Source organism: Sebastes umbrosus, chromosome 1, assembly GCF_015220745.1.
Source record: "Sebastes umbrosus isolate fSebUmb1 chromosome 1, fSebUmb1.pri, whole genome shotgun sequence".
NCBI classification, from domain to species: domain Eukaryota; kingdom Metazoa; phylum Chordata; class Actinopteri; order Perciformes; family Sebastidae; genus Sebastes; species Sebastes umbrosus.
In genome coordinates, this window is record NC_051269.1 from 22,895,768 (window position 1) to 23,148,166 (window position 252,399).

At 40.2% G+C, this 252,399-nt stretch overlaps 12 protein-coding genes and 1 long non-coding RNA gene across 15 annotated transcripts; 11 read left to right on the forward strand and 2 right to left on the reverse strand.

Annotated features, from left to right (window-relative positions):
• The first annotated feature begins 3,592 nt into the window (after positions 1-3,592).
• Positions 3,593-15,144, forward strand: LOC119491312. The gene is made up of 3 exons (XR_005207589.1): positions 3,593-3,727; positions 11,907-12,048; positions 14,092-15,144. It is a non-coding gene; the product is annotated as an uncharacterized LOC119491312 (long non-coding RNA).
• A 2,420-nt stretch (positions 15,145-17,564) lies between these two features.
• Positions 17,565-19,978, forward strand: LOC119491291 (zinc-binding protein A33-like). The gene is given in 3 exon segments (XM_037775172.1): positions 17,565-17,971; positions 18,080-19,175; positions 19,177-19,978. Coding segments are annotated over 2 exon segments (1,311 nt in total). The 5' UTR covers positions 17,565-17,971; positions 18,080-18,096; the 3' UTR covers positions 19,409-19,978.
• A 2,631-nt stretch (positions 19,979-22,609) lies between these two features.
• On the forward strand, positions 22,610-28,017 carry LOC119491286 (nuclear factor 7, brain-like). The gene is made up of 3 exons (XM_037775145.1): positions 22,610-22,818; positions 24,171-25,158; positions 27,284-28,017. Exons 2-3 carry the CDS (start codon positions 24,188-24,190, stop codon positions 27,705-27,707), a joined length of 1,395 nt encoding a protein of 464 aa, XP_037631073.1. The 5' UTR covers positions 22,610-22,818; positions 24,171-24,187; the 3' UTR covers positions 27,708-28,017.
• A 738-nt stretch (positions 28,018-28,755) lies between these two features.
• LOC119491230 (nuclear factor 7, brain-like) lies at positions 28,756-31,170 on the forward strand. The gene is given in 3 exon segments (XM_037775020.1): positions 28,756-29,059; positions 29,169-30,161; positions 30,164-31,170. Coding segments are annotated over 2 exon segments (1,389 nt in total). The 5' UTR covers positions 28,756-29,059; positions 29,169-29,185; the 3' UTR covers positions 30,577-31,170.
• Positions 31,171-34,563: 3,393 nt separating this feature from the next.
• On the forward strand, positions 34,564-36,915 carry LOC119487994 (nuclear factor 7, brain-like). Its single transcript, XM_037769110.1, has 2 exons — positions 34,564-34,742; positions 34,852-36,915. The coding sequence occupies exon 2, from the start codon at positions 34,869-34,871 to the stop codon at positions 36,255-36,257; it is 1,389 nt and encodes a 462-aa protein (XP_037625038.1). The 5' UTR covers positions 34,564-34,742; positions 34,852-34,868; the 3' UTR covers positions 36,258-36,915.
• A 4,521-nt stretch (positions 36,916-41,436) lies between these two features.
• Positions 41,437-44,723, forward strand: LOC119488019 (E3 ubiquitin-protein ligase TRIM39-like). Its single transcript, XM_037769171.1, has 2 exons — positions 41,437-41,598; positions 42,719-44,723. Exon 2 carries the CDS (start codon positions 42,736-42,738, stop codon positions 44,119-44,121), a length of 1,386 nt encoding a protein of 461 aa, XP_037625099.1. The 5' UTR covers positions 41,437-41,598; positions 42,719-42,735; the 3' UTR covers positions 44,122-44,723.
• Positions 44,724-51,657: 6,934 nt separating this feature from the next.
• Positions 51,658-70,639, forward strand: LOC119488000 (nuclear factor 7, brain-like). 2 transcript variants are annotated; one of them, XM_037769133.1, is made up of 3 exons: positions 51,658-51,986; positions 52,096-53,253; positions 70,150-70,639. In XM_037769133.1, the coding sequence occupies exons 2-3, from the start codon at positions 52,113-52,115 to the stop codon at positions 70,395-70,397; spliced, it is 1,389 nt and encodes a 462-aa protein (XP_037625061.1). In that variant the 5' UTR covers positions 51,658-51,986; positions 52,096-52,112; the 3' UTR covers positions 70,398-70,639. The 2 variants fall into 2 exon arrangements, with proteins under 2 accessions (XP_037625061.1, XP_037625052.1); XM_037769124.1 differs by lacking the exon at positions 70,150-70,639 and having other exon boundaries at positions 52,096-53,635.
• LOC119488011 (nuclear factor 7, ovary-like) lies at positions 56,352-60,447 on the forward strand. Its single transcript, XM_037769144.1, has 2 exons — positions 56,352-56,995; positions 58,449-60,447. Exon 2 carries the CDS (start codon positions 58,466-58,468, stop codon positions 59,852-59,854), a length of 1,389 nt encoding a protein of 462 aa, XP_037625072.1. The 5' UTR covers positions 56,352-56,995; positions 58,449-58,465; the 3' UTR covers positions 59,855-60,447.
• On the forward strand, positions 63,965-66,689 carry LOC119488029 (nuclear factor 7, brain-like). Its single transcript, XM_037769183.1, has 2 exons — positions 63,965-64,026; positions 65,145-66,689. Exon 2 carries the CDS (start codon positions 65,162-65,164, stop codon positions 66,545-66,547), a length of 1,386 nt encoding a protein of 461 aa, XP_037625111.1. The 5' UTR covers positions 63,965-64,026; positions 65,145-65,161; the 3' UTR covers positions 66,548-66,689.
• A 12,309-nt stretch (positions 70,640-82,948) lies between the features above and the next one.
• mmp24 (matrix metallopeptidase 24) lies at positions 82,949-174,040 on the reverse strand. Its single transcript, XM_037769087.1, has 10 exons — positions 173,575-174,040; positions 133,722-133,870; positions 131,685-131,801; positions 120,900-120,999; positions 118,822-119,026; positions 109,885-110,046; positions 105,705-105,919; positions 96,724-96,862; positions 90,100-90,366; positions 82,949-84,700 (listed from the first exon to the last, which is right to left on the reverse strand). Exons 1-10 carry the CDS (start codon positions 173,743-173,745, stop codon positions 84,336-84,338), a joined length of 1,890 nt encoding a protein of 629 aa, XP_037625015.1. The 5' UTR covers positions 173,746-174,040; the 3' UTR covers positions 82,949-84,335.
• On the forward strand, positions 147,128-149,410 carry LOC119488014 (nuclear factor 7, brain-like). The gene is made up of 2 exons (XM_037769158.1): positions 147,128-147,295; positions 147,405-149,410. The coding sequence occupies exon 2, from the start codon at positions 147,422-147,424 to the stop codon at positions 148,805-148,807; it is 1,386 nt and encodes a 461-aa protein (XP_037625086.1). The 5' UTR covers positions 147,128-147,295; positions 147,405-147,421; the 3' UTR covers positions 148,808-149,410.
• On the forward strand, positions 150,975-153,151 carry LOC119487987 (nuclear factor 7, brain-like). The gene is made up of 2 exons (XM_037769097.1): positions 150,975-151,167; positions 151,257-153,151. Exon 2 carries the CDS (start codon positions 151,274-151,276, stop codon positions 152,660-152,662), a length of 1,389 nt encoding a protein of 462 aa, XP_037625025.1. The 5' UTR covers positions 150,975-151,167; positions 151,257-151,273; the 3' UTR covers positions 152,663-153,151.
• A 35,420-nt stretch (positions 174,041-209,460) lies between the features above and the next one.
• Positions 209,461-235,332, reverse strand: fam83c (family with sequence similarity 83 member C). Of its 2 annotated transcripts, none has more exons than XM_037781566.1 (5): positions 234,274-235,332; positions 227,386-227,553; positions 223,617-223,741; positions 214,888-215,124; positions 209,461-213,839 (listed from the first exon to the last, which is right to left on the reverse strand). In XM_037781566.1, exons 1-5 carry the CDS (start codon positions 234,784-234,786, stop codon positions 213,002-213,004), a joined length of 1,881 nt encoding a protein of 626 aa, XP_037637494.1. In that variant the 5' UTR covers positions 234,787-235,332; the 3' UTR covers positions 209,461-213,001. The 2 variants fall into 2 exon arrangements, with proteins under 2 accessions (XP_037637494.1, XP_037637485.1); XM_037781557.1 differs by having other exon boundaries at positions 209,461-213,842; positions 234,274-235,330.
• Positions 235,333-252,399: the final 17,067 nt, after the last annotated feature.

Below are 252,399 nucleotides of genomic sequence, written 5' to 3' on the forward strand. Positions count from 1 at the left end.
GGTAGCTAATGTAATGATTCAGGGAGTTTTTTAAGAAATTTCAAAGAAGTTATTGGAGCGTTGGAATAAATATTATAATTTAATAAGGCTTCCATATACAAACAGTAGGTGGTTAATCAGAATCAGGTTTATTGGTTTTGACACAGCCAACAAGGGTCACACCCGATGTGACCGTTATCAGGCCATTAAATAAGCATTATCAGTCGCTATAAGCACCACAGATGTGGGTCATTAGGGGCCTTCTACACCTACTACGTTGTAAAAGTGAAAGTGAAACTTAAAAGCAACACATTCTAACATGTTGTAAAACTGAATGAAACGTCATGTTTTGAACACAAACAAAACGGCTTCTTTAGGTATAGGCAACGAAACTACAACTTCTTTGGGTTTAGGCAACAAAAAAAAATTAGGTTTAGGCAACAAAACTACACTTCTTTAGGTTTAGGCAAAAACCACTTAGTTTAGGGAAAAACATTGTGTTTTGGGTTAAAATAACTATGAACACAAAGACAACTACACATTGTTGGTTTCACAAGGGATGCAAACTCTGGTCTCCCATCCACCGTCCCCAACCTCCACCCCCTTATGGAGTTTCACACTGTCTATACTACAACGCCCGACTTCACTTCTGCTCCTGTCATGATTACTACGGTCACTAGAGGTCGCTGTCGTGTTTCTTATATACCTTCTTTCTGTGATCTACCATGTGAATAGATGATAAAAACCTACTAGTGGGTGTAGTAGGCCCCTATTGACCCACATCTACGAGGCTTATAGCGACTGATAACGCTTATTTAATGGCCTGACAACAGTCTAATCAGCTGAGGAATTTGCCTTTTGGTGCATACCAATAAACATAGAAAAATAAAAGCAAGTACTGCAACAGAAAATGTGCAAAATATTGTCCAAGGAATGTGCAGAAGTTCACAGTATGAAGTATAAAGAATATGTGCAGAGATGATAATCCAAAAGATGTCCAATGGACCATATGGTACGTGTCCACAGGATCGCGAGGGGACGCAACGCTTCCCAACATTGGACGCTTGGTGGGCTGTCACTACACACAGGCTGTCCCCACCTGATTGGACGATAGCTTTCCCTCCATTGGCTGCTGCTCTTAGCTTTTAAACCGGAAACAGTATGGAGGCTCGTTTGGAAACTTTCTTCTCTTATTTCACGAAAATAGTTCACCGAAATGTGTTTCTGAAAACATTTGAGGCGAGAAATAAGCCGTACAATTGTTGAATCTGTCTTTATTTTGGATCGACAGCGTTTATTTTAAAAGATTCTCCGAAGTTTCGAGAGGCGGCGAGTCGCGTCAGACGCCCGTGATTTGCATAAAGTAGACTAGACCTCAACTTTATGCTAATGATGAGCGGGCGTCATGACGCTCCGTTTCTCGAATCGCGACGCCACGCTACCAGAATGCATTGTGCGGCTGCTTACATAGACATTGAATGGGAAGCGTGGAAAGCGTGGAGCCTGTGGACACGTACCATAAGCCCATAGTGCACGTGTACAAGTCTATGTATAATATACAGCCTTCATAGTTTTAGGCTATATTTGACAATGATGGATATTAGAAACATGTTATTGTGTAATCTGTATAAACTGTAATATATATATTTTCTAGGTTCATTATATTATTCTAATGATATTCCTGCCTGCGTTTTAGGTGCCTCAGATTTGTCTCCACTAGATATTTCCATGCATGCCTCCTCACATCAGCTGCTCCACAACTGATGTTTTTTAGCCCAGATGTTCAGTGTGAGTGTGTGTGTGTGATCACGCATGGCTGCGTGCGTGCGCGTGCGTGAGCCATGCAATAGGACTTAAAAGAAGTCTCTGAAGTGTCTTCCCTCCTCAGTAACCTGCATAGCAACTGCAAGCGCTCTGAGCCAATCACGTCAGGCCACTCAGTGTGACGTCTTTGTTTGTTGACACTTCCATTAGCTCGCCACCTGTGTGACGTCACTAGGAGGCAAAGAGCATCCAAGCTCAGTAAGAGGTTTCACTCCTCCTTATTTTTGTCTGCTCTCAGTCAACTTCTGCTTTTCCTTATTACATGCTTACAAGTGAGTTTAAAAGACCAGTGTGTAACAATTAGGGGGGACCTATTAGCAGAAATGGAATATAATGTTAATAAGTACTTTAAATGTTTTCTTTAGTGTATAATCCCCTGATAATAAGAATCGTTGTGTTTTCGTTACCATAATTAGCCGTTTATATCTACATAAGGAGCGGGTCATCTTCACAGAGTCCGCCATGTTTCAACAGTAGCCCAGAACGGACAAACCAGACACTGTTAACTTTTCCTGCTTGGGCCGGAGTCGATAGTCGATTGTTTTTTTCATCACAAATCAAATTAAAAGCAAGGAGCTGGGAACCTTGCAGGGTCGAGGCTACAGGCTAGAATAAATAGCCTATAATTAATGAAAGAGTATGTAAACGTTTTCTGAATGATTTACAGAAAATGACTTTACATGACAAACGTTGCCAGAAGACTTAAATGTTCAGACGAAGGATATGATATGTGCAAATAATTAAATAATTATTATAGCAAGTTTTGTATAAGCTTTTTGGGCGTTATCTTTAGTAGTAAAGGGACTTCAAACAAGGCATTTCAGGCAGTTCATGAGCAAAGTTGCTGTGGGGGAAAGGAACTCCCTTTGGCGTGCACCAGGGGTCAGCAACCTTTACAATCAAAAGAGCCATTTTAGGCAAAAAAGAAAAGAAAAAATCTGTCTGGAGCCGCAAAACATTTGAGCGTTGTGATGAAAGTAACACAGTTTATAGTCTAAGCATATAGTGTATAAGTCTAATGCAGTGAGGGCCAAAGTGCAAATGTACTACGGAGTATTAGGGCCACATTGAGGGAAAAATAATTTGAGATTTCCAGAATAAAAGTCATAATATTAAGAGAAAAAAAGTCGTAATATTACGAGAAAAAAGTCATAACTTCATGAGAAAAAAGTCGTAATATTACGAAAATAAAGTCATAACTTTACGAGAAAAAAAGAAAATAACACATCAAATTACTACTTTATAATATGACTTTATTCTCGTAACACGACGACTATTTTTCTCTTAAACTTGTGACTTTATTCTCATAATATTACAACTTTTTTCTCGGAAACCATTGACTTCATTATCATAATATTACGACTTCTTTTTCTCTTAAACTTATGACTTTATTCTCGAAATCTCAGATACATTTTTTTCCCTCAATGTGGCCCTAATACTCTGTCATACCGTCGTACATTAGACCTACAACAATGATAAATAAAAATGAAAATATAAACAAAACAGTTATTCATTTCCATTTTTATAAATCCACAGAGAGCCACTGGAGAGGAGCTAAAGAGCCACATGTGGCCCGGGAGCTGCAGGTTGCTTAGAGACCCCTGACCTAGACTTTGGGCTTTGTAACTTTGCAGACCTTTTACATTCTCAAAAAACACACTTAAGGAAAGGGGAAAAAGCACAACAGCATAATAAGTCCCCTTTCATGCACTGGGAAGGGTTAGGGTTAATGCCAGTGTCATATTGTGGCTCATCTGACATAACGCGCGGAGTGATCCCTCCTCTCACGTATAAACGATCTTCGGAGTCAGCCGCTCCGCAGACACGTCGGTTTGGATACTCTGCCTGGAAACACCGAAAACTAACCGGAACCGACGGCCGACAGAGACGGACGGCTCTCGTAGGATACGAGGGGGTCGATTAGGTGGGGTAAAATTAATTTATGTTCCCGACAGAAGCTCTCTCTCTCTCTCTCTCTCTCTCTCTCTCTCTCTCTCTCTCTCTCTCTCTCTCTCTCTCTCTCTCTCTCTCTCTCTCCTATATATAGCCTGTATATCTCTGTCTGTCTGTAGGAGGAGCTCTCACTGTTGTAAACATGTCCAGCTCTGTTCTGTCACATTTAAACACATTTAATCACATTAATCACATGTAAACACATGTAAACACATGTAAACACATTAATCACATTAATCACATTAATCACATGTAAACACATGTAAACACATTAAACACATGTAAACACATGTAAACACATGTAAACACATTAATCACATTAATCACATTAATCACATGTAAACACATGTAAACACATGTAAACACATTAAACACATGTAAACACATTAAACACATTAATCACATGTAAACACATGTAAACACATGTAAACACATGTAAACACATTAAACACATTAATCACATGTAAACACATGTAAACACATGTAAACACATGTAAACACATTAACACATGTAAACACATGTAAACACATTAAACACATTAATCACATTAATCACATGTAAACACATGTAAACACATGTAATCACATTAAACACATGTAAACACATGTAAACACATTAAACACATGTAAACACATTAATCACATTAATCACATTAATCACATGTAAACACATGTAAACACATGTAAACACATTAAACACATGTAAACACATGTAAACACATTAATCACATTAATCACATTAATCACATTAATCACATGTAAACACATGTAAACACATTAAACACATGTAAACACATGTTAACACATTAATCACATTAATCACATTAATCACATGTAAACACATGTAAACACATTAAACACATGTAAACACATTAAACACATTAATCACATGTAAACACATGTAAACACATTAATCACATTAATCACATTAATCACATTAATCACATGTAAACACATGTAAACACATTAAACACATGTAAACACATGTTAACACATTAATCACATTAATCACATTAATCACATTAAACACATGTAAACACATTAAACACATTAATCACATGTAAACACATGTAAACACATGTAAACACATGTAAACACATTAAACACATTAATCACATGTAAACACATGTAAACACATGTAAACACATTAATCACATTAATCACATGTAAACACATGTAAACACATGTAAACACATTAAACACATTAATCACATGTAAACGCATGTAAACACATGTAAACACATTAAACACATGTAAACACATGTAAACACATTAATCACATTAATCACATGTAAACACATGTAAACACATGTAAACACATTAATCACATTAATCACATGTAAACACATGTAAACACATTAAACACATGTAAACACATTAAACACATTAATCACATGTAAACACATGTAAACACATGTAAACACATTAAACACATGTAAACACATGTAAACACATTAATCACATTAATCACATGTAAACACATGTAAACACATGTAAACACATTAAACACATGTAAACACATTAAACACATTAATCACATGTAAACACATGTAAACACATGTAAACACATGTAAACACATTAATCACATGTAAACACATGTAAACACATTAATCACATTAATCACATGTAAACACATTAAACACATGTAAACACATTAAACACATTAATCACATGTAATCACATGTAAACACATGTAAACACATGTAAACACATGTAAACACATTAATCACATGTAAACACATGTAAACACATGTAAACACATGTAAACACATGTAAACACATTAATCACATTAATCACATGTAAACACATGTAAACACATGTAAACACATTAATCACATTAATCACATGTAAACACATGTAAACACATGTAAACACATTAAACACATGTAAACACATTAAACACATTAATCACATGTAAACACATGTAAACACATGTAAACACATGTAAACACATTAATCACATTAATCACATGTAAACACATGTAAACACATGTAAACACATTAATCACATTAATCACATGTAAACACATTAAACACATGTAAACACATTAAACACATTAATCACATGTAAACACATGTAATCACATGTAAACACATGTAAACACATGTAAACACATGTAAACACATTAATCACATGTAAACACATGTAAACACATGTAAACACATGTAAACACATTAAACACATGTAAACACATTAAACACATGTAAACACATTAAACACATTAAACACATGTAAACACATGTAAACACATGTAAACACATGTAAACACATGTAAACGCAGAGGACTCAGTCTGTGGTCGAGGTAAGACCAACATGTGACATAAATATATAATCCAAGACACCATTTACAGAAGATTGTTAATCTGTATTGCCCTTAAAAGACCTTATCCTGATAAAACATGGAATAAACTGACAGCATTATATCATAAAGACTATAGCCTACATTAACCTTAAAAAGGGTAGTTTTGGTGGGGTTATCCTGTATTAAAGGCTCGGCTACATGTTTATAACTAGTCTGTATACCTGTAAATATGGTGCAGGTTTTTTGTGTCCTCAGCTTTAAAGCAGCAGTGGGTAGAAATGGAGCAAATATGATTAAAAAAAAGTTATTTTTATAAAACGGTCACTATATCCTGACAGTAGTGCAGGTGAAAGGTAATCTGAAAAAAAATCCTGACCTCAGGTGTCCTCCGGTGCTCCTAATGGCATCTACAATATTTCACAGACCGGAGGAAAACAACCAATCAGATCCGAGCTGGAGCTTTACCGCCTCTGAGCAGCTGTCAATCACTCGCAAACTCTGATCAAACGGTCAAACTAGGCAGCGCTGATCAAATATGAGACAATATTCTGTTACTGTACAGCTATTTCTCACATAAAATATTTTCAGAAGCATATTTTAGTGTACTGTTGAGCTGTAAAATTAGAAAGTTTGTGACCCATGATGAGCCATGTTGAGATCAGTTGAGGAAATACCAAGCACCGCCCACCAGCCGGAGCAAACTTTCTCATTTTACAGCTAAACAGTTCACTACAAGATGTTTCTGAAAACATTTGAGGAGAGAAATAGGCATTACAGTAACAGAATATTGATTCATATTTGATCAGCGCTGCCTAGTTTGACCGTTACGAGTGATTGACAGCTGCCTCCGTTGAATGAACAGCCAATAGGAACGCTCTCTCTCTGAAATGACCTGTGATTGGTCAAAGTCTCCCTAGATTCTCTAAAGCCTGAAAACAGAGTCATGATGAGGTGCAGAAGTCTGGTTTTCTCTCAGAACACTTGAATTACAATATGCTGAGAGGTTATTATGGGATTTTTGCCCAACGATGCCAAAAATATTCTGCCTACTGCAGGTTTAAATTAGGTGCAATTAAATGCAGTGCAGGTTTTCTTTCTCCTCAGCTTTAATGTGTCACCTTGTTGCCTCTATGATACATGCAGTCCTGATTTAGTGATACCCATTCCTTAAAGTGGAGGAATAAAGCCAAGGCAAACTCACTCTCGCTTTAATGCAATCAATAGTGCACATAGACTGTAATTAATCTGCTGAGGAGAGATTATTTATCTTAATTAGTTCCTAGTGGGTGAACTCCATTCAAGCCAAAAGTGTTTCATTCACTGAAGGAAAGAAGAAGAAAAATAAACACACCGTTTGGTTACAGTATGCTATGAATTCATATAGCCTGTTGCCAATGGGGTAGGAATCAAACTACCAACCCCTTGAGGTATAGCTGTCAAGTCACACAAGCAGCAAAGAGGAAAGATAAAGGAAGACGTGAATAATGGAGCAGCTGAAGTGAACCCTGCAGCTGCACACTGAGGGTCACAGTCCTCAGTCAGAGAGGAACGACAGATTCAGTTTATTTCCAACCGAAGAGGGCAGCACCGGAGATAAGAAGGCGCACGAGTCAAAACAAAACAATATCTCAAGAGAAAGAGAGGGGAGCTATATTTAGCCCGGCTTTCTCTTCGGCTCTGACTTGTGCTACACAGACAGCTGAGGAGGGGAAGTGAGGCGACTGCACTGAATGCTGATTGAGACGCTCTCTTTAAATTCACGAATGAAGCAGCTCAGATTAACTTGTTACACAGCTTGCTTGCTACATTTCTAACTGTTTGGGTCCAATGAAATGTGTTTTATTTGGACGGAATAAAAATAGTGCCCATGCAGCATAATAAAAAGTATTTTTAAGTGAGGTTGTAAATCGTTTAAAATACTTAAATCGCGATGAATCGCATGATTATCCATAGTACCGATACTGGATTGGACATCGGGCCGACACTGACTCAAATAGTTGGATCGGGTATCGGTGACAATGGGGCCGATCTATTAAATTCATATGTTTATATATACTGTATACATTATATACTGGAATTTTAATTCCTGTTTAAGTTTTGACCAATTTGTTGCTGCATAAAAAAGGTTTTCACTTGAATTGTAATTCCTTGTAATATTTAAGATTTTTTTACCAAGTTGCTGGTGCGCGATTTATTATTTTAATAATAAATAACAATTTGGTAAATTTATATTTTATTTTAGAAAGTTAAGAAAGCAATGTTTAAGTTAAGCCTGATGTTGCCTCACACATAAAAGAATGATGCCAGTCACTTCTACACAGTGAGGCATACAGCTTATTTATTAAACACTGGTATCGCATCGGTACTCGGTATCAGCCGATACCCAAAGTCCTGGTATCGGTATCAGAACTGGAAAAGTCGGATCGGTGCATCCCTAGTTCAAAATGTACCTTAAAGGGAGATTTGTCAATAAATACTATTAAATTGAATATTTAATTGCATGATTGTCCATAGTTAATAGTGATTAATCACAAATTAAATGCACATTTTTTATCTGTTCAAAATGTACCTTAAAGGGAGATTTGTCATGTATTTAATACTCTTATCAACATGGGAGTGGACAAATATGCTGCTTTATGCAAATGTATGTATATATTTATTATTGGAAATCAATTAACAACACAAAACAATGACATATATTGTCCAGAAATCCTCACAGGTACTGCATTTAGCATAAAAATATGCTCAAATCATAACATGGCAAACTGCAGCTCAACAGGCAACAACAGTTGTCAGTGTGTCAGTGTGCTGACTTGACTATGACTTGCCCCAAACTGCATGTGATTATCATAAAGTGGGCATGTCTGTAAAGGGGAGACTCGTGGGTACCCATAGAACCCATTTACATTCACATATCTGGAGGTCAGAGGTCAAGGGACCCCTTTGAAAATGACCATGCCAGTTTTTCCTCGCCAAGATTTAACATGACATTGGAGCGTTATTTAACCTCCTTTGCGACAAGCTAGTATGACGTTGTTGCGTTGTACGTTGGTACCAATGGATTCCTTAGGTTTTTTAGTTTTATATGATGCCAGTATCTTCGCTCTAGCTTTAAAACTGATCCCACTACAACCTAAAAATCGCAAGTTGTGTTAATGCGTTAAAGAAATTAGTGACGTTAAAACGAATTTGCGTTAACGCGTTAACTTTGACAGCCCTAATTTAATCTATAATATCAGTTGTGCTCCATAGATCCAATAGTCTCTCTTTATCTTCTACATTAATTTGACTCACTGCCTCTGCTGTGGTTACATTTTTATGCCCGTCCGGCAGAAGCTCCCCCTCTGATGTTATATTTAGGTCTGGAGTAAAGGTCAGGCCCATAATCAACTTTTATGTGGAAATGATCACAAGTTATTGCTTTGCAATTCGAACCAGAATCCCAAAGTCGTGACACATTTGTGAGGCAGTTAATCTCTCATTTTAAAAAGGCATGCTCCCTGTTTTACTGCCACCCATTATTTCCACTAGTGTATTGACACACTGGTTACTATCTCCATGTGTCACTGTGCTGTGAATACAATCAGTTTTGGGAGTGTGAAAATATTCAGAAGCATTTTGTTCCTGTTTGTTACAGAATCGGTGACAGAAACGTCCCAGCAGCCCACCAGCGTGTGGCTCATGTATCTTGGACCATAGACTGTATATACAGGGTTCTTGTGTACCATGCTTACACTGTGTGACTTTATGCCATCAGCATTTATAACCTTACAACCTTTGTGATGATATTATGACCGTGTGTTTCCAATTGTTTGGGAGTTCTACTGCATATGTTTTAAAAGTAGGCCTAGTATAAAGCCTTTAGTGTCTCTAGAGTGAAGGCTGATTTCAAGTGATTAAAAAAATCTGGATATGTTAAGTTAGCCCTGCTGCTCATCTGGGCTGCATGCAAGATCCTCCAGGCTACATTAGCTGCTACTAGCATAGCACACCACAATCTCCGTCTGAACGAAGTCCCCAGGAAGAGCGCCGGTCGTTGATCCCAATTTTCGTAGTGGCCAAACGTCGGTGCTACAACTTCCATGTCCGTCACGTGATGCCATTGGGCCCAAAAATACTTTTTCCCATAGATTTATATTGGGAAAGAGACGTCCGTAACTCAGCGAATATTTTTTTTGAGGTAAATCAACTCCCTAGTATGAACACTCTAATAGCCCTTATTTAAATCATTTGGTCCTAAAAGTTATAAAACGCACTAATAGCCGTATCCAAAGTTATTTCCCTTCCTCTGTTCATGTGAATGAGACCCAGACCGAGGCTGGAGCGAGGGCTGGGAGGCGGAGTTAGCAAGCTGTGACGACAGCCTGACGTTGGGACCCCGTGACTGAGCCATGTGACCGAGCGGACGCTACTGCGCATGTTACACGGGCCCAATGGATGCGGAAGATCGCTGGAAAATCCGGGTACTTTTCAAGTTAGAAGTCGAGCCATTTTGGCATCATGCGCCACTGAGCATCTTTCATAGGAATGAACGGGGCCCCGCCTCCAACGCTATATCCAGTTCTCTTAAAACATCCATGGTCTGAGTAAGGCTGTTTGCGGTTACATTGCATTGTGGGTAATGTAGGCACCAAGTTTTGAAAAGGAAGAAGAATGTGTGGAATAAAAAAGACAAAATTTCTGTTTCTGCTGCATCGATGTTTATCTTCTTTTATAGGAGTACAATGCTAAATCAGTGGAGCAGCTACTCATATAATCATTTTGTCAATAATACTTATGTAGGCTACTGTTACTTAAGTAATATATTCAATCAAGGTATTTCACCTGAAATTGAGTATCTTTACAGTGTGGTAGGCTATACTTAGGCTAAGTAAGGGATTGAATATGTCTTCTACCACTGAAAGCCAGAAAGGTTAGAAACCAACAGAAAGTCAATCAATGATCATTTTAATAATAAATGAATTAAGTAATCAAAAGGTCAAAGTCATTAGTGTCAGCCCTATACAGTGCTGCTGCTAGGCTGTTTTCATCTCGTTGTTTCTATTTGTCTGGAGTCTTGTGAAGAAAAACCTACAGACATCCAGTAACTTCCCCCCCGTCTTGTGTACTTTCCCAGCATGCATCACAGACCACCGGGAAGCGGTTCGCACAGCGATCGTGTAAAGTGTTAAACAGAGTAAAATGATCCCATCAGCTAAACTGATTGAGTTGTGTTTGATTGGATTGGCGTTGTGGACGGATCATTCTGGAAGGATTAGAGATGTCTGAGCTGATAACCTGTGATCTCTCGCCTCCTCCTCCTCCTCCTCCTCCTCTCTGTCTGCATCTCTCTCGCCCTCACTCTCGTCTTTCTATCTTTGTCCACTATCTTTGTCCACTCTCTGCTATCTATCTCAATGTCATCCCCACAAGACACTTCCCAATTGAAGCGAGTATCTCTCAGATCTCAATGCATTTGGTGTCTTTTTTTTTTTTTTAAAGGGGCAGTTCACACCAAATTCAAGAATACATATTTTTCCTCTTATCTGTAGTGTTGTTTATCAGTGTAGATTGTTTTGGTGTGAGTTGCCAAGTGTTGGAGATATCGGGCGTAGAGCCGTCTGCTTTCTCTGTTCTATATTATAGTACAAAGTCTTTCTTTGCTAAGTGTATTTACCAAAATGTTGAACTTTTGTTTTAAGTTTTCCTCTTGTCAGTAGATTTCCACTGTCACTGTTACTGAGGAGAACTTCAGAACAAATACAGCTAACTGTATGTGGGACTTTATTATTCAACTAGTGCCTATTTAAACTATTAAAACCAGTTAATATACAGTATGTACCCATACCTGTGTATTGTTGCTCAGGTGTGACCGGCTGTGTCGGTGACTGTGATGATGGGAGGAGAGCAGAGCTATGAGAGGAAGGCTGAGGAGAGAGAAGAGGAGGCTGAAGAACATCAAGAATCTGCCCATACTGACAGCTCCGGATCTGCTGCTGCTGCCGGAGGTATACACTCATATGTCACATCCTCAGTGATGGAAAGTAACCAAGTACATTAATTCTATGTACTGTACAAAATATAACTTTAAGGTATTTTACTTGATATTTCTATTTTACTACTTTATACTTCTACTCCACTACAGTTCAGGGGGAAATATTGTACTTTTTAACTCCACTTAAGGGATGCACCGATCCGACTTTTTCAATCCCAATCCCGATAGCGATACCTGGGCTTTGGGTATCAGCCGATACTGAGTACCGATCCGATACCAGTGTATAATTAATAATATGTATGCCTCACTGTGTGGAAGTGACTGGGATCATTCTTTTATGTGTAAGGCAACATCAGGCTTAACTTAAACATTGCTTTCTTAACTTTCTAAAATAAAATATAACAAATAAATACATTGATATAATTTTACCGAAGTGTTATTTATTATTAAAATAATAAATCACACACCAGCAACTTGGTAAAAAAATCTTAAATATTACAAGGAATTACAATTCAAGTGTAAACCTTTTTTATGCAGCAACACATTGGTCAAAACTTAAACAGGAATTAAAATTCCAGTATATAATGTATACAGTATAAACATATGAATTGAATAGATCGGCCCTATTGTCACCGATACCCGATCCAGCCAATTGAGTCGGCATCGGTGCATCCCTACACTGCATTTTTCTGACCGGTTACTTTTCAGATTAAGTTTTAACATAAAATATATAATAAGCTAATAAAATGCATGCCATTGCTAAAGATTAAACCAGTGGTTCAGAACCATTTTGGCTTGTGACCCCCATAGAACAGTGTCTAGTTTGGGCCCCTAGTTATGTTTCAGATATTTCAGATGTCTATGAGTTGATAGCAGTTCCACCAAAAATACATTTCCTAACTGTTCAAGGACCAAAGAGGTCAAATTATCCAATATTTCATTACAAAAAGCAAAGATTAGAGGTTATTCCGATTTTTTTTCATGGATGGCTATCTGAACCTCTAGGTTGGGGGCCACTGGACTAAATTAATAATGTCAGATAAATTAATATATCAGTATACAGTCACAGGTACGGAAGCCCTGAGAGGCAAGTGACATTAAAAAAAAATCTGGTGATCTATTTTCTAATTCTGATCTAAATTGTTTTCTCTCATGTGTTTATGACTTAAGAACAGATCAAAAAATGGTTTTGCAAAGATAATCTTTCTAAGCTCCTTACATTTTTCTTTTCATCTGGCAAACACGTGGAATTTTTTTTTTTGTCAGGATCATTTTTCTAAGTTACATTTTTTTCATACTAACCCATGTTCTAAGTAGGACTAAAAGTATTCATGTGTCTTCCAGGTGAGTTTTAATTTCTCCATGCACTTTAAACACAAAGTACGTACAGTATATTTTGTAACATAACTTGCTAACACACCTGGAAGAAAACTTGAATAATGATCTTGAGAAAAAAAGTTTTCACAGATTAAATAGTTTTAAATGAATTTAGAAAGATTATCCTGACAAAACCTTTTTTCACCTGTTCTTAAATCATAAACACAGGAGAGAAAACAATTTAGATCAGATTTAGAAAAAGGACCACCAGATTGTTTTTTCTCACCTGCACTCAGGGCTTCCGTACACAGGAGACATTTTTACTGCAGAATGAGTACTTTACTTTGTAATACTTAAAATACATTTTGCTGCTAATACCTCTGTACCTTTAAGTAGGATTTTGAATGCAGGACTTTTATTTGTAATTGAACATTTTTACATTTATGTATTGGTACTTTTACTTAAGTAAAGGATCTGAATATGTCTTCTATAAAATATTCATCCAACATATATACGTTTGCAAAGGTAAAGATATACATTCAGATTACTACTACTACAACTATACTACTAACCTTGTCTTATTTCCTTCAAAGTGATTTTACGAGGATGAAGCTTGGTTTCAGACGGGTCTTCTTCAACTGTTTACGATCCTAGAAATAAACGTCACAAAAAACAAAATGTCATTGCACACACTGAAATAGATAATGGTGCATTTTAGTAATGCATTTCACTCCCACAGACACCCCAGGAGAGCTGCCCCAGTGCCAGATGGGAAACAGGAAGGTGGACAACATGTGTTTCATGATCTCGTGCACCAACTGGTACTAAAGTGGTCCTGGTACAACAGGTTAATGAAACAGAAGGTGTTAATGTGACTTCTGGGCCAGACGCTGCATTCATGGACCCCTGAAAATCCCAAACGAAGCCGTCGCTGAAATCCCACATGCTTGCTGCATTGTTCCACCAAGCATGAAAATGACAAATCACAATTTTACAGGTTAAGCAAACAATATATAACATGTTCATTAGTGAGCTTTAGCGGTGCTGGTAGGTGGATGTTTCCCTCTATTTCTAGTCTTTATGCTAAGCTAAGCGGCTGCTGATGTTGGCTTCATTTACCGTACACAGACGAGAAAGGTATCGATCTTCTCATCAAACTCTTGGCACATTCCCTAAATGTAAAACTTTTCTTTTAAAGTGTGACAGGCTGTGTTCCCATTTCTAAGAAAAGGGAAGATGCCTGGCTTATTGTTAACTCTTGCAGACGCCGGCTCAGTGAAAGGAATAACCTGATGTCTCGTCCATAATGGGAATAATGTGGATAGAAAACCTGTTTTGAGTGTCAGCTCCCTCTGCTCTTCCAGTGAATTAACTGACCAGGTAAATACATGTAAAGGTAAAAGTTTGATCCCATACGGACTTTCTTTAAAATCCAGTTCAGTCATGAAAGAAGGTGTCACAAGCAGGGACGGAAAGGAGATAAAGATTCATAGACTGTATATAAGATGGCATTCCAGAAAACGAGCATATCCACTTAAGTAGTTTATCCTTTGCCATGCCAATAAAGACTGACTGTTCTAAACATAAAGTATTATTAGAAAAAGTCTTAACTGATTAAAACTGTGTATGAATGTGTTTCTCTTCATGCTTGGGAGGTTGAAGGTCACATTAGTAGACTAATATTTGGTTGGTCGCTGGTTGAAATCCCACCAATGTGTGAGGTGAGTTTTGAATGTGAGCCAAATCAATTATTTCAAAAGCAATGACAGAATAAAGAATACATTTTTTTTAACTTTTGTGTCTCATTACTTTTCAAGATTTCCAAATTTAGGTGTCACAATACATTCTTACTATTTATTCTTAACATTCAAAGACTCTCCAAAATACACTGACTGTAAGGACTAATAAACATGTTGACTATATTTCTACAAAGCCTTATTTACAAAAGCTTGTGTTAACATCTGCTTATGGTCCTCTTCATGATACATTACCACGATCTGTACTGCTTTCTGCACTTGGTAGATATAGTGCTGTCACCACATATTAAGTGCTGTAGATGTTGTATGGCATTGGGAAACTTTTTAAGGGAAACTCAAGTGGCAGGTTGGTAGGCAAGAGTTTGCGCAATATTCCAGGCTAACCCTAGCTGCAATATTCTGTTGTAGTAACTCTTACATACATTATTCCATGCGACCAATTCAGTGACAACTCTGATGGCCTTTACGCGACAATAAATGAAAATACAAAATCATGTTCAAACCTTTCACACCAAGTCCGACACTAATGTTCACATTTCACGCATACCACCACACAATCATTGCTTGACCTTGTGTATATACAACAGAAATGTTATCGCTTATCCTATATGGTCAGGTTTCATAGTATACCTTTGACAATGACATCATGTCATTTCTGTCACATATAATGTCCATAGCATAACTAATGCACTTGGAAATTAATGGTTCTCTACAGTATACGTTACCTTAGGATCTATTGCTGTGTGATAGTATGAATAAGGAAATTATGATGTTGACCACTATGACAACATCTGGCTTGTTTTCATCGGCATCCAAAATATGCAGAAATCAAACCAGCTGCAGAAAAAACATCCATCCATCCATCCCTGCTTATCCTGGGCCAGGTCGTGGGGGCACCAGGCTAAGCAGGGTATTCCAGACATCACTCTCCCTAGCAAAGTTTTCCAGCTCTTTGTAGGGGACCTTTGAGGCGTTTCCAGGCCAGATGAAATATGTAATCTCTCCAGCATGTTCTGGGTCTTCCCTGGGACCTCTTACCTGTTGGACATGTCCGAAAAACCTCTAAAGGGAGGAATTCTGATCAAATGAGCCAAGCCAGCTCATGAAAGAAGCTCATTTCGGCCGCTTGCATCTACAATCTCATTCACTATCCAAAGCTCATGACCATAGGTCAGGGCCGAAACGTAGACCACAACGGTCTGGTACAACGCCTGCATCACTGCTTATACCGTACCGCACCGCCTGTCCATCTCATGCTCACGGAGTGGCAGCAGCCCACATGGACAAAACCAAATATACACTTTTCTTGATGAATTTTATTTAGAAGAGATATTTTTAGACATGTTTTTACTGTTGATATACTCGTTTCTAGTTCACATTAACACGACTCGTTCTCAATGAGAATTATTAACGCAGTGAGCAACAAACAGGACAGAATGGGATGACCAGGTAGGTGGGTGGTTGAGGCGTGGCCCTGCTCCCAAACCAAAGGCCCAGTTCCAATCTGGACCCTACACCCTCCGGATTTCCGTTTGTAGTCACACTCACAGCTAAATGAGGCACCTTCAGAAATACTTTATTGATCCCCGGGGCGAGATTGAATCATGTTTTGCTCCCATTCTAGATACGTACAGTATATAGTATAACAAGAGTGCAAATAATGATGAAAAATAGGGTCTATCATTAGGTGTGTAAAAATGCAAGAATAGTATAAATAAATAAGAATGTTAGTTTAAATGTATGTATAAATAAATGCAGTGTTAATACCAGAGTAAACCAGATTATTGAATTATTGCACTAACTTATTGTACTGTTAAGTCAGTATTACACAGTTGAAGATATAATAAATTATGGGGTTAAAAATAATAAATATATGTTGCATATATATGCGTATACAGTATATACATATGTATAAATATACAACACTTTATAATCAAATGAACATGTCTCCCATTTTCTAGACTAGACAAGGATATATTTGATCCTAAATACAATATACAATATTTACTTTAAGTTGATAACGTCTGTATGACAATAAAGTAGAATAAATGAAATGTCTCTCTTAGTTTGAGCAGTTTAAGAGTAAATGTTTGTAACGGTAGTCACATGGAACTTACATTGGAGCATGTTCCATGACGGACAAAAAACAGCGTTGCACTTAGTCAGTAAGAGCAGCTGGTTAAGTCGTCATCCATGGAGACTTGCTATTGGAGGGTTTTATAACCCACTTCCACTCCCCGCTAATTGGTTTGAGGTGGCATTTAATATGGCGGACCCTCCACCTGAATGAAGTGGAAGTGGTTAAGGAGAGGGTGTAGGGGTTTGGAATTGGGCCTAAGTTAACTTGTTAACTTCATTAAGGGGTGCCATGAATATAAGAAAGGGGAACTATGGAACATTTTAGGAATATTTTTTTCCCTACCTTCGATTAAACCGAATAATCAACTCACCATGGATCCAGAACTGTAGATCCATCCTTCTGATTCAGGCGATGATCTGTTTGGAAGCGATTATTCTCATAAACATAACTGTTGCAACATCCTGCTGCACACTATCAGTCTACATGTCCTGCAATGAATCAGGACTTTGCATTGAGACACACCTCTGTGTGCAGCAACATTCAGCAGAGGAGGTGTGACTAAAGCTCCACCCCTCATCAGACTCACCTGATAAACCAGACAAACCAGGAAACAGTTTGTTATTCTTCCTCACTAAAGAGAGTCACACAGACTGAAAACCAGACGATCAGATTCACCTTCAGAACAAACTAACAACTTCATCTGAGTGAGTTCATCTACAGGAGAGAAAAGTGGAAAACTACAACACTGCTGCTTCAACCTGCTGACGCTCCACACACTGAAGGTGAGTTTACTAAAAACACGACTCAAAGTGAAAGTAAATGTCAGTGAAGCTAGTAGAGGAGGGAGGGGAGCCATGACTGACTGTACTTTCTGTCTGCTGTGTTTTCAGCTTCACTCAGAGACGAAATGGCTTCCAGATCAGAGGAGGATTTCTGCTGTCCGGTCTGTCATGACGTCTTTAGAGATCCTGTTGTTCTGTCATGTAGCCACAGCTTCTGTAAAGACTGTCTGAAGAACTGGTGGAGAGAGAAACTAACACGTGAGTGTCCAGTTTGTAAGAGAAGATCTTCAAAGGTTGACCCACCTTGTAACCTGGCCTTAAAGAACCTGTGTGAGGCCTTCTTACAGGAGAGAGATCAGAGAGCTTCAGAGGCTCTCTGCAGTCTGCACTCTGAGAAACTCAAACTCTTCTGTGTGGACCATCAGCAGCCAGTGTGTCACATCTGCAGAGATTCAGAAAAACACACCAACCACAGATTCAGACCCATCGATGAAGCTGCACGACAACACAAGAAGAAACTTCAGGAAACTCTGGAGCCCTTAAAGGAGAAGTTAAAGGTTTTTCAACAAGTTAAAGTGAAGTCTGATCAAACAGCAGAACACATGAAGGTCCAGGCCCGGAGCACAGAGAGGAAGATTAAGGAGCAGTTTAAGAAGCTTCACCAGTTTCTAGAAGAGGAAGAGGAGGCCAGGATCTCTGCTCTGAGGGAGGAAGAGGAGCAGAAGAACCAGATGATGAAGGAGAAGATGGAGGCTCTGAGCAGAGAGATAGCAGCTCTTTCAGACACATTCAGAGCCACAGAGGAGGAGCTGAGAGCTGAAGACGTCTCATTCCTGCACAACTACAAGGCTGCAGTGGAAAGAGTCCAGCAGCGCCCCCTGCTGGAGGATCCACAGCTGCTCTCAGGAGCTCTGATAGACGAGGCCAAACACCTGGGCAACCTGACCTTCAACATCTGGAACAAGATGAAGGAGATGGTCTCCTACACTCCTCTGATTCTGGATCCAAACACTGCTCATCCAGAACTCATCCTGTCTGAAGATCTGACCAGTGTGAGACCAGGAGAGAAACAGCAGCTTCCTGATAATCCAGAGAGGTTTGATAAAGACTGGTCTGTCCTGGGCTCTGAGGGCTTTAACTCTGGGACTCACAGCTGGGATGTCGAGGTTGGAGACAGTACATTCTGGTTTCTGGGTGTGTTAGCAGAGTCTGTCCAGTCTACCCACTGATCTCACAGTCCAGAAGAAGCTCCAGAGGATCAGAGTGAATCTGGACTGGAACAGAGGAAAGCTGTCGTTCTCTGATCTTGATACTAACACACACATACACACCTTCACACACACTTTCACTGAGAAGCTGTTTCCATTCATTTTCCCTGTTGGTAAACTGAATATATTACCACTGAAGGTCTGTGTGACAGTGGAACAGAGCAGTTAAAGATAAAGAGCATGATCATATTTATATTAATGATGTTTATTTCTTAAGGGGGAAACTCTCTGAATTTAAGCTGCACCTGTCCTCCTGCTGACTCATTATTCCAAAGATATGTTTATTTTTGTTTCAGGTATTGTTTTATTATGTTTTTATTTTATTTCTATTAACAATCTGCTTTTTTGTTTCTGTTGTCGACCTTTATTAAATTACATTACCTTCATTTAGCTGACCCTTTTATCCAAAGTGACTTACAATAAGTGCATTCAACCATATGGATACAACCCAAAAATTGCAATAATTATGCATTACATCATCTTAATTAAATATGCTAAACTGCTTCAAGTGCTACATTTAGAAACAATAAGAGAGAAAGAAAGAGGGTTTTGTTTTTGTAAAATAATTTCACTCAGTATCTCTGATCTTTCTGTTTGGTTCGTTTACACTTTTCTTTCTTTATTGATACTGTGTCATTTTACTGTAAATTGTTGTTCATTTTGATTATTTTGACTTGCGTGTGTGGAGCCATGAAGACCAGCAAAGACTTTGTAGAAGTTGATGAGATCCAAATAAAGAAAAAAGAATCAGTTCATCAATAACTGCATGTTTGAGCAGCCAATCATTGTTCACCAACAAACTTTATTTTAAATTGTAGTCCAGATTATTCCAGATTATTCAAAACATTAAAATCAATGTTTAATTACATGAAATGTTAACAATTTATACAATATATGTAATCATCCAATAATATATGTACAATTCTCTATTTGATGCAACAACCAGTTCAGGTGACATTTTCCAAACATAAGAAAGCCGGAGGAGCAGCAGCCCGCATGGACAAAACCACATATAGACTTTTCTTGATGAATTTCATTTAGAAGAGATATTTTTAGACATGTTTTTACTGTTGATATACTCGTTTCTAGTTCACTTTAACACGACTCGTTCTCAATGAGAACTCTTAACACAGTGAGCAACAAACAGGACAGAATGGGATGACCAGGTAGGTGGGTGGTTGAGGCGTGGCCCTGCTCCCAAACCAAAGGCCCAGTTCCAATCTGGACCCTACACCCTCCGGATCTCCGTCTGTAGTCAAACTCACAGCTAAATGAAGCACCTTCTTTAAGGTGGAGGATATAAATGCAGTGGCAAGCTTACTCAGACTTTAACACAAACTACACAAAGCACCAAAACCGCAAAGTTATATCTAGTGAAGCCTGTCTTGCAAAACAGTGTTGGCCGCGGTCGGAGGACGCGGGGGAGACCGTAGCTTTGGTCTCGAGGGCTGGAGTCTCTGCTGTACTCTGCTCCGCAGCGAGAAACGTTATCGTCTCCAACCGGGTGCCGGTGTCTCCCTGTTTCCACAGGCCGCGGTTGGGAGGCTGAAGCAGGAAAAGCCAACACTAGGATCAGCATTGATTCATGGAGAGACCTTCGTCTGGTCAGCTAACATTACTGCCAAGCAGGTGAAATATAGAGTGATATTGTGGTTTTAGCTGACGTGTGTCGCCTCACTGTTTTGAGCGATGCTCGTTCATGTCTATGTAGAGCGAGCACAACGACGCTGACCTTCATTGACTTAACGGCCACAGGTGTCGCCATTAACAAGCATTTCTGATTCTTACAAACAGTCCCTTTAAGGCAGTGGTTCCCAAACTTTTTCCGTCAAGCCCCCCTTTGATGATATAGGAACATTGTAGGCCCCCCCACCGCACCCGACCCCACCCACCCCAAATGGGTCCTACCTTCTTTGTTTTGAATTAATTGCATTATAATATATAAACTCTATAAAATATATATATTTTTTTCTAAAATAAGTACATATCACTTCACTTTTCCACTTCACAGTTTATTGTTCAGTTTGTTTTACTGAAAAAATCAATTTCCAAAAAGATTGGACTTTAGATTGCTTTCAGACATATTAATTGCATTACATTCTATTTATATTCTATATATATATTCTATCTATATATATATATAGTATTAATTGCTCTCAGTGAACCTCCCTCTGAATAAATAAAGGTAAAATAAATTAAAAATTAAAAATGAACTCCTCCACTATTGTGTGAGCCTTTTTGCATCGGGCGACTCTATAGGCTACTTTGTAGGAAGCGAGTTGTGCTTTCACAGGGACAGATGCAGCTTTTACAAAGTGACTCTGCTGGGCAGGACAGTTTTCCAATTTCTTTTTGAAAAACTCAAGGTGCTTGTTCACATGATCGGGGTGGTGGGTTTCCAAGTGTCTTTTCAATTTAGTGGGCTTCATACTGTCTGCCGCCAGTATTTTAAGACACACAACAGACTGGGGTCTCTCTTCTTGGTCGACCATGGTGCTTGTAAAGCCCAGGGACAGATATGCCTCGTTATATTTTCTTGCTTTTACCTTTTTTTGTGCCGTTGTTGTGGTGGCCGCATCGCCTGTTACAGCTGTAACAGACTTGCCATCTGATTTGCGCTTTTACCAGTCACAAATCTGTCCATCTTGGTACATCGCTTCCTTCCTATCTCTTATCTTTTTCTCTTTCTCTTTCTGTGTCGCTCTGTGTCTTTCTCGCTCTCTTTGTGTCGCTGTGTGTGTCTCTCTCTCTCTCTTTCTCTCTGGTTTTGCCGCTAGTCGGTCTGTAACATGAGCCGCTCTGGGGGGCGTGGTTGGAACACAGTGCATGTCACGTCGGTTGCGCTTGATTTCTTTTTATTTTATTTTTATTTCTTAGGTGCAACCATATGATATAGTGCCCTATCTTTACAACTTGTTTGCAATTGTATTCGTTATAATTTCATTTTATATTGTTTTACTGGTGTATGTGTGTGTGTGTGTGTGTGTGTGGGTTGGTAATGAAGCCGCGCCCCTCCCCTGTAGTTCCACTGCGCCCCCCTTAGGGGGCGCGCCCTCCACTTTGGGAACCACTGCTTTAAGGGGTGCCATGAATATAAGAAAGGGGGACTATGGAAAATATGAGGAATATTTTTTTCTCTACCTTCGATTAAACCGAATAATCAACTCACCATGGATCCAGAACTGTAGATCCATCCTTCTGATTCAGGAGATGATCTGTTTGGAAGCGATTCTTCTCATTAACATAACTGTTGCAACAGCCTGCTGCACACTATCAGTCTACATGTCCTGCAATGAATCAGGACTTTAGATGAGTCACTCCTCTGTGTGCAGAAACATTCAGCAGAGGAAGTGTGACTAAAGCTCCACCCTCACCAGACTCACCTGATAAACCAGACAAACCAGGAAACAGTTTGTTATTCTTCCTCACTAAAGAGAGTCACACAGACTGAAAACCAGACGATCAGATTCACCTTCAGAACAAACTAACAACTTCATCTGAGTGAGTTCATCTACAGGAGAGAAAAGTGGAAAACTACAACACTGCTGCTTCAACCTGCTGATGCTCCACACACTGAAGGTGAGTTTGACTAAAAACACGACTCAAAGTGAAGGTCAATGTCAGTGAAGCTAGTAGAGGAGGGAGCTGTGGTCAAGCCAGCCGCTACGTTGTTTTGCAGGTCCTTGTATATCCTAGGCATTATGGTAAGAGCGTGTAGGAACTGACTTCAAAATAAAAGCACCGTTGTGATGAACGTGATAGGACATTTCAGATTCATTGAAGAGGTCAGTCAGTCTGTCAATAACAAATAAATGAATGAATAAAATGATTAAACAACTAATACATAAATAAGTAAAAATTAAATGAAACAAAATGAATACATATGAAATACTAAATGAAATGAATGATAATTTCAAAAGAAAAACAACCACCTCCAAAATGTAGGTCAGAGAAAAATCTTACTCCAATTGTGTAAATACTTAGTCAAACTTAATATTAAATAATACATTTACAAAGAGTGATCTAACTTCTAAATTACAGTATACCACCTCACACAGTGCCTAATTTCACTTGAGATAGATAGAATTGATAAAAGGAAACTGTCCACTATCACAGACTAATTTCACCTCATAATAATAGTAGACCACCTCAGAGAGCCATTCAGAGAATATTAGGACTTTTTGATGTAGAATTTAAAAATTAAAGCCCTTTAAAATCTCATAAATGGGCAATATTCCCTCTAAATTCAGATTTGAATTATAAGGAAATTGAACACTATCATGGACCAATTTCACTTCAGGATGACAGTAGACCACCTCAGAGTGTCACTCAGAGAATATTAGTAGATTCTGATTTAGAAATTCATAATTAAAGCCCTTTAAAAATCTCATATATGAGCTATATTCCCTCTAAATTCAGGTTGGAATTCTACATCATAATGTCCCGATAGTGACAAAGTGGTACTCTAAGGTGGTCTACTATTATTCTGTTGTGAAATTAGTTTGTGATAGTTGGTCGTGTCTTTTTAATTCTGATCTGAATTTAGAGGGAAGATAGCCCACATATAAGATTTTTAAAGGGCTTTAATTTCGAAAGACAGTTTCTCTTTAATTATAATCTGAATTTATTTATTCATTCATTTATTTATTTATTATTGACAGACTGACTGACCACTTGAATGAATCTGAATGTCCCATCACGTTCATCAGAATGGTGCTTTTATTTTGAAGGTCTATCACGTTCATCAGAACGGTGCTTTTATTTTGAAATCAATTCCTACGCCCTCTTACCGTAATGCCTTGGATATACACGTACCGCAAAACAACGTGGGGGCTGGCTTGACTGTGTTTTTCGAAGTGGAGGCTGGCTTGACCGCAGTAGGAGTGAGGGGAGTCATGACTGACTGAACTTTCTGTCTGCTGTGTTTTCAGCTTCACTCAGAGACTAAATGGCTTCCAGATCAGAGGAGGATCTCTGCTGTCCGGTCTGTCATGACGTCTTTAGAGATCCTGTTTTCCTGTCATGTAGCCACAGCTTCTGTAAAGACTGTCTGAAGAGCTGGTGGAGAGAGAAAGTAACATGCGAGTGTCCAATTTGTAAGAGAAGATCTTCAAAAGATGAACCACCTTATAACCGGGCCTTAAAGAACCTGTGTGAGGCCTTCTTACAGGAGAGAGATCAGAGAGCTTCAGAGGCTCTCTGCAGTCTGCACTCTGAGAAACTCAAACTCTTCTGTCTGGACCATCAGCAGCCAGTGTGTCACATCTGCAGAGATTCAGAAAAACACACCAACCACAGATTCAGACCCATCGATGAAGCTGCACGACAACACAAGAAGAAACTTCAGGAAACTCTGGAGCCCTTAAAGGAGAAGTTAAAGGTTTTTGAACAAGTTAAAGTGAAGTCTGATCAAACAGCAGAACACATGAAGGTCCAGGCCCGGAGCACAGAGAGGAAGATTAAGGATCAGTTTAAGAAGCTCCACCAGTTTCTAGAAGAGGAAGAGGAGGCCAGGATCTCTGCTCTGAGGGAGGAAGAGGAGCAGAAGAGTCAGATGATGAAGGAGAAGATGGAGGCTCTGAGCAGAGAGATAGCAGCTCTTTCAGACACACTCAGAGCCACAGAGGAGGAGCTGAGAGCTGAAGACGTCTCATTCCTGCACAACTACAAGGCTGCAGTGGAAAGAGTCCAGCAGCGCCCCCTGCTGGAGGATCCACAGCTGCTCTCAGGAGCTCTGATAGACGAGGCCAAACACCTGGGCAACCTCACCTTCAACATCTGGAACAAGATGAAGGAGATGGTCTCCTACACTCCTCTGATTCTGGATCCAAACACTGCTCATCCAAAACTCATCCTGTCTGAAGATCTGACCAGTGTGAGACGAGGAGAGGAACAGCAGCTTCCTGATAATCCAGAGAGGTTTGCTACTGTAGGGACCTCACGAGACAAAGAGCCTTGGCCTACATGGGAAACCAGAGACCTGATCACAGCAGGAGACCTAACGGCCCAGCTCTTAAAATTTCGCATCTACATGTGAAATTTCATTTTGAACCCAAACAAGGACCCCCATTGGATGAGGCTAACAGGAAATGTGGGGTCTTTCCGGTGAAACGCCCACTATTCTCACAGGAGATATAGGCACGCTCACCTGAATCTCAGCCTTTTCCACTGCGACTCACGTTGCTACAGGAGGTACCCAACGCTGCGGCGTTCACCTAAAGACCGAGCCACATTTTCTGACCTCGCTGGACGAGTTAAGATAATGTTGTGTCCATCAGACTTTGATCCACATCCCTGCAGAAGGAAGACTACAGCCCGGCTTCACCAAGGAAGCCGAGGACAACCGTTCTTCATCAAAGGAAACGAGCGCACCGCCTTTTCCTTCATTTCTGGCTGCTTTCCCCTCCGCTGCCACACGGAGGTCCAGCCCGCCGTTCATCAGACGTCCAGACCACCATACCTATAGAAGGAAGACCCGGATCCGCGTCCTTCACCAAGGAAGAGACGATCGCCCCGCCGTCTTCACATCAGCTGCTTCCATCCGCTGCCACACGGAGAGCCAGCCCTGCCGTTCTTCCCCCGCTGACGAGCATCATAACGGCCCGTTATTGTCCGAGCCAGCGCGACGCCGCCGGACCAACTAACGACGATCTACTCCACTATCGCTCCGAAGAAGCGATTCAAGTAAGAGGCTTGTGTCTGGGCAGAGACTAGTGAGATTGTATATTCCAATAAGTTAATAACTATTGTTGATTTATACTGAACGTACGGACCGCCGAGTCCGTCTGTTGGTTTTGTTTATTTAACTTGCTTTGCTTTGCTTTGCTTGTTTATGTTGCTTTGTTTACTGTTGCTGACTGTCTGATTACTGTGTGCTCCTTGTGTTAGCTCCTGCCAAACGTGAAGATCTGTAGCTGTAGTTTATTATTAAAAGACCAGTGCACGGCTGACTAACGTGAGTTTGCCCGCCGAGCATCTGAGTAATAATAACCCAGCTAGTACATCTCTCGCGCGGCAGTTAGGATTCCTGCTGCTGCGGTGTTTACTGTTTTGACTGTGATACTGTTTTCAGGCGCTCCCCGCCTTTCTTTCCTCCACTTCTACCACACACAAACAAACACTTTGCCGACACGCGGGATCCCCGTCCCGTTCGTGCGTAGTCGGTAATTTCCGTGGCGCTTCCGCCACCAGAGCACCTCCTCCCTCGTGACGTAACCACTTACGTGGTGACGTCCACTGAGGGCGTCCTTTGCTCCTCCCACACCACACACACACACACACATAGACACGCCTCCTCACATAGGCTCACGCCATTACCTTACAGGACACGTGGGGGTCACACCCCCGTTCGTGCGTGATCTGTAACGTTCGAGCAACTCCTCCCTCACGTGACGTAGCCACTTACGTGGTGACGTCCACTGAGGGCGTCCTTTGCTCCTCCCACACCACACACACACATAGACACTCTTCCTTCACACCTCAACACGTACACATTTGCATTCACACACACATCTCTCTCTCTTACACACACATCTCTCTCTCTCCCGCACACACATTTTCTTTTGCTTTTGTGTTTTGTTTAATTCTAGTTTAGGGCTTAGAGCTGCATTGTAGGACATCCATTTGTTTATTAAAAGTGTTATTAATTAGTAATTACTGCTGTGATAAATATTGATTTAGATTAATGTTGTTAGAGTGTTTATTGTTGATTAAGATCACTGTATGTAAATAAATGGTCTTATTTTAAATAGCAGTTGTCTGTGTTTATTGTGCATTCATATTGTAATAACAGCTGGTTATGAGAGTTAGTGCTCGGATTCACCCTTCGCTATTCACCTCCTAAGTGTAAAGTAGTGTTAAAATACTGGCCTTTGGAGGGAATATATCCCCTTATGAGACTGGATTAACGTTTTGGTTATTGGTCCCTGATTCCAGGGTGGTGCCCCGTTCATTATTAATGTTGATTAATAATTCTTATTAATAATAATAATTCTATGAATATTATTTATTAAATTAGCTAATAACCAAACCTGTTCCATTTGTAAATCCCTTACACTACACACATCTTTGTCCTGGGCTCTGAGGGCTTTAACTCTGGGACTCACAGCTGGGATGTCGAGGTTGGAGACAGTACATACTGGTTACTGGGTGTGTTAGCAGAGTCTGTCCGGAGGAAGGAAAGGATACGGTGTCGAATGTGGAGAATACAGTTCTGTGGAGGTAAATACTCAGTACGGTCACTACCAGATCCATCCACTGATCTTGTAGTCCAGAAGAAGCTCCAGAGGATCAGAGTGAATCTGGACTGGAACAGAGGAAAGCTGTCGTTCTCTGATCCTGATACTAACACACACATACACACCTTCACACACACTTTCACTGAGAAGCTGTTTCCATTCATTAACACTGATGATAAACTGAATACATTACCACTGAAGGTCTGTGTGACAGTGGAACAGAGCAGTTAAAGATAAAGAGCATGATCATAGTCATGATGTTTATTTTTTAAAGGGGCAGTAGGCAGTATATTTTTGGCATCATTGGGCAAAAATTCCATAATAACCTTTCAGCATATTGTAATTCAAGTGTTCTGAGAGAAAACTAGACTGCAGCACCTCCTCATTACTCTTTTTTCAGGCTTTAAAATATCTGTCCTTTGACGGGAGATTTTGACCAACCCACAGGTCATTTCATGGAGAGAGTGTTCTTACTGGCTGTGCTCCGGTCATGTGACCGTAACTTGGCGTTCCTTCACCAGATTCCACAATGGTGGCTGCGTCACAAACTTTCTCATTTTACAGCTAAACAGTACACTACAAGATGATTCTGAAAACATTTGAGGCGAGAAATAGGCATTAACGTAACAGAATATTGATTCATATTTGATCAGCTCTTACTGCTTGTTTTCCTCCGGTCTGAAATCTTGCAGATCCCGTTATATACAGTACACACACATGTATAAATATACAACACTTTATAATCAAATGAACATGTCTACCATTTTCTAGACAAGGATATATTTGATCCTAAATACAATCTATTTACTTTAAGTTGATAACGTCCGCCTCAGAAAACAAATAGCAAGAGTTGGGTATGGAAGTACTTTGCTTTAGAGGCGGATTTACAAGGAGTATTAATAGATTCGCAAAAACCAGTATGCGGTACAGTAACGGTGCCGTCGTACTTTTCTTTCCAAAGGAGGATATACTTCCAATTTAGCAAAGCACCTCAAAGACAGACATCCAGACAATATTGTTTGTTTTAAATACTTGAAGGCTACATGCCACTGTTCTGTTTTGCAATGTTAATAGACGATTCTTATTGTTTATTACTTAAAGGCTACATGCCTCTGTTTTTTACAATGTTCAAATGTTTTAATAAAAGGAGTGCGTGTTGAATTACATGGGATTTATTGTTTTTTTTTACTGTGGTATCGAATTGGTATCGAGAATCGTGTAAATTCACTGGTATTGTTATTGACTACTAGATTTCTGGTACCGTGACATCCCTGCTGCACACTATCAGTCTACATATCCTGCAATGAATCAGGACTTTAGATGAGTCACTCCTCTGTGTGCAGCAACATTCAGCAGAAGAGATCTGACTAAAGCTCCACCCTCACCAGACTCACCCGAGACAAACCAGGAAACAGTTTGTTATTCTTCCTCATTAAAGAGAGTCACACAGACTGAAAACCAGACGATCAGATTCACCTTCAGAACAAACTAACAACTTCATCTGAGTGAGTTCATCTACAGGAGAGAAAAGTGGAAAACTACAACACTGCTGCTTCAACCTGCTGACGCTCCACACACTGAAGGTGAGTTTACTAAAAACACGACTCAAAGTGAAGGTCAATGTCAGTGAAGCTAAGTAGAGGAGGGAGGGGAGCCATGACTGACTGTACTTTCTGTCTGCTGTGTTTTCAGCTTCACTCAGAGACGAAATGGCTTCCAGATCAGAGGAGGATCTCAGCTGTCCGGTCTGTCATGACGTCTTTAGAGATCCTGTTCTTCTGTCATGTAGCCACAGTTTCTGTAAAGACTGTCTGGAGGGCTGGTGGAGAGAGAAACCAACATGCGAGTGTCCAGTTTGTAAGAGAAGATCTTCAAAAGAGGAACCACCTCGTAACCTGGCCTTAAAGAACCTGTGTGAGGCCTTCTTACTGGAGAGAGATCAGAGAGCTTCAGAGGCTCTCTGCAGTCTGCACTCTGAGAAACTCAAACTCTTCTGTCTGGACCATCAGCAGCCAGTGTGTCACATCTGTAGAGATTCAGAAAAACACACCAACCACAGATTCAGACCCATCGATGAAGCTGCACGACAACACAAGAAGAAACTTCAGGAAACTCTGGAGCCCTTAAAGGAGAAGTTAAAGGTTTTTGAACAAGTTAAAGTGAAGTCTGATCAAACAGCAGAATACATGAAGGTCCAGGCCCGACGCACAGAGAGGAAGATTAAGGAGCAGTTTAAGAAGCTTCATCAGTTTCTAGAAGAGGAAGAGGAGGCCAGGATCTCTGCTCTGAGGGAGGAAGAGGAGCAGAAGAGTCAGATGATGAAGGAGAAGATGGAGGCTCTGAGCAGAGAGATAGCAGCTCTTTCAGACACAATCAGAGCCACAGAGGAGGAGCTGAGAGCTGAAGACGTCTCATTCCTGCACAACTACAAGGCTGCAGTGGAAAGAGTCCAGCAGCGCCCCCTGCTGGAGGATCCACAACTGCCCTCAGGAGCTCTGATAGACGAGGCCAAACACCTGGGCAACCTGACCTTCAACATCTGGAACAAGATGAAGAAGATGGTCTCCTACACTCCTTTGATTCTGGATCCAAACACTGCTCATCCAAAACTCATCCTGTCTGAAGATCTGACCAGTGTGAGACCAGGAGAGAAACAGCAGCTTCCTGATAATCCAGAGAGGTTTGATGAATAGCATGCTCTGTCCTGGGCTCTGAGGGCTTTAACTCTGGGACTCACAGCTGGGATGTCGAGGTTGGAGACAGTAGAGGCTGGTTACTGGGTGTGTTAGCAGAGTCTGTCCAGAGGAAGGGATTCACAAAGTCTGGATTATGGAGAATACAGTTCTATAAAGGTGAATACTCAGCACGGTCACTACCAGCTCCACACTCTGATCTCAGAGTCCAGAAGAAGCTCCAGAGGATCAGAGTGAATCTGGACTGGAACAGAGGAAAGCTGTCGTTCTCTGATCCTGATACTAACACACACATACACACCTTCACACACACTTTCACTGAGAAGCTGTTTCCATTCATTGACACTGATGATAAACTGAATATATTACCACTGAAGGTCTGTGTGACAGTGGAACAGAGCAGTTAAAGATAAAGAGCATGATCATATTTATATTAATGATGTTTATTTCTTAAGGGGGAAACTCTCTGAATTTAAGCTGCACCTGTCCTCCTGCTGACTCATTATTACAAAGATATGTTTATTTTTGTTTCAGGTATTGTTTTATTATGTTTTTATTTTATTTCTATTAACAATCTGCTTTTTGTTTCTGTTGTCGACCTTTATTAAATTACATTACATTCATTTCGCTGACACTTTTATCCAAAGTGACTTACAATAAGTGCATTCAACCATATGGATACAACCCAAAAATTTCAATAATTATACAAGTACATCATCTTAATTAAATATGCTAAACTGCTTCAAGTGCTACATTTAGAAACAATAAGAGAGAAAGAAAGAGGGTTTTGTTTTTGTAAAATAATTTCACTCAGTATCTCTGATCTTTCTGTTTGGTTCGTTTACACTTTTCTTTTTTTATTGATACTTTGTCATTTTACTGTAAATTGTTGTTCATTTTGATTATTTTGACTTGTGTGTGTGGAGCCATGAAGACCAGCAAAGACTTTGTAGAAGTTGATGAGATCCAAATAAAGAAAAAAGAATCAGTTTATCAATAACTGCATGTTTGAGCAGCCAATCATTGTTCACCAACAAACTTTATTTTAAATTGTAGTCCAGATTATTCCAAATTATTCAAAACATTAATATCAATGTTTAATTACATGAAATGTTAACAACTTATACAATATATGTAATCATCCAAACATATATGTACAATTCTCTATTTGATGCAACAACCAGTTCAGGTGACATTTTCCAAACAAGGAGAAAGCCGGAGGAGCAGCAGCCCGCATGGACAAAACCACATATAGACTTTTCTTGATGAATTTCATTTAGAAGAGATATTTTTAGACATGTTTTTACTGTTGATATACTCGTTTCTAGTTCACTTTAACACGACTCGTTCTCAATGAGAACTCTTAACGCAGTGAGCAACAAACAGGACAGAATGGGATGACCAGGTAGGTGGGTGGTTGAGGCGTGGCCCTGCTCCCAAACCAAAGGCCCAGTTCCAATCTGGACCCTACACCCTCCAGATCTCCGTCTGTAGTCACACTCACAGCTAAATGAAGCACCTTCTTCAAGGTGGAGGATATAAATGCAGTGGCAAGCTTTGGGACTAACTTCCCTCTCTAAAGCAAGGAAATAAAATAAAAATATCAGAATCAGAAATACTTTATTGATCCCCGGGGCGAGATTGAGTTATGTTTTAATCCCATTCTAGATACATACAGTATATAGTATAACAAGAGTGCAAATAATGATGAAAAATAGGGTCTATCATTAGGTGCATATATATATATATATATATATATATATATATATACAGTATATACACTATACAATATACAACACTTTATAATTAAATGAACATGTCTACCATTTGCTAGACTAGACAAGGGTATATTTGATCCTAAATACAATATACAAATTTACTTTAAGTTTATAAAATCTGTATGACAATAAAGTAGAATAAATTAAATGTCTCTCTTAGTTGGAGCAGTTTAAGAGTAAATGTTTGTAACGGTAGTCACATGGAACTTACATTGGAGCATGTTCCATGACGGACAATAAACAGCGTTGCACTTAGTCAGTAAGAGCAGCTGGTTAAGTCGGCATCCATGTAGACTTGCTATTGGAGGGTTTATAACCCACTTCCACTCCCCGCTAATTGGTTTGGGGTGGCACTTAATACGGCGGACCCTCTACGTGAACGAAGTGGAAGTGGTTAAGGAGAGGGTGTAGGGGTTTGGAATTGGGCCTAAGTTAACTTGTTAACTTTATTAAAGGGACTGTTTGTATATTCTTACACATATAAATCACTGGGGTCGTCGTCCCATGCGCGCTCGTCGCATATGCGCGCTCGCGTGTGGCTACGCTGTTCAGACTCAGACTCTAACACAAACTACACGGAAGCACCAAAACCGCAAAGTTATATCTAGTGAAGCCCGTCTTGCAAAACAGTGTTGATCGCGGTCGGAGGACGCGGGGGAGACCGAAGCTTTGGTCTCCAGGGCCGGAGTTTCGGCTGTACTCTGCTCCGCAGCGAGAAACGTTATCGTCTCCAACCGGGTGCCGGTGTCTCCCTGTTTCCACAGGCCGCGGTCAGGAGGCTGAAGCAGGAAAAGCCAACACTAGGATCAGCAGTGATTCATGGAGAGACCTTCGTCTGGTCAGCTAACATTACTGCCAAGCAGGTGAAATATAGAGTGATATTGTGGTTTTAGCTGACGTGTGTCGCCTCACTGTTTTGAGCGATGCTCGTTCATGTCTATGTAGAGCGAGCACAAGCGTGAGCCCGACGCTGACCTTCATTGACTTAACGGTCACAGGTGTCGCTGTTAATAAGCATTTCTGATTCTTACAAACAGTCCCTTTAAGGCAGTGGTTCCCAAACTTTTTTCTGTCAAGCCCCCCTTTGATGATATAGGAACATTGTAAACCCCCCCACCGCACCCGACCCCACCCACCCCAAATGGGTCCTACCTTCTTTGTTTTGAATTAATTGCATTATAATATATGAACTCTATAAAATATTTATATTTTTTTCTAAAATAAGTACATATCACTTCACTTTTCCACTTCAAAGTTTATTGTTCAATTTGTTTTACTGAAAAAAAATAGCAATAATAAAATCAATTTCCAAAAAGATTGGACTTTAGATTGCTTTCAGACATATTAATTGCATTACATCCTATTTATATTCTATATATATAATTCTATCTATATATATATAGTATTAATTGCTCTCAGTGAACCTCCCCCTGAATAAATAAAGGTAAAAAAAAAATTAAAAACAATAAACTCCTCCGCTATTGTGTGAGCCTTTTTGCATCGGGCGACTCTATAGGCTACTTTGTAGGAAGCGAGTCGTGCTTTCACAGGGACAGATGCAGCTTTTACAAAGTGACTCTGCAGGGCATGACAGTTTTCCAAATTCTTTTTGAAAAACTCAAGGTGCTTGTTCACATGATCGGGGTGGTGGGTTTCCAAGTGTCTTTTCAATTTAGTGGGCTTCATACTGTCGGCCGCCAGTATTTTAAGATACACAACACACTGGGGTCTCTCTTCTTGGCCGACCATGGTGCTTGTAAAGCCCAGGGACAGATATGCCTCGTTATATTTTCTTGCTTTTACCTTTTTTTGTGCCGTTGTTGTGGTGGCTGCATCGCCTGTTACAGCTTTAACAGACTTGCCATCTGATTTGCGCTTTATACCAGTCACAAATCTGTCCATCTTGGTACATCGCTTCCTTCCTATCTCTTATCTTTTTCTCTTTCTCTTTCTGTGTCGCTCTGTGTCTTTCTCGCTCTCTTTGTGTCGCTGTGTGTGTCTCTCTCTCTCTCTCTCTCTGGTTTTGCCGCTAGTCGGTCTGTAACATGAGCCGCTCTGGGGGGCGTGGTTGGAACACAGTGCATGTCACGTCGGTTCCGCTTGATTTCTTTTTATTTTATTTTTATTTCTTAGCTGCAACCACATGATATAATGCCCTATCTTTACAACTTGTTTGCAATTGTATTCGTTATAATTTCATTTTATGTTGTTTTACTGGTGTATGTGTGTGTGTGTTGGTGATGAAGCTGCGCCCCTCCCCTGTAGTTCCACTGCGCCCCCCACTTTGGGAACCACTGCTTTAAGGGGTGCCATGAATATAAGAAAGGGGGACTATGGAACATTTTAGGAATATTTTTTTCTCTACCTTCGATTAAACCAAATAATCAACTCACCATGGATCCAGAACTGTAGATCCATCCTTCTGATTCAGGCGATGATCTTTTTGGAAGCGATTCATCTCATAAACATAACTGTTGCAACAGCCTGCTGCACACTATCAGTCTACATGTCCTGCAATGAATCAGGACTTTGGAATGAGTCACTCCTCTGTGTGCAGAAACATTCAGCAGAGGAGATCTGACTAAAGCTCCACCCTCACCAGACTCACCTGATAAACCAGGAAACAGTTTGTTATTCTTCCTCACTAAAGAGAGTCACACAGACTGAAAACCAGACGATCAGATTCACCTTCAGAACAAACTAACAACTTCATCTGAGTGAGTTCATCTACAGGAGAGAAAAGTGGAAAACTACAACACTGCTGCTTCAACCTGCTGACGCTCCACACACTGAAGGTGAGTTTGACTAAAAACACGACTCAAAGTGAAAGTAAATGTCAGTGAAGCTAGTAGAGGAGGGAGGGGAGCCATGACTGACTGTACTTTCTGTCTGCTGTGTTTTCAGCTTCACTCAGAGACGAAATGGCTTCAAGATTAGAGGAGGATTTCTGCTGTCCGGTCTGTCATGACATCTTTAGAGATCCTGTTGTCCTGTCATGTAGCCACAGCTTCTGTAAAGACTGTCTGAAGAGCTGGTGGAGAGAGAAACACACATGTGAGTGTCCAATTTGTAAGAGAAGATCTTCAAAGGCAGAACCACCTTGTAACCGGGTGTTAAAGAACCTGTGTGAGTCCTTCTTACAGGAGAGAGATCAGAGAGCTTCAGAGGCTCTCTGCAGTCTGCACTCTGAGAAACTCAAACTCTTCTGTCTGGACCATCAGCAGCCAGTGTGTGTCGTCTGCAGAGATTCAGAAAAACACACCAACCACAGATTCAGACCCATCGATGAAGCTGCACGACAACACAAGAAGAAACTTCAGGAAACTCTGGAGCCCTTAAAGGAGAAGTTAAAGGTTTTTGAACAAGTTAAAGTGAAGTCTGATCAAACAGCAGAACACATGAAGGTCCAGGCCCGACGCACAGAGAGGAAGATTAAGGAGCAGTTTAAGAAGCTTCACCAGTTTCTAGAAGAGGAAGAGGAGGACAGGATCTCTGCTCTGAGGGAGGAAGAGGAGGAGAAGAGTCAGATGATGAAGGAGAAGATGGAGGCTCTGAGCAGAGAGATAGCAGCTCTTTCAGACACATTCAGAGCCACAGAGGAGGAGCTGAGAGCTGAAGACGTCTCATTCCTGCACAACTACAAGGCTGCAGTGGAAAGAGTCCAGCAGCGCCCCCTGCTGGAGGATCCACAGCTGCTCTCAGGAGCTCTGATAGATGAGGCCAAACACCTGGGCAACCTGACCTTCAACATCTGGAACAAGATGAAGGAGATGGTCTCCTACACTCCTCTGATTCTGGATCCAAACACTGCTTATCCAGAACTCATCCTGTCTGAAGATCTGACCAGTGTGAGAGGAGGAAAGAAACAGCAGCTTCCTGATAATCCAGAGAGGTTTGATGCAGCCTGGTCTGTCCTGGGCTCTGAGGGCTTTAACTCTGGGACTCACAGCTGGGATGTCGACGTTGGAGACAATACATTATGGGAACTGGGTGTGTTAGCAGAGTCTATCCAGAGGAAGGGACTCATATGGTCTGGATTATGGAGAATACAGTTATATAAAGGTAAATACTCAGCAGAGACACCATCAGATCCACCCACTGATCTCAGAGTCCAGAAGAAGCTCCAGAGGATCAGAGTGAATCTGGACTGGAACAGAGGAAAGCTGTCGTTCTCTGATCCTGATACTAACACACACATACACACCTTCAAACACACTTTCACTGAGAAGCTGTTTCCATACATTGTCACTTTTGATAAAGTGAATATATTACCACTGAAGGTCTGTGTGACAGTGGAACAGAGCAGTTAAAGATAAAGAGCATGATCATATTTATATTAATGATGTTTATTTCTTAAAGGGAAAACTCTCTGAATTTAAGCTGCACCTGTCCTCCTGCTGACTCATTATTACAAAGATATGTTTATTTTTGTTTCAGGTATTGTTTTATTATGTTTTTATTTTATTTTTATTATTTAGTTTGACAATCTGCTTTTTGTTTCTGTTGTCGACCTTTATTAAATTACATTACATTCATTTCGCTGACACTTTTATCCAAAGTGACTTACAATAAGTGCATTCAACCATATGGATACAACCCAAAAATTACATTAATTATGCAATTACATCATCTTAATTAAATACGCTAAACTGCTTCAGGTGCTACATTTAGAAACAATAAGAGAGAAAGAAAGAGGGTTTTGTTTTTGTAAAATAATTTCACTCAGTATCTCTGATCTTTCTGTTTGGTTCGTTTACACTTTTCTTTTTTTATCGATACTGTGTCATTTTACTGTAAATTGTTGTTCATTTAGATTATTTTGACTTGTGTGTGTGGAGCCATGAAGACCAGCAAAGACTTTGTAGAAGTTGATGAGATCCAAATAAAGAAAAAAGAATCAGTTTATCAATAACTGCATGTTTGAGCAGCCAATCATTGTTCACCAACAAACTTTATTTTAAATTGTAGTCCAGATTATTTCAAATTATTCAAAACATTAAAATCAATGTTTAATTACATGAAATGTTAACAATTTATACAATATATGTAATCATCCAAAAATATATGTACAATTCTCTATTTGATGCAACAATCAGTTCAGGTGACATTTTCCAAACATGGAGAAAGCCGGAGGAGCAGCAGCCCGCATGGACAAAACCACATATAGACTTTTCTTTATGAATTTTATTTAGAAGAGATATTTTTAGACATGTTTTTACTGTTGATATACTCGTTTCTAGTTCACTTTAACACGACTCGTTCTCAATGAGAACTCTTAACGCAGTGAGCAACAAACAGGACAGAATGGGATGACCAGGTAGGTGGGTGGTTGAGGCGTGGCCCTGCTCCCAAACCAAAGGCCCTGTTCCAATCTGGACCCTACACCCTCCGGATCTCCGTCTGTAGTCACACTCACAGCTAAATGAAACACCTTCTTTAAGGTGGAGGATATAAATGCATTGGCAATCTTTGGGACTAACTTCCCTCTCTAAAGCAAGGAAATAAAAAATATATATCAGAATCAGAAATACTTTATTGATCCCCGGGGCGAGATTGAGTTATGTTTTGCTCCCATTCTAGATACCTACAGTATATAGTATAACAAGAGTGCAAATAATGATGAAAAATAGGGTCTATCATTAGGTGCATATATATATATATATATATATATATATATATACATATATACAATATACAACAATTTATAATCAAATGAACATGTCTACCATTTTCTAGACTAGACAAGGGTATATTTGATCCTAAATACAATATACAATATTTACTTGGGGCTGTTTGTGGTTACTGCTTTCGGCTCGGGGACTGTGACTAAGATTCTTCGATTTGGCTCTCAGGCGTTGTCTCTTGGAATTTAGTCTGCTGGTAGGATCATTGGCTTCCCCAGGCGGGCCTGGGTACTGACGGGGGGCGCGACGTGAACGCTGATCCATTGCCATCCCCAGACTTTGACTCTCTGGAACAGGTGCTCACGGAAGACCTCGCAAAGCTGGACCAGTACTGCAAAACCTGGCGCCTAAAACCAAGCCCCGCTAAAACAGTCTCCAGTGTATTCCACCTCAACAACGCAAAAGCTGCTTCAGAGCTAAATATCCAACTCAGCGGACTTAAGCTGAAGCATGCCCTCAACCCAACTTACCTGGGAGTGACGCTTGACAGGACCCTATCCTTCAAGGAACACCTGAAAGGAACGGCAGCTAAGGTGAAGACTAGAAACAACCTGCTCTGTAAGCTCGCTGGCTCAAAACGGGGGGCAGCAGCCCCCACATTGCGCACCTCGGCACTGGCCCTTGCTTACTCTGCAGCCGAATACTGTGCCCCTGTTTGGTCCAGGTCACCCCATACACACCATGTGGACACCCAGCTCAACACAACCATGCGAATCATAAGCGGGACTATTCGTTCAACACCACTCCCCTGGCTCCCTGTCCTATCCAATATAACCCCCCCACATATCCGGCGAGTAGCATCTACTCAAAGGATGCTTCAAAAGGTCGAAGACTCTCCCCATCTACCAATCCATGCAGACATCTTCAACCCACCCACTGCCCGTCTTCCATCTAGACGACCGATATGGAAGAATACCCCACCAGCCGACTTCACCACCCAATCAGCTTGGGAAAAGGAATGGGAGTCCAAGGATGTCCCAAACAAACATCTGGTGTCAGCCCCCACCCAACAGGTCCCTGGCACCAACCTGCCAAGGATACAGTGGTCAACTCTTAATAGATTCAGGTCCGGACATGGCCCCTGCTTGGCCAGCCTTCACAAATGGGGCAGCAGCCCAAGCCCATTGTGTGCCTGTGGAGAGGTGCAAACAACGGAACACATCACTGAAGCTTGCCCGCTCCACAGTCTAAAAGGAGGGTTAGTCACCCTCCATACAGCAGACCAGGAGGCAACTGCATGGCTCAAGGACTTTGCATTCGCTAAATAAAAAATAAAAAATATTTACTTTAAGTTGATAACGTCTGTATGACGATAAAGTAGAACAAATTAAATGTCTCTCTTAGTTTGAGCAGTTGAAGAGTAAATGTTTGTAACGGTAGTCACATGGAACTTACATTGGAGCATGTTCCATGACGGACAAAAAACAGCGTTGCACTTAGTCAGTAAGAGCAGTTGGTTAAGTCGTCATCCATGTAGACTTGCTATTGGAGGGTTTTATAACCCACTTCCACTCCCCACTAATTGGTTTGGGGTGGCACTTAATATGGCGGACCCTCCACCTGAACGAAGTGGAAGTGGTTAAGGAGAGGGTGTAGGGGTTTGGAATTGGGCCTAAGTTAACTTGTTAACTTTATTAAAGGGACTGTTTGTATCTTCTTACACATATAAATCACCGGGGTCGTCGTCCCATGCGCGCTCGTAGCATATGCGCGCTCGCGTGTGGCTACGCTGTTCAGACTCAGACTCTAACTCAAACTACACGGAAGCACCAAAACCGCAAAGTTATATCTAGTGAAGCCCGTCTTGCAAAACAGTGTTGGACGCGGTCGGAGGACGCGGGGGAGACCCTAGCTTTGATCTCCAGGGCCGGAGTCTCTGCTGTACTCTGCTCCGCAGCGAGAAACGTTATCGTCTCCAACCGGGTGCCGGTGTCTCCCTGTTTCCACAGGCCGCGGTCGGGAGGCTGAAGCAGGAAAAGCCAACACTAGGATCAGCATTGATTCATGGAGAGACCTTCGTCTGGTCAGCTAACATTACTGCCAAGCAGGTGAAATATAGAGTGATATTGTGCTTTTAGCTGACGTGTTTCGCCTCACTGTTTTGAGCGATCTCGTTCAAGCGTGAGCCTGACGCTGACCTTCATTGACTTAACGGCCACAGGTGTCGCTGTTAACAAGCATTTCTGATTCTTACAAACAGTCCCTTTAAGGCAGTGGTTCCCAAACTTTTTCCGTCAAGCCCCCCTTTGATGATATAGGAACATTGTAAACCCCCCCACCGCACCCGACCCCACCCACCCCAAATGGGTCCTACCTTCTTTGTTTTTAATTAATTGCATTATAATATATAAACTCTATAAAATATATATATTTTTTTCTAAAATAAGTACATATCACTTCGCTTTTCCACTTCACAGTTTATTGTTCAGTTTGTTTTACTGAAAAAAAAATAGCAATAATAAAATCAATTTCCAAAAAGATTGGACTTTAGATTGCTTTCAGACATATTAATTGCATTACATCCTATTTATATTCTATATATATATTCTATCTATCTATATATATATAGTATTAATTGCTCTCAGTGAACCTCCCCCTGAATAAATAAAGGTAAAAAAAAAATTAAAAACAATAAACTCCTCCGCTATTGTGTGATCCTTTTTGCATTGGGCGACTCTATAGGCTACTTTGTAGGAAGCGAGTTGTGCTTTCACAGGGACAGATGCAGCTTTTACAAAGTGACTCTGCTGGGCATGACAGTTTTCCAATTTCTTTTTGAAAAACTCAAGGTGCTTGTTCACATGATCGGGGTGGTGGGTTTCCAAGTGTCTTTTCAATTTAGTGGGCTTCATACTGTCTGCCGCCAGTATTTTAAGACACACAACATACTGGGGTCTCTCTTCTTGGCCGACCATGGTGCTTGTAAAGCCCAGGGACAGATATGCCTCGTTATATTTTCTTGCTTTTACCTTTTTTTGTGCCGTTGTTGTGGTGGTCGCATCGCCTGTTACAGCTGTAACAGACTTGCCATCTGATTTGCGCTTTATACCAGTCACAAATCTGTCCATCTTGGTACATCGCTTCCTTCCTATCTCTTATATTTTTCTCTTTCTCTTTCTGTGTCGCTCTGTGTCTTTCTCGCTCTCTTTGTGTCGCTGTGTGTGTCTCTCTCTCTCTCTCTCTGGTTTTGCCGCTAGTTGGTCTGTAACATGAGCCGCTCTGGGGGGCGTGGTTGGAACACAGTGCATGTCACGTCGGTTCCGCTTGATTTCTTTTTATTTTATTTTTATTTCTTAGGTGCAACCATATGATATAATGCCCTATCTTTACAACTTATTTGCAATTATATTCGTTATAATTTCATTTTACATTGTTTTACTGGTGTATGTGTGTGTGTGTGTGTGTGTTGGTGATGAAGCTGCGCCCCTCCCCTGTAGTTCCACTGCGCCCCCCACTTTGGGAACCACTGCTTTAAGGGGTGCCATGAATATAAGAAAGGGGGACTATGGAACATTTTAGGAATATTTTTTTTCTCTACCTTCGATTAAACCAAATAATCAACTCACCATGGATCCAGAACTGTAGATCCATCCTTCTGATTCAGGCGATGATCTGTTTGGAAGCGATTCTTCTCATTAACATAACTGTTGCAACAACCTGCTGCAAACTATCAGTCTACATGTCCTGCAATGAATCAGGACTTTAGATGAGTCACTCCTCTGTGTGCAGCAACATTCAGCAGAGGAGATCTGACTAAAGCTCCACCCTCACCAGACTCACCTGAGAAACCAGGAAACAGTTTGTTATTCTTCCTCACTAAAGAGAGTCACACAGACTGAAAACCAGACGATCAGATTCCCCTTCAGAACAAACTAACAACTTCATCTGAGTGAGTTCATCTACAGGAGAGAAAAGTGGAAAACTACAACACTGCTGCTTCAACCTGCTGACGCTCCACACACTGAAGGTGAGTTTGACTAAAAACATGACTCAAAGTGAAGGTCAATGTCAGTGAAGCTAGTAGAGGAGGGAGCTGTGGTCAAGCCAGCCGCTACATTGTTTTGCGGGTGCTTGTATATCCTAGGCGTTACGGTAAGAGCGTGTAGGAACTGACTAAAAAATAAAAGCACCGTTGTGATGAACGTGATAGGACATTTCAGATTCATTCAAGAGGTCAGTCAGTCTGTCAATAACAAATAAATTAATGAATAAAATGATTAAATAACTAATACATAAATAAGTAAAAAATAAATGAAACAAAATGAATACATATGAAATACTAAATGAAATGAATGATAATTTAAAAAGAAAAACAACCACCTCCAAAATATAGGTCAGTGAAAAATCTTATTCCAATTGAGTAAATACTTAGTCAAACTTAATATTAAATAATACATTTACAAAGAGTGATCTAACTTCTAAATTACAGTTTACCACCTCACACAGTGCCTAATTTCACTTGAGATAGATAGAATTGATTAAAGGAAACTGTCCACTATCACGGACCAATGTCACCTCGGGATGACAGTAGACCACCTCAGAGTGTCACTCAGAGAATATTAGTAGATTCTGATGTAGAATTTCAAAATTAAAGCCCTTTAAAAATCTCATATGTGGGCTATCTTCCCTCTAAGTTCAGATCAGAATTAAAAGAACCCGACCAACTATCACAAACTAATTTCACAACAGAATAATAGTAGACCACCTTAGAGTACCACTTTGTCACTATCAGGACATTATGATGTAGAATTCCAGTCTGAATTTAGAGGGAAGAAAACTCATATATGAGATTATAATGAATCTGAATGGCCCATCACGTTCATTAGAACGGTGCTTTTATTTTGAAGGCATATCACGTTCATCAGAACGGTGCTTTTATTTTGAAGGCATATCACGTTCATCAGAACGGTGCTTTTATTTTGAAATCAATTCCTACGCCCTCTTACCGTAATGCCTTGGATATACACGTACCGCAAAACAACTTGGGGGCTGGTTTGACTGTGTTTTTCGAAGTGGAGGCTGGCTTGACCGCAGTAGGAGGGAGGGGAGCCATGACTGACTGTACTTTCTGTCTGCTGTGTTTTCAGCTTCACTCAGAGACTAAATGGCTTCCAGATCAGAGGAGGATCTCTGCTGTCCGGTCTGTCATGACGTCTTTAGAGATCCTGTTCTTCTGTCATGTAGCCACAGCTTCTGTAAAGACTGTCTGAAGAGATGGTGGAGAGAGAAAGTAACATGCGAGTGTCCAATTTGTAAGAGAAGATCTTCAAAAGATAAACCACCTCGTAACCTGGCCTTAAAGAACCTGTGTGAGGCCTTCTTACTGGAGAGAGATCAGAGAGCTTCAGAGGCTCTCTGCAGTCTGCACTCTGAGAAACTCAAACTCTTCTGTCTGGACCATCAGCAGCCAGTGTGTCTCGTCTGCAGTGTTTCAGAAAAACACACCAACCACAGATTCAGACCCATCGATGAAGCTGCACGACAACACAAGAGGAAACTTCAGGAAACTCTGGAGCCCTTAAAGGAGAAGTTAAAGGTTTTTCAACAAGTTAAAGTGAAGTCTGATCAAACAGCAGAACACATGAAGGTCCAGGCTCGACGCACAGAGAGGAAGATTAAGGAGCAGTTCAAGAAGCTCCACCAGTTTCTAGAAGAGGAAGAGGAGGCCAGGATCTCTGCTCTGAGGGAGGAAGAGGAGCAGAAGAGCCAGATGATAAAGGAGAAGATGGAGGCTCTGAGCAGAGAGATAGCAGCTCTTTCAGACACAATCAGAGCCACAGAGGAGGAGCTGAGAGCTGAAGACGTCTCATTCCTGCACAACTACAAGGCTGCAGTGGAAAGAGTCCAGCAGCGCCCCCTGCTGGAGGATCCACAGCTGCTCTCAGGAGCTCTGATAGACGAGGCCAAACACCTGGGCAACCTGACCTTCAACATCTGGAACAAGATGAAGGAGATGGTCTCCTACACTCCTCTGATTCTGGATCCAAACACTGCTCATCCAAAACTCATCCTGTCTGAAGATCTGACCAGTGTGAGACGAGGAGAGGAACAGCAGCTTCCTGATAATCCAGAGAGGTTTGATGAATACTTCTCTGTCCTGTGCTCTGAGGGCTTTAACTCTGGGACTCACAGCTGGGATGTCGAGGTTGGAGACAGTACATGCTGGTTACTGGGTGTGTTCGCAGAGTCTGTCCAGAGGAAGGGATTCACACAGTCTGGATTATTGAGAATAGAGTTCTATGAAGGTAAATACTCAGCATGGTCACCAGCTGAACCCACTGATCTCAGAGTCCAGAAGAAGCTCCAGAGGATCAGAGTGAATCTGGACTGGAACAGAGGAAAGCTGTCGTTCTCTGATCTTGATACTAACACACACATACACACCTTCACACACACTTTCACTGAGAAGCTGTTTCCATACATTTACACTGCTGGTAAACTGAATATATTACCACTGAAGGTCTGTGTGACAGTGGAACAGGGCAGTTAAAGATAAAGAGCATGATCATATTTATATTAATGATGTTTATTTCTTAAGGGGAAAACTCTCTGAATTTAAGCTGCACCTGTCCTCCTGCTGACTCATTATTCCAAAGATATGTTTATTTTTGTTTCAGGTATTGTTTTATTATGTTTTTATTTTCTTTTTATTATTTAGTTTGACAATCTGCTTTTTGTTTCTGTTGTCGACCTTTATTAAATTACATTACATTCATTTAGCTGACACTTTTATCCAAAGTGACTTACAATAAATGCATTCAACCATATGGATACAACCCAAAAATTGCAATAATTATACAAGTACATCATCTTAATTAAATACGCTAAACTGCTTCAAGTGCTACATTTAGAAACAATAAGAGAGAAAGAAAGAGGGTTTTGTTTTTGTAAAATAATTTCACTCAGTATCTCTGATCTTTCTGTTTGGTTCGTTTACACTTTTCTGTTTTTATTGGTACTGTGTCATTTTACTGTAAATTGTTGTTAATTTTGATTATTTTGACTTGTGTGTGTGGAGCCATGAAGACCAGCAAAGACTTTGTAGAAGTTGATGAGATCCAAATAAAGAAAAAAGAATCAGTTTATCAATAACTGCATGTTTGAGCAGCCAATCATTGTTCACCAACAAACTTTATTTTAAATTGTAGTCCAGATTATTCCAGATTATTCAAAACATTAAAATCAATGTTTAATTACATGAAATGTTAACAATTTATACAATATATGTAATCATCCAAAAATATATGTACAATTCTCTATTTGATGCAACAACCAGTTCAGGTGACATTTTCCAAACAAGGAGAAAGCCGGAGGAGCAGCAGCCCGCATGGACAAAACCACATATAGACTTTTCTTGATGAATTTTATTTAGAAGAGATATTTTTAGACATGTTTTTACTGTTGATATACTCGTTTCTAGTTCACTTTAACACGACTCGTTCTCAATGAGAACTCTTAACACAGTGAGCAACAAACAGGACAGAATGGGATGACCAGGTAGGTGGGTGGTTGAGGCGTGGCCCTGCTCCCAAACCAAAGGCCCAGTTCCAATCTGGACCCTACACCCTCCAGATCTCCGTCTGTAGTCACACTCACAGCTAAATGAAGCACCTTCTTTAAGGTGGAGGATACAAATGCAGTGGCAAGCTTTGGGACTAACTTCCCTCTCTAAAGCAAGGAAATAAAAAAATATATCAGAATCAGAAATACTTTATTGATCCCCGGGACGAGATTGAGTTATGTTTTGCTCCCATTCTAGATACATACAGTATATAGTATAACAAGAGTGCAAATAATGATGAAAAATAGGGTATATCATTAGGTGCATATATATAAACACAGTATATACACTATACAATATACATCCATCCATCCATCCATCTTCAACCGCTTATCCGGGATCGGGTCGCGGGGGCAACAGCTCCAGCAGGGGACCCCAAACTTCCCTTTCCCGGGCCACATTAACCAGCTCTGACTGGGGGATCCCAAGGCGTTCCCAGGCCAGAGTAGAGATATAATCTCTCCACCTAGTCCTGGGTCTTCCCCGTGGTCTCCTCCCAGCTGGTCGTGCCTGGAACACCTCCCAAGGGAGGCGCCCAGGAGGCATCCGTGCTAGATGCCCGAACCACCTCAACTGGCTCCTTTCGACGCAAAGGAGCAAGGACTCTACTCCGAGTCCCTCACGGATGATTGAGCTTCTTACCCTATCTCTAAGGGAGACGCCAGCCACCCTCCTGAGGAAACCCATTTCGGCCGCTTGCACCCGCGACCTCGTTCTTTCGGTCATGACCCAACCCTCATGACCATAGGTGAGAGTAGGAACGAAGATTGAACGGTAGATCGAGAGCTTTGCCTTCCGGCTCAGCTCTCTTTTCGTCACAACGGTGCGGTAAAGCGAATGCAATACCGCCCCTGCTGCTCCGATTCTCCGACCAATCTCACGTTCCATCGTCCCCTCACTCGCGAACAAGACCCCGAGATACTTAAACTCCTTCACTTGGGGTAAGGACTCCTTCACTACCCGGAGTAGGCAATCCATCGGTTTCCTGCTGAGAACCATGGCCTCAGATTTAGAGGTGCTGATTCTCATCCCGACTGCATCACACTCGGCTGCGAACCGATCCAGTGAGTGCTGGAGGTCGCAGACCGATGATGCCAACAGGACCACATCATCTGCAAAAAGCAGCGATGTGATCCTCAGCACACCGAACTGCAAACCCTCCTCCCCCCGACTACGCCTCGATATCCTGTCCATGAATATCACGAACAGGATTGGTGACAAAGCGCAGCCCTGGCGGAGGCCAACCCCCACCGGAAACGAGTCCGACTTACTGCCGAGGATCCGAACACAGCTCTCGCTTTGGGCGTACAGGGATTGGATGGCCCTGAGAAGTGCCCCCCTCACCCCATACTCCCGCAGCACCCCCCACAGTATCTCCCGGGGGACCCGGTCATATGCCTTCTCCAAGTCCACAAAGCACATGTAGACTGGATGGGCATGCTCCCAGGCCCCCTCCAGGATCCTTGCGAGAGTGAAGAGCTGGTCCGTTGTTCCACGGCCAGGACGGAATCCGCATTGTTCCTCTTCGATCTGAGGTTCGACTATCGGCCGAACCCTCCTTTCCAGCACCTTGGAGTAGACTTTACCAGGGAGGCTGAGCAGTGTGATACCCCTGTAATTGGCACACACTCTCTGGTCCCCCTTTTCAAAAAGGGGGACCACCACCCCGGTCTGCCACTCTTTAGGCACTGTCACCGACTTCCACGCGGTGTTGAAGAGACGTGTCATCCAAGACAGCCCCTCCCCACCCAGAGCCTTCAGCATTTCTGGGCGGATCTCATCAATCCCCGGGGCTTTGCCACTGTGGAGTTGTTTGACTACCTCAGTGACTTCCACCAGGGTAATTGATGATGGTCCCCCATCAGCTTCCAGCTCTGCCTCTACCATAGAGGGCGTATTGGTCGGATTCAGAAGTTCCTCAAAGTGCTCCTTCCACCGCCCGATTACCTCCTCAGTTGAGGTCAACAGTGTCCCATCCTTACTGTACACAGCTTGGATGGTTCCCCGTTTCACCCTCCTGAGGTGCCGGATGGTTTTCCAGAAGCACTTTGGTGCCGACCGAAAGTCCTTCTCCATGGCTGCTCCGAACTCCTCCCACACCCGCTGCTTTGCCTCCGTCACGGCAGTGGCTGCTGCTCTTCGGGCCCGTCGGTACCCTGCAACTGCCTCCGGAGACCTCCGAGATAACATATCCCGGAAGGCCTCCTTCTTCAGTCGGACGGCTTCCCTGACCACCGATGTCCACCACGGTGTTCGAGGGTTGCCGCCCCTTGAGGCACCTAAGACCTTAAAACCACAGCTCACCGCCGCAGCTTCAGCAATGGAAGCTTTGAACATCGCCCACTCGGGTTCAATGCCCCCAACCTCCACAGGGATGCCAGAAAAGCTCCGCCGGAGGTGTGAGTTGAAGATCTCTCGGACAGGGGCCTCCTCCAGACGTTCCCAGTTCACCCTCACTACGCGTTTGGGCTTACCAGGTCTGTCCAGAGTCTTCCCCCACCCTCTGACCCAACTCACCACCAGATGGTGATCAGTTGACAGCTCCGCCCCTCTCTTCACCCGAGTGTCCAAAACATGCGGCCTCAGATCAGACGATACGATTACAAAATCGATCATCGACCTTCGGCCTAGGGTGCTCTGGTACCATGTACACTTATGAGCATCCTTATGTTCGAACATGGTGTTCGTTATGGACAGTCCATGACTAGCACAGAAGTCCAATAACAAACGACCACTCGGGTTTAGATCAGGGAGGCCGTTCCTCCCAATCACGCCACTCCAGGTGTCTCCATCGTTGCCCACGTGCGCGTTGAAGTCTCCCAGGAGAACTATGGAGTCCCCTACTGGAGCCCCATACAGGACTCCATTCAGGGTCTCCAAGAAGGCCGAATACTCCGAACTGCTGTTTGGTGCATACACACAAACAACAGTCAGAGTTTTCCCCCCCATAACCCTAAGGCGTAGGGAGGCGACCCTCTCGTCCACCGGGGTAAACTCCAACATAGCGGCACTCAGCCGGGGATTTGTGAGTTCCCGCAGGTGGTGAGCCCACAGGATGGAGAGGAGGGGGGGGTGCCACGTTGCCTCTTCGGGGTATCCCCGGCCGGGCTCCATGGCAAGCCCGGCCACCAGGCGCTCGCTGACGGGCCCTCCGTCTGGGCCTGGCTCCAGACGTGGGCCCCGGGCTTCCTCCGGGCCGGGTAACTCTTCCTCTGCCTCGTGTCGTCAATTGGGTTTTGTGAACCATTCTTAGTCCGGCCCCTCACCTGAGACCAATTTGCCATGGGAGACCCTACCAGGAGCACGAGGCTCCAGACAACACAGCCCTCAGGGTCATAGGGACACGCAAACCTCTCCACCACGTTAAGGTGATGGTTCCGGAGAGGTATACAATATACAACACTTTATTATTAAATTAACCTGTCTACCATTTTCTAGACTAGACAAGGGTATATTTGATCCTAAATACAATATACAATATTTACTTTAAGTTGATAACGTCTGTATGACAATAAAGTAGAATGAATTAAATGTCTCTCTTAGTTTGAGCAGTTTAAGAGTAAATGTTTGTAACGGTAGTCACATGGAACTTACATTGGAGCATGTTCCATGACGGACAATAAACAGCGTTGCACTCAGTCAGTAAGAGCAGCTGGTTAAGTCGTCATCCATGTAGACTTTCTATTGGAGGGTTTTATAACCCACTTCCACTCCCCGCTAATTGGTTTGGGGTGGCACTTAATATGGCGGACCCTCCACCTGAACGAAGTGGAAGTGGTTAAGGAGAGGGTGTAGGGGTTTGGAATTGGGCCTAAGTTAACTTGTTAACATTATTAAAGGGACTGTTTGTATCTTCTTACACATATAAATCACCGGGGTCGTCGTCCCATGCGCGCTCGTCGCATATGCGCGCTTGCGTGTGGCTACGCTGTTCAGACTCAGACTCTAACACAAACTACACGAAGTACCAAAACCACAAAGTTATATCTAGTGAAGCCCGTCTTGCAAAACAGTGTTGGCCGCGGTCGGAGGACGCGGGGGAGACCGTAGCTTTGGTCTCCAGGGCCGGAGTCTCTGCTGTACTCTGCTCCGCAGCGAGAAACGTTATCGTCTCCAACCGGGTGCCGGTGTCTCCCTGTTTCCACAGGCCGCGATGGGGAGGCTGAAGTAGGAAAAGCCAACACTAGGATCAGCATTGATTCATGGAGAGACCTTCGTCTGGTCAGCTAACATTACTGCCAAGCAGGTGAAATATAGAGTGATATTGTGGTTTTAGCTGACGTGTGTTGCCTCACTGTTTTGAGCGATGCTCGTTCATGTCTATGTAGAGCGAGCACAAGCGCGAGCCCGACGCTGACCTTCATTGACTTAACAGCCACAGGTGTCGCTGTTAACAAGCATTTCTGATTCTTACAAACAGTCCCTTTAAGGCAGTGGTTCCCAAACTTTTTCCGTCAAGCCCCCCTTTGATGATATAGGAACATTGTATGCCCCCCACCGCACCCGACCCCACCCACCCGACCCCACCCACCCCAAATGGGTCCTACCTTCTTTGTTTTTAATTAATTGCATTATAATATATAAACTCTATAAAATATATATATTTTTTTCTAAAATAAGTACATATCACTTCACTTTTCCACTTCAAAGTTTATTGTTCAGTTTGTTTTACTGAAAAAAAAATAGCAATAATAAAATCAATTTCCAAAAAGATTGGACTTTAGATTGCTTTCAGACATATTAATTGCATTACATTCTATTTATATTCTATATATATATTCTATCTATATATATAGTATTAATTGCTCTCAGTGAACCTCCCCCTGAATAAATAAAGGTAAAAAAAAAAAAAAATTAACTCCTTCGCTATTGTGTGAGCCTTTTTGCATCGGGCGACTCTATAGGCTACTTTGTAGGAAGCGAGTTGTGCTTTCACAGGGACAGATACAGATTTTACAAAGTGACTCTGCTGGGCATGACAGTTTTCCAATTTCTTTTTGAAAAACTCAAGGTGCTTGTTCACATGATCGGGGTGGTGGGTTTCCAAGTGTCTTTTCAATTTAGTGGGCTTCATACTGTCTGCCGCCAGTATTTGGAGACAGTACATACTGGTTACTGGGTGTGTTAGCAGAGTCGGTCCGGAGGAAGGGATACATACTGTCTGGATTATGGATAATACAGTTCTGTGGAGGTAAATACTCAGCACGGTCACTACCAGCTCCATCCACTGATCTCAGAGTCCAGAAGAAGCTCCAGAGGATCAGAGTGAATCTGGACTGGAACAGAGGAAAGCTTTCGTTCTCTGATCCTGATACTAACACACACATACACACCTTCACACACACTTTCACTGAGAAGCTGTTTCCATTCATTAACACTGATGATAAACTGAATATATCACCACTGAAGGTCTGTGTGACAGTGGAACAGAGCAGTTAAAGATAAAGAGCATGATTATATTCATGATGTTTATTTTTTCAAGTGGCAGTAGGCAGTATATTTTTGGCATCATTGGGCAAAAATTCCATAATAACCTTTCATTATATTGTAATTCAAGTGTTCTGAGAGAAAACTAGACTGCAGCACCTCCTCATGGCTCTGTTTTCAGGCTTTAAAATATCTGTCCCTTGACCGGAGTCTTTGACCAATCACAGGTCATTTCATGGAGAGAGCGATCCTATTGGCTGTGCTCCGGTCATGTGACCGGAACTTGGTGTTCCTTCACCAGATTTCACAATGGTGGCTGCGTTACAAAATTTTTCATTTTACAGCTAAACAGTACACTACAAGATGATTCTGAAAACATTTGAGGCGAGAAATAGGCATTAACGTAACAGAATATTGATTCATATTTGATCAGCTCTTAATGCTTGTTTTCCTCCGGTCTGAAATCTTTCAGATCCTGTAATATATATACAGTACACACACATGTATAAATATACAACACTTTATAATCAAATGAACATGTCTACCCTTTTCTAGACTAGGGTATATTTGATCCTAAATACAATCTATTTACTTTAAGTTGATAACGTCCGCCTCAGAAAACAAATAGCAAGAGTTGGGTATGGAAGTACTTTGCGTTCGAGGCGGAGTTACAAGGAGTATTAATAGATTCGCAAAAAAACAGTATGCGGTACAGTAACGGTGCCATCGTACTTTTCTTTCCAAAGGAGGATATACTTCCAATTTAGCAAAGCACCTCAAAGACAGACATCCAGACAATATTGTGTGTTTTAAATACTTGAAGGCTACATGCCACTGTTCTGCTTTGCAATGTTAATAGACGATTCTTATTGTTTATTACTTAAAGGCTACATGCCTCTGTTTTTTACAATATTCAAATGTTTTAATAAAAGGAGTGCGTGTTGAATTACATGGGATTTATTGTTTTTTTTACTGTGGTATCGAATTGGTATCGAGAATCGTGTAAATTCACTGGTATTGTTATTGACTACTAGATTTCTGGTACCGTGACATCCCTGCTGCACACTATCAGTCTACATATCCTACAATGAATCAGGACTTTAGATGAGACACTCCTCTGTGTGCAGCAACATTCAGCAGAGGAGATCTGACTAAAGCTCCACCCTCACCAGACTCACCCGAGACAAACCAGGAAACAGTTTGTTATTCTTCCTCATTAAAGAGAGTCACACAGACTGAAAACCAGACGATCAGATTCACCTTCAGAACAAATTAACAACTTCATCTGAGTGAGTTCATCTACAGGAGAGAAAAGTGGAAAACTACAACACTGCTGCTTCAACCTGCTGACGCTCCACACACTGAAGGTGAGTTTGACTAAAAACACGACTCAAAGTGAAAGTAAATGTCAGTGAAGCTAGTAGAGGAGGGAGGGGAGCCATGACTGACTGTACTTTCTGTCTGCTGTGTTTTCAGCTTCACTCAGAGACAAAATGGCTTCCAGATCAGAGGAGGATCTCTGCTGTCCGGTCTGTCATGACGTCTTTAGAGATCCTGTTGTCCTGTCATGTAGCCACAGCTTCTGTAAAGACTGTCTGAAGAGCTGGTGGAGAGAGAAACACACATGTGAGTGTCCAATTTGTAAGAGAAGATCTTCAAAGGCAGAACCACCTCGTAACCGGGTGTTAAAGAACCTGTGTGAGGCCTTCTTACAGGAGAGAGATCAGAGAGCTTCAGAGGCTCTCTGCAGTCTGCACTCTGAGAAACTCAAACTCTTCTGTCTGGACCATCAGCAGCCAGTGTGTCACATCTGCAGAGATTCAGAAAAACACACCAACCACAGTTTCAGACCCATCGATGAAGCTGCACGACAACACAAGAAGGAACTTCAGGAAACTCTGGAGCCCTTAAAGGAGAAGTTCAAGGTTTTTGAACAAGTTAAAGTGAAGTCTGATCAAACAGCAAAACACATGAAGGTCCAGGCCCGACGCACAGAGAGGAAGATTAAGGAGCAGTTTAAGAAGCTTCACCAGTTTCTAGAAGAGGAAGAGGAGGCCAGGATCTCTGCTCTGAGGGAGGAAGAGGAGCAGAAGAGTCAGATGATGAAGGAGAAGATGGAGGCTCTGAGCAGAGAGATAGCAGCTCTTTCAGACACCGTCAGAGCCACAGAGGAGGAGCTGAGAGCTGAAGACGTCTCATTCCTGCACAACTACAAGGCTGCAGTGGAAAGAGTCCAGCAGCGCCCCCTGCTGGAGGATCCACAGCTGCTCTCAGGAGCTCTGATAGATGAGGCCAAACACCTGGGCAACCTGACCTTCAACATCTGGAACAAGATGAAGGAGATGGTCTCCTACACTCCTCTGATTCTGGATCCAAACACTGCTTATCCAGAACTCATCCTGTCTGAAGATCTGACCAGTGTGAGAGGAGGAAAGAAACAGCAGCTTCCTGATAATCCAGAGAGGTTTGATGCAGCCTGGTCTGTCCTGGGCTCTGAGGGCTTTAACTCTGGGACTCACAGCTGGGATGTCGAGGTTGGAGACAGTACATGCTGGTTACTGGGTGTGTCAGCAGAGTCTGTCCAGAGGAAGGGACTCATGCAGTCTGGATTATGGAGAATACAGTTCTATGAAGGTAAATACTCAGCAGAGACAACATTAGATCCATCCACTGATCTCAGAGTCCAGAAGAAGCTCCAGAGGATCAGAGTGAATCTGGACTGGAACAGAGGAAAGCTGTCGTTCTCTGATCTTGATACTAACACACACATACACACCTTCACACACACTTTCACTGAGAAGCTGTTTCCATACATTTGGGCTGTGGATAAAGTGAATATATTACCACTGAAGGTCTGTGTGACAGTGGAACAGAGCAGTTAAAGATAAAGAGCATGATCATATTTATATTAATGATGTTTATTTCTTAAGGGGGAAACTCTCTGAATTTAAGCTGCACCTGTCCTCCTGCTGACTCATTATTCCAAAGATATGTTTATTTTTGTTTCAGGTATTGTTTTATTTTATTTTTATTATTTAGTTTGACAATCTGCTTTTTGTTTCTGTTGTCGACCTTTATTAAATTACATTACATTCATTTAGCTGACACTTTTATCCAAAGTGACTTACAATAAGTGCTTTCAACCATATGGATACAACCCAAAAATTGCAATAATTATTCATTACATCATCTTAATTAAATATGCTAAACTGCTTCAAGTGCTATATTTAAAAACAGTAAGAGAGAAAGAAAGAGTGTTTTGTTTTTGTAAAATAATTTCACTCAGTATCTCTGATTTTTCTGTTTGGTTCGTTTACACTTTTCTTTTTTTATTGATACTGTGTCATTTTACTGTAAATTGTTGTTCATTTTGATTATTTTGACTTGTGTGTGTGGAGCCATGAAGACCAGCAAAGACTTTGTAGAAGTTGATGAGATCCAAATAAAGAAAAAATAATCAGTTTATCAATAACTGCATGTTTGAGCAGCCAATCATTGTTCACCAACAAACTTTATTTTAAATTGTAGTCCAGATTATTCCAAATTATTCAAAACATTAAAATCAATGTTTAATTACATGAAATGTTAACAATTTATACAATATATGTAATCATCCAAAAATATATGTACAATTCTCTATTTGATGCAACAACCAGTTCAGGTGACATTTTCCAAACATAAGAAAGCCGGAGGAGCAGCAGCCCGCATGGACAAAACCACATATAGACTTTTCTTGATGAATTGTATTTAGAAGAGATATTTTTAGACATGTTTTTACTGTTGATATACTCGTTTCTAGTTCACTTTAACACGACTCGTTCTCAATGAGAACTCTTAACGCAGTGAGCAACAAACAGGACAGAATGGGATGACCAGGTAGGTGGGTGGTTGAGGCGTGGCCCTGCTCCCAAACCAAAGGCCCAGTTCCAATCTGGACCCTACACCCTCCGGATCTCCGTTTGTAGTCACACTCACAGCTAAATGAAGCACCTTCTTTAAGGTGGAGGATATAAATGCATTGGCAATCTTTGGGACTAACTTCCCTCTCTAAAGCAAGGAAATAAAAAAAAAATATCAGAATCAGAAATACTTTATTGATCCCCGGGGCGAGATTGAGTTATGTTTTGCTCCCATTCTAGATACATACAGTATATAGTATAACAAGAGTGCAAATAATGATTAAAAATATGGTCTATCATTAGGTGCATATATATATATATATATATATATACATATATACAATATACAACAATTTATAATCAAATGAACATGTCTACCATTTTCTAGACTAGACAAGGGTATATTTGATCCTAAATACAATATACAATATTTACTTGGGGCTGTTTGTGGTTACTGCTTTCGGCTCGGGGACTGTGACTAAGATTCTTCGATTTGGCTCTCAGGCGTTGTCTCTTGGAATTTAGTCTGCTGGTAGGATCATTGGCTTCCCCAGGCGGGCCTGGGTACTGACGGGCGGCGCGACGTGAACGCTGATCCATTGCCATCCCCAGACTTTGACTCTCTGGAACAGGTGCTCACGGAAGACCTCGCAAAGCTGGACCAGTACTGCAAAACCTGGTGCCTAAAACCAAGCCCCGCTAAAACAGTCTCCAGTGTATTCCACCTCAACAACGCAAAAGCTGCTTCAGAGCTAAATATCCCACTCAGCGGACTTAAGCTGAAGCACGCCCTCAACCCAACTTACCTGGGAGTGACGCTTGACAGGACCCTATCCTTCAAGGAACACCTGAAAGGAACGGCAGCTAAGGTGAAGACTAGAAACAACCTGCTCTGTAAGCTCGCTGGCTCAAAATGGGGGGCAGCAGCCCCCACATTGCGCACCTCGGCACTGGCCCTTGCTTACTCTGCAGCCGAATACTGTGCCCCTGTTTGGTCCAGGTCATCCCATACACACCATGTGGACACCCAGCTCAACACAACCATGCGAATCATAAGCGGGACTATTCGTTCAACACCACTCCTCTGGCTCCCTGTCCTATCCAATATAACCCCCCCACATATCCGGCGAGTAGCATCTACTCAAAGGATGCTTCAAAAGGTCGAAGACTCTCCCCATCTACCAATCCATGCAGACATCTTCAACCCACCCACTGCCCGTCTTCCATCTAGACGACCGATATGGAAGAATACCCCACCAGCCGACTTCACCACCCAATCAGCTTGGGAAAAGGAATGGGAGTCCAAGGATGTCCCAAACAAACATCTGGTGTCAGACCCCACCCAACAGGTCCCTGGCACCAACCTGCCAAGGATACAGTGGTCAACTCTTAATAGATTCAGGTCCGGACATGGCCCCTGCTTGGCCAGCCTTCACAAATGGGGCAGCAGCCCAAGCCCATTGTGTGCCTGTGTAGAGGTGCAAACAACGGAACACATCATTAAGGCTTGCCCGCTCCACAGTCTAAAAGGAGGGTTAGTCACCCTCCATACAGCAGACCAGGAGGCAACTGCATGGCTCAAGGACTTTGCATTCGCTAAATAAAAAATATACAATATTTACTTTAAGTTGATAACGTCTGTATGACGATAAAGTAGAACAAATTAAATGTCTCTCTTAGTTTGAGCAGTTTAAGAGTAAATGTTTGTAACGGTAGTCACATGGAACTTACATTGGAGCATGTTCCATGATGTACAAAAAACAGCGTTGCACTTAGTCAGTAAGAGCAGCTGGTTAAGTCATCATCCATGTAGACTTGCTATTGGAGGGTTTATAACCCACTTCCACTCCCCGCTAATTGGTTTGGGGTGGCACTTAATATGGCGGACCCTCCACCTGAACGAAGTGGAAGTGGTTAAGGAGAGGGTGTAAGAGATGTTTTGGAATTGGGCCTAAGTTAACTTGTTAACTTCATTAAGGGGTGCCATGAATATAAGAAAGGGGGACAATGGAACATTTTAGGATTATTTTTTTCTCTACCTTCGATTAAACCAAATAATCAACTCACCATGGATCCAGAACTGTAGATCCATCCTTCTGATTCAGGAGATGATCTGTTTGGAAGTGATTGTTCTCATAAACATAATTGTTGCAACATCCTGCTGCACACTATCAGTCTACATGTCCTGCAATGAATCAGGACTTTAGATGAGTCACTCCTCTGTGTGCAGCAACATTCAGCAGAGGAGATCTGACTAAAGCTCCACCCTCACCAGACTCACCTGATAAACCAGACAAACCAGGAAACAGTTTGTTATTCATCCTCACTAAAGAGAGTCACACAGACTGAAAACCAGACGATCAGATTCACCTTCAGAACAAACTAACAACTTCATCTGAGTGAGTTCATCTACAGGAGAGAAAAGTGGAAAACTACAACACTGCTGCTTCAACCTGCTGATGCTCCACACACTGAAGGTGAGTTTGACTAAAAACACGACTCAAAGTGAAAGTAAATGTCAGTGAAGCATGTAGAGGAGGGAGCTGTGGTCAAGCCAGCCGGTACGTTGTTTTGGGGGTGCTTGTATATCCTAGGCATTATGGTAAGAGCGTGTGAGAACTGATTTCAAAATAAAAGCACCGTTCTGATGAACGTGATAGGCCTTCAAAATAAAAGCACCGTTCTGATGAACGTGATAGGTCTTCAAAATAAAAGCACCGTTGTGATGAACGTGATAGGACATTTCAGATTCATTCAAGAGGTCAGCCAGTCTGTCAATAACAAATAAATGAATGAATAAAATGATTAAATAACTAATAAATAAATAAGTAAAAAATAAATGAAACAAAATGAATACATATGAAATACTAAATGAAATGAATGATAATTTAAAAAGAAAAACAACCACCTCCAAAATGTAGGTCAGAGAAAAATCGTATTCCAATTGTGTAAATACTTAGTCAAACTTAATAAAACATTTACAAAGACTGATCTAACCTCTAAATTACAGTATACAACCTCACACAGTGCCTAATTTAACTTGAGATAGATAGAATTGATAAAAGGAAACTGTCCACTATCACAGACTAATTTCACCTCATAATAATAGTAGACCACCTCAGGGAATATTATGACAATCTGATGTAGAATTTCAAAATTAAAGCCCTTTAAAATCCCATAAATGGGCAATATTCCCTCTAAATTCAGATTTGAATTATAAGGAAATTATACACTATCATGGACCAATTTCACTTCAGGATGACAGTAGACCACCTCAGAGTGTCACTCAGAGAACATTAGTAGATTCTGATGTAGAATTTCAAAATTAAAGCCCTTTAAAAATCTCATATATGATGTACATCTTCCCTCTAAATTCAGATTGGGAATTTTACATCATAATGTCCTGATAGTGACGGAGTGATACTCTAAGGTGGTCTACTATTATTCTGTTGTGAAATTAGTTTGTGATAGTTGGTCGTGTCCTTTTAATTCTGATCTGAACTTAGAGGGAAGATAGCCCACATATAAGATTTTTAAAGGGCTTTAATTTCGAAAGACAATTTCCCTTTAATTCTAATCTGAATTTATTTAATCATTAATTTATTTATTTATTATTGACAGACTGACTGACCACTTGAATGAATCTGAATGTCCCATCACGTTCATCAGAATGGTGCTTTTATTTTGAAGGTCTATCACGTTCATCAGAACAGTGCTTTTATTTTGAAGGCATATCACGTTCATCAGAACAGTGCTTTTATTTTGAAATCAATTCCTACGCCCTCTTACCGTAATGCCTTGGATATACACGTACCGCAAAACAACGTGGGGGCTGGTTTGACTGTGTTTTTCGAAGTGGAGGCTGGCTTGACCGCAGTAGGAGTGAGGGGAGCCATGACTGACTGAACTTTCTGTCTGCTGTGTTTTCAGCTTCACTCAGGGACAACATGGCTTCCAGATCAGAGGAGGATCTCTGCTGTCCGGTCTGTCATGACGTCTTTAGAGATCCTGTTCTTCTGTCATGTAGCCACAGCTTCTGTAAAGACTGTCTGAAGAGCTGGTGGAGAGAGAAACAAACATGCGAGTGTCCAGTTTGTAAGAGAAGATCTTCAAAGCCTGAACCACCTTCTATGCGGGTGTTAAAGAACCTGTGTGAGGCCTTCTTACAGAAGAGAGATCAGAGAGCTTCAGAGGCTCTCTGCAGTCTGCACTCTGAGAAACTCAAACTCTTCTGTCTGGACCATCAGCAGCCAGTGTGTGTCGTCTGCAGAGATTCAAACAAACACACCAACCACAGATTCAGACCCATCGATGAAGCTGCACGACAACACAAGAAGGAACTTCAGGAAACTCTGGAGCCCTTAAAGGAGAAGTTAAAGGTTTTTGAACAAGTTAAAGTGAAGTCTGATCAAACAGCAGAACACATGAAGGTCCAGGCCCGGAGCACAGAGAGGAAGATTAAGGAGCAGTTTAAGAAGCTTCACCAGTTTCTAGAAGAGGAAGAGGAGGCCAGGATCTCTGCTCTGAGGGAGGAAGAGGAGCAGAAGAGTCAGATGATGAAGGAGAAGATGGAGGCTCTGAGCAGAGAGATAGCAGCTCTTTCAGACACACTCAGAGCCACAGAGGAGGAGCTGAGAGCTGAAGACCTCTCATTCCTGCACAACTACAAGGCTGCAGTGGAAAGAGTCCAGCAGCGCCCCCTGCTGGAAGATCCACAGCTGCTCTCAGGAGCTCTGATAGACGAGGCCAAACACCTGGGCAACCTGACCTTCAACATCTGGAACAAGATGAAGGAGGTGGTCTCCTACACTCCTCTGATTCTGGATCCAAACACTGCTTATCCATCATTCATCCTGTCTGAAGATCTGACCAGTGTGAGAGGAGGAGAGGAACAGCAGCTTCCTGATAATCCAGAGAGGTTTGATGAATACATCTCTGTCCTGGGCTCTGAGGGCTTTAACTCTGGGACTCGCAGCTGGGATGTCGAGGTTGGAGACAGTACATTCTGGTCTCTGGGTGTGTTAGCAGAGTCTGTCCAGAGGAAGGGATTCATACAGTCTGGATTATGGATAATAGAGTTCTATGAAGGTAAATACTCAGCATGGTCACCACCAGATCCACCCACTGATCTCAGATTCCGAAAGAAGCTCCAGAGGATCAGAGTGAATCTGGACTGGAACAGAGGAAAGCTGTCGTTCTCTGATCCTGATACTAACACACACATACACACCTTCACACACACTTTCACTGAGAAGCTGTTTCCATACATATTCACTGGTGATAAACTGAATATATTACCATTGAAGGTTTGTGTGACAGTGGAACAGAGCAGTTAAAGATAAAGAGCATGATCATATTTATATTAATGATGTTTATTTCTTAAGGGGGAAACTCTCTGAATTTAAGCTGCACCTGTCCTCCTGCTGACTCATTATTCCAAAGATATGTATATTTTTGTTTCAGGTATTGTTTTATTATGTTTTTATTTTATTTCTATTAACAATCTGCTTTTTGTTTCTGTTGTCGACCTTTATTAAATTACATTACATTCATTTAGCTGACACTTTTATCCAAAGTGACTTACAATAAGTGCATTCAACCATATGGATACAACCCAAAAATTTCAATAATTATACAATTACATCATCTTAATTAAATATGCTAAACTGCTTCAAGTGCTACATTTAGAAACAATAAGAGAGAAAGAAAGAGGGTTTTGTTTTTGTAAAATAATTTCACTCAGTATCTCTGATCTTTCTGTTTGGTTCGTTTACACTTTTCTTTTTTTATTGATACTGTGTCATTTTACTGTAAATTGTTGTTCATTTTGATTATTTTGACTTGTGTGTGTGGAGCCATGAAGACCAGCAAAGACTTTGTAGAAGTTGATGAGATCCAAATAAAGAAAAAATAATCAGTTTATCAATAACTGCATGTTTGAGCAGCCAATCATTGTTCACCAACAAACTTTATTTTAAATTGTAGTCCAGATTATTCCAAATTATTCAAAACATTAATATCAATGTTTAATTACATGAAATGTTAACAACTTATACAATATATGTAATCATCCAAACATATATGTACAATTCTCTATTTGATGCAACAACCAGTTCAGGTGACATTTTCCAAACAGGGAGAAAGCCGGAGGAGCAGCAGCCCGCATGGACAAAACCAAATATAGACTTTTCTTGATGAATTTCATTTAGAAGAGATATTTTTAGACATGTTTTTACTGTTGATATACTCGTTTCTAGTTCACTTTAACACGACTCGTTCTCAATGAGAACTCTTAACGCAGTGAGCAACAAACAGGACAGAATGGGATGACCAGGTAGGTGGGTGGTTGAGGCGTGGCCCTGCTCCCAAACCAAAGGCCCAGTTCCAATCTGGACCCTACACCCTCCGGATCTCCGTTTGTAGTCACACTCACAGCTAAATGAAGCACCTTCTTCAAGGTGGAGGATATAAATGCAGTGGCAAGCTTTGGGACTAACTTCCCTCTCTAAAGCAAGGAAATAAAAAAAATATATCAGAATCAGAAATCCTTTATTGATCCCCGGGGCGAGATTGAGTTATGTTTTAATCCCATTCTAGATACATACAGCATATAGTATAACAAGAGTGCAAATAATGATGAAAAATAGGGTCTATCATTAGGTGCATATATATATATATATATATATATATATATATATACAGTATATACACTATACAATATACAACACTTTATAATTAAATGAACATGTCTACCATTTGCTAGACTAGACAAGGGTATATTTGATCCTAAATACAATATACAAATTTACTTTAAGTTTATAAAATCTGTATGACAATAAAGTAGAATAAATTAAATGTCTCTCTTAGTTGGAGCAGTTTAAGAGTAAATGTTTGTAACGGTAGTCACATGGAACTTACATTGGAGCATGTTCCATGACGGACAATAAACAGCGTTGCACTTAGTCAGTAAGAGCAGCTGGTTAAGTCGGCATCCATGTAGACTTGCTATTGGAGGGTTTATAACCCACTTCCACTCCCCGCTAATTGGTTTGGGGTGGCACTTAATACGGCGGACCCTCTACGTGAACGAAGTGGAAGTGGTTAAGGAGAGGGTGTAGGGGTTTGGAATTGGGCCTAAGTTAACTTGTTAACTTTATTAAAGGGACTGTTTGTATATTCTTACACATATAAATCACTGGGGTCGTCGTCCCATGCGCGCTCGTCGCATATGCGCGCTCGCGTGTGGCTACGCTGTTCAGACTCAGACTCTAACACAAACTACACGGAAGCACCAAAACCGCAAAGTTATATCTAGTGAAGCCCGTCTTGCAAAACAGTGTTGGCCGCGGTCGGAGGACGCGGGGGAGACCGTAGCTTTGGTCTCGGGGGCTGGAGTTTCGGCTGTACTCTGCTCCGCAGCGAGAAACGTTATCGTCTCCAACCGGGTGCCGGTGTCTCCCTGTTTCCACAGGCCGCGGTCGGGAGGCTGAAGCAGGAAAAGCCAACACTAGGATCAGCAGTGATTCATGGAGAGACCTTCGTCTGGTCAGCTAACATTACTGCCAAGCAGGTGAAATATAGAGTGATATTGTGCTTTTAGCTGACGTGTGTCGCCTCACTGTTTTGAGCGATGCTCGTTCATGTCTATGTAGAGCGAGCACAAGCGTGAACCCGACGCTGACCTTCATTGACTTAACGGTCACAGGTGTCGCTGTTAATAAGCATCTCTGATTCTTACAAACAGTCCCTTTAAGGCAGTGGTTCCCAAACTTTTTTCTGTCAAGCCCCCCTTTGATGATATAGGAACATTGTAAACCCCCCCACCGCACCCGACCCCACCCACCCCAAATGGGTCGTACCTTCTTTGTTTTGAATTAATTGCATTATAATATATGAACTCTATAAAATATTTATATTTTTTTCTAGAATAAGTACATATCACTTCACTTTTCCACTTCAAAGTTTATTGTTCAATTTGTTTTACTGAAAATAAAATAGCAATAATAAAATCAATTTCCAAAAAGATTGGACTTTAGGTTGCTTTCAGACATATTAATTGCATTACATTCTATTTATATTATATATATATAATTCTATCTATATATATATAGTATTAATTGCTCTCAGTGAACCTCCCCCTGAATAAATAAAGGTAAAAAAATAAATAAAAAAAATTAACTCCTCCGCTATTGTGTGAGGCTTTTTGCATCGGGCGACTCTATAGGCTACTTTGTAGGAAGCGAGTTGTGCTTTCACAGGGACAGATGCAGCTTTTACAAAGTGACTCTGCAGGGCATGACAGTTTTCCAGTTTCTTTTTGAAAAACTCAAGGTGCTTGTTCACATGATCGGGGTGGTGGGTTTCCAAGTGTCTTTTCAATTTAGTGGGCTTCATACTGTCTGCCGCCAGTATTTTAAGACACACAACAGACTGGGGTCTCTCTTCTTGGCCGACCATAGTGCTTGTAAAGCCCAGGGACAGATATGCCTCGTTATATTTTCTTGCTTTTACCTTCTTTTGTGCCGTTGTTGTGGTGGTCGCATCGCCTGTTACAGCTGTAACAGACTTGCCATCTGATTTGCGCTTTATACCAGTCACAAATCTGTCCATCTTGGTACATCGCTTACTTCCTATCTCTTATCTTTTTCTCTTTCTCTTTCTGTGTCGCTCTGTGTCTTTCTCGCTCTCTTTGTGTCGCTGTGTGTGTCTCTCTCTCTCTCTCTCTGGTTTTGCCGCTAGTCGGTCTGTAACATGAGCCGCTCTGGGGGACGTGGTTGGAACACAGTGCATGTCACGTCGGTTCCGCTTGATTTCTTTTTATTTTATTTTTATTTCTTAGCTGCAACCATATGATATAGTGCCCTATCTTTACAACTTGTTTGCAATTGTATTCGTTATAATTTCATTTTACATTGTTTTACTGGTGTATGTGTGTGTGTGTGTGTGTGATGGTGATGAAGCTGCGCCCCTCCCCTGTAGTTCCACTGCGCCCCCCACTTTGGGAACCACTGCTTTAAGGGGTGCCATGAATATAAGAAAGGGGGACTATGGAACATTTTAGGAATATTTTTTTTCTCTACCTTCGATTAAACCGAATAATCAACTCACCATGGATCCAGAAGTGTAGATCCATCCTTCTGATTCAGGAGATGATCTTTTTGGAAGCGATTCTTCTCATTAACATAACTGTTGCAACAGCCTGCTGCACACTATCAGTCTACATGTCCTGCAATGAATCAGGACTTTAGATGAGTCACTCCTCTGTGTGCAGAAACATTCAGCAGAGGAAGTCTGACTAAAGCTCCACTCTCACCAGACTCACCCGAGAAACCAGGAAACAGTTTGTTATTCTTCCTCATTAAAGAGAGTCACACAGACTGAAAACCAGACGACCAGATTCACCTTCAGAACAAACTAACAACTTCATCTGAGTGAGTTCATCTACAGAGAGAAGAGTGGAAAACTACAACACTGCTGCTTCAACCTGCTGACGCTCCACACACTGAAGGTGAGTTTGACTAAAAACATGACTCAAAGTGAAAGTAAATGTCAGTGAAGCTAGTAGAGGAGGGAGCTGTGGTCAAGCCAGCCGCTACGTTGTTTTGGGGGTGCTTGTATATCCTAGGCATTACGGTAAGAGCGTGTAAGAACTGATTTCAAAATAAAAGCACCGTTCTGATGAACGTGATAGGCCTTCAAAATAAAAGCACCGTTGTGATGAACGTGATAGGACATTTCAGATTCATTCAAGAAGTCAGTCAGTCTGTCAATAACAAATAAATGAATGAATAAAATGATTGAACAAATAAATACATAAGTAAAAAATAAATGAAACAAAATGAATACATATGAAATACTAAATGAAATGAATGATAATTTAAAAAGAAAAACAACCACCTCCAAAATGCAGGTCAGAGAAATATCTTATTCCAATTGTATAAATACTTAGTCAAACTTAATATTAAATAATACATTTACAAAGACTGATCTAAACTTCTAAATTGCAGTTTACCACCTCACACAGTGCCTAATTTCACTTGAGATAAATAGAATTGATAAAATGAAACTGTCCACTATCACGGACCAATGTCACCTTGGGATGACAGTAGACCACCTCAGAGTGTCACTCAGAGAATATTAGTAGATTCTGATGTAGAATTTCAAAATTAAAGCCCTTTAAAAATCTTACATGTGGGCTATCTTCCCTCTAAATTCAGATCAGAATTAAAAGGACCCGACCAACTACCACAAACTAATTTCACAACAGAATAATAGTAGACCACCTTAGAGTACCACTTTGTCACTATCGGGACATTATGATGTAGAATTCCAGTCTTAATTTACAGGGAAGATAGCTCATATATGAGATTATAATGAATCTGAATGGCCCATCACGTTCATCACAACGGTGCTTTTATTTTGAAGGCACATCATGTTCATCAGAACGGTGCTTTTATTTTGAAATCAATTCCTACGCCCTCTTACCGTAATGCCTAGGATATACACGTACCGGAAAACAACTTGGGGGCTGGCTTGACTGTGTTTTTCAAAGTGGAGGCTGGCTTGACCGCAGTAGGAGGGAGGGGAGCCATGACTGACTGAACTTTCTGTCTGCTGTGTTTTCAGCTTCACTCAGAGACTAAATGGCTTCCAGATCAGAGGAGGATCTCTGCTGTCCGGTCTGTCATGACGTCTTTAGAGATCCTGTTCTCCTGTCATGTAGCCACAGCTTCTGTAAAGACTGTCTGAAGAGCTGGTGGAGAGAGAAAGTAACATGCGAGTGTCCAGTTTGTAAGAGAAGATCTTCAAAAGATGAACCACCTTGTAACTTGGCCTTAAAGAACCTGTGTGAGACCTTCTTACAGGAGAGAGATCAGAGAGCTTCAGAGGCTCTCTGCAGTCTGCACTCTGAGAAACTCAAACTCTTCTGTCTGGACCATCAGCAGCCAGTGTGTGTCGTCTGCAGAGATTCAGAAAAACACACCAACCACAGAATCAGACCCATCGATGAAGCTGCACGACAATACAAGAAGGAACTTCAGGAAACTCTGGAGCCCTTAAAGGAGAAGTTAAAGGTTTTTGAACAGGTTAAAGTGAAGTCTGATCAAACAGCAGAACACATGAAGGTCCAGGCCCGACGCACAGAGAGGAAGATTAAGGAGCAGTTTAAGAAGCTTCACCAGTTTCTAGAAGATGAAGAGGAGGCCAGGATCTCTGCTCTGAGGGAGGAAGAGGAGCAGAAGAGTCAGATGATGAAGGAGAAGATGGAGGCTCTGAGCAGAGAGATAGCAGCTCTTTCAGACACAATCAGAGCCACAGAGGAGGAGCTGAGAGCTGAAGACGTCTCATTCCTGCACAACTACAAGGCTGCAGTGGAAAGAGTCCAGCAGCGCCCCCTGCTGGAGGATCCACAGCTGCTCTCAGGAGCTCTGATAGACGAGGCCAAACACCTGGGCAACCTGACCTTCAACATCTGGAACAAGATGAAGGAGATGGTCTCCTACACTCCTCTGATTCTGGATCCAAACACTGCTGGTCCAAAACTCATCCTGTCTGAAGATCTGACCAGTGTGAGAGGAGGAGACAAACAGCAGCTTCCTGATAATCCAGAGAGGTTTGATGAACACATCTCTGTCCTGGGCTCTGAGGGCTTTAACTCTGGGACTCACAGCTGGGATGTCGAGTTTGGAGACAGTACAGGCTGGTTACTGGGTGTGTCAGCAGAGTCTGCCCAGAGGAAGGGAGGCAAATGGTCTGGATTATGGGGAATAGTGTTCTGTGAAGGTAAATACACAGCATGGTCACCAGCTCCACTCATTGATCTCAGAGTCCAGAAGAAGCTCCAGAGGATCAGAGTGAATCTGGACTGGAACAGAGGAAAGCTGTCGTTCTCTGATCTTGATACTAACACACACATACACACCTTCACACACACTTTCACTGAGAAGCTGTTTCCATTCATTCTCACTGCTGGTCAACTGAATATATTACCACTGAAGGTCTGTGTGACAGTGGAACAGAGCAGTTAAAGATAAAGAGCATGATCATATTTATATTAATGATGTTTATTTCTTAAGGGGAAAACTCTCTGAATTTAAGCTGCACCTGTCCTCCTGCTGACTCATTATTCCAAAGATATGTTTATTTTTTTTTCAGGTATTGTTTTATTATTTTTTATTTTCTTTTTATTATTTAGTTTGACAATCTGCTTTTTGTTTCTGTTGTCGACCTTTATTAAATTACATTACATTCATTTAGCTGATACTTTTATCCAAAGTGACTTACAATAAGTGCATTCAACCATATGGATACAACCCAAAAATTTCAATAATTATGCAATTACATCATCTTAATTAAATATGCTAAACTGCTTCAAGTGCTACATTTAGAAACAATAAGAGAGAAAGAAAGAGGGTTTTGTTTTTGTAAAATAATTTCACTCAGTATCTCTGATCTTTCTGTTTGGTTCGTTTACACTTTTCTTTTTTTATCGATACTGTCTTATTTTACTGTAAATTGTTGTTCATTTTGATTATTTTGACTTGTGTGTGTGGAGCCATGAAGACCAGCAAAGACTTTGTAGAAGTTGATGAGATCCAAATAAAGAAAAAAGAATCAGTTTATCAATAACTGCATGTTTGAGCAGCCAATCATTGTTCACCAACAAACTTTATTTTAAATTGTAGTCCAGATTATTCCAAATTATTCCAAACATTAAAATCAATGTTTAATTACATGAAATGTTAACAATTTATACAATATATGTAAACATCCAAAAATATATGTACAATTCTCTATTTGATGCAACAACCAGTTCAGGTGACATTTTCCAAACAAGGAGAAAGCCGGAGGAGCAGCAGCCCGCATGGACAAAACCACATATAGACTTTTCTTGATGAATTTTATTTAGAAGAGATATTTTTAGACATGTTTTTACTGTTGATATACTCGTTTCTAGTTCACTTTAACACGACTCGTTCTCAATGAGAACTCTTAACGCAGTGAGCAACAAACAGGACAGAATGGGATGACCAGGTAGGTGGGTGGTTGAGGCGTGGCCCTGCTCCCAAACCAAAGGCCCAGTTCCAATCTGGACCCTACACCCTCCAGATCTCCGTCTGTAGTCACACTCACAGCTAAATGAAGCACCTTCTTTAAGGTGGAGGATATAAATGCAGTGGCCAGCTTTGGGACTAACTTCCCTCTCTAAAGCAAGGAAATAAAATAAAAAAATCAGAATCAGAAATACTTTATTGATCCCCGGGGCGAGATTGAGTTATGTTTTGCTCCCATTTTTGATACATACAGTATATAGTATAACAAGAGTGCAAATAATGATGAAAAATAGGGTCTATCATTAGGTGCATATATATATATATACAGTATAAACACTATACAATATACAACACTTTATAATCAAATGAACATGTCTACCATTTTCTAGACTAGACAAGGATATATATGATCCTAAATACAATATACAATATTTACTTTAAGTTGATAACGTCTGTATGACAATACAGTGTGTGTCTCTCTCTTTCTCTCTGGTTTCGCCACTAGTCGGTCTGTAACATGAGCCGCTCTGGGGGGCGTGGTTGGAACACAGTGCATGTCACGTCGGTTGTGCTTGATTTCTTTTCATTTTATTTTTATTTCTTAGGTGCAACCATATGATATAGTGCCCTATCTTTACAACTTGTTTGCAATTGTATTCGTTATTATTTCATTTTATATTGTTTTACCGGTGTATATGTGTGTGTGTCTTTGTGTGTGTCTGTGTGTGTTGGTGATGAAGCCGCGCCCCCCCGTAGTTCCACTGCGCCCCCCTTAGGGGGCGCACCCCCCACTTTTTGAACCACTGCTTTAAGGGGTGCCATGAATATAAGAAAGGGGGACTATGGAACATTTTAGGAATATTTTTTTCTCTACCTTCGATTAAACCGAATAATCAACTCACCATGGATCCAGAACTGTAGATCCATCCTTCTGATTCAGGCGATGATCTGTTTGGAAGCGATTCTTCTCATAAACATAACTGTTGCAACAGCCTGCTGCACACTATCAGTCTACATGTCCTGCAATGAATCAGGACTTTAGATGAGACACACCTCTGTGTGCAGAAACATTCAGCAGAGGAAGTCTGACTAAAGCTCCACCCTCACCGGACTCACCTGATAAACCAGACAAACCAGGAAACAGTTTGTTATTCTTCCTCACTAAAGAGAGTCACACAGACTGAAAACCAGACGATCAGATTCACTTTCAGAACAAACTAACAACTTCATCTGAGTGAGTTCATCTACAGGAGAGAAAAGTGGAAAACTACAACACTGCTGCTTCAACCTGCTGACGCTCCACACACTGAAGGTGAGTTTGACTAAAATCACGACTCAAAGTGAAAGTAAATGTCAGTGAAGCTAGTAGAGGAGGGAGGGGAGCCATGACTGACTGTACTTTCTGTCTGCTGTGTTTTCAGCTTCACTCAGAGACTAAATGGCTTCCAGATCAGAGGAGGATCACTGCTGTACGGTCTGTCATGACGTCTTTAGAGATCCTGTTGTTCTGTCATGTAGCCACAGCTTCTGTAAAGACTGTCTGAAGAACTGGTGGAGAGAGAAGCAGACACGCGAGTGTCCAATTTGTAAGAGAAGATCTTCAATGGACCCACCTTATAACCTGGCCTTAAAGAACCTGTGTGAGGCCTTCTTACAGGAGAGAGATCAGAGAGCTTCAGAGGCTCTCTGCAGTCTGCACTCTGAGAAACTCAAACTCTTCTGTCTGGACCATCAGCAGCCAGTGTGTCACATCTGCAGAGATTCAGAAAAACACACCAATCACAGAATCAGACCCATCGATGAAGCTGCACGACAACGCAAGAAGAAACTTCAGGAAACTCTGGAGCCCTTAAAGGAGAAGTTAAAGGTTTTTGAACAAGTTAAAGTGAAGTCTGATCAAACAGCAGAACACATGAAGGTCCAGGCCCGGAGCACAGAGAGGAAGATTAAGGAGCAGTTTAAGAAGATACACCAGTTTCTAGAAGAGGAAGAGGAGGCCAGGATCTCTGCACTGAGGGAGGAAGAGGAGCAGAAGAGTCAGATGATGAAGGAGAAGATGGAGGCTCTGAGCAGAGAGATAGCAGCTCTTTCAGACACAATCAGAGTCACAGAGGAGGAGCTGAGAGCTGAAGACGTCTCATTCCTGCACAACTACAAGGCTGCAGTGGAAAGAGTCCAGCAGCGCCCCCTGCTGGAGGATCCACAGCTGCTCTCAGGAGCTCTGATAGACGAGGCCAAACACCTGGGCAACCTGACCTTCAACATCTGGAACAAGATGAAGGAGATGGTCTCCTACACTCCTCTGATTCTGGATCCAAACACTGCTCATCCAAATCTCATCCTGTCTGAAGATCTGACCAGTGTGAGACGAGGAGAGGAACAGCAGTTTCCTGATAATCCAGAGAGGTTTGATACACACATGTTTGTCCTGGGCTCTAAGGGCTTTAACTCTGGGACTCACAGCTGGGATGTCGATGTTGGAGACAGTACAAAGTGGACAGTGGGTGTGTTAGCAGAGTCTGTCCGGAGGAAGGAAAGGATACGGTGTCGAATATGGAGAATACAGTTCTATGGAGGTAAATACTCAGCACGGTCACTACCAGATCCCCCCATTGATCTTGTAGTCCAGAAGGAGTTCAAGAGGATCAGAGTGAATCTGGACTGGAACAGAGGAAAGCTGTCATTCTCTGATCCTGATACTAACACACACATACACACCATCACACGCGCTTTCACTGAGAAGCTGTTTCCATACATTGGCACTGGGGATGAAGTGAATATGTCACCACTGAAGGTCTGTGGGACAGTGGAACAGAGCAGTTAAAGATAAAGAGCATGATCATTTCTATAAACTCGAAAAAAAAGATTATTATTATTAAGGATTATTTCTCTGTTGTTACAATGCTAATTGGCATGCATTTGTGGGATGAACAGCACAGCTGATTATGTTGGTAGCGCCCAAGTAAAATGTGCCCAAATTCTCTGCCAATGCTAAACGTATTCTCCTGTTGGTATTGACTCTTGTTGTGAGTGGGACCCTACACCCTCCGGCTATCCGCAGTAGAAAAATAAATGATAAATATATATATATATATATATATATATATATAATGTGAAATTTTAGAATATTGAAATTCTGAATATATGGAATGAATTCCTGTATATATTGAATGAAATCCTGAATATATTGAATTAAATCCTGAATATATTGAATGAATTCCTGTATATATTGAATGAAATCCTGAATATATTGAATGAATTCCTGTATATATTGAATGAAATCCTGAATATATTGAATGAAATCCTGAATATATGGAATTAAATCCTGAATATATTGAATGAAATCCTGAATATATTGAATTAAATCCTGAATATATTGATTGAATTCCTGTATATATTGAATGAAATCCTGAATATATTGAATGAAATCCTGAATATATTGAATGAATTCCTGAATATATTGAATGAATTCCTGTATATATTGAATTAAATCCTGAATATATTGAATGAATTCCTGTATATATTGAATGAAATCCTGAATATATTGAATGAATTCCTGAATATATGGAATTAAATCCTGAATATATTGAATGAAATCCTGAATATATTGAATTAAATCCTGAATATATTGAATTCAATTCTGAATATATTGAATGAAATCCTGAATATAGTGAATGAAATCCTGAATATATTGAATTAAATCCTGAATATATTGAATGAATTCCTGTATATATTGAATGAAATCCTGAATATATTGAATGAATTCCTGTATATATTGAATGAAATCCTGAATATATTGAATGAATTCCTGTATATATTGAATGAAATCCTGAATATATTGAATGAATTCCTGTATATATTGAATGAAATCCTGAATATATTGAATGAAATCCTGAATATATTGAATGAATTCCTGAATATATGGAATTAAATCCTGAATATATTGAATGAAATCCTGAATATATTGAATTAAATCCTGAATATATTGAATTCAATTCTGAATATATTGAATGAAATCCTGAATATAGTGAATTAAATCCTGAATATATTGAATGAATTCCTGAATATATTGAATTAAATCCTGAATATATTGAATGAAATCCTGAATATATTGAATGAAATCCTGAATATATTGAATTAAATCCTGAATATATTGAATGAAATGTGAGAATATGGAATGAAAAACTCAACAACAGTCCAACAACTTTCTGATTCCCTTTCAGAAGATCTCTATCTTCTCCACCACCTCCTCAACATCCCATACTTCCTCATTTCATTAAACCTTTAAAATCACATTCCTGTGGTCCTTGCTAGTGAAAAATATATTAACAAAAATATTAATGAAACGGGAAAAAAATGTACCCTGAGATATTCAACAAAAATAACTTCAGCTGAAGCAAAAAAAAACCCAAATACATAAAATCTTCAGCTTCACAAGAAGTAGCTAAATTCAGACTAGCATTTTACCTTCCCAGCCTCACCTGACTGGAACCTTCCACCTGCACAGGTAAGCTTAGGAGGTAAACAGGTACAACGCATCAACAATCAATTATGCACCAAATGTAACAAAATTTCATTCACTGCAGAGTAACTTCACCTCTCCTCCCCAGGTCTAACAGTGCCTAGTCCCTCACTGCTGAGAGCACCTAATAATGCAAACCTGTTCTCACTATCAGTGATTTAGTAGCTGATCAACACCAACATCACAGACAGAATCACAACAGGAAAAAACTGAATGGAGAGGAGAAACCTTTCTAACCTAGTGGCACTAGTGAACTCCACATCGGTAACTTTAACTTTGGTAAATAGTGACTACGTGATAAAGTCTGAAAGAAAAAGCCTGAAAGCTGACGTGATGATCCATTTGGCCAAAATAGGCGAAGTGAAAACGCCAAACGACACATTAAATTGCCATGAAATTGAAATGGTGCTGGGAGGCATCAGCATCTACAGAGCCAGTCTGTCCAGTCCCATTACTGGGCAGGTGGTTGAACATATTGCATTTCACCAGAGGAGGTGCATATAGATCCCTGAAGTGGTATTTCAGCAAAATATCACAAGGCAGATTTATTATGCACATCTGGTAGATTTATACTGCACATAATCTCACAGATGTCCCAAAACTGTTAATGGACTTGCAGAAATTATTAACATGCGTCCTCAGTGATCGGATCACAAGTGGACAGCTCTAAGTACAGGTGTGAAGGCACTCAAGACGCATTGAGATCCGATCTCTCAGACCACATTCAGAGGTGGTCTGGGTCACATATGGCCACATTCTTTTAGCAGTGTGTACGTGAAAGTGTCCTGGGCCACATTAAGGACCGCCTACTCACCTGACGTCCCGCTGGGATCCGCGGGGTCTCACTGTGCTCCTCAGGTGAATAAACAGGCAGACGCGAGCGCTCGTCTGCCTCGCAGCATGAAAACGGCCTCTGTGCTCTTCTGTATCCTGTTGGTATAACTGTATTTTATTAAAATATATCTTATTTATAGGCTACATATCTAGTACAGACTATCAGACTAGGCACAGGAAGTGCAATATTATCATACTGTTGGAAATGTGGCAGTGTTTTTGTTCTGCTGCTTTGCTGCTGACACCCGCCCGTCCGGCTAAACAGTGCACTACAAGATATTTCTGAAAATATTTGAAGTGAGAAATTGGCATTACAGTAACAGAATATTGATTCATATTTGATCAGTGCTGCCTAGTTTGACCGTTTGGTTGGAGTTCGCGAGTGATTGACAGCTGCTCAGAGACGGCAAGGCTCCAGCTCGGATCTGATTGGTTGTTTTCCTCCGGTCTGTGAAATCTTGCAGATGCCATTAGGAGCACCAGAGGATGCCGGAAGACACAGAGACACATCATTTTTTTTTTTTCAAATTAACTGTCTCATGCACTACTGTCAAGATATAGTTTTATGACTTTTTTAATCAAATTTGCCCCAATTCTACCCACTGCAGCTTTTAACCAAGTAGTTTTTTTGCCTAAACCTAACCAAACGTTACACCACGTTAACCATGTGTCATTTTGCGTATATCTACAAGCGTAATATGAGGCTGATATGAAACGCATTCATAAAACATATTTTTGGATCTGAAACATCGACATTCAAGGTATCACAGAAACGTATAATGCCAATTTTTTCTGGCGACTGTGTTGCTATGACTGCAGATTCAAGACTGAAATCAAAGAGAACAGATCTGGATATCACTGAATTACTCAAATAATGAGCATGTGTGTCATCCATGAAAAACAATGTTACAAACAACAAAGATGGAGAATGAAGTTTTAACTTTTATTGACATTTCATTGTTAACAGAACATGGTGTTATTGGTATATAATTGGCGTGGGACAGTAAAACCAAACCAAACAAAAACCCATCTCTGCTCCAGTAATGTTAGCATTTTAAATAATCAAACTTTGTCGCATTAGAAATAAAACTGAAATTACAGAATAATCTTCTCAAGTAATAAATGTAAACATGCCTATCCAATATAAGCATTGTCATAATAATGGTATAACATTATGTGCAAAGGATGATGACTTTCATCTTAAATAAGAGAGAAATAAAAATACAAATCTTTTCAAAAGCTTTTGTTGGTATATTTACATGAGCTGATATTTGCTATCCGACTGGAGAGGACGTGATGACTCTATAAAAAAATTCCTCAAACGAAATGGTGCATCATTTTGCATGTAAAGAAGTGAGAGAAGGTCCGATTTTTTTCATTTTGATTTTATAATCAACCCATTTATTCAAAAAACCCCAAACCAAACAAAAATCATAAGGTATTTACAGGAAACTTTAATTTTTCTTTGTAAGAAAAACTAACTGAAATGAATCTCTCTTAAAGCTATATCTGATAAAATCTCCCTAGTAGTAGTAGTAGTAGTTGTGATGTTATCCAATCAATATCAATATATCTTCAAAAAGTCTGCCCAGACTACCTTTGATATGTTTTTATTCACCTACGTATACATTTTTTTTAAGAAAAGAGAACGTTGGAAACTAAAGGCAACAACAGGCAAGTTAAAGGAAGACTTAGCCACGTGAAGCCACATTCCAAACTCACAGCAACGTTTGCCAGAGATGAGTTTGTTCTGTTTTAGCTGCAATTTGTGCAGATGCACTAAAAGTCATGAAATGTGATTTTAGTTATAAAACCATTTATGGAAGAAAAGTTTTAACTCAGTAGGTGGACCCAAAGAAGGAGTTATATCAGATCAGCGTTAAATGTGAAACTATTTAAAAAAACGGGTGGACAGTTTGAAAGTTAGATTACTTTTTATTTTTTAGGCCATTCATGGTCTTGGATGTAGCTTAACAAAGGAACTGTAGTCTAGAATACAAGAAGGCTAAACTCAGCCCAGTCACCAGGAAAAAGTCATTGTACGTTTCTGCAATCCACGGATATGTTGAATGTTGACTTTTTTCTTTTTGCATTCGTTGCGTTGCGTTGTGTTGTTACGTTGTGTTGTTACGTTGCGTTGTTACGTTGCGTTGTCATGTTACATTGTTACGTTGCCTTACGTTGTAATGTTACATTGTTACGTTGTTACGTTGTTACATTGTTACATTGTTACGTTGTTACGTTACGTTGTTACGTTACGTTGTTACGTTGTTACGTTGCGTTGTAACGTTGCGTTGTAACGTTGCGTTGTTACGTTGCGTTATGTTACATTGTTACGTTACGTTGTTACGTTACGTTGTTACGTTACGTTGTTACGTTATTATTTTAACTTCAACCAAGTAGTTGTGTTGCCAATCGTTCAAAACGTTACCCACGTGTCATTGTGTTTCCGCCAACGTGATACACGGCTGATAAACGTATTCCTGAAACATATTTTTGATTCAGAAATGTTAACATTAAACATATCCCATGGTTTGCAGAAACATACAATACTGTACGCACGTTCCGGTGCCTAGGTTGCGCAAACTATATTCACTTTTATTTTTCTGATTCCATAATGTCCTATAGGATAGTTTTTTTTTTTTTTAAGTTTTTTTTTTTTTTTATCTGAATATTAAAATAGTTTCTGTTTGCTGTAATCATTCCTCCTCTTCATAATGGCTATCTCCTCCAATGGAAGTGATGGGGAACAAAACCATATTTGTTGAATTATATGCTCGCCTTTAATTCAAAACAATGCAGAAAGACCTGCAGTGCACCGTGTAAAATACAGTCACTTTGGTAAAAGGTTATGGTACCAATTAATTGGAATTAGATTAAAGTGTACCGACTGAACACTGTCCATTTTCACTAGAATTAGTCCTTATAACCTTTTTCATAGTTACATATCTGTTCATTCTTTAGGAAATTATGGGAAATTAAGGAAAAATGTAACATTGTTTCCGAGATGTCCACAGTGACTTCCACAAATGTTTCTATAACTAGAAACAAACAAATCTGCAAGTGATGGACTGAAGGTATGGATTAGTTTTCTGAATTTATCGTAATGCAGATGTACCATCCTTGGCAAGTGTCACCCCGGTTTGGGAGTGGCGTTATCAGATAACTAAGTCTAACTTTAAAGGCAACTCACTGTTGTCCAAAACCACCAGAACATCACCAGACCTGGGACAAAATGACCCCGAGGTGAAGACACCACCAAGCACAGCTACTCTGCTCCTTTTAAGAGGAGACTCTAATGCTAACCTCGAGCAAAATTGTTTTGTTCTGAATGTATCTGCCCGTCACAGTGGAAACCAAGCTCCTTCATTACTCCTTTGAATTGAAAGTAATGCTTACATGAAGGATGCACAGTAAGTGGTGTGAAATGGCCAAAGAGGAGGAATGTGACATTGAGAAAGACGAGGATTAACTGGTGGCAGGTGTGGACGCCGAGACAGACAAGTCCAACAAAACCGGTGTGTGTTTCGGTGCCAGTTTGTCCCAGATCTGCGTACAATAACCATAAAAGAGGCAAATCTTCAGAGGACCCTTTGCCCTCTGTGACAAGTACAGTTGAATAAATAAGTTTCAAACAGAAGAGCGGTGGACAGACAGTGTCCGCCACACAGGTCAGAAATCTCATGTACATATATTTTGTCTTTATGTGTGTTCCATAAGTAATATGAATAAGCGACAATAAATCACGACAGTATGTTTTCTTCAAGTACCCTTCTTCCATTTCCACAAACAGACATCTGCTGAAATACACTGTACTTTTGTAAACTGCTATTCTTCTGTAAATCTCAGTAAATATATACACAGTTTCAGACTTTTCTCCCAGAATGTAAAAGGAGAGTGGTGCCCCTTTAATGCAGAACAATTTATTTAAATGTGTCTGAGTTATTTTTTCAGGTAAAACATGATGTATATAGAACGTTTTACCTGCTCACCACCCCCCTTTGTTAAAAGTCAACACATTTCCATTAAGTACTGCAGGCCACTCAACAACCTCCACAAAGTGTCCTTTAATAAAACCCACTGTAACCTGATGAAGATGATGTGAGAACAGGAGTCATTCGTCGTCAAAAGCAACATCGGGGTGGCAGGAGCCTAAGAAAAATAAAATAAAATCAGGCAACCAACCAAAAAGTTGCCGGCTTTAACGCCCCAAAAAACGCTGTAGAAATCAGCATAAGGAACTGCACGAGAAGTGCTCTTTCATCTACTGCTGAAGTGCCGTGAAGCAAGGCACTTAATCCCCGATTGCATCAGTGCAGCGACTCAGCGGCTTGCGACACATAAGGAGATGAATGGTGGTTTAATCTGCCTGTAAAACCTACAGTAAGTACCTGATAGCAACACTGAAGTTAAGTAATAATCCTGTATGCGAGTTATTTACATTATGAATGAGCACCGAGAACAACAATGATGGCGAGAGTGAGTGAAATGAATTAGGTGATATTATTATTACATGTTGAAGTGGGATGGAAACCCCCCGTTAGCTCGATGAAATGTTTCCCCCCTCAGGGAGAACACACCGAGGGAAAGCTACGGCTCTCCCCTCCCATCATCGCTCATGTTAAATCACAAACCTGCAACGCTTCACAACTAGCCTGGAGCTCTGCTATATTTACAAAGTGCACCAGCGTCCAGTAGAGACACCAAACAGCTGATAACCACCTTAAAGTACAAGGATCACATAATATCTACCCCCTTTCTTTGCCTGTTTCGTCTAAAGAAGTGCACAAAAGCAGAAAACCTGAAGTGTTTTTTTTATCAATAAAAGTTTCAGCTGAGAAATAAATTAACTGATAAAATAAGTAGAGCGTTTTCCCCCGGAAAATTAAGGAGGACGATCCACAAATTAAAACGTAACACAGTGATATCAAGATAAACAGTCCGACAATGGAGCCTTTTTAAACTACTACAGTACTCAGTGTCATTTTCAGCCTAATAACTCCACATGAATGCTAGTTTACTGTAAGTACACATACAGAATCATTTCCATTCCCTGTCAATGTACACAATCTGGTTTTCTAATAATCTGGTCACATGATGATATTCAATGTTTTGAACCATTGTCAAGAAGTCAAATAAAAATAAAGAAGAGTGACTGTCCAGCTTACTTTGAAAGGAAGTCCTTGGTATAGGATAGCAGTCTGGAAAATATCCGAGGCACTCTGATTGTGAATTAAAACTCCTTTATTCAGACGTGGATAACACCCACCAACGCGTTTCCACTCAACAGGTCTTCATCATGGTGTGTAGTTTGCTGAGAACAGGTGTTCAAATTTTAAATCTAATCAGGGGGTCATGTGACCTGAGTCACATGACATGAGAATGCTTAAATGTTTACCTGAAAAATGACTTTTTTAATTATTAATTTATTGTCAAAATAGTTGCTGTTTAATGTTCCATCAATCGAGTAATCCATTAATCGATTAATCGTTTCTGCTCTAGTGACATAATTAATATGAATATTCAGTATGTGTTCATTATGGGAATATGATCCCTAGTGGGAAAATAAATCCTAACAAAATTTACAGTGCAGCACTCCCAAGTTTTTCTTCAACTGTTAAGAAATTTTGAGTTAATCACCATTGAAAGGTTTCATTCCAAAATGATGGACGTCCTCAATGAAAGAAGCAGTTCATCAATAAATATTTTAAAAAAGCTGACATTAGTGCAACTTTGACAGTAATATTTTCCAAATTAACTTCAACTATAAGATCCATAAAAATTTGTTAGGATTTATTTTCCCATTTTTCAGGTAAACATTTGTTGTTTCCAGCTTCTCAAATGTGATTATTTGCTGCCACATTTATGTCTTATATATCCGGGGTCTACATTTCAAGTATTTGATCTTAAAAATGTTCAGAAAATGAACAGTAGCAAGACTGGCATAGTCCTAATAAATCCAGATATTTAAATTTACCAGTCTACAGCTGTCTGTCAGTAAGGGCTTCAACTTAAAAATAATGAACTTATTGCTGAGTGTCAAAATCATATCATAATTTCTATTGGCCCAGAGCTAACATGGGTGGGAGTAATGGACCAGATATGCTTGTTTCATTGGTGCAAATGGTCCCCATCTGTAAATATGCACAATTAATGACACAGCACAGTTTTATCATTTATAGCAAATTATTTTGTGGACCCCCTGATAGAGTGCCACGGACCCCACTTTGAGAATCACTTTTGTATATGATTTTAAACTGATTATCTTTGGGCTGTTGGTTAGAAAAAAAAGGTGTCAAAATCATTTGAAGATCATCGCTATTCTCGGACATTTCATATTTAAAAATGATTAATTGATTTATCAAGAAAATAATCGTCAGATTAATCAATAAAGAAAATAGCTGTTAGTCGCAGCCTTGCATGTGAGCTTTAATTTCATCCAAATGTTGGATTATCTCCTTTAGGAATGCAACTTTTCAATTTTACTCACTTAAATTTTCAAATGTTATAATATTTATGAAACTCCTATCACGCAGCTCTGTCTGGACCTTCATACTCCAGCTGAGAAAACACTAAGAGAAAGACAAGTTTCGTCCAATAGGCAATTTTCTTAAGATAGACATTCATGTTTCCATAAACTCACACAACCCTGTCTGTATATACTCTATATAGGCTTAAAGGTAAAAGACGCTTGTTCTGTGTTTATTGTACACCCTCGAGGATCAAATACATGTTTTTTCCCCCCACCGAGTCAAAACAGCGCTGTAGGGATATTGAACGACATCGATTTGTGCTGAATGCTGCTGCGTGTGCTGAATTGCTCTCGACAGCAGCAAGTAATTGCACGGATATGCGTCGAGAACACATTCAATTACTGCGGGACAGAGAGCTCGGTGAGTGAGGTACAAAGCTGAGCGAATGAGAACAAGAGCAAGGGGAGAGGTAGGGAGAGAGAGAGAGACACACAGAGGCAGGCATCATGTACTCTTTTAAATGTAAAGTAGCCTTGAGAATGATGTGGAAAGACACTGACTGCATTATTAGTGGGTGGATGTATATATGGATAGTTCATATTCTCAACCCAAAGAGAGACATTTAAATCTTCAGAGTTATACAGACAGTCTGGAGAAACAGTGACTCACTTAGGATGTCCCAATTTACCCTGCAACAGTGATTTCTAGCCCGGGGTAGGAGGTCATGGATGGGGGACTCCAAACTCCCTCTGGGGAGCCGACTCGCCTCTGAGTGAACCATTATGAGTCATATTGGAGTTAATGACATTTAAATTAGCAGCTCGTGTATTATGCTGAGTTAGAACTGCAGTGCTGCTGTTTTAGAAGATGTGGTGAGGATTGGAGTGTTACGTAACAGCCCAGTCGCACAGCAGTTCGTGAAATAGTCATGAAATGTTGTTTATTGATTCGTGTACATAGACGCAAATTTCTCTTTTTTTTGGTGATGGTCAGCACGGAATCAATTCATATGTAAACCACGTAATTGTGAAACAGGAAGTATAGAGAGCGACGGACACTGCATAGGGAGGACGTCGGGGTGGATGGGTGGGTCAAAAAACACAGGACTTTCACCAAGGAGACTGTTAACGCTGACATGCTGTTCGTCTCCTGAGTGAAACCAGAAGTCAAAGTTGATTTATTTGTCACGTAACTTCCGTACTTAAGTTACGCCTCTTCTGGTGTTATTTTAACCCAAACCCTGATGTTTTCCTAAACCCAACTAAGTAGTTTGGTTGCCTAACCCTAACCAAGTCGATCTATTCCTAAACCTAACTGAGTAGTTTTATTTTGAAAAGACTGGAGCGGAAATTGACACTTGTGTAATGTGTTGCAGGACATTTGTAGGGAAAATTACTAAAAATACGTTGTTGAAAGTCGTGCTGAGCATCACGGAAAAAAGGAAAATTTGTGTGTATGTACATGAATCAAAAAGATTAAATTTCGTGATTATTCCACAAACTGACGTGAGACTGTGCTGTACATAAGGTGCCACAAATCTACCTTTTGTGCATGCATCGCTCCCTCTACAGGGTCAATTGGATAAATCTTTTCATCAAAGTGGAACACAGGAACTTTACATGTTGGCATCCCAAAATGGCAGCTGTTTAAAACATCCAAACCTCCCCGAAAATACTCAGATATTGTGCAACAACTGCTTGTTTGTGTTTACCAAATGGGCCAGAAGTGATGAGAGAGGAAAAATATTGTTCGATACATTTTATAATTTTTTGTCTTTTTGATATAGGAAAAGTGACCACACCTAAGCCATTAAGAGTCAAAATGACATGGTCTTATCTAATATAAAACTGTTCCCTTTTGCAGGTTGTTGTACTTAAATTGATGTAAATTGAAAGAAATTTCAAGTCTTGTCAAACAGAAACACATACAACCTACAGTATAAGTTATCATTCCTGTAAAGCCTAGAGGCAACTTAGAGAAACTGCCGATCATCAAACACATTTTAGCTCACGTTCCAACACAACTTGTCAAACGTGAAACATGTGGTAACAGCTAATGTTCCTTAGTACACAAAAAGTAACACAAATGTGTTTAAAATGTGTCGACAAAATCCTGCTGAGGAGTAAAATTCAACAATTTAGAGCCAAAGACGACAAGAAAATTTGGCACTTTTTGACTATAACTGGAGACAAATTACAAACTTCTTAGTTTTAACCAACAATTAAATCATAATGAAAGCAGCCTGACTGAACGTGGACAAGCAACCTGGAGTGTTAAGCAAACTGGACGAAGATGGTGTATTGATAAAGACATTGTGAGATGCTGGACCTCAAAAGATGAAAAGAAAGACAAGGTAAGTAGATGATGAGGCTAGCACAGATGGATGGAGATGGTAAGATTAAATAGACGGAGAGGATGAACCAACTGAGAGAGGAGAGGCCAGATGGACAGTGAAAAAAGACAGAGGGAGGACAGTAGGATTAAAGCCAGGGATGTGGAGGGCGAGTAGCCCCTATTACAGCTTTGTGAACAGAAGTACTTCATTAAGTTTGGTCGATGTCGCCGTGCTGCAGACAGCATACTAATACAGACCAACATATATCCTCTGTGTACCTCCCTCCCCCTCTGCCTCCGTTTCCCTGTATTCAAACGCTCCCTGTCCCTTTACTTTCTCTTTCCTCCCTTTTTGCATCTTGAAGAGCCTCCCTCCTCGCTAGAGCGAGGGAACAGAGAAATACAAAGATGAGGATAAAGACAGACTCAAGGAACAAACTAAACCAACTAGTTCAGGTCGGGGCCCGTATTTATCAAACTTCTAAGAGTTACACTTAAGACCAAGGATTAAAAAAGTTCTTCGCTGAGTGTTCAGACACATTTGTCAAGCAACTTACTCCAACTTACAGCAAAGTGTAAGAGTAATATTAAAGAGATGCTTTCAAGTGATTAATCACATGCATATTCAGAGCAGCATACGGAAAAGTATTAGGGCCAGGCAGGAGGAATACAATGAGAGGAGGAAGATATTTTATTTTGCATTTTGAGAATAAAGTCACAATGTCAAGAATAAAGTTGAAATGTTGAGAATAAGGTCCAACTTTCAGTATTAAATAAAATCAGAGGAAGACTTTTTTTTAATTTTGAGAATATGTCAAAATGTCTAGAATTAAGTCGAAGTGTTGAGAATAAAGTTGATTTGTTAAGAATAAAGTTGAAAAAACATTTCAAGAATAAAGACAAAAACTACTAGCGTTAGCGTACATACTGGAATTTTGAATTTATTCTCGATATTTCAACAACAACAAAAATTCTCCCTCCTCTCATTTTTTCTCCTTATGCCTGGCCCTAATATTCTTCTGTAGCAGGAAGAGCCAATCAGACACAAGGATTTACCCCACATCTCTAATATTGTTCATTGTTAAAAAAAAAGAAATCCTTGTAGTAAATGTGCAAAAGCTGTGCGAAATCCTTGATTTCTCAAGTAGCAATTAAAATGTAAAATTATTAGTTTCATAAATATATAGTATATAAATAGGGGTGAATTAATAGGAAATTGGCTGAAATGGAAAACAATTCCACTGCAAGAAATTCTGCAGTGTGTAGAAAAGGTATGTCAAAGAACTTGAATGCAACAGCTTTGTTGTTGTTTGCACCACTGCTACATGCCAAAAAAGACAAAGTGGTGTAAAGTCCAATCAAATGTTCAAATAAAATGCAAATAGTGGGCTAAAATGACTTTTTTTTTCAGAATAACACTCAGCAAATGTATTACTCATCGTAACCAATGATGTTTTGTACAATCACTAAAAACATAAGCAGCTTTTATTTTGAAATTTGTGAATAGGAGTAAAAGTTTCAGTTTGATAAATATGAGCCCTGGTTGTGTGCAGCTTGTTAAATAAAAGCCATTGTGTTACGCCTGTTGAGACAGAGGTAAGGCTGTTGAACTGTCATTCATCTATTCTATCATTATATGCCGATGACTAGTTATTCTACATCTGCGAAAACCCATCAGTCCAAGCTGTGTAAATCAAAGCAGGGGGAGTTTTAAGCTGACAAAGGTCTGAGCTAATGGTGGTGAAGATGTATTTTTTTGTTGTCTGCGGTAAAAAAAGAGAGAAAAGGTCCTCTTTGACAGTTTTACAGCTCCATACAAGTATAAATAATTTAAATTAAATTCAGATCGACAGAGAGATCCTTGGTTTTCTTTTAGTTATGGCCTTTCTACCTACATTTTATCTTCAAGTTTGATATTTTTAAACCATTTCTTTTCTTTTTTTTTCATTAAATTTCATCTAACTTAATAGTTGAAATAGTTCACGTGCACAAGTTGTTGTTAGAACAAACTTGGAGGTGGCGTCTGGCTTTAAGGAGCATATTTATTCTGCCCCAAATCCTTTTTCTTTTTCTTTTCACTGAGAAGGAGGGTCGTGTTGTAGGTCCCAGAAGTAATAGTCAAAGTTCAGTGTCACTCATAAGACCCCGTTTCATTTAGCCAGAGATGTTGTGGACAGATCAGGTGTGTTATCTGTCCTTAGCCAATCAGATCCTCCTTTGCGGACTTGTTCTTGCTGTCCTCACCCATGTTTGTTTTAAGCGTCCATTCCTAGTGAGGAACGGGAAAAGTCTAAATCAGTATCCTTGCTGCTCTATACTGAAGTGCTTGAGTCACAAGACAGGCACGAATCTCTCTCTCACACACACACATACTTGCATACACACACTCTGAGCCAATGTCTAAATCTACTCCCGAATAGCATCATCATTGTCCGACCTATTATCACTAGCTAGCACAATTAGCATTTTTCAGCATTGACTTTCCAATGTTTTTTGCTAGCGTTCTCGGCCATTAGCTAACATAAGCTAGCTGACAGTTTAACGACTGCTTGACGCCTTCAATCCATGAACTTTGACCTCTTCAAAGCACAGTTGCCTGTCATACCCACTCCTGAACAGGGTATTTGTAGTAGTGCTGCGTCATGGTGTTCTGCTGCACTCCTTTGTTTTTAAACTGGAATATTGTGTACACCAGCACCAGAATGCACAGCGACAGAATGCAGGGGATCACCACGGCGATGGCGTTGACCGTCGTTGGGACGTCGTTGATGGTCACCATGATGTCCACATCGTCAAGGGGCAGCTGGCGGTCTCCGCGGTTACCCTTGCTGCCAGAGCGCTCCATGTCAGACTGGTCGCAACCCATCCAGTCGCGCAAGATGGACTTGGGGTATCCGGATTCCACGTTCAGCTTCTGGTTGTCGAACTTCCAGTATTCCTTCCCCTTGTAGAAGTACGTGTAGTCTGAAGACGGCAGGATGAGTGGGTGGGTGGGAGGAAAGAAAGACAGAAAGGTGGGTAAAGGAAAAAAAGAAGGAAAAGAACAGAAAAGAGAAATTAGTGGAGTTTTGTGAGGGAGACATAAAGGTTTGAAAATATTTAAGCATTCAACATACAGCTTACAAAACATAATTTAATATTAGTGCTGTCAAAGTTAACGCAATAATAACGCGTTAACACAAATTTGTTTTAATGTCACTAATTTCTTTAATGCATTAACATAATCAATATTTCGGAGGTTGGAGCAGGCTTTTACAGATAGAAAGAAGACACCACTGTCATATGAAACTAGAAAACCTAAGGAATATATTGGTACCAACCATGTCATACTAGGTTGTTGCGAAGTAACGCTCCAAACTTGTGCTAAATTTTGCAGAAGAAAAACTGGCATGGCCATTTTCAAAGGGGTCCCTTGACCTCTGACCTCAAGATATTTGTATGAAAATGGGTTCTACCCACGAGTCTCCTCTTTACAGACATGTCCACTTTATGATATTCACGTTCAGTTTTGGTCAGTCATAGTCAAGTCAGCACACTGACACACTGACAGCTGTTGTTGCCTATTGGTCTTGAGTTTGCCATGTTATGATTTGAGCATATTTTCTATGCAAAATGTAGTACCTGTGAGGGTTTCTGGACAATAATTGTCATTGTTTTGTGTTGTTAATTGATTTCCAATAATAAATATATACATACATTTGCATAAAGCAGCATATTTGCCCACTCCCATGTTGATAAGAGTATTAAATACTTGACAAATCTCACTTTAAGGTACATTTTGAACAGATAAAAAATGTGCAATTAATTTATGATTAATCCAGATTAACTATTTTAATTGATTGACAGCCCTACAATAAACTGATCAAAAAGATGTCAAAATAACGACATCATGATGCCGATTTGTGAAAAGTCTGAATTCATGCTTTATCAGGTCTGTCTGCAAGACGACAAGAAAACAACTTTTAAAAATGCTTACTTTCTGAATGGAGTTTGAATTTCGCGTTGCATAATTCACGTTGATTCACGTCTTTGCATTGATTTTGAATGTAATCGCGCCACCCGAAAAGTTTGCTACGCATTTGGTGAGAACAAACCACCCTGGACACCAAAATTCCACGACACCACCTTAAACATCCAACTTACAAATTCAGCTTTGCAACTCCTCCAACCTTTGAAAATGGTGATTGTGATTGTAAAATCACAAGAACTGAGACCAAATATCACATCATATCTAAGATCTGGAAGCTCCGTGTTTCATCAATTCCTCAAAAGCTCACTCTCAGGAGACAAACACTTACATCCAGTGACAAACACAGTCCTTCACCCTTTAAAAAAAGCTTCTTCTTTAACTGAAAAACATCCATCAGCGTCCTCAGCTCCCCCTCTCAACTCTGGTAGATCCCTGGCTGTGACGCAGAATCTCATTAGAAGCAATAACATTTCTATTGTGACACAGTGGTTATAGGCAGCTACAGTATTTCAGTCCCAGCAGTGGTTGTTTTTATTGAAGGGCAATATTATGTAATGCCTGTGAGACAGACACTGTAGCTGGGAGACAAATGGGATGGTATGTGAGTGAGAGATACAGGAGGGGGATGGGAGGTAGGGGGCGAAAACATGAAGTGATTCATCCTCACCAAACACACAGTCTCACACATACAAGCAGATGTGATGACGAGCTGCAATAAGTGCATGTAAGTGTTAGCTAATGTTAGTATTTTATTAAATATCAGCAGGTCTGTGTTTCTTCCTAACAACTACATAAAGACAATTTTGTTGGTTCCTTTTATTTGTTCACATTTATTCTTCAATGAAGTGCTCTGTATTTATATTTAGGGATGCACCAAGACCGGATCGAATATCGGGTCGATACTGACTCAAACAGCTCTATCGGATATCGGTGACAATGGGGCCAATCTATTCAATTCAATTATTGCTATACTAAACAGTATATAATCTATACTGGAATTTTAATTCCTGTTTAAGTTTTGACCAGTTTGTTGCTGCATTAAAAAGGTTTACACCTGAATTGTAATTCCTGTTAATTTTGATGATTTTTTTTGGCAAGTTGTGGTGTATGACTTATTATTTTAATAATAAATTCAGTTCATGTATATCTATGAATTTTTTGTTACATTTTGTTTAACAAAGTTAAGAAAGCAATGTTTAAGTCAAGCCTGATGTTCCCAGTGACTTCCAGACAATGAGGCATACAGCTTATTAATTAAACACTAGTATCGGATCAGTACTCGGTATCGCTGATACCAAAAGCCCAGGTATCGCTATGTCAGGATTGAAAAAGTCGGATCGGTGCATCCCCATTTATATTTTAGATATGTGCTCAGTAAGCGTTTTTCATTTAAAGCTGAAATCTGTAACTTTCTGCGCAACAAATAACCGTGTGTGCCCCTCGGCATCGTGAACCAACGCACGGAGGCTCCCTTTAGCAACAGTATGTGACGTATCGGGCTTTCAACTAACTACAATGTAAACCTACCCGCGGCGTTATTTGATGGTCGGAGCAAGCGACGTAGCATTTAGCGTGAGAGTCTGTTCAGGGCGGGTGTAAGGGGTGGTGGATGGGTCAAACAAATACAAGACTTTCAACCAGGAGACCGATATTTGTAACGTTGACTCATTTTGTCACGTGAGTCGTTGGTATTGTCATGGTACATGTCCACAGCCTCCGTCCATTCCACACGTCCCAGTCATTGTCTATGTAAGCAGCCGTGCAATGTATGTGGTAGTGTGGCGGCATGATTCGAGGGACGGGGCGTCACGTTGGCTGCTCTTCTTTTACATAAAGTTGTGGTCTAGGCTACTTTATGCAAAATAAAGACAGATTCAGCAACTGCTTGGCTTATTTCTCGCATAAAATGTTTTCAGAACACACATTTCGGCGAACTATTTTCGTGATATAAGAGAAGAAAGTTTCCAAAGGAGCCGTTATGTTGTTTCCGGTTAGAAAGCTGGGAGTAGCAGGCCAAGAGGAAAAACGTTTGTCTAATCAGGTGCCTTGTGTTTAGTGGCAGCCCATCAAGCGTCCAATGCTGGGAAGCAAGGCGATCCCTCAGGATAACAAACGCCTCTGTGGACATGTACCGTCAGTCCCATGAGTCACGTGAGTCGCTAGTCGTCGCTAGTCGTCTGTCTCCGATGCCGAGGGGCATTGACCAAGCGACGTCATTTGACGAGTTGGGAGTGAGAATGTGTTGCAATAACACCTCTACAGCTGAGAGGTTATTAAAACTACATTTGATCTAAACTACAGATGGCAGAGAACTACAACAAAGATGACTGGCCCAAGGGCACACACACACACACACACACACAGCTCACCGACAGAAAAAAACCCAGAAGGTTTCTTCTGTTGTCCGCTTTTTTGTCTGCTCCATCACCTCCAAACAGCCCAAAGGAAACAAACACAAACACATTTGTCTGTAGCCTCTGAAGTCCCTGCAGGACAGCTTCTCATCTAACACCAAGACACCATGCCCCACCGAACATGTCACCGCCTCTGATCTCACCCCCACACACACACACACACACAAACACACATACACACAAACACACACACACACACACACACACACACCCTCTGAGGCAGCCACAAGGTCATGAGGTCACGTCTCGACAAGTGGAAGTGATGATGGGGTCTTTTCTTCTAGCAGGCAGCAGTATGTGTGATTCTGTCGGTCGCCTTTGCTTCTGGAGGATAAACTGACGGTCTGACTCTTTGACTGATTTGTTGACTTATTCTATTGTGTTGTAGTAGAAGAGTGAATACATTTCTCCACATAATTTTACGAGTATCCCTTCAGGATGAAAAGGATTGATTAGACGAATTTACAGAAAGGAACTCTCCCTAGACATGTTCTATTTCATTCGTTGCCATTTCCTGCATAAAAAAGAAAAAGTAAAGCAGGGGAAATTTTGAAAATTGTAATAAATCATTAACTATACCTTGAGTGTTAGCATCGCTAACATTGCAATAGAGGTAGAAATTAAATTAAAATCTGACTCAAATAATTTAATTTAGTTCAAAGCCTTGTAGTCACTGATAATTAGGGGTGGAAGAAAGTATTATAGTAGTATATCTTCTGTCTTTCGGAGGTTGTAGCGGGCTTAGCTTTAAAGCTAGCGTGGCATACTATGCATCATCAATACTGGCATCATATGAAACTAGAAAACCTAAGGAATCCAACCAAGTATGAATTGGTACCAAGCATGTCATACTTGAATTTTGTGAAGGAGGTTAAATAACACTCCAAACTTGCACTACATTTTAGAGAGGAAAAACTGTCATGGCCATTTTCAAAGGGACCCCTTGACCTCTGACCTCAAGATATGTGAATGAAAGGTACCCACAAGTCTCACCTTTACGTGATAATCACATGCATTTCTTGGCAAAAACCGTGCAGTTTTTTGCATGCAGTACAAATGTGTTATTTTCACCTAATCTAAATTGTGTACTTGAATATTTCTGCATACTGGGGTCCTTAAACAGTCTTAGAGTTACATAAATTGCATAAATCATTGTAAAGCTGAGTCTCTTTTTTAAAGATCATATTTTTGGCTTTTGCCTTTATTTGACAGAGATAGAGATAGTTGAGAAAGGGAGAGAGAGAGGGGATGACATGCAGCAAAGGGCCACAAGTCCGGTTCGAACACCGGGCCACTGCAGCAAGGACTCCAGGCCTACCAGGTGAGCTACCAGGTGAGCTAACGGGGCACCTTAAAGCTGAGACTCTTGTGGATCCAATGAGTCCAATTGTATTCATGTGTAATGATGTTACTCCCCATAGTGGCCATTTCACATAGTGACTTTTTTTATACATATGGTGGTGTGTCTTTATACCATGACAATTTTCCTAAAATTAGATTTGAAAAAAAAATCGCAATATATCGTAATATATTGAATCGTTACCCCCATATCATGATACGTATCGTATCGCCATATTCTTGCCAATACAAAGCCCCACTGACAATGACTATGGGTGTCTTTCAAACGCACATCAGGACACACACAGGTTGTCACTTCTTCAAAAATGTTTGAATGAATGAGAACACGTCATTTCTTTCAATTAATTCAAACGCAACGCACGACATCTAATCCTGACGTATGTAATAGGATTGAGGTTGTTTGTGTCATTTGTTCACGTCTTTATTTTCATTTTATATATCAGTTTTGCCTAAACATTTGTGTATATGTTCACACTTTCTTTAAATCAAACATTTGTTTCCACTCTCTTTTAAAGTATAAATGTCTGTAAGGTTTTTTGAAAATGCCAAGTGTATGGATTGTGCTGTATAAATGAATGTCTTGCTATGAATGATGATGATGCACCAAACTGAATACTCACATCCCTCCCTGCTGATGAAGGCCCCCTGCGGTGCGTCCGGTATTCCCTTCCACACAGCGATGGATTTGGGGTATCCTGGGTCGGCCGTGCGCTTCTCCTCATTGTAGCGCCAGTACTGGTCCCCTTTGAAGAAGTACGTTTTCCCAACCGGCTCCCAGCGCAGCGCTGTGTCGATGCCATCTTTGGGGAGGCAGCTGCCCAGCTCCACCAGGCTGTGAGGGTAACCTGGCTCAGCCGTCACCTCCTTAAACACCCAGTACTTATCGCCTAGAGGATGTGGGAAAAGATAAGTCAGCACTTCTGTTTTGTTCTTTAAGGTGCATTTACAACCACAGATGTCACTCATGTCATTAAAGTCTGAGTTGCGTTGATTTCTTTAATGTCCAGACAAACCCTGAGGATTTTGAATCATGTATTTTTCACCCTTAGTTTAATATTTATAAGTGATTATCTAATGGTTGAAATGCAGGATCCAGATCAGCACCAACATGTGCAAAAACAAAAGAGGTGAAAACATAAACATAACCTTAACCTTCAGAAATAAATCCAATTAAGGTTTTTTTTAGGGCTGTTAATCGATTGAAATATTTAATCGAAAATTAATTTTTTATCTGTTCAAAATGTACCTTAAAGGGAGATTTGTCAAATATGTAATACTCTTATCAACATGGGAGAGGGCAAATAAGCTTTCTTTATGCAAATGTATATATATATTTATAATTGGAATCCATTAACAACATAAAACAATGACAGATATTGTCCGGAAACCCTCACAGGTACTGCATTTAGCATACAAAATATGCTGAAATCATAACATGGCAAACTCAAGCCCAACAGGCAACAACAGCTGTCAGTGTGTCAGTGTGCTGACTTGACTATGACTTGACTCAAACTGCATGTGATTATCATAAAGTGGGCATGTCTGTAAAGGAGAGACTCGTGGGTACCCATAGAACCCATTTTCATTCACATATCATGAGGTCAGAGGTCAAGGGACCCCTTTGAAAAAGGCCATGCAAGTTTTTCCTCTGCAAAATTTAGAGTGAAAAGCTAGTATGATGGTTGATGATGGTTGGTATGGGTGATACCAATGGATTCCTTAGGCTATCTAGTTTCATATGATGTCAGTATCTTCAGTCTAGCTTTAGCTTGAACTCTTTCGCTCTAGCTCCGAGCCTGCTACAACCTCCATAATCGCAAGTTGCATTAATGCGTTAAAGAAATTAGTGGCGTTAAAACAAATTAGCGTTAAAGCGTTATTGTCCAGCCCAGTCGCACAGCAGTTTGTGAAATAGTCACAAAATTCAATGTATTGATTCGAATTTCAATTTTTTTTCTGCGATGGTCAGCGCGAAATTAATTCGTATGTAATCCACATAATTGTGAATCTGGAAGTATACAGAGTAGAGAACGCTGCATAGGGAGAAGGTCAGTGTGGATGGGTGGGTCAAAAACACAGGACATTTGCCCAGGAGACTAGTGTTTGTCTGTGAAACCAGAAGTCAAAGTTGATTTATTTGTCACATAAGTTACTGCACTTCCGGTGTTATTTTAACCCAAACTGGGATTGTTTCCTTACTAAGTATGTTACCTAAGCCACGTGTGTTACGTGTTGCTGAACATTCGTAGGAAAACGCACGAAAAATACACTGTAGTACAACTCAGTAGCTGCTTTCTACTTCACTGAGAAAACTGTGAAGATTAAACAGCTCCTCTGCAGCTTTGTTAAATATCCAGTTCTTATGTTCAGATGATAGATGTGGGAAATATAAAGAGAGATTAAAAACCGGTGGTTAAATCATACAACTACTCTATAAAGGCTCTTTTACTAGGCAATTAAATTAGCCTGACTTGACAGCAACTCCTTTGAACAGCCTGTACTCATCTTCTGAAATACAAAAAAAAAACATAAGGGAACAATGAATACAAACAAAGACACTAATTGCTTTCCTCCAGGCATTTAATGCAGCTGGACTCAGCTGTAACGGTTTTAAATGCACTGTACATATTACTGAGAAGATACTGATAGATAAGTATAGCCCATAGCGGGTGCCTTTATCATTATAATGCCTTGAGGAGCCAGGAGTACATACATTGCCACTGTGGCCCAGCTGTGCTTGTATATTATCCAACAATAAACTCAAGCAATAAATATTATTTTTGTAATCTTGACTATAAAAAAAACGGGTGAAAATTAGATAAAAAAAAGTAAAATGCAAAGTCAGTTTCTAAAGTACCATTTGAAATACAAGCAATCTGTAATCTGACGACCTTTTTTAAATGTACTTAAAGGGACAAATGAGCTGCGCATTGTGCAGTGTTTTCTCTTCACTTTATATATTTCCTGAGCTTTTCTCAAGAAAACCTTGTTTACTGAAACCAAAAGAGATAGAGTTCTTTTTATGAGCAGAAAACAACACATTGTGGGTGTGTGGGGACTTCAAATCTAGGTGAAAATTGCAATTGAAAGTTCATTCTTGACCTTGAAAGCAGCAGCTGACAAAACAATCTCACCACAAGGCCCATTAGGAGCTGTTCTGGAGCTTTCAATCGCATCACACGATCTCCCTCAGCAGTTTGCCTAATTGTCAGGGAACTGTAGATGCTCATTACCATTTTTCTGACCACTTTACCACTTTGAGGACTTCTCATCCATGTAAGCTGATAAATTGAGATTTAAAACTTTTCGATCAAATGCTCCACAGCATCCAGGGCTGGCTCTAGCCCTTTTGGTGCTCTAGGCAAAATTCAAATTTAAACCCCTGTAAACCACAACACACATCAGACATCACAATGGTTTAAAGTAGGGCTGTCAAAGTTAACCCGATAATAACGCGTTAATGCAAAATCGTTTTAACATCACTAATTTCATTTATGTATCACCGCAATCGATATTTCGGAGATTTCAATGGGCTCAGTTTTAAAGCTATAATAACAAATATATACATACATTTGCATAAAGCAAGTATATTTGTCCACTTCCATGTTGATAAGAGTATTAAATAATTGATAAATCTTCCTTACAGGTACATTTTAAACAGATAAATGTGTGATTAGTTTTCCAATTAATCGCGATTAAAAATGGACAATCATGATTAATCGCGATTAAATATTTGAATCGATTAACAGCCCTAGTTTAAGACAAAAATTAAGATTTTTATTTCCATAAATAACTGCATTTATTATAACATAAGTTACAGGAGTGAAAAGTGTATTTCTGTCTCTTTGTTATTTCAAAGCAGAAAATGAGGAAGGGCGTCCACTGGCATTCTTTTTTTTTTTACTACTGTATGCCTTAAGCCGGCCCTGAGAACGTCTACTAATGGAATAAAAGTTCAATATTTCCCTCTGAAATGTGGTGGAGTATAAGTGTAAAGTAGCATCCAATGTGGGACCTAAAGGTGACATATCATGCTCATTTTCAGGTTCAAACTTGTATTTTGGGTTTCTACTAGAACATGTTTACATGCTTTAATGTTCAAAACACATTATTTTTCTCATACTGTCTGTCTGAATATACCTGTATTCACCCTTTGTCTGAAAAGCTCTGTTTTAGCGCCTGTCTCTTTAAACCCCCTCCCAAAAAAACATTTTCACAGGTGCAATTAATAACATGAATTATGGCCCTGTTCCATTTAGGTGTGCCAGGGCCCTGGTATTGTGCATACTGGCTCACTGGAATAGCTGTGATACTAAATAGAACAGGACCATAATTAAATGTATCAATTACACCTGTGTTTACCCTGCAATTACATGTCAAAATGGCTGCTATGAAAAGGGCATATTGGCTTTGGAGAAAATTATGGTGCACCTTTGCAAAGGTAGTTCTCAAGCTGTGGGCGTTATATTCTAATGAGCCTGCATGTGACATAGGAAGGGGAGCCGAATCTGAATGGCTTTTTGAATCACATGTTTTCTGATCTAGGCAGCCCACAAAAAACTGACTGCTTTGTCTTATTTCAGTTTGTGGGTTGGTACTCCAGATACCCAACTGTATGTGCACAAGCACTGAAAAAGTGAGTTTTTGTCCCATAAGTACTCCAAATTGTACTTAAGTACAATACTTGAGTTACCTTCCACCACTGATGAGCGGTATAAGTGATCTCTCAGCTGTCGTGCCTTACGGCCTAAGGATTATTGGGTAGTACTGTTTTTGTGCACACCACTAAGTCAAAATAGAAGATTTCAAAATGAAGCCCTATGAACCGGGAAATACTGAAAGTGTAGTTTTAGCCTCATGTCACCCTGTGTGAGCTCATGGAGAAGAGAATTGCCTGCAAACAACAAACAGACACACGTTGACAGACAACAAATCCTCCTAATTCTCTGTATGTGTGTGTGTGTGTGTGTCCATGTATCCACAATGTGTGCAAGAAGCATTACTGGGCGTCTTTGTGCGTGTGTGTGTGTGTGTGAGTGAGTGAGCGAGTCGGCAGCTGAGAGAGCAAAGCTATTAATATCTGCTCCTGGCTGGCCGCGATAGCAGGACACTCCATCAGAAGTCGGTGTGTGTTAGTGTGTGTGTGTTAGTGTGTGTGTGTGAGGTACAGAAAAAGTGAGAAAGAGTGAGATAGAGATGGAAGCAGCAGAGAGAGAGAGAGAGAGAGAGAGAGAGAGAGAGAGAGAGAGAGAGAGAGAGAGAGAGATGAGTGAATCCACAGTCAGCAGGCAGCGGATGAGGGAGGTTTCATACATAGACTAAAATTCTATTACTTTAGGCCGGGTGCTCCCTGCTGCATTGCCATTCTCTATTTCACACTTTATTAAATATATTTTCAGGAGGAGGAGGGCACGTAGAGAGCAGGACAGGGTCTAATAACACTGGAGCAGATGGTAGACAGAGATTTGTTTGAGAAAAGTTTTGACTGTGAGCAAAATTGGCTGATTTTCGGAGAAAGCTTTGTGAGAAAAAACTCCCCATTCAGCCAAACTGACTGCTTATACTTGTGAGAGAAATGAAACTGTCACACACAATCAAAACTTAAAGGTTATATTGATAACATTTTTCTATGTAGACCAATCATCAATCAGCTTTTAGAAAAATACTCAATAAAAGTATGGCTGATCCTCAAAAAATGATTATGACAGTCAATTAATCATTTGAAAAAATTTGACGGGTCCAAAATGAATGTTTTGTTTACATCTGTAGAAGATATCTGACGTTTGGTTCCCACTTCTAACAAGGCTTGTGAGCCAATAGTATAATGACATTGATATCGAGTGGTATATCTGTGTCATCAGAGTTGCCAGTTAAGTGTGGAAAAAACAGATAAATGGCTCAGTTTGACACTGGTGTCTCCATCAGACTGCAGGATAAGTGAATATTTACTGTGGCAACAAGTGACAACTGACGTTAGCACATATTAGCTGTCTTAACTTAAACGTTTGAATAACAATAACCAATTAAATTACAATTTGACATATTTAAACAAAACGACCAACAACTACCAACAGCCATAGTCCTTACAACCTTAACTAATGTGGTGTCACCGGTTACTTTGTCAAAAAGAGAAAAATAACAGCTTCAATCCCTGAGGAGCTACGTTAGCATCTTAGCATTAATTACAGTTGCGTCCAGTTACCTAACGTCATCAAAGAACTTATTGATAAGAAGTGAAAGTCAATGTTTGTTCCATTGCAACATCAGAGCCCAGCAGCAAAGCTACGCTTCCGCCATTTTGGACTGAAAGCGTCTACCGGATGCCAGTTAAAGGTCCGCCTACAAAGGGCCATACAAAAGTAAAACAAAATGTGTATTCTATTGTCATATTTAATGTCTCTACCGAAATGGCCTTAGTTGAACACCGAGACGGTTTTGGTGAGTTTTATTTTATTTCTGTCCAGTTTGAATCAAGTGTGTTTCATGATGCTCCGCGCTAGAACAGCTGATCCAAAATGACTTTTACTCTACCACGAAAGATTCATCACTTGACATGACTGTCTGTCTGAGTCACAACACTCGACCACAAAATGTGCAGGTTGTGCAATGAACTGGCAACCATTTGTTGTGAAGTGAATGCAATGGAACGGTGGAGGGAGAATGGGACATCTAGTGGCTGAATGTTATCAAATATCAAATGTACCTTTAAAGACCTGACCCACTTTCTAATGGTATATTAAATATTTAATGCCTAATTAACCCCAGTGAGATCAGTGACAGCTTGCAGGAGCCGACAGACACATCATAACTTTATAATGACATAAATAGCTAATTGGAACTGCAAGTGAGCAAGCTAAAATAGAGTCAGACTGAACATCTGGTGAGAGATCAGTGATACGTAATGAGTTCTCAAGCAACATGTAGTCGTGCCAAAAAGTGTGTGATACCAGTTACTCTCTCTTAACACCTTCCTTCATATGTTAGCACACTGTTAGCTGCACTGCAAGACTCTTTAGTTATATCTAAGTTTTTGAAAATGAAGCCACTGAAATGACAAAAAAATATATATAAATTGGTGCAAAAGTTTGACAAATATAACCCAGTCTTTACTGCACCTCTGTATATATGTCTGGACCCATGAGACGAAAGGCCTAGTTCTAGGCAGAACTGTGATTCATTGATGTTGAATATGTGAGGACAAAAAAGGCAAATGTTTGTACACATCTTAATAGTTTTCCTCGTACCTTTGAAGAAGACAAATTTGCCGTCAGATCTCTCGTAAGCGGCGTCGATGCGAGGTGGCAGGCCTTTCCAGAACTGATCGATCTGCATGGGATAACCCTCCTGCACCTTGTTGTTCCTCAAACGCCAAAACCACCGGTCCTGCAACACAACAAGTCACAAGTTAGAAATTCAATATCATTGGAAACACTTGTACTAAACCTACAGCAACCTGGCATTATGAAACAAAATTCGAAATACTGCTGCAAAGACAATCGGGGACTTACAAAGCCGTGTGTACGCATGCTTCTGTTTTATAAATCTCTGGAAGTGGGCAAAGGTGCACGATTTCAACTCCTGCAGTTAACCATAAATGGATGTAGACACGCCCTAATCAACCATTTATATATCAATACCTCTGCATGCTCCACCCGAAAAGAGCAGCAAAGAAGTAGTGCAATTTAGGTGATTTGCACCACAGTAGCAAAGTTCTTCAACAGTGCCAGAGCAGCGGCCATTACGGGCAGCTGTGGTCATTTATAGAGCCAGTATCAATAATTCATAGTACATTTACCTGTAGAGTGTGCAGTGATACCTCAGTCATCATTAAATGTCAGAAAGACGATCAATGATTTAGTTTATAGTGCTCATAACATGTCTCATCCACTGAGTTCTGGGAAGGTTCCCATAGAAAAGCTCAGGGAAGCGGCTGTGGGGTGCTGTTTACTGGGGCTGGGGCGGTTAACCAGACCCATATTTGGCAAACCAACCAGAGCGTAATGGGTTCTTCCTGGCTGATAAAAAGACCACGAGTCACTGGATAAAACACATCAGGTAAGATAACGTGAGATGTAGTTCACGGAGCGGTTTCACACAAAACTAAATGATACTACGACAAACCGAAATAAGGTCCCATGGGGTCCACTAGAAGGTGAAAGACTTTGCCTCTCTGTAGGGAAGAGGTCGGAGTGGATGGGTAGGTCAAAAAACACTGGACTTTTACCCAAGAGACCACTGTTTGCATCCCGTGTCACCTAACTTCCTTACGTAACGTCACTTGTGTAGTTATTTTAACGTAAACCATGATATTTTCCAAAACCTAACCAAGTTGTTTCTTGTGAAGACAAGTTTATTTTGAAAAGACTGCATGCATGTAACGAGCGGAAATTGACACGTGTTGCTGGGCATTTGTAGGAAATGCAAGAAAAATTAGGAATAACTTTTCGTAAGATATCATACCAACTGTTTATACGTTGCAATGAGGCGAAGAAGATGCATATGAAAACGTACTTTGACAGGCAACACAAGGATGATATTTATGCTTTATCGGAAGTCTTTCCAAACCATATTTTTTGGTTTTACAAGAGAAAAGACTTCAAGGATGAAGACTGACTGGTTGGTTTGCCAAACGCACGTCTGGTTATCTTCTTCACCTCTGGTAAAGTGCAGCGCACAGCCGCCGTTCATCACAGCTTTTCTATGGGAACCATCTGAGGCAGTCCTGTGTTTTACTCCAGAAGGTATTTTTCCCACATAATTTATTCCCCATAAAAGCCCTAAGAAAAGAGGAAGCCGCTAACTCTCGCGGACACAGCTTCAGTGAAATGAATGAAGTCTCGCCCATAATTCAAACAAGGTATCATGGAGGTAGGAATGAAAAGATGAAGGCGTGAAAAAAGCAGACGAAAAACAATGAGTGAGAGGAGAGGGAATATGACGAACAGACGGGAACAGAAGACAAAGATGAGACGAGCGAGGTGATGCAAGGTACGAGGAGGAAGTAAAGGAAGCGGGAGGCGCAGGAGGAAAGAGATGTTAAAAGGAAAGGAAGCGAAGAGACGAGAGGAAAGAAGCAAAGCAGAGAAAGAGGGAGGAAGAAGAGGAGGAGAAGAAGGCGAGCAGCAATCTTAGCTCATTATCATTTGGCTTCGGTGAATCTAGGACACAGCCAAGCGCAGTCCCCACTGAGCGCTACACACACACACACACAGACTCCATCTCAAATGATCCGACATCATCCACTGGCCGCTAATGCTTTTCTGTGCGAACCCGAAGAGAGAAAAAAAAAGAAAATCAATGCTTCTCATATCTAGCAAAAGAAACCATGAGTGTTTCTCACCAAGGAAACATCCCATAATGAGTGTCTGCTTTCAAACACCCACTGGCTCTCAGTGCTCTTTATGTCCTAATACGCTTCTGTCCCGGAGTTAAAGGGAAAAGAAAATTGGCCTTGTTTTTCTGATCGATGATGATGATGATGCATTTTTGAAGTTATAGAAAAGCTTTTGTGTTTCTTTCAGGGCCATAAACTCCCTCAGTACATGATGCCACAGACCTACACCCTTCCTGCACCATCGCTCCACCTCTGAGAAGAAGTGTTTGGAAAATTTAAATAATGGCTCTTATGAAGTAGGGGAGTTAATAATTAACCGGTCAAACCGTTAATCGACATTAAGAATTTTAACCGATTAATGCTATCGGTTAGACGGTTAAAATAAACATTAAAGATGAAATAAAAAGCTCAAAACTCAGAGGAGCGGCTTGTCACTTAAAGGAGAATAGCTGGTCCACCTTAACAGCCCACCTTAAGAGAGTCTGAGCTAACCACCTTCACTTTAGTCGGCAGACGGCTGGCAAGAGACGGGAGCTTGGCTTGGGTCTGAGGAGTTGTTGCATTTATTCACCAACGAATAAACTGTACACACACTGCACTTTTATGTTCACAGCTATAACACCACCAACAACCCCACACTCACCGCCGCCACACACATGCAGTCTGTCGGACACTCGCTAATGTCACGCTGGGTTGACAAGAGTTCATCGCCGCCACACACACACGTTCTGTCTCTCGACCTGACACTCGCTAAAGTTACGCCGTACTCACTGAGTACGCCAGGCAGACAAACAGCTGACAATCTCGCAGCTAAATAATGTGCTGGAGACTTACTGGGACAATACACGCAGCGTCACGGCTGCTACAGTAACTCTCCCAGACAGGTGAACTGGGGACTCAGTTGTTTGTTTTGTGCATACACTGCAGCTGGTGATAAATGATGGATTTAACATGTTTGTGCATCGGCTTCTTTTTGCATCTAGATGGCTTGTAAGGTACTAAAAATAGCACCGCTGTGTGAAACGCACTAATCTTGTCGGTCAACGGTTAACAATCGGTTAACGAGGGTCGGTTAACGAGAGTCGGTTAACGAGGGTCGGTTATCGGTTAAAAAAAAAATTCTAAATTAGCATCCCTATTATGAAGCCATGTTCAGACAATAATAATAGTAATAATAATAAAAAACAGTAGCTTTTTATAGCTTCTTCTCTGAAAGTGACGCTATGAGATCAGTGAGAGTGAACCAGAACAGTAAAGCTGTGAGCTGAATGAGCTGAAACTCAAGATAAAGCTCCATTAAGCCGAGGGGAGCTGATTCAGATGGTCATTTTCTGTAGGTTCATCACTACCGGAGACACCTTTCAATTGTCAAATTGTTTTCACATTGTGAGGGTTTCTGGATAATATTTCTCATTGTTTTGTGTTATTAATTGATTTCCAATAATAAATATATACATGCATTTGCATAAAGCAGCATATTTGCCCACTCTCATGTTGATAAGAGTATTAAATACTTGACAATCTCCCTTTAAAATACATTTTGAACAGATAAAAATTTGCTATTAATTTGTGATTAATTGAGATTAACTATGGACAATCATGCGATTAATAGTAATTATATAATTTAATCGATTAATTGAAAAGTCCTGTGTTTTTTGTTGGCCCAGCCATCACCACTCCCACCCGTCCAGAGTGGACTTTCTCGCTTGTTATACTCATTGTAATGCCACATAATTTTCAATAATGGTCGCCATTGTACTACGTCACCTGCTCCGACTGAATGCAAAAACGGCCAAAATTGAGTTGTATCCCGTGGTTTGCAGAAATGTACAATGCCAACAGTTTTTACTGGCGACTGGGCTGACATTTAAGCATCAAATTTCAGCTTTTAATGGGATTACGGCAGCACCGGGCCTGTAAATGAAGACTTCCGACAAAGTAAATGAACTTGAACTTTTTTTCTGAATGTTACTCTACAGATTCCACATTTATTCCATGCAAACATTAGTCTTAAGAGAAGTCTTCAGGATGACCACCAAGGTTTTAGGATGACTTTATTTCAAGAAAAACATACACTCCACCTCCACAATTTTTTAAAGAAATATGCTACAACTTTCAGATATTTTGGGTGGAAGGCTGCTTTAATAGACAGTTTACAACAGACAGCGAGAGGTAAGGGGAGATTATTTGTTGGAAAGCTCCCGTGCCAGAACGTCATGGTTACACAGCGTGAGCCGACTGACATACCGTATATTGTCACAGCTTCTTACTACACCAGCACGAACACCAGCGTACACACCTGCATGCTACTAAGCAGGTAATGACCCAGTTTGAAATAGCTGATCCACATAAAATGTATATGCAGTATTATATATATATACACAGTACACACCTGAGCCTAAAATATCTCTGACTATATCTAATTTATGCCCACTGCAACTGTAGCAGCTGCTCCCAGTTTGACTTTATTCTGTTCTAACCATCCACAGTTTATTGTTGCACATATTATAACATTTTATATACTATACAGTATATACAATATATATTAATATGACTATTTTTAGAAATGCTATATTGGTCGTTATGAAATGCACTGACATATTGACAAATAGACTGCACGCTCACAACACCGATGCCAGCGAGACTATGCAAGGTGCTGAGGAGGAACCAGGGATTGAACCGCCAAACCTGCGATTACCGCACGACCTGTTCATTAAGTCCAATGACGAGACCAAAGGGATTAAGACTAAAGACACCTTTCTGTGTACCAGCTCCCTCAATTTGGACAAACAAAGCTATCGAAGTCAGCAACAGATACACTGTGTTATTCTTTTTTCTAATCCAGTTGTTAATTATTCATACATTATTTGTCTTCATCGAGTAATACCATATATACACTACATGAGAATAAAGCCGATTTTGTGCCTTATTCCCCCCTTCTGACATTCATCAGCAAAGCCCTGATTTTTTGATGGTTCTAAAGATTATCTTTATCAGATATTTCTGTGGTGTGAGGTATGTTAAGAGTGTTTTTTTCATCCCCTGATCGGCTCAGAAGTCCATCCTGGCCACACCGATTTCAAACCGTAAATATTAAACATGTTCAATATTTATGATCGGATATCCTGTTGTGTGTGGGGAGCCCTGAGGACAGCCGATGACACAGTCACGTGGGAAAGAACGATAGCCAGTTGAGAACCAAGCCGACTGAAGCGGAAGGACAACCCCTGGTCTGGTCAGCTAACATTACTGCCAAGCAGGTGAAATATAGAGTGATATTGTGATTTTAGCTGACGTGTGTCACCTCACTGTGTTGATCAATGCTCCTTCATGTCCATGTAGAGCGAGCACAAGCGTAAGCGCGAGCAACAGGACTCTGACTTTGGTTGATTTAACGGCCACAGGTGTCGCTGTTAACAAGCAATTTCTGATTCTTACATAGAGTCCCTTTAACGTGTCTCCATCCATCTGTCGTGAATTTTCAGGACAAAGTAGCGCAAAAACTAACATCGCTAATTCTTCCTGCCCATCGTCCACCATGTTTGTTTAAACTAAAGTCACGTTTGATCGCGAGAGATTTTGTGAGATTCCCGTTTTTTTAGTCGGGACTTGTTGTTCATGAATGAATCTGTTTGTGTGTGATGGGCTGTTTTGGCGAAATCGTTGCTCTCCGCACACTATAGGAACAAAACTGGTAAATTTAACATAACATGTTGTTATGTGTGGGGTCTCTCACATTTTCAACATCTGTTAAGATGTTAACTAAAAGAGAAATCGTTTAGTGTGGGCTAGCCTTTAGAGAGACAGAAATACAGACAGATAGACAAAGTAAAACAGAGGGGACCAGAGAGAGACAGACAGATGAGGAGACAGGTAGGTGGACAGACAGACAGACAGACAGACAGACAGGCAGAGCGGTTAAAAGAGAAATGGGATAATTTGTCAGATAGATAGGAATCCACAAGAGAGGAGACAGACAGGGGAGCAGATAGAAAAGAGAAAGACACACATCGACAGGCAGGATGGCGGACAGACGGAGAGCTAGACGGGTCTGTGACCTTTTCTAACATTCAGTTTAAAGATCAGAGACATCAAAATGGATTTTTCTTCCTCTGCTACGCTGGTCCTCAGTGTGTAACTCCCTCTCTCTCTCTCTCTCTCTCTCTCACACACACACACACACATGTATAATATTTCAAACACACAGTTAATCAGTTACTAACTATACTGGGAGGGAGCACATACCTGGCGCTAATGATCACAGGCTAGATAGCACCATATGCCTCTGGGCTGATTCTTTCATCTGCAGCACTATGAGAGCGCACATTTTTAGCACGGGCTGCTCCAGTGGGAATCGAACCCATAACGTTGCCAGTGTCTGGTTTCTTCCTGAGCTGCAGAGCGACCGTGCCTCGCTCATAGGCCGCTTAGAGTCCTGCATCCTCCCCGCTTAATGTTCAATTAAGCTTCATCTAAAATCCCCCCTGTTTTATACAGCAACTCACGGCCGTATGACTCACCCTCTGCAGCAGCTAACGCCCATTCAATTACACACAAAGGAGTGTGTGTCTGCATCACAATTGTTAACCTTTAGCAGAAAAATACACCCAAGATTCCTAAAAAGTTTGATGGCTTAACGCATTTGATATTTGTGATTTAAACATTTAAACGTTTTAACCTTCAGATGGAGTAAAGAAGAGCCCATAGACTCAGAGGTGGGATTCGTATGAGGTCACTAAGCTCAGAAAAGAAATCATGACATTGTGATCTTGATTACTAAATATTTACTTTGGCCGCTGTTCAACTCCACCTGAGAAAAACTTTTACTCAAAATATTACTCATAAAATTATATTATAATCCTTAGCATATATATATAATTAGTAACACATTAGGAGGCAATAAACACGGTCATTGGAAACCGAAATGAGATCAAGTGATGACAATATGGCTGTCAAAGCTAACGCAATAATAACGCGTTAATGCAAATTTGTTATAACGCCACTAATTTCACGCAGTAGCTTAATCAATGGCAGACTAGCAGTAAGTGTGCAGAAGATTTTTTGGGAAATGTTGACGTGCCCTCTCATCCGCATGCCAAATTACCTCCTTCACAGCCATTGCCTGCTATTTATGGTAGTTTGATCGATTTTTTTCCGCGAAGACCCGCCGTACTCTGCCCCTGATTGGCTAGTATTCATTGTCTTTTTTGCAGAATTTGTTAATTTTATTGCTAATGATCAAGATTGGTGGAAGGTTGGTAGGATTAATGATTTCAACTCAGATGTGGATGTTTTCATAAGGATGGCAGCCTTCTTATATAGTGCCCTCATATATAATTATAATGTCTTGATTATGGGAGCAAAATGTTGCTATGCACACATGTATGGAATAGAATTACAGATCTGCTGGAGATGTCAATTTTGATATCAGGTTACGGTGACCGGGACTGTCCCAGTTTCAAGCTGGGTGTCCTGAGTCACGACAAATATCTGTAAAACACTCAAATGTCCCGGTTTTCAACAGTCACTAACAAATTGTCCCGGTTTTCACCACAATTAAACAAACAATATCATACTTACATAGATGTTTATCATGTTCTGTCCCACTCATTAATTCATTTGTGCACACGAGATAAGTATATAGAGAGCCAGCAGCCCGGTTTGCATTTTATGCAACCAGCATCAGACTGTTGTAAAATACAACAAACTTTACAAAGTTTCTTCTGCGCATCAACAGGTGTGTAGTGATTCACAAAACATTGTGAATCACTTAAAACTTTTGCTCTGCTTATAACTCCCTCAGGACACCATCTGCTCCTGTCAGACTTTCACCCAGTGTCTCCATCCTGGCCAAAATGTTGTCTGGAGCTCCATTTAAATTATAATAGCCTACAGGTACATGTGTGGCTGTGGTGAGCAACATGATGTGATAGAGATTGTTAGCCCTGTGGTTAAAGGGGGAGAAAGACACAGGTGCGCCAAGTTGGCCATCCTGATGAAAACACATATGGTGCATGCGCTATGCATGAACGTGCAGTACACTTAAGGGTCCCGGTTTGGGGGTTTGAAAATATGGTCACCCTATGTCAGGTTATAATTAAATTTAATGTTAACCGTAATGTTGATATGGCACACTAACTAAAAGTGATAACTGTGGGATTGGGAGCATTTCTATTGCCTCCACACGGCTCTCAACATGGTGACAGCTGAGCAGCTAACGATGCTAACAGTGAAAATAACAGTGAAAGTGCTGACAAAGCTAGCAGTGTTTACCTGGGGGGAACCGGAGGGTGGCGCTATGATTCCGCAACGGCGCCGTCAGTCGGGACAGCGCTATCAGCTGTCACTGCCGTATGCGTGCAGTGCAGAGCGGCAACCGTGAACTAGCCGGTGGGGCACGCTCACAGTTCATGTACGAACATGCACTAAAAGGCCGCTGGCCCGGCTATGTCAACAAAGCACAGAGAAGCTCAGATTACAACACACACAGAGGGAGAGAGACTTCATTCTCTGCTCAGGTGGACATTACTCCTCTCTATACTTTACATAGAAAACAGTTGTTTGCTGCTATATTACAGCTCTGGATATCGAATTTAGCAAATAAAAAATGGTACTTCAAATCAAAAAGATTGCCGACCACTGCAGTCTATATTTACTTTACTGCAACAGACACTATGCATTTCATAGAATTAAAATACACATTTTTAACACGAATCTCCATCTTTTCCAACTAAGATTTGCACCTTGTGATGGCTGAAGATCTAATTCTGAAATTCTGCCTTCAGAGGTGAAGCCACCGAGCAGCAGACGTGATCAGTGACCTGATTGTATGCGTCGTCTTGTCTCTGACCTCATGTGCATTCACCGTGTTTATGCTGTGTCTCTGCTCACCTTGAAGACAAACATCTCCCGCCTGAAGAAGGCCACAGTGTTGAAGTTGCCGTCACAGATGTTGGGTTTGCCATTTCCAGGCAGCGCTGGCCGGTCGCCGGACGGGCGTGCCGGTCGGGAGTGACGGTCGTGCTTGCGTTCGGAGGTGGAGTGTGTCCGTCGTGAAGGTAAGGTGGGTAACGGCCTGGTGGGCTCCAGCATGGCTGTGGGGATGCCTGGTGAAAAGCATCGATAACGACGGGATTTATTCCAGTGTGGTGACGGATTTATGTTTGCTCAAATATTGTTTGTAGGTTCATGAGACAATACAATATTTGTAGGACTACCAGAATACAAAGAGTCACTGTCATTGATTTTAGCTGTGTAAACAGCATCACAGATCAAGATCAACATTTTGTTTATTCATGGTTCCATCAGCAGGAAGCAGCTTTATTCAGATTTCTGTATCTGAAAGACGATTACTAACTAGTATTTACAACTAAATATTTCAAGGAAAACTTCTCCTCAAAACGTTCCTACTTTCTAGATTAAAGAAGAGCCATATTCCACAATAAAGTGCACTTATACACCAACAGTGTCATTTTGAAATAAAGCCCTTCACTGAGATGGGATGGTTGGTATTTCCAGGTGCTGGAGAGACGAGCAGCGAGGCAAATAGGATCAACTCCCAGCAGATACAATAATAACAGTCCTCGTCACTTCGTCACAAGTGCAGTGGAAAGATACTGTTGACCGCACTGTTTCAGTCAGTATTTCCCTTCAACACTGACTCAAAATGTCACCTGTGTATCATGACCTTTAATGTTAAGATCATTTTTGTTCTAAGGGAAAAAGATAACCTTCCTGCTTTGAAGCTTAAAGGAAACCAACTATCATCTCCATCAACAACCAATGCATGGGCGGATTATGAGATTTGACTTTGTGATGCTTTTGCCTCTTTTTTGTTGTTCTGCGTCTCTTTGTAGTCGTTACACATCGCTGTGTGGTTTTGTGTCTCTCTTAGGTGATTTTGTGTCTCTTTATGGTCTTTTTATGTCCCTTTGGTTGTCGTTTTGTGTCTCTTTGTGGTCACTTTGTGTCTCTTTGTGGTTGTTCTGTGTCTCTTTGTAGTAGTTTTTTGTCTCTTTGTAGTCGTTTTGTGTCTCTTTGTGGTCGTCCTATGTCTTTGTAGTTGTTTTGTGTCTCTTTGTGGTCAATCTGTGTTTCTTCTTAGTCATTTTTTGTCTCTCTGTGGTTGTTCTGTGTCTCTTTGTGGCAGTGTTAATTTCGTAATGAAAACTATGACGAAATATGTTTCGTCAACAACCTTTTTTTCCCATGACTAAGACGAGACGGTGACATGACGTAACCGACCTCATTAAACACTGACAGTGACAATGTCAAACATGCAATATTCTTGACGAAAAAAGACGACTAAAATGTATTTTAAAAAATAAAAACTTTACCAAAATCTCTCTTTATTTTTGTCACCTTCCAACTTTTCTTCCCCCCTTTCTCTCATCAGTCATTTTGTGTCTCTTTTTGGGTTTTTTTTGTCTCTGTTGTCATTTTGCATCTTTGTGGTTATTATGTGTCTCTTTGTAGTCATTTTGTGTCTCTTAGTTGTCATTTTGTGTCTCTTTGTAGTCATTTTGTGTCTGTTCGTTGTCATTTTGTGTCTCTTCGTTGTCATTTTGTGTCTCTTTGTTGTTGTTTTGTGTCTCTGTAGTAATTTTGTGTCTCTTTGTAGTCATTTTGTGTCACTTCGTTGTCATTATTTGTCTCTTTGTAGTCATTTTGTGTCACTTTGTTGTCATTTTGTGTCCCTTCGTTGTCATTTTGTGTCTTTTTGTAGTCATGTTGTGTCTCTGTGGTGATTTTGTGTCTAATTGTGGTTATTTTGTGTCTTTGTGGTTATTTTGTATTAATTGTATGTTTCTTTGTGTCATTTTGAGTGTCTTTCTGGTTGGTATGTGTCTCTTAGAGTGATATTTTCTAGGTGAAGGCCAGGGGGGCCCAGACACCTTAGCCCCCTCGGCCTGTGCCCGGTAGGCCCGTTAAGTAATCCATCCATGGACGTATGTAATTTATAATTAATTGAGTAAATGCTATAGATAATGTATCTTATCTGAGTTTTTGTGAAGCAGCATTAATGAAATATTCAATGTAATCTTGATGCAAATATTCTTCACTAACACATTATTTCTGAGCCAGCAGACATGTTTCTTTTTCCTGCTTCTTTATGCCTTTGTATCACAGATACATGTTACACTACATTACAACAGAAAGCTGCCATGATTATTTCAAGGCAGACAGAAAGTGTGGCTGCGTCTGACAGATCTTCACTGTTCTTTGTTCCTTTAAAGAAAAAAATAACAGTTTACTGAAATGTGAGACATCTTCTCTGAAATGGAACAAAGAGTCTCTGGTGTAAACACAAATGAAAAGACACAAAGTTGACAAAAGTTTTTTCCTCTTTCCAGGCAAAGATTGATCCGCACTGTATGCTGTTTATCAGCCTGGTCCTGCTTTGCATTCATATATATTTCACCCAGTGCAGCGCTCTGCTGTTGGCTACTGGTAAACAGTTCTTCATAACTCAGCCACAATCTGGGCTTTAACATTAATAATTAAAAGCGAAGGTGTGCTGTTTTTGCAAGTTTTTGCTTTCAGGTCTTTAGTGAAGTTAAGTGTTTTTTCATTTCTATTCTTTGGTTTTAAAGTTATTAATCAATGAATCAAACCCCATTTTTATATTATATATTTTTTCTGCATTCAGGAGCATCATTCCCTCAAATTATGTCAAAATTAGGGCTGTCAAAGTTAACATGATAATAACGCGTTAACACAAATTCATTTTAACGCCACTAATTTCTTTAACCCATGAACATAACTTGTGATTTTTAGGTTGTAGCAGGCTCAGTATTAAAGCTAGAGTGAAGATACTGGTATCATATGAAACTACAAAAACCTAATGACCAACCATGTCATACTAGCTTGTGACGAAGATATATGAATGAAAATGGATTCTATGGGTACCCACGAGTCTCCCCTTTACAGACATGCCCACTTTATGATAATCACATGCAGTTTGGGACAAGTCATAGTCAAGTCAGCACACTGACACACTGACAGCTGTTGTTGCCTGTTTGGCTGCAGTTTGCCATGTTATGATTTGAGCATATTTTTTATGTCAAATGCAGTACCTGTGAGGGTTTCTGGACAATATTTGTCATTGTTTTGTGTTGTTAATTGTTTTCCAATAATAACTATACTCATACATTTGCATAAAGCAAGCATATTTGCCCACTCCCATGTTGATAAGAGTATTAAATACTTGACAAATCTCGCTTTCAGGTACATTTTGAACAGATAAAAAATGTGTGATTAATTTGTGATCAATCACGATTAACTATGGACAATCATGTGATTAATTGTGATTAAATATTTTAATCAATTGACAGCCCTAGTCAAAATAGTGATCAGTGGTATATATATAATAGTGTGTTGTATTTATTTTCCCTCAACTGGAATTGAACCAGCAAACATTTGGAAAAGTTATATTGGAAAGCTAAGGAACTTCCGCTTTTTTCTAAAATGCACAATTGAAAGTGTGCATAAAAAAGGGTGGATGGAAACATACCAGTGCCCTTCTTGGACCAAAATCAGTATCAGTTTGAAACATCAACCAGTCCAGTAAGACAGCAGTTTGTGAAATAGTCACAAAATTTAATGTATTGATTTGTGTACAAAGATACAAATTTAAATTTTTTTCAGGAGACCAGTGTTTGTGTCCCGTGTGAAACCACAAGTCAAAGTTGATTTATTTGTCACGTAACTTCCGTACTGAAGTTATGGCACTTCAGGAGTTATTTTATACCCAAACTATGACCTTTTCCTAAACCTAACTACATAGTTTTATTTTGAAAAGACTGGAGCGGAAACTAACACGTACGTCACGTTTTCCTGGACGTTCATAGTAAAATGCATGAAAAATACGTTGTTGAAAGTCGTGTTAGTGTCATGAAAAAAAAGGTAAATTCGTGCGTCTATGTACATGAATCAAATAGATAAAATGTTGTGACAATTTCACGAACTGCCATGAGACTATGTTGCATCAACACACCAACAAAAGAACAACATAGTGCCCTCTTAAACTATTCTCTTCAAAACGCTGGAAACACACAACAGACTGACTTACCGTAGATTTTCTGGATGCCCTGCAGGTCGTCCAGAGGCAGTTTGAAGTTGTGTGTGTCCATGTACTGATAGAAAGGCGCCATGATGGCACTGGGATCGTTGGAGTGCTCTAGACCCAACGCATGACCCAACTCATGGACCGCCACCAGGAACAAATCATTACCTGGAGAGAGAGAAGGAGAGAAGGAGAGCTGAGTCAAACATGAGAGAGAAGAATAAAAGAGGAGATTGATGGAGAGAGAGGGATGAAGAAAAGCAGCCATAGGGAGGTGAAGAGGACCAGGAAAGGGAAGGCGGAGTGAGGAGGAAATAAACCAAGACAAAAGGATGAGATAAAAGAAGAGAAACAGCATCACTTTCAACATCACTGATAGTCTTTAGAAAGATTATTTCAAAGCAGAAATCAGGCAGGAAACAGAAAACAAGCATCACTTTGTGCTGCTGACAGGCCTTTCCGCTGGTTTTTGTTCAGTAAAAAAACATAGTTTACCAAAAAACCCTCAACATGTCCCTCCTGTCTGAAACGGAACAAAGCCTCCCCAGTGTAAATACAACGGAAAAGACCAAAGACACTGCATCAAACGCACTGGAGAAGTGAGCTAAAGTTAGTCTGTGATGCCGTTGACTCATCAGCAGTGTAAAATGAATCTCACATCAAAAGGGGAATTTGTGATAAATGGGAACGACTGTCAGCTTGTGAATCTGAAGCTCCCACTTTTTAAAGTCCAGCATGAGCCGGTTCTTCAAACGCTGCCGCTGCCTGACGGGGATTACTTAAAGAGCGCGCCAAACTGTTTCGTGCCACATCAAGACAAATTCACGAGTTCATACTTACACAAAATGAGATTTTAAATTTATAATCTGTGAATGTATAAATAATGTGCTGCTGCTGCTTTAAAATATGCCAATGAACAAGCAAATCTGTTGAATTTGGAATATGAAAATATCCTACTGGATACAATCTGATGGGTCATTGTGTGAATGTTTCTGCCCCAAAACAGCTTTTCATGTGCAAAGGAAACAACACTTTCAAATCAAATGTCTCTATATGCATATTTCATGCTCGGTGCAAGCTTTGGAAAATGTTATACGTTTTAGTTTGTTGCAACAGATGCATCTAAATGAGGCTAAGACCCCATTTACACTTACTATAATTAGTCACTTAAGGGTGGCGATTTCGGCGGATCGGATAGTTAAACAGATGTTAAAGGGTGTAAATTCATCAGTCTCCCCAAGACATCATTTTACTCCTCTCAGGTGTAACTAAGTCAGTAAGCGGTCATTCTCTCTGTCTCATTAAAGCAGCAGGAAAAAAGAGGCTCGGGCCGGAGACTCCCCAAGCTGTTGTGGTGTTTATCTGATCTTTGATCAGTGGAACCGCTGAATGATCGGTGTGGGTGAAGGTTCAACGTTCTTTATTTATCAAATGTCAATAGTCAATCTTTGGTCTCAGGTTCCTTCAACAATGCTCAAAAATATGTTTGTATAAAAGGGGAAATCACAAAAGTAAATGTAAAAGCAAACTGATAATCTAAGGCATAAAATAGTGCAGTTAAAATAAATATAAACATAAGTGAATATAAAATATTATTGTAGGGGTAAATTTGTAATTTAGTTGACAGTATTTCAGATGGGAAAACTGAATGTAAACGGGATGTATTTGCATGACGAGAAGTAATATATGTACACAAAGGTGTAAACTAGGGGGTGTAAGAAAATATCGAAAATATTAAATATTGCAATATTATGTTTCGTGATACTGTAATGATTCTCAAAAACACTATTGATTTTTAATTAACAGTTTCCATGCAAAGATTAACTCAGTGAATACTTTATTTCATTTGCAAAGACATATGCCCTCTCAGAGTAGTGCTATGATGTTGGATGTTACAGGGACTGTGATTCATGCAAATACAGAACCCACTGTTCTGATTGCATAAAAAAGTTAACTTTTTTTTACTCAGATTTTATGCATATGGTGTTGTGTTCTTTATACTATGACAGTTTTACTAAAATTAGATAAAAAAAAAATACAATATATTGCCTTACTTACAGTATCGCAATATATTGAATCGTAACCCCTTTATCACGTAGGTATCGTATCGCCAGATTCTTGCCGATACACAGCCCTAGTGTAAACAGGAATGTAGTATGTTATAATGAGCAGTACTAAAAATATATATACAGAGGTGTAAACAGGAAACCAAGGTGGACTGCAGTCAGGTTTGTGATCTGGCCTATGGAGACCCATATGTGTGTGTAAATGAAAGTATCCTCAGTCTCACCTGGTTACTTGGATACGAGCCACTTGACATGACAAGTGTAAACAGTGTAAATGTAGGATATTCTTGGAAAGGACAAGGGATGATTTTCCAGTTGAAGCGCTCCATAATAGTAACAAAAACAACTACTTCTCTTATTCATACTTCTATCACAACTAATCAAAATAGCAATAAAGAGAATAGAGGGCTGTTTTCCTGAATGTCCTGTAGTCATGTGAGGTCTATTGAAACCAGGCTCTCTGTCATATTAAGAGCTGAGATTCTGAGCTGCTGTCAGACGCTTAATGACTTCCTACGGTCTGAATGCAGAGCTCAAATGAATACATTTCATCGGCTCGGTAATTGGTTTGACTCTGTTTGAACCTAATTACACGAACTAATTATCTTTTTTCTTTACTCAGGCAGGTCTGTTTGAAGATTATGGCCAGCAGCTGACTTACAGACTAATTGTAACTATAGATGGTCAGAAGTTGAAGTTTCTGTCAGCTCTTTAGTTAATATTCTGTTTCTGTTGCAAAGTTAAACAGATGTATGCAGTCAATTATTCCTAGTAGATGTTGAAATATTAGTTTTGAAGCCTTGAATTCGAAATTTTGGATGTTGCCATATTGTTTTTTTGCAACCAGAAGTGACACGACAGGGTGGAGCTAAGTACAACTGAACGCTGAGTAAGACATTTTTAGGGGACCAATCATGGATGTATAAAGAGAACATGATACAGCGTTGGAGGCGGGCTCCCGTTCATTCCTATGAGAGTTGCTCAGTGGCGCATGAAGCCAAAATGGCTCGACTTCCAAGTGATAAATTACCCGGATCTTCCGGCAATCTTCCACATCCATTGGGCCCATAGAGCAGGCGAAGTAGCATTTCCTTTAACTCCGCCTCCCAGCCCTCGCTCCAGCCTCAGTCTGGGTCTCATTCACGAGAATGGAGGAAGGGAAATAACTCTGGTTTCGGCTATTCGTACATTTTACAACTTAAAGATCTAATGATTTCAAGTGTTCGTACTGGGAAGTTGATTTACCTACAAAAAAATCATCTGCTGATTTACAGACGTCTCTTTCCCAATGTAAATCTATGGGAAAAAGTATTTTTGGGCCCAATGGCATCACATGACGGACACAGAAGTTGTAGTACCGCCATTTGGCCACTACAAAAATTTGCATCACAGCCCGGCGCTCTCCCTGGGGGCAACTTAGAAAGACAACTCAGAGACCGGACAAAGCCGTGGTAGAGACCTGTCAATCACAAGGTAGCCACGCCCTAAAGCATACCCTGCTTTATGGTCTATTTGACTCTAAATGGGACCATAATTTACTAAATGTACATCATGCTGTATTGAAGAAGACTTGAAACTAGTGATTGAGACCATAAACTCATGTTTACAATGTTTACTGAGGTAATAAATCAAGTGAGAAGTAGGGTCATTTTCTCATAGACTTCTCTACAATCAGACTTCTTTTTGCAACCAGAGGAGTCGCCCCCTGCTGGCTGTTAGAAAGAATGCAAGTTTAAGGCACTTCCACATTGGCTTCACTTTTCAGAACCGGAGGTTGACCGCTGGTGGAAAATCAACCATCAGAGTTGATTTGAAACCAAGTTTGACTAAAAGTAGGCTATTGATAAAAAACAATATTGGTTCATATATTCATCTTTCTGTTTCTGTTACACTTCTCTGTTTTATTTATTTACCTCTTCTCTTTCTCACACCTTCACACACAAACATACTCTTCTGTCCCTGTATGCTGCCGTTTCTTTCATCCCCCCCTCCTCCTCGTCCTTCTCCTCCTCCTCCTCCTCCTCCAGCCTTAATCTCTCTGCTCCCTATGCCTCTCTTTCTTCCATGTCGCAGGAAAGATAAAGATGATTTTACCGCACAAGATTTACACTTCATGTTGAACGGCTAGAAGGAATTCCCAGTGGGCTCTCTCTATGTGTCTGCCTCTCCCCTTGTGGTTGGTCTATAGTCTGCTTCGGCGCCCTGCGGTGACGATAACGGCTCCTTCTATCATGTTTGCCCCGGCAGTCGTCTGCCCGCCTGCGATAAAGATGATGTTTGATATTGCTGTGATGAAACCTGTCTCTCAAGTAATCCCAGTTTGACGTGTCCACAGAGTCCGCTTTGTTCAACTCCAGCAGTTCCCCCACTGAAATGTTCATTTTTCGGCGAAGATGAGTTTGCGTGCCAGATCATTTTGTACAAGCAGCATCTGAAATTAACTTTTTGGCTCACCTGCCATGTTCTGGTTAAGTATAAAAAAATACCTGCCAAGAATATTTTTCTTTCTCCTTCCAAAATCACTGATATGTGGTACATTTTTCATAGAAATACATCTTGTTGACCCTTTTCAAGAAATATTCTTTCAATTAGCAGACATGAGCATATTTCTTCAATACTTGCTCAGTCACGTATCATAAAGATAAAGGGAAGAATGAAGTTTTCCCTCCAGACAACAGAGGACCAGGATGAAGAGTTTGCATCAAGCAAGTTTCGTAAATGCTAGTTTAAAAGAGAGGAAATGAAATGTCACTGACTTAAAATGTTACCAGCCAGTGTCTCTTTACCAATTCATCCATCAAACACACATTTTTATGGCATTTTGTGTTTGGTAGTGGCGAATTCAAACCCACAGTTTAAGCTCTTACTGCTCGTTTCAGATGGGTAATATTTAATTCTAGACAGTCTGTCTGTCTGTCTGTCTGTCTCTGCCCTTCTAGAGGATTAAAGATTTTTCTTCAGGACTTTCTACAGGGAGGTTCAGAGAGCAAAGTTCTCCACATAAATATGACATGCATGCAATGAGCAGGAACAAGGCACATTTAAGTAATAATGTCTCTTGCTTAAAGCGGAGAAGTAACACATGTCGTGACCTGGATTAAAGATGGTATTATTAATGACTCTTGGGGGGAAATGGAGCTTGAACTGTAATGCCGGATACACGAGAAACAACCCGATTTTGGGCCCGATCCCCCCCTCACGACGATTGTCAGCAAAGCCCTGATTTTTTTTATGGTTCTAAAGATTATCTTTCCAGATGTTCCTGTGTCAAGAGTGTTTTTCACATCCCCCGATCGGCTCGGAAGTCCATCCTGGCCGCACAGATTTCAAATCGTAATTATTAAACATGTTCAATATTTATGGTCGGATATCCTGTTGTGTGTGGGGAACCACAAAGACAGCCGATGACGCAGTCACGTGGGAAAGAACGATAGCCAATTGAGAACCAAGCTGACTGAAGCGGATGGACAACCACCGCCGTCATGGAGGCCGCGGCTAAAGCATGAGCTAATGCAAAACATAAAGCATAAAGTAGTAAATAGATGGAGCTCAGAAATGGAGGAACAACTTGTTGATTTGTGGCAACAACTCGAGTGTTTATTTAACGTGTCTCCATGACTTCCATTCATCCTTTGATCAATCTTAATGCAGAGCTACTGTGACAACTACCTTGTGTAGATTGTATTGCAGGGTTTCCACCAGAAAAGTTGATAGGACCGGTGATGGCAGCGGCAGCTTGGGGTGTCATAGCACTGGTCCACCATGCAAGGCACATGGCTTGGGTCTTTATTATATTTAGCCTAGTGCTTATTATCATATAATGAAATTGCCCCCCCCCCCCAACTAGCAAAAGTTGGACACACCCTAAATGCACTTGTGCCACTTTAGACCATGCGCTATAGATCCTTAAATATGGCTCCTTAAGTTTGTGCATGACAATGCATGACATCCAGTGCCAACGTCTTTACAATACTTTCTTTCTCCAGTGACTGTGTGTGGCGACACTATGGGATGTTTAAGGTTGAGGAATATTGTGCTTATGGCAAACAGAAAATGTTTAAGGTTTGCTAACAGACGACTAAAACACATGGTTAAGGTGAGGGGGAGATCGTGGTTACAGTTTTTAAAAGCCAACATTAACCGCTTGATCATGATGTGATGTAAACCAGACCTTCCCAGACCTCCAAACACTCACTTTCCACTTTACTACATAAAAGACACACAACTTCCTGCATTAGCACTGAATGTTGGCGATGGACGTAAATCGATATGAATGGAGCTCCTCCTGGGGATACTGAGCTGGAAACATGACAGAACAGGAGACAAATGGTTTGTTTTTGATGTGTTTTTCAGTTCTGTCCTCCGGGTATAAACAGGTTAATCACAGACGCTGTCCCTCAGCAGAGACAGGAAAAACAGGTTTTAAGCCGAGGTGAAGATGAGTCCTGTTTGTCCGAGCGACGTCCTTCTGAAGCTGATACCGTGAATTAGTTTCTGTAGCGCCTGAGAACTTTGAGGTCTCACTATCTGGTTTCTAATCTTTCAATTACTCAGTGTGTGTGTGTGTGTGGAGGGATTTTAGAGATAAAGACGAGTGTGAAAGACGAACGCACATGGGTGACCGCACACACACGCACGCACACACACACACACACAAACACACACAGATAGATAATTAACCGATATACTTTTCTTTTATATATATTGTATATTGACTAGGGCTGTCAATTGTTAAAATATTTAATCCCGATTAATCGCATAATTGTCCATAGTTAATTGCGATTAATCACAAATTAATTGCACTTTATTTATCTGTTCTAAAGGTACCTTAAAGGGAGATTTGTCAAGTATTTAATACTCTTATCAACATGGGAGTGGACAAATATGATTACTTACTGCATTTAGCATAAAAAATATGCTCAAATCATAACATGGCAAACTGCAGCTCAACAGGCAACAACAGCTGTCAGTGTGTCAGTGTGCTGACTTGACTATGACTTGCCCCAAACTGCATGTGATTATCATAAAGTGGGCATGTCTGTAAAGGGGAGACTCGTGGGTACCCATAGAACCCATTTTCATTCACATATCTTGAGGTCAGAGGTCAAGGGACCCCTTTGAAAATGGCCATGCCAGTTTTTCCTCGCCAAAATTGAGTGTAAGTTTGGAGCGTTATTTAGCCTTCGTATGTAGTGTATGTAAGTTAGTATGACATGGTTGGTACCAATGGATTCTTTAGCTTTTTCTAGTTTCATATGACACCAGTATCTTCACTCTAGCTTTAAAACTGGGCCCACTACAACCTTAAAAATCACAAATTGCGTTAATGCGTCAAAGGAAGTAAAAAATGATGTTGACCCTGTTATTATTGTGTTAACTTTGACAGGCCTAATATTGACAAATTCAGCAGTTTAACAAGGGGAAAAGAGAATGCATGGGTACATGTGCACAAAATTCTGTTATACAATCAAACTGTCCTGATGCATGCATCCTGACAAATATTCCCTGGGACAGTTCACACTGGAATAAGACGTACACACTCGCTGTAATGTGGTATGGCAAATTTAGAATGTCTCTGTCAAAGCTAATTCTCTTTTCTGCTAATCTCTCAAACCAGATTCCTCTCCTCCTCCATCACTCCCTCTCTCTGCGCCTCTCTCTCTCTCTCTCTCTCTCTCTCTCTCTCTATCAACACGTTAGTTATTCAAGCAGAGGGAATCTGACATCAGTCATTTGTCAAACAGAGATAGAAGAAGGGGGAAAAAAAACTACAAAGAAGTGTTTTTCCCCTCCATTTTTCATCCAATGACTGAACATTGTGGTGCTTAAAGATAGCGGAGCGACGACTGAGGACATCTCCACATTTCATTTACGAATGCTATATATTAATAATTGAAATGTTGAATAATTTAATCAGTTCATATCTCTCGTTCACTATATTTACACCGGGCTGCAATATTTCAACATTAGCTTGATTCTGGCAGTACTCTACATTTATATGACAAATGGCAATTCTCTCAAGGTCATAGTCAACATAATAAAATTAAGTTGTGGTGTTATTTTAAAGACATGCTCCCTGATATTGTTATAAACTCTCTCTCTTATAGGAGCTCCATCATCAGGTCAACATTTTAATGTGTCCAATACTTTGGTTTATGACCAAATACCTGCAAACCTAATGGCATTGCCACCAGCCTAAGCTGTACTTTGTTCAATAGTACAAATGCAAGCATGCTGAGCGAAGATAGTGCACATGGTAAACATTGTAATTGTGAGTGTTTTAGCATGCTGATGTTAAGCCCTCAACTCTGCTATGAGAGAGCGAGTAAAATGTCAGCTATTTGGCAGTATTTTACAAATCCAGGAAGTCAAATAATGAAATATGTACATTTGAAGACACATCAAGCAGGTATCGGAATCGGTATCGGGAAGGTAAAAATGTTATCGGAACATCTCTGTTGATAGGTTTATTTTCTTTCAGTGTATGAATTGACTGATGTTAATAAGTTAATGAGCGATATATCAGTTTTGCAAGACTCTTTTTTTACTTCTTCACTTGTGACACTGTGAGCAGAGCGGATCAGTAACAGTGAACACAGTTCCAGGTATAAAGACTCAGAGATATAGACTTTTTACGCAAAGTGTCTCCCCGGACTGGACTTAGATTAAAGGAGGACCAGAGAGTTCCCTGAACAACAGTGCAGCAGGTTATTGGGGCTGTAATTATTTCTGAGATGGGGGTTGAAAAACACACACTCCAGACAGGATAACAATCCCCGACCAGCAAATACACTCAGTCCAAATGAGGCTGAACTCCTCTATTTGTCGGGTTAAAGCACAAAGAATCTAATCAATGACATTTGAAGGAACGTCTCACCATCGTGGTTGGCGTTGCCCAGCGTCCAGGGCTCGTCAGAGTCAAAGTGTGTGTCTCCTCCGATGCCAGCGCCGGGGAAGTAGGCGTGGGCCAGGAAACCCCCCTCTCCGTCAAACGGAGAACTGTCACCGTGGAAACCAGAGGCGAAGAAGATCATGATGTCAGCCTCTTTACCCTCGTTCTTGATCTCCGAGTACGGCACTTCCTGAACGGGAGGAGCGGAATGGAGTAAAGAAAGTGAGAAACAATGTACAGAAACACAGAGGAAAAAAATCTGTAATCAGTATGCAGGGCATAGGCCACACACTGTAGGCAGTCGCCTAGGGGCGCCACCTTCTGGGCGGCGCTTGAGGGAACAAATGAACCAATAAAGAAAGAAAGAAAGAAATACTCTTTTCTCCCCTGTAACTCTCTTTCTCACACTTTTTCATCTGCCCGGCCGCACTTTGTTTGTTATTTGTTAAAAGGACTGTTTGTAACTTTCTAAGCGTATAAATGTACCAGGTCGGGACACATGCGCGCTCGCATATGCGCGCTCGCGTGTGGCCGGCGTCCCCGCTCCTCTGCCTGCTTGCCTTCACTCAGACAGCGCGCGCGTTCTCACGTACTCGCGTACTCGCGTACTCGCGTACTCGCGTACTCGCTCCACCTCTAGACGTGAACGCGCGCTTACTCCACACTGCAGAGAGTTAGTAGCTCTGAGAATATTTAGTGAATGTTCAGTGGACGTTTGTGCAGAAATAACTGCTGCAGTTTCACCAGACAAACAGAGGTTTCCCGTGACTTGGGAAGTGACGGGGCTCTGCAGAGAGAAACCTTTTCGTCTCCCTGTTCACTTGATATTGTGGTTTTAGCTGACGTGTGTCGCCTCAGTGTTGAGCGATGCTCGTTCATGTCTATTTAGAGCGAGCACAAGCCCGGCGCTGACTTTTGTTGATTTCATGGCCACAGGTGTCGCTGTTAACAAGCATTTCTGAAAGTTACAAATAGTCCCTTTAATAAAAGTGTAAATTGTAGTGAAACTGACTAAAACACTTTTAAGCCAACAATATCAGGGACCAATTGTTTAGTTATAATATAGTAAATACAGTTATTTATGAAAATACATCTTTTAATTTTTGTCTTTAAACCATTGTGATGTCTGATGTGTGTTAGATTGACCGATTATGGGCCTGGCTCAGATGATAGGAATCGTTAGTTTTTTTGACCGATTGCCGATAAAATAAATTAATTTAAAAATGCGCGCCTTTGGCTCTGATGCAGCCTCCTCTCTCTGTCAGTGCTCTCCATTGTGTAGTCTGGCTGATTGGTTATACGTCATGAGCAATAGCCAATCAACACTTAAGGCTACCGTGCCAAGTAGAGCTTAAATGCGATAGCAAACGTCAATAACTTAATTTGTTGATCCATAATTTAACCAGCTGACTAGCAAAACAATTGATCGGCTGTAACGTTATTTCTTACACGTACCTTACCAAGCCTGGTCCTCTCAGTCTCAACCCAGGACTAACGTTACTAACTAACATTACTGCAGTCTGTCCTGAAGCTGCTCTGACTCTGATTCTTGTAGAGACGTGCAGGATATCGTTGTTAGCAACTTTAGATGTAAATCATTAATTTAACTTTTATTTAAATCTCAAGGAATCATTGAGGGCATGGCCTCATTTTCAATGATGTCCAGAATACAATTAAAACTGAATAAATCCAAATTTTGCCTCGGGTACCAAAAGGGCAAGAGCCGGCCCATCAATATGAACTTCTGTCGTTACAACAAGATGCTTTTTCGCTTATACAATTGTAGTTAAAAGAGTGAAACAAGCAAAACTCCCAATTTAGATGTCCCTAAAGCTTCCCTTTTTATTGCAAGATTTACTATGTTCACATTTCCATCTGTTTTAATGATTCTCATTCTATTTTTATATTTCTTGATCTTGATGCACTGGACACCTTCAGAATTATATGAGCATAAACACCATTAGTCACACAAGAGACTCATCAGAGGCACTACTGTATAACACAACTGACCATTTGTAATAATATAAAGCTGAAACGTATGAAACCTGTAGTTTTTCTCTGACCTGGAAGGAGAGAGGAGTGACCGTCTGCCACACGTTAAAGGCTTGTCGGATCGCTCTCTGGGTGTCCTTCTCTCCCACTTTAGGGGTGAAGTTGGATATGCTGCAGGGAAGCAAAAGCAGAGCGTTAAGCATTATGTATGTGAACAAGACTACAGGGGCCAGTACACTCTCTCTCACAACTGTATGTCCGATGTTGAACAGCTGCAGAACCCCTGTCTTGACGTCCAAAATAACTACAATTTCTGTAATATTCTGAAACTGGCGATCCATCATCATGCAGCAATTAGCCAGTTGTGTGGAGGTGAAAGTAAGTATGGTTTGAGCTTCTCTCTCAAACTCTCTTTTATCATTCGTGAGACAACTATTTCTGTCACTTTTCATAAGCACAAACTAGGGCTGTCAAAGTTAATAATAACTCGTTAACGCAAATTTGTTTTAATGTGTCTCATTTCTTTAACGCATTAACGCAACTTACAATTTTTAGGTTGTAGCGGTCTCAGTTTTAAAGCTAGACTGAAGATACTGGTATCATATGAAACTAGAAAACCTAAGAAACCATGTCATACTAGCTTGTCATGAAGGAGGCTAAATAACGCTCCAAACTTGCGCTAAATTTTGGCGAGGAAAAATGGTCATGGCCATTTTCAAAGGGGTCCCTTGACCTCTGACCTCAAGATATGTGAATGAAAATGGGTTCTATTGGTACCCACGAGTCTCCCCTTTACAGAGATGCCCACTTTATGATAATCACATGCAGTTTGGGGCAAGTCATAGTCAAGTCAGCACACTGACACACTGACAACTGTTGTTGCCTGTTGGGCTTGAGTTTGCCACGTTATGATTTGAGCATATTTTTTATGCTAAATGCAGTACCTGTGAGGGTTTCTGGACAATATCATTCATTGTTTTGTGTTTTTAATTGATTTCAAATAACTTTTATATAAATACATTTGCATAAAGAAACACATTTGTCCACTCACATGTTGATAAGAGTATTAAATATTTGACAAATCTCCCTTTAAGGTACATATTGAACAGATAAAAAAATGTGTGATTAATTTGCGATTAGCTATGGACAATCATGCAATTCATTGTGATTAAATATTTTAATTGATTGACAGCCCTAATTTTAAGATGATTATTAAGTCATAGAAAAGGGTAGGGCTATAGATAAGTGTTTATTTCAAATATAACATTTATTTATTATTTGTTTATTTGTTTATTCTGTATATGTTTAATATTAAACAACTTATTTTATTGGCCTTTCTTGTTTTGTTTTCTTATTATTTGTTATGTGCTCAAAATGAATCTACATTTTTTTATTTATTTTTATTTTCAGTGATCATTTATTTAAACAGTCCAAAACGGTATTATTTAGTAAAATTAATGTATTAATATTTAGTATTGGTTAATACTTTAGGTATAATACTCAGACATTGTAGCAGCAGCAGCAGCAGCACAGTTAAGCCTTTTTCCTTGTGTAAATTGTACATGTGCAGCTATAAGAGACGAATGAGGCAGATAGGCCATTATAGAGTTATTGCAGGAGAGGGGACACGCCATCCATATCAATAGCGTTGTGAGAGAGAGAACGCTATGTGATCACATGTTTTATCACTCACATCACTGTCACTCTGCACTACGAGGAAACACTTTCATGTAACAACCTTTACTTTTTGTCCGTGCCAGAGAGAGACGAGGAGGGAGGGAGAGTCGGAGGACAGATGGAGTGATTGGCAGAAGCAGAGAGGAGAGGATGGAAGGATGGAAAAGAAAAGCCAGGACACGAGAGGGAGATGAAGAAAAAGAGCGGCGGGATAAGACAGCAAAGCGAGCGGCTGAGTTCATTCCACACAATCTGTCTCTCAACAGGGGACAAATGCTTTTTTTTTCCCCAACCAGAAAAAATACATTATGGAAATAAATACCAGCATATTACACAATTGCCATAATTCAACATTTATACATGAGCGCTCAACAGCCTCCTGATGACAATAAATAAGTCCATCTGGCAAAGAAATAGAAATGTTGCTTTCTGTAGTTTACGAGTAGTCGGGCACAGTGTCATGCTGGGAATGGATATGTTCTTGTTGTGGGTTTGATGGAGTGAATATGAAACATGATTTGAATGATCACATGATGCAGATTGAGTCTAAATGAGATGTTTAGAGGAAAAGTAGCTTGTTTCAGCGTTGACTGCAGCCAAACTTCCTGATCCTATGATGATCCTACTGGCTCTTAAAGCAGCAGTTATTATTTTTATAAAACGGTCATTATATCCTGACAGTAATGCATGAGACAGGTAATCTGAAAAATATCATATGCCTCTGTGTCCTCCGCTGTTCCTAATGGCATCTGCAAGATTTCGCAGACCGGAGAAAAACAACTGGAGCCTCGCCGTCTCTGAGCAGCTGTCAATCACTTGCAAACTCCAATCAAACGGTCAAACTAGGCGGCGCTGATCAAATATTAATCAATATTCTGTTACTGTAATGCCTATGTCTCTCCTCACATGTTTTCAGAAACATCTTGTAGTGTCCTCTTTAGCTGTAAAGTGACCCGGCCGCCTTATTGAGATCAGTTGAGGAAACACCAAGCACCGCCCACCAGCCGGAGTAAACTTTCTCATTTTACAGCTAAACAGTACACTACAAGATGTTTCTGAAGACATTTGAGGAGAGAAATAGGCATTACAGTAACAGCATATTGATTCCTATTACCCGACTTTGTTGAATACTCGATTCTGATTTGTTAATCACAGGGTTCTGCGGTCTATTATTTCTTTATAGCAGACCGTTGCTATGGGTGCAGTTCCGTTTTTACAGTTTTTGTGTTAAATTATTGATTTTTTAAGTAAGTAGCCGTGTAATAAGCGGGATAATGTACAGCTAACAGGTCATTGTTGTGAAAGAAACCCGACAGGGTGTCCTGCACCGCCCTGTCGGGGTTTCTTTCACAACAATGACCTGTTAGCTGTACATTATTCCTTACATATTTGATCAGTGCTGCCTAGTTTGACTGTTTGATTGGAGTTCGCCAGTGATTGCTTCCGTTGAATGAACAGCCAATAGAAACGCTCCCTCTCTGAAATGACCTGTGATTGGCCAAAGTCTCCTGTCACTGGCTAGACCACTTGAATTACAATGTGCTGAAAGGTTATTATGGATTTTTTGCCTATTGATGCCAAAAACATTCTGCCTACTGCAGGTTTAACTAAGTTTGATTAAATATCAATTTATCATCTATAAATGATGGTTATTATGAAGTGTTACCAAATACAGCATTGATCATAAAAAACATTATTACACCAAATAAGGAATGATTTCATGCTTTATATGTTATGTGGGATGTGCATATATACTGTAGATATATTTTCCTTTTGTGTGTCAGAAAGTCATTTACAGACAACTAAATGTACAGTATAGAGTCCTCCATTTTTGCAGGGATGTTAGTGAGTAAAAAGAACTGTCACAGATATGAACATCAAACTAATGCGTCATTTTCTGTAGCGGACTTGTGAAACGTCTTAAACAATCCTACTAATATTAGTCATTAAGTTTGGTCCTAAATGCAACATTAGTGTTGATGGGAAACACAACTCAATTTACAGAATTAGATTGTACTTTTCTTCCTTTATGGGTAGAGATATCCGTTTGGTGATTGCTTTGAACGGCCATGTGCAGAATAAAACATGGCTTCAAGTACAAAGACGTTGTTGTGTAGTCAGAGGGAATATACTTTAAGGACTGTTGCTGTGTGTTTGGACAGAGTCTGTGCTGTCTCAGCTAATCTTCAAGAGCCACACTGACTCTCAGAGTTAAGCGAGTTTAAGCCTTTTTATTCGACTCTTCTGACAGGCTGTGTGCTGCAACATCGTGTAGTGAATAGCTACGAAAACAACACATAAAGCAACTGAACTGTGAGAGCAAATCTTGTTCATATCGTATCCTTGTATAAGATAATTAGAAATCTTCCGTAGCCATGTTTGGGAATAAAGAAAGTGCCTGTTTTTGCAATAGCTGGATGTTCAATCATATTTTACACACTGATTTAGTGCCTTGTCTATAGTACTGTACTGCACTGCTGTATGCAGACATTATAATGTCTGTTTGCTGAAAGTGGACACAAGTAGGTTTGCAAACCCCTGAGTTCATTTTGTTATTGCATTTCATAACTGTATGCATGCAAATCCCTTTATAAAGTTTATTTATAAATCCAACTTTTCTACCCTGAAGCCCAGCAATTAATGTGTGTGTGTGTGTGTGTGTGTGTGTGTGTGTGTGTGTGTGCAAGCCAGACAGCTAGGTAGCAGTTGTCTGATTTGAGTAAATGGTGTGGAACGTTACGGCAGTGAAGCTGGCCAAATGACCTGTGGCCAAAACACACAGATGGTCATACTGTCAAACGTGCACACACACACATACACAAACACACACACACACACACACACACACACACACACACACACACACACACACACACATACACACGCACACACACACACGTCTTGCACTTGGGTTGGATATGCAGACAGCACCCATACCCGCCCGATGCATTTGAATAACAAAATGTTCTGCAGAGAATGAAAACGAATTGCATCAAATGAAGTTAATTACGAGTGAATGAGTGTCTGACTTGTATGCTTCATCAAAGCTTCTCCTGTATCACAGCAGTTCACTAAATTGGAGATTCCTAAATAATACCCTTTTCCCACCAAAATTAGCACATACATGTATATGCAGGTTTTTTAAATACGGGAAAACCCACTAAAAGTAGGCGATTGCCTCCTTTCCTATTGCGAGTATGCCGTGCCGTTGCACTGGCCTTTCTGTTTTTTTTTTCTGTGTCACGTTCGACGTCATGGACGCGCCGGCCGGCACAAGCAGGTTTAGTAAACAGAGGAAATGTTACGGTGGCTACTTCCTTTTTTAGATCTGTTACTTATTCAGTCTCTCTTTCAAACTCTCTAACCAGAGTTGCTGATTGTTGGACCAGTGGAAAGACTAAAAAAGACGGTTTTGACGACTTTCATTTTGTTTCTGTCGACTTTGAATGAAGTGTGTTTCAATGATCAGCGAGGAAAAAATACCGTTTCTGTCAATGGAGTCTGGTGGCTTTAAAGTGGGCATAAAACGGATGTTTCTTTTCACATTTAACTCAGTGAATTAATGGTTTATTTCGCCCAAACCAGAGTTGCTGATTGTTGGAATGGTGGAAAGACTCACCAAGACGGTTTTGATAAGTTTTATTTTGTTTCTGTCGACTTTGAATGAAGTGTGTTTTACGACTATCAGCGAGGTAAAATCCTGTTTCAATGGAGTCTGGTGGCTTTTAGGAGCGCATATTAATTTTTTGTTAATAAACTATAATAATTGTCCATATCCCTGTTGATTTTATTTATTATATATTCACTTCAACGTGCGTCACAGAGCATGTCTTTTCTGTCTGAAAAGTCAGAGAATCACCAAAGTTATTACAATTCATCCTGAGGGGAACATGAATGTCTGAACAAGCAATGTCATGGCAATCCATATATTTCACTCAAAACCACAATTGTCAACCTAAAAGAGAGGCGAAGTCCCTCCCCTTCCAGTGGACACCGTGGAAGCTTATTTAGAAAAAAATATGAACGGTAGTCAACGGCGAAAGAAATATTTTTTTGATCCCCTTTGAATTGCGCCATGAATCACACATATGACGTTTTTCAATTTAAAAGATCATTTTGCAAGTCAAGAAAGTTGCAGTTTGTTGTAAAACTGTTGAAGTATAAGACTGAAGGGGCGGGACTTTGCCTCTTTATTGTGGTGCTTGAGGAAAAGCCAGAGGGATTCATCTTCTTGGGACTATGAACATTTGTACGAAACTTAGTGGCAAACCATCCAGTAGTTTTTGAGTTATTTCAGTCTGAACCAAAGTGGTGGACCGACTGTCAGACAGACAGACATCGCCATCCCTGCAGCCGCGCCGCTAGCGTAGCTTAAAATAGATGAAACAAATCTGATTCTTTGACATTCTTACATTTACATCAGTTCAAAATACACACACACATCATCATCATCCGCAGAGTATCTGCAGTCAGAACAGCTAAAGATGCAGATGTTCTCTCCCCATTTCTGCTTCTCATCCCTTTTCAACTCAATCAAATGTGCTTTGTTGGCAGGAAAGTTAAGAACAACGTAGACGAAGCATCAACATCAAAGTGAAGGATCTTTTTTGCGATTGCTCTGTTTCTGTCTTTCTGCTCTTTCTTTATTCATCCCCTCTTCTTTTCCTCCCTCTCTCCCTTTTCGAAAATTCACCTCCCTGTCCTGAGGCATCACAGTTGCATAATCCTGCAGCTACAGCATCTATCAGCGGGTGATCATTTACAGTTGCCAGCAGCCCTAAAATTCCTCTAAATGTGTCTCTCTGCATTGCTGTCAAAGCATTGCTCCAGCTGCTCCGAAACTACTGTTCAGAGCAGAGAAAAACCATCCCGCCTGAGCTCATCGATACCCTTAAATATCACTGCTTTCTTCGGTATCTACGCAAAGTAAAGATGAACTTTAGAATTACCTTCATTTGTCATTGTTTCAACGTAAGAATGAATGTGGGTTGGATATAAAAACTGCATCACAGGGCAAAATATGATTGAATACACGACTTCTGTGTGGTGCAATCACTCTCTGGGAACAGTGTATCTAAAAGCATACAGAGCATAGAGATAGATAACGGAGATGTGGATTATGCAGCAGGGATATTTTGAGAAGTTCCGTTGAATGTTTTAATACTGTTTTAACCCCCTAATGCCCTTTACTGTCTTTCAGAGGTTGTAGCAGGTTCAGTTTTAGGTTAAGTTAGGCTAAATCTTGGCGAGGAAAAACTGGTATGGTGATTGTCAAAAGGGTCTCTTCACCTCTCACCTCAGGATATGTGATTGGACATGGGTTATATGGGTACCCACGAGTTTCCCCTTTACAGACATGCCCACTTTATGATAATCACATGCAGTTTAGGGCAAAAACATGCAGTTTTTTGAATGCAGTATAAATAAGTCTGATCTTAAAATGATGTATTTGAATATTTCTGCATACTGGGGTCCGTAAACAGTCTTGGAATTACATAAATTGGGTATCACTGTAAAGCTGAGACTCTTGTGGATCCACTGAGCCCAACTGTATTCATGTGTGATGATATTAGTCCCCAAAGTAGCCATTTCATTGTAGTGAGACATTTTTTGAAAATGACCTCACTGTATAAAATGACCTGTAGTGACCTCTAGGATAATCACAGCCTCATGAAACTTTATAGCCACAAACTAGAGACCTAGAGCATTCAGAGGATGGATGGCTTTCCTAGGTAGATTGACAATAAGGGGGTTTCTGTTTACTGAGTTTCAAGAACAGAAGTGCTCTTCATCCAATCGTCGAAAAACTGCAATTCTCCAAATGTCAAAAGTTTTTGAAACCAAATCACAGCGTGACTTTTCCTATGGTGTACCCCATGGTCTTGGTGTCTTAATGTGGTATTTTCGAGGGATTATTGATCATTTTTAACAATTCTCGAGTGGTAAAAAATGGTTAAATTTAGCACTAAGTCTCTGTAACAAATGGTATCAACCCATAAATTGCTGCAGCAACTTAAGAGACATAACAGAGCATGGGGATGGCCATCGTATACTTCGATCATAATGTCCTCAGCCCTTATACTATTTTACAATTTATCTTAATTAATTAATTAATTCATGTTCATTTCTGTTTTATGACTAGAACAAGTTAACACACAGTGATGAGCTGCATCTCAAATTAATCTTCAGGTTCTCAGCTTTCAGATGATGTACACCACCTCTATGTGACATCTAATGTTGACCTGATATCTCCCCTTAAAGACCCCCTGTACCTCCCTAAAAAGGGACTAAAACAGGTCTATTGTGGGTCAGAGTGTTGTGGTGTGACAGGATGTGTTCCTACATCATTTATTTCCCCAAAATCTCTAAGAAAATGGAAGTCATGTTTAGCACAACAGTAACTCTTGGAGACGCCAGTTCAGTGAAAGGAATAACTGTAAGTCATGCTCATAATGCATGCAAGGTATCTTGGGGGATAACTTGGATAAGAGCATCAACCTTCTTCATGCATTGGAACAAAACATTGCCAGCTAACATAAATCTGAAGGTAAATAATGTAATCCAGGCAGCATTACGTCTCCGACTAAAACCATTCGCCAATGCAAATGAGTTCCATAGAGTGTAATTCATAGGAGACAGGGCTGGCTCTGGAGATAGTTTGGCGCCTTAGAAAAAGAACAATTAAGTTAAAACACGATTAGAGTAATGCAGCTTGAACAGTGGCAGCAGGGCTGAAGACAACACTGAGCTGGACTGCAGGAATGTGACATCTGATGAAACATGAGGAGGACTGAGGAGACTCACATACAGTAAGGGGTAACCAGATAGGACTGTAATCTCACACTGTGGGTTTTATGTAATGCTGTAGAGTGGCTAGCTGTAGTGCACGAGGGCTGGGATGCCTTCAGTGTCTCGTGGGAGTGGCATAATTTACATTAGACCTATAAAGCTGTGAGTAGGGTGGTGTGGAGGAAAAGGAGGGGAGGGTGGAAAGAGAAAAGCTTAATTAGGGGCCGAGCATTAAAGTGCAAGGGGCCCAACGTTGTCCCTGACACGAAATGCAAGGAAACCTATTGTTTTTGTAAAGATTATTATTATTTTTCTGCTGCGGAATTGCATTTTTGACGGGCTTGGGATGCCGAAAACTCACGAAAATTGGCACATGCTTCAGAACTTGCAAAAATTGCGTAGTTTTATAGTGATTAGGCTCGGGCAGTGCCAGCGGGCTCCATAGCGCCCCCAAACACAAGCCAGAGTTGCAAAAAGTTCCTTTGTTGTTCATGAAATTTAGTAAGATCATTGTTCTCATCTATAAGAACACAACTTTTTAAAAATGTTTTCACCCAACAGTAAGTCAACCATGTTGGATTTTGTGCGTTCATTTTCATTTTACGAACCCACGTTTGAGATCTTTAGGATGCAAAAAAACTCCAAAAGATTTGCACCCATGTTCAAATTAGTAGTTATTTCGAGTTTTTGTCATAATTGTGCTTGGTTGTGTCAGCTCTATAGCGCCCCCTAATTACTTTTTGCCTTTGAACGTATCTTTGACACCCTTGATATACTCGAACACTCACGAAACTTGACACATACATCAACACCTGTGAACATTGCAGTATTATACAGTGATTGGGTTCATGCGTGTTTAGCTGGCTCCATAGCGCCCCCTAATGCGATGAAGGCCTTAGTTGGAACATAGTTGATCTGATATTCACGAAATTTGGTAATCACATTGCTTTTATTTCGGACATAGATTCTATTGGCTTCCATTAGCCCCGCATAACCGGAAGTTGGCCATTTTGAGCTTTGTGCATTTTTTCCATGCATTTTATGCAAACTTTTTCGAACCCCTCGTAGAGGATTTAGCAGATTTGTTTCAAATTTGGTTGGTGTTACCCTTGTAACTTGACTTTACATTGTCCAATCAGCCCCAAATTTCACACGCTGGATAAGAGCTTGAAGACATCTACACGACCATATTGAGTTAAGGTCATAGCGCCACCTACTGACAACAGGAAGTCAGCCTTTTGTGACAATGATCATCCACTTTACATGAGATTTACATGGTGTGATCTACACATGATACACAGTAACATATCGTATAATTAGTGTGCGTGTTCTCTAGCGCCACATAGTGGACACAGGAAGAGGTACAAAATTTGCAATACGTCATTTTCAGCGCCACGCACTCCACGCAAGAAATACCATCTAACTCGTGAGTGCAGTGTCAGACGGTCACTGAAATGCACAGCCGCGTCAACTGGTGTCCCGCCAGTACCCCTGACGTGCACAAGGGGCGAGAGCCCGTTCATCGCTGCTTGCAGCTTTAATTAATTGTTGTGTTTGCTGTGCTGCAAATGAGCTTGTAGTACCTGGAACTGAAATTCAGGTTCAGGAACCAGACACAATGGCTACACCTTAAGTTACAGTTTGTTAAGTTTCTGTCGTGGACAAGATCTAAGTTCATGAATTTAATGAAGAAATATTTGGTCTTATTTGAAACTGCAGCTGCACTTAATTGTTCATCAATATCGGCAGACAGAAACTGAAGCGAGGCGTCATGGTTATTGAAGTTTTAACTACTTTTATTGAGGAACTGTCCAAATACATGGAATATTGGTTATTGGATTCATGACCCTAAAGCTTATATTGAATTTGAATATGAGAGCAGGAGTGGGAGAAAAGGAGGGAGAGAGAGACAGAGAGAGAGGATAAAGTGGGCAGAAGCAACAATGGGAGCTGGGATGTGTTCAGTATCTCGTGGGACGGCTCTAATCTGCATTAGACCTATATTACATGGCTGAGCTGTCGGTTGGATCGTACCATCGTACAGTGGAGGGGTTTACTGTATGTAGACAGCAGAAGACAATAGAATAAGGTGGAAAGAAAGGAGGAATGAAGAGAAAGATGGAGACAAGTGGGTGGATGTAATGCAGGCATGCGAGATGCATTCAGGGTCCCGTGGGACGGAGCTAATTTGCATTAGGCCTCGCCAAGTTCAGACTGGGAGAGACAGAGAGGGAAGGAAGCAGACAAACAATCAGAGAGGGAAGGGAGGAGGATGGAGGAAAGGAAACAAGAAAGAGGAAGAAATAACAGAAAATGGCAAAATAACATTTATATTTACAGATGACAGAACAAGAAAGAACGAAGGGAAGGATGGATAGATGGATGGGTACCTGTAGGAGATCTTTGTATCTCTCCATCTCTGTCCCGTCAGGGCGTAGCGTTTATTCCTCTGCCGGCGGCTGGTGTGAGGATGATCTGGGACGCCACAGCGAGGTCTCCTCATCCACCTGGACACAATAATTCACTATTTAGTACACAGGAAGCTTAGTTTCCTGGAACCACTACCAACTATATCCGTTACTCTGTTTATGAACATTTGTTAGACTTGTAGTAGTAATAGCGTGAGAGTCTGTTCAGGGCAGTCGGGCAGTCGGGATGATGGATGAGTCAAACAAAGGTATTTTATCACGTCAGTCACGTGACTCATTGGTATCATCATTCCCGTGAGTCAGTCGAGTCAGTGAAGTTAACGTCAACCACGACCGTTTCCTAACCCTAACTGGTGGTTGTGTTGCCTAACTTCCTGTGAAAACAGAAGTTTATTATGAAAGGACACTATGCATGTAAGAAGAAGTGTATATTGACACGCCGTCCTCCGTACGTCCAAAAGTAACGCAAAAGGGGTACCCCGTGCGTCGGTCTCCAATGCCAAGGGGCAATGACCAAGCGGCGGTATTTGATGAGTTGGGAGTGAGAATGTGTTGGTTTCAAGCCAGTGATCATGGAATTTGTCAGATTAAATAAAACATTTTTGCAGGCAGATTTAATCTGCTTTACATGATGGTTACATACTGTACATGATATCATTCTAAAAGATTGATTTGAGAAAGAATAGTATTCGTATTGAACAGCCACAGAATCAAAAAATTCTGATCCAGGTACAGCCCCATCTCATAACATTGTTTTTGGCAGCAGATGTTAAACATATTGTACACTACCTGCTCAGCACTAAACAGCAGACAGACACCGTGGCTAGCTGGTGAACATAGTGAAAATAAGCAACAGTTTGCTAACAAGTTCACCATATCAACTTAAAGGAACAGTGTGTAACATTTCAGCGGATCAATTAGCAGAAATGGAATATTATATTCATAACTGTGTTTTCATTAGTATGTAATCACCTGAAACTGAGACTTGTTGTGTTTTCATTAGCTTAGAATGAGCCCTTCATATCTACACAGAGAGCGGGTCCGCCACCATGTTGCTCCGCCATGTTTCTACAGTAGCCCAGAACGGACAAACCAAACACTGCCTCTAGAGAGAGCCTTTGACGTGTTTACGTTACCTGAAGGTCGACGTAGTTCTCTGACACACTTGTGAAACTGCGGTAACGTGAGCCGTAGAGTGCAAAACCGTGGTACCGCCAGCCGCCGTCTGACCTCTGTTGCTGCTAAAGTAGTGTTATTATGGAAAGATGGCCTCTGAGTGAGACGAACAGCGTTACTACGGTTTTGCACTGGCCAACGTAACCGCAGTCTTGGAAAGGGCGGAGTGAGCGGAGGGGAACTCAGTTGGTTGCAATCTGCAACCACACCACTAGATGCCACCACATCCTACACACTGTGCCTTTTAAAGGTGATGATAAGTCAGTGCTGTGTTCACATCTTGTAACCATCTTGTAAAAAATGAGCTATAGCGAGTTTAAGGCCTGTGCATTTTTTACCAAGTTGTTGGTACGATTTATAAATTTAATAATAAATACCAATTCAGTAAATTTATATCTATGTATTAATTTGTTACATTTAGTTTTACAAAGTTAAGAAAGCAATGTCTAAGTCAGGCCTGATGTTGTCTTACACATAAAAGAATGATCCCAGTCACCTCCACGCAGTGAGGTGTACAGCTTATTAATTAAACACTGGCATCAGATCAGCACGTGGTATGTATCGGCCGAGGTATCGCTATTAAGACTGAAAAAGTTGGATCGGTGCATCCCTCATTTTTTTGATTAAACTTCTCTGTGCTGTTGTTGTTCTCTAACACATTGTTTGTTCTGTAAAAAGATTATTGTATCATTGGATGACAATCACATGTTCTGCTGCGAGTCTGGAACAATATCACCTGAACTCTCATGTCTGTACATGTGTTAGGATCTAATAGGTTATCTTTGTATTGGGCGAACACACGCACACACACTAGTGACTCACTCTATAGTCGTCTCGTCCAGTATTCCCGTCACAGGAATGCCGTAGAAGCGCTGCATGGCGGCTACGGCAGACTGCATGGCTTTCTCCTGGCGAAGGTCTGACGTGCGGACGTCGTGAGGCAGCAGGTAGCCGTAGTTCTTCAGCCACGTCTGAGAGAGACGGAAGAGGTAAAAAGAACATGAGTACAGGTTGGTTACTGTATGATCAGTACAGAACAGTTAGAATCCATTACAATTACCATTTTTGGGTTGCTGAAAAAAAATAAAATTCCTGACAATGACTGATATATTTGACTTCAGGACATCTCTGACTACATGCATGCTGAAAATCAAATATTCTTACTGTATTCATTTAGATATTTTCCTAAGGAAAAGTACTTAGAAGTGTATGATTCAACTTTCCCATGGTCTAGTGTTAAAAAAATAATTAAATCGCAATACTTAAAAATTCCAATACATATCAAATCGGCGTGAAATATCGCGATAGTATCGAATCGGAAGATAGGTGTTTTGTCCAAGCCCTATTGAAAACCTTGCTGTAAAGTTATATTAGCAGCAACCAGCAAATTAGTCACAAACTGGTCCATCAACAACAAACTGAGATAAGTTTATTGAATGTTAAAGTTCTCCTCTGATGAGGCAAAACGGCACGAGAAAGGAAGGATTAAAGGGTGGGGTGACAAAAACTGAGAGAGGATAAAAACAGACTCGGGCGGTGGAAAAGAGAGAACACACAGAGAGATTTATGGAAGGTGTCAGAGAGAAACTGAGCAAAAAGCTATTCCCCCCGAAAATCTCACAGAAAATTTGATTCTCGCTGATCCAAAATCGATGCTGAATCCACAAGTTTCCTCAGATGATTCTTATTATATCGTATTTTTCACTTTGCAGTGCGCCTGTCTCTTTAATATGACATAACACAATCTCACAACCCTCCTGAGAGAAAGAGATAGAGGGGAGGAGAGGAAAATGAAGAAGGGAGAGGAAAGAGAGAGAGGGGAGTTGAAAGAGAGAAAGAGCAGCGGGGAGATAGATGAGAGAAGGGAAAGGGTGGGGAGAGATAACGAGGGGGAGGTTGAGCCCTTCTCTACAGTAGGTCATTAATATTTCAAAGTGTGTGCCAGCCTCTCCCAGCCAGCCCAAGCCCAGCAACCAGTACCAGCACTCAGCTACAACATCAACGTCTGCCTGACTACCATGACGGACGCAGGGAGGTTACCGCCGCTGAGGGATTCAGTCTGTCATTTCCCCCGGGGAGAAAAATATTCCCCGTCTGATCGCAGCCGACCTCCAACAGTAAAACTCTCACAAACCTTATAAACTCGTTCACATGTGAGGAAATAAATCCCTCATTTCAGTTTAATTCCAAAATATAATATCATCATCTGAAAAAAGGGAAAAAAGACATCTTTTGATAAAACAACCACTGAAATCTGATGTTTAAAGACAGAGCAGTTTTATCTATTAAAATAGTTAATTGCAAATTAATCGCACATTTTTTACCTTTTCAAAATGTACCTTAAAGGGAGATTTGTCAGGTATTTAATACTCTTGTCAGTTACAGTGTACATGTAACTTGAACATTTTTTGTAAAATGGCAGTTGACATCGTCTGCAGGCTACACTATACCATCTAGTGTTTATCCTCAACACATGTGTTTCCATCCAGCTGCTGCAAAAACAAGGAGATCTGTGAAACAAGTTATGTGAGTGCTGGTCTCTAACTCCGCTGTTGGTCTAATTTATTGAAACTGTGATCCTAATCTGCTTTTAATCCTGAACGTAAATGTGAACATAATGTGCCACATGGTCCATGAGCCAAGAGGAAACTGACTGCTTACAATCCAATTAAAAATCTGTGGTGAAGACAACACCACTGTTTTCTAACAAAACATCTCAATCTGATTCCTGTAATTGACTTCTGTTCTACCCGGAACATGATGCAAATAATAAAAACAGAGCCAGAATCAACAAAGCAATTTCACTACAACTCTCACCTCTATTTGAAAAAGACACAAAAATAATGATTACACAGCTTAATCTATAAAAACTTCATAAAGAACACAGTCTAAACAAGATTTCCTTAAGCAATAATTTCAGTTACCAAGGTCTCCTGTACAGCATGTTTTTCATTTAATACAACAAGTTATTTTTAGGGCTGTCAATCGATTAAAATATTTAATTCGCAATTAATAACTGTTTAAAATGTACCTTAAAGGAGATTTGTCAAGTGTTTGATACTCTTATCAACATGGGACTGGGCAAATATGCTGTTTTAAGTAAATGTATGTATATCTTTATTATTAAAAATCAATTAACAACACAAAACAATGACAAATATTGTCCAGAAACCCTCACAGGTACTGCATTTAACATAAGAAATATGCTCAAATCATAACATGGCAAACTGCAGCCAAACAGGCAACAACAGTTGTCAGTGTGTCAGTGTGCTGACTTGACTATGACTTGCCCCAAACTGCATGTGATTATCATAAAGTGGGCATGTCTGTAAAGGAGAAACTCGTGGGTACCCATAGAACCCATTTTCATTCACATATCTTGAGGTCAGAGGTCAAGGGACCCCTTTGCAAATGGCCATGCCAGTTTTTTCTTGCCAAAATTTTGCATTGCTTTGGAGCGTTATTTAGCCTCCTTCACAACAAGCTAGTATGACATGGTTGGTACCAATGGATTCTTTAAGTTTTATAGGTTCATATAATACCAGTATCTTCACATTTAAAACGGAACCCGCTACAACCTAAAAATTGCAAGTTGCATTAATGCGTTAAAGAAATTAGTGGCATTAAAACAAATTTGCGTTAACGCGTTATTATCAAGGTGACTTTGACAGCCCTAATAAGTACTGTCTCAATGTTACCAAATTATTCATATTTCATTCTGTATTCTCCTTCAACAACTGACTGTTACGTGTTACACAGAAGTTGCCAAAAAAAGGTTTTGACAGAGAACTGGAGCCTGAAGAAACTCTGATCTATTTATTGTTAGAGTGTGCCCCGCATGGCTGTGAGACACACACACACACACATACACACACACACACACACACACACACACACACGCACACACAAAGCACTCTCCGCTATGAAGTCTCCAAGGACCTCAATACTGCATTAGTCAGTATGTTTGTGTATGTGTATGTGTGCGCAGGCTCATGAGTGCATGTGTCTTTATGCAATACGTGTTGCTATATGCAAGTGTGTGTGTGCATCAGTGTGTATGTCGTTGTGTGTCACTGGATGTGTGTGCATCCTTGCACCCCTAGGTGTGCCAGTGTTTTAGTGTGTGTGTGTGTGTCTGTGCACTCTGCTGACGAGTGGGCCAGCTGCTGCTGGCTCAGAGGAAGCAGTTTGAATTAAATAATTCACCAGCTGCTATTATACAACAATTACTACAGTGCCATCAAAGCTCTGACAACGCACACGCACACGCACACGCACACGCACACGCACACGCACACACACACACAAAGTTTCATACAACATGGGTCCAGCAACATAAATCACTGGCAAGACTAAAACCTCCATATGTGAACATGTTTAATAAATATTCTTATCTGACTTTGACTAAATAGTTCCTCATAGCTGGCGGACAGTGATTCATGGGATGTTCTGGGAGTTTCGGAAACCACACAAAGAGACACAAAGTTCAGTAACTGCCTCGTGAACAAAATGGCTGAGAAACACAATTATCCAGCGAGGGCAAGAGGAGCAGCAGTCCTGGATTATTGAGCTGCTCCCCACTGAGAGGCTGCTGCACACTTAGCAGCCTCAATGCAAACGACTGCAAAAGCAACACTTTACTCAGAGGATGAGATGAAAAACCAATAAACGATTATGTCACCAGGTGCTGAGATTTATGGCTTTCAAAGACAAATTTCCATCCTGAAAACTGGAATATCGAGAAATTCCTACTGCTGTTTCCACTGCTCGACAATCACGACGTCACAGCACATTTTGATCTAGAATTACCGCCTTGTGGTGGTATGCCTCCGCCAACCAGTCAAGTTGCAGTTTACATCCATGTCTGTCCAAAATGTCATCACTTCATGGATGAGAGTGAATCACTAAGACAGTGTCCCTGGGATGAGGCAGAAACTACAATTCTAAAAAACCTCACACAGTAAGGTGCAGACCAGTGTGAACTTCAACGCAAGTGCATCACAATATCACAAAAGTCTCCAGCAGCGTGCTTTTGTTATTACATCTCTCCTACATCAGGGCAGTGATAGAGGCAAGACCTAAAGAAAGGAAATATTAAAAATGAATAAAGCATGGTGCACTGCAGAAGAGTTGTGTGATAGGGTGAAAACTAGCAACTGTCTAGACTAGTCATTCTCAAAGAGTGGTGGTAGTCTGCGAGTAGATTTGTTAAATTATCATTAAAATTCAAACTGCGACTAACTTTCTGCGATCGACTCCAAAGCCTAGTAGCGATACAGATGTGTTGTTTTCAATATTTAATCAACTTGTGAGTAAATTCAAACAATTATTATTTAAATTGGCCGTTTGGCTGTGTCGTCGGACTTCAACAATGAAGCCGACCGTTGTGCGTCACTGCGCCACCAGATCAATGTGGACCCCGATAGTTTGCTGCAACTAAAGAATATTTTCGGTGACCAATTAATCTGCCCATTATTTTCTTGATTTAATCGTTTGATATAAAAATGTCAAAATGCTGAAAAATTGCATTTTCCCATTTGTTGTTTTGTCTGCCCAACAGTCCAAAACCCAAAGACATTCAATTTACTGTCACACAAGAAAAACATCAAATCGTCACAATTAACGAACTTGAAGGTAACATTTGGTCATTTCTGCATGAAAAACGAGAGAAACACATAATTGATTATTAAAATAGTGGCCGGTAACTATTTTGTCAGTCGACTAATCAATTCAGCTCAGTATTAACTTTAAAATATATTATTTAAAAATATATATTTATAAAGCAAAATGTAAACAGACAAAGCAGAAATGTGCAGTGAACAACTTCCAGCTCGGAGGTTTGTACCAAGCTGAACCCGTTTTCTCTCAGTGAGTCTTTCTGCCAGCCTGTCTGTTTGCATCTACGTCCACCTGCCTGTCTGTCCACCTGACTGGCTGTGTCTCCGTCAGTCTGTCTGTCTCTCAGCCTGTTAGGCCGTCTCTCTCTGATGCCTCAACCTGTGTGTCAGCCTGCCAGTGTGTCTCCTCCGTCTGTCTGCTGTGATAAAAATAGACCTTATCTCCCCCTGCTAAACTATTTACCGTCTCAGCTTGAGTGCAACGGGTGCAACCCGCCAGGCTCTTCCCCCGTCCAAACTGTGTGCGCGGCCTGATAAGTGGACTGGTTATCATACTGAATATTAGTTTGTGAAACTACCTCAAGGTGTTGTATTGGTTTCTATGCTTCACTGACGAGACATCGATAAAATACCGATCCAAAAGAGTACAATAAAATACTAAATACAGCAAGGAGGTGTAAATGTATGTACATCTTGGGGCTGCACCAATGATATTTTCATAATCAAATAATCTGTTGTTTTTTTTCTTGATAAATCAATTATTGTTTGTCTTATAAAATGTCAAAAAATAGTGAAAAATTCCCAGAGCCATGTTGATGTCTTAAAATTACTTGTTTTGTCTGACAAACAGTCCAAAACCAAAATATGTTCAATTTACTATCAGAGAAAGGAAAGTAGGAAATCGTCACATTTCAGAAGCCATTTTTGTTTGAAAAATGTTTTAATGATTCATCGATTATCAAATTTGTTGACGATGAATTCTATTTCGATCGATTAATCATTTCAGCTCACATCTTGGTTTGTACTTAAAGTTACAATCTCAAAGATCTCTGTTTTGTTCTCTTTGGCGGCACGTTTGGCGCCAAGCGGTAATTGCGGGTGTGTTGCGGGATCTCACTTCCCAGAGAGCGCCGCTTGTGATTTTACCTGGGAATGTCCCCACACACACCCAGTTAGTAATACTGCAAATTAGGGCTGTCAAAGTTAACGCGATAGTAACGCACTAATGCAAATTTGTTTTAACACCACTAAATTCTTTTACGCATTAATGCAATCGATATTCCAGAGGTTGTAGCGGGCTCAGTGTTAAAGCTAGAGTGAAGATACTGGCATCATATGAAACTAGAAAACCTAATGAAGCCATCCATTGGTGTCATACTGGCATGTCCCTAGTGGTCACTCGACCTCTGACCTCAAGATATGTGAATGAAAATGGTACTCACGATTCTCCCCTTTACAGACATGTAAAGATAATGATAATGATAATCACATGAAGTTTTGAGAAAGTCATAGTCAAGTCATACTGACAGCTGTTAAATGGTAAATGGACTTGCATTTATATAGCCAACCACTCAAAGCGCTTTACACTACATGTCAGCATTCACCCATCCACACACTGATGGCAGAGGCTGCCATACGAGGTGCCAACTTTGCCCATCAGGATCTAATCTAAATACTCATTCACACACCGATGGCTAAGCCTTCGGGAGCAATTTGGGGTTGAGTGTCTTGCTCAAGGACATATCAACATGTGACCTGCAGAGCTGGGTATCGAACCACCGACCTTCCGATTGGTGGGCGACCTGCCCTACCCTCTGAGCTGTTGGGCTTGAATTTGCCATGTTATGATTTGAGCTAGATGCAGTACCTGTGAGGGTTTCTTGGCAATATTTGTCATTGTTTCACCTCCTTCGTGACAAGTTAGTATGGTTGGTATCAATGGATTTCTTAGGTTTTCTAGTTTCATATGATACCAGTATCTCTAGCTAAACTGAACCCGCTGCAACCTTAAAATCGCAAGTTGCGTTAATGCGTTAAAGAAGTTAGTGGCGTCAAAACAAATTTGCTTTAACGCGTTGTTATCGTGTTAACTTTGACAGCCCTATGATAAATCTTTAAGAAAAATTCAATGAAGAAAAAAGAGTGCAGAGACATAAACAAGTGCACATGGGGCCCAAATCCTATTTAAATGAAGCACACCTCATAAACATTAAGAAACTCCTGCCACCATTCTACACATTGTGTGTCTACAATATGTGTGAGTCTGCATTTTATTTCCAGCAGTTTGGTTGTGCCTGGTACCAAACTGTGTACCTTACATTAGAGACACAGTGCACATAATTAAACTCCCCTGGGTGTCACAAATTGAATACGTCTCAACTTTTGCCGCACAAAGCATTACATCAACGCCACAGAGAAAAAAAATACCAGCTGCACCTGCAGGTAAGTGAGCTTCTGGATGAGTAATGTCCAGTTTTCCTGCATCCTCCATTTCTGTCTGCGCTCCTCATCCTTCTCCTCACGAACAAGTTATCACCATTATGCCTTTTTATTTTTAGATTCATCCTCTTTATAACTTCAGGTGCGACTGCCTGCTGCTTTTACTGCTTGAGCTTTTGCCATTGTTTCTAGAAATGAGTGCTTTGTGTTGGAGTCAGGGTATTGCTTGAAGTCTGTCATAGGGATGTCACAATACCAAAAATTCATGGGGTTTTTAACATTTGTTTAGATTATGATCAGGAGTTAATCACATGCACAGATATTTTTCAACAAAAGTGTCCCTCAATTCATTGGCTCTGAGCAGTTGAAAATAAATCAATAAGACAACAACAATAGTAGGCTAGTTAAAAACATACTCATAATGTTATGTTTTCAACACACTTGATGCAACTCAGCAGCCCTTACTGTCGCTTCAGGGCTGAGCATCAGCAGGTTCAGGTTTGCTACAGCAGAGAGAACTGGAAATGGGCAGGTAGGGGGTCTGGAGGTCTGGAGCTGGGAACCCGGGATCTAGGCTGTAGGCTAAAATAAACAGAACTAATGAAACACTCTTTAAAAGTTTTCTGTATCTGCTCTATTGATTTACAGAATATGATTTTACATGACATACGTTGCCAGAAAACTGGATAACTAGACTTCTGCACCTCCTCATGGCTGTTTTCAGGCTTTAAAAAAATGTAGCATGTGACGGGAGACTTTGGCCAATCACAGGTCATTTCAGAGAGAAAGCGTTCCTATTGGCTGTGCTCCGGCTGGTGGGAGGTGCTTGGTATTTCCTCAACTGATCTCAACATGACTGCCTGTCACAAACGTTCTCATTTTACAGATAGACAGTACACTACAAGAAGTTTCCAAAAACATTTGATGAGAGAAATAGGCAGAAACAGAATATCGATTTATATTTGATCAGCGCTGCCTAGTTTGACCGTTAGATTGGAGTTTGCGAGTGATTGACAGCTGCTCAGAGACGGCAAGGCTCCAGATCAGCTCTGACTGGTTGTTTTCCTCCGGTCTGTGAAATCTTACAGATGCCATTAGGAGCACCGGAGGACACCAGAGGCATATGATTTTTTTTTTTTCAGATTACCTGTCTCATGCACTGCTGTCAGGATATAGTGACCGTTTTATCAAAATAACTTTTTTTTAATCTCAATTTCTACCCACTGCTGCTTTAAATGTTCAGATGAAGGCTGTGATGTGTGTAAAAAATAATTTCAAAAATAATAGTTATAGCAAGTTTTGCCCCTCCCCACCCCACGTTTATCCCGATTCTTTGCTTGTGATGTTTTATTGAAAAGACTGATCTTGTGTTGCCGCTGTGCACACAGGCCTACTTGGCTCAATAACCTAACTTTGTCTTGACTTATTGTTGTCATATTGTCTTATAATGAGGTATTTCATATTCTGTTTACTGATTAGAAGGGCACTCATTTAATATTTGTTGCTGTCCATTGACTAATGGGTCTGAATTAAAGTTGGCGTGGCATATTGTGAAGGGAGGGGCCTCCAAAATGTCTGTAGCCCCGGGGCCTCAAGTCGTTTTAAGGCGCTCCTGTCCACCACAGTGAAAAAGTGCAGAGGTTCAGTCCGCAGCTCTCTGTCTGAGCTGGATTAAAAGTCTTATTTGATCATGACCTCTGAGGATCTTTTGTGAGAGGCAACAGAAAAGAGAAGTGAATCGCTCTGGACTCTGTGTGCTCACCTCCCCGGCAGCCTCACTTCCTCCCGTTCTTGCAAACATCACGTACAATAATAAGATTCCGCTGAAGAAATCAAAAGTCAACACAGTCTGCGGTGTTGAACAGCGAGTGATTAATGAATGAAATCGCTGTTCGTTGTGGCACCCAGAGAGCTAATGTCTGCTGCTGTCTGCTGATGCGGTTTTCTATTTGTACGGAAAATGAAAAGGAGTCGGCGTCGTTTTGTCAGGGAGGATTCCCTCGTCGGCTGAGGACGGGGAATGAAGAGGCAGATTTGTAGATGTTTGGTAATGAAATTTACTCTCACCATTTCTGCACTCGGCAGGAAAAGACGATGTAGAGAGACAATCCCTGACGTGATCACATTCATCAGCTGGTATAATAAACTCTAGGGTTTCCTTCCTGTGCAGCTAAAGAAATGGTGAGACAATCACATATTTATTTAACCACCTGAGACCCGGGATGCCGACCGACTTTACCGTGTTTCAGAGGCTGTAGCAGGTTCAGTTTTAGAGCTGGAAGGTACAGATATTATATGAAACTAGAAAAACTAAGGAACCCATTGGTAACAAGGAAACCATGTGCTAGCTCGTCAAGAAGGAGGCTAAATAACGCTCCAAACTTGTGTTAAATTTTGGCGAGGTAAAACTTGCATGTTGATTTTCAAAGGGGTCCCTTGACCTCTGACCTCAAGATGTGCCCACTTTATGATAATGACATGCAGTTTGGGGCAAAAACCATGCAGTTTTTTTCATGCAGTATAAATGTATAATTTTCTCCTTTTCTAAAATGGTGTGTTTGGATATTTCTGCATACTGGGGTCACTAAACAGTCTTGGAATTACATAAATTGGGTATCACTGTAAAGCTGAGACTCTTGTCGATCTAATGAGTCAAATGTATTCATGTGTATTGATGTTAGTCCCCATAGTAGCCATTTCATTGTAGTAGTGAGACCATTTTTTTAAATTTGACCTCACTGTATAAAATGACCTGTGGTGACCTCTAGGATAATCACAGCCTCATGAAACTTTATAGCCACAAACTAGAGACCTAGAGCATTCAGAGGATGGATGGCTTTCCTAGGTAGATTGATAATAAGGGGGTTTCCAAGCAGTTTCCAGAACAGAAGTGCTCGCCATCCAATCGCCAAAAAAAATGCAATTCTTGCAGAAATCCCCAAATTCCCAAAGTCTTTGATACCAAATCACAGCATGTCTTTTTCTATGGTTTACCTCAAGGTCTTGGTGTCTTCACGTGGTATTTTGGAGAGATTATTGATCATTTTCACAATTCTCGAGTGGTAAAAAATGGTTAAATTTAGCATCAAAACTGTGTAACAAATGGTATCAACCCAAAAATTGCTGCAACAACGAAACATAGTATAGCGTGGGAATGACCATCACAAACTCATATCATCACATCATGCTCTTATACACTTTCACAATTTATTTTATTTGATTAAATAATTTATGAATTATTTTTTATTTCTTATTAATGACTAGAACAACTTGACACACAGTGCTGAGCTGCATCTCAAATTAATCTTCAGGTTCACAGGATGATGTACACCACTCCTATGTGACATCCACTGTTGACTATTTATCTCCCCCTGAACATCCCCTGTCCCCTACCCCTCTAACATATCTAGCTATCTATCCAGAAATAAAGTCTGCAGTGACTTGAAGCACAAGGTATGGCATGTTAAAAACATTTAACTGAAACCATTATCTTTCACTAACCGTAACCAAAGCACTTTTCTTGCCTAAATCTAACCACATATACAAACAAACACACACACACACACACACACACACACACACACACACCATCCTCTTTCATCTGCAACCCTCTCCGTCTCCATCTTGACAGCAACACAACAACGTTCCTCACCGCCAGGGATGCATTTGTTCAGAAGAGCTTTCTACTGTGATTGTTACTCGTCTGTCAGTTGAATGTGAGCGGAGCGGCTCAGGGGGTATCTGAAGAGATTGTAAAAGCCCGACTGGTGGCTTAATGTCTGACTTCCTGGCATCTTGCTCGGAGCAGCAGGAGGGAGTGGAGAGCTTTACCCGTCGGTTGTGTGAAGCTCGGAGGGTAGACGTTTGGATTTGATTAATCTCTATAAACAGATTCTGCATTCATGTGTAGAATCTGTAGGCAACGGGACAGGATTTTGGTACCAGAAGGGTTCTGGTTTCCGTTTGTAGTCCGAGTAGCATTGACCAATCAAGTTTGCTTTGGTTGAATGCAGGTAAACAGTCAATGTGGAGAGCAAAAGAGGCTGAACGCATTGGCCGAAATGCAATCTGGGAACCCAACGGCTATTGTCTGATGATGATTTAGCTTTTATTGGTTTAAAATTAGCTTGTAAACTGGCTATTTGTGAAACAATCTGGTCGTACATGTCGTCTTCCAAATCCAACTCCAATCTCACATCTCAAGTTGCTCATGGAACTGTAAACAATGAGCAGCGCACAGGAAAGGAAGACTTAGCCTGGATATCTGCTGGCTACAACGGAACCCCAGAAATATAGCCCCTTGCAGGTCGTATCCACGCAGACCCTCCTCCGTTTTCTGCTTTGCCGTTTTGGCTCGTTGCAGTTTGTTTTGTTTTTTGACAGACACGAAACAGATGTGACGTCACGTTACTCAGACTACAACAATAGAAGTGGTAACTTTGTTAAACAATAAATTTCAAAATCATAAAAAAGAAATTGAGATTTTTTTCCCACTCCTATTATTATATATACACTGGGAAAAAAAAGTTTGGAAACTTGTGTTTGGTCGATTAGTTCTCTGTTGTAACAATGCTAATTGGCATTGTATTTTACATCGTTGGAAAGCCTGTTTATTTACCTTCACAATGATGTCCAACTTGTAAGGATCATGCATTTGTGGGATGAGCAGCACAGCTGATTATGTGGGTAGCGCCCACGAAAAATGTGCCAAAATGCTCTGCCAATGGTAAACAGTGTATTCTCATAAGGCTACCAGGAAGCCTACAATGACTTCCCTTCACCGTCAGACCCGTTTGCGCTGGTGTCGACAACACAGACAATGGAACCTGAACATGTGGGGGAATGTCATGTTCAGTGATGAGTCCAGGTTCTGTCTGCCAAAGTTGGATGGCAGGATAGACGACGCGGAGAACGCTATGCTGATTGTTGCACCGATGGAGTAACAGCTTTTGGTGGGGGCAGTGTCATGTATGTCAACTGTTTGTAAGAATCAGAAATGCTTGTTAACAGCAACACCTGTGGCCATTAAGTCAACGAAAGTCAGCGTCGGGCTTGTGCTTGTGCTCACTCTACATAGACATGAACGAGCATCACTCAAAACAGTGAGGCGACACACGTCAGCTAAAGCCACAATATCACTATATTTCACCTGCTTGGCAGTAATGTTAGCTGACTAGACGAAGGTCTCTCCATGAATCACTGCTGATCCTAGTGTTGGCTTTTCCTGCTTCAGTCTCCGGCCAGAGGGAACAGGGGAGACAATGGCACCCGGTCAGAGACGATAACGTTTCTCGCTGCGGAGCCCCGTCACTTCACAAGACACGGGAAACCTCTGTTGGTCTGGAGGAGCTGCAGCAGTTATTTCTGCACAAACGTCCACTGTACATTCACTAGATATTCTCAGAGCTACGAAGTCTTCTGCAGTGTGTAGTGTACGTGCATGCACGTGAGGTGGAGCAAGCTGAGTGAAGGCAAGCAGGTAGAGGAGCAGAGACTCCGGCCCGGGAGACCAAAGCTACGGTGTCACCCGCGTCCTCCGACCGCGGCCGACACTGTTTTACAAGACGGGCTTCACTAGATATAACTTTGTTGCTTCCGTGGAGTTTGAGTCTGAACAGCGTAGCCACACTCGAGCGCACATGGGACACCGACCCGGGTGATATGTACATGTAAGAAGTTACAAACAGTCCCTTTAACTAAATGCACTTAGTTACATCCCATCACTGGGGACAACAAGGAACGTGGGTGAATGATGGAATTATAAGAGTTGACCACTCATTTGATAAAAAAGGATATTTACTATTATATGACAATTTTCTACACAATTTCAAAAATTCCTGTTTAAGGGGTGCCATGAATATAAGAAAGGGGGACAATGGAACATTTTAGAAATATTTTTTTCTCTACCTTCGATTAAACCGAATAATCAACTCACCATGGATCCAGAACTGTAGATCCATCCTTCTGATTCAGGAGATGATCTGTTTGGAAGCGATTCTTCTCATAAACATAACTGTTGCAACAGCCTGCTGCACACTATCAGTCTACATATCCTGCAATGAATCAGGACTTTTGAATGAGTTACACCTCTGTGTGCAGCAACATTCAGCAGAGGACATGTGACAAAAGCTCCACCCATCATCAGACTCACCTGAGAAACCAGACAAACAGTTTGTTATTCTTCCTCACTAAAGAGAGTCACACAGACTGAAAACCAGATGATCAGATTCACCTTCAGAACAAACTAACAACTTCATCTGAGTGAGTTCATCTACAGGAGAGAAAAGTGGAAAACTACAACACTGCTGCTTCAACCTGCTGACGCTCCACACACTGAAGGTGAGTTTGACTAAAAACATGTCTCAACGTGAAAGTAAATGTCAGTGAAGCTAGTAGAGGAGGGAGGGGAGCCATGACTGACTGTACTTTCTGTCTGCTGTGTTTTCAGCTTCACTCAGAGACTAAATGGCTTCCAGATCAGAGGAGGATCTCTGCTGTCCGGTCTGTCATGACGTCTTTAGAGATCCTGTTCTTCTGTCATGTAGCCACAGCTTCTGTAAAGACTGTCTGAACAACTGGTGGAGAGAGAAGCAGACACGCGATTGTCCAGTTTGTAAGAGAAGATCTTCAATGGACCCACCTTGTAACCTGGCCTTAAAGAACCTGTGTGAGTCCTTCTTACAGGAGAGAGATCAGAGAGCTTCAGAGGCTCTCTGCAGTCTGCACTCTGAGAAACTCAAACTCTTCTGTCTGGACCATCAGCAGCCAGTGTGTCTCGTCTGCAGAGATTCAGAAAAACACACCAACCACAGATTCAGACCCGTCGATGAAGCTGCACGACAACACAAGAAGAAACTTCAGGAAACTCTGGAGCCCTTAAACGAGAAGTTAAAGGTTTTTGAACAAGTTAAAGTGAAGTCTGATCAAACAGCAAAACACATGAAGGTCCAGGCCCGACGCACAGAGAGGAAGATTAAGGAGCAGTTTAAGAAGCTTCACCAGTTTCTAGAAGAGGAAGAGGAGGCCAGGATCTCTGCTCTGAGGGAGGAAGAGGAGCAGAAGAGTCAGGTGATGAAGGAGAAGATGGAGGCTCTGAGCAGAGAGATAGCAGCTCTTTCAGACACAGTCAGAGCCACAGAGGAGGAGCTGAGAGCTGAAGACGTCTCATTCCTGCACAACTACAAGGCTGCAGTGGAAAGAATCCAGCAGCGCCCCCTGCTGGAGGATCCACAGCTGCTCTCAGGAGCTCTGATAGACGAGGCCAAACACCTGGGCAACCTGACCTTCAACATCTGGAACAAGATGAAGGAGATGGTCTCCTACACTCCTCTGATTCTGGATCCAAACACTGCTCATCCAGAACTCATCCTGTCTGAAGATCTGACCAGTGTGGGACCAGGAGAGGAACAGCAGCTTCCTGATAATCCAGAGAGGTTTGATAAAGACTGGTCTGTCCTGGGCTCTGAGGGCTTTAACTCTGGGACTCACAGCTGGGATGTCGAGGTTGGAGACAGTATAGGCTGGTTACTGGGTGTGTTAGCAGAGTCTGTCCAGAGGAAGGGACTCACACGGTCTGGATTATGGACAATACAGTTCTATAAAGGTGAATACTCAGCACATTCACTACCAGATCCATCCACTGGTCTCAGAGTCCAGAAGAAGCTCCAGAGGATCAGAGTGAATCTGGACTGGAACAGAGGAAAGCTATCGTTCTCTGATCCTGATACTAACACACACATACACACCTTCAAACACACTTTCACTGAGAAGCTGTTTCCATACATTTGCACGGCTGGTAAAGTGAATATATTACCACTGAAGGTCTGTGTGACAGTGGAACAGAGCAGTTAAAGATAAAGAGCATGATCATATTTATATTAATGATGTTTATTTCTTAAGGGGGAAACTCTCTGAATTTAAGCTGCACCTGTCCTCCTGCTGACTCATTATTCCAAAGACATGTTTATTTTTGTTTCAGGTATTGTTTTATTATGTTTTTATTTTATTTTTATTATTTAGTTTAACAATCTGCTTTTTGTTTCTGTTGTCGACCTTTATTAAATTACATTACATTAATTTAGCTGACACTTTTATCCAAAGTGACTTACAATAAGTGCATTCAACCATATGGATACAACCCAAAAATTGCAATAATTATGCAAGTACATCATCTTAATTAAATACGCTAAACTGCTTCAAGTGCTACATTTAGAAACAATAAGAGATAAAGAAAGAGGGTTTTGTTTTTGTAAAATAATTTCACTCAGTATCTCTGATCTTTCTGTTTGGTTCGTTTACACTTTTCTTTTTTTATCGATACTTTGTCATTTTACTGTAAATTGTTGTTCATTTTGATTATTTTGACTTGTGTGTGTGGAGCCATGAAGACCAGCAAAGACTTTGTAGAAGTTGATGAGATCCAAATAAAGAAAAAAGAATCAGTTTATCAATAACTGCATGTTTGAGCAGCCAATCATTGTTCACCAACAAACTTTATTTTAAATTGTAGTCCAGATTATTCAAAATTATTCCAAACATTAAAATCAATGTTTAATTACATGAAATGTTAACAATTTATACAATATATGTAATCATCCAAAAATATGTGTACATTTCTCTATTTGATGCAACAACCAGTTCAGGTTACATTTTCCAAACATAAGAAAGCCGGAGGAGCAGCAGCCCGCATGGACAAAACCACATATAGACTTTTCTTGATGAATTTTATTTAGAAGAGATATTTTTAGACATGTTTTTACTGTTGATATACTCATTTCCAGTTCACTTTAACACGACTCGTTCTCAATGAGAACTCTTAAATGGACTGTTTGTAAGAATTATAAATGCTTGTTAACAGCGACACCTGTGGCCATTAAGTCAACGAAAGTCAGCATCGGGCTCGTGCTTGTGCTCACTCTATATAGACATGAACGAGCATCGCTCAAAACAGTGAGGCGACACACGTCAGCTAAAACCACAATATCACTATATTTCACCTGCTTGGCAGTAATGTTAGCTGACCATACGAAGGTCTCTCCAAGAATCAATGCTGATCCTAGTGTTGGCTTTTCCTGCTTCAGTCTCCCGACCGCAGCCGGAGGGAACAGGTGAGACACCGACACCCAGTCAGAGACGATAACGTTTCTCGCTGCGGAGCCCCGTCACTTCACAAGACACAGGAAACCTCTGTTGGTCTGGAGGAGCTGCAGCATTTATTTCTGCACAAACGTCCACTGTACATTCACAAGATATTTTCAGAGCTACGAAGTCTTCTGCAGTGTGTAGTGTACGCGCATGCACGTGAGGTGGAGCGAGCTGAGTGAAGGCAAGCAGGCAGAGGAGCAGAGGAGCAGAGACTCCGCCCTGGAGACCAAAGCTACGGTCTCCCCCGCGTCCTCCGACCGCGGCCAACACTGTTTTGCAAGACGGGCTTCACTAGATATAACTTTGGTGCTTCCGTGTAGTTTGTGTTGGAGTTTGAGTCTGAACAGCGTAGCCACACGCGAGCGCGCATGGGACACCGACCCGGGTGATATGTACGTGTAAGAAGTTACAAACAGTCCCTTTAACTAAATGCACTTAGTTACATCCCATCACTGGGGACAACAAGGAACGTGGGTGAATAATGGAATTATAAGAGTTGGCCGCTTATTAGATAAAAAAGGATATTTACTATTATATGACAATTTTCTACACAATTTCCAAATTCCTGTTTAAGGGGTGCCATGAATATAAGAAAGGGGGACTATGGAACATTTTAGGAATATTTTTTTTCTCTACCTTCGATTAAACCAAATAATCAACTCACCATGGATCCAGAACTGTAGATCCATCCTTCTGATTCAGGAGATGATCTGTTTGGAAGCGATTCTTCTCATAAACATAACTGTTGCAACAGCCTGCTGCACACTATCAGTCTACATATCCTGCAATGAATCAGGACTTTAGATGAGTCACACCTCTGTGTGCAGCAACATTCAGCAGAGGACATGTGACAAAAGCTCCACCCATCATCAGACTCACCTGAGAAACCAGACAAACAGTTTGTTATTCTTCCTCACTAAAGAGAGTCACACAGACTGAAAACCAGACGATCAGATTCACCTTCAGAACAAACTAACAACTTCATCTGAGTGAGTTCATCTACAGGAGAGAAAAGTGGAAAACTACAACACTGCTGCTTCAACCTGCTGACGCTCCACACACTGAAGGTGAGTTTGACTAAAAACATGTCTCAACGTGAAAGTAAATGTCAGTGAAGCTAGTGACTGACTGTACTTTCTGTCTGCTGTGTTTTCAGCTTCACTCAGAGACAAAATGGCTTCCATATCAGAGGAGGATCTCTGCTGTCCGGTCTGTCATGACGTCTTTAGAGATCCTGTTGTTCTGTCATGTAGCCACAGCTTCTGTCAAGACTGTCTGAAGAGCTGGTGGAGAGAGAAACCAACACACGAGTGTCCAGTTTGTAAGAGAAGATCTTCAAAGGTTGAACCACCTTGTAACCTGGTGTTAAAGAACCTGTGTGAGGCCTTCTTACTGGAGAGAGATCAGAGAGCTTCAGAGGCTCTCTGCAGTCTGCACTCTGAGAAACTCAAACTCTTCTGTGAGGACCATCAGCAGCCAGTGTGTGTCGTCTGCAGAGATTCAGAAAAACACACCAACCACAGATTCAGACCCATCGATGAAGCTGCACGACAACACAAGAAGGAACTTCAGGAGACTCTGGAGCCCTTAAAGGAGAAGTTAAAGGTTTTTGAACAAGTTAAAGTGAAGTCTGATCAAACAGCAGAACACATGAAGGTCCAGGCCCGACGCACAGAGAGGAAGATTAAGGAGCAGTTTAAGAAGCTTCACCAGTTTCTAGAAGAGGAAGAGGAGGCCAGGATCTCTGCTCTGAGGGAGGAAGAGGAGCAGAAGAGCCAGATGATGAAGGAGAAGATGGAGGCTCTGAGCAGAGAGATAGCAGCTCTTTCAGACACATTCAGAGCCACAGAGGAGGAGCTGAGAGCTGAAGACGTCTCATTCCTGCACAACTACAAGGCTGCAGTGGAAAGAGTCCAGCAGCGCCCCCTGCTGGAGGATCCACAGCTGCTCTCAGGAGCTCTGATAGACGAGGCCAAACACCTGGGCAACCTGACCTTCAACATCTGGAACAAGATGAAGGAGATGGTCTCCTACACTCCTCTGATTCTGGATCCAAACACTGCTCATCCATTACTCATCCTGTCTGAAGATCTGACCAGTGTGAGACGAGGAGAGGAACAGCAGCTTCCTGATAATCCAGAGAGGTTTGATACACACTGGTCTGTCCTGGGCTCTGAGGGCTTTAACTCTGGGACTCACAGCTGGGATGTCGAGGTTGGAGACAGTACAGGCTGGTCTCTGGGTGTGTTAGCAGAGTCTGTCCAGAGGAAGGGACTCATACGGTCTGGATTATGGACAATACAGTTCTATAAAGGTGAAAACTCAGCGTGGTCACCATCAGCTGTACCCACTGGTCTCAGAGTCCAGAAGAAGCTCCAGAGGATCAGAGTGAATCTGGACTGGAACAGAGGAAAGCTGTCGTTCTCTGATCCTGATACTAACACACACATATACACCTTCACACACACTTTCACTGAGAAGCTGTTTCCATACATTTACACTGGTGATAAACTGAATATATTACCACTGAAGGTCTGTGTGACAGTGGAACAGAGCAGTTAAAGATAAAGAGCATGATCATATTTATATTAATGATGTTTATTTCTTAAGGGGAAAACTCTCTGAATTTAAGCTGCACCTGTCCTCCTGCTGACTCATTATTCCAAAGATATGTTTATTTTTGTTTCAGGTATTGTTTTATTATGTTTTTATTTTCTTTTTATTATTTAGTTTGACAATCTGCTTTTTGTTTCTGTTGTCGACCTTTATTAAATTACATTACATTCATTTCGCTGACACTTTTATCCAAAGTGACTTACAATAAGTGCATTCAACCATATGGATACAACCCAAAAATTGCAATAATTAGTACATAAGTACTATAAGTATATGTACATCTCTTAATTAAATATGCTAAACTGCTTCAAGTGCTATATTTAGAAACAATGAGAGAAAAAAAGAGGGTTTTGTTTTTGTAAAATAATTTCACTCAGTATCTCTGATCTTTCTGTTTGGTTCGTTTACACTTTTCTTTTTGTATCAATGCTGTGTCATTTTACTGTAAATTGTTGTTCATTTTGACTTGTGTGTGTGGAGCCATGAAGACCAGCAAAGACTTTGTAGAAGTTGATGAGATCCAAATAAAGAAAAAAGAATCAGTTTATCAATAACTGCATGTTTGAGCAGCCAATCATTGTTCACCAACAAACTTTATTTTAAATTATAGTCCAGATTAATCTAGATTATTCAAAACATTAAAATCAATGTTTAATTACATGAAATGTTAACAATTTATACAATATATGTAATCATCCAAACATATATGTACAATTCTCTATTTGATGCAACAACCAGTTCAGGTGACATTTTCCAAACAAGGAGAAAGCCGGAGGAGCAGCAGCCCGCATGGACAAAACCACATATAGACTTTTCTTGATGAATTTATTTAGAAGAGATATTTTTAGACATGTTTTACTGTTGTTATACTCATTTCCAGTTCACTTTAACACGACTCGTTCTCAATGAGAACTCTTAAATGGACTGTTTGTAAGAATTATAAATGCTTGTTAACAGCGACACCTGTGGCCATTAAGTCAACGAAAGTCAGCATCGGGCTCACGCTTGCTCACTCTATATAGACATGAACGAGCATCACTCAAAACAGTGAGGCGACACACGTCAGCTAAAACCACAATATCACTCTATATTTCACCTGCTTGGCAGTAATGTTAGCTAACCAGACGGAGGTCTCTCCATGAATCAATGCTGATCCTAGTGTTGGCTTTTCCTGCTTCAGCCTCCCGACTGCGGCCGGAGGGAGACACCGGCACCCGGTCAGAGACGATAATGTTTCTCGCTGCGGAGCCCCGTCACTTCACAAGACACGGGAAACCTCTGTTGGTCTGGAGGAGATGCAGCATTTATTTCTGTACAAACGTCCACTGTACATTCACTAGATATTCTCAGAGCTAAACTAACTCTTCTGCAGTGTGTAGTGTACGCGCATGGGACACCGACCCGGGTGTCAACACTAGGATGGAGAGACCTTCGTCTGGTCAGCTAACATTACTGCCAAGCAGTTGAAATATAGAGTGATATTGTAGTTTTAGCTGACGTGTGTCGCCTCACTGTTTTGAGCGATGCTCGTTCATGTCTATGTAGAGTGAGCACAAGCGTGAGCCCGACGATTAAGACTATAAAAATGTCCCCTGTGACTGCTATACTGTTATGTATTATATCTTTAGATTATTATTACTCATGCATATGGGTTTATCTCCTGATTGTTTTCTCCGTTAATCGACTGATTATTTGGTTTGTGAAAATTCTTAACGGTTAAACAATTATCCAAATAGCTGCCAATTATTTTTCTGTCAAACGACCGATTGATTGATAGACTAATCGTTTAAGCTGTAGGCTACTCATATGTTGAAGAGTTTCATTTATTGCAAAACATCATATTTTCTAAGCTCTTTATGTGTTTTGTGTGCAAAAATCTTAATTTGTAAACTAAAGCTTTCGGATATGCCTAAATATAGAACAGTACAAGTAAAAAGTGGCTTCAAAAGAAAAGACTCAAGTAAAGTAAAAGTACCTTAAATGTGTACTTAAAGGTCCCATATCATGCTCATTTTCAGGTTCATACTTGTATTTTGTGTTTCTACTAGAACATGTTTACATGCTGTAATGTTCAAATTTTGACCTCATACTGTCTGTCTGAATATGCCCGTATTTATCCTCTGTCTGAAACGCTCCGTTTTAGCGCATTTTGACGGAATTACAACGGAATTGCAACAGAATTGCGTTGCTAGGCAACAGTTTGGGTCCATGTGTACTTCCTGTCAGCTGATGTTATTTACATACACTGCAACCAGGAATAAACTGGGACATATTTAGAATGTTTACGTTTAAAATTGTGTCAAGGGTCTAGATATTGTATATTTGTGACATCACAAATGGGCAGAAATCCTGACGGCTTGTTTCAAATGCATAGTTTCTGAATACGGGCTGTGTGTATTGAGTGTTTCGATACTTTCACAGTATTTATATAGGACTTAAGCCTGCTTTATAATAAAAAAAACATGAAAATCTCACTTTTTTATAATATGGTACCTTTAACTAAATTCACTTAGTTACATCCCCATCACTGGGGACAAACGTCGGTGAATAATGGAACTATAAGAGTTGCCCTCTTATTAGATAAGAATGGACATTTACTATTGTATGAAGATTTTCTACACAATTTCCAAATTCCTGTTTAAGAATATTGACAAGAACATAAACTTTTTTAATGTTTTGTATTATTTTGAGAACAAATACGAAATTGTGTATGATATTCAGTTGTTTATTTTAATAAAGAAAAAAACAAAATGGTCACATGTCAAAACAAATATTCTACGAGACAGCTGCAAGTTCGCGGCATTATATATATATATATATATATATTTATTTCTTCGTGAAGGGTGTGTGAATGTAAACAGTGTGGGCGCGGCCAGGAGCTGCAAGTCAGACACAAACAGACAAGTCAGGACAGGAAGTTCAGAGATGTTGCCTTCAAAGTAAAAGTTATGCCAAATGCAGTACCTGTGAGGGTTTCTGGACAATATTTGTCATTGTTTTGTGTTGTTAATTGATTTCTAATAATATATATACTGGGGGAAAAAAGTTCGGAAACTTGTGTTTGGTCGATTATTTCTCTGTTGTTACAATGCTAATTGGTATTGTATTTTACATCGTTGGACAAGGAACAAACAAGACATATTGGCTATTTTACACTTTATTCATTTAATACACCGTCAGGAGCCTCAGTAGCGGTGGAAGATCCATACGCAGCCACAACAGCTTGGCACCTCCTCCTCATGCTGGTCACCAACCTGGTCACACGTTGCTGTGGGATGGTGTTCCATTCCTCAAACAGGATTCATTGCAGGTCAGCCAGCGTGGTTGTGTTGGTCACTCTATCACGTACAACACGCCCAAGCTGATCCCACAAGTGTTGAATTGGGTTGAGGTCTGGACTCTTGGCAGGCCGTTCCATTCTCTCTACTCCCACATTGTGGAGGTAGTCTGTGATAACCTTGGCTCTGTAGGGGCGAGCGTTGTTTCTTGGAGGATGAAGTTAGGTGCCAGATTGTGGAGATATGGGATCGCCACTGGCTGCAGAATCTCATCCCGATATCTCGCTGCATTGAGATGGCCTTCAATGATGACAAGCCTTGTTTTGCCAGTGAAGGCGATGCCGCCCCATACCATGACACTGCCCCCACCAAAAGCTGTTACTCCATCGGTGCAACAATCAGCATTGCGTTCTCCGCGTCGTCTATCCTGCCATCCAACTTTGGCAGACAGAACCTGGACTCATCACTGAACCTGACATTCCCCCACATGTTCAGGTTCCATTGTCTGTGTTGTCGACACCAGCGCAAACGGGCCTGACGGTGAAGGGCAGTCATTGCAGGCTTCCTGGTAGCCTTATGAGAATACACTGTTTACCATTGGCAGAGCATTTTGGCAAATTTTTCTTGGGCGCTACCCACATAATCAGCTGTGCTGCTCATCCCACAAATGCATGATCCTTACAAGTTGGACATCATTGTGAAGGTAAATAAAAAGGCTTTCCAACCATGTAAAATACAATGCCAATTAGCATTGTAACAACAGAGAAATAATCCACCAAACAAGTTTCCGAACTTTTTTTTCCCAGTTTATATATGCAGTCGTACTCCAACACCTTCAAACAGTCTTACAGGATTGACTAAACTATTAAATCTGCATATTTCTTCGATCGTCCTGAAAAATGTTGACTGCTCCTAAACAACCACTCCCAAAGCTTCTGTGTTGACTGTAAATGATGTTGGGTGATGGGTACAGGAGTCACTTGTCATTGTTTAGTGCAAAACAAAACAAAGTGATTTATCGACTAATTGTTTCAAGCATTATTTGATTTGCTGGGGAAAGCCGTTCCACAAACTCTCATTTGGGAGGGATCACTGAGAATGGAGCTGGAGAAGTTTTCATATTTGAGAAAGACTAAAAGCAGAATTGGAGCAGAAACTGCAGGAATGCTGACTATGAACTGTAGTAACAGAGCACTAACACAGTGAGGGTTAAGGGTTCAACTCCCACTGGGGCAATCCAAGCTTCAATTGTATGCAGTCATGTTGCCGTGAGGCACTTTGGATAAAAGCATCTGCCAAATGGCATGTTGTCGCTGTCGGGTGAAGATCCTATGCCATGGAAATGTCAAACTTTTCAGAAACCAAAAATAACAGCCCTGCTTTTAGCTTGATGACAATGCAGTTTGGAAGTTTGTCCCGTGGGTTTAAAGAGAGTTTTATAAACCCAGGAGTCTGTGGGTGGAGAATTTTCAAAACTTGTCGATTTAATTTTTAGTATTTTATCAAATGTCACATTCTTTGGTTCCAGCTTCTCCAATGTGAGATAGTTGCTGCTCTTGTCTATTTTATATAATTGGAAATTGAATCTTTGGATTTGGAACTGTTGATTAGAGAAAAAAACAGCATTTGAAGGCATCACTTTGGGTTCTGCGAATTTTGGATAAACATTTTTCACTATTTTCAGACATTTCATTGAAAACAAATATTGATCTATTAATCAAGCAGCAGCTCATGCCATGGTTGGGTTAAGCAGCATCACAATGCTGGACACTGAGTTATAGAAGATATTTAATTATATGAATCAAACCTCAGCAGGTAAAAATAACATTTTTTGGGCAAATATCTGTATATCCATTCATCCACAGATATTTGACCTGTATTGAAAACCTTTGGACGTACAGAGAGTAAACTCAAACAGTTTGAAATTGCAACAGGGGTCGGAGAGTCTATACGTTTGCTGTGAAAAGGATTGCATAAAGTCCTGTTATGTGATGTGGTTGGGAGTGAGTTGCTGCCGCAAGTGAAGGAGTTCAAGTATCTCTGGGTTTTGTTCACAAGGCAAAATCGAGCGTGAGATTGACAGGTGGATTGATGTGGCATCAGCAGTGATGCAGACGTTGTACCGGTGAAGAGGGAGCTGAGCCAGAAGACAAAGCTTTAGATTTACCAGTCCATCTACGTTCTAAGAGTTTTTGGTAGTGACCAAAACAACAGGATCGCAGATACAAGCAGCTAAAATGAGCTTCCTTTGTAGGCCTTATGCTGTGTTCACACCAAGAGCGAAGTGAATTTTCGCCTCACTTTACTCGCGCAAGTTGGACTGCCGGTATCATTTGTGTTCATTTGCGCTACACATGCCAGACAGGAGAAGGAGCTTGTCTCCATAGATAGCAACAACTTTCCTTTCCACCATTTCCGCCATCAACCATGGAAGAAATAACCACTGTTGCTGCTTTGTACATGTTATGGAAGTCCCAGATATGTCAGAAAACCAAACGCCATCGTGTATGGGTTCATAACATCACCTGGCGGCGAGCTGTATTTACATACAGTGCCATTGCACTGACTGTATCTAGCAAGCGCACGTCGCTGCTGCAGTATGAAGCCAAAATAAACAGATTGTGCTGTGATTTCATTGCAATAAACGGATCAAAATAATGCTGAAATAACAACATGATGATGTTGATTTGTAAAAAGTCTGAATTTAAGCTTTGTCAGGTCTGTCTGCAAGACGACAAGCAAACAACTTTTAAAATGCTTGTTTTCTGAATAGAGTTCTGCTCGATCAGTGCCAGGCTATGCAGCTGCTCCATCAACACTCATGAAATAAAGTAATCTAGGCATAAATACGGCAGCGACATTGTTGTTTATGACACGGCTGTGTTGAATACTCGATTTTAATTGGTCAATCACGACATTCTGCGGTCTGTAATTCCTTTATAACAGACCATTGCTTTGAATAGCAGACCGTTGCTATGGGTGCAGCTCTGATGTCGGACTCTGGCAGACGGTTTTTGTGTCAAAATATGGATTTCTTCAGTAAGTAGCCTTGTAATAAGCACGGTCATTATTCTTTCACAACAATGACCCGCTCGCTGTACATTATCCCTTTCTTATACCATAGACAGTCTATCATTTACACACACATCATCTTGTCTCTGTAGAGATATGATGTACTATTGTAGCTCTGGGTGACTACAGACAGCTACAATATTTTCTTCCTCCATCTCTGATTCAACAGCGTCAGGACGTCAGTGACAACAGCAGGAGAGTCTCCCAGTTGCGTCGAAAGGAGCCAGTTGAGGTGGCGATGGGATCTGATCTGGATCCTTCTGGGCACCTTCCTTTGGAGGCACGTCAAACTGATAAGAGGCCCTGGGGTAGACCCAGAACACTCTGGAGAGATTATATATCTCATCTGCCATAGGAACACCTCGGGATCTCCCAGGAGGAGCGAGAAAACGTTGCCGGGGAGAGGGACGGCTGGATTACCTTACTTAGCATTCTGCCACTGCGATCCGCCCCCGGACCAGTGACAGAAAATGGATGGGTGGATAAATAATCTCAAATTCTAAGGACACATACACACACACACACACACACACACAGAAGTTTATGTAATGTGAAACCCTTTTGAAGAACGGTTGGGTGGGACTGATGGGCTCATAGCTATGACCTCATGTCTGTGGTGTCATATAACAGTCCACACATCACACACACAGGTCCGTGGCAACATGCTGGAAGACACACCGATCAATGACTGCCAGGATATAGATGATGTAAGGCCACTGACGCACACACACACGCGCTTATAAAACAATCAATTCTAAAATGTAATTGCCCGTGTTGGTAAGAGAAGACAAAGAAGAGAAGAATCTGACTGATATGTCGCCAAAGACAAATTTACTAGTGTTAATAGCATGAGAGTCCGCTCAGGACAGGTTTGTCAAACAAACACAAGACTTTCAACCAGGAGACCACTGTTAGGGACATTTATTTAGAGTTTCATTCCGGTAAAATGTTATTCTTAAAAGGTCAAACATTTCTTAGTTGGCTCATCTGTTCTTTACACATTTTGTAATGTTATGGTTCATTGACTACATGGGGTGATTTAAACTTCTGACAAGCCTTGCATCTTGTTCAGTTCCATTTCACAGCACAAGAGGTTGTCAATTCTACTCTGATTATTTCTAAGCAACTGGTTTTTGTTTATAATTTGTTTCATCAATCTGCATCTGCACGGTACGACGGCGTATTAGGGCCATTGTAAGTAAAAAAATATATATTATTATGGAGCTGGGGGAGGGGGTAATATTCCGAGAAAAAGATAAAGTGGTAAATTTATGAGAAAAAAATCCAAAATTTACGAAAAACAAACTTGAATGTTCTGCGATTTTAAAGTCATACATTTGTAAGAACTTTTATTTCAAAATGATGGGGTTTTTTTTGGAAAGGAATCAAATCGCTTCACTTTGCAAGGTTAGATCCAAGTTATTGTCACGTAAATTTACGACTTTAATCTTGGAAATTCTGTTTTTTTCTTTCTTTTTTTCCCGACTCTGTAACTATTTTTTTTTTTTTCGCCCTACAATGGCCCAAATACGCCGTCGTAGCATGGTTACTGAGCAACTAAAGTAAGTCAATGCCGCCTTCAACTACATGAACATACAGAAAGTCTGAAGCTGCAGATTAAAGATCGTCGTGAAATAAATATATAATAAATCTAATAATTACTGATACACATCACTGAAGACATAATACCAGAAAAAAAACAAGACATCGCGGCACCGCCAACACTGTTTGATTGACAGGTGACCTTTGTAAAGTACACATTATAACGGCATTACTTCAAGGTAAAACTTAGGATGCAGCAAAGGCTTGATTTCAGTGACGGTTGTGAAGCATACGCTCAGTGTGGAGCAATGAGTAACAGATGGATGAACAGATTTATCAACAGATCGATGGAGATTTAACGGATGGATGGAGCAGAAGAGAAGAGGAGGCCTGAAAGATGGATGGCAGGACGTGGGAAGTACTTCTAGTGCTTCAGACAGCTGTCATCTTTTAATTCTTTTACTGCTCTTCAACGTTCAGTCAGGACACTGCTTTAATCAATAGCTTTATATTTACAACGGATCAAATGACTTTGTGTAATGTGAACGGTGTCGCTCACTGTGACAAACCCACAGAGCTCCCCTCAGCTCTACGGAGCTTTACCGTCTTAGTGAGACTTAAAGTTAGAGACTAGCTGGTGAACATAGTGGAGCATTTAGCAGCTGAAGAAACAGATATTTCCCTCTGGAGTTGGTGGAGACCAAAAATAGAGCAAAAAGAGAGAGAATATTGGATTAACAGACGCCAGATGGGAAAAAAAAACATTACTCCAAATGAATGATAATGTTGTGTGGAATCTGTTGAATATGTAAACAGGTGTGTAAGCAAAGTGTTTTTCAAGTGTTTGCTAACAAATTCACTATATCAACTTTCTATGGCGATAATATGTTATGTGTGTATATTTACATATAAAAACATGTTAACGCAAATTTGTTTTAACACCATAAATTTCTTTAACGCAACTTGCCTAGAGTGAAGATACTGGCATTATATGAAACTAGAAACCTAAGGAATCCATTGTTACCAACCATGCGATATAAGCTTGTCACGAAGGAGGATAAATAATGCTTTAAACTTATGTTTAATTTTGCAGAGGAAAAACTGTCCAATTTCAAAGGGGTCCCCTGACCTCTGATCTCAAGATATGTGAATGAAAATGGGTTCTATGGGTACCCACGAGTCTCTCCTTTACAGACATGCCCACTTTATGATAATCACATGCAGTTTGGGTCAAGTCATAGTCAAGTCAGCACACTGACAGCTGTTGTTGCCTGTTGGGCTGCAGTTTGCCATGTTATGATTTGAGCATATTTTGTTATGCTAAATGCAGTACCTGTGAGGGTTTCTGGACAATATTTCTCATTGTTTTGCATTGTTAATTGATTTCCAATAATAAATATATACATATATTTGCATAAAGCAAGTATATTTGCCCACTCCCATGTGGATAAGAGAGAGAATGCAAGTTTAAGGCACTTCAGCATTGGCTTCACTTTTCAGACCTGGAGGTTGCCACCTGAATATTACATTACTATTTTATCTATAAGTACATTTTTGTTACATATGAGCATATCCATTCTTCCACTCATTTCTATACCTTCATACTCACACCTGGAGGCACTTTAGAGTTTCCAATTCACCTGACCTGCATGTCTATGGGAGGAGACTGGAGCTCCTGGAGGACTCGCAGACTCAAAGCAGAAAGGTTGCAGCTGGACTTCTGAACCCCTTCTGATGGTCTGATGGAAAGCAACACCCTAACCACCGAGCTGCCCTTCGGCGCGTTTCAATGTTTTAATTAGTTAACTCCTAGAGGCAAAAAAAATATCCTAAAAAATAATACTGACAAACAATTCTGTTACTATGTAAACAATTCAATTACGGTATGATCGGTAATGAACATCATGGTGCTACACCAGGGTGAGCTGTACTAGCTGCAGGCACATAGTATAATTAAATTTACAGCTCGGTGTGAAATTGTTTCCTCCTTCCTGTGCTACCACAGTGATCAAATGTAATCCACTCTCCACGTCCTCCTGCGCTGCACCCAGAGCGCTTACAGAGAATGAAGATGCTTTTTCTCCGAACAGACAGAGCCCTGCCTGGTATTCATTTTTAATTAGAGCTGCACTTGCATGTCCGTCCTGCTCAGTATCTCGTGTTATGAAGCTTCACTGCACTGTTGGACTCTCATCTAGAGCTGCAACCTACTGCTTGACGTGCTGCAAGAATGCACTATGCTGTATTAGTGTCTGCCGCATCTTAAAAGTGATCTGCAGGGTACCTCAACTGATGTACAATGGCTTTCCATTAAGGTCTAGCTGTTCTTGTGATTATGTGACAACATGAGCTTTTAACACTGTATGACTCGTTTGTCCAAGAGAAAGTCACAGTTTGTGTATCATTTTTGATTCTGACATGAACCTAAAGAAAGCACAAAGAAATAAAACAACATAAAGAAATAATGTGATCCGTGCTGTAGAAAACCTGCATGTTGGCAGCTTCAGATAACAGCGAGAGGTAACTGAATAATTTGTGAAAAGCCGGGACCATGTCAAGAATAGACTGACTCACCCAGGATTTCTTTTTTGGTAAACCTCTGCTTTACTAATAAAGCTCAATTCAAAGGGATGTCGACATTTTGTACAGTTTTAAAGCCGTGTCCCACACTGGCACCTGGGTAGATTTTTCTATAAACAGGTAAAGTAACTTCAACTAGCTGTGACTGAATCTCCAACCTGGTCTCACGGGAAGGCGTATAAATACCACGACATTACACAGACATTCCGCGTGTCATGAGTACGCATTTTAACGTTTTCACGTCATTTGTACGCCATGCAAATGTCCGCAGTTAGGTACAGGCAAGAAAACCACTAACTAAAACACGTACGGAAACAACTACAGAAACCATGTCACAAATGTAAAAAAACAAAACGTGACGATAACGTAACTTCCAAAACAAAACATCGGTCAACAACGCTCTCGAACATGGGTTTGTGTTTGGTGGCCGGTTGGTCCACCTGCCCACCATAAGTGGTCTTTCTCGCTTTTTATACTACGTCATTAACTTTTATTAAGCGTTTATACGCGGATGCGTTTACGTTGCAGTCAGTACAGGATACGTGGTGTACAAATGACGTGGAAATTAAGAAAGGCGTGCTTATTGCACGCTAAATGCCTTGTGCGTTATCGTGGCATTCATACAAGTTTTTTTTTTAGAACGGGCTGGAGCGGCAAAGAAGAATTGATTTCTAGTTAAATGAGTTGACTTTTTTTCTGGGTAAATTAAATGGTATCAGATCAGTACATAGACTGGCATATTCGCCGATACCCGATCCCAAATTTCGGGCAGTATCGGATGCATTTCCGATACTGGTATTGGTATTGGAACAACTCTTATAAGACAAGATAGCTGTACTTTTTATGAAAAGATCTTGCCAGGTGCAAATTAAAAGGGGGTGGGACCGGGTTAAATAGCCTATTGGATATACATTCACGTAGTATACCTTTAAAAACGTAAAAATAAATCATGCATGCAATTTGGTTTAATCCTGTTAGGTTAGGTTTGCAGAAGGTATGACTCAAACATATCATATCTGGACATGTTTGAAACCTCCCTTATTCCCACCCTGCTGACTGTGAACAGACTTATCTCCTCCCGGCTGTCCACTCTTTCCCTCTTTTTCTAATTTTTGAGTAAAAGTTAATCTCTTGCATGTCAATGTCTCTTGCTCCATTTTCTCTGCCCATTTAAATGTATTTATCTTGCTTTCTCTTCAGCTCTTCTCCTCTCTCCCCATCTTTATCCTTTCAGTATCTCTACTCTCTACCTTCTCTGCCCGACGTCCAGTTTCCTGCTGCAGTATTATACAACTTGTCCTTTTTCTCTTCTCAACCTTTTTACTCTTTTCACAGGGCTTTATGCAGATAAGGTATATCTTTAAACCAGTGACATTATGGTGAAAAAAGGGAGCTGAAAGTGAGTCAGCAGGAAACATCACCATAAAGCAAACATCCACTATAAATACAGTTCACCTGGTGGCAAGCAAAATGCATTAATGCACCAATTTATGTACTGTTTGCCAGTGAGTTTCACTGCACAAATTATGTTTTCTTTTCAATAACAGAAGTCCATTCTGGCAAGTAAAAAAGCAGCAAATTGCAGCCTTTAAAGCTTCCTGATTCATTTTGATTGTATTGTTTAACTTTTCAATTCATTTGAAATAGTATAAAAGCAGGCAGAGAAGAGGGCTGCCCTCAGTGATCGGGCTCATGGCACTACTGTCTGAAAACTGAGGTGACTACTAGCTTTATTGATGGCTAATACGTTAGGGTTAGGGCAGGTTAAATGACTTTTTTTAGAAGGGCCAGATTTGAAAAGCTGTGGGGTGCCCAGGGGCCGGACATTTGATCATGATCTGCAAAGCTAAGAATTTAAATGTGAAAAAATACACACAATACAATGATCAAAGGGCCAGATTGGGGTTGTTAAAGGGATGTGAAACGAAATGTGAGTGGAGTTCATCCTCTGCTAGCAGGACACTTAGTCTTTAGCTCTTTGGTTCATTAGGTAGACGTCTCCAATGTAGCATTTGACCTCGACTGAACTTATAGTAAATCAACCAACAACTCATATACGGATATAACACACTATAATATAGTTGTAAGTGCATTTTTTAAGTGTTTATTAATGTATTTGTTGCTATAAATGCTCCTGTGAATCCTCTATAACTGCTGCAACTTTTTATTATTATTTTTATGTTTATTATCCTCTATTAAAGGGGAACTACACCCATTTTCAAAATTCAAACATGTTATTTCTATGGTCTAAGACAGTCCAGAAAAGATTAATAAACAAGAACACATCCAAAAACTAGAGTGCTAAAACTCAAACTTGTGATGTCATAGGGTATAAAGTGTTGAACTGCTCCATAGACAATGAACTGGGAGAGATGTTCTAGATGATACTGAGAGCACCAAGAGGAACGTTCTGAGAATATGGGGACATTTTCTGTTTCACAACTGACAACACTACACTAGAATAAAGATCATTTGGCTTTAAAAAAGAAAAACATTCTGTGGGTCCATAAAATCAGTCTTCCATTCATTGTCTATGGAGCAGCTCCAGACTTTATTTCCTATTACATCACAATTTTGCGAGTTACTTACTGAGACTAAGTGAAACTCTCACGATCATTTATTAATGATTTGAGTCTATTAATTACTCACAAGCAAGAGATATTTTAATTCAACCTGGCAACCCAAAGTTGCTCTTATTAATGTGTTATAACTAATCTGTAAAGCATTCATAAATTGTTCATTAACTATTAATAAAGTAATTTGTTAGAACCTACAAAGCCTGCCTTGTGAGAGAGTGGTACCAAACTCAAAGTCAGTTTTTCAGTTTTTGGTTTCTGCTCATTTTTGCTGAATTCTACAGTTTATAATCATAAGTGATTGTCCATTAGATGAAATGTAATGAAAGACAATAAAGTTGATAACTACATCAGACTTTGACCAAAGAGAATAGAAGCAATGAGACGAAACTGTTGTGTTTTTTTGACAACGGCCCTGGCCGCCATTTTGGACATGAAATGCTTATATATATAATATTATATTGTTCAACACAGGTCATTTTTGGTAGAATATGACAATAGAATAGAAACAGTTTTGTTTTACTTTTGTACGGCACGTTTTACTGCCGTCAGGTAGTCACTTTCAGTCCAAAATGCAGGAAGCATAGCTTTGCTGGTGGGTGCTGATGTTTCAATGGAACGGACAATTAACTTTCACTTCTTAGCAATATACGTTCTTTGCTTCTACTGTGCATCGATGCAGTAGCCAGAACAGAGCGACATAATGGACGGTGATGCATGTCAGTTATTTAACAAGGAAGGTTGATTGAGTTCATCTGAGCCAACCAGCCACCACATCCCTGCTTCTGAGTACTGCAAACTGTTCTTCAAATGTAGTTTGTCCCTGGCTCGCTGCATACAAACAGTACAATACCCTCATCAAATGCACAATGACAACTCCTCTTATTTACAGCTGCAGCTTGCGCTCGGTGTGCGGTAAATTGTGTGTGTGTGTGGGCGAGAAAGACAATGGCTGGAGAGGAGGGAAGTGAGAAAAAACTTGAGACACATGAATAAAGAGGGAGAGAGAGGAAGGACCGTATAACAATGAGGCTGTCGATCAAGTCGCCAAAACGTTCTGAACACGCAGCGGGTGGCAGTCGCAAAAGATAGACGCCAATATGAAGTCCGGGCTCCATATGTGTGCGCTTCATTCCAAGGATGGCAAATTAGGACAAAGCTTAAGACTACTAGTAACAGCCGTGAATTCACACCCGCCTACACAGTGTACATAGACACACCGCTCTGATAAGTGCAGCATTGCAGACTCATTTAGCCCATTTCTCGGGTGTAAAGTAGTGTTTACAACACCCCAGGGACCAGCCTTTCTCCCCGGGCTCCTCTCCTCTTGGGAGGGAGGAGAAAAACAGACCAAAAAAAAAAAAAGCCCAGAGAGGTCTGGAAACACACTTTCATCTAATAAAAACAATCAACTCCGCCGCCTGCACCATCGTCATCTCTATCACCATCATGGTAATCATCAATCTTCATCATTTTTCATTTTCACCACCACTAGGACTTCTGTCTGTTATCAAGTCAGTCATCGCTGTCTGTCATCGCTGTTGTTGTTGTTGTTATTATCGTCCCCAACACTAAAATCACCATCATCACCGCCGTCATCGTGCTGGCGGGGACGTGCAGCCATTTTGAGAAGGTCTCTTTGTCACTAAGTGTAGAACTTAGCAGTCATAAAAAGTCTTCAAAAACACGATCGATGATGCTCACAGAAAATGTGGTGGAAAAAATAAAATACTGGCTTAGTATCAAATCCCACCAAATCCAGCCTTCACTCCCTTATCTGAGTTTTCTATTATATCAAATACAGACACACTACTGAAAAGAGTAGGCCTTCGGTACCACTCTACTGACTCTTCTTTAAAACCACACTGATGTTTACGCATGTCTTTAAAGCTGAATTTAAGGGAGACTATAACTTTTGATCGACAGCCAACACATTCTCACTCCCAACTCTGAATCAGATACCGACGCACAGAGGCGCCCTTAAGTGACTGTAGCCTATGCGATGCACCAGGCTTTCAACTAACTCCCAGATGGGCGTGAGGGGACGTGGATGGGTCAAACAAACGCAGGACTTTCAACCAGGAGACGGTGTTCATGTCCTGTGTGAAACTAAAAGTAACGTTGACTCATTTTGTCGCCAGTCATTGAAGTTAACATCAATCACGTCCGCTTCCTAACCCTAACTAAGTGGTTGTGTTGCCTAAACCTGCTATAAACTTCCTGTGAAAATGGAAGTTTATTTTGAAAGGACACTATGCATGTAACGAGCCTATGACTGGCTCATTTGTTTACATTCCTTACAAATTTGTTTATTTTCGCATATACTAAAATGGTGTGTTTGAATAAAATCACAGTAGGGCTTTTTCTATGGTCTTGGTGTCTTAATGTGGTATTTTGGAGGGATTATTGATCATTGTTATCAATTCTCGAGTGGTACATTTTCTTTTAAATTTAGCACCAAATCTGTGTAACAAATGGTATCAACCCAAAAATTGGTGCAACAACTTATGAGACATAATAGAGCATGGGGATGGACATCACAAACATATATCATCATGTTCTAAGCCCTGATACACTTTCACAATGTATTTGAATTCATTCATTCATTTATTAATTAATTTCTATTTCTTATTAATGACTAGAATAACTTGACACACAGTGCTGAGCTGCACCTCAAATTAATCTTCAGGTTCCCAGCTTTCAGATGATGTACACCACCTCTATATGACATCTGCCGTTGACTTTTTATCCACCCCTGAACATCCCCTTTCCCACAACACTACCCCTCTAAGAAAAGAGGGTGGAATAGTAAGGGGTTAAACAATTTTTGCCGCCATCACCCAGCCCTGGTGTTCGCAAAACAAAGAACAAAACATGACAGAATCAGAACATTCGTTAATCTCAGATGCTTCTTATTAACCTCATTAATAAATCAGTCACTCTGTCTTCTTATCAATTAGTCAATCAATCATTTCAAATCATTTGGACAATCACTAATATCTACTGTTTGACGCTGTGCACAAAAAGGCAATTCAACAACAGCTACAGCCCACACAACAGTTGTATAGCTGCTAGCCAAAAATATTCTGTCCAAAAAACACAAACATTAGTAGGTTTTGACCTGTTGTGTAAACAGGCAAACAGACAAAGGAGCACGGACCAGTGAGTCAGACAAAGAACTCAACGCCTCCTTCTCCCTCTGCTCGCTCTCTCTCTCGTCTATGTTTTCGCTGCGCCCGCCTCACTCCTGAGCTGCATCTTCCCTCGGTGATCACAGAGCTGAAAAAGCAAACCTGCGTGCTTCTATGTCACTGCAACAACACGAAGGTGAGGTGGGTGGTCAGACATGTAATGGTTCATGACTCAGTGTGGTGCTGCTGAACAGCTGACACAATTCTTGAAACTAAATACTGAGCTGATCATGTCAACAAGAAAAATAGGCATCGAAATGATTTGTGTTCCTGCTGCCAACACTTTAGCGTACACCAGATGTGGAGGTGCGTGCCGATCGCTGGGAAGGCAGATCACAAAAGTAAAGAATACATTGGCCTAAATAAATAAAACTGCATCTGTATGTTTCACTATGAGCCTACTATTGGTGAGCGTTTTAACTACTGATGTTGCCTTACACATAAAAGAATGATCCCAGTCACTTCAACACAGTGAGGCATACAGCTTATTTATTAAACACCGGTATCAGATCGGTACTCGGTATCGGTCGATATCAAAAGCCCAGGTATCACTATTGGTATCAGGACTGAAAAAGTCAGATCGGTGGGGTTTCCCTACCCACAACGATGTGTTTGAAATGGACATCACAGCATGTGTGGCTCAGCAGACATCACAAGCACCTCAAACAGAAGTTTACTCCCAGAAACCACTAAAAACAACTTTGAGCTCCACACCTCATTACATCCCAGCATCAAAGCTCATCCCGGGCTTTAACATGACGTCCACCACAGAGTGAAGCAAATAAATACATGAATGACGGCTGAGACATGATCAAAACATGTTTTTCACACAGTTTCACAGGAAAACATCAAGACCTCTGCAGCCAAAGCCACGACCCTATCTCTGCCGCGGCGCTGTCATAAAAACATCTCAGCATGTGCACACGGCATTTCAGCAAAGAGTTAAAACATGAACAGAGACAAACTGTATGTGAACCATCAAATGCAACTTCACAGTGATGTTTACATCATCCCTGATATCTGCAATCACTGTGTCTCTGTGGCACAACCAGTGTGTTGGAGCTTTTCACAAACACAACACGGCAGACGACCTGTACACCAAACCTTTTGCAATTAAAGCCTACAATTAACAAGGCGGGTGCATGTAAAGCAGCAGTGGGTAGAATTGGAGCAAATATGATTAAAATAAGTTATTTTTATAAAACGGTCACTATATCCTGACAGTAGTGCATGAGACAGGTAATCTGGAAAAAATCATTTGCCTCTGTGTCCTCTGGTGTCCTCCGGTGCTCCTAATGGCATCTGCAAGATTTCACAGACCGGAGGAAAACAACCAATCAGAGCTGAGCTGGAGCCTTGCCGTCTTTGAGCAGCTGTCAATCACTCACAAACTCCGATCAAACTGTCAAACTAGGCAGCGTTGATCAAATATGAATCAATATTCTGTTACTGTAATGCCTATTTCTCGCATAAAATATTTTCAGAAGCATATTTTAGTGTACTGTTTAGCTGTAAAATGAGAAAGTTTGTGACCCGGCCATGTTTAGACCAGTTGAGGAAATACCAAGCACCGCCCATCAGCCGGAGCAAACTTTCTCATTTTACAGCTAAACAGAACGCTACAAGATGTTTCTGAAGACATTTGAGGTGAGGCATTATAGTAACAGAATATTGATTCATATTTGATCAGCGCTGCCTAGTTTGACAGTTTGATCGGAGTTTGCGAGTGATTGACAGCTGCCTCTGTTGAATGAACAGCCAATAGGAACACTCTCTCTCTGAAATGACCTGTGATTGGCCAAAGTCTCCCGTCACAGGCTAGATTTTTTTAAAGCCTGAAAACAGAGCCATGAGGAGGTGTACAAGTCTAGTTTTCTCTCAGAACACTTGAATTACAATATGCTGAAATGTTATTATGGAATTTTTGCTCAACGATGCCAAAAACGTTCTGCCTACTGCAGCTTTAAAGCCTGCAATTAAAAAGGGGGATGCATTTAATGAGTAATGTCAATTAAGATCTACAGCTGGAGCCCTCGTCTTTGCTGAAATCAACATTTGAGGTTTGATTTCAACACCAACACGTCTTTGTTGTTGCACTGAACCTTTAATTCAGGAAAACAGGACCCCAATTAGGACATCAAGGGTGCACGTCGTCTCATAAACACCATCTCATACGGTCCACGCGGCAACACCGTGCAAACAAAGAAACCCTGGTGCTGTGAAAATCTGAGAGGCTGAGAGCATTTTCATTGTTTGCGTGTGACTTCACAGACGAAGCTTTGTTAAAAACATCACATGATATCATTTGTTTGGAAGAGATATAGGAACTACTTTTACGCCATTTTACCGTTAAAAAAAAAAAACATTTATATATTCCACTTTGCACCCAGAATGAATGTAGAAAAATATGTAAAAACACACTCATCCAATTCACAGCAAAAGCTGATCATAACTTACTGACAACAATCCATTTATGTTGCCATGTTTACTATATTTCTGTTCATGTACAGAAGGAAATTTAAGCAAAGCATTTTGCGAATTAGTCGTTCAATCAATTAGTCGACTAATTGATTGATCATTTAAGTGATTTTTAAGAAACATTCTCTAGTTTCAGCTTCTAAATCGTGATGATTTGCTGATTTCCTTTGTGTTCTGTTAAAGTAAACTGAAAATGTTTGAGTTTTGGACTGTTAGTCAGACAAGAAAGCTATTAAAAAGGAGTCACCTCTGGGGTGACTTTTGAGCATTTCTTCCACAATTAATCAGGAAAATAATCAACAGGTTAATCGACTTTTCCACACAAACTGTTTATGTTTTCTACACCGATGAAAACGATCCGTTCGCTGAAATATTGACTAAGGGATTTCATTAATTTCACAGTAGATCTTCTGGAACATTTTGTAATTAAACCTTGATTTGTGGCAAAAACTGTACAGCACATTTGTGTGGGGGGCCACATTAGCATGACGTGTAACAACAGTAGCTTTGAGAGGATTATGATTTCTCAGGGAAAAACCAGGCACGGTGAAAAACATCTCATCCTTTGTACGGCACAGTGACATGCCCCGGCTGTTAGCAGCCACGCTCAGCACAGCCACAGGCGCCTTCCTTTGTTTGAATGAAAGTGTCACTAGCAACATCACTAAATACAAAAAAAACAACACACCACTGATCACTGCTACTACCAGAGCTGGAAGACTTCTGCGAGCATTTCATAATACATGACCCAAATTTCCACAGAAGGTGATGATGATGCACATTCAGCAACAATGTGTCTGCTCTAAGGGGGAGGCTCTGCTTATACCTGCTGGAGCTGGAAATATTACTACGAGCATCATTCTTTCACTTGCACTCATATCAACAAAGAACTTTCTCTCAACACCTGCCTTTCTGTGGCAGCAGCCTGAGACAACTGGACAAAAATTCTTTTTTAAAAACATCTGTCTGCACCTTTTCCCCCATCTCTTCTTCTCCTCTCCTCCAACCCACCCCTGCCATTTCCATAAATTATGGAGGGAGTCTATATTTGGACTGAGCGAGGGGAGAGAGAGAGAGAGAGAGAGAGGGAGAATCTGGAGATGCTTTGTTCAAGCACACATGAAAGCAGCATTCACTTTAATGCTCTCTTCGTGCTGATGGCTATTTAATAATAATAATAATAATAATACATTTTATTTGGTGGCGCCTTTCAAGACACCCAAGGACACCTTACAAAGATAAAACTAAACATAGACAGATAAAAACAACTGGACATGATAGAGACACATTTATGCAGACACAGTATGATGAACTGATGGACACTAACAGAGAATAGGCCAGTTTGAACAGGTGGGTTTTATGAGGAGGGATTTGAATGATGTAAAAGTGTCAGACTAGTATTTATTGACATCAGAGCTCATTATACAGAGACTCCTCCAGTCACCAAAGATATCCTAACACACAATCATCTGCATGTGCACATTAGTGACCCTCCCTGTCCATTGTGTGTGTGCTCCAAACATCCTCAGTGAAGCAGCAGCAGCAGCTTCAGCTCTGCTTCTCTTGTTGATCTGCGTTCATTCATTCATTCAGTTCACCAACTCGTGAATATTTTATTTTCCCTGTCTCCATCCTTACATGGAAGGGTGAGTATCACTTTCGTGGAGGGGAGAGGGAGGAGGATGAGAGAGATAGTGGCAGTCTGACACTATCACATCATTCAAAACAACCCACCTGTTCAAACTGGCCTATTCTCTCTCTGTAGTGTGTCCATCAGTTCATCATAAATGTGTCTCTCTGTCATGTCCAGTTGTTTTTTTATCTGTCTATGTTTATTTTTTTAATCTTTGTAAGGGTGTCTTGAAAGGCGATCAACAAATAAAATGTATTATTATTATTATTATTATAGAGAGCTAGGATGAAAACATGGAAACGCGCATAAACATCCCAAAGGAGCGCACGACTCCAAGCTCTCCAAGCTGCGTGCGTTCACAATGGACCTGATGGAGGGATGTTCATTCCTGCACACACACCAGGGAGCAGAAGATGAAAAACGCATGCATGCATGGATAGTCCTGACAATCCCTTTTTGTGTTTGGATGTTGTGTTTTTGGACTCTCACCGCCTTCCTAACTACCTACCTCTACAATCAGCGTCTTCTCCTCTCCGCAGACGGACACGACCCAGAACAAAATGGGAAAGTAGCAGGTTTTCCAGCAGAATCCCGGGAGCCCGGCTTTCCTCCTCCTCCGCCTCACTACTCCTCCTCCTCCTCTTCCTCCTCCTCCTCCTCCTCCTCCTCCCGTCGCCATGGCTCTCCGCCGGTGATTTCCAGGCTCCTGCTGCTCCTCCGCTTGTTTTACCGGAGGAAACGGTCCGTGTGCTCGTGCTTCTTCATCCCGTCTCTTCTCTGTCAGTGTGTTGTTATTGTCTCTCACTCCTCTCCTCCTCTCCTCCAGGTTCGCCAGTGAAACCGCGACGCGCTATTGGTTTCCTACACGTTGACGAGTGCCCATTGCGCACGCTCATTGAGGGTAGATGTGGAGGAAACAGCTGGGGAAGCCTGACTACAAGAGAGAGCAGAGAGGATGGAGGCAGGTTGGTCGGTCTGCTCGGGTATCATGAGGAGAAAGGGGAGGGACGGAGAGAGAGAGAGAGAGAGAGAGAGAGAGAGAGAGGGATGTGATGGATGTTGTTGCAGTAGCGGTTTGTCAACACCAGGAGCGCTACAGATGCTGCAAGACTCTTATTTCTCCCTTAAAGCAGCAGTAGGCAAGTTGGAGCAAATATGATTAAAAAGTTATTTTTTATAAAATGATCACTATATCCTGACAGTAGTGCATGAGAGAGCTAATCTGAAAAAATGCCTCTGTGTCCTCCGGTGCTCCTAATGGCATCTGCAAGATTTCACAGACCCGGAGGAAAACAACCAATCAGAGCCGAGCTGGAGCCTCGTCGTCTCTGAGCAGCTGTCAATCACTCGGAAACTCCGATCGAACGGTCAAACCAGGCAGCGCTAATCAAATATGAATCAATATTGTGCTACTGTGATGGCTATTTCTCGCCTCAAATGTTTTCAGAAACATCTTGTAGTGTACTGTTTAGCTGTAAAATTTGAAAGTTTGTGACTCGGCAGCCATGTTGAGATCAGTTGAGGAAATACCAAGCACCGCAGTACACGATAAGATGTTGAAAACATTTTATGCGAAAAAAATAGGCATTACAGAATATGAACTGATATTTGATCAGCGCCGCCTAGTTTGACCGTTTGATCGGAGTTTGCGAGTGATTGACAGCTGCCTCCGTTGAATGAACAGCCAATAGGAACGCTCTCTCTCCCTCTGAAATGACCTGTGATTGGCCAAAGTCTCCCTTCACAGGCTAGATTTTAAAAGCCTGAAAACAGCCATGAGGAGGTAAAGAAGTTTAGTTTTCTCTCATTATGAAATTTTTGCCCAGCGATGCCAAAAATATACTGCCTACTGCAGGTTCAACCCTCATCCTACCAATTTATTTAACATACAAGGACTAACGATCTGGGGACCCCAAGAATAAACTACTGTAAGAATTTTTTTTTTTATTTCTTCTCAAAAAATTATTGGTTATGTAATTAATGTCATCTGAAAAAAAAAACTTGATTATTAGCTAATTTGCATATTGTGTAAAATGAAAATAGAAAGAGCACATGTGGAAATCTGTGTCTGTCTCCTTCACAGTGACTGACAGAGTGCCCCTACCCCCCTAATAGTGGTTGATACTTTAAATAAGGACCCAAGGCAAACATTATATCTATCTATTCAATATATATGGTGGCCCCGAGAGTCAAAACACAACGACATTTCACAAAACACAACATTTAAAAAAACACGACATGTCACAAAGCACAACATTTCAGAAGACGTTTCCCAAAGATGGTTTCTGTAATTTTCTTATCACGGTGACGTTTGTTCATGTGTTAATTTTTCTTGATAAGTTTGGTTTCAATTAGTTATTTGATGCTATAAAAAGGGGGTGAGACGTCATGATTGGCAGCTGTGATTCTCTAATCACTAACAAGCTGCCACCATGCTTGGCTCGCGATTGGTTCGGACGGGTGACCTCGGTACCGTGGCTCCACCGCCCGATCACTACTGCGCAGACTCTGGCTCCAAATGACGTCAAAATCTCAAGATGGCAGTTCCCGTATCCAGGATATTTTGGCTTCACTTTTGTACAGTGGGAGGAAGTTGAGACTCGCCGTCCATCTATATGAACAGTCGGTGAGTTTTACGGAGGGATTATGTTGACTGGGACAAGTAATTTCCTGGAGTCTCCATCGGCTGTCTGGCAACTGCTCCAAAGCCAAAGATACTGTATGTTTTCACATCGAGAACAACCAGCTCCCAACTAACTGATCTACTACTTGTAAATCTGGGTGATGACATAATGAATGCAACGATTGAACCTGCAACGGTGCAATCTTTAATTGACAGATGGTCTCTTTAACCACTCGGCCAACCCTGCTCTTAAAGTGTTGTTGTTTTTTAGGAAATGTATGCATTTGTTTACAACCACAGAATGACAAATCTAAACTAAAGACTAAAAGACTATTTGCTGCGTTGTGCGTCACCTAACATCAATTAACAAATTCACCCGTACGCCAGCAGCGACAGCTTTGACTGACTTGTAACTCATCCAGTTTTCACATTGAACCCATTCACACCTTCATATGTGCTAACCATTTGCATGTGTGTGTATCTATATGTGACAGTGTGTGAAACAGAGGGAGGATAAGAGTGAGAGAAAGAGGCACATAGGGTGAAGTGATTCATCTTCCACAGAAATCACAGTACACCACGTACTATACGTGCCTTTTTCTTCAATAAACTGTAGCTGCTGAAGCAGGAAATCAATATAATGACAGCCCTGTGGACTAGCACTCTGACAGTCTAACCATATAATCAAATCTGCAGAGTTTTAGAAATGTAGAATCAGAAATGTCTCAGAGGAGTTAGCAGCAGCCGTTTGTGTCATTCCAGGGCCGTTTCCCTTCACCTGGTTCCACAGGCTCTTTAAATATGAATGAGTGAGTTCTGATTCATAATGTATTTGTCCTCAGGTGCCCTCGTAGGTCTGTGTTATATGTGGAAAAACACATCTCTGTACTGCGCTGTAAAGAAAGAGATACCTCGCTGTTTGTGTCTTTATACTGAAGTATTTAATGTATAAAGTGAAAAAATTGGTAATACTTCATTTTACAGGTCTGCAAATTTCATTGTAATTAGGTGATAATTAGCAAGTAACCTATTTGAAATTTCTTTGGAATTACTGCCAAATTACCCCAATATTTACCTCAAAAAATGTATTGAAAATTACTTTATTATAAACATTATTTAATAATAGTATTTACTACTTGACTTGATACAAATCTCCCCCTAAGGTACATTTTGAACAGATACAAAATGCGTGATTTATTTGCGATAAATCACGATTAACTATTTAAATCTAATTAGTAGACATATTATCTAATTTGTTTAAAAAATGGTCTGATCAGCCATTATATTTGTCTTCAGTTTGTTAGGTCAGATTTTGCCTTTGTTAGTTTAATCTGTTCAATTCAATTCAGTTTACGTTAAGTTAGCATAGCCTGAGTTAAGTTCTGTTTAGTTGACCTCTTTTATGGGCCCAGAATATTGTTGCTCGTTTTCTAAATTGTTTTTCATTTTTGGTTAAATAAAACCCTTTTAAAAAACAAAAAACAAAAACCCAGCTGTGGCTCCTGATGCCTGCCAGCTCGGTCCCTCACAGCTCTTTTAACAAGAAAAGTTTCTTGTAAAAATGAAAAAAAAAGATTATGGTACTATAACATTAAAATTTGAGAACATGCCTTCAATACAATATGATGAAGTGTGTAAAGATGTAAATGACATTGGTCATTTTGCAAGATCACTAAAAAAAAACAATATGTGTAATCTATCAATAATGATGTAATTTTGATTTTCCATGTAATCATTTTACTATTGTTATAGCAGGGAAAAAATGATAAGCCGAAAAAAACAATGTCATTTTTACTTGTGCACATACACAAACATGACTTCTCCTCAGACCAGTCATCGAACCACAGTCCTTACCCACAATCCTCTCTGCTCACTTGCAGACAGCGTGTGAATAAACACCATCTGAGAAGAGCAGACAGCCAACAGCTCCACAAATCCATCTCTTGCTCTTATTAATATCTATCATGAATGTTCTCCTCTCTGAACTGCTCCGAAGCTCAGCTCTTCTTCTCTGCCCTCTCCACCTCAACCTTGGTTTGTCAACCGTCCACCTTCGCAACACTTCATTACCACTTTGCATCTGTCATCATCTGCCAACTCAATACACCAGTCTGTCAGCTCCTCACACTTCCGTCATGTCTTTGTCTCTCCTCCGTTTCCCCTCACCTGTTTGTTTCAAAGCTATTTTTTGGAAAAACTCCTTTAAACATCTGTCGTCTCCTCTGCTAACATTTCTGTCCTTCAGCGCTTTATCCTTTTTCTCTCCTCTCAATTAGTGCTCATACTCCTCACTCTTTCCTCATTTCTCCTCTCTCCTCTCCGGTTTTCTTTCAGCCAGTCAGATAGCCAATTCACACCTCCCTCTCCCTCCTGTTCAGTTATAACAGCTTCTAATTTCTGGGTTGTGACCCACTTTTCAGCAGCTGACATGTTCAGTTCTGGTCCAGTACTGAGACTGCTTCTGTTCTGTAGCCTTTAGTGTCAACAGATAATTACCAACACTCGGGATGTGATGTAACTATCGAGTGAGCGTATGTGAGTATCCAAAAAACGTACATACAAAACTGCACTGAGCAACACACATATTTAAACCTGCAGTGGGTAGAATATTTTTGGCATCATTGGACAAAAATTTCATAATAACCTTTCAGCATATTGTAGTTTAAGTGTTCTGAGAGAAACTGTAATGCCTATTTCTCGCGTAAAATGTTTTCAGAAACATCTTGTAGTGTCCTGTTTAGCTGTAAACTGAGAACGTTTGCTCCGGCTGGTGGGCGGTGCTTGGTATTTCCTCACAAACTTTCTCATTTTACAGCTAAACAGTACACTACAAGATGTTCCTGGAAACATTTGAGGAGAAAAATAGGCTTTACAGTAACAGAATATTGATTAATATTTGATCAGCGCTGCCTAGTTTGACTGTGTGATTGTAGTTCATGAGTGATTGACAGCTGCTCAGAGACGGCAAGGCTCCAGCTCGGTTCTGATTAGTTGTTTTCCTCCGGTCTGTGAAATCTTGCAGATGCCATTAGGAGCACCGGAGGACTCAGGGGCACATTGTTTTTTTTCTTCAGACTACCTGTCTCATGCACTACTGTCAGGACATAGTGACCGTTTTATAAAAATAACTTTTTTTAATCATATTTGCTCCAATTCTACCCACTGCTGCTTTAAAGCAGCTATAATCTATTATCTTATACGAATAATGCGTCTCTGGTAGTGATGAACCTGCAGAGAATGATCAGCTGAATCTGCAGCTCCCCTTGACTTTCGAGACTAGCTGGTGACCATAGTAGAGGATTTAGCAGCTAAAGAGACAGATATTTCAGCCCAGTCGCACAGCAGTTCGTAAAATAGTCACGAAATGTAATGTATTGATTTGTGTACATAGATACATTTTTTTCGTGATGGTCAGCACAAAATCAATCCATATATAATACATGTAATTGTGAACCAGAAAGTATAGAGAGCGGGGTGGATGGATGGGTCAAAAATCACAGGACTTTCACCAAGGAGACCACTGTTTGTGTCCCGTGTAAAACCACAAGTCAAAGTTGATTTATTTGACACATAACGTCCGTACTTAAGTTACAGCACTTCCGGAGTTATTTTAACTCAAACCGCGATCTTTTCCTAAACCTAAATAAGTAGTTTTGATGCCTGAGCCCAACTAAGTCGATCTATTCCTAAACCTGACTAAGTAGTTTTATTTTGAAAAGACCGGAGCGGAAACTGACATGTGCGTCACGTGTTGCTGGACATTCGTAGGAAAACAAACGAAAAATACGTTGATGAAAGTTGTACTGAGCGTCGCGAAAAAAAGGGAAATTTGTGTCTACGTACACGAATCAAATAGATTAAATTTTGTGACTATTTCACGAACTGCCGTGAGACTGTTGGATATTTCCCTCAGGAAGTGAGGGAGACCAAAAAGAGAGTGAATATTGGACTTACATTCATCAGGTGGACACAAACACAAAGACTCTTAATGAATCATCATGTTGCTCAGTAACTGCTTGATGTGGAAATAATCAACTACTGACAAGTTCAACATATCAACATAAATGGTGATGATCTGTCATTGTTGTGTTCACAAGTGGTTTCTACTGCCTCCAAGTGGCCAAAAACATCAGTTATTTAAAAGGTACACAGGCAGCCTGTATGTAAACACTGTCAGTAAAACAGAGTTACCTTCAGTGAACTACATCAGAGTGCTGCCATCTTGTGGTCTAATTATTCACTCACATGACGCAGCAAAGCATCTTCAGCAGAACTGTTCAACAGTTATTACAAAGCCTCACAAACGCTGTGAGGAAACACACACACACTGAGCACCACAGCACTGCTGTCTTTTAGAAAACTGATGGTTTGTGTTCAGCTTTTTAGGTCGTTGTTGTAAACCGCTTATTTGCTGGAAGACCCACCAGGATCTTCAGGCAAATTGTATCTTGCAATTTGTGACCTTTTAAGTTGTGTTTCGACAGGTTCAACATGTGAATTTGTGATTGTTTGATTAGTGACAGAAGGTTAAGGTGAGACATAAGATCTGCACACTGCTACTGATTGATCAAATCAGGTTAAAGTGGCAGTAGACAGTATATGTTTGGCATCATTGGGCAAAAAGTTGCGCGGCCTAGTTTAACCATTTGGTTGGAGTTCACAAGTGATTGACAGCTGGCTCTCATAGACGGCAGCTGGACAGCAGACCTCTGATCAGCTCTTACTACTTGTTTTCCTCCAATCTGTAAAATCTTGCAGATGCCGTAAGGAACACCGGAGGACACAGAGGAACATGATTTATTTAATGTTACCTGTCTCATGCACTACTGTCACAATATAGCGACCGTTTTATAAAAATTACTTTTTTTAAATCATATTTGCTCCAATCTCGCATACTTCAGCTTTAATACCCACAACCTGTCATATGTATTAACTGCTAGTTTGCATTTGTTTTGGTCATTTAATCCCTTTTGGACAGGTAATATAGCCTACTATCATTATTCTATTCTATGTTTTCTGTGTAGTTGTAGTAATTTTATTTACTTTACATTATTATTATTATTATTATTATTGTTCTGAATATTTTAAATTATTTTATTACTTTTTGTGTGTGACCAAGACCAACATGGGGTGGAAGGGGGGGTGGTTGTTTTTCTTAGTTTTTTTTTCTGTTGACGCCTTGCCATGTACTGACTTTGTCTGCAGAAAAAACAATTAAAATGTTTGGGGGGAAAAAGGAAAAATTAAAAAAGGAAGCCCCCTTTTTTCATTTTTTTTTCACCGAAGAAACTCAGCTACAAACTTGAAGCCTGCAGGTCACAAACATTTAAAACAAACTTGACAATAAAGTAGGAGACATTTTGTGTTCAGCAGTTGAAATGAACAATATTTGCATATTCATAGACTGTGAATTTTTCAATGAGGGAGAGGTGGTAGAAGTAATTTAAATAATATTTAAACATGTAACTGACCTTTTTTGTGAGAAAAAAAAAACAGAACATGTCAGACATGTAATATTATTCAAAGCAAAGTATTTAATGTCTTAAAAAATGTAACGTACAAGTGGAAAAGAGAGAGGATCAGGAGAGCATCAAGATTTGATGTCAAGCACCACACATCACTGTGCAGAAAAACAAAGTCACACAATCATATCACGTACTCACAGAAAGTTTGAAAATAGATGAAATATACATGCAGATCAGAAGATGAGAGTAAATAAGTTGTTGACAAAGCTTCCATGTAATATTCTGACACTTTGAGTTAGTATGTTCTAACACAATGTATTAATGATAAATCCTCCCTCTCAAAAGTTCACCAATCTGTAACAAACACGATTTCTAACAATATTTCCCCTTAATTAAACTAACCTGCTGATGGCAGAGTGAATGAACCATGTTGGTTGAATAGAGAGTTGAGATTGTTCTTGATGTTTGAAAAATGACTCTTTAAACCTGAGATTGATTCATACTTTGAGAAAACATGATTGTGAACTTACAAGGTCACAAGCTGCAAGACAACATTTTAGAACATTTGCTGCAAGATCCTGGTGGGTCTTTTAAAGAAGCAATTTACAACAAAGACCTAAAAAGCTGAATTTAAACCTTTCAGTTTTCTAAAAGACAGCAGTGCTGTGCTGCTTTGTAATAACTGTTGAACGGTTCTGCTGCAGACGCTCTGCTGCGTCATGTAAGTGAATATTTAGACCACAAGATGGAAGCACTCTGATGTAGTTCACTGAAGGTAACGCTGTTGTACTGACAGTGTTTGAATACAGGCTGCCTGTGTATAGTCACCTGAAAATAACTGGTTGTAGCACTGGAATTATGTTGAAAAATAATATTACTTCTTCACCATTATGTTGCTATACTGTATGCAAGTTCAATTGTGGATTATTAGGTTACTGGAATTGTTGTATTTACATTAAAAATGTTCAAGCCATTTATTTGCATAACACTTAAATGGAAAGACGCTGGACTGCTTACAATGAGGAAAAAACAACAACGTCTCTCTTATTAACATCTAAAACTACAATCACAAAGGATTGAATACTTTGTGTATTTCATATATACTCACTCTGTCATATCCGTCACTGTGACACAAAAATCGAAAAGAAATGTGATCATAAATAACACTGTAAACGTATATGTATGACAGTTCTTAAGAAATAAAAATATCCATGAAATGTAATGTCTTTCTGTCTTTACTGTGTTTATGTGAGCATTTCAGGATGCGTGCAGACAGTGTGTTCACATACACCGTTAAACCCATGCTCAGCTTGGATAACGCCACCCTGAACATGTCACCACACTCGATCTCTGATTCAAAGCAGATTGAGAGTTTGTAAAATAATGTGATTTTTAATACAACCAACCTCACAACTTTACGTTTCACACAAGAGAATATGCAGTGCAGATCTGTCCTGAAGTGGAATCAGGTCACAGTGGTGAACCTCCACATCATTGTGACCCAACCGACCTGCAACGTTGCACTGACGAATCTGACAATGTTTAATTTGTTTTGTTGTTACAATTTTTCCTCATCCGCTTTGGCTCAATTCTCAAATGAGAACTATTTTTTTTCAAAACAATAAGCTTAAATCTCTGAACAATTAGTTTGATGTTCATAACAAATTGGAATTTTCCATTCATTCAAGCACGTGTCTTGGCACATGTGTGCAAAAGAGTAAGTACAACTGTCTGCAATTTGCACATTAACCACTTGCACATGTCTTGCTGATCAAAACGTATGAGTTGATTCTCAGTGAAACTGTGATGCTCTTCACAACTTCTGAACTTTCTTTCATCGTTTGAGCCATCACATGCAAATTGATTCATTCAATTATCAAAATCTGTCAGACTACATGTATATCCCATAAATATCTATTACATGGTGTTACGTCCTGTGAGGAGGTACAATTAGATGTTTCTTTACTGAACTACAGCAGGTTCTTTCATTGCAGCGGGGTTTGTTTTTTGGCATGGATGTCTTTTTGTGGCAAATTTTCTGTTCACTGTACATGATGTTACATGAAAGCTCAAAAGGTGGATTTTCTGTTTTTAATACAAATAACACTTTGCTACACAAACACATTTATTGTATGAACACACGTACATATCCTGTTTCTGTGTAGCTACTACAGTATTGACTTTTCCCACAGACAAAACTGACATTCTGGTATAGTACAGTAAAAAGTCAGTGTCAACAAAAATTAGAACAAAACAGAGATTTGTATATAAGAGACATTCCCAGGGTTGATTACCATGGTGAAAAAACATCGAAACATTTTGACCAGTACGGCTGACACCATGACAAAACAACTTTTGGCCAATTTACTGACACAACAACTAGGTTTTGAAGCATGAAGTTGTGATGTCCCATCAAACAGTTGTGACAACTTACAGTTTAGAGAATGTTAAGACTGTTTCGAAAAATGAGCCAAAGCGATTAAGAAAAACTGTAATATGCACAGGAGTTAAAAACAACAAATAAATCTCACTTTAATTAAAATGTGCAGAGATATAAATGTACACAATTTCTGTTATTAATTTTGAACATATCGACACCAAAAATTGTAACAAAATGTTTTATTATTGCTGGGTTAAGATTATTATCAGGACCAATTGATCTACAATCTACAGGTTTTTTTTTTGTTAACTGTTTGGCCTATAAATAGTTGGCCTATAATATATCACAATATCACAAAAAAGTTAAAAATGTCATCAGAAATTCTCTCATTCAATCAGGTCAGTCCACAAATCTATGATAACAAGCAAACAATTATTTTACAATATTTTTCCTCAACATTATTTTTTTGCCTATTATCATGTCTACACGATTGGTGATATTTAAGGTGAGCGAACCAAAAGAACCAAACTAAACTAACCTGCTGAAGGCAGAGTGAATGAACCACGTTGGTTGATAAGATAGCTGAGATTGTTCTTGATGTTTGAAAAATGACTTTTTAAACCTGAGATCGGTTCATACTTTGTGAAAACATGATTCATATAAGTCTCCATCAAATCAGAATATCCACAGAAGGTCTTCTGAATAATGTCGACAACGTCTATTTCACATTTAGTCAAATCATTTCGTACAACACATCTTGGTTTGCTGCATGGTACCATGGAATAGCACGCCATAGGCGTATATCTGATAAAACCAGTATTGATCTTGTGAGTCTTGTATTCCGGCAGCAAATTATCCAGGTCCAGCAAATACGTACTGATGGCAGCTTTGATTGTATTGAGATAGTCTGATGCACATCTGCCAGTCTGAATATTCAGCCGAGCTTCATGGATCAACATCTGGAGGTGGAAGGCGGCTCCATTGACCCAGATTTTGAGCCCACGGGTGCTCATCTGTCCGTCATGCATCAGTGAGTTTCTGAGGATGGTGAGATGGTTGCTCAGCTGAATTTCTAGTCTCTGTATTTCTTCCCGTAATCGTCGGTCATTGTTCATGAACATGCGATGGCGCCTCAGATACTCTGACATTGTGTCCCGGACACTTGAGGCTTTCTCTTCTCCAAATACACGCCGGAACATGCTGTATGAATTATCATCTGTTTGAGTGTTGCTCTTGATGGCGATTTCCAGGAACATGGAAATCACCAGTGCTCCAAGTCCAACAGCATTTGGGAATAAAGTCATCGGACCCAAACTAGATGCCAACTTCTCGATATAGCCTGGCACCTGGTTCCACAGCTCATTAGAGTAAACCTGCAGCACAGCGTTAGAGTCAATACCAGAATATTCCAGCAGAGACTCATCTATGCCTACATCTGGTAAGACGCATGGACGCTGTAATGTAGCTTCATAAACCTCAAGAGAAAACCTGGCATAGTCCTCTTGTAAGTCTTCACGGGTGTTTCCAGAGCCCATGTTGTTCCACTTGATCTGTGAGGCTCACACAAAGTGCAAATGTACCACGAACAGCAGAAAAACAGGTAATCAGAATCAGAATGCATGAAGATAAAATCCAGTCAGCTCCCTCATATAAATAACCAAGATGAACCAATCAGGCCTCTGGAAAGTTAGGCGTATTTGTTGACTTTTCTCTGAAGTCCTGGTGTGTCCAATGTCCAGGAGTTTAGAGCTAAAAGCAAATATTTACCTTAATGAAAGGCAGAGAAGCTACACCATGTAAATATCCTATCTAATATATTTAGTAAGTTATATCCAAGTATTTTTATATATTTTACCACTCTTGTTGGTCCAGCTGTCACATTACACATCATAGTAGCCACAACATGGGAAAGCAAAAGCCACAATGTGAATGCAAAAGCCTCAACACTACGGATGTGCGCAACAACAGAAGTCGACAATGAAACAGGGCAACTATTATTGCCGGGGAATCCCGGCAATCCATGTAGAAGTGTTTGACGTGCATCAGTCATGCATCTCATGGAACAGACACTACACTTCCAATTTATTAAATGTATCAATCCACACTTCTCTTCAAGTCTTTTTTTGTCACGTTTAGTGAAACGTATTCTGCATAGACAGTTGATTAAATGACACAAATATCCCACTGTATATGTGTTTTGAACTTATTAACCGTATTTGTCAAGCCTCCCAGTCTGTCTGTGAGCTCGTCTGTTCCACTGCAGACGGATTCTCCTCACTCGCTATAGTGGGCGGGCAAATAAAATCAATACATACAAACACTGTTGATTTCTTCCCAAGGAGCAATGGCCAAGCTATGAGGTCCGGACCTTGGTAATTATTTCCTAATAAGTCCACTGTCTCTTTGCATCTGAATGACGTGAAACCGCTTGAAACAGTCAGGCAGAGTGTGTGTGACAGTCACGGTGTCTCCGGTGTGACTGACTGCACAGTCATGTTCACTGCAGTGATTTTACACACAAAAACTATATTTAAACTAAAATCGGATTTGGTGATATACAGTATGTACAGTATTAGAAAATATTACTGAAAACTATGGCGCTCTGTTTTGCAATTCAATACTATTTTACCAGCAAGGACCACAACAATATGTCGTTTAAAGGTTTAATGGAATTTAGGAGGTAATGAATGTTTAGGACTGGTGGGTGGATGTAGAAAGAGGTAGGGGAAGGTGGAAGAAGGATGTCGTCGGTTAGGCTGGTCTGGGAGGTCGTAATGAAGGGAGCCTCAGTGTGGAGGTTCCGTCTCAGGCATGTTTCCAACTGAACTGATCACAGGCCCCCAGACGGTACCTAGAATGAGACATGGCGTACATCCCAAGTCTCTTATTTGTCATTTCCTCGCTTGAACTTGAACTTGAAGTTGTTCTGGTCCGACATCTTGAAGACCGTCCCAAAGCTCTTATTTCTGCATGGAGGATATAGGAGCGAGGAGGGATCAGTTGTGCTGAGCGTTGCGAAAAAAGGGAAATTTGTGTCTATGTACACAAATCAAATAGATAAAATTTCGTGACTATTTCAGGAACTGCCGTGAGACTGTTGGATATTTCCCTCAGAAAGTGAGGGAGACCAAAAAGAGAGTGAATATTGGACTTACATTCATCAGGTGGACACAAACACAAAGACTCCTAATGAATCATCATGTTGCTCAGTAACTGCTTGATGTGGAAATAATCAACTGCTAACAAGTTCAACATATCAACATAAATGGTGATGATCTGTCAATGTTGTGTTCACAAGTGGTTTCTACTGCCTCCAAGTGGCCAAAAACATCAGTTATTTAAAGGTACACAGGCAGCCTGTATGTAAACACTGTCAGTAAAACAGAGTTACCTTCAGTGAACTACATCAGAGTGCTGCCATCTTGTGGTCCAATTATTCACTCACATGACGCAGCAAAGCATCTTCAGCAGAACTGTTCAACAGTTATTACAAAGCCTCACAAAGGCTGTGAGGATACACACACACACTGAGCACCACAGCACTGCTGTCTTTTAGAAAACTGATGGTTTGTGTTCAGCTTTTTAGGTTTTTGTTGTAAATTGCTTCTTTGCTGGAAGACCCACCAGGATCTTCCAGCAAATTTTGTCTTGCAATTTGTGACCTTTTAAGTTCTGTTTTGATAAGTCAATATAGTCATATTGTAATTCAAGTGTTCTGAGAGATAACTAGACTTCTGCTCCTTCTCATGGCTCTGTTTTCAGGCTTTAGAAAATCTAGCCCTTGACAGGAGACTTTGACCAGTCACAGGTCATTTCATTGAGAGAGCGTTCCTATTGGCTGTGCTCCGGACATGTGACCAGAACTTGGCGTTCCTTCACCAGATTTCACTATGGCGACAGCGTCACAAACTTTACATTACAAGATGATTCTGAAAACATTTGATGTGAAAAATAGGCATTAACGTAACAGAATATTGATTCATATTTGATCAGCGCTGCCTAGTTTGACCGTTTGTTCAGAGTTTGCGTGTGATTGACAGCCGGCTCTCATAGACGGCAGCTGGACAGCAGACCTCAGATTGGCTCTTACTGCTTGTTTTCCTCCGGTCTGTAAAATCTTGCAAATGCCGTTAGGAGCACCGGAGGACACAGAGGCACATGATTTTTTTCAGGTTACCTGTTTCATGTACTACTGTCACGATATAGTGACCGTTTTATCATATTTGCTCCAATCTCGCATACTTCAGCTTTAATACCCACAACCTGTCATACGTATTAACTGCTAGTTTGCATTTGTTTTTGTCATTTAATCCCTTTTGGACAGGTAATATAGCCTACTATCATTATTCTATTCTATGTTTTCTGTGTAGTTGTAGTAATTGTATTTACTTTATATTATTATTATTATTATTATTATTATTATGAATATTTTATATTATTTTATTATTTTTTGTATATGTGACCAAGACCAACATGGGGTGGAAGGAGGGGTGGTTGTTTTTCTTAGTTTGCCATGTACTGACTTTGTCTGCAGAAAACCCAATTAAAATGTTTGGGGGGAAAAAGCAAAAATTTAAAAAGGAAGCTCCCTTTTTTCATTTTTCTTTTTTTTCCACCAAAGAAACTCAGCTACAAACATGAAGCCTGTAGGTCACAAACATTTAAAACAAACTTGACAATAAAGTATGTAGCACCCCAACACGCTATAGTAGCTATAAATAACCTTAAACTAAGATGAAGGGGTGTTTGAGTTCGGTTTCTTAAGGTAGCTACCATAAAGGTTTACCTGTTATGGGTGAAAATTATATTACCCTAGTGATACACAATCTATTTACACTCACAGTGATGTATTTTAAATAACTGACCCCAGACAACTTCTCTGAATGAAAAATAATAGTTTACTGGCCGTTTTTAGTAATGTACAAATAATATTTACCCTTTTTGTTCAAAGAAAAAATAACAATTATAACACACTCTATGCCCCTTTAAAGTCCCAAAAAATACACACTTGCAATATTAGACCACACTGAAATCATCAGATTATCTAAACAATTAGTTAGCAACACTTAAATGACTTGGCCAATTACTGGCAAAACTGAATTGGCTTACACAAATATACTTTAACAACACACTTAAATCAACTTAGATTCCCTTTGAAAATCCTATTTCTTCCCTTTTCTTTTTACCACTATTCCCCTATAGAAAATAAACAACTTCAGATCCAACACTGAACTCAATTAGACTCTAAACATTTCTGTGGGCCCACACACACACCTGTTGCTCGGTTAAGGTGCGGCCGTCCAAATCCTTATCCTCAGCGAACAAAGACGTGAAAAGTCCAACTTACAGTTCGAAGTCTTCCTTGAAGAAACAGTTCGTAGTTCGGGAAAAACAGTTCAGGTCCGAGAGATGAATCCAGTGGCAGCGGAAACGAAATCCCCGTCACGAAGCAGGCAAACCGTCCTCTTCACGTAGCGCGCGAGTCCTCTTCACGTAGCGAGCGAGTCCTCTTCACGTTTTCTCTACTCCCGCCCCCTACTGGTTCTCTTCCTTAACTACAGCCAATCACCACAGGTGTCATTGACTGATAACTCAAGTAACCAATCACAAACAAAATAGTTGAAACTAAAGGCACAGTCTGTGTATTTTTCACTTAGTTTAAATCCACTGTTTACCTTAAAACAATATAGATCTATTTATTTTGAACTACTCATTAACACATTTACATCCTACCTTATTTATGATTAGATTACTTTTTAATTAAACCTTTGTTCTTTCTTCATTAAACTAAATTACTTTCAGTTTAATTTCTTTACTGGATTTATCCACCTAACTTTATTAGGCAAACTTGTTTTAGTCCCTGACTGTTTTACACCGGGCTACAAGTAGGAGACATTTTGTGTTCAGCAGTTGAAATGAACAATATTTGCATATTCATAGACTGTGAATTTTTCAATGAGGGAGAGGTGGTAGAAGTAATTTAAATAATATTTAAACAGGTAACTGATCTTTTTTTTGAGAAAAAAAAACAGAACATGTCAGACACGTAATATTATTCAAAGCAAAGTATTTAATGTCTTAAAACATGTAACGTACAAGTGGAAAAGAGAGAGGATCAGGAGTGCATCAAGATTTGATGACAAGCACCACACATCACTGTGCAGAAAAACAAAGTCACACAATCATATCACGTACTCACAGAAAGTTTGAAAATAGATGAAATATACATGCAGATCAGAAGATGAGAGTAAATAAGTTGTTGACAAGCTTCCATGTAATATTCTGACACTTTGACTTAATATGTTCTAACACAATGTATTAATGATAAATCCTCCCTCTCAATCAGGTCAGTTCACCAATCTGTAACAAACACGATTTCTAACAATATTTCCCCTTAACATTTTTTTTTGCCCATTACTGTGTCATGTAAAAAAAAAACATGAACAAAATTAAACTAACCTGCTGATGGCAGAGTGAATGAACCATGTTGGTTGAATAGAGAGTTGAGATTGTTCTTGATGTTTGAAAAATCACTCTTTAAACCTGAGATTGATTCATACTTTGAGAAAACACGATTGTGAACTTACAAGGTCACAAACTGCAAGACAACATTTTAGAACATTTGCTGCAAGATCCTGGTGGGTCTTTTAAAGAAGCAATTTACAACAAAGACCTAAAAAGCTGAATATAAACCTTTCAGTTTTCTAAAAGACAGCAGTGCTGTGCTGCTTTGTAATAACTGTTGAACGGTTCTGCTGCAGACGCTCTGCTGCGTCATGTAAGTGAATATTTAGACCACAAGATGGAAGCACTCTGATGTAGTTCACTGAAGGTAACGCTGTTGTACTGACAGTGTTTGAATACAGGCTGCCTGTGTATAGTCACCTGAAAATAACTGGTTGTAGCACTGGAATTATGTTGAAAAATAATATTACTTCTTCACCATTATGTTGCTATACTGTATGCAAGTTCAATTGTGGATTATTAGGTTACTGGAATTGTTGTATTTACATTAAAAATGTTCAAGCCATTTATTTGCATAACACTTAAATGGAAAGACGCTGGACCGCTTACAATGAGGAAAAAAACAACAACGTCTCTCTTATTAACATCTAAAACTACAATCACAAAGGATTGAATACTTTGTGTATTTCATATATACTCACTCTGTCATATCCGTCACTGTGACACAAAAATCGAAAAGAAATGTCATAAAATGTGATCATAAATAACACTGTAAACGTATATGTAGGACAGTTCTTAAGAAATAAAAATATCCATGAAATGTAATGTCTTTCTGTCTTTATTGTGTTTATGTGAGCATTTCAGGATGCGTGCAGACAGTGTGTTCACATACACCGTTAAACCCATGCTCAGCTTGGATAACGCCACCCTGAACATGTCACCACACTCGATCTCTGATTCAAAGCAGATTGAGAGTTTGTAAAATAATGTGATTTTTAATACAACCAACCTCACAACTTTACGTTTCACACAAGAGAATATGCAGTGCAGATCTGTCCTGAAGTGGAATCAGGTCACAGTGGTGAACCTCCACATCATTTTGACCCAACCGACCTGCAACGTTATTGCACTGACGAATCTGACAATGTTTAATTTGTTTTGCTGTTAGAGTTTTTCCTCATCCGCTTTGGCTCAATTCTCAAATGAGAACTATTTTTTTTCAAAACAATAAGCTTAAATCTCTGAACAATTAGTTTGATGTTCATAACAAATTGGAATTTTCCATTCATTCAAGCACGTGTCTTGGCACATGTGTGCAAAAGAGTAAGTACAACTGTCTGCAATTTGCACATTAACCACTTGCACATGTCTTGCTGATCAAAACGTATGAGTTGATTCTCAGTGAAACTGTGATGCTCTTCACAACTTCTGAACTTTCTTTCATCGTTTGAGCCATCACATGCAAATTGATTCATTCAATTATCAAAATCTGTCAGACTACACACGTATATCCCATAAATATCTATTACATGGTGTTACGTCCTGTGAGGAGGTACAATTAGATGTTTCTTTACTGAACTACAGCAGGTTCTTTCATTGCTGCAGGGTTTGTTTTTCGGCATGGATGTCATTTTGTGGCAAATTTTCTGTTCACTGTACATGATGTTACATGAAAGCTCAAAAGGTGGATTTTCTGTTTTTAATACAAATAACACTTTGCTACACAAACACATTTATTGTATGAACACACGTACATATCCTGTTTCTGTGTAGCTACTACAGTATTGACTTTTCCCACAGACAAAACTGACATTCTGGTATAGTACAGTAAAAAGTCAGTGTCAACAAAAATTAGAACAAAACAGAGATTTGTATATAAGAGACATTCCCAGGGTTGATTACCATGGTGAAAAAACATCGAAACATTTTGACCAGTACGGCTGACACCATGACAAAACAACTTTTGGCCAATTTACTGACACAATAACTAGGTTTTGAAGCATGAAGTTGTGATATCCCATCAAACAGTTGTGACAATTGTACTTACAGTTTAGAGAATGTTAAGACTGTTTTGAAAAATGAGCCAAAGTGATTGAGAAAAACTGTAATATGCACAGGAGTTAAAAACAACAAATAAATCTCACTTTAATTAAAATGTGCAGAGATATAAATGTACACAATTTCTGTTATTAATTTTGAACATATCGACACCAAAAATTGTAACAAAATGTTTTATTATTGCTGGGTTAAGATTATTATCAGGACCAATTAATCTACAATCTACAGGGTTTTTTTGTTAACTGTTTGGCCTATAAATAGTTGGCCTATAATATATCACAATATCACAAAAAAGTTAAAAATGTCATCAGAAATTCTCTCATTCAATCAGGTCAGTCCACAAATCTATGATAACAAGCAAACAATTATTTTACAATATTTTTCCTCAACATTATTTTTTTGCCTATTATCATGTCTACACGATTGGTGATATTTAAGGTGAGCGAACCAAAAGAACCAAACTAAACTAACCTGCTGAAGGCAGAGTGAATGAACCACGTTGGTTGATAAGATAGCTGAGATTGTTCTTGATGTTTGAAAAATGACTTTTTAAACCTGAGATCGGTTCATACTTTGTGAAAACATGATTCATATAAGTCTCCATCAAATCAGAATATCCACAGAAGCCCTTCTGATTAATGTCGATAACGTCTATTTCACATTTAGTCAAATCATTTCGTATAACACAGCTTGGTTCGATGCATGGTATAACGTAATAATAGCACGCCAAAGGCGTATATCTGATAAAACCAGTATTGATCTTGTGAGTCTTGTATTCCGGCAGCAAATTATCCAGGTCCAGCAAATACGTACTGATGGCAGCTTTGATTGTATTGAGATAGTCTGATGCACGTCTGCCAGTCTGAATATTCAGCCGAGCTTCATGGATCAACATCTGGAGGTGGAAGGCGGCTCCATTGACCCAGATTTTGAGCCCACGGGTGCTCATCTGTCCGTCATGCATCAGGGAGTTTCTGAGGATGGTGAGATGGTTGCTCAGCTGAATTTCTAGTCTCTGTATTTCTTCCCGTAATCGTCGGTCATTGTTCATGAACATGCGATGGCGCCTCAGATACTCTGACATTGTGTCCCGGACACTTGAGGCTTTCTCTTCTCCAAATACACGCCGGAACATGCTGTATGAATTACCATCTGTTTGAGTGTTACTCTTGATGGCGATTTCCAGGAACATGGAAATCACCAGTGCTCCAAGTCCAACAGCATTTGGGAATAAAGTCATCGGACCCAAACTAGATGCCAACTTCTCGATATAGCCTGGCACCTGGTTCCACAGCTCATTAGAGTAAACCTGCAGCACAGCGTTAGAGTCAATACCAGAATATTCCAGCAGAGACTCATCTATGCCTACATCTGGTAAGACGCATGGACGCTGTAATGTAGCTTCATAAACCTCAAGAGAAAACCTGGCATAGTCCTCTTGTAAGTCTTCACGGGTGTTTCCAGAGCCCATGTTGTTCCACTTGATCTGTGAGGCTCACACAAAGTGCAAATGTACCACGAACAGCAGAAAAACAGGCAATCACAATCAGAATGCATGAAGATAAAATCCAGTCAGCTCCCTCATATAAATAACCAAGATGAACCAATCAGGCCTCTGGAAAGTTAGGCGTATTTGTGGACTTTTCTCTAAAGTCCCAGTGTGTCCAATGTCCAGGAGTTTAGAGCTAAAAGCAAATATTTACCTTAATGAAAGGCAGAGAAGCTACACCATGTAAAAATCCTATCTAATATATTTAGTAAGTTATATCCAAGTACTTTGTATACTTTACCACTCTCGTTGGTCTAGCTGTCACATTACACATCATGATGCATGAGGCCATCGGGAGGCAGCCCTCTATTGAGCCCCCAGTCCTGATGGACTCATGTGTCGGGGAAAACCATTTGCCTGCGGCTGATGTGGCCCTCAGGGGCTCATCATCTGGAGCTGGGGCCGCTACTTGTGGCCAGGCATGTGAGGACGAAGAGGAATCTGCCCAGCCTGGCACAAATAGCGGCACCGCAGAGCTGGATGATGAGCCATCCACCGCTACCTGTCCCCCACCCAGAAAATGGCGTGCTACAAGGGGGGCACTTATGCATTTTTTAGAAGAGGAGTTGAAAAAGGAGGAAGACAGATTCCAGGCAACCCACCCCAACACCAAGCGGTTTTTAGATTTGTTTGAGGAGTTGGTGCGGAAGTAAAATCATTTGGATTTATTTATTTTTTATTATAAAAGGTCTTTAAATTGTTAAGCATTATTTATTTATTTTGTCCTAAGTTTGGGAAATATTTAATATGTTGGGAAATATAATTTTCTATTTTTTCAGACTGTCATTAAAAATTATAAGTTGTGGAAACCATCTTCACTGTTCTCCAAAACTCTGGGTCTGACATTTACATCATTAACAAAGGTCTCTTCACAAATTCCTTTTCCAGAGTAATGTTCCATGGACAGTAGCACAACAGTGTTATCATTAAGTTTGTAGTCACAGGAAGGTATTCCCTGTAATAGGCCTATTCAACTAGCGGCCCCCGGGCCGGATACGGCCCTTTTAATTTTTTCTGTGGCCCGCCAGACGCTGCCTGCAAATCAGGTACATATCTCTGAGTCATAGATGTATAATATATCTATGCCGAGCTGCTTTGAGACATCTGAACCACTTCCTGTATGTCTTGGATACGTCTTTACGTTACGTCACATTACGTTTCTTGCGCATGTACGTGCTGTGATTGTGACACCCCGACCACAGCCTCGGGTTTGCCAGCGTCAAGCTAATAACAAGCTAACAATCTTCAAAATGTCTCTGTCAAAGCCAAAGAAACGCAAAGTTGATGCTGAAAATCGGCAGTTCCAGAGCTAATGGACTAACAAGTATTTATTTACTTTATCAGCTGCAACAAGTACTAAACTGGTGTGTTTATTGTGCAACGAAAGCATTGCTGTGATGAAGTAATACAATACAATACGACTTTTGGTCCAGCTGTCACATTACACATCTTAGTAGCATTGGTGTCATCAGGCTTTTTGGATGGATTTACATTGTGGTTACTTGAAAGCCCGGTGCGTCTCATACAGATGATACAGAAGAGTGTCTTGTGCGTCGGTATCACACACTGAGGGGCATGACAAAGCGTTGGTATTTGATGCCCTGGGAATGACAACAGGCTGAAATAACTCACAGAAACAGAAGTGACCCTGTAAAGAGCTACTGGAGGTGGTTGACCTGGGATCTGTGATGAGTATTTTTAATACAAAGAGGTGACTGTATGAATAGGTTATGTTAAAAAAAAAAAATAATTGTATCTTAATGCCGCCTCCATGAGTGTGACACCATCTGAGTGTGAAATGAACAAAGCAACAGTCACTGATTGAAAAACACAAATAAAGAGACAGACAAAGTAAAGAAGAAACACAAGACAAACAGAGACAGAGAGACAGACAGAGAAAAAGTTGCAAAAAGAGGACAGCAGAGTAAACACAACAACAGACGGGTGGATAGCGACTGCATGGGTCATGTTATTCACATCTCTGGAGAATTAAATGTTGTGACATACTCTATTATGAGTCATGTGTCTCCTATGCATGATACCAACTGAGACACACAATAAACATATAAACATGCCTTATAAGTGACACATGCTTCAGTGATGTTGAGGCTTAAGACTCCGAAGTTGCCATCTCTAATTTCCACCATGAAACTTCAGTTTCACACTCATTCGCAAATGACCCAGTGCGCAGTGGAGGACACGGTCCCATGGAACCAACAGAACTATGTCATAGGCCAAAATCATGCACTTCACTTCTTGGCTGCAGATTCTATACATGAAAAGGCACAACCGTAGTTGAGAACAGCGCACAGTGAAAAACGCACTTGATTTTTTTGTTTGTCCACTTCTTGTCAAGATAAAATCCTGAAGAATGTTTTTTGGTACTCACTTGAACCAAAGGATAAGAGCACTTAAGCGAAAAACTGTGTATGACACGTACATGATTCCTTTTGTATTACTGTGAGTACAATTTAAGATTACAAATGCTCTACGCTGATTTTCTCTCTGTCAATGCTTCTGTCTCTCTGTTTCTTACCCAATATGACTGACGCTCTGTTTGTTTTGAACCTGTTGTGCTACTAAAGCCTCAATCAGACAATGCTTGGCTTTGATCCCTTGCAATAAATTCCAATACATTCCTCTGCAACAAAAGGTAAACCACAGTCTGCCAAGTCGAACGCGCCCAGTGAAACGTTGCATATGACACTGAGCACTCATGTATTCTTGTCAAAACCTAAAGTCAACTTGAGTTTCAGGCCTTAAGTATGACACCATTTTGTGAGGTAAGATTCATCTTCACTTCTTTAAAGTCTAACATTATAGGTTGGGACATTGGTTTTATGTTTAACATGAGGGGGAACCCAAAGGTTTTCGCATTCAATATTCTATGAACATCAACATGCAGTGCCACATCTAACATCTTAACAAGGTAACTTTTTGGACCACTTTTCAAACACACGAAAAACAAAATGTAAGGGACTGTTGAATGTTTAATACCGGCACCATGTTCATTAATGTGCTGCTCTAACAGCCTCCACTCTTCTGGTTTCACTCTCTTCCCACTAGATGGTAAACCTGGCTGCAATAAGAGCAATAGTGAGGTCCAACACTGATGTTGGTGATCAGGTCTGGCTCACACTCGCTGTTCCAGTTCATCCCAAAGGTGTTGGATGGGGTTGAGGTCATGGCTCTGTGCAGGCCAGTCAAGTTCCTCCACCAAACTGGGAAAACCATTTCTTTATGAACCTGAAACTGTTGCTACAAAGTTGAAAGAACACTATTGTTCTAAAATACTGTATGATGTAGCATTTCTCTTCATTGGATTTAAGGGATCTAGACCAAAAGGACATTGACTACGTTTACATGCATACTGATATTCTACTATTATTCCGAATATGACAATATTCCGAATTTGATACGGGTCATGTCAACAACATATTTCGTTTGGATGTTCTGAATTAGGCCTGCATTTTCCGATTAAGACATGTGGGATATATCAATATTATTCAGGTTTTAGGAGCATTCTTTGGACATGTATACAGCACATTCGGTGTATGTATCTCTGGGGTTTTTTATGGTAGTTGGCCCGACACTGCCCCACGGCTTCTTGCCTGTTTGCGGCCAGCTCTGTGCGTTGAACACAAACCAACTATCTGACAGTTTGCAGAGATGCATGCCCAAAAGTAAAGCCCACATTTCGGGTCAGAAGGAGAAACACACCTACTTTTAAACATTATGAAAGACTTGGATATCAACAGGTTTTTGTATATGCGCAAATATCGCAACGCCGACCTTTTCAAGAAGGCGGTTGAGGGAATGAAAGAGGGAGGCTGTGTTAGCACGGTCAAACAAGTCCGCCGCCGGTTATGTTAATAAGAGTATGCACGGCTGCAAGTAAACGGGAATGTTAGCACAATATTCATTTTCATTAGTCATGTAAACAGATTAGTAGGCATATTGTCTTTTTCGGAATAAGGACAGAAACCATAATATTTTGTGCGGAAACATAGTCAGTGAAGTAGATGTACACCATAGTGTATACTTTCGGCCATATGATGTATAAAGATCACATATTAAGCCTTCAAGTTGCAGTTCAGGGTCCACAATGGTGGTTGAGGCCCCAAAGATCCACCATGAGGCCTAAAGTAGCTTCAGAGATAGGTGAACGAGTAGTGTGAGAAGATTGATACCATTCTCGGTAAATGTAAAGCTGGCTAACTTAAGGTAAAGGTTATGCAGGTAGTGTAAAGTAGTTGAGGGTCAAAGTAAGTTTAGGGAGCAAACGTAGACAGAGGTTGGTTTGGAGTGTATATGCAAGCAACATATCCTCATACAATGGTTCATATACTATCTTATGAAAAATTATTTCTCATTTTTTGTGCGTTCTCCTACGAATGTCCAACAACACATGTCAATTTGCGCTCGTTACATGCCAACAGTCTTTTCAAAATAAACTTTTGCCTTCACATGAAACAACTTGGTTAGGTTTAGGAAAAGATTGTGTTAGGGTTAAAATAACCAAGGGAGTAGTGCAGATTTTACATGTCGAATAGGTCAACGTTTGGGTTAAAATAGCTACAGAAGTGGCATCACTTAAGTACGGAAGTTACGTGACGAATAAATTAATATTGACTTCTGGTTTCACACGGGACACGTACACCGATCTCCTGGGAGACAGTCCGGTGTTTTTGAGCCCACCCATCCACCCCGACCTCCTCTCTATGCAGCGTTTATCACTCTTTATACTTCCTGCTCACGATTACGTGGATAAAATACGAAATGATCGTGGAATATATGAATCACAACTCATCACTTTTCGTAGGTACATGTATATACGAACGGTGTATGAGAACAGCCTGATATAAATGTGTGTCTTGATTGAAACTCAGCTTCTGCCTCAGGTGACACACCAACGTTAAGCCATTGGTATGAAGGAATTCCCTCTGAGTAACGACTGTTGTGAAACAGTGGCAGGGAGTCACGCACAGACTGAAAACAGGAGGAGAAAGATTGTTAAAGATCCAGAATGGGTTTGAAAATTAAGAGCAATGTGACTTTTGGCAGCTGTTGGGTTTCTGTAGGAGGATGTAACTGAAAAGGTTGATATTTGTCACAGATGAAACCGTCAGTCAGAAGAAGAAGAAACATTTCTGGCTGTAATATGTGTGGCAGCTTGTCATAACCTGCAAAGTTTCCAGCGGCGAAGCAACTTAACCACATCAAATCCCAAATATTATTGTTCAAGCTAATAATTGGTATTTACTATGATCCAATTCTTATTTAGTGTGTCATTGTAATCATTGTCACGATTGTTTTTAAAGCATGTGTGCTTTGGCAACAGTTGCATAAGGTCTCTGATCACAGCCAGAGGTAATTTCCATGTTTGGGTTTCTATCGCTGCTGATGCATATACACCTGGGTTTTTGTGCCTTTGTTCTTTCCAGCATAAATGTTTAAACCAAATGTAAAATGGGATTACAAAGGTACAAAGGTATGGCAGAGAGAGCAAAAACAAACACAATGACTGTGATTGAAGGTGTTTGTTGAGTGACACTAAAATGAAAAGGAGACGCAACAGTATGCAAGTTGGAAACAAGACAGAGATTGAACTAATCATCCAGCTTTTATAGTCTGGAGGGCCCAGGCTGACCAGGTGAGCTACATTCAGCTAACGACTCACCAAGTCAGCCTGCTGCCTCCTGAACTCACCAGACCAGCAGGAGGCAAATGTGACGTCAAAAATGATGTAAAATAAATGGTCAACACTGTTCCTTCCAATTCTCATACTTTTCCCATGTAAGCTTTTGGCATTTCATTCTCAAATATCCTGATAAACTGAATTGTCTGATAGTGATAGTTTTGTTTGACAGTAGGATAAACACAGATAACTGAAGGCCAGTGATTACATTAGACTTGAGTGAATAGTCTTTGCACACCTGTAAGCAGACAGGTGAGTAAGTTTATCTACAGTATATAAGCTCTAGCCCTTTTGGTGCCCTAGGCAAAATTTGGATTTAGAATTTTGTTTTCATAAATAACTGTATTTATTCTAATAAAAATAAAGAGTTGGATCCTGATATTGTTGGCTTACAAGTGTTTAGTCAGTTACACTACAATTTACACTTTTATTAACAAATGAGTGCGACCGGGCAGATGAAAAAGTGTGAGAAAGAGAGTCACAGGGGTGAACAGGTATTTATTTCTGTCTTTCTTTATTTGTTTATTTGTTAACTCAGGGCAGAAAATGAGGAAGGGAACCCACCCGCATTTTTTTTTTAGAGGGCGACCAGCGCACCCCAGAAGGTGGCGCCCTAGGCGACTGCCTATATGGCCTATGCCTTAAGCCGGCCCTGTATATAAGATAATTTAATTTGGTCTATCTATATACATCCATTATCTGTAACCATTTATCCTATTCAGGGTCACAAGGGGGCTGGAGCCGATCCCAGCTGACATTGGGCGAAGGCGGGGTACGCCCTGAACAGGTTGCCTATAGACTATCACAGGACTGACACATAGAGACAGACAACCATTCACGCTCACATTCACACCTACGTGGACTGTAGATCTTAGAACCCGGAGAAAACCCACACTAACATGGGGAGAACATGCAGATTCCACACAGAAGGTCCCCAAGCTGGGGTAGTACCTGCGACCCGCTTGCTGTGAGGCGTCAGTATATATGTAAGGGGTAATGTACAGCGAGCCAGTCATTGTTGTGAAAGAATCCCCGACAGGGCGATGCTGGACGCGGAGGGGTCTCTCATCGCCCTGAAGGGGATTCTTTCACAACAATGACCCGCTAGCTGTACATTATCCCGTTTATTACACGGCTACTTACTTAAGAAATCAAAATTTTGACACAAAAACGGTCCTCCAGAGTCCGACATCAGAGCTGCGCCCATAGCAACGGCAACAGAAATTATAGACCGCAGAACGCCATGATTGACCAATAAGAATGGAGTATTCAACACAGCCATGTAATATATATATATACATTTAAATGCAAAATATCATTATTTAAATATATAGAAATTATAATCCTGTGGTCATTTTACATTTATCTCTGTATGCAGTTCTGTTAGTCAACAGGTTGCATTAATGGAAATCTCTGCTGAACAACAATCATTACTTTAATCTTAAAGAATTATGTTGTAATAGTTAAGTTGCACACACACACACACACACACACACACATTCAGAAAAAAATACACTCAAATCAAGCACAGAGTACAAAAAGACTGTACATAAAAACATGCATATTCAAGGACTCAAAGGACAAACACAATTCAAAACACAGTCAAGGCCACTCACTGATATACACACAGAGTTGCACATTCACGCACACTCTCCCAAGAACAAGCACAAACACGCTCAAGGTCTGATACTGTACTCACTCAGCAGAAAATAGCTCTGAGAGCCAGGAAGAATGCTGCATCCTGAAGATAACATCAAGATGAACAACAATCAGACTCTCGGTGAGGTGCTGCAGGAAATGTTGCTACGTCATCAAAGTAGGATGCTCTGTAATGTTTACAGTGAGCCAGCACAGTTTTCTCACAAGTGTAGGCCTAGATCTATACTTGATTTTCAGGAATTACGTCACTGATACTGGCAAAGTGAAAACTGTGTTTTAGCCCAGTCGCACAGCAGTTCGTGAAATAGTCACAAAATTGAATGTATTGATTTGTGTACAAAGACACAAATTGGTGTGGATCAATTTTGAAAAGACTGGAGCGGAAATTGACACGTGTGTCATGTGTTGCTGGAAATTCATAAAAAAACGCACAAAAATACATGTCATACATGTCATAGCAGATCTCATTATTTCTAATTAACATCATGTCAAGAAGAATATCAGCGAGAGAAGCTCATGTAAGCTGTTTCCAGGCCATGGTCACCCACAGCAGCAATGCTGACGAACGCTGATGACAGCTTATAGCTGAAACTAGGGATTCACCGATACCATTTTTTTTTCAGACCGAGTACAAGTACAAGTACTTACATTTGGGTACTCGCCGATACCAAGTACCGATACGAGTACTTCTCTGTGCCAAAAGACCCTCGTTAACAGCCAGCTGGAGGCTGTGAGCGACACATGGCAGGCTGGGGAGTCCCGCATACGAGGCGGTGCGCCGCGACCGGCTCTAAGTCGGCTTGGAAAGGCTCGGGGCGAAGGTGCTTCCCGGGGCCGTGGACAACGTGCTCAGTGTATTACCTACAGTAGATGATGGTCAACACACCCCAAGTTTCGAGAAACAGACACGAGTTACTACACGGAACCAAAATAATGTACTGCTGTGGACGGGGACAGCAGCAAAACATATTTTAGTCACCTAAAAGAAAGCCTTACTGAAAAAAAATCAATATCAGTTTAAGTGTACGCTATATTTAGAATATTTTCGCCAGTGTACCTTGATGTGAGACAGCTATACAGTCTATGTTTCCGACCGGGAATGGAAGCCATTATCTATGCTCTCGCCAAAGCAACCAGACTCCATTGAAAAAAACGGGGAGTTGCTGGTTTTCCGCTGCCTTGATTGGTTAGTTTGTTTGTGTTATTGAGTAACTTTGGTTAGTTCAGATTCACCAAAGTGACACTTTAACTTTGACTTTTTAACCCAGTTAGTCCAGGAGGCAGGAAATGATTTATTTGAAGATTTATTTTATATATATATTATATATAGTTTTATTTTAAAAAAACTGGAATGGAAATTGATACGTGCGACACATGTTGCTGGACATTCGTAGGAAAACGCACAAAAAATATGTTGTTGAAAGTCGCACTGAGCATCACAAAAAAAAGGGAAACTCATCTCTATGTACATAATCAAATAGATTAAATTTCATGACTATTTCCCAAACTGCAGTGAGACTGTGTCGGCACTTTGAGAAAGTAAATTTTAAAGTAATAAGTGATGTGTTCACTTTCCTCATTGAGTAGAGTGACAGTAGAGAGACATTCATAATCAGTGGTGGATTATGTGTTGTGAGTAATATCTTTAGTGCAGAGGGCTAGGCTACAAAAGGCCACAGGGATAAATTGGGCTGACTGTGTGGAGTTCCTCTCTCTCTCTCTCTCTCTCTAGCTGACTGTCAGAAAAGCCAGCAATTGTGGTCGAGTGTGAAACATGACCAGGGAAGCTTGTGTTACCTTGTCTGCCCTACAAACCACCACAGACACACAGAGAGTGGAGCTTTTAATGCTTTGTGTGTCACTATTAACTCAAGTGTATCAATAACTCTCCTAGATCATCAGTTAAAGGGATAAATGTATAAAATCTATTACAAAGAACCTGTTTAGTATTTTAACAATACCACATTTTACCTTGGAAGGATCTTGCAATATAAACAACAATTAAGCAAAATGCAAAGCCTATACGATCTACGTTACATATGCATTAAATCAGTTTAACAAAAGGTTAACCTGCAGGAAGCTGGGTTTACACAAACAGCAGATTAGGAGCACCTCTGTGATTCCCTGTCCAACAAGATCTCAAATGTTTTGGGGAAACTGATGCTCCTTGTCACCGTTTGCCACCTGCCGAAAAATCCAAATATGTAGACCTCACCTGTGTGAGGATTGCTGGGTAATCAAAACGATGGCCTTGTATTCAGCTTAGATATTTGTTTCTGCACAGCGGTTCTATTTCTCTTTCTATAGCCCACAGTCTTAGTGAGCTATTTATGTTATTACAATGCTCATATCTATAAACAGATTCTGCATTCATTAGTGGTGTAACGATTCATCTACTACATCGATGTATCGATTTATATTCCTACGATCCAACTACATCGATAGGTACTCGGCAAGTTGTCCTTCACGGGGGACGTATCTTGATCTAAAATTGATTTGCAAGGTAAATAATCGATTGTATCGATACTAAGAATTTGCACCTTGTATTTAAGCACGACAAACGTTATATGGATGTATATTTTAGCACTTTTAATAGTAAAGAAATGTTAAACGTTACTCCGGTTCGTGCTCCCTGTGAATAACGTCATCAACATGCGCCAGCAGCACATCTCAGAAAGACGACAACAAAACAAAGCATGGCTGATAGCGGGTAAGAGCCAGACGAGCGAGAGATTTTCAAGTCGCGTTTGAGGTCCAACGTGAGGAAACATTTTGGCTCGCTGTTTACAACGGCAACACGACCAATCTTTCCACGCACCTACTGAGACGCCATGCACTTTATTTTTTGTTAAATATTATTGCTCTACCGTTGATATTGAAATATTATTATTATTTAATGAAAATGATCAACTCATTATATCATGCACAAAATCAGGATAATCAACAGCGATGAAAATGGTGGTCAACAAAAAATATACGGCGACCCACTCAACCTCTCTTCCCTCCGGCACTCAGGTGAACAGCTGATTATATTAACTAAGCAGCAGGTTAAACCACTGTTCATCTAACTTGAATAGAAGTTGGTTTATTTTATTTTTTGTTAAATATTGCACTGCCTTGCATCTTAAGAACTGAAGCAGCGGGTCCTGAAGTTGCACTATTTATTATTTTCAAATAAAAGGTGTATGTATTTGCCATTAATCGTTGTTTATATACATAATTAATCTATCCCTGATTCCCTTAAAAGAAAAAACTTTGAGGAATCCTGACCTACTCTGTCCAGTATCCAGCTATTTATTTCACAGTCACACTGATTGAATCTTTGGCAAAAAAAAGGTACTGTATTGTTTTCAAGTCAGTGAATTGTATCGTATCGTATATCATCGTAAACAGTGGCTTTTTACAGCTTTTTCTCTCACTACCAGAGACACCCAACCCTTTGTGATAAATTGTTATCATACAAATATCAATTATATGATTAATCCACTGTCACACCCAGGTTTGGACAAAAGAATGTCTGGGCTGTGCAGTGGAATGCAGCACATGGCGTACAGACAGAAAACCTGGTTTGCTTCTACCTTATAAATAACCAGGAGACAACCTGTAAATCTGTAACCATGACTACTCAACAAAAACAACCTGGCATCCTGTAACTAGGGCTACATGTATAAAGCAGCATGCGTGCCTGGCAAACCAGTGGTTTGCTTTGGGAGATTCCTTTGTAGATGAGCTGGGTAATGTTTGGCAGAAGTAAACAGAACACCTACACCTAAAACACACTGACCACTGCACTCTGCTTTATAGTTTTCTCACTACTTTGAGATCATTTGAGATGCTATCAATATAAATGTTAAATGAACCCTTCTTGGATCAATCAAGAGAGTTTTATTTAATTTCATAGTATTTATTTAATAGTTCTATGATAGCTTATAGAGCTGTAACAACACTTTCTCACTCCAAACTCATCACATACGGATGCTTGGTCAGGATCCCTTGGCGGCACTTTTTAACGCAATGAGTTCTACTTTGTGTCAATGGATAATTACACATCTGAGCGTACAAAAGGGACATGTTGGTGGACCAATATGGTGGACGGAACCTGCCCAAATCAAAAATAAATAAATAAATGACGTGATAAATAAATAAATATGTCATTAAATGCAGTAAAAATAGTGACAATATGTGACATAAATGTATATTTCTGTTTTAATTTGCTTTTTTATGTATTTATCTTTGTATTAATTCCCTTATTTATTTACTTTTCTGTTTTTCCCCTGTTATTTATTTATGTATTTGTTTTTATTAATTTTAAAATGTACTATTTTCATTTTTGCACTTAGTTTTTTATCTATTTTATATATAATAATATATATAAATATTATTATATATAGTATTATATAATATATAATACTATATATATATACTATATTTATATATATATATAAATGTATATTTACTTGAATGTATGTATTTATTTATGTATTGCATTTATTTCAGCATGATTTTTCTTTTGCATTTCAGCCCTATTTATTTCCCCAAACTTTTTTATTTCTGTATTCTTTTATGCATTTCTGCCTCATTTTGTAATGAGGACGCTGTCGCTCAACGTCATTTAATGACATACAGTATTTGTTTATTTATCGACTTATTTCAAAGAGCAAGTGGCACATAGACGGTTCCTGACCTTTCTATGCAATACATCTCACCACTACTACTTTCCTATTTTGAGACTACTTTATAAACATGACTGCTGACTGATACAATATTATATATGATGGGATGATATTTGGTAATTTTACACACTATCTGGGATACCTACATTTTGAACAGGTTTGTTGGCTGGAAATCTATGAAGGACCTGGTAACCCTGGAGTCTGCATGCTGCCAGAGTAGTTGAGGATCAGCTCTCTCTAAACATGCAGTAGCTGCGACCAGTTCAAAAACGTCTATTTATTTGTTTCCTTTGTGTCTCAGGATTTGTGTGGATGAATGATAGATTTCCGGTGTGTGATGACGTCATTGTCCTGTCTAGTTTTGGCAATTTTGGGGCACAGTTTCATGGATGCTCCATTGTTGATATATCTGTCACATTGTTCATGCTGTGGCCTCTAACCCGGCCCCTGGGCTGGATTTCCTGACAGGAAAACATACTGTACAGCGGCCCAGTGGGGAAAGGTGATCCTTAGTGCTATGAAGTGCCTGACACACGGGTCCAAAGACAACATCCACGCTTCACTGACCTACTAGAAACCACAAGATGGTCTTGGCATAACTTGTTCATATTTAATAAGACGGTAATTCGGTCAGTAGGTGCTTTATGAATTCAATGCCAAACCTTTATTTATTGTAAAAAACTGAGAGCTTTGAGGGCTGATCACAGAGATTCAGTCTGCTGATTAACTGTTATTTATTACTTTAAATTACAATAAATGAGTGCAACAGATTTGAGTCTGTATGTGAACAAGGGCAATTGCACATACTGTAGATACTGTATTATGCAGTCAGAGACAGACATTCAGAGGGACTAGCATTTCCAGAGACTTCAACATCTTTCATTGTGGAAGTTGTTGAATCTTTCATTATTATGTTTAGACGTTTTTTTCCCCATGGTAGTCAACCCTGGAAATGTTTCTCATATACAAATCTCTGTTTTTAATTCAGTTCAAGAACCACAAATTGTACCTCCTTGTCATAGATATTTATGGAATATACATGTATGTCTGAAAGATTTTTATAACTGAATCGATCATTTAGCATGTGATGGCTCAGACGAAAGAATGTTTGTGAAGAGGACGACAGTCTCACTGAGAATCATCTTATCAGTTTTGATCAGCAAGACATGTGCAAGTGGTTATTGTATTTACTCTTTTGCACATGTGCCAAAACACGTCCAACTTGCTTGAATGGATAAAAAAATATAATCTTTTGTGAACAGCAAACTAATTGTTTAGAGCTTATTGTTTTGAAAAAAACAAATAATTCTCATTAAAGAATTGAGCCAAAGCAAATGAGAAAAGCTGGAAAACTGAACCCTCTACAACCTAAAAATGTAGAGGGTGCGTTAATGCGTTAAAGAAATTAGTGGAGTTAAAACAAATTCCAAAAAAAAGATCTACAGCTATGCAAGCGGCTGTGAGGCTGTAGCCTACGTAGGCACAGCAGCTTAATGCTAACATTGGCATGCTAACATGCTCACAAGGACAATGCTAATATGCTGATGATTAGCAGGTATTTTAGCGTGTTGGCGTGCTAACATTAGCTAATTAGCAGAAAACACAAAGTAAGGCTGAGGCTGATGGGAATGTCATTAGTTTTGCAGGCATTTGGTCATAAACCAAAGTATTGGACACATTAAAATGTTGACCTGATGATGCCGCTAGATGAAGAGTCATTTCTTGAGTGTGACCTCATCATGTAAAAAAACATGATGAGGTCACACTCAAGAAATACATGGTAAATGATGCAATACCATACGCAAGAGACATTACTGATGTTGTCGTTGGCATATACAGTATGTTAGGCACCGGCGAGCCTCTTGGCTCGCGTGTTTGAGCAGCTCACACATAACGCTTGAGCGCTGAGCCAACGCCAATTTGCCTCTGATATGGGGCTTTTGTCGGGGAGCTCCAACAACTGTTGGGGAGCGGGAAATCAGGGCTAAAGTCATGTAATGTGAACTAGGCATTAGCCTTAAATGCACAGTGTGTAGCATTTCGGGGGATCTATTGAAAGAATTTTTTCTTAAGTGTATAATCACCTGATAAAAAGAATTGTTGTATTTTTGTTACCTTAGAATGAGCCGTTTATATCTACATAGGAAGCGAGTCCTCTTCACCGAGACCGCCATGTTTCTATAGTAGCCCATAATGGACATCCAAACACTGGCTCTATATAGGGCCATTCACTTTTTCACATTTTTGCGTCTGAGTTCTCCTGCACACTTGGCACACGGGAGAAGTTTCATTTGGCTGCAATCTGCATCCTCACCACCATATGTTGCAAGATCCTACACACTGCACCTTTAAGACTAAACATTTTCCATCTTTACAAAACCTTACAGCGTCACATACCTGGCTTTTGTTTTCTGTTGGTTTACTCGTCTGATGCAGACAATATCTTTTCTGTGACAAAACAACGTCTGCGAACAACATCTCTTAACTTCAACTTTTTGTTTTAATTAAATCCTCAAGTGTTCATCTTACAAATCAAGACTAACTTTTAAACACAGAAAGTTCACATTCTCCAGTAAACAACACATTGTAAAAATAAAATAACATAAACAAATCTGTTTAAGAAGTGTTTCTTTAAACCCAAATTCCTGACAGTCAGTTCATGTATTATATACAACATAATATACATTAGTCAGACAAACATGAGACATAGATGAATCGATGTCTGCAAATTGTCCGGCTGATTGTAGTAAAGACAAAAAAGAAATATCAACTGAAATGAAGAGTAAACAAAAACACACACAAAATGAAAACACATATTAAAATAATTGATCACTGTCATTAATTATTGCTTCGATGACAACAGTAAAAATCCGTTTTCGATGGCTGCTGCGTTGCTGCTCCACGCTGAGGAGGAATGATTTAGCCCTGTCGTGCTGTGACGAACAACTACTGTACATCAGCACAATTCATCACAAAAAGAAACTAAAACATTACACAAATAATACAATTAGTATTAACTGTATTTAATTTGTTTTAATTAACAGTCTATATACAAATCTACATATCTGAAAAAAAATGTTTGTTGTAAAAAATGTACAATATGAGGAAAATATCCTCCGTCATGAAGAAACATTCTAAGGGCATGACAGCGCTGTAAAATTTAAACGCTGATTCATTCAACAGATATGACAAACAGCATCTTCTCAGAACTGTCATCTGCTGTTGAACAATATGTTCCTGCACCTACGTCGCTTCAAAAAACGTCTTCAGTTTCTACATTTACATCTAATTTCCCAGAATTGTAATGAGAGACAGCACCAGGAATATCATACCTACAACAAGCTTTATTCCCGTAGTGACAGCAGTTTCTAATAGGCAATTGTGCACCTTTATTAACACTTAGTCACTACAGATACTATGTTTGTCTATAATGTGATTGTAAACCTTAAGGCAGGATGATCAAGGCACGTGTTATACACTATTATACAGGAGTGTTACAGGAATAATCAAAGCTAAGCAAAACTGTTAGCATCAGAAGAAAGAAAGAAAAGGATGGAGAGGTTTTCGTTACAGTCAGGGCTGGATTAAACCACTGCGTCTTTACACATATTACAGCCCAGTTGAACAGCAGTTCATGAAATAGTCACAAAATGTAATGTACTGATCCGTTTACATACGCACAAATTTCAATTTTATTTAAAAGTGATCCAAGTACTTTTTGTCTGTACTTAAGTTACGACTCTTCCGGTTTTCATTTTAACCCAAACCACAATGTTTTCCTAAACCTAACTAGGTAGTTTTATTTTGAAAAGACTGGAGCGGAAATTGACATGTGTCACAAAAAATACTTTGTTGAAAGTCGTGCTGAGTTGAGCTGAAAAAAAGGGAAATTCGTGTCTATGTACACGGTTCCAATTGATTAAATTTCGTGACTATTTCACAAACTGCCACGAGACTGTGTTGCATATTAACAGATTCAAAATACTGCATTTACTCTACATACTCTATTGTGTCTCGATTGTCTACAGTGTATATATCCTTGGTGTTTGTTTTGACTATTAGGTCAAAATCATAATTAGTTTTATTAATTTTTCTGCAGTGATAGTTTCCCCAGCATTAGTCATGAATTTTAAACCCGTTCTAACTCCCAAGTTGTCAAATACTTTTATTGACAGTATGTAACGAAACAAGCTTTCAACTAACTCAAATGTAAACCCACCCGCAGCGTTATTCAACAGTCGGAGCAAGTGACGTAGTATTAATAGCGTGAGTCCGCTAAGGTAGGGTGGAAGACTTTCAGCTAGGAGACCAATGTTCGTGTCCTGTGTGAAACTAAAAGTAACGTTGACTTATTTTGTCAAGTCAGTCTTTAGTCCCGTGAGTCACTAGTCACTTGAGTCGCTAGTCAGTGAAGTTAACGTTGACTGTTTCCTAACCCTAACTAAGTGGTTGTGTTGCCTAAACCTAACTTCCTGTGAAAACAGAAGTTCATTTTGAAAGGACACTGTGCATGTTACAAGCATATATTACATGCCGTCCCTGGTCCGTCCAAAAATAACGCAAGAGGGGTACCCCGTGCGTTGGTTTCCACAGCCAAGGGGCACTGACCAAGCAGCGGTATTTGATGAGTTGGGAGTGAGAATGTGTTGGAATTTTTGGTTCTGACTGACGATGTAGTTCCTGGTAATGTGATTGGTGCAGCATCTGCGTGGGCGGGCACTAAAAATATGCAGTCGTGTTTCTCCCGCTGACTTTACATTGGATACTGATGCCACACACATAAAAAACAGCTTTTCTATGCTCTGGAAAAGTTTTACATATATAAAACAGCCATGGACTAAATCGCCATAATACAAAGGATAAGAATTGACCTTTTTTTGTATTTTGAGGTGTCCTGTTTTACAGGCGTCACTATCATGATGGTTGAAGGGGATTTTGTTGTTGTTGTAGTACCCAAAGTGGCCACTGGGATTTAACATTAGCAGCCAGGCTGAGTGGCAACGCTGTATCCAGCTCTCCATTGAAGTAACACTAGCTAGACTTTGTTCCTTTCTATAATGTGGGATGAACACAACACTGAGGGGCAAATTCACTAAAAGGATTGCGCGGCTTTTGCGGGCGCTAAACCTGCACAAATAAAAGAAACCGTGTAATTCTCAAAGCACCTGCAAACCTCGAAACGCACAATGCATCTTTGTGCACATATTTAAATCACGTAATATGTGGACAATTGGCGCAAAATTGGCCCCTTTCTAAGCAAATCAGCCTCATTGAAAAAAGTCCAATTCACAAAGATCAGCGCTAACAGCCACAGGCAGTTACAGTGAAATTAGCGTCTTCAGAGAGATGGTGGTAACTGAATGCCTCTGTACCTCATCGTCAAGACCTGTAGCTCGCGGTCTGAATATTACATTTTTATTTTTCTCATTGTCTCATTTATATTTTGCCACATGGATAATTGCAATCAGGTGCAAAAAAAAGGAAAATTGCACTCAGCTGCAAAACTTTATGGGCGTGTTTACGCTGTAATATCATTCGCGCAATATCTTTTGTGAATCGGACCTTGAGATGGGGCAGATAGCGGTTGCAAGCAATGCATTATTCATGGTGCTATCAGCAGCCGCAATCCATTCTTTGAGAATTCGCCTGTGACTGTGCAGGAGCTGCCCAACACTCAGCAGTTATGTAAATAATTTGAACCAAAAGTAACGTCTAGTGGGAATCACTGCTAATGTTAGCATGCTAACCTTAATTTCTAGCTTTCATTTTCTGAGTGAAACACAAGCATAACAGCAATCTTTAAAAGGGACAGATGTCTTAAACAGTGCGTAACCAACGCTACGTCTCTTAGAAACTCTGCCCTTCAGATGTCAGTCAATTGTTGCCATGGGAAACGTCCACCCAGAGGCCGGAGGCTTAGACGCTGTTTCTACATTATGTCCAAAAAAGGTCTCATCCTCTTGAAAAATGGAAAGTTAGGCACAATAGATGCAGAGTCATAGTCAATATTTCCTTACATAAAAAGGAGAATTCAAATTTCAGTTTGACTTTAAGATTCTCGTTAAATAAGAGTAGTATACAATTGTGTGGAAAAATCCTCATTTAAGTCCCTGGAGTGTACTAAAGAAAAGGCAGTGGAGGGCTCCAATGATAATGTTCTAGTCTTACCACTCCGTTTAATATTTGTGTTGAGGCCAAGCCTTCACATTTCCTTTTAAACAGAAGATGATCTGCTCTCAGGCTTCAGTATAAAGTTCAGTTGCGATTTGTCTTTTTAAAATGTGACAGATCTTCTGTTAGGACACTGGTTTATTTAAAACTAGGGCTGTCAAAGTCAACGTGTCAATAACGCGTTTGTTTTAACACCACTAATTTCTTAGTGCATTAACGCAACTTGCGATTTCGGAGGTTGTAACAGGCTCAGTTTCAAAGCTGGAGTGAAGATACTGGTATCATATGAAACTAGAAAAACATAAGGAATCCATTGGTACCAATATTGGTCTAATCCATTGGTATTATTCTAGCTGGTGAAGAAGGAGGCTAAATAGAGTCTCCCCTTTACAGACATGCCCACTTGAGTTTGCCATGTTATAATTGGAGTATATTTTTTATGCTAAATGCAGTACCTCTGAGGGTTTCTGGACAATATTTGTCATTGTTTTGTGTTGTTAATTGATTTTCCAATAATAAATATATACATACATTTGCATAAAGCAAGCTTATTTGCCCCCTCCCATGTTGATAAGAGTATTAAATACTTGACAAATCTCCCTTTAAGGTGCATTCTGACCAGATAAAAAACATGGGGTCAATTTGTTATTAATCGCGATTAACTATGGATGATCATGTGATAAATCGCAATTAAACATTTGAATCGATTGACAGCCCTATTTAAAACCTTTGTCAGACTACTTTTAGCCACAACCTTGTTTTTTAATTTTGAAAACAAGACGACTCGGGTAGCAATTGTTGCAGAAATGAATTGACGGGTGATTCTCACAGATCAATTTCATGGTATCGTTTTTTTTTCATGTGTGTAAACTACGACCCCACAAAGAGTCACGTAGCCACTGTGCTTATAAAGGCTCCTCACATGATAAAAGAGGCAATATGGTTTCAAGAATCACAGAGGAAAACTCTGTGTAGACGGTGAAGGAGCCTGTGAGCCAACATGGCTGTAAGGGCTCGATTTTCACCAGGAATCACTGAAGTGTGGAAGAAGACGGAGGACTGACCACTTTATAAAAACAACCAGAGTCCATGGAGACTTTTCGTCGTGGGTTGTAATAATGTAATAGGAGACAGAGTTTGGAAGAGAGAGTTAAACATAAAATTAGTCAGATGAAATCAATCTGAACTCCCAGTTTAATTTGAAGTCTTAAGCTCAAAGCGGCTGTACACCTGCTTGGATTTCATCTTGTTGTAATGGTTCACCAGGTCCAGCTTGCTGTGGCCCAGCGTCATTCGCTTCTGGTCCTGCCGGTTCATCAACACGGTCGGAGAGAGCGGAGGCGGTGGGCTCTGCTGGCTCTCCGGCTCACTTTGAGAGAGGTCCGGTCCTCCCCACGGCGTGGTGCCAAGAGGGGACGGCGACCTCCGGAAGTTGTAGGTGTCTTTGTTGGAGGTGGGCAGGAAGAGGTCTGAGAGTTTGTTGAGGAATGGGCTGGCGGGAGTCCTCTGCTTGGGGGTGAGTTTACTGTCATTGACCGGGGAGGGCGTCTGGGTCCTGGGGATGTGGTTTGAGTTGGCGGCGCCAGGGACGAGCCCGGCGCTGTGGAACATGCTCGGTTTGTGGTCGTACAACCCCAACGCCTGGAACTTGGAGGAGGCGCCGCCTATATTTGACCGCATGACGTCCGCCGGATTCGGCTTGCTCCAGTCGATGCCTTTTGGCGTACCGTAGGGCGGCGGAGGTCGCTCCATAGCTGGGCTGTGATTGGTTCCTCCGTTAGCAGAGACTCGTGATCCCGATGTGACGTGACTCTGAGGTGTCGGGGTTTGTCCTCCTGATCGGTCTCCACCTCCTCCTCCTCCTCCTCTCCTCTCAGGGCTGAGGTGAGGATTGTTGTTGGTCTCCTTTTTGTCATGAGTTTGGGTGACCTTGTAGACCGTGTTAGGGGTCATCCCTGGCGCGGCCTTCACACTGGACACGCTGCTACTTGATTGGCTGCTGGAGTTTTCAGAGCACACCCTGTCCCTCTGCCTGCTGAAGGAGGGAGGGGAAGTAAAGGTTAGCATACAACAGGCTTTTTAAATCAAGGTCAAGATAATCTATTAATCCACAGATTAGATAGAAACTGTGCATTTTTTACTGTATAAGAATAAACAAAAGGTAAAAATAAACCGGTTTCTATAAAGAACAAACTGCTCAACGCAAATAAAATTCAATTAAACACCACAGTTATTACTGGAGCCTGATTCAGCGGCTCCAGAATGAGTTTTGAAGTTGGGGGGCCAGCCTTGGATGATATAGACTGATAGTCTTTCCCACAGGATTTTGAGAGACTGTGGTGGTTGACCTTGAACCCTCTAGGGGGGTTCGAGTTTTGCTTCCTTTTAAGAACATTTTAAACATTCTAAAATTAAATGCATCAATCTGGAGCACTTTGAGAGCAAAATTACGAGGCTAGATCCAAGAAAAACTTGGTGCTCTTGTAAAAAGTTTAATCATAAAGGTTGATGGCAAAAAGTCACACAGCATAAGCATGGTAAACGAGACGGGGTGCCTCAGATTTCGCCGCGCTACTCCTCTCACAGTGTTGCCAACACCTGTACAAAAAATACATCAAAACGTGCGGAATGATCGGTAATGGTGTGCTATGGCTTTTTTAAGAGATTCGCCCTGCCGTTTTCGTAGAAAATCATTTTTTTACCCTATTCACCTGTAGAGTCTCCCCTTAAATATTGTTATCTTTAAAAATCCAACATTTGCTCCAATTTCACTCAATTACTCACACCAAGTCAACCACACACAAACATGAATAAACCTGAGAAGTTTTTGTCTTGATTTGCGCTGAAATGATTCGTCAATTAATCATTAGTCGATCAACATAAAATAATACAAATAATTTTCTGACGCAGAAATACAAAACAGTAAAAATATTAGTCATTTAATCAAGAAAGTAATCTTTTGACCGAAACATGTCGCAGGCCTTGCAGAGTCCTAGATTCAAATACTTTACAAGTTGTGACCCTTGAAAAAGTAAACGAACAAAAATAATCTGCTAGGTACCACGACTCCAGCTTCATACCTGTCAGAGAGTAAATCCAGCCCCATGACGGGGCCGAGCCCCATGCCCATGCCGGGGGGCATCATGGCTTGGAATGACGGGTAGTAGGGCATCCCCTCCTCCTCTGGGTTGAAGAAGCAGTCAATGATCTGCGAGTCGGCGTACAGACAGCGGAACTCCCGGTCGAAGCTGTCGGTGATGCGACCTGAGAAATGCATCATCATGTTGCTGTGCACCTGAGCCGACAGCCAGGTGAAACTGGAGAGGAGACACAATATGAGAGCGTGAAACCAGTGAGCTGGACAGTAGATGACCTGGGAGATTTAAGTAAAACAGTGTTTTTAAAGCTGAAGTAGAAAGGTTGGAGCAAATATGATAAAAAAAAGTTATTTTTATAAAACGGTCACTATATCGTGACAGTAGTGCATGAGAGAGGTAATCTGAAAAAAATCATGTTCCTCTGTGTCCTCTGGTGCTCCTAATGGCATCTCCAAGATTTCACAGAATGGAGGAAAACAACCAATCAGAACCGAGCTGGAGGAGATAAAGTCTTTTTGGGCCCAATGGCATCACGTGACAGACACGGAAGTTGTAGTACTGCCGTTTGGCTACGAAAATTGGGATCAGCGACCGGCATTCTTCATGGGGGCTTGCACACAACACCCTGTGTGATACAGGAAGTAAGGTACAGCCCCCCGAGTGAAACACCACATTCTCAGGGAGTTCCCTGCATAACTATGTACACTGTATACTGGGTAGGAATAATGTTCATCATGTGTGTGTTTTTAAAAGCGTGCAGGTAGTCACTATTAACAAAATCACGATTATGAAATCTGGAAATTATGAAACACAAGATGTGCCTTAGAACCTATCAGCTGTCTTTGTGTAAATTATCTGGTCCACCTCCAGCTGATAAACCTGCAGATCACCCTCAACTATTTCCTGGACGACGATGAGTCACTACAGTGACTGAGCTTATCGGCTTATCAGCCAGCAGCAGACGACAGGTGCATGGACACCGAAGACGTCTGGCTGAGCAGCAGAAATAATGCTTTCACAGCTGAACAGAGGACACAGGCCCAGAGGTGTGAGCGTAGAAACGTCTGACTTCTAGTGAATGCAACGTTTTACACAGCAGGCCTGAGAGACATGGTATAAAAAGACAAATGACCAATGGAAATAACCAAATATTTTATATTTAGAATAAGGATGAGGGAATCGTCAACAGACTGGATCTGTAGTGATGTCTGGAGCACCAGGTTTAGAACTTTTTGGACATTTAATGCCTTTATTAGCAGTCCTGCATTAAAACAACACAGGTTTGGTGTGGAGGCGTGTTGTTTAAGGTACCAGTGAGACAGTGGAATATGATCAAGGAAGTCCAGTTTGAGTAACAGATTAAAGCGTTTAAGACAGCGTTTAACAACTCTGTAAAGTTATCACCACGGCAACCATTTTATCTTTCGCCTATAGCGACATAAACAGTTGAAATATGGTGTTCGAGCTATCGGTATCAGGACTGAAAAAGTTGGATTGGTACATCCCTAGTTCGACTGCAGCAACTAACATTTCGACACAAAGCATGTTGTCATCACTAGATCTCCACAAGCTGTCAGAAGAAAATAAATGTAAAGGTTATACAAGTATAAGAAAAACGGCCATGCGAACGTCTCCGAACGACCCCTGAGAACTTTCGCCTACATGCAGCCTGGAGGAGTATGTTTCAGTTCTCAAAAGAAGGAAGGGCCAAGGCACTCTTCTAGCAAAACGTTTAAAAGCCTTTAATCAAATGGCCATTTCATTGTGAAATACTAAAAACATAGACAATGCTGACACATATTAAGATGACTAACACGATCACAAGTATCGGCACAAACAGCCTTCTTCAGGGTGTAGCCTTCAGCACACAGTTTCCCTTTTAGTAAACATGAGATGATTGCAAACAACTGATACTCTAATTGCAAGCACCTGAGCAAGAAGCCAATAAACTCACAGGTAAAGAATGCAAGGTATAACCACTGGGTGACTCAACAGGATGTCTAGAAGGAAAATAAGGAAAACAAATTAAGAAAATAATATAGATGAAAGAAATACAATAATATATATACCATTTACAAAAAAGGCACTAGGCCACATGCGTCAGAGCAACTACAAAAAAGGACTGAAATCAATTTCCTCATTTATTCCTGGATAGGCTGTGGCCTGCATTGGATTATCGCCACCCCGAATGCTCTTTTTGATCTCATGCGAGTGTTGTCTACATCAGCAGCGTTTCTGCTGCTGCAGCGGAAATAATGTTAATAATAATCCACAATTAAAAGCAGGCATTTTATTCATTCATGGAGTGGTGCAAGTCACTACATTTCCTACAAAACTGTCCAGCAAATATTTCCGAATAAAAGCCTTGTGTTGACAGATGAAGGAATTCTGTCCAAATAAAAAATAAAAAGCTTGAGGGCTTTTATTTTGAAACCGAAGCAGAAAGTGTTGATTTAAAAATATAGCTTTACTTTTTCTTCCATGTCAATGACATATTTTAAAGATACAGACATTGAAACTGTAGTAATGTTGCATGTATGATGTCAATATACTGTCAGAACATTTTTACTGTCTGTTGTTGTTGTTGTGAACAACGCGAGGCTCGCAGTAAAAATAGGCGAGACATCAAATCTCTAGAAGAGACGCAGCTGACACTCAATCAAGCAGCACCTGAGCCGCTAATTGCATACTGCTCAGAGACTCTGTCTTTCAGTTGTCTTCTTGTCCGGACTATGTACAAGCAACCACAGGTACAAGTTAATGAATGTTTTGATATCACACACCTTATGAGTCTTAAAGTCACTGAATTGCTTACATGCCTTTATATTGGCACAGTGGTTGCAAAAGCCACATTTGTAAGTACCCTTCAATGGTCGATGAAGCCAAGTTTTTATATTATTATTGGCAGGGAGATGGCTAGGCACTAGCCTATCCTGTAGTGTAGGGGTCCCCTTGAAACTAGTCTTAGGAGGGGCAGGAAAAACTTCTCTAAGAATAGGGTCACTTTTTATGAGATTTCAGTTTGAATATATTAATCCTTTTTATGGAATTGGCTAGAGAGCTGTATCCCGTGACAAAGTAAACCTGCTCTTGTCCTAAAGATGTATCACTGAAAACTTTGTTTTTGAAAGGCTGAACAGCAACACATATGGATTGAAGCAGACTATTTAGTTACATTTTGCTACTAAGTAGCAAAGAAATATATCTTTTTAAATAGTTTTATATACAGACTTTAATATAAATTATCCAGCAAGTGTGTTATTATGATTTTAGTTATACATGAGCAATTCTAATTTTGATAACCTCAGAGCAGACGAATCCTGGCGAATCCCCTGTGATCTTTGGGACCCCAGGTTGGGAACCACTGCCCTAATCCACTTTCATATACAGAGGGTTTTAAACAACATAATGAACACTAAATATGAAAGGGCTTTTAATAATCTCCGTAGAAACGATAACACACGCAGAGCAAAATTAATGAATACAAATTAGGCAGTTAAAGAACAGGCCTACATCCATTTCTGCATTAAGTCATTCTGAGGCCATTTAAGGCGTGCTGCCATCTGGGCGACGCACGCTGAGCCACTGAGCGTGTTTAACAGCAGCCACAAAGAAACTGCAGGACAGCTTTCCTCGGTGATAAATCACTCACTGCTCCAGGTAAATTCCTGGTATGTTCTGAGGAGGGACTGGTCAGAGCACGCCCTCAACACACGCAAATCATAAAGTTTGTTTTCATCACGAAGAGAAGTGAGTTGTCTTTCAGGCCTGAATTATGAGTCATATAAAATTATATGTGGGTCATATTTTCCAAATCAGTCATCAAGATAAGCTCTGTTGTTTCCTGTAGCAGTTAAAGTGGCAATATATAAGTGTTTTTCCCGGTAGCAATCGGTAGCTATCCCCAGTTATCAAAGAGGATCAATGCAAGTTCTTTACAGTTACTATCCCCAGTAGAGGAAATGGCAGACGGTGGAACAACTGAAGTAACTGTGGAAAACAAAATGGAATGTGTCCTACCTTTTTAGTTTTCTGAGAAAAACAGAAAGCGATCCAGTTGTCTTTGCGACAGCGGCACCAACAATAATACCACTTGGAAACGCTAGGGCGGGTTTAAAAAGTAGAACAGTTGTCTGTATCCACTTTTTGGCATGTCATGTTAGCTTGTCGGGAAGCAAGCTAAATAACACTCCAAACCTCAAGATATGTGAATGAAAATGGGTTCTCTGGGTACCCACGAGTCTCCCCTTTACAGACATGCCCACTTTATGATAATCACATGCAGTTTTGGGGCAAGTCATAGTCAAGTCAGCACACTGACACACTGACAGCTGTTGTTGCCCGTTGGGCTTGAGTTTGCCATGTTATGATTTGAGCATATTTGTATGCTAAATGCAGTACCTGTGAGGGTTTCTGGACAATATTTGTCATTGTTTTGTGTTCTTAATTGATTTCCAATAACAAATATATACATACATTTGCATAAAGCAAGCATATTTGCTCACTCCCATGTTGATAAGAATATTAAATAATTGACAAATCTCCCTTTAAGGTACATTTTGAACAGATAAAAAAATGTGCGATTAATTTGCGATTTTAATTGACTGACAGCTCTATTATCACTATTATTATTTATTTTATTATTATTATTATTATTATTTGCTTCAATTTATGGGTGCCCACAGGAGGAGTTATTATTAACAAATACATTACACCTTTTACTTACTCATTTTACAACTACATTACAGTGTGTTATAAACCATTTATTACATGTTAATGTAGTGCTTGTAAACACTAAATATGAAGGGCTAAAGTGAAGCTTTACCCAAAGAGTACACCTGCCATGTATGTACAGTATGTATTATATCTGTAAAAATATGAAGATATGTTACCCTTTCTTTTGGATTAACAGATAACAGCTGGCATTATCGACTAAATATCAGTGAATCACTGTTTATTATTTGCTTCTCAAACAAACTGGAGTGGGCACTCCCCGGGTATCAAAGAGTAAACCATTATTTTCACGGGTTTTAATATCAGTTATGAGGACGTTTGAAGATAGGAGAGAGGGAGAGGTGTGGGAGGGTGATAAGACAACATTTGCCTCGAATGAGCGAGTTGGCACCTCTCCGAGGGACCTTGCCCATCATTCCACAGCCAGCAGGTGTGATGCCTGTCAGCCCAGCCTGCATGCCTGACTCTACCCATACCCATTGCCACACACCTGAAACCAAACTTAGCCTATGAGTAAAAACACTCCGCTGCAGCCATCGGGGTCACATCTGAGATTATGTGTCAATAGAAAATAATATAATATTAAGAAAACAACTTGATTGGACAGAATTTGACATAACAAGGACGGAGAGAAATCAGGAAATGACTCGTGGAAGTTAAACAACCGTCAGTGGTGCACAGAGAGGCGACTGGATAAAGGTGTGACACGCCTGAATCAGGTGACTGATGGTACAAAGGTGAAAGAATGTGTGAACTCGATGGTGATGAATGATATGAACTCTAAAATATTTGTCTGGAATTTTAAACGTCATAGTGGATTAAGCTGTCAATTGGTCTATTAATTATAGAGATCATTGCTAAAGAAACACCACCCGACTGCTCTAGAGTAACGCTGGAAACACACCGAGCAGTGCGGCTCGCCGCAATAATTATTCTCTTCTACGGCTAGGAGGTGTGTTCATGTGTTTCAGACGGGAAGAAATTCTTTGTAACCTAGGTCAACATGTCACAAGAGTCACAGGATCTGTTTACTGATTGGTTGCGGGTGTTCCAAAAGTTAAACTATCCCCAACTTTTGGTTTGGCCGCACTTCGCCACAGAATCAAACAGTCGCTGCTCGATGAGCTCAGGAGTGGCCGTCGCAGCGTGTGGGGAAAAAAATGGATTCACATATGTATCGCGGGTTTTTTTTTTTTTACGATTTTGAAATAATTTTATTAATCAATATATTTGCTTCATTTGAGTCTATGTGGAGGTAGAAGGAAGTTACCGCTTTTATTGTTGTAGTCTGAGTAACGTGACGTCATATCCGTTCCATATCCGGCACCAAAACAAACTGCAGCGAACCAAAACGACAAAGCAGAAAACGGCGGAGGGTCTGCGTGGATATGACCTGCACCCTCACATTTTAAATCCAAAGTGGTAAACACTACACATACAGTAAAGTATGGAAACACTTTGGGTTTCACACATTGACAGGAAAAGCAGAACTAGACATCACGGCTAAAGCTGCATGCTAACTCTGTCATGGACAGGAAACGTTATCGTATTGCGGTAACGTGCGATCAAGCTAGCTGTCACTCTCATCTCTGTGGTCAAATCGGCCGACGCTACAACTGTAGAGCACCCATATACTGACATTTATGCTAAATGCATTCAAACGGCCCCGATGGAGCTGACCATGGATGTATAAAGAGAACGTAGCTGACGGGAGTTAGTGGAAGTATACACGTGTGACTTTTATGTTCATCGGTAATATAAAACATTACATGTCCCTTATAAATTAAAAAGAAAATACCACTAATTTGTGAGTGAAATGTCTTTATTCTATGATTTTTGGGTTGCTGGAATTTTTTTTATAAATAATGCCTGACAATGACTGATATATGAGTTTGACTTCAGGATATCTCTGACTACATACATGCTGAAAATCAAACATTTTTAGTGTATTAATTTAGATATTGTCCACGGTAAAGGTCCCTAGAAGTGTATGATTCAACTTTTTCCCATGGTCTAGTGTTAAAGAAGTTAACAAAAATCGCAATAAATCGTAATATCGAATCACAATACTTGGAAAATCACAATACTTAAAAATCACAATACATATCGAAATGGCACCAAAGTATTGTGATAGTATCGAATCAGGAGATAAGTGAATCGTCCCAGCCCTAATAGACATTGCATGGCAGCTTGCCGCACTTCGCCGCTGCTCTCCCATCTTTCTAATATCAATATTCATATCTAAATCATCATATCTAAAGCTGTTTCTAAAGCTGTTTAAACATGCTTCTCCCTCCTCTATGAAATCATATAGTAATACCATGCACTGTTTGTTGGTCAGCAACAGCAACCATTTAGATGCAGCCAGAAAGCACAGATGGGCTCCACAAACCTCCACAAGAAACTCCAGAAGTTCACACATAAGACAAGTGAAGAGTCGATCTTAAACTGTCAAATAGTAAATGTGATTTGTGAAGTGCTTTCATAAAGATAACAACAAACTAATAGTCTCCTATTAATGAGAATAGCCTTATGCTGTGTTCAAACCAAGAGCGAAGCAAATGTTTGCCTTGCTTTTCTCTCGTGAGTTGGACGGCTGGTATCATTTGTGTTTTGTACATATTGAAGTCCCAGATATGTCAGAAAACCAAACACCGTCATATCTGGGTTCATAACATCACCCGGTGTTGAGCTGTTTTCACATACGGTGCCATTGCACTGACTGTATCTAGCAAGCCATGCCTCGCTACAGCTGTATGAACCCAAAAATAAACAGACACAGGTCTGCTGGTTAGAAGTCCGGTGTTTCACTTCCACATCCATCCACCATAAGTGGTCTTTCTTGCTTTTTATATTACGTCACTAACTCTTATCGTAGCATTTATACGTGGATGTGTTTACATTGCAGTCAGCACAGGATACATGATGTACAAATAACATGCGGACACAATGGAGCAAAGTCTGAGCTAATAAAAGCTGCAACAATTAGTCAATCAATGGATTAGTTGATTGTCAAACTATTTTAACTGTTATCAATTAATCATTTAAGTCAATTTTCAAGCAAAAATACTTCACATTTTTTGGTTCCAGCTGCATAAAATGCTTTTGTTTGTCATATGATGATAAAAAAGAGCAATATGAATATATCTCCCTGGGCTGAGGTAAATTATAACGAGCATTTTTCACTAGTTTGACATTTGTTTTGACAAAGTGATTCATCATTAAAAAAAGAAATCAGCAGATTATTTGATAATTAAAATTATCATTAGTTGCAGCTCAAAAGGCAGGAGTACAAGTAGATGAGAATGACATTAAATCATATTGCTAAAAGTTTGCTCTCACTAAACATGCACCTGCAGTCCCTGTTGTTCAGAGCCAACCTTCTCATTTACTTGATGAGCGTGGCTGTAATTACAGGTATTACTCAGGTATTCTCATAACTGTTGCAAACACCACCAACAACTCCTCGCTATCAGCAGCCACTGCGCTGCACAACACGAGCATTGTTACGCAGTTTATCGCCACACAGACTCAGCTGGCTTCCTCCTGAAACCCGCTGGTTGTCCTGCTTATCAGGAAGGATGCAAAGTAAATGTCACAATGCTGATCGTCAGCAGTCCACAGACTCGCTCGTTGTAAGACACCTATTTTTATGTTCATATATGTGTTGTGTTGCCTGTGATTACGAGTCCACCTACACATCTTCTAACAGCTACATGTCATCAATCTGTGATCCTTTTTTCATTCCAGGCTTCTTCCACGCCTTCTTAAAACGCTGCAGCATTGTGCAAATTATAAACGTCATGACAGTTACACTGACAAACACCACTTCCCCATCGCCATGTGCCTTTTAAAAGGGGCACTCCAATTTTAGTATTGCATTTTGATAAAGTTGAAAGAGGGGGGCACAAAAGAAGTGTGTGAAAAGGTTAAGCACATGCTTAATGATTGTTAGCGTGTGTGTGTTTGTTGCTAACCTGTAGGACCCGGCGATGACCTCTTCACAGTCAATGATCATAAACTTCTCCAGGACCTGACCGGTGAATTTCTTGCCGCTCTTGGTGCAGTACGTGTCCCCACACATGCTGCGAATACGCATGTTCTGCACACAAACACACAATTTACCGTTAGAGAGACAAATGCACACATGGAAGCTCATAGAAGAAACACAGTATTTAAGTTGTATAAGGATAATAAGAAATTAGAAAATCAATTTGTATTTGGCAGCATGATTCTGATCAAAATACCAACTCTCGTGCAGTATTCTAAAATCGACACCGTCTTCTGGACAACAGCAAGAAAATATGCATCACAATAATTATGAAAACTACTTATACTACAACATAGAGATGCATCAGAACCATCAGACAGAAACATCAGACAGTTGCATTAAGTTCATTTTAGTCATCTATTTTCATTTTGGTTACAGTAACATTCTGATATTTAATTCGGAATGCATTCAGGTTAAGGCATTATAACAAACACCTGACAATCTGTAGATTATCTGTAGTTTTTTGTGTGCTGATAACGGCGTCCGCCCACTCACAGTGGCGGGACCGTATTGTCGTGGAAGCGTGATTGGCTGCAAGCAAAACAGTCATCTTTTAATAAATCTGCGCAAAAAAAGGAACGATTGCAGGTATCGTTTTAATGGAGAAATTTCCTACTTGGTAATGGGTTGTTTCGGGCGATAATTTAAAGCTAACTAACATGTTATGGACAAAACCCGTTAATTGATAAAAACAATTGGCAGTAGTAAAAATTGTTAGTTGCAGCCCTAATTACAAGCTTGGGAAACAGGTAAGTAAGCATCCACAAACTGAGCTCTAAGCAGCCTGATCTCACAGAGTTCAGTGAAGTGAATTGCTTAATGATATTTGGAAATGCATTTGCAAATGAGCTCCGTGCATAACAAGTTTGAGAATTATTCAACATGAAAGGATTTTTTTTTTTTTGGTGGAAACAAAACTTGAAATAGTCAGTTGTTTAAAAAATAGCGAGGTGGGAAGTGAGTGCGTGAAGGTCAGAACAACAGATGGAGAAGTTTCTGTCCTCCACTCCAACAGCGCTGTTGATATTTCTTATGCAAACATCCTGGGGTTTTGCATGTACAGTATATTTCCTGTCATTCAGTCAGCATTTGGTTGCAGTTAATTTTGGTGCACTATTAAAATCAACATGCAGAGAGACTTCAGATTTGCATGTGACAGATGATTCATCACAGCTAACGTGTCATCTGCCAAGAACACTACTGTTGTGTGGTGATGCTGTGAGAGTAGACTCTCTCTTTCTCTCTCTCTCACAGGCACACAACAGCCACAAAGGAGAATACAGAGAACAATGGGAGATGCGACTTCAGTTATTCTTGGGTGATATATATTCACTTGCCCCCTCATCCACAGGGACTCGGTTTGTTGCTCAAGGACGCTTCAGCAGAGCACACGCCTCGCAGCTACACTGCCATGTTTGTTTTTTACAACAGTAAAAGAAGCAGGCAAACAAGAGGATACTACACGTCCCACTCTGACCCACACTGTGAAATCTTCTCTAACACTCCAGTGTGACTTCTAGAAGTTGAGTGTAGAGACAGCTTTACTGCTGAGGTTGCAAAATACTCTTTAATGGAACAGACAGGTGCTTTTATACTGAGTTAAAACTCTGTTAGCAAATGGGCTATCTTGAATTGGTAGTAGGAAATATGACATCAACACTAATGGTACGTGTCCACAGGATCTGTCCTTTCCACGCTTCCCATTCCTGCATTCACACCAAATCAGGCGTTGTGGCGAAAACGCCAGTCTTCCCATTCATTTGAATGCGGCTAGTGTGTTTAGGCTGCGACGGTGGGAACTAGGGATGTGACGGATGGCATTTTCCTATCGGTTAATAAACTTGTGACAACAGCGGTGTTACCGATTACACCGGAAATTTTACAAGAAAAGATGACAATATGTGCAGGGCGCTTACTTTGATCTTTACCGCCGGGTGGCGGTGTGTCTGGCCTCTCCGGTCCAGCTTTTGCTGCCGGGCTACAGGTTTCCAGCTGGCGCCGCTACGCCGCGCACACCGGCTTTGACCGCTCTGTCCTCCTCGCGGCAATTGCTTCATTAACATTATGGTTCCCTTGTAGCATTGGGTTTAAATCTGAAATATTACCAAATGGGCGCTTTTGCTTTTCGCTTCAACAACAAATACTCCGCCATCGTCTTGTCTGTCAACTCTTTCTTGCCATATGTGTGTGTGAAATCTGACTCCTGCTATTCTGAGCTGAGACGTATGGAGCAGACACATTCACTGTCAGTTTGTAGCGTCTGTCATCCGACTATGTATTGATAACACGGTGCTGATACGCCAAAATTAACTAAATTGACTTTATTTCTGTAAAAAACGCTCATAGTCAAGTCAGCACACTGACACACTGACAGCTGTTGTTGCCTGTTGGGCTCGAGTTTGCCAAGTTATGATTTTAGCATATTTTTTATGCTAAATGCAGTACCTGTGAGGGTTTCTGGACAATATTTGTCATTGTTTTGTGTTATTAATTGATTTTCAATGATAAATATATGTATATATTTGCATAAAGCAGCATATTTGCCTACTCCCATGTTGACAAGAGTATTAAATACGTGACAAATCTCTCTTTATGGTGCATTTTGAACAGCTAAAAAATGTGCGATTAACTATGTAGAATCATGCGATCAATCGTGATTAATATTTCAATCAATTGACAGCCCTAGTTAAAACATATATTAGTGATGTATATTGTGTGCATAAAATACATATTTGTTCATCAGGTGAGTCCTGCATATTGTGAGGGCTACAAAATGATGGCTTCTCCATTGCAAAGAAAAATTAAGCCCGTTTGACTTACTGTGAGTCTCCTTTACTGTTTACTGTCATTGCAACCTGATTAAAGAGAAGTTACCGTCAACGCTAGTTTATTGTTCTAATCTAGTTTATTGTTCTACTCTAGCAAATGGCACAGAGTGAACTTAAGATAAGTGCAATGAACAAATGTTCAGCTCTGCTAAAAGCTAATAATAAATATATACATATATTTGCATAAAGCAGCATATTTGTCCACTCCCATGTTGATAAGAGTATTAAATATTTGACAAATCTATCTTTAAGGTACATTTTGAACAGATAAAAAATTATATGGACAATTTAATGGCGATTAATCGCCATTAAATATTTTACTCGATTGACGGCCCTATTTTTTTTACTAATAATCATGTCTTAAAAACTGAGACCGTAATTTGGGAGAAAACATATTTCCCTTAAAACATAATTGATAATGCAGTTTGGTGTAGTTGTAGTTTTGCAGGTATTCAGTCATAAACCAAACTAGTAACTAAAGTAAAGGAATCGCCACAGTCATGAATGGATATCTGAACCAAATTTCATAGCAATCAGTCAAATAGCTGTTGAAATTATTCAGTCTGAAATGTATTATATTTATTCATGACCATGACATTCAGCCTGTGTGAAGGTCAGCTGGAGCTAAAGTGAAGGTTATTATGGTTTGAAAGGTCATAGTTCCTGCTGCTAACTAGTTAGTAACATCTAACTGCACTTCTCTGTTACCTCTTGCATACACTGCTCTTCAGCCTGAGGTTATTTAGCCAGGTATTTGACAGGTCTTTACTGTCTCTGCCCCCGAGGTTTAACTCAGTCAGTGTGAACGCTGCATCCCTGTCTGTGTCTGAGTTCCCTGCATGATAAATTACTAAACTCAGTACTTACACTCATGTGAGAGCTCTGAATGTCGAGCGCAGAGCACATCTCTGTGAAGTAGTCGAGGTTTTTCTCGTCCAGCAGGATGTAGACGGGGACTCTGCGCTTGTTTGACGCCTCCATGAGATCACACAGCAGGTCCACGTCTGTAAACACGTCCATCACCAGCGCGATAACCTGAAGCAGCAGGGAGATAGGAGAGACGTTAGCACACAGTGTTTCATGAAGATTTCATGAGTGTGGGCCTCTTCATGGCACGGCAAGGACGCCGTCAGGGTTACAGGTTTGATTAACATCAACGTTTCAGCAAAAACTCAGCCGATTAGACTGTTGTCAGGCTATTAAATAGGCATTATCAGTCACTATGAGCCCCATAGATATGGGTCAATATGGGCCTACTACACCCACTAGTAATTTTTATCATCTATTCTCATGATAGATCACCGAAAGAAGGTATAAAAAAACATAACAGCGACCGTAGTAATTGTGACAGGAGCAGAAGTGGAAGTCAGGTGCTGTAGTATAGACAGTGTTTTTTGCCTAAACCTAAAGTTGTAGTTTTATTTTACTTTTGTTTGTGTTCAAAACCTGACGTTTCATTCAGTTTTACAACATGTTAGACCGTGTTGCTTTTAAGTTTCATTTCACTTTCACCTTTACAACGTAGTAGGCGTATTAGGCCCCTAATCTATGATGCTGACTGATAACGCCTATTTAATGGCCTGAAAACAGTCAACTCAAGTGCTGACTTCACTGTCAGATTACTTTTGAATACTGTGGAAACAGGAGCAAACCACTGGGGGGATATTTCCAGCTGATGAGAAAAAATGATTAGAAAATAATTAATAGATTCATTAATTAGTTGACTCATATAAGCAAAGCTGCCAAACATTCTCTGGTTCCAGCCTCTTAAAAAGTGATAATTTGCAGCTTTTCTTGGTTTTACATCACTGCTGTGGTCACCGAACACGTTTTAGAGTTTTGCTCGGACAAAACATTTTGAAGACGTCAACAAGGGCTCTTTGGAATTGTGATAGACATATTCATAATTTTCTTGCATTTTATAGACTTAACAATTCATCGAAATTATAATTAATCAATAATTAAATTACTGCCCTGGTAATATTCATTGTTTTACATTTCATTCACTAATGTTTAAACCAAAATGCCTTTTAAAATCAGACGATGGGCGCAGAATGTCGTTTGGAAAAAGAAAAACAACCACCACTAGTTTTTTTGTTTGTTTGTTTTTTTCAGTATGGCTGTAAATAGATTAAAATGTTTAATTGCAATTAATTGCAAATTTTGTATCTATTCAAAATGTACCTTAACTCTTATCAACATGGGAGTGGGCAAATATGCTTGCATAACATGGCAAACTGAAGCCAACAGGCAACAACAGCTGTTAGTATGTCAGGGTTTTGGGGGCATTTTCACCTTTATTGAATATATGATAGGAAGAGGCAGACTGGAAATGGGAGGAGAGAGAGAGAGAGAGAAGGGTATGACATGTTCGATCCCCAGCTGGAATCGAACCAGTGACGTTGAGGTTATGTGACGTGCTGTAATCATTTGGCTAACAAGGTGCTTCAGTCCACCATAGTTAAAATAATGGATGGGGGTTTAATTATAACTCTGTACAATGTATGTTTGGGTAAGGATTTATGACTCAATAATCTATGAATAGAAAGAAAAGATAATATAATTATAGCTTAATAAAAGATAATTATAGCTTCAAAAGCTAGAGGTTTAACCTGTTCTGTGGTTCCGGGGGAAATACTTTCTCTTCAGAACTTCAGTTGTTGAAGTTCCCATCAAGCACAGTGCGCACTCAAACGACCAAAAAGAAACTGTACAAATTAAAACTATTTTTTTTGGCCCCCTGGAGGGAACTGAAACTGTTGTTCTGGACAATAATTTAACATTGTCTCACTTTACAAATTAACTATTTCACGTGCAGCTTGTGTTATGCAACATTAATATATACACACACACACACACACACACCGAACATGTTTGACTGCACATGTACAGACACATTCATGCCCACTGGCATTTGCACATGTGCATGCATATGAATAGCACATACTTTAAATGACTGAAAGCACTTCAGATGCAGTTTTACACCCTGATAGTGAACTCTTTAGTGACATTTTCTTCTCTTTAAAACAAGCAACAGAAAACAAATCTGCATTAATGAGCTGCAGATGAGTTGGAAATCTTTTTCTCTAAGCAATGACAGATTAATTAAAACTAGGGCTGTCAAAGTTAACATGATAATAACGCGTTTAACAACACTAATTTCTTTAACGCAACTTCTTATTTTTAGGTTGTGGGCTCAGTTTTAAAGCTACAGTGAAGATACTGACATCATATGAAACTAAAAACCTAAGGAATCCATTGGTACCGACCATGTCATAGTACTTTGTTGCGATGGAGGTTAAATAATGCTCCAAACTTAAGCTAAATTTTGGCGAGGAAAAACTGGCATGGCCGTTTTCAAAGGGATCCCTTGACCTCTGACCTCAAGATATGTGAATGTAAATGGGTTATATGGGTACCCACGAGTCTCCCCTTTACAGACATGCACACTTTATGATAATCACATGCAGTTTGGGGCAAGTCATAGTCAAGTCAGCACACTGACAGCTGTTGTTGCCTGTTGGGCTTGAGTTTGCCATGTTATGATTTAAGCATATTTTTCATGCTAAATGCAGTACCTGTGAGGGTTTCTGGACAATATTTGTCATTGTTTTGTGTTGTTAATTGATTTTCAATGATAAATATATGTATATATTTGCATAAAGCAGTATATTTGCCTACTCCCATGTTGACAAGAGTATTAAATACGTGACAAATCTCCCTTTATGGTGCATTTTGAACAGCTAAAAAATGTGCGATTAACTATGTAGAATCATGCGATCAATCGTGATTAATATTTCAATCAATTGACAGCCCTAGTTAAAACATATATTAGTGATGTATATTGTGTGCATAAAATACATATTTGTTCATCAAGTGAGTCCTGCATATTGTGAGGGCTACAAAATGATGGCTTCTCCATTGCAAAGAAAAATTAAGCCCGTTTGACTTACTGTAAGTCTCCTTTACTGTTTACTGTCATTGCAACCTGATTAAAGAGAAGTTACCGTCAACGCTAGTTTATTGTTCTAATCTAGTTTATTGTTCTACTCTAGCAAATGGCACAGAGTGAACTTAAGATAAGTGCAATGAACAAATGTTCAGCTTTGCTAACAGCTGTTTATCAGCTGTATCTACTTGCTAGTGAATTGAATTCAGAGTGTCATTTGATCCTTCACCTGCTGACTCTGCACAATCATGTGAGAAAGAGCTCAATGTTGCTGCCTTGTCAAGAGACAACAGCTTCTCCAACTTGTTGTGTTTCTACATTTTATAGAATATTTCATGCAGGGATTGAACAGGTTGAAATGTCTTGTGTCCAACTGTTTTCATTTGTATTAGCAGACCCAGACATCATGCATATAAAGCAAGTCTGCTTTTACATAGAGAAGAAGGAAGTGTCTGTGGAGACGTGACTCATATACAGCATGTGCCAACAAACCAACTGTGTTTCTTTTTTAGCTGTTATGTGGTCAGTTTAGCGATCATGAGACAATTCAGCACATTCATTATAAACTCTATAATTCTAAGTCACAAGTCATGAACTAATGGTCGTACATTACAGATTCGATAACTAGTGAATCACGTGAAATTGATTAGTTGCTTTCAGTTTTTTTTTTTACAGCATCCAAAGTAGCCGCCATGCCCATGGATGGATCACTGAATGGGCCTCCCAGGCACAGGACCAGGGGCCAGTAACAGCTGGGTCAAAGCCACTGTTTGAAGTGACTGTTAACATATCGTGTGGGACAGTCAAATGGCTACAGAGACACACAAAGCAATGACAGAAAGACACACAAAGCTACTACACAGAGACGCAAACTACCACTAAGAGACTACTACAGAGACACAAAATGACTACCATGAGATGCAAACGACCACAATAAGACAGTAAATGACTACAGAAAGACGTGCAAAACAACTAGAAAGAGACAAAAAATGTCCACCAATACACAAAACGATTACAAATTGACGTAAACTACCACAATAAGACACAAAATTATGACAAAGAGACATAAACTACCAGAATAAGACACAAAGCGATTACCAAGAGATGTAAACTACCACAATAAGACACAAAGCGATGACAAAGAGACGTAAACTACCACAATAAGACACAAAGCGATGACAAAGAGACGGAAACCACCACAATAAGACACAAAGCGGTTACAGAGAGGCGTAAACTACCACAATAAGACACAAAACAACAACAGAGAGACGTGCAAAACAACTACAAAGATACACAAACTACCACGTTAATATGCAAACGGACTACAGAATGACGTGTATAACAACTACAGAGAGACACTGAACATCCACAAAGACACAAAATGTTAACAAAAACATGCAAGTTACCACAATAAGACACTAAGGCAAACTACAAGAGACACAAAATGACTACAAAGAGATACAAAATGACTACAAGGTGACAGAAAACAACTACACAAAGATCCAGCCGCATTTTGTGTCTCTTTCTGTCTGGATGTCTTGCTACTATGAGTGGGGGTTTGGGGGGCCTTTCAGACATCTGTGCCCCTGTGCCCATATTCATGCCTCACACAGAGCCGGTGACTAGAGAGTGAAGCTTTTTCGATCCGTGAACCGAGGTCAGTTGCTAAGTGAGTGACAGAGCGGGCTGTCGGCCTCGGTGCTCAGAGATAAGAGCTGATCAAACATGACAGCAGGCAGGACAACGTGCCGCCTCAGGCCTGCTGCATTTGTTTGTAAGCAAACCAAGCGGAAACCACTGGAGGGAGAAATGAATGCATTCAGGTGGAAGGATGAAAAACAAAAAACACCCTACTAAGAGACCTGATGATTTCTTTGTCGTGTCATTTATCAGGAAACCAATGTTGTTGCTCATTTCCGATATGTGAAGACATAAATACTCAGCTTTGATTAATAACTGAATATGCAAGTATTTTCATTTCCAAAGTTTTAACTGCTGGACACAAGATGTCTCCTGCTTCACTGTAAAGTCCATTTTCAAAATTCATACGTGTTATTCCTATGGTCTAAGACAGTCCAAAATATATTAGTAAAATGAACAACTCTCTCCCAAACCCAAAAACTAGAGGGCTAAAACTCAAACTTGTGATGTCACAGGGTATAAAGTGTGGAGCTGCTCCATAGACAATGAATGGGAGAGATGACACTGAGAGCACCCAGAGGAACGTTCTGAGCATATGGGGACATTTTCTGTTTCACAACTGAGAACACTACAGTAGAATAAAGCTCATTTTGGTAGAAAAAAAGAAAACTAACACGATCAGTCTCCCATTCATTGTCTATGGAGCAGCTCCAGACTTTATACCCTATGACATCACAAGTTGAGACTTACTTCTCTGGTTTCTGGCTTTGAGAGAGAGTAGCTCATGTTCACAAATATTGATTGAACGTTCCAAGGCCATAGAAATAACATACTGGAATTCTACATTTAGGTGGTGTACCCCTTTAATCCGGCAATTTCTGCTCACAACATTTCGATTGATACATAATGACATATTTAACTCGTTAGATTTTGACTAAAAATTTGGAGTCACTGAAAAAGTGTTGACATAATATGTAAAGTAGTGACAGAACATCCAGTGAATTACTACACAGTATATGACCCCCTGCAGCCCATAGACCTGCAACTGGGAAAATCAGGTTAACCACATAACGCTCGGCTTGACTTTTATTCTACCATTGATTAACTTATTGACGAGTGTGTGCATTTAGTGTCATGCCTTTGCACAGCCAATATGGACTTTCAATTAAGAAGATTGAATGGGAAATGCTCAACAAGGTCAGACAATTATTACATTAGTATAATGTCATATAAATGTCTAATTTCAGGTATAAATTCCTCCTTTAAACTTGTAAAACCTCCTCCATGAAGCTATTTATGAACATTAAACTAGTTCCCCAATATAACTTTATACTTATAAAAATAGTCTCTTATTGTTCAATTAATAGACACTGAAATATTATTCTCATGTTTAAAGTCCCATATTATAAATATATATTATGCTGATTGTTTTTGCTAATCATATTGCTTTGTATCCTATAGGAGCATGTTTGTATTTTTTGTTTTTTCATTGCCTTATTATTTTATTTTTATTATTTATTTATTTTATCCCTCAGGGTGGGGGTGGGTTTACTCCTTTGTAGTTGTGTCACTTGCTTATTAAATTGAAAATGTATAAAGAACATATTTAAATTATAAACAAACAAACAAATAAATAAATGAATACATAAGTAAATAAATAAATAAATAAAGAAGTAAACAAATAAATAAATAAACAAACAAATAAATGAATAAATAAGTAAATGAATAAAGAAGTAAACAAATAAATAAATAAACAAACAAATAAATGAATACATACGTAAATAAACAAATAAACAAAATAAATAAGTAAATGAATAAATAAACAAACAAATAAATGAATAAATAAGTAAATGAATAAAGAAGTAAACAAATAAATAAACAAACAAACAAATAAATGAATAAATAAGTAAATGAATAAAGAAGTAAACAAATAAATAAATAAACAAACAAATAAATGAATACATACGTAAATAAACAAATAAACAAATAAATAAGTAAATGAATAAATAAACAAACAAATAAATGAATAAATAAGTAAATGAATAAAGAAGTAAACAAATAAATAAATAAACAAACAAATAAATGAATACATACGTAAATAAACAAATAAACAAATGAATAAGTAAATGAATAAATAAACATTATGAACCACAGTTCCTTCTCACCTTTTTGGCTTTGTTGATCAGGGACCTGATGAGGTCTTTGACATTATGAGACTTGTCCCTCTGGAAGTAGATCTGCGTCTCCGACGGTCCGTACCTCGACGGAGAGTCCGGCCAGCCGAGCTCCAGCATCGGCGGCTCCTCGTCGGACATCATCGGGAAGTAAGTCCCGGAGGTGAGCTCGGATACGGCGTCTAAGTCCCGGTCGTCGGGGACGCCGTTGCTCTCGGAGGAGCCGGAGCTGCTGCATGTTGTTTTGGCCGCGTGTGTGGTGATGTAGCGGATCTCCAGCGGGGACAGAAAGTTGAGCTCGCGCTCCTCGCTGAGCACCCGCCGGTACTCCTTCTCTCCGTGCTCCAGCAGCGCGTCCGTTGCTAGGCGAGCCGCCTCGTTGTGGCTGAGCTCCAGCGTGGAGACGTGACGCCACGGGTTCTTCACCTCCTCCAGCCGGGTAGCGAGCTTCCCAAGCGGCTTCCTGCCGGACGGGGCCGGCCTCAGGCCCTCCGAGCTGATCATGGTGCTGCTGGAGTCAGCCAGCAGCTCAGGGGATTATAAAACCCTCACTAACAAACAATCACTAATAGGGACACTAAATAGACTTAACTATTTCCTACTATAATGGTTTTGTAGAAACATTATTGTATAAAGAATGAGACATTTATATAACCTACAAACAGGTGGATTGGAGCAGAAATAAACTACAGCAGCTCAATAATCTACCATCATAAGACAACACATACAGGAAAACTGTCTGTTGTGCTACTTTAAAACCTTAAATACTTATTTTAAGTCACACTAACTCACCACCGAGGCTCACACACTCTATAAAGTCCTTATTAGTGATGTTTTAATATTTTCCCCTCAGGTTCGGTTTATAATCCAAATGATCCGGAGTTGTTTTTCCCCTGCGAGGCGGTGAAATGGTCCTCGCTTCTCTAATTCCCTGTCATGTCAGACAGGATCTGCAGTCCCAGGAGCCTCTTCAGCTCCGCAGCAGACTCTTCTTCACTGTCACTGTGTGTGTGTGTGAGGTGTGTGTTTTCAGCTCACCTGTTGCTACCTGTCCTGTCATTGGTCTCCAACCTGGACAGGCTCCTCCTCCTCCTCCTCCTCCTCCTCCTCCTCTTGTCTCTCCGTTGTCAAACCAACCAGTTCACAACAGATATGACACTTCTGGTTAGAAATTTCAAAATAAAGTCCCATGAGAGCGAGCACACCTGTCTGGATGTCATCAGGGCTGGTTTATGGCTATAGGCCATATAGGCGGTCACCTAGGGCACCATCTTCTGGAGGGCACTAATTAAAAAAAATAATAATAACTCCTACAGTTTCAATAGAGTCCTCCACGTTGTCGGTGCTCGGGCCCTAAAAAATGCCGGTGGGCGCCCTTCCTCATTTTCTGCATTGAGGTAACAAATGAAAAAATAAATAAATAAAAAAATAAATAGTCTTTTCTCCTCTGTAACTTCTTCATCTGCCCCGCCGCACTTACACAAAAGTGTAAACTGTAGTGAAACTGACTAACACTTTTAAAGGTCCCATATTGTTAAAAAATTTTACATTTTCATGGCTTTTATATTATAAAGCAGGTTTAAGTTCTATATAAATACTGTGAAAGTATTGAAACACTTAATCCACAGAGAAATACACACAGCCCGTATTCAGAAACTGTGCTTTTGAAACAAGCTGTCGGGATTTCTGTCCATTTGTGATGTCACAAATCTTCAACATTTAGACCATTTCAAAGTTTTAAACATAAACATGCTAAATGTGTCCCAGTTTATTTCCTGTTGCAGTGTATGTGAATGACATCAGCTGACAGGAAGTAAACATGGACCCAAGCTGTTGCCTAGCAACGCAATTCTGTTGCAATTCCATTGAAATGTTCTAAAACGGAGCATTTCAGACAGAGAGGGTAAATACAGGTATATTCAAGCAGACAGCATGAGAAAAAAAATATGTTTTTTAAACATTAAAGTATGTAAACATGTTCTAGTAGAAACCCCAAATACAAGTATGAACCTGAAAATGAGCATGATATGTCCCCTTTAAGCCAACAATATCAGAGACCAATTGTTTATATATATTATAATAAATATAGTTATTTCTGAAAAAAAACAACTTAATTTTTGTCTTAAAACCATTGTGACGTCTGACGTGTGTTGCAGTTTACAGGGCTAGGGTTAGCGTTCTGGGGAGTTGAACCCTAACCCTAATCCTAGAAACCCTAACCCTAACTGCGGGGGATTCTTACCTCTTACTTTCTGGGTTTGGTATTTTTCTTCTGAGAGTCGGTCGGACACACACTCCTGTTTTTTTGTCACATGTGCTTATAGCCAAGGAGGGTTTTGAGTGACCCTGCGCTGACCCGTGCTTTGCCTTAGGTCTCTAAATCCTCCAAATCTGAATTTTGCCTATGGCACCATAAGGGCTAGAGCTGGCCCTGGAGCACTTAAACAGCTGATAATGCTAATGTTTTATTTTACATGTCCACTATTTCCTAATAATTCTGTAAAATGGGAATTTCATTGAGAGAAAAGCTCAATTTAAAAACCAAAGTAAATATTAAATCACCATTAATTTAGGCTATTATTGGAAATGTTATTCTCCATCATGTTAATTTCTAAACTTGCTTGTTTACAGATTTAACATGTTTTGCATACAGCTGCGCTGCGATGGACTAGCTATCTCTTTTCCCCATAAGTATAAAAATTACATAGTTCTTTCCAGGATTTTTTTCTGACACCTAAATTACAGCACTACCCTGTTCATTTACATAGTTAATAGTTGTTATATTAATTATTTATTGTTGTATTTGGTCCAATAATATCTGAACTTTTAGAAGTTGCAATCTTAAGTCAGCGCAGGAGGTACTTGTGGTTCTTGTCAAGTGTAACAAATTCTATGCTTTTATTTTGAAGGCAGCATTGCCCAATCTCCTCACAGTCTCTGGCTTTAGCAGAGATGTGTTTTCTCCCTCTAAAAACACAAAATCATCATTTTTATTCTGTCAGCTCACTCTGATTTGTATTTAGTTACATTTATTGAAGAGAATTCGTTGATATAAATGTCGCCAAAAATGGAATGTAATTAAGTCTCTTGTGTTCCTCCCTTCACTTCCTATCTCTTCTTAACAGAAGCTACATTAGCATGAGGTGTATACTTGTATCACCAAAGATTACAGATATCAATATCAAGAATTATAGAATTATACTCAAAAATAAAAGAGAAGGATTTACATGTCAATCGAAGTTTATAGGGGTAATTCATTCGGGTGTTTTGAAGTGAGGTTGAATGAGGTACTTATCCATAGTAGGTGTATTACTTATGTTGATGACGGTCGGTGTGCCCCAGCTTGGAGAAACAGACAGGAGTACCGACATAAGCAAAGCAAGACAGTGCTGTGGATGGGGACGGCAAAAAATGATATTTTATTCACCTAAAAGAAAGGCTCACCTAAAAAAAAAATAATCGATATCCGTTTAAGTGCACGCTCATACAACCCCACTTCAAAACACCGAACTATCCCTTTAAACATGAAACTCTTCTTACCTCTTTGCAGACAGGTTTCAGTAATGACTGATCTTTAAACTTTAATAGCTCAAAAACACATTTTCAATTGTAATATTTTAGGAAACACACACCTCTGATAGAGAAATTGTTTATATTTTCTAGTCTCTCTTCTTGCTCTCGCTGCTCAAATGATGTGTGAAATGGAAACCCTTCCTTCTCCTCCCCCGAGACTCTCTCTGTCTCTGGAGGTAGCATGTTACATATAGGCTACAACCCCAATTCACCTAAAAGCTCAGTCTTATCCTGGACCTTTCCCTTTTACCTCACACATAATAAAGATCCCATAATGTTAAGGATGGTCCGAGGTCAGCTACAGAACAGCATCTACGTTTTGATCAAAGGCACTTTATTGTAGGGCATAGGCTTGCTAGAATACTGGGAATTACATGTTAAATAGTACGCCTGTACTCCTGTATAACACACACGCACACACACACACACACACACACACACACACACACACACACAGCAGCAGCCACCTCCATCTGCCATATAGGGATCAAGTAATTATCAGGCACCGACAGATTACTGCCTTCAGTGTTATCATTGTTTTGTTGCTAAATAAGCATGCCAGCAGTTTTCAGACTGAAGCTCCTCCAGTGTAATTATATTAGTCTACATAATAAAATTATGGGGAACCTGAAATGATTTCTATAAATATCTGACTGATATGATGTGAGGTGCGTATTATACCGTCATACATGGAATTTAGACACTGAAAGAACTCTAAAATATCTGTGTGCCCTTTAAAGAAATATACTCTTGACACTGTTGCAATGCAGTGTATTTTACAGTTTTCTGGAGTTATCAGTATGTAACTGCCCCCTATTAATGCCAATAAGAGACACTTTTATTTATACTGTATATAATATAGTATATAATGTATTTATTCATAAAAAAAAAACAGTCTGCGGCCATGCTTGCAGCTCTTGGAGGCTATACTGAGCTAAACTCTAACAGCATGCTATCATACTCACAAAGGCGATGCCAACATGCTAATCTTTAGCAGGTGTTCAACATCATGATAGCATGCTAACATTTGCTAATTAGCAGTAAATACAAGGTACAGCTGAGGCTGGTGGGAATGCAACCAACATATAACAACCAATTGCATGGAGCTGACCAGCGTATTGGAGGTGAGCTGATCCATTCAACAGGAGAGCATCAAAGACTTCCAGAGCATTGTTCGACATCCTGGCCCCTCTCTTGGACAGATTAATTCCCCAGTGAGCTTTACAGCACAATACACTATTACAAGAGGGTCAGGGAGGTCAAAGCAGAAGGAAACATACAGTATGCAACTCAGGTCACCAACGGATTTGAACCCACAGCAGGTGTGGACGACATGCACATTAGCCCAGCTAATTAAGGACAGGGGCATTTCATACTACATTATTTTGTGTGGTTACATTTGATATAATACCGTTCACGACTGGCACATCCACTGCGTAGTATTTCCCCACTGTGTGGATGCTATCAGAGAATTCAGGCCAACATTAGCAGCTCTGTGCTGCTCTTTAGTTTATTTGAGGAAGTTAAGAGATAGTGTTACTATCGTCACACACATCGGTTTGTCCTCAAAGCCTTTTCTCATTAAAGGTTCTCTACACGGTATCTAGAGCATTAATATAGCAGCCAACAACTATGTGCTATGAAAAGATATAGTGGAGTAATGTCTACCTGAGCAGATAATGAAGTCACTCTCCCTCTGTGTGTGTTGTAATTCAAGCTTCTCTGTACTTTGTTAACATAGCTGGATCGGCCAGGCATGTTAGTGCTTGTGAGCATGCCCCACTGGCTTTATTACAAATGTTGATGGTAAATCTGCCACCATTTTCATTGTAAACTGCATGTGTGCCGTACAAGAACGGAAAGTTTGATCAGAGACATTTCAGAAAGGGGACAGTGCAGTTGGAGTCAGTTTCCTGTTTTTGTGTCACATGGGTTTCACCTTTAGGAGACTAGTTAACTCCAATGGGAGAAGTGAACGTGAATACAGATTATGACTGACTCTTTCGCCCCATAATCACCAAAGTAAATATTGGACCCATTTTTCACAAGCCACATATCTACTGCACATTCTGACATTAAATGGCATTTTTCAGACAGGCTAATTAGGAGAAAATTAACTTTTTTCGAGACCTTTCTCTGTCTCAGCAACACATTCTCGCAAGATTTGGCAACTTACGTTAGTTAACACCCTAGCTAACTAATTTTCGTAATGCTAAATATGGCTGTTAGCTGTGTAAATATCTAATGTTAGCAAAAGAAAATATAAATACATTATGCAAATATAATCCAATCTGATTTCATCCATCCACATGACGTTCACAACTCTTCTAATCGAGGAGGGGAAATGGGGGGAAACACGAGCTGACTGCGCCCGCTTAGCAGACAGGAAGTGTATACCATTTCAAACCATTAGCGGAGTTAATGCGTGATCTTTGTTATAGAACATCTTTAGTTTGATATGGGTAAAGCAACAATAAGGGGTCGGGACAATTGAACACTGTCTCCAGTTTCACTGTTAGCACCAAAGTGCCTAGTCCTTCTCAGGACTCTAAATAAGAATTTACAGCTTCATAGCAATTTCCTTTCTACTAAATTCTTAGGAAAGCTTGAGACCATAAAATAAAGTGATACTTTACAATGTGTTCTGTGGATTTCCTGTATTGATGTGAGAGAAACAGAGAACATTTGAAGGAGACAGAGAAGGATTCATCATCTCTGCCTCTTCTCCCCTGGGCAACGGGACACAATTAATAGATTAACGGAGAATGTATCTGACCTTGTATGACTTAAATGGTTTTCTGTGTTAATGTGGAGTGCCAGGGTCAAACAGTCGCAGTATCCTCACAATATATACTGCACTTGACACAGCTTTTCAAAAACAGAACCATTCAAAGACAGAAGAGAAGAACAGGTTCCCTAAAGGTATGACTTTACTGACGTCCGTAATTGGTCGTAAACATCCGCGAAGAGTTCAGGTTAACATGTGACTTAATATTTACTCAACAGGGTGAGGTGTAGGTGCACAGACCAAACACCTCTGCGACGCAAGAGCTCCTGATTGACATCATCGCTCTGCACTATTTGGATAAGTAAATAGGCTGCTATGTGCAGAGTAAAGGCTGACACTTATTGTAAAGGAATTTGGTTTACATACAGTCTATCCAGGAAAAATACAGTCACACAGGACTGGCAGGTTAACTGTGCTAAATACGGCCTTATCTACAGTATGATAAGGCAATGCTTTTAAGGAGAAGCCAAACCTTTTGTTGGCATCTTGCCTGCATGCTGCAAATGTAGGCCGCAGCTAGATTTAGGCGACACGGAATGAGGTTATGAACAAAAGATGTACGTTCTTGTTAGACACTTTGACTGGATTTCCACTGAAAGTCTTCATTCGATTATTTCAGGTGTTCCAAACTTAAAAGTTACACATCTTGAACTCTTTTCGTGCTCATTCAAATATTGTGTTTCATTGTTAAGTTTGTAAGAGAGTCAGTTAAAGTGGTGGTTCTAGTTTTTAATATTTTCTTAACATCTTCAGTGCAAACAAAAGGTTGCCGTTGTGTCTGTGTGTCTGCACTGCAGACTAAACTAAAGATCACACGTCAGTCAAACACTGGGGACCTCTGTATGCTGATGGTTTTTTTCTGTTTAGGTTTATTTATTTGCACACTCATAAAAATTCATAAAATCCAGATAAAAATAAGAAATGTGACAGGAGAGGTCAAGAAGCCACAAGCTTATAGAACGGACCTCCCCTCAACGTAAGGAGAAAAACAAAAGAAAATTGAGCAAACATAATTTAAAAATTATAAAAAAGACAACACAATTAAGCAGAAAAAGACAACAATCCAATAAAAAACAAATAACAACATGAAAAAACAGAACAAATATATATATAAACTAGGGCTGCCAAAGGTAACGCAATAATAATGCGTTTAACGTCACTAATTTCTTTAATGCATTAACACAATTGATCTTTCTGAGGTTGTAGCGGGCTCAGTTTTAAAACTGGAGTGAAGATACTGGCACCAAATGAAACTAGAAAACCTAAAGAATACCAACCATGTTAAACAAGCTTGTCGCGAAGGAGGTTAAAAAACGTTCCAAACTTGTGCTAAGTTTTGGCGAGGAAAAACTGTAATGGCAATTTTCAAAGGGGTCTCTTGACCTCTGACCTGGAGGTATATGAATGAAAATGGGTTCTATGGTATCCACGACTCTCCCCTTTACAGACATGCCCCCTTTATGACAATCATATGCAGTTTGGGGCAATTCATAGTCAAGTAAATGCAGTACCTGTGAGGGTTTCTGGACAATATTTGTCATAGTTTTGTGTTGTTAATTGATTTCCAATAATAAATATATACACACATTTGCATAAAGCAGCATATTTGCCCACTCCCATGTTGATAAGAGTATTAAATACTTGACACATCTTCATTTAAGGTTAATTTTGAACAGATAAAAAATGTGCGATTAATAACGATTAATCATGGACAATCATGCAATTAATTGCGATTGAATATTTCAATTGATTGACAGCCATAATATATATAAATATATACATTTACATCCATGTATATATACACATATACATGCATATAAATACACGCATGCATACAAATACACATGTTAAGTATTAATTAGACATCATTAATTAAATACGATGACAATTTCTTTTTAAAGTTTTACAGGATACAACGCTCTTGATTATGTGTATTTTGGCGTTCCATATCCGTGCATCACGATGTTTCGTTTTGTAAAAAGGAAGGTGGTGATGATCAATCTGTCAGGTATTATATGAGTGAATCTGAGAATTAAATTTGAAGAAGTTGCAAAACTATGGTGGTTAAGAAAAAGGCTAAAACATATATTTAATATGAACACCCATATCTGATGAATATTTATGTCATATACTGTAATGTTTAGTTTCCTGAATAGTGGAACAGAAGCTTCGTTAGAGTTTGAAAACGTTGCAAATCTTACCAATGGTTTTTGCAGCAAATTAAGTTTATGAAGATTGGAGGTTGTTTTCTAGGGATCAACAGGACTTCTACCAGTCACTCATTTACTGTATATACTGTACATACATACATAAATATGCTATTATATCAGCTGCTTATATAGAAGCAAGACATAAACTCGATTATTAATCTGTTACAAAATAAATAAGTGTGAGTGCACTTCTGAGGCATGACTTAATGACTTCCTGTTTACAGGTATAAATACTCATGGTCACATGTTTGAGGTGAGGTAGCTGTCGTCATGCTGTGGGGAAGTCACTTTGCTGAGTCACAGTAAGTGTCATAATAGAAACAGCTTCCAGGCTTGTATGCATCAATGAGTGGTTGGCAGAAACCAGTGAGTCACGACTGTACAGTACAGTTGGGAGAATGACAGTGTTGGAAGAATTATTCAGATCCTTTACTTAAAGGCAGGGTTGACGATGTTCTCCAGTATAGACTGTTTGTTATATTACTTATGAGTTCTGAAAAAGGACCAGAAAAGAACTGTCATCTGTAGCTTCTGTAATCCTGTTAAAACATCTACCAATCACTGCCTCGCGGTCCGCTTGGAAAGAACCAATCAGATGCCTCCCTGTCTCCCTGCTCGTACTCTACCCTTGGCGTGCACCAGCCTGAACTCAAAGCGCGTCGCCGCCGCAAATTTACTGGAGAATGGTAGAGAAAACTCAGCCAAAAGTAGCACTGCCGCAGTTACTTGTCATGAGGTAGCGCTGTTGAGGTCAGCTCTGTGTCTGTGAAGTAGTTACGATGTGGCGGTGCTCGTGCATGTGTGTGGGGGGCGATGCATTGGAAGGAGCCCCGAGGGGAGGGGTCGGGTTTAGACGGGGCTCCTGAGGCGATGCTACTTTCAAATATGTTAGCTTTCCAACAACGTCGACCCTATCTTTAAGTAAAAGTAGCCATTAAGTTCTTCTACTGTCACAAAAATCGATGGGTTGTCAATCAATTAAAATATTTAAAAGCTATTATTGCATGATTGTCCATAGTTAATCACGATTAATTGCAAACTAAGCACACATTTATTTATCTAATATATATATACATATTTATTTATCTTATTTATCTCTTTTTTAGTAAGAGGTCACAAGCCAAAATGATCGGGAACCTCTGGCTTCATCTTTAAAAAAGTTTTGTTTTATTATTGTTTTTTTAATATAGATTCTTAATTTGAAAAGTAGCTAGTAACTACAGGAGTCAGATCAATGTAGTGCAGTAAGAAGGACAATATTTCCATCTGAATTTTAGCGAAGTGGAAGTATAAAGTAGCATAAAATGGAAAAACTCAAATGTAAAAGTATTACAAATTGTACTTAAGTACAGTACTTTTAAATTAATTTAAACATTTTTCAGTTACTTTTCACCACTGGAGAATGAGCACACGGGAACATGATGGGGGAAAAAAAGGCAGAAAGAGATTGGGAACACAGTAAGAATTAGGGAACTCTAGTGGCAGAACAATCACAAAAATACTGTGATGCATAAACAAGTAAAAAGGAAGCAGGTGAGAGCTAGTTTACGCTGAAGGCAGTAGGAGAAGTGGAAGGACTGGTTTCAAACTTTGCATACACAACTGAAGCTTATATGCTGCCTCCCTGCATGTTACCATGAGTGTAAATATAGTATATAAATAGTAATATAGTGTATATATACAGTAGTAGGTCTTTTCTTTATGGAGCTTGCTTTGTGGAAGGTATTGGTCATTGTCATGTTGAAACAGGAAAGGGACAAACACAAACTCTTGGAAGCGCACTAGTGTCTAAAATATCATGGCATGCTGTAACAATTAGGATTTCCCCTCATTGGAACCAAGGGGACTATTCATAGTTTTCACGTGATGTCACGGGAACGCCCACCTGGAGGGGCAAAACAAAGCTGCCTTCCACTGCCCGCCAATGACAGCTCAGCTTTTATCACGCTGTTTGCCAAAATGCCAGATAGCTGTTGTTCAACTGGATGTAAGAGGAGACAAGCCTTGGCTGTTTTTTTACAGAATCCTGTCTGACAAAAACCCAGAGAGGAGGAGATTGTGGATTTATGTATTTACACAACACAGTCTCACGGCAGTTCGTGAAATAGTCACGAAATTTAATCTATCTGATTCGTGTACATAGACACAAATTTCCCTTTTTTTTTTCGTGACACTCAGCACGACTTTCAACAACATATTTTTAGTGTGTTTTCCTATGAATGTCCAGCAACAAGTGACACACGTGTCAATTTCCACTCCAGTCTTTTTATATATAAATAAAACTACTTAGTAAGGCTTAGGAAAAGATTGACTTGGTTAGGCTTAGGCAACAAAACTGCTTGAATTGGGTTTAGGAAAAGATTGCGGTTTGGGTTAAAATAACTCCAGAAGTGCTGTAACTTAAGTACAGAAGTTACGTGATTAATCAACTTTGACTTGTGGTTTCACATGGCTAACAAACACCAGTTTCCTGGGCGAAAAGTCCTGTTTTTTTGGACCCACCCTTCCACACCGACCTCCTTCCTACGCGCCATTCGTCGCTCTCTATACTTCCTGGTTCAAAAGTACGTGGATTACATAGGAATTGATTTTGTGTTGGCCATCACAAAAGAAAAAGGGGAAATTTATGTCTACGTATGTACACGAATCAATACATTAAATTGAAAATTTTGACTATTACACAAACTGCTGTGCAACTGAGCTGGTGGACAGGGGTGTCAGCCTCAATGATTTAGAGAACAAAGCAGTACGATTATTGAAATTAACCACTATGAGAACATTTTGGAAAAAAGAAAATTGAGTTACTGGTAGCAGTAAGTATGGGGATGATTTATTTCCTCAATTCATTATCTTTGACATTTGAAAGGTTCCTTGTTTTACATAAAAATCAAAGGAAACATTGTTTCCACTTCATGAAAGTTACCTGTGTGTTTTCAAATGAGTAGATAAGGAAATAATGCAAAACAATGAGCTGTTTCCTGATACTTTTGCATGTTTGACTGAATCATTATCTGTTTGAATAACAGACAAACTCCTACACAATATAATGAGTGTAATGTAATATATTTATTTCTATCTGCATGATCTGCTTTTTATAATAACTAATTTGTTATTTGTCACTACTTTAAATGGACGCAGGAGCAGGTTTGTAATAGTGACAGCTGTAAATCAAGAAAATGAACAGCGGCTGAGTTTGATCAACTTCATTGCTGCACAGTTTGGCAGTGACTAGCATTACTGCATTGTTCTCTAACGCACTTTTACTGGCACTGACTGGAGGATCTGCCTTTGTACAGAAACCTCATTCCAGTCTTTTAGCTATGAATGGAAATGTTGAACAGTGTTATGCAAGTGCAGATCACTTAGATAGGCTTACCTCTGTCAGATTTTGATAGTTCATCTTTGTTGTTGAGCAGCTTTCTGAAGCTGTCACACCTGCTCTCAAGAACAAATCAGATGAACTTACTTGCACCAGGTGCATGCAGTCATTACCTGGTAGGGCAGAAAACAAGCTGCTCTGTGATTGATTTCTACCAAACTACATACAGTAAATGCACCACCCAGTTACATGTTTAATGTATTGTGTCAACACAGTCTCACGGCAGTTCGTGAAATAATCTCAAAATGTATCTATTTGATTTGTGTACATTGAGATGAATTTTCCTTTTTTTTGTGACGCCCAGCGCGACTTTTAACAACGTATGTTTTGTGCGTTTTCCTACGAATGTCCAGCAACATGTGACACACGTGCCAATTTCCGCTCCAGTCTTTTCAAAATAAAATGACTTAGTTAGGCTTAGGTGACAAACTATTTTTTAGGCTTAAACTGGGCACACACTGTACAAATTTAGAAATGTTGTTGTGTAATTTCTACTCCTACTGTACAAGTAGATTGTTTGCGATATAAAGCCAAAGCTCACGATTTATGTGCTCACACTGTACGGTCCGATCATCAGCCATGACCTGAGTGCTCACACTGTACGTGTAAAATAGAAAATAAACACGGCCCCTCTGCCCCTGAGGGCCGCTCTGGCTGTCGACAGTTGTCAATAAAGATTTGTTTGTAAGCTCCGAGGCAGGTAAAGTTTGTTTGCTAGCAGAGGTCTGTACAGGTCACAATGCTAACAAGGCAGAAAAATGCTGTCTTGATCATCTTGAAGGTAGGTAGGAATGGAGGTAAACTAGCTATGTTTTACTATATATATAGTATATTGTTATCTTCGACGCTCTTTATACTTCCTGGCTCACAATTACGTGGATTACATCCGAATTGATTTCGTGCTGACCACGAAATTTTTTGTTTTTGTTTTTGTACTCTTTATCAATACATTCAATTTCGTGAGTATTTCATAAACTGCTGTGTGACTGGGCTGATAGTGTATAAAGACATTACCATAAATCATGCTTCTACTCTCGGCCATTACTCATTAAGTTGAGGAACCCCGGCCGTGGTATCGGGGACGGCAACACCCACTTTTGGAAATGAATCAAATGCTTAAAATGCCAACCGTCAGTCTGCAGGCCAAACTATAAAAACACAGTGCATGTGCTGTCATCACAAAGGTTCTTCTTTTCACCTCACTCACATGCCATTGCAAACCTGAATGCATTAGACATTATTTATATGTTCCTCTTTAGCAGGGTGTGATTGCTCTGATGTATGACATTTACATATATTGGTGAAAACGTCATTGTCAAGCCCATTCAGACGTGCATCATCACATATTTGGAATCTTTCACGTTTTTGATAACCTAAATCCCAAATAACTGTTAAACGTATGTGGCTGTTTACCTGCTATGGAGGTTCTCACATATTTTCTGTGCAGCTCAAGCTGTCCGCCCGTGTCACTTTGTGTTAAACTCAGTTCAGAAGCTGCTGCATCAGCACATTTTATTTTGCTGTACAGTACAAGCAGCTGCAGGCAAACCATTCAGAGATGATTGTTAATCCTCTGTGTGTGTGTGTGTGTGTGTGTGAGAGAGAGAGAGAGACAGAAGAGTTTAGGAAGGGAAGAAAGTGTTATATGTACATAAGGAGGACAGAAATAATGTAAATGTGAGAGAGAGAGAGAGAGAGAGAGAGAAATGGGTCAGAGTAGGATGAAGGTTAGTGTCAGTTATTGTCGTGGTGTCTGTGTGTTCTTGTACTTAACTGTAGTCATAGTATAGAAGTATAGAAAGATGGAAAATCAGCAGTAACCTGACGTTTGAGGTTACGTCTTGGGTGTTAATATCAGATTTTGGTTCAGAATATCTAACTCAGTTGTTGTTAACATTATATAGCTTCAATGAATGAATGTGTTGGAAAAAGCTGGTTGAAAGAAACTACATTTCTACAATTTGAGGTACTTTTACTTAAGTATTTCCATTTTATGACACTTTATACTTCTTCATCAGAGGAACTACAGCTCGTAGTTACTTTATAAATTAGGATTCCACATACAAAATATATGAAGACCTTGTATGGTGCATTGTTACAGATTAACCTTCTCAAAAATGTATAGACCAACGACAACAGCGAAATGCGGTTTAAGGCTGCCCCATACAAAGATTTTTCAAACCTTAACAGATTTTGAAAATGTGAGAGAGCCCACACATAACAACACATTATGTTAAATGTTGATGTTCCTATAGTGTGTGGTGAGCAACGGTTTGGCCAAAACAGCACACCACACACTAACAGATTCATTCATGAACAACAAGAGTCCCGACTAAAAAAAACAAACAGAAATATCGCAAAATCTCAAACGACACTTTAGTGTAAACAAACATGGCAAAAATAAATTCATTTAAAATTAAGTAAAAAATAAAAATAAATAAATAAATAAAAGGGAAAATTAAACAGAAGAGTAAATAAATAAGGGAATTAAAACAAAGATAAAAACATAAAGAAGCAAATTAAAACAGAAATATCAATTTATGTCATATTTTATCAATTAATATTATTTTTGCTATATTTAATGACATTTATTTATTTGTCAAGTCATCTATTCATTTATTTTTGCTTTTGGCAGGTTTCGTCCTCCATACATGCTCACCGTCATCTACTGTAGGTACACTATGGATAAGTACCTCATACAACCCCACTTCAAACACCACAACTATCCCTTTTAACATTTTTAATGCAGGACTTTTACATATATGAAAGGAGCCAGCTGAGGTGGTTCGGGCATCTGGTAACGATGCCCCCTGGGCGCCTCACTAGGGAGGAGTTCCAGGCACGACCAGCTGGGAGGAGGCCACTGGGAAGACCCAGGACTAGGTGGAGAGATTATATATCCACCCTGGCCTGGGAACGCCTCGGAATCCCCCAGTCAGAGCTGGTTAATGTGGCCCGGTAAAGGGAAGTTTTGGGTCCCTTGCTGGAGCTGTTGTGCCCGCGACCCGACTCTGGATAAGCGGTTGAAGATGAGTGAGTGACTTTTACATATAATGGAGTATTCTTACACTGTTATTGCTACGTTTACCTGTAAAGGATCTGAATACTTCCTCCACCACTGGCTGATACAGAATACACTGTACATATGTGATACTATCATACTCTCAGAGGGTGCAGAGTACAATAAAATGATTCAGCAAAAATAAAGGCAATGCAAATGTGTGTGTGTCTTTGTGTGACATACTGACAGTTGAGTAGCATCCTCCTTTGCTACAGATCAGGTTAAACCTGTCACCTCTGACCCCCCCCAACCCTCTCTCTCTCTTTCTCTCTCTCTCTCTCTCACTCACACAGACACACACACACACACAAACACACAGTCTGTCTTCTCACACTCTCTCTGCCTCCTGTTCAGTCTCTCTCTCAGTGTAACTCTATTCTGCTACTAAATGGATTTGCATTGCAATGTATTTTGAGATAAGTGTGTGTATTTGTGTGTATGTGTTGTTGCACAACAACGCACCTATGGACGTCACCATAAAGTCAATGGAGTGAGTTACATAATGAACATCAAGGCAGTCGTACTGTACTGGAATCAGTGTGAACATGAGACAGCCGGCTGCGCTGTGAATGGCTGCATTTCATAAAGGACTCACTGATCTCTGTTCTTTGTCGGCTGGAAACAATTGCGGACTGTGAAGGCAACGGAGAGATTTTTAAAATCTCTTTGTAGGAAACAAACAGCATTTTTTGACAGAGGATTACAGAGTTTATAACAACCACGTCATTTGAAAGAATCCGGTCAATGAGAAACATTTATGCAGAAGGTATTAATACCGTAAGGGGTAACAACAAACAGTAAATCTGCAGGATCAACCTACATTTTTTGAACAATAGACAAAATTAAAGTAAAAGCAGAAATGTCCTCTGGTTCACAGTCTGAGGGGACAAACATTGGATCTTTCACAGATAAACAACAAACCAGCGCTGCAGGTCTAACTTCCTGTTCCCGACCACCAGAGGTTTTCAGTAGGCAGTAATGAACACTATTTATCCCTTATTTATACAGGGAAATTATATGAGGACATATTCTGACAGTAATTGCATGGCAGTGTTGCAGCAGGGGGAGGCTGGATTGGCAACACACTCACAGCTATTAACACCCACAGTGTTCATTCACACTGCGAACAGTGAGCTTCATGTGTTGCTTTATTCCACAACACGGATCCAAGTCCATAGCGACAAAACAGCACAAAACTGCATCATTTGCTGCTTTTGGACTGTGTATAATGTTACGTTGTTGACGATGGCTTAATTTAAGAAACTGTGTGGCTGAGATGAGATGAGGGTGTAACATACATATATATATATATATATATATATATATATGAATAATCACATGATTCACGTGATTAACACATCACACATTTTTACTACTATAATACTCTTATCAACATGGGAGTGGGCAAATATGCTTTCTTCATGCAAATGTATGTATATATTTGTTATTACTACTTAGTTAGGTTAAGGGAAAACGTCATGGTTGGGCTTAAAATAAGTAAGTAAACTAAGTAAAACACTTATGTAAACAACGTAACATAACTACAGAAAACACGTCACAAACGTCAATAAAGTACACAACAATCGTCATGTGACAGACAAACATCACAAACGTCACTTACAAAACAAAACACCTGTCATCACCCGATCATGGTTTGGGTAAAAATAACTATGTTTGTTATGTCAGTTAAGTTACGTATGTAAGTTAAGTTACATATGTAAGTTAAGTAGACAGGGCTGTTGAGGGATAGCTTGTGGCTCTTAACTTGACATCCTGACCTGCAGAGTGTACTGAAAGAGAGACATGTTCATTCTGATTCACACCGCAGTGGTATAAATTGTATTAAAACAACATGATCACATGAAGTGACAATGTTAACATGTTCAGCAGGTATAATGTTTAATGTTAACATGTTCAGCAGGTATAATGTTTACTGTGTTCACCATTGTAGTTTAGTGTGTGAGCATGCTAACATTTTCTCTTTGGGGCTGAGGCTGATGGGAATGTAGTTCTGTAGGTATTTGGTCATAGACCAAAGTCTTGGACACAATATATAAATATTTTTCCCTGATGGTGTTAACTGATGCTAAATGAAAAGTGAGGTGATCACCAAAACTATTACCACATTTTGGGCTAATCCATCAAATAGATGCTGAAATAATTCCACAGATAAGGTAGTAAGAAGTTGGTTAGCTCAGCTTATCTCAAAGACTGGAAACAGGGGAAACAGCTAGCCAAAGGTAAATCCACGTACCAACACCTCAAAAGGACTTCCTCTTTTCTCTCTTTTCTTCACTATGAGGTTGCCAGGCACCCAGCGGACTGTCCAGGATATAGTCCGGCACATTATGCCCCCTTACACTTTGGTTTTTGCATGGATTAAACAAATATAAACTGTGTTAATCAGTGAGCTTTATAGGTGCTGAGAGGTGGATTTTGTTACCTTTGGACAGAGCCAGGCTAGATGTTTCCCCTTTTCTGGTCTTTATGCTAAGCTAAGCTAACCAGCATGAGAGTATCAATCTTGTTACCTTATTCTCGGCACTGCCTGGTCGCACTAAATGCCGTATAAATGATACGGTAATTCACTCATCATTTTGCCTCCAATATGAACGCTGTTCTTGTCATTTGTACGCCATGTAGCCTGTATTGACTGCAATCTAAACACATCTGCATAAATATGCTATGCTCAGAGCTAGTGACGTAGAACAGAAAGTGAGAAAGACGGCTCATGGTGGGCAGGTGGGGGTTTGAATGGATCCAACAAACACAGGACTTTCAACCAGGAGACCTGTGTCTGAGACGGGTGTTAGGAGGAGTTATTTTGAAGTTACCATATATATTTTACTTAGTTTACCTACTTATTTTAAGCACAACCATGATGTTTTTCCTAAACCTAACTAAGTGGTTTTAAACCTAAGTGAGTGGTTTAGTAGCCTATATTCTGTACCTAACTGTGGCCATTACCGTAGTTTTGTTGCATGGTGTAAAAAATGACATGCAAAAAGACGCGTACAAATGACACACGGAATGTCCTTGTAATGTCGTGCTATTTATACGCCTTCCCATGTGATCGGAAAGTAAGTGCAAGGAAGTGAAAAAGAGT

Bases quoted from the DNA above. Each gene is read 5' to 3' on its own strand.
- LOC119488029 (XM_037769183.1), top strand. From the start codon at position 65,162: ATGGCTTCCAGATCAGAGGAGGATCTCTGCTGTCCGGTCTGTCATGAC.
- LOC119488011 (XM_037769144.1), top strand. From the start codon at position 58,466: ATGGCTTCCAGATCAGAGGAGGATCTCTGCTGTCCGGTCTGTCATGAC.
- LOC119487994 (XM_037769110.1), top strand. From the start codon at position 34,869: ATGGCTTCAAGATTAGAGGAGGATTTCTGCTGTCCGGTCTGTCATGAC.
- LOC119488019 (XM_037769171.1), top strand. From the start codon at position 42,736: ATGGCTTCCAGATCAGAGGAGGATCTCTGCTGTCCGGTCTGTCATGAC.
- fam83c (XM_037781557.1), bottom strand. From the start codon at position 234,786: ATGATCAGCTCGGAGGGCCTGAGGCCGGCCCCGTCCGGCAGGAAGCCG. The intron at 227,554-234,273 runs GTGAGAAGGAAC...CTGCTGCTTCAG, and splicing joins TGATCAACAAAGCCAAAAAG to GTTATCGCGCTGGTGATGGA. The intron at 223,742-227,385 runs GTAAGTACTGAG...GTTTGTGTGCAG, and splicing joins TTCAGAGCTCTCACATGAGT to AACATGCGTATTCGCAGCAT.
- LOC119487987 (XM_037769097.1), top strand. From the start codon at position 151,274: ATGGCTTCCATATCAGAGGAGGATCTCTGCTGTCCGGTCTGTCATGAC.
- LOC119491286 (XM_037775145.1), top strand. From the start codon at position 24,188: ATGGCTTCCAGATCAGAGGAGGATCTCTGCTGTCCGGTCTGTCATGAC. The intron at 25,159-27,283 runs GTTTGCTACTGT...GTTCCATTTGTA, and splicing joins CTTCCTGATAATCCAGAGAG to AATCCCTTACACTACACACA.
- LOC119488000 (XM_037769133.1), top strand. From the start codon at position 52,113: ATGGCTTCCAGATCAGAGGAGGATCTCTGCTGTCCGGTCTGTCATGAC. The intron at 53,254-70,149 runs GTAAATACTCAG...AGTTCTATGGAG, and splicing joins GAGAATACAGTTCTATGAAG to GTAAATACTCAGCACGGTCA.
- mmp24 (XM_037769087.1), bottom strand. From the start codon at position 173,745: ATGGCGACGGGAGGAGGAGGAGGAGGAGGAGGAGGAAGAGGAGGAGGA. The intron at 133,871-173,574 runs GTAGGTAGTTAG...CGTCTCTCTCAG, and splicing joins AGAAGACGCTGATTGTAGAG to ACGTGGCTGAAGAACTACGG. The intron at 119,027-120,899 runs GTCAGAGAAAAA...CCTCCCGTTCAG, and splicing joins TCACTCCTCTCTCCTTCCAG to GAAGTGCCGTACTCGGAGAT.
- LOC119488014 (XM_037769158.1), top strand. From the start codon at position 147,422: ATGGCTTCCAGATCAGAGGAGGATCTCTGCTGTCCGGTCTGTCATGAC.